This window comes from Caretta caretta, chromosome 10, assembly GCF_965140235.1.
Source record: "Caretta caretta isolate rCarCar2 chromosome 10, rCarCar1.hap1, whole genome shotgun sequence".
Lineage (NCBI taxonomy): Eukaryota > Metazoa > Chordata > Testudines > Cheloniidae > Caretta > Caretta caretta.
Window position 1 is genome coordinate 51,238,933 of NC_134215.1, and position 255,968 is coordinate 51,494,900.

Sequence of the window (255,968 nt, forward strand, 5' to 3'; positions counted from 1 at the left end):
GCTCGAATTAGCCTTTCACTCTTTGACATGGTTTCTCCAATCAATGTTGAAGCACATTGTAATGGCAGTGTGCGAGAAGCATGTATGGCTGTTGCCTTTATCAATGTAGGGCAGAGTGAGAAGCTGCTTATTTTCTTCAGTTTCTTTTGTGGATTCAGTCAGTTATCTTATGTCTTTGTTTTAGAAGTGATGATTTTTGCATTGCTTCTGTAGTACCTTTCGTAGTCTCATTCATCCGTTATTTACAATAGCTATATAAGGACTATATCGCAAGGATTTTCAAAAGACAATGTCAGTGCAAGATTTTTTTCTTTCAGATTCTCCTTCTGTACCTTTAACCAGGATTCAGTTCTGTGAAGCATTCCTTGATATTTTAGCATTTCTTTTACATATTTTTGAGTTTGTTTTCTGGGATCATGTGTATTTAAAGCCTGTTTTTTGTGTGCCATTTGTAGCATAAGTGTGTCTCTGCATCTCATTTTAGATAGTATTTTTTCCCCTCTCCAATGAGTTTAATTTTCACCGTAAACATTCAGGGAGAAGTTTCAGAGTAACAGCCGTGTTAGTCTGTATTCGCAAAAAGAAAAGGAGTACTTGTGGCACCTTAGAGACTAACCAATTTATTTGAGCATAAGCTTTCGTGAGCTACAGCTCACTTCATCGGATGCATACTGTGGAAACTGCAGAAGACATTATATACACAGAGACCATGAAACAATACCTCCTCCCACCCCACTCTCCTGCTGGTAATAGCTTATCTAAAGTGATCACTCTCCTTACAATGTGTATGATAATCAAGTTGGGCCATTTCCAGCACAAATCCAGGTTTTCTCACCCTCCGCCCCCCCACCCCCCCCACACACACACAAACTCACTCTCCTGCTGGTAACAGCTCATCCAAAGTGACCACTCTCTTTACAATGTGTATGAAAATCAAGGTGGGCCATTTCCAGCACAAATCCAAGTTTAACCAGAACGTCTGGGGGAGAGGGGGAGAGGAAAAAACAAGGGGAAATAGGCTACCTTGCATAATGACTTAGCCACTCCCAGTCTCTATTTAAGCCTAAATTAATAGTATCCAATTTGCAAATGAATTCCAATTCAGCAGTTTCTCGCTGGAGTCTGGATTTGAAGTTTTTTTGTTTTAAGATAGCGACCTTCATGTCTGTAATTGCGTGACCAGAGAGATTAAAGTGTTCTCCGACTGGTTTATGAATGTTATAATTCTTGACATCTGATTTGTGTCCATTTATTCTTTTACGTAGAGACTGTCCAGTTTGACCAATGTACATGGCAGATGGGCATTGCTGGCACATGATGGCATATATCACATTGGTGGATGTGCAGGTGAATGAGCCTCTGATAGCGTGGCTGATGTTATTAGGCCCTGTGATGGTGTCCCCTGAATAGATATGTGGGCACAGTTGGCAACGGGCTTTGTTGCAAGGATAGGTTCCTGGGTTAGTGGTTCTGTTGTGTGGTATGTGGTTGTTGGTGAGTATTTGCTTCAGGTTGGGGGGCTGTCTGTAGGCAAGGACTGGCCTGTCTCCCAAGGTTTGTGAGAGTGTTGGGTCATCCTTCAGGATAGGTTGTAGATCCTTAATAATGCATTGGAGGGGTTTTAGTTGGGGACTGAAGGTGACGGCTAGTGGCGTTCTGTTATTTTCTTTGTTAGGCCTGTCCTGTAGTAGGTGACTTCTGGGAACTCTTCTGGCTCTATCAACCTGTTTCTTCACTTCCGCAGGTGGGTATTGTAGTTGTAAGAATGCTTGATAGAGATCTTGTAGGTGTTTGTCTCTGGCTGAGGGGTTGGAGCAAATGCGGTTGTATCGCAGAACTTGGCTGTAGACGATGAACTGTGTGGTGTGGTCAGGGTGAAAGCTGGAGGCATGTAGGTAGGAATAGCGGTCAGTAGGTTTCCAGTATAGGGTGGTGTTTATGTGACCATTGTTTATTAGCACTTCAATCTCTCTGGTCACGCAATTACAGACATGAAGGTCGCTATCTTAAAACAAAAAAACTTCAAATCCAGACTCCAGCGAGAAACTGCTGAATTGGAATTCATTTGCAAATTGGATACTATTAATTTAGGCTTAAATAGAGACTGGGAGTGGCTAAGTCATTATGCAAGGTAGCCTATTTCCCCTTGTTTTTTCCTCTCCCCCTCCCCCCCAGATGTTCTGGTTAAACTTGGATTTATGCTGGAAATGGCCCACCTTGATTATCATACACATTGTAAGGAGAGTGGTCAGTTTGGATGAGCTATTACCAGCAGGAGAGTGAGTCTGTGTGTGTGGGGGGGTGTGAGAAAACCTGGATTTGTGCTGGAAATGGCCCACGTTGATTATCATGCACATTGTAGGGAGAGTGGTCACTTTGGATAAGCTATTACCAGCAGGAGAGTGAGTTTGTGTGTGTGTGTTTTGGGGGGGGGGGGGTAAGAAAACCTGGATTTGTGCTGGAAATGGCCCACCTTGATTTTCATACACATTGTAAGGAGAGTGGTCACTTTGGATGGGCTATTACCAGAAGGAGAGTGAGTTTGTGAGTGGGGGGGGGGGGGGGGCGGAGGGTGAGAAAACCTGGATTTGTGCTGGAAATGGCCCAACTTGATTATCATACACATTGTAAGGAGAGTGATCACTTTAGATAAGCTATTACCAGCAGGAGAGTGGGGTGGGAGGAGGTATTGTTTCATGGTCTCTGTGTATATAATGTCTTCTGCAGTTTCCACAGTATGCATCCGATGAAGTGAGCTGTAGCTCACGAAAGCTTATACTCAAATAAATCATTCATGGAGAAGTCCTGGCTCCACTGAGATCAATGGCAAACCCCCCAGTAGTTGCTGGGAAGATTCTTGTTTCACTTATCCTCTGTTTCTGCTCACTTACAAATTTTACTGTCCTTTTTTTCAGTTTTCTCCAAGGAAATCGCTCCACAACTGTGTGATGCAGTCATAAAAGTCTGTTTTGGTATCTAAATCCTAGAAGACTGAAAGACCCTTGATAATAATGCTTCTGATTGTGCACACACCGTTTCTAAAATTACTTTATGATATAATTTAATGAATGCAAGCAAACTTTGACATTGTATAATGTATTGTACAAAAATAATAATAATGCTTTGCCGTTCTATAGCACCTTCTGAGACACTCCTAATCACTTTATAAACTTTAATAAATTAAGCCCCACAAAAGCTGTTTGTGGGAGATAAACATTATCCCCAAATTACTGCTAGGCAAATAGCAGCATAGAGAAGTGACAACTAGGTAAACTGAGGCCTAAAGAGGTTAACTGAATTTCCCCAATGTCACATAGACAGACAGGAATAGAACCTAAGGACCCTATTCTCCTCTGCCACAGGATAAAAGTAGCTCCCATTGACTTCAGTAAGTCAGTATGACTTTAGTAAGATTGGAGTGGATGCTGTAATGGAAGAATAGGGTTTTGGGTGTCCCCTCTTCCACTCCAGTCTTCTTTTAACCACCAGACAAAACTCACACCTATGTCTCCTTTTATTCTTTCTCCTTACTGTGCATTAATACATAGTAAAATGCCATCTGTTCCTTTTCAGCTTTTTAAAAAGAGAGAACACTGTTTTTCTTCAGTGCATCCACTAGATCTTGCTTTGTCTCTCCAGAATTTTTTTGTTTATGCATTCTTACTAGTAACGTCCTTTATAGCAGCAGTTTTCAAAATGTGGGTCAGGCCCCCAAAGTGGGTCACGATCCCATTTTAATGGGGTCACCAAGGCTGGCTTAGACTTGCTGCGGCCCGGTGCTGAAGCCCGAGTTCCACCGCCTGGGGCCAAAGCCCAAGGGCTTCAGCCCTGTGTAGTGGGGCTCAGGTTACAGGCCCCTTGCCTTGGGCTGAAGTCCTTGGGCTTCAGCTTTGGACCCTCCACCTGGCCTGGTGGGGCTTTGGCTTTGCCCCACTCCCCACAGGGCGGAGGGAATTAGGGTGGGCTCAGGCTTCAGTCCCCCCCACCCCCTTGGGGTTGTGTAGTAATTTTTATTGACAGAAGGGGGTTGCGGTGCAATGAAGTTTGAGAACCCCTGCTTCATAGTATGAGAAGTGTAATTTAGTTCTTAAATCCCGTAATCATTACCAGATATACTGTACATATTTCAGGTCTTCTAGCTGCCCTGTAAATTGTGCTAGTGGACAGTGCGTCAGTGGAGAGTCATCCCTAGCTGAACTGTAATGTTTCATGTTATCACTCCAATGCCATGTGTTCATCAAAGAATATCAAACTTGTCTGTGATCTGTTTCACCTGTGGTAAAGTAGAGACAGGATAAATATACAAAATGTCTCTCTCAATCAAAACTATTCTTTCGGGGGGCCACCTAACAGAATTTGTCACCAGGGTGAAACCTTACATGGAAGAGCTAATTCATCAAGGAAGAGAAGGATGGGAGAGAAATTCATGGAATAGTGGGTCTAATGGCCCTATATCCTATAGTACCTCAGGTTCTGAGGTTTTCACATTTAAAACATAGCTTAGATGCACCTGGATTTGACTTCACCTGCTCATCTGACACTTCTACTGATTTCTGTTGCCAGGAGAGAGAAAGAGACTTTGTCCAATCATGGTATCTTATGGTATCTCTTACCATGAAAAGGAAGCCTTATTTTTCCTTCTCCTGGTTTTTTCTTTTATGTGTTTGTCAGGGAAAATTGCATGATAAAACTAAGCTTGTGAGAAAACTGAGAATACATCAGCATAATTGAAGATGGAAAAGCTGTTGTTGTAACCTGCAATTTTATGTTAATATAGTGTAATAGAAGGGACCAGGTTAAACTATGCACATGGTTATTAAGGAATTAAAGCTGAAGGGGTGCATTTTCACTAGGAACAAAGATGTGATCTTACCTTGAATTAGCTAACAGGTTGGAAAATCTTACTGAAGATAAGGCAGTTTGTTTAGACAAGTTAGTAGTAGATCAAGTTATAAAGACTATGAGGGAGCCTATGGTTGACCTGCTAACTTGTGTGAAAACTACAAACTGTCTTGTCCTTGCTAATTTTACCAGATTAGCTAATTCAATTTAAAAACATATTTTTTTCTTTAGTGAGGAAAAGGCCTTAGACTATGAAAAAGAACCTCAAGTTTTAGCTCTAGCTAGGGGTGCATGATATATGTAATTAACTCAAATTGTAAATGGCTACACCTTTTCTAAAGGTGTAGCAAAAGGCACTGCTCAGTGTGTTCCCTCCAGTACCCACAAGCCAGTGCACCCCAGCATGGCTTTGTCTTATACAGGCTGTTAAAAGACCAACTATAATGTAACACGAGTGAGACTGAAGAGCATCAAGGTTTGCCAGAGTTTGATGGATTTGCAAATCAATCACAAACAGATCCTAACTTTTGCAACTGTCATCAGAATTTGTTAGTATTTACTGAATAGTTTGGATGAATAATTTTCAAATTCTAGGTTATTTGTAACTGCTTGCTTAAATTATTTTACTATTATTTATTAATTGTATTGTGGTATCATCTAGGAGCGCTGATCATGGTGCGGGACTCAATTGTAGGCACCGTACAATCAGAGAACATGAATTACTTGCTATTAACTTTAGTTATCTGCTATTCACAGTATGTGTGTAGACAAGTAGTATATTTTCTGTTCCCTGAATAAATGAGTGAAACTTTTAAAACAGATGACTAATGCTCTGTACTCTGCAGTATAAATGTTAGTAAGTTGATTATTGTATGTACCCATTCTTTTCAGTTATGTTTGCTGAAGGCACTTTCCAAGTTTGATTGTAGTTGATAAACTTTACCTTGCTAGATAGTTTAAATTTACTTGACAAATGTTTTAAAGATAGTAAACTGAAATAAAGTGTGTGATGAAAGACATGTATTGATAACACTATGCAGCCTCAGCCTTATGTACATAAAAGTGTGTTGATTTCATGTAGTATCTCATATTACAAATAGAGATAAATGTTGCATAATAGTCCAAATGACCAATTAAAGCACTCTTAGGTACATACAGACAGAGGGAGTGATAAGAAGTTTGTGCCTTATGCCAAAGTCTGTAAAACCTACCCAGTTAATGTAGCAAAATAACTATGCAGTGATGAAACAGGTGGCAGTATTATAGGATACTTGAGAAGAGATGGCTAACACAATAGGACCTCACCACTTCTGTGGTTTGTGTGTTCTTTTGTTTAAATAATTATCTACATATTATTATTATTTTATTATTGCATACATGAAGAGACTCTTCAGACTGGGGAAGGAAGCCCTAGAGATACAATTTCTCTAACTTTCATGAATTAACCCCAGGATGCATTTCATTTGAAGGCAGAGAACTATTGGAACATCCTTCACCTAAGGACCAAATTCATGCCTGCTGTATGTGGGGCAACTGCACTGAAGTCAATAGAATTGCACCCCTTTTGCCAGTTCTGTACTTGATTCAAGGACCACATTCTTTGCACCCTTAGAAGACAAGTTCATATCCCTGGAATCCATCCTAAATCTGGTACTTTTCCATTTAGAAGGAGGGGTGGGGACCCAGAGAGACAAGATTCCCGCCTTGTGCCAAAGCTATAAATGGGGGTGGAGCAGGACAAAAGGGACTGCCAGTCATGAGAACACCCCTGCTTCCCACCTGAGATGTGGACTGTACCAGGGGAAAGGATTGGGCCCAGACTAGGAAGGAGTCTAGTCTGTGAGAAAAGCTTATTGGAACATCTTTGACGGTGAGATATTACCTCTAATCAGTTTCTTAATGCATTAGGCTTAGACTGGCGTGTTTTGTTTTATTTTTCTTGGTGACTTACTTTTTGTCTGTTATTACTTGAAACCATGTAAATCCTACTTTTTATACTTAATAAAATCACTTTTGTTTATTAATAAACCCAGAGTAAGTGATTAATACCTGAGGGAGCAAACAGCTGTGCATATCTCTTTATCAGTGTTATAGAGAGTGGACAATTTATGAGTTTACCCTGTGTAAGCTTTATACACAATAAAATGAATTTATTTGGGATTTGGATTCCATTGGGAATTGGGTGCTGGAGACAGGTAAACTGCTGAGCTGTTTTCAGTTAAGTCTGCAGCTTTGGGGGTGTGGACCAGACCCTGGGTCTGTGTTGCAGCAGACTAGAGTGTCTGGCTCAACAAGACAAGGTTCTGGAAGTCCCAGGCTGGCAGGGAAAATGGGCTCAGAGGTAATTTCAGCACATCAAGTGTCAGTCCCAAGGGGGTCTCTGTGAGCAAACCCATCACAAGAAGGTCTCCTTAAACTTCCTGCAAAAATACAGAGAGTTAACCCCATTCCTTAGAGCCTGACATCCCTTTGGAAGCCCTTTGTGACAGTGTACTGTAAACCAAAGGATTCAGGTGTTCTCTATTAAGTTTCCTTGGGTTTGCAGGGAATTCCCCTGGGGCCTAGCTTCCCTTGGAGTCCTTTTATCCTGGCTTCTATGCTAATATTTTACTTTATTATAGAAATTGGAATGGGAGTGCATGAGGGCTCCAAAGAGTCTCTATCACTTGTCGTGTACACAAGCCTTAAGTGCTGCCCAGTAGCAGATAGGAATATACCTGTCATGTAGAATAGGAAACTGATCTGTATATGTAATCCACTGGTCAGTATGTGTTACCCTTCCTCCTCTCTGAATAATCAACGGGATATGATACCTAAACCACACTGACTAGTGAGCTCCATACTTACTCATGTCTGAGGAAGCTTGTGCCAAGCACCTGAGGTCCAGAGCAGTTTAAATACTGGACAAGCCCCCCACTTACATGCCTGTTACCATTCTGGCTGATACACCAGGGATTCAGCCAGTGACTTCTGTAGCTAACGAGCTACCACTAAGGGGAACCTGTCTATGGCAAAAAAGCCATCTGTGAGCTTTTGCTACCTCTTCTGGTGCACTGTATTTGAATGCCATAGGTAACCCACTGGTCAGTGTGTGTTACATGATACACCCTCTGTGGTGCAACGGGCACAGAGAGGGACGGGTAACACACACAGACCAGTGGATTATATACACACTATTCAGCACAATGGAGAATGAGAATCCATGGCATTAGTTTTTTGCTAGGATTCTCAAACTTCCATTATAACTTTATGTTGATCCCACTGGAGTCAAAGGCAAGCACTCCCATTGACTTCAAGGGGAGCAGGATTAGATCCTTTCTCTCCTTAAATGCACAGACAATGGAACATCTCACATCTTATTTCCGTGTTTGGCTGCAAAGTCCTCAGTAGCCTCCCAGATCATTTATCAGTCATTTGGCTATGTACTAACATTGCCCCTATACTGGGGAGAAATTGGAGCAGTAAATATCTCCTGTAGTTTCCTTCTTCTGATGATAATGCTTACTCTAGCTGCTAATTGTCCTAAGCTTTTAAAAACATGAATCAGGCATATTAAGCCAGGTAAGAAGTGAGCAAATGAGGACATCACTATTTTAACTATAATAATCCTCTCAGCCCAAGTAATCACAAGATTAAAAGACACTGGGTCCAGTCTGTCCCTGGTGTAATTCCAGTTACTTCCTTGTAGTTGCACTGGGGATGGAATTGTCCCTTTAAATCTAGTCTGATCTTCTGCATAGGCAGACAGCTTGAAATACGTGTCTTGTTTGAGGATTTCTGTCTAACACAAGCCATCTCAATGCTAGCTACACTGCTGTCACTGAAATCAATAGCAAACTCCCATCCATTTCAGTGGTACAGGATCTCATGTATTTAGGATAGCTTTAAAACATTCTTTAGTTTTAAGCATGTGAGTATAGTCCCTCTACAGTCAATAAGACAATTTATACTAAGTTAAGCATATGCATAAGTATCTGCTGGACTGGGACCTCAGTCCTACCTTAAATGGCCATCATTGGCTGCTGTACCTATTGACCCAAAGACTATAGTTATAGCCTAGAATATCTTTGTAACCTAAAAGGAAATCATGAAGTTCCTGTAATTAAGGTTTCAAACTTGCACTGCAAAAGCAGTACATGATCTGTATGAGAACAAATTGGTTAAAATAAAAAATCTGCTCTTCAAAAAGGGCTAGGATTTGCTGGATATATTTCAGCAAATAACTATATATATATCATTATTGCAGAAAATAACCAGCTTGCCTACAAATATATACATTTTTCATAATGGACATTCCAATCTGTGACAATTTGTTCCATTATTAAACCTGGAGACATTGTTTTATTTTAAGGGGCAAGCCCCTAATTAGGCATAGTCATAATGTCTCAGGTTGCTGTCTTGTTAGATCTTACAGACTAAGAAGGATCAGGCTATTTAGTAGATAAATGGGAACCCACCAAGGTTCTTCAGAAAGTGAAGTTGTTGATTCAATGGGTTGCATTCTTCTTGCTGAGCCCAAATTGGACCAGTATCCAAAAACACATAATTATAGTGGTGATGGGGCTACAGAAAACTCTAAGAAAAATCCCTCCAAGGTGGCCTTTTGCTGCTAATGGCTGCCATCTTTTGAGTTGTACATCTAAGCAAGATCTTGGCCATTTAGGATCCTATTGCACTTTTTGTAACATGAGCATGTAAGACCTAGTATCCTGAACAAATTTCAGTCTGGATTGTTACATTCTGCCTGTGTTCTGGCACAAATTCCTTTGCTTTAACTAGATGCAGTGGTCTTCTTCACTTTCTGTATCTAAGGCTGCTGTGTGAGTGTTGCTGATAGTATAAAAGCTGCTATGTTACACCTTAGAGATGGATGCATTTCTTCAGTAGATAAAGTGATCCATGTATGTACCAATACTTAATCTGTCATTCCACACGGCACTATGATAATTACAAAATGTGCTATTTAAGAATCAAGAAATAATAATTAAACCACTGTAGATAGCAGAGGAGACAAGGCAGCTTTGGCCAGTTCCTTTTCTCAGCTAAAAAGTCCTTGATCACAGAATCAGATATATAGGACTGGAAGGGATCTCAAGAAGACATCAAGTTCAGCCCCCTTATGTGACAGTACCAAGTAAACCTAGAGCAACCCTGACAAGTGTTTGTCCAACCTGTTTTTAAAAACTTCCGAAGGTGGAGATTCCACAGCCTCTCTTGGAAGCCTGTTCCAGAGTTTAACTACCCATCTAGTTTAAAAGTTTTTTCCTGTTATCTAACCTAAATCTCCCTTGCTGCAGATTAAGCCCATTACTTCTTGTCCTACTTTCAGTGGACCTGGAGAACAATTGATCTTTGTCCTCTTTATAACAGCCCTTAACATATTTGAAGACTGTTATCAAGTTCCCCCTCAGTCATCTTTTCTCAAAACTAAACATACTGTTTTTTTAACCTTTCCTCATTGGTCATGTTTTTAGACCTTTAATCATTTTTGTTGCTCTTCCCTGGATTTTCTCCAATTTGTCCACACCTTTCCTGAAATGTGGTGCCCAGAACCGGACACAATATTCCAGCTGAGAAAAGTGGAAGACTTACTTCTTATGTCCTGCTTACAACACTCCTGCTAATACATTCCAGAATTATGTTCACTTTTTTTGCAACAGTGTTACACTGTTGACTCTCATTTAGCTTGTGATCCACTGTAACTCTCAGATCCCTTTTTGCAATACTCCTTCCTAGACAGTCATTTCCCATTTTGTATGTGTGCAACTGATTGTTCCTTCCTAAGTGGAGTACTTTGCAATTGTCCTTGTTGAATTTCTTCCTGTTTACTTCAGACAATTTCTTCAGTTTTTCCATATCATGGTGAATTTTAATTCTATCCTCCAAAGCACTTGCAACCCCTCCCAGTTTGGTATCATCTGCAAACTTTATACGTTTACTCTGTCATTATCTAAATCATTGATGAAGATATTGCACAGAACTAGACCAGAACCGATTCCTGCAGGGCTCCACTCAATATGCCATTCCAGCTTGACTATTAACCACTGATAACTACTCTCTGGAAATAGTTTTCCAATCGGTTGTGCATCCACTTTATAGTCGCTCCATTGAAGCTGTATTTCCCTAATTTTTTTTATGAGAAGATCATGGGAGACAGTATCAAAAGCCTTACTAAAGTCAAGATATACCATTCCCAACCACAAGGCTTGTTACCCTGTCAGAGAAAGCCATTAAGTTGGTTTGACATGGTTGATTCTTGACCATGCTCACTGTTACTTCTCACCTTATTATCTTCTAAAAGTGTTTGCAAAATGATTGCTTGATTATTTGCTCCATTATCTTTCCGGGTACTGAAGTTAAGCTGACTGATCTGCAATTCCCCAGGTTGTCCTTATTCCCCTTTTTTATAGATTGACACTATATTTACCCTCTTCCAGTACTCTGGAATCTCTCCCATCTTCCATGAGTTTTCAAAGATAATATCTCCTCAGTCAGCTCCTTGAGTATTCTAGGATGTATTTCATCAGGCCCTGCTGACTTAAAGACATCTAACTTGTCCATAGGTGCTGACATCTGCTGGCGCTGGTGGGTGCTCGACCTCCCCCCTGCTGCTCCCGCCCTGAATCCACCCCTGCCCTGCCCCCTCCCACCTCCATTCCAGCCCCTTCCCCAAAGTCCCCGCCCCCTCCCTGAACCTATTGGACTCCTTCCCCAAATCCCCGCCCCAGCCCTGCCTCTTCCCTGCCTCCTCCCCTGAGCATGCTGTGTTCCCACTCCTTCCCCCTCCCTCTCACAGCTTATTACACCGTGAAACAAGCTGTTTTGTGGTGGCAAGCGCTGGGAGGAGAAGCGGGGATGTGGCGCACTCAGGGAAGGAGGCAGAGGTGAGATGAGCTGAGGCGGGGTGGGGAGCTTGGCTGCCGATGCAGGCAGAGCACCCACCAATTTTTCCCCCATGGGTGCTCCAGCCGCAGAGCACCCACGGAGTTGGCGCCTATGAACTTGTCTAAATGTTAACTTGTTCTTTCCCTATTTTAGCCTCAGATCCTATTTTAGCCTCATTTTCACTGGCATTCACTATGTTAGATATATAATCATTACTAACTTTTTTGGGGAAAAATGAAACAAAAGTCAATTACCTGCTGTGATTTACAATCAACACTCCTGTTAATACACCCAGAATGATATCAGCCTTTTTTGCAGCTGCATCACATGGTTGACTTGTATTGCATTTGTGATCCACTATACTCCCCAGATCATTTTCAGCAGTACTACTACCTAGCCATTAATTCCCCATTTTCTAGTTGTACATTTGATTTTTCCTTCCTAAGTGAAGTACTTTGCACTTGTCTTTATTGAATTTCATCTTGTTGAGTTCAGACCAATTCTCCGATTTCTCAATGTTGTTTTGAATTCTAATCCTGTCCTCCAAAGCCCTCCCATCTTGGTGTCATCTGCAGATTTTATAAGCCTACTCCATTATCCAAGTCATTAATGAAAATATTGAATAGTACTAGAGCCAGGATGGGCCCACACAGGATCTACCCTCCCTGTTTGACAGTGAATCATTGATAACTACTCTTTAAGTACTGTCTTTCAATCAGTTGTGTACCCACCTTATAATAATTTCATCTAGACCACATTTCCATGATTTGTGTATAAGAATGCCATGTGGGACTGTCAAAAACAAGATATATAACATTTACCGCTTCCTCCCTATTCATTAGGCCAGTAACCCTGTAAAGGAAGGAAATTAGGTTGGTTTGGTATGATTTGTTCTTGACAAATCCATACTGGCTATTCTTCATAGCTCTATTCTATTCCAGATGCCTACAGATTTATTAATAATTTGTTCCAGGTATTGAAGTTAAGATGACTGTTTGATAATTGAAAGGGTCCTCTTTCCTACCCTTTTGAAAGATAGGTATTATGTTTGCTCTTCGCCAGTCTTCTGAGACCTCATCCACCTTCCAAAGTTCTCAAAGATAACTGCTGGTGGTTCTGAGATTGTTTTTAGCTAATTAAGGAAGTACTCTAGGATGAATTCCATCAGGCCCTGCCAACTTGAATACATCTAAGTTATCTAAATAGTCTTTAACCTGTTCTTTCCCTATTTTGGCTTGAATTCCTTCCCCCTGTTGTTGATATTCATTGTCTTGAGTATCTAGTCACTGTTAATGTTATTAGTGAAAGTTGAAACAAAATAGGCATTAAACACCTCAGCTTTCTTGATGTCATCAGTTATTAGCTCTCCTTCCCTGCTAAGTAGAGGACCTACACTTTCCTTTTTTTTCCTCTTCTCCTAACGTATTTATTCCTCTTAACTATCTTTTATGTCCCTTGCGAGGTAGCCATTCTGATTTTGTTCCTACACATTTGTGCTATTCTTTTGTAGTCTTCCTTGGCAATTTGTCCTTGTTTCCATTTTTTGTTGGATTCCCTTTCGACTTTCAGGTTATAAAAGAGCTTCTGATAGAGCCATATTGGTCACTTACTATTTGTCCTATCTTTCCTTCACATCAAGATAGTTTGCAGTTATGCCTTTAATATTATCTCCTTGAGAAACTGCCAGCTCTCTGAGTTTGTTAAAGTCTGACTTTTTGAAATCCATTTTCCTTATTCTACTGCTCTCACTCCTTCCCTTCCTTACAATCATGAAATCTAACATTTTATGATCAGTTCACCCAAATTGTCTTCCACCTTCAGATTTGCTACCAGTTCCTCCCTGTTGATCAGAATCAAATCTAAAATGGCTGTCCTCCTTGTTGCTTCCTCTCCTGGATCTCCTTTCACAAACTGTTATAGAAGGTCAGAGTTGGCTATATTGGTTGCTATTTATCCTCAAAATATAATTCTCAACCAGAGCCAGTTTTACAACTTTTCCAAACATATGTGAGAAATGCCCACTAGTTTACAAGCATAATACAGACCTCTGAATACAGACATCCAATGAAGTGAGCTGTAGCTCACGAAAGCTTATGCTCAAATAAATTGGTTAGTCTCTAAGGTGCCACAAGTACTCCTTTTCTTTTTGCGAATACAGACTAACATGGCTGTTACTCTGAGACCTCTGAATGAGACCAGGTAGAGAACAGACATTATCATTTGGCAAGCGGCACCTACTAACAAATTCTTCCCGGCCTCCATAAAACACTATCTGATTAATAGACACTTTTCTTGCTAATACTTCAACCAGGATGTTTAGATATGAGGTTAACAGGTATACTTGGAGATACTTAGCGCTTTCATCCATAGTTCTCAAAGATATTTATAAGGTAAGTATAATTTTCCCCATTTTATAGAAGGGGAAACCTGAGGTACAGAGATTCAGATTAAACTGACCCAGATTTTCAGAAGTATCCACCAAATTTAGGTGCCTTAATTTTTGGTTGCCCAACTTGAGGCAGCTAGAGTCTCTTAGGGCCTGCTTTTAAAAAATGCTGAGCACCCACAACTTCAATTTACTGATGTGGCTTAAAGCTAGGCCATCCCGACAATGTATTTTACAATCTTTGTTCTTGCCATTTATTGTTGATACTGGTGATTTTTTTGGGACAGAAGGAGGACTTGATCTCATTGCACCTTGAAGAAATAAAAATAATTTTCAGTCAGAAAAATAAAGGTCAGTTTGGCTATATACCAGTTGCAGCAGGTTCAACCCTCTGATCTTCTAGTGGGTCTTTATCACATGCCAGATAGCAGCAGCACTTAACTCAGCACTTACATTAGGTCAGGGAACAGGTCATGTTATTCTAGCTTCTTCCTTTAATATTTTCAAACAACCCAACTATATATTGTTGATCATAAGACTGCTATGTTTTCAGTATTAAAATTCAGATGTCTGCCACTGTTGTTTCGTTCTCTCATTAATAAGTTTTGGCAAATGCATTGCCATCTGCTAAACTCAAACCATTAACTTGTAAAAATGCTGTAATGTCTTATACCTTTAGAGCACCGTAATAGACTGATACTGTATTCCAGTGAATCTAATCTTGTATTCCTACTCATTATGATCTGAATTAATTGTCTGCCTTGGAACATCATATGGTTCAGTAACTCCCAGAGCTTGTTTACTACAGATTTGATACATTTACTTTCAATACTACTATTATAGATAGTTTCCCATTTCCAGTTGCTATATACCAAGGCAAATCTTATTTCCAGCACCCAGCCCAGCTGTCAGGCCTGGGTAAATGGGTCTCCACAGGGAGGGGAAGAGCTCTAGGAGGGGTCTGGGTCAGGAACATTGTTAATATTGGGCCCATGAAGTCAGACGTCATGATATGCAATGTGCTCTCACTGCTATCTGTTAAATATAGTTCAGTGAATTGCAGTGCTGGGTAAAGGTGCTGGATTAATAGCCTTGGAGACTGAGGTTTTATATTGACCAATAAAATAAATGTAGTAAAGGAAGTATGTGTGCAACCTGCTCCCCACTGCCTAACCGGTGTATTTCAACCACGACCTGGAGGGAATTCTGCAAGGGTGAGAGAAGGGTTCAGCCTCCATAATGAATTCAGTCCTTGGCTTCTGCTGTCACTGCCAGTGGTTGTGATGCCTTTTTTCTATGAACTGGTGTCCATTAAGGAGTGACCAGGATTTCACATAAGGCCACCAGACAGAGAAATTCTGTTCGCTATCCACCAAGGCCCTGATTTTCTCTGTGCTGTGCTGGTACTGTGCTCAGAGGCAGTAGGAGATGCAACATGCTTTCCCCAACATTGGGGGGTGAGCACACGGGGCAATGCCTTCCCCTTCCAGAGCAGATTAGAGCAGCCCTGATAGCTTTCCTGGCTGCCAAATGTTGTATGAGCATAGGTGATGTGCCACAGGTCACACCCTGAACCAGGGATAAACTGGGATTTGTACCTGAGTGGGGGGAGACTCTGACTTCAGATACCTTGGTTCCCTTAGTGCCTTGCAGGGCCAGATTTAGGGGCAGGCAACCCAGGCAACTGCCTTTGGTGCCAGGCTTCAGGGGCATTGGGCTCGGGGTTTTTGTTTAATGACTTTGATGCATGATTTGCATGCAAATTTATTGTCTTATGTGAAAGGGATAAATCATGCATGCAAATCATGCATCAAAGTCGTGAAATGGGCTATAAATGCAACAAAAGTAAGGTATCCAAAAGTTTAACAAATGGAGGGGGTGCCATGTGGTCTAGGGTCAGCCCTGGTGCCTTGTTCAAACCACTAGGCATTGCTGCCTGTCTATGCAAATTATTGTATGCAGTGGTGGTGTAGCTGTGTAGGTTCCAGGATATTAGATTAATATTTTTTATTGGATCAACTTCTGTTGGTTAGAGAGACAGGCTTTTCAGCTTACACAGAGCGCTTCTTCAGGGAGAAACTGGAAAGCCTGTCACCCTCTCCATCAGAAGTTGGTCCAATACAAAATAATGCCTCACCCACATTGTCTCTATACAGTCTTCATTCAGTTATTAAGATTGATTTGAAGCAGGCTGGATTATGGTCTCTGATAGAGTGTGGGTGTATATATGTGTGTGTGTGTGGTGGGAGGGGGTGGGGGAAAGGAAAATGCCATGCTGCTGGAGCGTCCAGGGGCGTCATCGTCTCAGAAAAGCTAGTTGTAGTTTGTCCGGAAGCCCATTCCACTTACAATAACATGGCCATGGGGTTTTTTTTACCTCGGGTTATTGTTCTTACTGGCACGCTCAGCATGTTGCCTGCAGCCCCTCATGTTCCTCATTACACCTTGTTCCTGTATTTCCCTTGGCTTTTAGCTGAACCCAGCGCATGGCAGCAATACATTTCCCCGCAATAAAAATCCACACTGGGGTCCTGTCCCTGATGGACTGGAGCAACCCAGCCAGCCTCTCTTGCTAGCCTCCTGCGGAAGATAAATGGATTGTCGGGCGACACCTAGTGGTGCAGAGCTACTCTCACACCGGGAAGTTACAGAGAGGGAGTGCCGCGGAGACAGAGACTGGGGCAGCAGAGAGCTCGTTTCCTTCTGACACTGGATGTTCCTCATCAGTTTTCACGCCACACAAGCCCTGTACTGTACTCGAGGAAAACAGGGGAAAGGACGATGGCACCACCATTTCTGGGTGATACCTGCCTGGGATTTTAACCTTATCCCTCCTGGCACATCAAAAAGCAGCCTTTGCCAAGGTTCCCAGAAACGACTTCATTGCTCCTTGCTAGCCGGACAGGTGCAGGCAAGTGCAGTTCAATGCGGGCTTGGGGATTTCTTCAGCACGATCACGAAGTGTATATGCTCTAAATGCCTACAGTACAGAGAACTCTTGCAACTTCTTATGTGATGCATTTGCACAAAGGGAGAATTCCTCATTTAAGATGGGTAATAAGCAAACGATATTTACTGATGAACAGCTAGATGCCTATCAGGTAAGATTCCTAAGTCTGCATTAAGGGGATGATCTGAATATGCTGCTCTGGTTTTTGATGTATGATCCAACTTAGCTTGTAGGGACATGTTTATACTTTACTGTCTCTCTCCCTCACCTCTTATACCTGTTAATTAGATAATTAGTGTGTGTTTGCGCATGCAAATAAGTCCAGTCCCCTATCCTGGTGCAAAAAGAACTCTTCCCCTCCACCAGGAAGGGGAATCAAATCCCAGACACGGAAGACGAGGAAACAGAGATTAAAGTTTGTGACCACTGTGATAAATGGGAGGTTTTAGAGTTATCCTTGCATTTAGCATGTTTTATAGAAGAGATTGTATCAATCAGACACACTTGCACTTCATGTCCCTGATCCCTTCAGTGGCAAGGAAATTTATAGACAGGTCAGTTTCATGTCTCCTAACAACTATGTACTGCACTCACTGCTCTTCAAAGATGTAGAGAGGTGTTTCAGTTTCAATCCATTAGATATGGTTGCCCTAGGTTTGCTCACACTTCTGGGTGGAGACTGTCCTTCTCCCCCTGACAAAGAGAGATCTGCATTTTGGGAACAGCACTCTCCAGAAGTGACAGGTTTTTTATATCTCTTTGAATACAACATGTCACCTTTGTTGCATTTTTTCTCTGCCCACCAAAGTCTTTCCCCATCTCCATTCTCAACATCTCAGCACACTGCAGAGGTGCCTGAAGCAGGGTGGGGAGCTGCCTGCAGTAGCTGGCATCTTGCACAAATCCAAGAGAATAAAAGATGACAAAATGTAAAATAGGAGAAAGCAGAGAAAAGAGGGAGCTATATAACTATCCCGAGAGGTATAGGGGGCTGGCTGCTCTGTTCTCTTCCACAAAGCATTAAACAACAGTAGAGTGAATAGTGCAGTAAAAAAACATTGCAACATTCAGCTTCTCTCCTGACCCAGGACCTGATCTAAAGTCAATAGTCTTTTCACTAGCCTCAGTGGGCTTTGGATCAGGCTTTAAAATGGAATGCCTAATTTCAGAAACTAGATTTATTTAGAACAACCCCAGATGGGGACATTCTCAGATTTCTTAATATTTAACAAATACTGAAGTAGGCAAAAGGCAATGCTCTTCTATACTTTGCCTGTTACTTCTCACCTTAAAACAGCTCTCCTATGATGAAAACAGGATAGTTTCATAATACAATATAAGAATAAATACATTCACACACTGATCCAATATGCTGACTGGATTCCTCCCTTTCATAATGTCACAGACATGTGCTTTGTCATGTTCATATAGTGATCACAAGCAGCATGCGGGAAAGGCTCATTTAACCTTACTTAGTTGCTGATCTCACCCCAACCTGCCATCGGTTATTGTAGTACATTCTGTAACCTCCGCAAGCTTAACCAAGGTTATGTTTATAGCAATGCTCAACATGTTGTGGAGAGGGAAATCAGAGATCTGTAAAACACCCAAATGTCTATATTCCTACTACCAATAAAAGTGAACACAGAGCGGAGACCCAGCTGCAGTAAAACAAAACAAGACCTGAATGTAATTAACATTAACATCTTGGCACAAGCTGGCAAATGTTAGAGCTGAAATGCCATCCTTAATTCATTACACTTCATCTTGAATTTGCAGCCCATACCTTTCATAACATCGGGAAATTTATCTCAGACCCTTGCAGTAGCTAGGCACAATGGGTTGAGTTAGCCTATGGAATTTCTCTTCTGCAGGAGGTCATAAAATTAATTAGAGTCACTGGATTTATAAAAGGGCTGGATAATTTTATGACCAGTAATAAAATTTGTTTTTATGCATGTTAAGATAAGGGCAATTGAATTTCATGCTTCAGGACATCAGCTAATCACCCCATGGGTCAGGAAGGAATATTACCCACATACACTGTGCAGGCAAAGTGGCAAAGTAGGCAAAGTGTTTTACTGCTTATTTGCCTTCTCTGGAGCATCAGTTATTGTACATTGATGGCAGCATAAGTGAAGGAGCAGGAGACCCTATCCTGCTTATCTCACACAAGCAGTCCCATTGAGGGTAGCAGGGCTACCTGCATGAGTAAGGCAAACAAGATTTAGCCTAAGGATGGAGTTTCAGCCTTTTTCTTTGAATATCCCAACTTGGGTAAGTTAATTGCAGTTTCCAGTTTACTCAAGCAAAAAAGCTAAAATCCCCCTGTGCTGGTTATTCCCATCTGTGGGTGAAGGACTTCTGTGATACCCACCTCAGAGCTTCCTTTCCATTCTTCTTTGAGGGCAGATTCAGGGATCAATGTTTGGATCCTCTAGATATGTAAGGATTTTGGAAGCACCATTATAGCCCTGGGGCATCTGCACCAAGTCTCTTTCTTCCACACTGCATGTGTTCTCCCACTCTTCACCCTGGCTTCCTGCTGACCCTAGACCCCTGAACCACAGGAGCCATGTGGAGTGTTCCACAGAGATGAGGAAGAGGTGACATAACTCCCTGCATACTCCAGAGTAATACCATTGAAGCTGAAGATTTACACCAGCATAAGTAGGACAAGATGTGACCAAGAGTATGTAGTAAGTTATGGTGCTTTTCTGTCATGTACTTAGCAGTGGCCCCCTGGCTGCAGTAACTTACATGTGATGTTGTGTAGGTTTGGGGAGGTGGAGAATAGGCTGGAGACCTGCTAACCCACCTGCCCCCTTTCCACCATTGAAATTCTTCAAGGATGTCTCTGTTGTGCTGGAGGAAGGGGAGCATAGAGCACTGGGCCCACAGCTGTTTAAAATATGGACTTTCCATTGTTTGGAAACAATGGGTGGGAAATACAAAGGGGCCTAAAAGAGCTAGGATGCCAAATCCATTGAGTCTAGGACTTCCAGATCTAAATTAAAAGAGCCTCGATCATTTTTGCTAAAGGACCAATTCCTTATAGTATATGGTGTATATAGATTAGAGTACACTTGATATGCACCTGTGTGCATGTAACTCACAGATGGTCTTTATGAAAGAGAACTCACCTCAGCAACATCAGGATTGTGAATTAAAAACATTACTCATGAAATGTAAAAACGTTTAAAATGGACCTTGCAGTTTGATCAATCCTTATTTTGCACTTTTGGTAATTGGAATTAGGTAGCTTCCTCCTGCCCGCTTATATCTGTCTAGGCATTTGTACCATACTCATCACAGTGGCATCTGAATGACTCCTTGGCAACCGAGACATGGCCTTTTTATACATGGTACTTCAATAGATCGATACCATATAGGCTTAAGGAGTTGGTCTTTTAGCTCTTGCATTTAGACCCAGAAATTTTGGGTTCAATCATCCACAAGATGATCCTTGTGTCATTACACTATATAATGTATTTTAAGGAGAGGTTTTTGTAAGTCTGGAGATGAATATTTGACTGAAACTGTTTGTAAGAGAGCTATGTAGTGAGACTTGATCATATTTAAACCCTCTCCATCTCTTATTTTAGTGAAAGATGGAGGCAAATTAACCATCAAAATTCTACAAAGCTACAAATCTCCTAATACCTTCTCCTATCATTTGGCAGCCTTTATTCCCTTAGTGTAGCGCACCAGTTGACAGCTCTTTAAATAAGCACATTGAAAAGCTTTGGAAATTCAAAGGAAATGGGCTTTTGCACAGATTGGTTTCCCAGCAGAACTTTATGTCAGTTAAAAACTATATACTAGTAGGAAAACAAATCCTACCAGGGCTCTCTGCTTTCTACTGCCATTTCCCTATGCTCAGGTTAGTGAAATCATTTTAACATACAAATGCAAAATAGAAGTAAGGTCTGGAGGAGAAAAGAGTAAACATTAATCAATAGAAAAGAAACATTTCTCTAACAAAGTGTATTTTAAGATTGAGCTTTTAAAAGCTTCTTAAGGAGCAGTGAACACGCAATTTCCATTCAAATTAAACTCCTGGTGGCTTTGAAAATCCCATTCTCTGTGTCTAACAGCCAGATTTGGTCACCCTTACTCACACTGAGTATTACGTACCTGACATGACTTTGTGGGTGCCCCCATGATTTCATTCAGACCATTTGTGGGCAGTTGTCTACACATGCAAGCTCTTCCAGAATAAGGTAGGGTTTGAATTTAAAGCAGAGTAGCTATTCCAGAACACTTCCACTTTTTACAGCTAATTTGGAAAAGGGCACTCTTATTCTGGAATAAGAGTGTCCACACATGGAGTTATTTTAGAATAGCCCTATTTTAGATAAGCCCTAAAATAAGCATGTGAGGAGTTCCAGTGTCTTCACTGGAGTCAGACTATATATATATATATATATGCTTATAGGGTTATGCTTATTCCTGGGTACTCTGTCTTGTTCTAGGAGGAGAGCATGTTCTAATGATGAGACTAGGGGATTGAAATTTAGAACTCCTGAGTTCTATTTATAGTTCCACAAGAAAAATATGTTCCAGCATTTAGAGCAAGGGACTAAAGTTAGGATTCTGGGGTATTTTTTTTTTTTTAATCTGTAGGTATCATAAAAGTAAGTATGCAGAAGTAGCCCAATTTTACTGAAATCATATCCAAGCCTATAGATTTGGCATATTCTTTTTGAGAAGCAGTATGGCTCAATGCAGTGGCTCTCAACCTTTCCAGACCAATGTACCCCGGTCAGGAGTATGGTTTGTCTTGCATATCCCTAAGTTTCATCTCACTTAAAAACTACTTGCTTACAAAATCAGACATAAAAATACAAAAGTGTCACAAAACACTATTACTGAAAAATGGCTTACTTTCTCATTTTTACTATATAATTATAAAATAAATCAATTGGAATATAAATGTTGTACTTACATTTCAGTGTATAGTCCATAGAGCAATATAAACAAGTCATCGGCTGTATGAAATTTTAGTTTGTACTGACTTCACTAGTGCTTTTTATTTAGCCTGTTGTAAAACTAGGCAAATATCTAGATGAGGTGATGTATCCCCTGGAAGACCTCTGCATATCCCTGGGGGTACACGTACCCCTGGTTGAGAACCTCTGGCTTAATGAATGAGAGTTTGGTGTGCTATATTAGAGATCTTGTTTCTAATCCTAGCTCTGCCAGAGCTAATCTATAAAATTGTGGAAATGATACTTGGTTCCCTCATTGCATAGGGGAATGAGGCCTTGCCCAATAGTAAGGGTTGTATAGTGCAGAGGGTGGGATTGGAGCTCTTGGCTGCCTGGCTCTCAGTCTATGCACTTTTTCCTAGGCCAAAGGGCATTTTGGTGAGAACAGTAGGAGCAGGCATCCTTTTGCCAGTGTTCTGAGCATTTAGAATTCTGTGTTCACTTTGAAGGGCTGTGGGATGCTCATTATGGCCTGAGAACATGTACAGTACAGCCAGGTAGGAGATCAGATTGTACCAGAAACTTGTGCATATGCATATGCACAAATGATGATTTTCTGTGGCTTAGATTTTGGCTAAATCTAGATAGATTTTCATAGGGGCAGCAAAAGGCACCTCTCTGACCTCAGGACTATTGCTCTACTGCAATTCAACCTCCTGCTGCAACCTTGTCTCAACCTTGTGCACCCAGGAAAGGGTGGCTGTAATTTATCCCTTAAAGCACAAGATGGCTATTAATCCTCCCATGAGAATGGAAGAGAGCCCCTCCCCCCTTTCTCTTAATCTTCTGCCCTCAAAAAACCTCTTTAAAAAATCATCCAAATTAGGGTTAAATTTAAGAATTGATCGCCTATGCTGAAAGGCCAGTACTTCCCCCTTGCTAATTAAGGCAACACATAATACTACTTGGAACAAATTTTAGATTCTGAGCACATTTGAACAGACTCAGACTCTTGACATTTAGGCCTAGTGTTCAGTGTAAAGGTGATGGGGTATGAGGGAAGGAGAATCCTGAAGAGTTAATTGGACTGTGGTTGGTTTATGACCAAAAGAAGCTCATTATATTTCTACTGCCCCAGTCAGGTAAACAGAAAAAAGAAATTTAATGGTGAAGGTGCATTAGTCGATAAAGTACACCTTTGCTTATATGACATCTAACTTCTAAGGACATCAATGACCCTTCAACAGACATCTAATTAGCTTTTATTTTTAAGGGCATTGGGACATCATAAATGGAACGTTAGATCTACATAAAAGGAGGAGACATTATCTCAGTGGCTAAAACATGTAACATTGTGCATTTCCTACTTGGAGAGCAGGATCTTAGTTCCAGAAGCTTTCACACACAGAGAGCACCTCTAGTAGGTTGAAAGTAGTTCAGCCATCTGTATAACAGTGGGGATCAAAAAGGAAGGGAATATTTTGGCTGGGGTCATGGGGATAAACTCTTGAGGGCAAATCCTCAGTTTGCACAAATTGTTTTAACTTGGTTTACTATGGACATTTACACCAGCTGAGGATCTGGCCCCCGCTTTTATGAAAAATGCCATGGGAGCATCAATACCCATGCAGCATAGACAGGTGTGTGGTTGTTAAGGTCTGATCAGGAAGACTCACATGCAGTAATGTACATGGTAGTAAATGTTCTATCTCTTAGAAAGATGGGGTGATTCTACTGGGATTTGAACTTCTAGTCTGAGGGAGGATAGGTAGTGCCAATCTAATACATAGACCACTAAACCCATATCTCTCCCAGCCCCATCCACCCTCCACTATAAAGGAGGTAATATAAAGTGCTAGTTTACTACTTATTCTTTCTCATTATATAATTTTCTGTATGAATGAAATTGCCAGATGAAAATCAGATGATTCACCTCCATGTTTATCCTGGCCAAAAGTCTTTAATTAAATTGGAATTAAATTGCCAGAGTTCCAGCCACTACAAAATGTAATAAAATTATTTACTATATGCCAGGTGGGATCAGCCAATCTTCTCAAATGCAAAACACTTTTTAGACCTTGGGCTTACATTTGAACATGCAGTCCTGAAATGAGTTTACAGACAGCATGTTACTTAAAGTGCCTATATAAAGGGATGATGCCTTTGTTACTAGAGAGAAGCTTGAACCAAAATCCAGGATGCGAACATCCTTGAAGTTTCTGTGATGGAACAAACCAAAACTGCAGCTATCAACATGCCTAAACTTTGGGGTAGTTTTAATCTTATCCACACTTTGCAACTTGTCAAAGCCAGAGTCCATAGTCAGGAGCCAGAGCCAGGGGTCAAAACCTGAGGTCAGAAAGTGGAGCAAGTAGAGTATTAGGCAAGGAAGGGCTCAAGGCAGGGACAGGACCATGGCAAGATTAGGTGCAAGGCAGGAGCAGCAGGAGCAAGGTAGCACAGGAGCAGGTACAGTGGTGGGCATAAGTGTTGAGAAGGTAGCAAGCTGCTGCTCTTGCTGGCTTAAGAGCCACCCTGCTGGCCTCAGCAGCCAATCAGGTTGCATGGCTAATCAGACTGGTGTTGCAGGCCAGCTGTACTGATGAGGCTGCCTGGAGACTAGTTTTGCTGCAGGCCTTAATTCCTGATGGTTACATTGATGGCATTTTCATCCTCTGGACAGACAACCTACACTCCTTCATAGATTTCCACCACAACTTCAACCACCACCACCACCACCCAGCCATTAAAATTTCTCTAGAACATTCTCACATCAGCATCAACTTCCTGGACTCCATGATCAGCTTCAGTAATGGAACCCTACAGACAACTATATACAAGAAACCCACGGATCATCACACCTACCTTCACAGATCCAGTAACCACCCCAAACACACCAAGAAATCTGTTCTCTACAGCCAGGCACTCAAGTACCACAGAATATGCTCCAACAAGAAGGTCTGGAATATACATCTTAGTTCACCTAAAAACACCTTCACCCAACAAGGACACTCCACCAGAGAAATAGGTCATCACATCATAGAACAGGCACACAAATACCCTGAGAGAACCTGCTTCAATACAAAAATAAAAGTCCCTCCAGTCGCACACCTTTTGTTGTCACCTGGAACCTATACGGTATATCATCAAACAATTACAACCCACACTTGATGGGGACCACATCCTAAAAGACATCTTTCCTAAACCCCCTCTTCTGGTCTTCAAATAATCCCTCCAACCTCTCCAGGCTCATCTCTAGAAGCAAGCTCCCCACAGACCAGGACTCACGAACTGAAACTGGCACCAGACCCTGACAGAAGAACAGATACAAAACCTGTAGCCATATCTCCACTGCTATGATGATGCAATACCCCCCACAGCACACCTTTAAGATCCATGAGTCTACAGATGCATATCACAGAATGTGGTGTGTAGTAGCAAGAGGGCCTGAAACATAAGCCCTTGTATCAGAGGCCTAGTATGAGGCCTGAGGCCTGGACTAAAATAGTGGTCAAAGCTTTGCTAATTTAAAGCAAAGTCGGGCTATGACTAGAGGCAGGGCTTGCTCACAGAACCTGGCGAGAACAGGGCCAATATTGCAAAAACACACATAGAATCATAGAATATCAGGATTGGAAGGGACCTCAGGAGGTCATCTAGTCCAACCCCCTGCTCAAAGCAGGACCAATCCCCAATTTTTGCCCCAAATGGCCCCCTCAAGGATTGAACTCACAACCCTAGGTTTAGCAGGCCAATGCTCTTTCCTAAGTAGTGCTAGGCACAAGAATACACATGCACACACATTCCAGAGGATGGTACCAGAACACTTCAATACCAACACATTTCCCAAAGATAACAGGAACAGGCTGACCCATCCTAAAGATAAGGTCAGGAGGACAGCGTGATGGATATAGATGTTTTTGATTGAACCAACAAATACAAGGTAATGGGTGGCACCTAGCCCCATCAGAGGGGCAATAAGTAACTTGTTTGTATCGGTGTATAAAGAGGTACCTCAGAGGGAGTGTCTGTGGCCAGCTGAGGGGGGAATGGAAAGTCCCACCATTCACTGAGCTGCTTCCATTGTCACGGGCATACATGTGCTAGTATAACTATAGCCATTGATCTGGGGAGCTAGGACTGTGCTTCGTTGACAATAAACCTGACCAAGTGCCTTCATACCTTAACAGATCTTGTGGTCATTGGGTGGTTCGCTAAAGGTCTGCTGTGCCAGCTACCAGCACAGAGCTGGGACGGCACACAGAGGGAGCACACACACCCAAACATCTAACAACATGGTGTATTTCTTCCAATTCACTAAATGCCCCAATAACAACTATCTGGTTGAAACAAGACAATCACTCTTGAATGAACTTACACAGAAAAATGATAAAGGACAAAAATATCTTATCGCTTGTGGGTGAACACTTTTCACAAAGTGATCACTCTATGTCTGACCTCTCAGTCCTCATCCTCAAAGGAAACCTGCACACCTTCAAAGGACAAGCCTGAGAGCTTAAATTCACAACTTTGCTAGATACTAAAAATCATGGACTGAACAGAGTCACTGGATTTATGGCTTCTTGCAATAATCTGTAAAGCACTTAACACCCCCCCACACTGCCTTTTTCCCCCTTCCCTCCCTCCCATGACTGGTGAGATGTTAATGGGTCACTTCACCTTGAATGGTCCCTTGAAATATGTTAACTACATATGCTAAACAATCTGTTCTACCTTGTATATAGCTGTGATGCTCTAAGTACATTTCCCAAACCTGAAGAAGAGCTCCCTGTAGCTCAAAAGCTTGTCTCTGTCTCCAACAGAAGTTGGTCCAATAAAAGATTTTACCTCACCCACCTTGCCTCTCTATACCACTGTAAGACCCCATTGGTATTATAAAAATAATCACATTCAGAATTGGCTGAGGGACATTGTCATGGCCCACCCTTTTTATAACCAGGGATGGTTTTTTTCCTGGGTCCACTGTGGAGAGCCATGTAAAGGATGGGTTCTCAATCTGGGGATCAGCACCACCACCTCTGGATAGCCAGTTGGGGAGTCCTGAAATATTTTTCTTTTTAACCTGGGGTCACAGCCTGGCAAAGGTTGAGATTCACTTATGGAAAGGACCCAGGGGAATGGAGAGCCTATCTTAGGAAAGGAGACTAAAAGAGCTTGGCATGTTTAGCCTAGCAAATTGAAGGCTGAGAGGGGATATGATTACTGTCTATAAACACGTTGTGTGTGGGGGGGGAGGGGTGTAAACACCAGGGAGTGAGAAGAGATATGTAAACTAAAGGACACTGATGGCACAAGAACAAATGGATATAAACTGGCCATGAATAAATTCAGGGTGCAAATTAAAATAAGGTTTCTAACCATCAGAAGAGTGAGGTTCTGGAAGACCTTCCCAACAGGAGTAGTGGGGGCAAACATCCTAACTAGTTTTAAGATTGAACTTGATAAATTAGTGAGCAGGATTATGTGACAGGGTTGCCTACAATAGTAGAGGACTCAACATGATGAACCTGGAAGTCCCTTCCAATCCTATGTCCTATGTCACTATGTTTTAGCCTTTGGCTCTAGCAGGATTAAAACATGGCTCCCTAACATGATTCAACCATGCTTTTTTCTGTCACCACACTCAAAAAGAAACTGTTATAAAATAGCTGGTCCACCACTGTGTTTCCAAATCTTCTTTAAATGTGTTTATTTCTAGAATGTAGAGCAGCTTAACTCATTCTTAAAAGGTAATTTTGTCTTTTTCATCCACTTGCACATAAATCCCACATTAGCTCGCTCATTAAATAACAGTTTCCATTGCTTTCCTGAGTCTATATAATTACAGGAAGATTGCTAGTGACAGCATCACATTTATTTGTCAAACTACACCAGCCATTCGTTGGTAAATGAAGTGTCTTTAAACTATACCTTGACAGTAGGTGTTACATGTGCTGGAATTAATGAAGACTTAACCAGCTGGCTCTTATTTCACTTTGTGCAGTTCCAGACAATGTGACATCACTGTCAGCAGCTCACAAGGAGCCCTCCGATTGTGCCCCTGTAACAATATTCTGTTACACAATATGCGAAAGGAGGAGCGGCCTCTCCTACCACTTCATATAGAGAGGAGCAAGACAACTTAATAATTGATGGGAGCAGGTGTGATCGCCTATCTGGAAACCTGAGACAACCTAGAGGATGCTGCTTCAACCAGCTATGATGGATCTGTTTTGCCCTTCCTGGAAGGAACAGGCAGTTGGCCAAAATGATTCTCAGTGCAGGAATTAAATGATTTTTCTTCAGAGATCTAAAGAGCAAGAGTATTTGCTTCCCCCACCTGCTCTAATCAGGACATCTAACAGGTCAAACATTATTACCTTGTCACTAACTGACTGTGGAAAATGCAATATATTTTTACATTATTTACATTAAAAGGAAAATAATTAAGGGCCAAATCCTCGTGCCAGCCTGATTAAACTGGGTAAGTGCTGGGCACAGGAGTATGGTGGGGTGGAGCAGGAGGTATCCTCCTGCCAGGCCATGGAGCTGCGCTGCTGAGGCTCAGCTCCCTTCACGTGCCTTGGCAACAGACTGGAAGACCAGAGGATGCCCATTCCCTGTGTTTGCTCCCCAAACATTGCCCCTAACCTCTTGTCCAGGAGAACCGTACCAATTCTGCTACCAGGGAACCCTTCCCAGCTGTGGAGGCTGGGGTGGGATTTTCTCCAAGTGAATAACATTATAGACCAATCAGCCTACTTTTGATACCTGGAAAGATACTGGAACACATTAATAAACAATAAATTTGTAAGCACCTAGAGTCGAATAGTGAACAGCCAGCATGGATTTATCAAGAACAAATCATGCCAAACCAACCTAATATCCTCCTTTGACAGGGTTGCTGGCCTTGTGGATGAAGGGAAGCTGTGATATATTTTGTAGATGTGATATATTTTGATTTTAGTAAGGCTTTTGACAGTCCCACATAACATTCTCATAAGCAAACTAGGGAAACGTGGTCTCAATGAATTTGCTATGAGTCTATGCTGGAGGAAGGCGCTGGATTAACAGAGCTGGTGAAGAGGAATTTTCTCTTTATCCACAGAACTGCATACTGCAGTATGGACAGTGGCAGGTTATGCTTCCCCACAGTGCCTGACAATGTAGCTCATCCTTCACCTCATGTTGGATCCTGCAAGGTGCTGAGCAGTCTGGCCTCAATCCAGTAAAACACTTAAACGCGTGCTTAGCAAGTGTATTGATAGATCCAGGCCAGAGTGCTCAGAACCTCACAGGACTGAATCCCTGGGGAGCTTGCTGATCTAGGTGTGAATTTTCCATGGTCTGGTCAGTTGTTAGCCATTACTGAGACCTCCACCAAGGGCATCAACTAGAAGCAATAATGATGATGAGCTTTTTGCGGTATGGTCGGAAGTGCCAATCCTCAGAAAAAACAACAACCCCATTCATATGAATGTTTGTAAACAGTGACTAAAAAAAGAAACAGACATGGTTGAACCAGACAGCACTCAGAATCGCCATGAGGTCTGGGTGCTGTGCTTGGTCGTAGTCAGCCAGCTCTGTTTTGAACTTTAGTAAATTATTTCCAGCTATGCAATGGCTTGTCTCTCCAAATACCATTGGGAAACTGGATTAATTTGTAAGCTCATTGGAGGGGGCTCTTCTTTTTGTTCTGTGTTTGTACAGTGCCTACGACAATGGAGTCCTGATCCATCACTGGGGCTCTTAAGTACTACCACAATATAAATAAGTATTAATAATAATAGTTTGCTATTTAGATTGCTGTATATATTTTGCAGTAAAATTTTAAAAGTTAAAAGACAGATTCCCCCAAGTCCATTTACTGCATGTTTTTGGCACAGAGCTCTTCTTATTGGCCTTAGTCCCCTTTCTAGTCTGGTCATCTCACAATTCTGGGGCTAGCCTGAGTAATGCCACACGTAGCATGTATAGCAGACATGATATGTTTTCTGATGTTTCAGTCCATCAATAAATAAAACCCTTCTGACAGTCATATCCTCAGTTATAGGTCAGTTCACATTTCAGTTATTTTACAGCCTACATTTCCTGACACCTCATTAAAAAGAAAAGGAGGACTTGTGGCACCTTAGAGACTAACAAATTTAAGCTTTCGTGAGCTACAGCTCCCTTCATCGGATGCATTCAGTGGAAAATACAGTGGGGAGAGTTATATACACAGAGAACATGAAACCATGCATGTTACCATACACACTGTAAGGAGAGTGATCACTTAAGATGAGCTAATACCAGCAGGAGAGCGGGGGGTGGGCGGGATGAGAAAACCTTTTGTAGTGATAATCAAGGTGGGCCATTTCCAGCAGTTGACAAGAATGTCTGAGGAACACTTGCGGGGGAGGGGGGGAATAAACATGGGGAAATAGTTTTACTTTGTGTAATGACCCATCCACTCCCAGTCTTTATTCAAGCCTAAGTTAATTGTATCCAGTTTGCAAATTAATTCCAATTCAGCAGTCTCTCGCTGGATTCTGATTTTTGAAGACTTTTTGTTGTAATATTGCGACTTTTAGGTCTGTAATCGAGTGACCAGAGAGATTGAAGTGTTCTCTGACTGGGTTTTGAATGTTATAATTCTTGACATCTGATTTGTGTCCATATATTCTTTTACGTAGAGACTGTTCAGTTTGACCAACGTACATGGCGGAGGGGCATTGCTGGCACATGAGGGCATATATCACATTGGTAGATGTGCAGGTGAACGAGCCTCTGATAGTGTGGCTGATGTGATTAGGCCCTATGATGGTGTCCCCTGAATAGATATGTGGGCACAGTTGGCAACAGGTTTTGTTGCAAGGATAGGTTCCTGGGTTAGTGGTTCTGTTGTGTGGTTGCTGGTGAGTATTTGCTTCAGGTTGGGGGGCTGTCTGTAAGCAAGGACTGGCCTGTCCCCCAAGATCTGTGAGAGTGATGGGTCGTCCTTCAGGATAGGTTGTAGATCCTTGATGATGCATTGGAGAGGTTTTAGTTTGGGGCTGAAGGTGATGGCTAGTGGCGTTCTGTTATTTTCTTTGTTGGGCCTGTCCTGCAATAGGTGACTTCTGGGTACTCTTCTGGCTCTGTCAATCTGTTTTTTCACTTCAGCAGGTGGATATTGTAGTTGTAAGAATGCCTGATAGAGATCTTGTAGGTGTTTGTCTCTGTCTGAGGGGTTGGAGCAAATGCTGTTGTATCGTAGAGCTTGGCTGTAGGCAATGGATCGTGTGGTGTGATCCGGGTGAAAGCTGGAGGAATGTAGGTAGGAATAGCGGTCAGTAGGTTTCCGGTATAGGGTGGTGTTTATGTGACCATCACTTATTAGCACCTTAGTGTCCAGGAAGCGGATCTCTTGTGTGGACTGATCCAGGCTCAGGTTGATGGTGGGATGGAAATTGTTGAAATCATGGTGGAATTCCTCAAGGGCTTCTTTTCCATGGGTCCAGATGATGAAGATGTCATCAATATAGTGCAAGTAGAGTAGGGGCATTAGGGGACGAGAGCTGAAGAAGCATTGTTCTAAGTCATCCATAAAAATGTTGGCATACTGTGGGGCCATGTGGGTACCCATAGAAGTGTCGCTGACTTGAAGGTATATATTGTCCGCAAATGTAAAACAGTTATGGGTGAGGACAAAGTCACAAAGTTCAGCCACTAGGTTTGCCGTGACATTATCGAGGACACTGTTCATGATGACTTGTAGTCCATCTTTGTGTGGAATGTTGGTGTAGAGGGCTTCTACATCCATAGTGGCCAGGATGGTGTTTCCAGGAAGATCACTGATGGATTGTAGTTTCCTCAGGAAGTCAGTGGTGTCTCGAAGATAGCTGGGAGTGCTGGTAGCGTAGGGCCTGAGGAGGGAGTCTACATAGCCAGACAATCCTGCTGTCAGGGTGCCAATGCCTGAGATGATAGGGTGTCCAGGATTTCCAGGTTTATGGATCTTGGGTAGCAGATAGAATACCCCAGGTCGGAGTTCCAGGGATGTGTCTGTGCGGATTTGTTCTTGAGCTTTTTCAGGGAGTTTCTTGAGCAAATGGTGTAGTTTCTTTTGGTAACCCTCAGTGGGATCAGAGGGTAATGGCTTGTAGAAAGTGGTGTTGGAGAGCTGCCTAACAGCCTCTCGTTCATATTCCGACCTATTCATGATGACAACAGCACCTCCTTTGTCAGCCTTTTTGATTATGATGTCAGAGTTGTTTCTGAGGCTGAGGATGGCATTGTGTTCTGCACGGCTGAGGTTATGGGGCAAGTGATGCTGCTTTTCCACAATTTCAGCCCGTGCACGTCGGCGGAAGCACTCTATGTAGAAGTCCAGTCTGTTGTTTCGACCTTCAGGAGGAGTCCACCCAGAATCCTTCTTTTTGTAATATTGGTAGGAAGGTCTCTGTGGGTTAGTATGTTGTTCAGAGGTGTGTTGGAAATATTCCTTGAGTCGGAGACGTCGAAAATACGATTCTAGGTCACCACAGAACTGTATCATGTTCGTGGGGGTGGAGGGGCAGAAGGAGAGGCCCCGAGATAGGACAAATTCTTCCGCTGGGCTAAGAGTATAGTTGGATAGATTAACAATATTGCTGGGTGGGTTAAGGGAACCATTGCTGTGGCCCCTTGTGGCATGTAGTAGTTTAGATAGTTTAGTGTCCTTTTTCTTTTGCAGAGAAGCAAAGTGTGTGTTGTAAATGGCTTGTCTAGTTTTTGTAAAGTCCAGCCACGAGGAAGTTTGTGTGGAAGGTTGGTATTTTATGAGAGTATCCAGTTTTGAGAGCTCATTCTTAATCTTTCCCTGTTTGCTGTAGAGGATGTTGATCAGGTGGTTCCGCAGTTTCTTTGAGAGCGTGTGGCACAAGCTGTCAGCATAGTCTGTGTGGTATGTAGATTGTAATGGATTTTTTACCTTCAGTCCTTTTGGTACGATGTCCATTTGTTTGCATTTGGAAAGGAAGATGATGTCTGTCTGTATCTGTACGAGTTTTTTCATGAAGTTGATAGATTTCCACTGCATACAGCTAAATGCAGTGTATTGCATAATGACAGGTTTCAGAGTAGCAGCTGTGTTAGTCTGTATTCGCAAAAAGAAAAGGAGTACTTGTGGCACCTTAGAGACTAACAAATTTATTTGAGCATAAGCTTTCGTGAGCTACAGCTCACTTCATTGGGTGCATTCAGTGGAAAATACAGTGGGGAGATTTATATACACAGAGAACATGAAACAATGAGTGTTATCATACACACTGTAAGGAGAGTGATCACTTAAGATGAGCTAATACCAGCAGGAGAGTGGGGGGAGGAGAGGGGGGAAGAAAACCTTTTGTAGTGATTCTATGCATAAACTTATCTTCTTTCCATGAATGTAGAAGCCATTTTCTTACAATTGATAGCTGTATCTCTCTAGTACAATAACGTGTTTTCTTTTTTAACAGGATTGTACCTTCTTCACTCGGAAAGAAATCCTTCGGTAAGCAGATCATACTCCATTCTTCCTTCATAATTTGTATGGAAAGGGCCAAATTATGCTCTCCTCACTCATGTGAGGAAACTCAGTAAAGACAATGGGATTATTCATGTGAGTAAATGAGCACAGGATTTGGTCCTAAAATGTACCTATAATACGCAAATGTATGAACTCACCAATACGCTACTAGCTAGGGAATCAGTTCTGCTACTGTTCTTTTTGTAATACTGTTACATTGGCAAGACAGGCGAGAGCAAAAAACCAACTCTTGTAGTATCCTGGCAGGGAAACTCAGGGAAGTCATTCCTCTGTTGAATGCCTGCCAACTTGTACTGTCATCTAAAAGAACTTTGTATTTGCTATACCCTTGCACACCTGCTCAGTTAAACCATTAAAGGCCCCATCCTTTCTTGTTAGTGAAAGTTTTGTGTGAGCAGGACAGATGGGGCCGAAATTGCAGTAACATTAAAATGTGTTGGTTTATGGACATCTTAATTTTCATGAAGATACTAGGGCCTAATCCCATCCTTCTGAAGCGGGCAAAAATCTCATTGACTTCAGTGGAGGTGTTTTGCCTGCATCAGAAGTGCAGGATTGAGCCATACTGCGATCGATCATCTGTGAGAAATGGCAGGTAAAAGGTTTTTGTCTTTGCAAATGTTAGGAGCTGTGTTGAGCTCAGGAATAAATGTGGTCTGTGTGGAAAACATTATTTGCCTTTGCCTTTGTGTCTGTAAAACTCTGTGAGTCAAATGTTCAATGAGTTCTGTCCACAAAAGACTAAATGGCTCCATGGTGAGTACACAGTTGTTGGGAAAGTGGAGGTGAGTTTAAGCCAATAACTTGGATTATCTCACTGTGCACAGAGGAAAGGATGCCGTCTTGTCGTGGGCTTCCTCAAAGCCACTGAGAGATGCATCCACTTATGCGGGGGCTGAATGTGTCCCAGGTCTCTACTATCTGTAATTTATTATCTAAAATACTGCCGGGCTGTGAGAGAGCATTTCTGTGATGTGAATTGGCTAGATTGTGCTAACTCTGAGCATGTGTGCAAGGGTGGGAATGGGTGCAAGGGCCAGACAAACCCAGTCCCTGAACACAAGGTGTGAAAAGCTGTTCCAAGCCAGCACCAAGACAGGCACTAACCTCTTCAAATGTATGTGAAGCAGCTGCTACCCTCTCACCTTAAGCCCCCAGACATTGAACCTTTCTCAGGTGACTTGGTCACAGAGACCCCCCTTGGGACTGTCACCTGATGTGCTGAAATTACCTCTGAGCCAATTTTCCCTGCCAGCTTGGGACTCCAGAACCCTGTTTTGTTGAGCCAGACACGCTACTCCGCTGCAACACAGACCCAGGGTCTGAACTACACCCCCAAACCTGCAAACTTTAAAACTGCTCAGCAGGTTTCCTGTCTCCAGCACCCAGATACCCAGCTCCCAATGGGATCCAAACCCCAAATAAATTCATTTTACTCTGTATAAAGCTTATACAGGGTAAACTCATAAACTGTCCACCCTCTATAACACTGATAGAGAGATATACACAGCTGTTTTCTCCCCCAGGTATTAATCACTTACTCTGGGTTCATTAATAAACAAACATGATTTTATTAAGTATAAAAAGTAGGATTTAAGTGGTTTCAAGTAATAACAGACAGAACAAAGTAAATTACCAAGCAAAATAAAACAAAATACGCAAGTCTAAACCTAATACATTTAAGAAACTGAATACAGGTAAATCTCACCCTCAGAGATATTCCAATAAGCTTCTTTCACAGACTAGACTCCTTCTTATTCTGGGCCCAATCCTTTCCCCGGTACAGTTCTTGTTAGCTCCAGCTCAGGTGGTAACTAGGGGTTTCTCATGACTACAGCCCCCTTTGTTCTGTTCCACCCCCTTTTATATCTTTGGCACAAGGTGGGAATCCTTTGTCTCTCTCTAGGTACCTACCCTTCTAAATGGAAAAGCACCAGGTTTAAGATGGATTCCAGTGTCATGTGACATGTTCACATGTCCTGTGAGACTTCATTACTCACTGGCTGGCACCCACATATGCAGGAAGGCTTACAAGTAAACAGAGCCATTTACAACCAATTGTCCTGGTCGATGGGAGCGATCAAGATTCTAAACCACTATTAATGGCCCACACTTTGCATAATTACAATAGGATTTCAGAGTAATACTTCATATTTCTATCTTCGGATACAAGAATGATACATTCATACAAATAGGATGAACACACTCAGTAGATTATAAGCTTTGTAATGATACCTTACAGGAGACCTTTTGCATAAAGCATATTCCAGTTACCTTATATTCACACTCATAAGCATATTTCCATAAACGTATGGAGTGCAATGTCACACACACCCCCAGGAGTTCCTGCTGTGGTTAGGCAGCTCTGAACCATTCCCTACCAAAGGCTGTGGCTAAAAATTATCCCACAGTTTGTGGTTTGTTGTAGGCCTGGCTGTAACTTCTTTGACAAAGCGCTCCTCCCCAGTTGTGTACCCCCAGGAACGATATGTTATCATTACAGCTGGAAAGACATATCATTTCTGTGTTCAGTGTACCTGACAAAAAGCCATGCAGATAAAATAAAAATGAATGATAATTATATGTCCAGTCAAGGCTGCAGGACTCTCAGTTCTGCTGAAGAACAGCAACTTAGACAATAACAGAATTTGTCATAATTGGTACAGAAGAGTGAAGTGGGCACCAAACTAATGGACAAATGGTAATATAACTTTTAGAAATTGTTCAGTGATATTCCTGGGAGTTTGATACTGGGAGAAAGCATACAGTTTCCTGTGACAATTCAGCCTGTTTATGCTGAATGGCAGCAGTGTATCCATCCAGAGCTCTGTAAAAATCAGCTGATGTTGCACTCCTATTGCACAGGTTATTTTGATTTTCATATGCACACACACACACACTTTTATACACATCTTTAAAATGAACTTCTAAAGCCCCTTTCCTCTGTGGAACTCAAAGCACTTTATAAACATTAATGAATTAATTGTAACTGGACTGCACTCCTGTGAGGGAAGTAATTATGATGATCTCCATTTTAGATAGGGGAAACTTAAGGACAGAGAAGATAAGCGACTTGCCATGTTTCATACAGGAAGTCTGTAGTTAGGACCGAGTCTGTAGATAGGACAGGGAGTCTGTAGTTAGGAATGAGTTAGGACTAACACACAGCTCTCTTGATTTCCACTCCTGGGCTTTAATCTCAAGAGCATTCTCAGCAGCACAAGGGTGGAGAATGCTTTTGATCATTCCCATGTTGAAGAAAGTGGTATGTGGATAGGATCTGGAGAACAAAAGGCCAGAAAATCTGACCTAATTTCTGAGGAGAATCTATTAAGAAATATTGATCTGGGAGAAGGTTATAAAACTCTTTAATAAGTTAGAGTCTTTGACATATAAGCTAAAGTTTCTTACAGCAGGCATCCTTCTCATGCACTCTTATGTGACACAAAATTAAGTGGTTTACGGTCAAGGTTCTGGTTGGCTGTGAGTTCCAATTTCATAGAGACATGTTAACAGAAGGTCAGAATGTTTGAACCTTTTTTAGATGTGGTGATTTGCCAAGCCTGATTCAATGCCTTTCTCTTTGGAGTCATTTCAGAGCCTTTCTCTCTGGAGTAATTTCTCTCTCTCTCCTATTAGTTCATTTCTAAGGGCATGCTGGAAACACTCAGTAATAGAACCAACAGCCTGAGAGAATCATTGACTTCATCACAGTTAGAGATGGGACGAATTTCGGCTAAACATACAGTATGCAGGTTAGGAGTACTTGTGGCACTTAAGACACTAACAAATATATTAGAGCATAAGCTTTCGTGGGCTACAGCCCATTTCATTGGATGCATAGAATGGAACATATAGTAAGAAGATATATATATACATACAGAGAAGGTGGAAGTTGCCATACAAACTGTAAGAGGCTAATAATGTCACGGCAAACCTGGTGGCTGACCTTTGTGACTTTGTCCTCACCCACAACTATTTCACATTTGGGGACAATATATACCTTCAAGTCAGTGGCACTGCTGTGGGTACCCACATGGCCCCACAGTATGCCAACATTTGTATGGCTGATTTAGAACAACGCTTCCTCAGCTCTCGTCCCCTAATGCCCCTACTCTACTTGTGCTACATTGACGACATCTTCATCATCTGGACCTAGGGAAAAGAAGCCCTTGAGGAATTCCACCATGATTTCAACAATTTCCATCCCACCATCAGCCTCAGCCTAGACCAATCCACACGAGTGGTCCATTTCCTGGACACTACTGTGCTAATAAGTGATGGTCACATAAACACCACCCTATACCGGAAACCTACTGGCTGCTATACTTACCTACATGCCTCCAGCTTCCATCCAGGACACACCACACAATCCATTGTCTACAGCCAAGCTCTACGATACAACTGCATTTGCTCCAACCCCTCAGACAGAGACAAACACCAACAAGATCTTTATCAAGCATTCTTAAAACTACAATACCCACCTGCTGAAGTGAAAAAACAGATTGACAGAGCCAGAAGAGTACCCAGAAGTCACTTACTACAGGACAGGCCCAACAAAGAAAGTAACAGAATGCCACTAGCTGTCACCTTCAGCTCCCAACTAAAATCTCTCCAGCGTATCATCAAAGATTTACAACCTATCCTGAAAAATGATCCCTCACTCTCACAGATCTTGGGAGACAGACCAGTCCTCTCTTACAGACAGCCCCCCAACCTGAAGCAAATACTCTCCAGCAACCACACACCACACAACAAAAAAAAATAACCCAGGAACCTATCCTTACAACAAAGCCCAATGCCAACTCTGTCCAAATATTTATTCAAGTGACACCATCATAGGACCTGATCACATTAGCCACGCCATCAGGGCTCATTCACCTGCACATCTACCAATGTGATATATGCCATCATGTGCCAGCAATGCCCCTCTGCCTTGTACATTGGCCAAATCGGACTGTCTCTACGCAAAAGAATAAATGGATACAAATCTGACATCAGGAATCATAACATTCAAAAACCGGTAGGAGAACACTTCAGCCTCTCCGGCCACTCAGTAAAAGATTTAAGGGTGGCAATTTTGCAACAGAAAAGCTTCAAAAACAGACTCCAATGAGAAACTGCTGAGCTTGAATTAATATGCAAACTAGATACCATTAACTTGGGTTTGAATAGAGTCTGGGAGTGGCTGGATCATTACACATATTGAATCTATTTCCCTATGTTAAGTATCCTCACGCCTTCTTGTCAACTGTCTAAATGGGTCATATTGATTATCACTACAAAAGTTATTTTCTGGATCAGGAACAGGAACAGTCAGCATGGATTCACCAAGGGAAGGTCATGCCTGACTAATCTAATCGCCTTCTATCGTGAGATTACTGGTTCTGTGGATGAAGGGAAAGCAGTGGATGTATTGTTTCTTGACTTTAGCAAAGCTTTTGACACGGTCTCCCACAGTATTCTTGTCAGCAAGTTAAAGAAGTACGGGCTGGATGAATGCACTATAAGGTGGGTAGAAACTTGGCTAGATTGTCGGGCTCAACGGATAGTGATCAATGGCTCCATGTCTCATTGGCAGCCGGTGTCAAGTGGAGTGCCCCAAGGGTCGGTCCTGGGGCCGGTTTTGTTCAATATCTTCATAAATGATCTGGAGGATGGTGTGGAATGCACTCTCAGCAAATTTGCGGATGATACTAAACTGGGAGGAGTGGTAGATACGCTGGAGGGCAGGGATAGGATACAGAGGGACCTAGACAAATTGGAGGATTGGGCCAAAAGAAATCTGATGAGGTTCAATAAGGATAAGTGCAGGGTCCTGCACTTAGGACGGAAGAACCCAATGCACAGCTACAGACTAGGGACCGAATGGCTAGGCAGCAGTTCTGCGGAAAAGGACCTAGGGGTGACAGTGGACGAGAAGCTGGATATGAGTCAGCAGTGTGCCCTTGTTGCCAAGAAGGCCAATGGCATTTTGGGATGTATAAGTAGGGGCATAGCGAGCAGATCGAGGGACGTGATCGTCCCCCTCTATTCGACATTGGTGAGGCCTCATCTGGAGTACTGTGTCCAGTTTTGGGCCCCACGCTACAAGAAGGATGTGGATAAATTGGAGAGAGTCCAGCGAAGGGCAACAAAAATGATTAGGGGTCTGGAACACATGACTTATGAGGAGAGGCTGAGGGAACTGGGATTGTTTATTCTGCAGAAGAGAAGAATGAGGGGGGATTTGATAGCTGCTTTCAACTACCTGAGAGGTGGTTCCAGAGAGGATGGTTCTAGACTATTCTCAGTGGTAGAAGATGACAGAACAAGGAGTAATGGTCTCAAGTTGCAGTGGGGGAGGTTTAGGTTGGATATTAGGAAAAACTTTTTCACTAGGAGGGTGGTGAAACACTGGAATGCGTTGCCTAGGGAGGTGGTGGAATCTCCTTCCTTAGAAGTTTTTAAGGTCAGGCTTGACAAAGCTCTGGCTGGGATGATTTAATTGGGGATTGGTCCTGCTTTTGAGCAGGGGGTTGGACTAGATGACCTCCTGAGGTCCCTTCCAACCCTGATATTCTATGATTCTATGATTCTCCTGCTGATAATAGCTTATATTAATTAATTAGCCTCTTACAGTTTGTATGGCAACTTCCACCTTCTCTGTACGTATATATCTTCTTACTATATGTTCCATTCTATGCATCCAATGAAGTGGGCTGTAGCCCACGAAAGCTTATGCTCTAATTAATTTGTTAGTCTCTAAGGTGCCACAAGTACTCCTGTTCTTTTTGCAGATGCATACTAACATGGCTGCTACTCTGAAATATGCAGGATAGGCAGTCCAGAGAGAAAAAATTACAGACCAATGAAGAATTCAGAACACCTGCATTGGAGGCCTGGCTGAATATGTCTCGGGTGACAATCAGTACTAATGTGTCGACTAAATTTGTGGCAAGAATTTAATATTTGGAAAAAACAAATGTAGGCTCAAAAATGTGGAATCCCAGCAAAGAAAGGAAGTAAGGATTTAATTTTCTTCATTAAAGTTCTTATTCCCAAACTGCTAAAGCTGAACATGCAGAAGAATTTTTTTTCTTATCAGAGAAAAACTGCTTTATACCCAGCCCCCTCACAGCCCTGCACCAGTGACCAGCTTACTTCAGCTGTCTGTACTCTCGGCTAGAATCTCAGCTGTGCCAAGTCTAGACTCACTGCAGTGTGGGAAGGGAAGGCCACCTTTGTGCTTCCAATTCTGGGCTATCCTGGGGTCAAAATGACCCCCAGCATAAATTAGAGCAGCCTATGGGCTGTTCTAAACTATGCCATCTATAGCCATCCCAGGGTAATCACAGTAATCTAAAAACTGGCAAATTGTAGCTATTATACATAATTTAGAACAACTTGTGTGGTGTCATTGCTCCGCATGGCACAAGTCTGTGTAATAAATGGGTTCATGAAATTTGAACAAGCACAGTAATGACTGAGACGCTAATGACATTTAACTGGATTTGAAAGAGACAATATAAGAGAGCAAATTTCCAAGTAGAGATCATAATTAATATGTTATTGTAGGGGAAACCCTAGTTAAAACTCCTGATAGGTGTCTGTACAAAGAAAATGTTTCTGCAATAGCAACTAAACAGCTGCAGAAATAGTTAACATGGAATAGGTTAACATGGAATAGGTTCAGATGCTTATATGATTTACAAGCTCATTTGAGCAATTCTCTGGGTTATTATTGATTACCAAGCACGTGTCCATTTTGTGTGCTACTTTCTGACGTGGCGAGCAATTGAATCCATCCTTTGTTTCTATGAAAGTAAGCCTAACTGATTAATGTTGTCCTACTCCAGCTGGCTGATTGAAACCACAGCGGATCTAACTGCATTGACAGGCACTTGTCAGTGGTGATGAATCTCTATAGCGGCAATGAAGTAATTTGTTCAACAGGATCTTCCCACATATTAGTGTTTTTATCTCTTTGGCTCACTGCCAGATTGGTTGCCTTATGGCATTGTCTAGGTCTCTAGTCCCTATTACACTGGCTGGGTCTCATGATGCAATGGATTTGTGCGGTTGTCAGTTTCTAGGCTCAGGAGGTTTCCTCCCGATGACTCTGAATTAATAATATTCTACTTCCTGGGAATCTTAATCATCTTGATTTTTTTAAAATTACTTAGCCTTTGATTTTAGCAAGGCCCCTTCACAACGATCCCTGTTAACATTTTGTGATCTTAGTCTCACAAGCTGGGAAGTATTAGCTAGTGTATTTGATCTTCCTAAGCCATCTGACAGAAGGAAAATCTAAAAGATCATTTGTAGAAGGTAAAATAGGTTTCTGCTTATTGTGGTCATTGTTTGTCTCAAAAACTTTTTTATATATGCAAACATATATTTCAGTGTACAACCTAGAGATAGATTGAAGCCAAGGCCGATGAATTGCGTCACTTTTGTTAAAGCAGAAGTTTTGTTTGGAGACTTTTCCCTACAGTATTTCATTTAGTGAATTTAGCTTGTGGACGGTGACGGACTGACGGCTCTGGGGACAGGAGGTCTTTGTCCACAGTTAGAGAGCAGACAGTAGCAATGCAAGCTTCCCCATGCTGCCCTGTTAATGTGCCTGATCCCTGATCACTGACCTAGAAGGGAACACAGGGACGATGGCTCAGATTTTCAAAGGTATTTAGGCACCTAACTCCTATTGAAGTCAATGGAGTTATATACCTAAATATCTTTGAGGATCTGGAATTATACCCATTTAATCATTGGCCCGTTCACTGAGACTGATAGAAGGAATGCAAATGTAATGGTGTTTTGTATGATCTGGAGCATGTGCACTATGACAGAGAACTGGTCTGAGACCATCAATTTATTTCACATAAACAGTAGAACAACCTTTACAACTGGTAGGGACTATTGGTCACTGCTGACTTGGAGCAGATATGAATGAGCGACCCAAGGAAATAGGTTCTCTGTGCCATTATCACTTCCCTGATTCATCCAATTACTCAGCTATATTGTTTTAACCTACAGTTCAGACTGTGCTGTTGTAACGTCAGGATCAAATCACTTTGTTATGGGGGCATAAAGCAGGCAAGCAGTGCCTCTGATGTCAATGGAACTACTCAGGCTTAAAGTTTAAGCATGTGCATAAGTGTTTGCAGAATCAGGATTTAAGAGAATGCATCGGGGGAATAGCACCGCACAGGTTTATTATACAAAAGTCAAGTTTTTAATAGTGGTCTCTCGTCAGCTGAGACACAGGAGCAGTTCATTTCAATGTTCCTAGCATTACAGAGGCAGAAGAGCCACCAAAGTTACATGGAACAAAAATCAAGTGTCTCCTTGGCTTAGGGAGGCACAGTACCAATGGGTCTCCTATCTCTCCTTCTAAGAAGCTAGCAGGCAAAGAGTTAATTCCCTAAGTTTCTTTCTCTCTACTTTGTTGTGTGCTCACAGGGTTGGTTAGTATTAGGGTATGTGATGATCCTGTAAAATGTAGGCTCTGTTTCAGTTTTATGTTTTGTTTAATCCAGGCTATTTACCTGGGAGGTAGGCACACACAAAAAGACTCAGTGAGGCAGGTAAAAGACAACCACAAAAGCACAGTTGTCATGGTTAGTTTTGTGAAAAATCCTTCGCGCTCTCTTCTCTTTTGTGGAGTTTTCTCAATATGACTAAACTAGCGTGAGCATCACCCTTCCAAGCCCGGGAGTGTGCTCTATTTCCCCCTCTGTAACAGAGATGGTTATGCAACATGTTTATGTTTAGCTTACAGCAACATATCCAGTAACATATGTGGTCCAAAATTTAGATTTTGTGTCAACAAAACTTTACCAAATGTAAGAGCACTAGGAATATGGGTGTGATTTTTGAAATTCCAATGGAAAACTTTTGTCTTCTTAAAAAAACTAAAACCAAAACCATTTCTCAGAGGTGTCTGCATCCCAAATGTGAAGCCTTGTGCTAGAGCATGGAACCTAAAACTGAGACTTATGAAGAATTCAAAGTTAGTTGCCACTTTTGAATATATGAGTAACAAAAACATTGTATTTGATTAGATAGTAAGCTCTTTGGGCAGGGGCCAGTCTTTTGTTTGTCTGTTTGTTTTGTTTTGTTCTGTTTATACAGCACTTGGCACAAGGGATCCTGTTCTCTGAGTGGTGCTCCTAAATACTACAGCGACACAAATGATACATAGTAATGATATTAGGAACATTGGAATTGCCATAACAAATCAGACCAGTGATCTCTCTAGTTCAATATCTTGTGTCCAACAGTGCCTGTGTCTGCTGTTGCTGAGGCAGGTGCAATAAACCCCGCAATGGGTAGCTATGGAATAACTTGGCCCCAGGGAAAGGAGATTGGGATATAAAACATTACTTAGATGCTTGTAGATTTCAAGGCCAAAAGAGACCATTATGACCATTTAGAGTGACCTCCTTCATAGCACAGTCCCTACAATTTCACTAGCTGTAACCTGCATTTAGTCTAGGGTGACCAAGTGTCCCGATTTTATAGGGACAGTCCTGATATTTGGAGCTTTTTCTTATATAGGCTCCTATTATGCCCCACCCCCCTGTCCCGATTTTTCACACTTGCTATCTGGTCAGCCTAATTTAGTCTAACAGGGATGGTTTGTGATCTGAAGCATGGATTTATATTCCAATATTGCCAGCCCCAAACATTGAAAAATCATGAGTTAGGGCCTAAAAGATCATTTGATTTCTAAAAATAAGGTTTTTTGGGTGCTTTTAATTTGGTTTCTGGTTTCTGAGCCTTTAGAATTTACATTTTCATGCTTTTTCCACAACCATGAGGGCTAGTAACTGTTTTTAAAATGAAAGCTGAGATTCTCATGTAATAACATGACTCCAGGAGCTGGGGCTTTAAGAAAATCAACAAATATTGTGAGACTCTTGATACAATCATGAGTTAGCAACACGGATATCCCTCCCAAAACTCTTGGTCTTTTAAATATCCTTATTATAACTCTGGACATCCTTAGCCATATAAATGTCCAGTCTTTTTTATTAGTTTTTCTTCATTGTCCAAGCTCAGTGAAATGCAAAAATTAAACAAGCAGTGAGAACTAAAATAGATCTTTAAAATCCTTTCATCTAGAATAAGGTAAGATGTCAGTAGTACAGGGAAGGAAAATTGTTTTAAAATAGCATAGTGCTCAGAGTCCTTCCTTAATATTAGGGAACCCCAAAGTCGGGATTTGCATATTATTATATGGAAACAATCTATGGGCTTCAGAATTATTTTCTCTCACAACATGTATAAAGGCACATAAGTCTTAGCACTGTATGTTGTCAATATCACATGTACAGCTTTGTGTAGCAAATTACTCAATCTGCTCTGGACAGTGCTATGGTTAAAAATTCAGGGCTAATTTATCAAGGATAATTGACCCTGAAGAAATCTGTGGCCTGTATTGCTTCTTATTCTGCTACTAATTTGAAAACTATAATGAGGAAAAATGACATACTAGTTCTTGCACTGCAAAAATATATGGTGATCTAATAGCACATTAGTAATACATAGTCACAGATAATGGATGAAGATGAAGAACAGACTCCTACAAAAAGCTGACAGGCAGCAGTTTATGTATCAGTACTCTGGGGGAGGAAGGGTTGTGTGTGTGCAGTATCAACAAGATAGGACCTCACTGAATATGGGGCCCTTGGTATTGATGGCAATAACTAGGTGTTTAATTTTGTAAATAAGAGCCACAAGTTCTTTCTTTTTACTCCATCACCCCTAGGGGATCTCTGGGGCAAAAGATCTTCTTCCCCTCTGATTTGGGCATAGTCCACAGTATTCCAAGTGGCCCACTTCTGGAAACATTATATTACATTTTCCTTTTTCAAACTTTTATAATTTTGGCACTTATTCTTGAAGAAAAATACCTAGTAGTATTTCCCCCTGTAAGACATATTGTGATATGGTATAGAGGGGCTCATGGAGCTTATGAGTCACTGCTCCAACAGAAACAGGCGCTCTGTTCAGGGATCTACATGCAGATTGGGGGATAGAATTCATCTCCGAACCCCAGGGCAGGGTATGAGGAAGCAATCTAATCTAGAGGCAGAATACTAGATGGGAATCAGAAGATGGCGGTTCTGCTCCCTGCTTTACCACTCACTTGCTTATATGACCTTGGGCAAGGCACTTTATCACTATGCTTTTCATCTTTAAAATGGAAATAATGAATCGTGTACTTCTTTGTAAAGTGCTTTGAATTATATAAATAGAAAGGGCTTTATAGTAGCTAGGTTGAATTATTTCTAAAATACCTATCACCTAGATCCATAGGCTCTGCAGCCCCTAAAATCCCCAGGCTGGAATAGGAGCTCTGATTCTTAGGCATCCACTAGATAATGGTTTGTGGACATCAGATCTGCTTTTATGGTGGACCACTGGCTACACCCCTTCCCTTTGCCCAAACTCTTTCCCTCCTCCCCCCAGTGGAGCTTGTGTGGAACCCAGCTAAGCCACTGACATGGGGTGCAAAGTGCACCTGTTAGGTGTTGGATTGAAATTCACCACTCAGCAGATGGGTCTAACAAATCTTTGTTAAGGCAGAACACCACAAGCAGGGATCAGTTCATTACAATTGGGAGCATATCAGGACGATCTCACCATTGTCTCTCCAGCACTGGACAATTAACAGCTTCTGTTTCCCTTTATTAAGCTGATTTTATATAGCTTTTTTTTTAATACATATGTATTAGTTTCTCATTTCTCTATCAGTTCTCTAGCCCTGTCAGTAAAAGTATTGTGCCAACTTCCAACTTTATGCCGGTCTTTTCTAGCTCTGTAGTTGCTTGCATCTTCTGTTTTCCTCACAAACTTGATTACTCTGCAATTTCTTACACATGCGCCATACTTAGGGTGACCAGACGTCCCATTTTTAAAGGGACAGTCCCATATTTAAGCCCTCCTGCAGGTGTCCCAACTTTTTCTTAGAAACGGGCAAATTGTCCCGTATTTTCTGTCTCCCACAGTGAGTACTGGTGGGTCCTGCTGCTGGGACCTGCTGCTGGGCAGATCTTTGCTCGCCAGCTGCCTGCCCACCAGCAGTGAGTGGCAGGGTCCAGTGATTGACGATGGGGATGGGTGTGCAATGCTGATGGCGGGGCAAAGCTGCAGCGTGTGGGGCTGGCTGCTCCCCCTGCTGTTCCATCAGTGCAGCCCCTGCTGCGTGCCGGCTCTCAGCCAGCAGGACCCTGCCCCCCCTCCCATTTCTGGACGGCACTGGCTGTGAGCTGCGGTGACCGATGAGTGTTGGTAGTGCCAGGGGGTTGCTAGTTATATGTTGCCTCTGTTGCCCACCTATTGTCCCTTTACGTGCTCCCCCTCTTGCTGTCGTCTCCCTGCTTTGCCCCTTCACAGCCCCCAGCCCCGCTGCTCCTCCATATCCCCACTGGCAGGGTGCAGCCTGCGCCCAGCTCTGTGCAGAGAACCAGCCCCTAGTTGGAGTGCTAAGCTCACCAACAGCCTGGCTAGAAGGCTCCTTCCTTCCCTCACTGCCTCTGGCTGGGCTGGCGCCCTTGGAAAGCCCAAGACCCTTGGGACTGGGGCTCTGGCCAGGAGGAGCCAAGCCCTGCGTATGCTAAAGCACAGCACTGGCACAGGGAAGCCTCTCCGCCCCTCAGCTAAGCTCTGGAGTGGCAGGGGGGGAAGTGATTTCCCGCCTGTTCATGCCACGACCCTGCAGGCTCCACAGCAGCCCCCTGGGCAGGGGCTTAGCACCCTTTTCACCTGCTCCGTTCCCTAGGCACCCTCCCCTGCTGAGCCACCTCTCTGGCTGGGTTTGCTGAAGCCCCTGCAGTCAGGTTCCCTGGGCCCTGGTGCACAAAATGCATCCTTAGGGATTAACCCCTTCCTGCCCATGCTGTAGTTGGGGAACAGGTGGCAGCTGGGTTCTGTCGGTGGCCTGCAGCAGCCTGGAGGTGTTAGCTGCCTCCTGATACTGCATGGGCAGGAAGGGACAAACTGCTTCCAGCCACAGGGGAGTGGGGGATGGGTGGGAAGAGATGAATTCTGCAAAGACACGGGCTAGGTCATCCCTTCCCTTCCCCCTCCGCCCCATGGCTGGAAGCAGCTCCCATCCCTTCCCTCCCCCACAGTGCCAAAATGCTGCTGCTGGCCACATTCTGATATGAATCGTGGCAGAAATCTGGAGAGCAGCGGAAGACGTGTTGCCTTGGGAAGACACGGCGCCAGGTACCAGGAGAGGTGGGTCCATCCCGGGGGCCCAGCCAGGCATGGAGGGCGGAGAGCACCAGGCAGGGTGGGTCTGATCGGTCGGTCACCCCCCCAACCCCTGTGTGAGGGAGTGTAGGGGAGCGTGCGTGTCCTGTCTCCCCATGTGAATCCTAAAGCTTTAAAGATAAAAAGGTAAGTAAAACGAATCCAACTATGCAGTATTTCTTTTTAACAGAGGCTCAGTCAACTTGATGTTAATCTGAATGTTTGTACTGCATAGCTCTGATAGCCATTGAACTTGCTTGAATATGAGAAATTTTACCAGGTGTCCCATATTCAGCATAGGGAAATATGGTCACCCTAGCCACACTACATATGGTCAAATTGTAAACCTGTTAAATCACAACAGGCTTCTGTCAGGCTTAAATACACCTTCACTCCCAACAATAGGGAGCTGTCTACTCTTGTACAGTGGAGAACAGGGCCTTCTATGCCTATTGGTGAATCTTCTCCTATCTGGATAGTACACTAGGGTGTAAAGTTCTCCCTTCAAATCTAGGGCTTATAATCAATAAGACTCTTACTGAATCAGCTAATGGAGGTTTTTTCTTTCTGCTGAAATGGCTAATGGATTCTGCAGTACCATTGATGTCCTTGCTCAGTTTTCATTCTGGTTGCATTGGGTTCAGTTCCTCTCTGTTTCCAGAATCCTATCATTTATGCCAATGGTGACACCAACATGACTTCTTTTTAAAATTGAATATAAACTAGCAGCTGAATTTGTCCATGTGAAAGTCTTTGGGAATGCTCAGGAATCAGCTCCCTTGCTTGCCTGCTAGGCTAACTTGCAGTAAGCTGGCATGGCTATGCTTGCATTTACTCCATACAAGAGGATTCAACGTGCTTTCCAGTTTCATTCATGCAACAACTTGCGATGGGCCAAATTCACACCACCCCTCTTGCACACGCATAACCCAAAATAGGGTGCCTGGAGAGAAAGTGCGGGGTACTCTGGGCCCTACTTCTGGCTTCATCAAAACCAGTTCAAGCTCTACAGTTTCTCTGCTGTTCGGACTGTGGAGTTAAACCAGTTGCTGAGCTGTTAGAACTGTGGGTGATGAAGCAATGGCTGGTAAGAAGGAACAAGATTGGCTCATTCATAGGCTCCTTGATGCATCCCTCCCCAGTTTCACCAAGATCATTCCAAGCAGTGGTAGGAGTAAAGGAATTAGAGGAGAAGGCCTTAAATTCACAGTAACTGCTTGGGCAGGACAAGAGACAAAGTCAGGTCAGGACAACGGATGAGGCTGGGGCTCCACTTCTCAACACTTTCCACTGGAGCTCCTGGGCAGTCCCAGCCACAGATAAAGTTACCTGCCTGGCAGAGAACCTACGGGAAGGTGTCAGGAGTTAGCGAGGATGGATTATCTCATAGCGAAGATCACTGAACTGAGACTAAGGAAGTCAATCCTTGTGTCTGCCATAGATGTCGTGTGTGACCTTGGACAGGTCACTGAATCTCTCTTTGCTTCTATTCTCCACCTAGATACGGGGATAGATAATACTCGCTCTGTCTGGCTTCTCTATTTAGATTGCAAACTCTGCAGACATAGGTGCTAGTAACTAGGGATACTGATGGTGCTGCCGACCCCCTGGCTTGAAGTGATTTCCATCATATCCAGGGTTTACAGTTCGGTTCAATGGCTCTCAGCACCCCCTCTATACAAATTGTTCCAGCACCGCTGCAGAGCAGGGAGAGTCTCTTGCTGTCTGTATATACAGTGCAGTAGGGACCTGATCTTTTTTGAAGCCTTTAGGCTCTGCTGTAACATGAATTGCACATAGTACTACTCCCTGCTCTCCCTTTAGGTGAATACTCTTTCGGGTGCATGGAGCCGAGCTAACTCAAGGAGGTGGAATTCACCAGCAAGAGTGAACCTGGCCTTACAAGTGGAGTGATTAAAGAACTGGGAAAGGGATGTACTGAATGTTGCAAATGTATTTAACTTAGAACCCCTCAATAAAACAGGGAAATAGATGTTTCTAGAAAACAGAAAAAAAAAACTGTACAGAAATGTAAACAGAGCACTGTCTTGGCGTGCTCTTATCAATTCAGTAAGGCACCTGGGGATAAGAGATGGCACTAATGACACCAGAAATGGTAACAATTTATTATGAAATTCAACTCGCTGCATTGTCCTGTGGCAATTATCTATTGTGATACATCACAGTCTGACTGCCTCAAAACCCTAATATATCCTGAGTATCATAACAGTTGTGAGGAAGCAATTTTTCATACCAGGCTGTTATGTTTCCCTAGATACACAGACCAAAACATACTCTTACAGCCTCGATGACTTTGGTCACATAAAGAAAACAAGGAGCTGATCCTCGGATAGGACTCCATGTGGGGAGTGAGGGAACCCCTGTCTAAAAAACCCCCTTGCAGGATCTGGGCCAAAGAGAGAGAAAAGAGCACATTTCCATGAGAGAGAGAAAGCAGAGTGTGAATCTCAGATCCTTGCATTACATAATAAAAAAGTCTTGTGAAAATAGACATTCTTGGGGTTAAAGTTGGGGCTAAACCTAGTGAAAATGGGTTATTCCATGGGCTGAAAAGATGCTCGTGTCTGATGCACAATGTCTAGAACAACAAAAACATGGGAATAGCACTATCAAAGGCTGAAAATCATGGGAAGGAGGAAGGAAGGAATGGAGGCTTCTTCGGATCCTCATGTTTCCTCCTACTACTAGTGTGATGGTTCTGAGAAACTTTATCTATAACCAACATACATTATCTGACAAACAGTAACCCAATCAGTGGCATTTTATTTACTGTATAACTGTCTTCATTGAGTGCAGAGTATTATCTGCAGAATAGATCAGAGTGGGAGTCAGTTAACTTCCTGTTGCTAGTGTATGATCTTGGGCAACTGACACCATCTTTCTTTCTGCCATAGTTTTGCCATCTGTACAATGGGGATATATATACTTACTTGCCTCCCAGGGCAGTGTGAGGTTGAATTAACTATGAATTGCAAAGTGCTCTGAGGTCTTTGGATGGAAACTCTTTGAATACAACTGTTACGTGTTGTAATCACTGAGTATGTCTCAGTTCTCCAATCACACTTTTACTTAAATTATACTAAATGCACATTTTCCACTGAAAGATGACTGAGCACACTTACTTCCCCCAGACCTATACACTGTGGAGAACGATTTAAAGTCTAGATCAGGGATCGGCAACCTTTGGCACGTGGCCCCCAGGGGTAAACCCCTCTGGAGGATCGGGCCAGTTTGTTTACCTGCTGCATCCGCAGGTTCGGCCGATCACAGCTCCCACTGGCCGCGGTTCACCACTCCAAGCCAATGAGTTCTCCGGGAAGCGGCAGCCAGCACGTCCCTCAGCCCACCCTGCTTCCTGCAGCCCCCATTGGCCTGGAGTGGCGAACTGCAGCCAGTGGGAGCTGTGATCGGCTGAACCTGCGGACACGGCAGGTAAACAAACTGGCCCGGCCTGCCAGGGGGCTTACCCTGGTGGGCTGCATGTCAAAGGTTGCTGATCCCTGCCCTAGCTCAATCCTTGGTCGTGATAAAAATGGAAACAGTTACACAGAACCCGGTAGGAACATGGGTGTGTTTGGACCTTTTTATTGTCTTCTTGCCTCAGAACCACACAGATTCTGTGCAGCTCAGCACAGCAGTGAAGATATGTGCACAACCTGTCTCTCCTGTAATTGCTCATGGTGGCAAATGGTTAAATTGTCCCCTGTAAGGCAGCCGGCGAGCTATGGTATTTCTGTTATGTGTTTTGTCAATCTAATTTTCCAGCAGACAAGTTTTTATTCCGGTAATAATGTTTTTGTTGGCAAGCCCGTCTGTTTCTATTTCTCCCTCTAGACTGGTGTAATTTGGCAAATACCCAACCCTGCAAGTACAGGTGTTCAAGAATGCTTGGCTCTCCCAGCCAGAACACAGCAACTTTGTAAATAAAAGTTATAATGCTTGAGATGGACTGAGCCTGGCCAGCAAACTAGTGGGGGAACATGGTGCCAAACAGCATGCTGCAGAGGGGGTGGGCAAATGCACCCAACAAGCCTTAAAGGCTGCAAAGGAGGGAGAAACTGGTGCATTCTCTTCTCTGCCCTGTATACTACAGGATCCCTTCTGTTCCTGCCTCCCAGGGGGTGAAAGATATGTGCACCGATGGGAAGTAGCTGCTCAACATAGCATGCTTTCTTCAGCTTAGAGTGGATTTCCAAGCAGAAATCTGCTTAGGAGTCATCCTGGCCATACCAGCAGCGACCCCCATCTAAGGGGCTGGAAATCCTCCATGTAAAGGGAGCAAATGCAGCAAACTACTGATGAGGGAGCACGCAGCTCTTACTATAGCAAGCTGCAATGCGAAAAATGCAGAGCTGAAATAGTACAATGGCTCTTGTTCTATACACACATTCTTACACCATCGCCCCACATGGGGTGCTCGAGATCCACACAATTAAGGAGAGAAACCCCCTGTATGTTCAGTTTATGGGGAAACTCATGAGATTGTGCCTAACAGACTGATTTTGACGAAGCTCTGTTAGTAGATTGTAGATCTTTCTAACTCACATGAGAATAGCATATAACCTGAAAAGTCCGTAGTGCTGGCTCTAGTTTTTGGTGGTTCTAGTTTTTAACTAATGTTTCTAGTTCCCTGATGCATGGAAAATGTGGCTTCCATACACGTTTTCATCCTCTGCATCCCCATTCAGGTGCGTCTTTTGGCAAAACTTTTCCCTTTAATATTCCAGTTGGGATGCACCTTTCCTGGCAGTCTCAGCTGAGACAGGGACTGAACTGTTCTGCTTTCCAGGGGTGGTTCCTAGATGTCAGAGTTGAGACACAGTGGCAAGATGGGGAGTGTGGGCAGGGTGCATTGTGGCAAGAGGAATATGAGAGTCTTAAACAGTGCTGTGAATAAGTATAACTGTAACTGTAACTGTAAGGTTGGGAATAGCCACACTACATTCGCTGAAAGATAAAGAACAAATCCTCCCTAATGCATGAACACAATGTTCACAGTAGTTTAATTATTCTAAAACAAAATAGTCATCATGGCTGGCTCAGGAGCGTGTCAACACAAGTAGCCCAGAATCTATCCTGAAGCACTTACACGAGAGGAAAGTGATCAGGAACAGTCAGCATGGATTCACCAAGGGAAGGTCATGCCTGACTAATCTAATTGCCTTCTGTGATGAGATTACTGGTTCTGTGGATGAAGGGAAAGCAGTGGATGTATTGTTTCTTGACTTTAGCAAAGTTTTTGACACGGTCTCCCACAGTATTCTTGTCAGCAAGTTAAAGAAGTATGGGCTGGATGAATGCACTATAAGGTGGGTAGAAAGTTGGCTAGATTGTCGGGCTCAGCAGGTAGTGATCAATGGCTCCATGTCTAGTTGCCAGCCGGTATCAAGTGGAGTGCCCCAAGGGTCGGTCCTGGGGCCGGTTTTGTTCAATATCTTCATAAATGATCTGGAGGATGGTGTGGATTGCACTCTCAGCAAATTTGTGGATGATACTAAACTAGGAGGAGTGGTAGATACGGTGGCAGGTAGGGATAGGATACAGAGGGATCTAGACAAATTGGAGGATTGGGCCAAAAGAAATCTGATGAGGTTCAACAAGGATAAGGGCAGGGTCCTGCACTTAGGATGGAAGAACCCAATGCACCGCTACAGACTAGGGACCGAATGGCTAGGCAGCAGTTCTGCGAAAAAGGACCTAGGGGTGACAGTGGACGAGAAGCTGGATATGAGTCAACAGTGTGCCCTTGTTGCCAAGAAGGCCAATGGCATTTTGGGATGTATAAGTAGGGGCATAGCCAGCAGATCGAGGGACGTGATCGTCCCCCTCTATTCGACATTGGTGAGGCCTCATCTGGAGTACTGTGTCCAGTTTTGGGCCCCACGCTACAAGAAGGATGTGGATAAATTGGAGAGAGTCCAGCGAAGGGCAACAAAAATGATTAGGGGTCTGGAACACATGACTTATGAGGAGAGGCTGAGGGAACTGGGATTGTTTAGTCTGCAGAAGAGAAGAATGAGGGGGGATTGGATAGCTGCTTTCAACTACCTGAGAGGTGGTTCCAAAGAGGATGGTTCTAGACTATTCTCAGTGGTAGAAGATGACAGGACAAGGAGTAATGGTCTCAAGTTGCAGTGGGGGAGGTTTAGGTTGGATATTAGGAAAAACTTTTTCACTAGGAGGGTGGTGAAACACTGGAATGCGTTACCTAGGGAGGTGGTAGAATCTCCTTCCTTAGAAGTTTTTAAGGTCAGGCTTGACAAAGCCCTGGCTGGGATGATTTAATTGGGGATTGGTCCTGCTTTGAGCAGGGGGTTGGACTAGATGACCTCCTGAGGTCCCTTCCAACCCTGATATTCTATGATTCTGTGATTCAGTGTGTGGTTTGAAGTGGAAGTGTTGGTGAGGCTGGTGAGAGAATATTTAACATTGGTTTGAGTGGCTCTACAATTTACTTACTGAATTTATAGAAGGAATCAAGCTACATTTGACATGTCTACTAAAAAATTGGCTACATGCCGATCTACCTGCCCCTTCTCTTTCCTTTCCCTTTCTTATACTATTTTATTGTAAACCTAATTTTTAAAAACAATAAGAAGTTCTCCAGTGTATTTCTATTCAATGTAGAGAAGATTTAAATCAGGATGCAAGAGAGTCTGGATCCATAATACATCAACATAGTGATTGATATCATACAAACTTCCTAAACTTCTAAAATGCCCCCGTGGGTACAATCCCCCTCCTCACTAATTTTTCTAGCCTTCCATCCCTCTATTAGAGAACAATTAAGTACTGAGCTGCAGGTCCCACTGGCCGGGGTTCAGTCCTGTAGTCTCTGGTCTCGGTTTCTCCCTATTGTCACCCTGAGGTCCAGATGTAGCGGTTGCCCCATGTTTCCTGCTATGAGACTGCTTCAGGTGTGTGGTGGGAGTGCCCTTCTCTGCTAGGTTGTCCCTAACTCTTACAACTAGGGCTGTCAAGCAATTAAAAAAATTAATCGCAATTAATCGCGCTCTTAAACAACAATAGAATACCATTTATTTAAAACATTTTTGGATGTTTACTACATTTTAAAATATATTAATTTCAATTACAGCACAGAATACAAAGTGTACAGTGCTCACTTTATATTTATTTTTTATTACAAATATTTGCACCGTAAAAAACAAAAAAAAATATTTTTCAATTCACCTCATACAAATACTGTAGTGCAATCTCTTTATCATGAAAGTTGAATTTACAAATATAGAATTATGTACAAAAAAAACACTGCATTCAAAAATAAAACAATGTAAAACTTTAGTGCCTACAAGTCCACCCAGTCCTACTTTTCGGTTAGCCAATCACTCAGACAAACAAGGTGGGTTAGAATTTGCAGGAAATAATGCTCCCTGCTTCTTGTTTACAATGTCACCTGAAAGTGAGAACAGGCATTCGCATGGTACTGTTGTAGCTGGTGTTGCAAGATATTTACGTGCTAGATGCACTAAAGATTCATATATCTCTTCATGCTTCAACCACCATTCCAGAGGACATGCTTCCATGCTGATGATGGGTTCTGCTTGATAACGATCCAAAGCACTGCAGATTGATGCATGTTCATTTTCATCATCTGGGTCAGATGCCACCAGCAGAAGGTTGATTTTCTTTTTTGGTGGTTCGGGTTCTGTAGTTTCCGCATCAGAGTGTTTCTCTTTTAAAAAGAAAAGGAGTATTTGTGGCACCTTAGAGACTAACCAATTTATTTGAGCATAAGCTTTCGTGAGCTACTGAAGTGAGCTGTAGCTCACGAAAGCTTATGCTCAAATAAATTGGTTAGTCTCTAAGGTGCCACAAGTACTCCTTTTCTTTTTGCAAATACAGACTAACACGGCTGTTACTCTGAAATTTCTCTTTTAAGACTTCTAAAAGCATGCTCCACACCTCGTCCCTCTCAGATTTTGGATGGCACTTCAGATTCTTAAACCTTGGGTTGAGTGCTGTAGCTATTTTTAGAAATCTCACATCGGTATCTTCTTTGCGTTTTGTCAAATCTGCTATGAAAGTGTTCTTAAAACAAACATGTGCTGGGTCATCATCTGTGATTGCTATAACATGAAATATATGCAGAATGTGGGTAAAATAGAGCAAGAGTCATACAGTTCTCTCCCCAAGGAGTACAGTCACAAATTTAATTGACATGTTATTTTTTTAATGAGCATCATCAAAATGGAAACATGTCCTCTGGAATGGTGGCTGAAGCATGACAGGGCATACAAATGTTTAGCATATCTGGCATATAAATATGTTGCAACGCTGGCTACAAAACTGCCATGCGAATGCCTGTTCTCACTTTCAGGTGACATAGTTAATAAGAAGCAGGCAGCAGTATCTCCTGTCACTGTAAACAAACTTGTTTGTCTTAGCAATTGGCAGAATAAGAAGTAGGACTTTGTGGTCTTGTAGGCTCTAAAGTTTTACACTGTTTTGTTTTTGAGTGCAGTTATGATACAAAAATATCTGCATTTGTAAGTTATACTTTCACGATAAAGAGATTGCACTTCAGTACTTGTATAAGGTGAATTGAAAAATACTATTTCTTTTATCATTTTTACAGTGCATATATTTATAATCAAAAATAAAAATATAAAGTGAGCACTGTGCACTTTGTATTCTGTGTTGTAATTGAATCAATATGGAAAATGTAGAAAAACATCCAAAATATTTAATACATTTCAGTTGGTGTTCTATTGTTATAAGTGCGATTAATCGCGATAATTTTTTTTACTCATGTCATAAATATAAAGGGAAGGGTAAACCCCTTTAAAATCCCTCCTGGCCAGAGGAAAAATCCTCTTACCTGTAAAGGGTTAAGAAGCTAAAGGTAACCTCGCTGGCACAGGACCAAAATGACCAATGAGGAGACAAGATACTTTCAAAAGCTGGGAGGAGGGAAAAAAACAAAGGGTCTGTGTCTGTCTGTATGCTGCTTTTGCCGGGGACAGAACAGGAATGGAGTCTTAGAACTTTTAGTAAGTAATCTAGCTAGGTATGTGTTAGATTATGATTTCTTTAAATGGCTGAGAAAAGAGCTGTGCTGAATAGAATAACTATTCCTGTCTGTGTGTCTTTTTTGTAACTTAAGGTTTTGCTTAGAGGGATTCTCTATGTTTTGAATCTAATTACCCTGTAAGGTATCTACTATGCTGATTTTACAGAGGTGATTCCTTTACTTCTATTAAAAGTCTTCTTGTAAGAAAACTGAATGCTTTTTCATTGTTCTAAGATCCAAGGGTTTGGGTCTGTGGTCACCTATGCAAATTGGTGAGGATTTTTACCAAACCTTCCCCAGGAAGTGGGGTGCAAGGGTTGGGAGGATTTTGGGGGGAAAGACGTGTCCAAACTACGTTTTCCCAGTAAACCCAGATAAAGTTTGGTGGTAGCAGTGGAAATCCAAGAGTAAAATAATTTTGTACCTTGGGGAAGTTTTAACCTAAGCTGGTAAAAGTAAGCTTAGGAGGTTTTCATGCAGGTCCCCACATCTGTATCCTAGAGTTCAGAGTGGAGAAGGAACCTTGACAACTCACAATTAATTTTTCTGAGTTAATCGCGTGAGTTAACTGTGATTAATTGACAGCCCTACTTACAACCATTGAGGAGGCAGGACTTCACCCAGGAGTTGCTCCAATCCACAGATCTATCCAGAGCCTGTAATACCAGATACAGAACCCCTGTGACATTGCACAGAATCATCGGTGGGAGCAGGACATAATTCCCACATGCCTAAAAGGAACTTTATTTCCATCAGTCACAATCTTGACAGCCCCTCCAGCCCTGGCTCCTTAGTCCCAGGTTAAGGTGCCTCTTTCGCTTTTGGCTGTGGCTGATTTGTGGTTCAGTGCAGGCTCCTAGGGACCACATTCAAATTGTGCTCCTTGGGCCTGCCTGTCCAGCTCTGAGCTCAGACTCTTGGCCTGCTATGTCCAGGCAGCAGAAGCACATGCCCTCTCCTCCAGCCCATGCAGTCCATTCTCAAATGACAGTCCCACCCTCTAATCAGAGGAGGACTAGGAGCAAGAAATAGGGCAGGATTTTCTGCCAGCTCTCTAACCAACCAGGGCTCTGGGGATTTGGAGAGGCCAGCCTGGGGTTTGGGCTACGGCTAGTCTCCACAGTACTGTCTGCTACTGATCTGTGGAATTGAGGGCTTCACATATGGATAAAAATTGGGCTACAGGCCACACTAAGGTATGCCCTACACCTACCCCTTCCTGAGCGCAGTTTCCCCCTTCCTTCATTTCCTCTGGGCCTAACACCAAGTCAGGTAAATGATGTTTCCCAGGCTAATCCTGTTTGCCTGGGCACCTTGGCTGCAACATCTTATCTGAACCTCTTGAAGAACCTTGGAGAGAAGCTGCCTGTGTGCTCTTGAGTGTTCCATCTAGGCCACTCTGTGCTCAGCTTGTGCACCTATTAGTGTCCCAATAAACCCATCACTTTGATTGTACTGAATAGCTGAGAATACCAAGAAGAGCAACAAACCACTGCTTTGGACCTGCTGCCGCTACAAAAGATGGTGAGTACAGTCTGTGCAGCTTATGCCAACCCAGGCCATTACTCTGCCACCCTCTTCTGAGCTTCCCCTAGGGCAGTGGAGCTCCACACTGTCTCCTACACAAGGCTTCCTATATATTGCACACTCCAGTGAATTTCTCTAGGCCTTGGGAAAGAGTTGAGGTCAGATCCTGGTTCTGAACACTAGACTCCCTGGCTCTCAGTTTTTTTGTGCTCAGACCACTACAGTGTGTATCTTTCCCTCCACTTTAAAACAGTGCTACAAAGGAATAGTTAGCTACCAGTTCCATTATCTTTTCTGTCCAAACTCCTTGGCCAATATTTTCTCCATTCATATGCCTGTTGTATTGGAAGGAGATTAACTTCCTGACAATGATCTAGAACTTGGAGACTTCATTCTTACCTCCAGTTTTCTAGAAGCAGTTAAAAATTTTTATATGCACAAATTAAATTCACCACTGGCATAAGCAGCTACAACTCCACTGACTTCAGCAAGACCAAAGGATCAGGCTTATAGTGACCAACTCTTCCATAGTTGCACTTCATACCCTAGTCTCAAATAGCCATGTAGCAATGCATATTTTCTGTTTCCTTCAGGGTTTAAGCCTTCACTGAGGGTATGTCTAGACTACGAAATTAGGTCAATTTTATAGAAGTCGATTTTTAGAAATCAGTTTTATACAGTCGATTGTGTATGTCCCCACTAAGAGTGCGTCCTCAATACCATGGCTAGGATCGACATACAGAGCTGTGCACTGTGGGTAGCTATCCCACAGTTCCTGCAGTCTCCACTGCCCATTGGAATTCTGGGTTAAGCTCCCAATGCCTAATGGGGCAAAAACATTGTTGAGGGTGGTTTTGGGTACATGTTGTCAGTCGCCCCTCCTTCCCTCCATGCAAGCAACGGCAGACAATCGTTTTGCACCTTTTTTCCTGGGTTACCTGTGCAGACGCCATACCATGGCAAGCATGGAGCCCGCTTAGCTCACCGCTGCTGTTGTGAGCATTGTAAACACCTCGCGCATTATCCTGGAGTATGTGCAGAACTGGGCTAAGAGATGCCAGCACGAGGATGATTGTGATGAGGGCATGGACACAGACGTTCCTGAAAGCACAGGCTGTGGCATTTGGGACATCATGGTGGCAGTGGGGCTGCTTGATACAGTGGAACGCTGATTCTGGGCCCAGCAAACAAGCACAGACTGGTGGGACTGCACAGTGTTGCAGGTATGGGATGATTCACAGTGGCTGCAAAAGGCCACTTTTGTTTGTGTAAGGCCACTTTCCTTCAACTTTGTGAGTTGCTTTCCCCTGCCCTGAAGCACAGGAATACCAAGATGAGAGCTGCCCTGACAGTTGAGAAGTGAGTGGCGATAGCCCTGTGAAAGCTTCAACGCCTGACTGCTACCGGTCAGTCCAGGATTCAATTTGGAGTGGGAAAGTCTACTGTGGGGACTGCTGTGATCCAAGTAGCCAATGCAATCACTGATGTTCTGCTATCAAGGGTAGTGACTCTGGGAAATGTGCAGGTCATACTGGATGGCTTTGCTGCAATGGGGTTCCCTAACTGTGGTGGGGCGATAGACAGAACATATATCCCTATCTTGGCACCAGACCACCTTGCCAACCAGTACGTAAACCGCAAGGACTACTTCTCAATGGTGCTGCAAGCACTGGTGGATCACAAGGGACATTTCACCGACATCAGCGTGGGATGGCCAGGAAAGGTGCACGACGCTCGCATCTTTAGGAACTCTGGGCTGTTTGAGCAGTTGCAAGAAAGGACTTACTTCCCAGACCAGAAAATTACCATTGGGAATGTTGAAATGCCAATAGTTATCTTTGGGGACCCAGCCTACCCCTTAATGCCATGGCTCATGAAGCCGTACACAGGCAGCCTGGACAGTAGTAAGGAGCAGTTCAACTATAGGCTGAGCAAGAGCAGAATGGTGGTAGAATGTGCCTTTGGATGTTTAAAAGGTTACTAGCGCTGTTTGCTGACTAGGTTAGATCTCAGCACAACCAACATTTCCATTGTTATTGCTGCTTGCTGTGTGCTCCATAATATCTGTGAGAGTAAGGAGGAGACATTTATGGGAGGGTGGGAGATTGAGGCAAATCGCCTGGTGGCCGATTTGGAGCAGCCAGACACCAGGGCGATTAGAAGAGCACAGCTAGGCGCACTGCGCATCAGGGAGGCTTTGAAAACCAGTTTCGTGACTGGCCAGGCTATGGTGTGACAGTTGTGTGTGTTTCTCCTTGCTGTAAACCCGCCCCCTTTGTTGATTTTAATTCCCTGTAAGCCAACCACCCTCCCCACTTCAATCATAGCTGGCAAAGGAAATAAAGTAACTATTGTTTTGAAACCATGCATTCTTTATTTATTAATTAAAAAAAAAAAGTGAGATAACTGACAAGATAGCCTGAATGGGGTGGGGTGCAGGAGAAGGGAAGGACAAGGCCACATTGCTTATTGTAGCCACACTACAAATCAGAACTGTTTGAATGACAGCCTTCTGTTGCTTGAGCCATCCTCTGGAGTGGAGTGGCTGGGTGCCCGGAGGCTCTTTCCCCCCCCCCCCCCGCCCCGCATTCTTGGGCATCTGGGGAGGAGGATATGGAACTTGGAGAGGAGGGCAGGTGGTTATACAATGGATGCAGCGGGGGTCCGTGCTCTTGTTGGCTTTCCTGCAGCTCAGCAGGTGCTTCATCATGTCCGTTTGCTCCCCCATTAGCCTCAGGATCACCTCCTGCCTCTACTCTTCATGCTCACTTAATGCTTTCCTGGCCTCTGCCACTGAGTGCCTCCATGCACTAAGCTGTGCCCTATCAGTGCGGGAGGACTGCATGAACTCAGAAAACATGTCATCGCGAGTTTGTTTTTTTCGCCTTCTAATCTGCGGTAACCTCAGGGACGGAGATGATAGGGGGAGCATAGAAACATTTGCACCTGGGGGGAGATAAAAAGGGAGAGTAAAATTTAAGATGATACGTTTCTGAGAACAAAAGGGAAACTCTTTCACAGTGAATCAAGCAATTCACAGCAGACAGCACATGTGCTTTAGGTACAAGGCTGCATTTTGCCTTTTATATTGAGCGCCTGCCGGTATGGTGACACATCACAAATGGCTGGGCAACAGAATTCGGTTTCCAGGCAGCCATGATAAGCCAAAGGGTATGCGGGGTTGGCTTCTTACACCTTCATAACATGTGGGAATGGTTTCAAACTGCAGCGCTATCCTTTCCCATAGCAAGCAATGCCAGTTGGGTTTCACATTTAAAAGGAGGGGCTGCGGTTTTCAGGTGGATGTGCAGCACACACCTCCCCCCACCCCCCGCTTAGTGGCTATTCTCCGGGATGATCCCTTTTAGCCAAACACAAACAACCCAGCATGAACGGGGTCCTTTTACTGTTCCCTTACAAAAATTCCCCTATTTCAACCAGGTGACCATGAATGATATCACTCTCCTAAGGCTAACACAGAAAGATGAAGACCGAATGTTGCTTGAATGCGTCCAAAACCCAAGACCAATCATTGCCATGCTTTGTGCTGCAGTGATTCCAGACTACTTGCTACTGGCTTGGCGTGGTAAAGTGTCCTACCGTGGAGGATGAAATAAGGCAGCCCTCCCCAGAAACCTTCTGCAAAGGCTTTCAGAGTACCTCCAGGAGAGCTTCATGGAGATGTCCCTAGAGGATTCCTGCTCCTTTAAAAGCATGTTAACAGACTTTCGCAGTAGCTGTACTGGCTGCGAATGCATTCCAATTCTTCAGGGCAAATCAAACATTAAACACCATTGCTTTTAAACCCTATACTGTAGTTACAAATGTGCACTAACCAGAGTTGCCTTCTCCGGCTTCAGGGTCAGGGATCCCGCCTTGAGAGGGTATTGGCTCCAGGGTAATGAAAAGGTCCTTGCTGCTAGGGAGAATGGATTCACCGCTTGCCTGCTGAGCATTCTCCTCCTCTACCTCCTCCACAAAATCCTGCTCCCTGTTGCGTGAGACTCCCCCCCTTGCAGGTGTCCACGGACAGTGGTGGGGTAGTGGTAGGGTCCCCCCTAGAATGCAGCTGATCATAGAAGCGGCATGTATGGGGCTCTGACCTGGAGCGACCATTTGCCTCCTTTGTCTTTTGGTAGGCTTGCCTGAGCTCCTTAACTTTTGCGCGGCACTGCTGTGTGTCCCTGTTGTAGCCTCTCTCCACCATGCCCTGTGCGATTTTGGCATATATATTAGCATTTCTTCTTTTTGATCAGAGTTCAGCCTGCACAGATTCTTCTCCACATACAGCAATCAGATCCAGTGTCTCCCTTTCAGTCCATGCTGGAGCTCATTTGCAATTCTGGGGGAACTGCATGGTCACCTGTGCTGCTGAGCTTGCCACGCTGACCAAACAGGAAATGAAATTCAAAATTTCCTGGGGCTTTTCCTGTGTACCTGGCTAGTGCATAAGAGTTCAAAGTGCTGTCCAGAGTGGTCACATTGGAGCACTCTGGGATAGCTCCCGGAGGCCAGTACCATCAAATTGCATCTGCAGTATCCCAAATTCAACCCAGCAAGGTCAATTTTAGCGATACTCCCCTCACCAGGGAGGAATACAGAAGTCAATTTTAAGAGCCCTTTAGGTCAATGGAACAGGATTGGTTGTGTAGACTCATTCATTTTAAAATCGACCTAACGCAGCTAAATTCGACCTAACCCTGTAGTGTAGACCAGGGCTGAGATCTTTCTTTGTCTTGTCTGATAGACAATACTGACCTATGGTAAAATTCACTACTGGAGTGAAGCAGCACGACTTCATGGATGCCAGTGGAATAGTACCTGCTTACATCAGGAGTGGACTTGGCTGCTGCTGTGATTTAACCTGACCACATAAGGACTTCAGTGGGAACTGTGAGGGTGCATAACACCTTGCAGGATTGGACCCTAAAGTAAAACACAGAATTTCTTTGCCCGCATAGGGTAGCTAATGCACAGAGAAACCTGCCTCAGAAGTAAACAGCTAGTTCATATGTTAAATTAATTACTAATAATACAAATGGAGTGAAAATAATGTGTAAAAATGAGTGTTTTGAATGGCACACTCTCACTTGAGCACAATCCATCTCTGAAATGTTTTTTTCATAAGCTAGAAGCCATATTTTGCACTGGAAGAAAATGGTATTGAGAGGAGCTATGCTGATTTTGTTGCATTATCTTGGGGTGGTGATGGGCTGATACGAGTCACTAGTGAATGGTGAACTGGTTTATAATGAGAAGATGTGACTTTAATCAGCATTTCACTTGATACTGATAGTTCTTTCCAAGACACGCCATTGTCACTGAAATCTAGTAAAGCCATTTTGCATGTAATTTTCTATAAATATGCAAAGTAATCTAGAATTCAACTTCGGATGTTTTTATTTAAATGACAGGTTTCAGAGTAGCATTCATGTTAGTCTGTATTCGCAAAAAGAAAAGGAGTACTTGTGGCACCTTAGAGACTAACAAATTTATTTGAGCATAAGCTTTCAGTGGAATGCATCCGATGAATTGAGCTGTAGCTCATGAAAGCTTATGCTCAAATAAATTTGTTAGTATGCATCCGATGAAGTGAGCTGTAGCTCACGAAAGCTTATGCTCAAATAAATTTGTTAGTCTCTAAGGTGCCACAAGTACTCCTTTTCTTTTTATTTAAATGATTCACACTATCAAATGTGTTTGAATAAATTCCTGATGTATAGGAGAATATATAATATTCCTGAATAAATATGTGCAATCTATTCTTACCTTGCCTCTACTGCTAGCTTATGATATTGTGAAAGCACTGCAGAGTTAATGAGATATTTAATGTATTAGGGTCAAATGGCCACTAAAGCTTCTACTTATTTTTAATCAATGAACCATTATCAGCTTTTATCTTTTGTTTTCAGCATTCCTCTGTGTGTGGAGTTCTTATCACAAAGGCAGTGTAGCCAGCTATAGTGTGTTGTCATTGCCTAGTTTGGTGGTGATTTATGGGTACCAGGCCAAAGAAGAGTTTGCCTTTGGGTCTTGCCTTGGGAAAATCTGAGCCTCGCTCCGATAAAAATTTGACAGCAAATGAAAACAGTCACTGCAGTTGTGAGAGCTTGGAAATCCACTTGGCCATTTTACTGAAATAATAGGCTCTCTAAGCCCACACATGTGAGGTCAGAGGCCTGGGATGCTCCCTTCCTGAGATCTGTCGCCAAAAGAGAACCCTCAATGGGTCTGCTCCCTTCTATGCAGAAGGGAGGACCCAATCACTTCCACAGCACCAACTTCTTCCTTTCTCCCCTCAGCCACCAGAACACATATTGCGCCTGGGATCTCCACAGGGTCAAGACTGAACAGGTCAGAGTACAGAGTAGATGGATGCTTATCCCTCTCTGGTCCCTTGGAGATTCCCTGGAGAAGATACTATAGCCTGCAGGACTGCTGCAGCCAATGGAGCCATGTTGCAAGGGAAGTGGGAGCTGTTGGGGGCTAGAATGAGGGGGGCTTCCACGTGGTTGGCCCCAATTTCCCCCCAGATCCCAAGGGTTGGGACAGACCCTGAAACCTTTTCTAGGGGGCAAACCCCACATTGCCTCCTTCTGACAAGATATGGAGTTTTTCATGAAAGGGGAAAGGACCAGAGTAATTAAAGCAATTTTAAGTTATTTCCAAATACCCCTCCTCCTTTGAAGGGCATGGAGAGCTCCGAATCTAGGTAATGCAAGAGAGACCTTCGTCTCCAGGTCACTGATCCAACTCAGGCTGGTATGACCAGAGGTCATCAGATGAAAGATGAAGTGTCTTCTGCTCCTGTAAGAACACAGCAAGTGTTAGAGCTGCTAGCCTTTAGCATAGAGGACGAGTGATGTGCTGTATTAATTTGTGATTAATAATAGTTTTCAGCAAGAGATGACTCTCAGCAGATAATATTCCATGCAGTGCCATTCACTGCAACTTTTGGGAATTGGTAGCTGAATCTGACTCTCAGCACTGAGAACTATACTTGTTCCAAATAGTGGCTGTTGCATGACTGACTGATGTGATTATCTGCCTCATAAAAATAGGAGGATTATGGCCCTAAAATGAAGCAAGTATTCAGTTTAGGAAATAGCCCCTCTATACTTTGGTTTTTACACTGTGTAAGATTGATTAGAAATGCATTCAGCTCCCTTGTCAAAATCAAATCTGAATCCAAGTCTGCAGAGGTGAAAAGCTAGTGCAGTAACCCAGGTAAACTGCAGCTTGTTACTAAAGCACATTCCTGAATGACTATCTAATGATGCCATGCTGCATAATCAAAGCTATTCTACTCCTTCATACACTGTACTCTGTCTGCCAGTTCTCCATTAATGTCAATTGTAGAGATTGACGATACAACACTCAGCTCCCATAAAGCAGTGTGTGATTACCAGAAATAGCCTTTTAGAGAGTAACTGGTCTGCTCAACAACACAAGTTTGCTGGGGATTTTGAAAATGGAGTTCATCTTTGCAGCTTGAATAAAGCTAGGTGGTACCTAATATGTGCCCTATTTTGGCAACAGAAGCAGGCCTATGCTAGAATAAGATAGTAATATATAGAGAAGGAAATAAAAATGAATGGAAAAGACATACAGTATCCTTGATCGTGACTGAGCAGCTGCCCTCTCTTCCTCTAAAAGATCCTTTACTTAATGGTGAATTGTTATCCTGGGATGGGTTAGACACTTGCTATTTATATTAGACAAACACAGAAACAGATGTGCTATGCTAGATCTTTCTTGTATCTTTCTTCTCCTTTATTCGGAGTTCCATCATTTCCTGATTGTGTCATTTCTCATCTACCAGGATCTGCATCTGGATCACTTCTGCATCTGGGACATGGGGGAGAAGGGGCTGAGTCCTTGCGTTTTGGTCATAGACCATGAGCAACGCTCTCAGCTCCTAATCTGAGGGGTATTTTTCTTAAAAAGCACAACTGCTTAAGGTCTTTTCTGTCAAGACCCTCATATGTTTGTGGTTCACCCATTGTAACTAATCTTTAACCCTTAAAACTCTCAATATAAAACTTTAAACTTTAATTAGTGTTGGGTTCTGATCTTAAAGCCCAATTGACCTGTGGCATGTGAATCCTGAAAAGACTACAGTAATTGTCATGGTGCCTGGAGTGGCTCGCAGCTAAGAGTGCCAAACTCTAGTCAGACTGTCAGAAACCAGGGCAGACACTCCCAGACTGCTGGTACATTCTATCATTAGGTTTCACTCGGCCCAGGGCCGGCTCCAGGCACCAGCGTTCCAAGCAGGTGCTTGGGGCAGCAGTTAGAAAGGGGCGGCAGTTCCTCCGGCTGCGGCAGCAAATCGGCGGCAGCTTCTTCCTTTTGCCATCCGCGGTGGCAGTTTTTTTCACTGCTTGGGGTGGCAAAAACCGTGGAGCCAGCCCTGACTTGGCCAGTAACAAAAGTGTACTTGTGGCTCACTATACAGTATTAATTTTACCATGGAGTCACAGACAGTCCCCTTATGCTCTCTAGCTGCTCTTTATCACCCCAACAAACTGGACTTTGTGATAAAAGATTATTAAAACTCAAAATCACATACACTAGGTTCTTCTAACCCCCAAGAATCAGTCAGTCACCCCAGGTCATTGGATGCTTCTGGATCTCACACCAAAGACACACTGTAGCCAATTTCTTTAGTAAACTAAAGATTTATTAGCTAGGAAAATAAATGAGTTATTACAAGGTTAAAGAGTAACAGCCGTGTTAGTCTGTATTCGCAAAAAGAAAAGGAGTACTTGTGGCACCTTAGAGACTAACCAATTTATTTGAGCATGAGCTTTCGTGAGCTCACGAAAGCTCATGCTCAAATAAATTGGTTAGTCTCTAAGGTGCCACAAGTACTCCTTTTCTTTTTACAAGGTTAAAGCAAATAAAATATGTAACAGGTGAGTTAAAGTTTATAAGTCCAAAATGATAGGAGAGATGTAGTAATCTGCCAGTCTCTTAGAATCTTTTTGTAAATTCCTCAGGGCTTCCCAAAATGTCTTTTGGGGACCTCTGTCTGGTATCTCGGAATGCCCCCTAACAGAATTCAGATGAATTAGAGATGCAGAATCATTCCCACTGTGCCTTTTTATAGTTGAAAACAGTCTTTAGAAAGTGTTTTCATCACCTCGTGGGCCTTGCTTTGTTGACTAAAGGAAGATAAAGTCTGTGGATCTTCCTTTGTTTTTCATATAATGACCCATGCTTAGAAGTCAACAACCTTATCATTCAAAGTCTAAGGCTTCAGTTCCTGTTGATAGGCTATTTAGAGATAAAGGAAACACAATGTGACGGCCAGGAACAATTCTTCATTAGATTTTACAAATCAAATAACTTCACAACTAAACATTTAACTACAGGCCTTTTGACCTAATGTTAATTAAGTAAAAAGAAAAGGAGTACTTGTGGCACCTTAGAGACTAACCAATTTATTTGAGCATAAGCTTTCGTGAGCTACAGCTCACTTCATCGTCCGATGAAGTAAGCTGTAGCTCACGAAAGCTTATGCTCAAATAAATTGGTTAGTCTCTAAGGTGCCACAAGTACTCCTTTTCTTTTTGCGAATACAGACTAACACGGCTGTTACTCTGAAACCTGTTAATTAAGTAGCGTTGCATACATAATGTAAAGGTAATTACAGAGTTACAGGACACAGAAAAAGGATATAGCAACAACAGCTTAATTGAGTTACATTAATATACATTAAACAGAATGCAGGTAGATGAAGACAAATACAATTAACATCTATTCTAAAGAGTGAATTTCCTAGATATACAATAGTACCTTTTAACATTCTTTTGAAATTCACCCACCAATGAACTGGTACACTTAACACTTTTTTGAGGTCTTGACCTGAGCTAGCCAGCTGCCAGCACCACATAAACCACCTCCTATTTCCCTAAATACACACCAGAATGCAACTTTAATTCCAGATATCAGCTAAAATATGAACCAGTGGCTCTAATGGAGAGGTGCAGAGTTGACTACATAGGTGTACATAGGGTAGGTGCAGAGACAAAACTGGTGGAGTAGAGCAGGTCACATGTTCAGGAATGGACCTTCCTACACTTTTTAGAGGTCTGCGTTCTCTCCCCCTCGCATCAGTCTCCACATTCTAGCAGGAGCTTAGATGGGTGTGTCTGTGGACACAGTCCAGTTTCAGCAGAGATTGCATCCCATAAGGATGCAGTGGGTACCTCAAGGAGCCTCCTGCAATCTCTTCCTTACCTCCCCAAGCCAAGGCAACTGCCCTGAGAAACTGAGATTACCTTTTCCTATAGGGCAGGGGTTCTCAAACTTCATTGCACCCCCTTCTGACAACAAAAATTACTTCACAACCCCAGGAGGGGGATCGAAGCCTGAGCCCACCCAAGCCCCAGTGCTCTGGGTGGGGGAGCCAAAGCTTCAGCCCCACCGCTCTGAGTACGGGGTGCCAAAGCTGAAGCTCAAGGGCTTCTACCCCAGGCAGGGGGCCTGCAACCTGAGCCCTGCCACCCAGGGCTGAAGCCCTTGGGTTTTGGCTTCAGCCCTGGCCAGTGGGGCTCAGGCTTCAGCCCCAAGCCACAGCAAATCTAAGCCAGCCCTGGCGACCCCTTTCAAAGGGGTTTGCGACCCATGTTGAGAACCGCTGCTATAGGGAAAATGTTCCACTCAAATTGTGCATTCTCAGCCTGTGCACAATGGCATTATCCTGCCTTAACTGTTTATTCAGCTCACAGTGTTTAATCACAACTGGGACTGTTACTCTAGCTAAAATTCTGCTCCCTCTTCTCCTGTACTTTGTGCAGTCATCCATTATCCTGAATGAAATGTTTTACAGTAAAGCAATTGTTTGTACAGTTCAGCCATGAATATCATTGCAGCAGGCTATTCATTCACTTGGTCCCATCTCCAAAGATTCTCAGAAACCTGTCAATACGTCCTGTCTGTCAGACTCCAGAAAAGAACAGGGACAGCCTTTGTTTTTTGTCTAAAAGGTTAATTATTTACAGGAAGTAGCTGGAAATCCTATTCCACTTCAACGGATATATTCCCAGCTCTCCGTGCTCGAGGATCAATGCCGGAATAAACAGTATATGAAAAAGCATAGAAAAAAATCAATAGATACGTTTTAGTAAAAACATCATGGCAGTGAGATAAAAAGCCAGGTGATCAGACAATTACCTGGGTGAGAGAAGAGATAGAATTTAGGGCTGAATGGGAGAAGTTTGTGACTCTGAGTTTCAGTTTAGATTGTCAGCCTTGCCTCTCCCTTCAACTGTGAGTGAGCTAGAACTAAAGCCAATGGGCCCAATTCTCAGCTGGTAAAACCTGAGGTACTGGTCCATTAGCTAGTAGATGGATGGGCCCAAGAAGGGATCTGCTCTGAGGTAACAAAGAAACAAAGCAAGCAATAGAGAATAAAATGATTTTTCTACCATTGGGATGGTGGCATTTGAACCCTTTCTTCCCTTTACCTCACAATTCCTCTCTTGTCTCTAACTCCCTGGTGTTTTGATGGGAGGATGGGAGGAGGGAGGACAATCAGATGGGTGAGCAGCTCAGTCAAAATGACGGTTAATTATTAAACCATTTATAGAGCACCCTACCCGTCCCAGCTTTCACAGCTAGCATTTGCAGAAGGGCTCTGATAAGCTCCTGTTGTTAGTTCAACTTTCTTTAAAAATAAACCTTTGTGTGTTTTCATAGAGAAACTTCCAGGTAAAACACATAGGTGCATTATTACCAAGTATAGGAAGGACAGATATTCAGGTACATGGTGCTGTGTTTTTCTACCTAAGAATATGCATTTTTCTTCTGATTCTAAAAACCGAACTTAGTTCTCTGATCAGAAGTGTTGTCCAATTCTAAAATTCTGGTCATGCTTCCCTGCAGTAGGGCAAAGTGGAATGGGTTTTATTTACAATCTCTGATAAGCTAACCACACGGAACATACTACTTTCTATGTCTTTCTGCCTTGTTGTGTAGCTTAATCATTCTAATAGTCTGCCAAGGAATACTGCTTGTAACGTTCCCTTGGTGATGCCTCCTAACATTTGTGGACTGCTGAAATGCCACAAAGAGATGCAAATGTGCTGCAGGAATATCGTTTTCCTTTATACAGTTGCAACAGCTAAATGTTTAAGTAATGAGAAAAGCACAAACAAGGAGACAGGATGCATTGGTCAAGGAGGCACACCGCTCTTGCACAATTTTACTTCCCAAAGTGCTTTACAAGGAAGCTAATTACGTGAAAGTGTCCATGGTAAATAAGATGAGAACTACTGTTGGCCTTACACTGGAAGACACAAGTTGCTTGGTATCCTGTGGGACAACAAAAGTAGTTCTGTAATCTAATATGAAACCCAGTCGCTTTTCTGAATGGGATGAGATTAACAACACCATATCTTATTTTCCATTTGAAACTCACATATCACGTTGATGAGCCACATCAGAATTTGGACCCATTTCTATATAAATGGATTGATTTGGTTTCTCTGGACAGGATAGAGGGTTCATTAGCAGGAAAGGTCCTTTTATTACTCTTGGGCTGTGTTTACTTTGTGCTTTGTATGTGTCACAAAAAGACTGAGTCTCGGTCGTTATACTGTGCAAAAATAACGGCTATTCCAACTGCTGCTGTCCTCCTAACCCTTCCCACCAACCACTCACTGAGCCCTCATCCATTGCTCTTATTTTAAAAAGTCAGATACTGCACACAAACACTAGTCCATAACAGCTGGGATACATCGTTGCCATCTCTCACATACCTGCCCAGTGTGCTGTTCCTAGCAGAATGTTACTTGCACGGGGGACATCAATCATTGTGACACCAGTTAATTTGGTGAGCAGCACAAGACGCCTTTGTATCTCTATCAAAATTTCACTCAAGACTGGGTGAAATTCTATGCCCTGTGTTGTGCAGGTCAAACTATGATCCTAATGGTTCTCTCCCGGGGGAAAATCTATGAAACACAAACTGTTGCTCTGATTCCAGCAAAGCATCCTGAAAAGATCTATGGGGAAATGCTACTTTTCTATGGCTATCTAGGAGGTCACATTAGTGGCTGTATTGAGGGAAGTTCTGGTGGATGGACAGCACGGAAGCCAGATAGGAGGGGACTAAAGAGAGAAACGGAGAAGAGGAAATCTAAGCAATATGAATAGGAACACTTCATTGTAGGTGTGCTTTGGAATGGAGTCCAGAATGATGCCCAGCTATCCCATTGACAATACATGTAGGGAGGCTTGGAGGGAAGGGAATACCATATTTTTGTAGAATGAAACACCATTCCAGTCTCTGAAGGCTAAAAAAGGTTAAAAGATTAATTAATCCTAAAAATTAATATTGGTTTGGAGGTTTTGTTTTCAACTGCTTTTCCCAAGGCATTTAGAGAAGCCCTTGCAAATGCTGTTTAGAGAGCTGTTTAAAGTGAGAAATGGCTGCTTTATATCAAAGTGCACAGTATTTATGAAATTGCATATTGGACAGAGTTAGCAAACTACCTGTGTGATACCAAGTGCTGCTGAAATGTGATGAGGTCACTGGGATATTTAATTTCCTGTATGTCACAATTCTTGCTGTGCATCATAGTTGAAGACATTATTTTCCTAAGATGCAGGCAAAAAATGGTAGCAAGACTTGGACACTCCTTTTATGTTCAGCTCCATCTGCTCTTTGTGATACTGCCACAGCTGCAGTGAGAGGGGAACTCCAGAAAGAGCTGTCAGCAGGATATTTTCCATGAAGACCCCTTGACTCCAGAATGTGGTCCCTCATCTTGGGGTGAAACAGCTCAGTTCTTATATAAAGCATATCTGTTGGCTGCGGTGTTGAGGGCAGGCTGAGGCCTCGGGAGGAAGAGGTTTTAGTGGGGTCTTGCTGCTTGAATTACTGGCTGTTTGAATTAATTCTGTTGTGCAAGGGCTCAGTACACTGCTGTCTCTATGTGACCCATCAGTCTTCATCCTTGAAGGAAACCTTCACAGCACTTTAAAAAGACAAACTTGGGAGCTTAAATTCATTTCTCTGCTAGACTCTAAAAAGAGAGTCATACCCTGAACAGACACTGGATTTATGGTTTCTTACAACAATCTGTAACCCATTAACCCCCTCTTTTTGTCCTATGACTGCAGAGGTGTTAACAGGCCACTCTACCTTGAATGGTCCCTTACAATATGTGCTAACTACTTATAATCATAGAATCATAGGGTTAGAAGGGACCGCAAGGGTCATCTAGACTAACCCTGTGCCAAGAGGCAGAATTGGTTGGCAGGATATGCTAAACAATCCACCTTGCATTTTGCTGTGACGCCGGAAATACCTTTTCCAGACCTGAAGAAGAGCTGTGCGTGGCTTGAAAGCTTGTCTCTCTGACCAACAGAAATTGGTCCAATGAAAGATATTACCTCACCCACCTTGTCTCTCTAATAGCCTGGGGCTGACACAGCTAGAGCTACACTGCATACATAACATCTGTGTGAACTGTTATTTTAATTGTTTGCATGCCTGCTGGTGAGAATAGATTTATCTAAACTGAAATTAACAAAATTAATAATAGAAGTATTATTATTTTTATTTCAGTAGCACCTAGGAACCCCAGTCGTGGACCAGGCCCCCCTTATGCTAGGTGCCACAAAAAGACACGATAAAAAGACAATCCTTGCCCCCAAACAGCTCATGATCTCAGTATAAGACAAGACACAAACAACAAGTGGATACAGACAGTGGCAGTTACAGTATGCAGCACCTAACATCTTCAAAGTGTTTTACAAACAGTAACTTAGCTCTGTTCATGATTAGCAAGAGTATGAAAGTTTCTTCCTTGTGCTATAGAAAATAAATCCATACTATTTTGTTGCAAAGGTATGTTAAAGAAGCAAAAGGTTAATATAACCATCAAGGAAATACATCAGGGAAATGTAGGCTAAAATTGAACCAGAAATAAATACCTGAAAGATATCCTACTGACAGCTGGAGATTAACCACTGGTTATCCTCCCTCTGAATTTTATCTCCTATCACATGGGAATGTGAGAAACAGTCTTCCTTGAGTCCCTTTCACACTTGGGGTCAAATCCTGACCCCCACTGAAGTGCATGGGAGCTTTGCCATTGATTTCCCTTGGGCCAGGATTTCACTATAGGAATCTGACTTTTTTTTCTGGCCCCATTCTATTATTATTCACATACCTCCAAACTGCAGCACCAAAACTAGTTAACTGAAGCTGTATGACAAAAGGCATTGTAAGTGCATTTGATAAATCACAAGCTTGCTGAAAGAGGACCATCCATTTGCATGTAACCACATTCATTACACTGTGAGTGTGCTGAAAGCAGCTTTTGCACGGTGATAAAGAAAATGTTATTTCAATAGGTGCTGATGGTTATATGAGCCAGAAGCTGATTCAAATAAGCTTAGAGAACCTTCTGGTGTGCTTCTGAATATGATAGTCAAGCCTGTGGTTCTTTGATGTTTGCACCCTTTGGATTGCTTAAACAAGCCTATAGACTGGGAGACAATAAGTATCTTCTCAGTAGCTATTATTGTTTTTAAATAACTATGCACAATAGTGCAGCTTCATGGGGATTGACCCAGTGTAGGGGCCCCTCAGTGAGTCAAACACAAGTTATTGGGCTCGATATAGGCGTTGCTGGGTAAAATTCTATGATCTGTGATATACAAGAGGTCAGATCAGATGATCTGCTGCTCCCTACTGGCCTTAAAATCTATGAGTTTATGACACAGAGCTAGTGTAGAGGCTTCTATGCTACCTCCCCTTCTCCTGCTCCTGGTGCAGCAGGTATAACTGGAGGAGAAAGGAGACATGGCTGGAGCTTCCTTATACTCCAGCAAACTTTGGTGTCTGTATTAGGCCCTTGTGCCTTTTGGCAGCCAATGTAATTTAGAGCAGCTCTTAGGCTGCTCTGTGTTACACACGGCGAGCAAAGAGATGCATAGACAGGTCAGGCATCTTTGCAGTACCCCCTCCTGAGGTGCATTTTATGATCCTTAGCCATAGCCAAGTCTCCAAGCCAAGATGTATAATTCTGTCCTCTGGGGTTTGGTGATTATCAGCAAGCTAATCCGGCAGTGGTTTATAAATGCTTCGTATATAATGTGCCTAGATTCCCTTGATGAAATTACATCTGTAAATGTACATAGATAGGCTATATCATACTGTCATATAGTACTGAGAACATCCTATAGAAACCTTCCAGTAAATTGAACCTGTAAAGGAAAAATATGACTTTCATTCTTCTACTAAATGCATAAAAAATGACTTTAGCCAAAACGTTACACATGGAATCTTAGAAGCATAAATGAGATTTTTAAGGGAGCTAGAAGTGATTAACTGTATTTGATAGCTGTGGGGAAATTGACTTCTCTTAACATTTTGCTCTTGGAAACGTTTGTAAAACAGTCTGGCCTCTCTATGACACTAAAGAGCACATCACAGCTTGACGCAGCTGTACTGTGAACCGCACTGAATGCAGCTGAGGAGAACTGCAGAGAGACAGCTGACAAATTACAATGTTGATGCAGATCAGCCTGTATGAGACCCTTCAGATATTTCTTGCTGTATAGCTAGGTTATGTAAAATATTTAGGCACAAATAGCTGTATAAAATCATTTCAAGGGGCACTTGACTAGATGGCATATGGAATTGGTACTGTAATGCAATCTTTCACTTGTAGATCATTGATACTGATCCAAACTAGGGGCCAAATCCTGCAAAGAGAATGAGACTCGTCCTTATCTTCCCATGAGACTAGTCCTTACTCAGGTGTATAATGCCATTAAACTTAGTGGAGCTACCTATTCATAGATTACAAGGCCAGAAGGGACCATTGTGATCATCCAGTCTGAAGCGATGAGTGAGGGTGTGCAGGATCAGACGGCAGGTCAATAGTAAAGGGCCTTTGGCGTTGTTAACTGAATACATGCTCTCAGTAGCTACTGAGTGTCAAAGTTTGACTAAGACTCACAGTTTATCAGACCACTCTGTTTTATTAGCAAAGCTGCTCTGCTACTACATTTAGAAGTGAGCCCCCCGAGTGGGGCTTGTGTCTCTTAATTTATACAGTTTTTTGGAGAACAAGTTACAGAGAAGTTATAGACAAAAGAAGAAAAAGATTTTAGTCACCACCCTTCGAGATCCCTGAGACCAGTCACGTATCTTCAATTACCTGCCACCCTTAACAATCTCCTTTAACAGCTTCCAGTTAACTTAACTAATTGCCCTTCACACCTTCCATTCTGATGCCTGCTTCTTAGACGTGCTGACTCTATCTTAATTGCTTCTCCATTCAAAAGCTAACTGTCCCTATGTGTGCTCCCTCTGATACTTTGTAACATGTTTTGGCATGCCCTCTCATATACAATGTGTCCAGCATGTCCCCTTATACAACCTTATACTTATACAATGTTATACTTCCACATGAGCAACCTTATTGTATTTTCCAGTACAGCCCAAGGTTAAGTTTCCTTTATCTCACTAGAACATATAGCAAATCAATGTCAGTGGCAAAGCTACTACATTATCCTCCTCTAAACCTGTCCTTAAAACACATTTATGCCATGCTGCTGGCAATGATTAAGGCAGCTGGTGCACTGTGCCCACTGCTTATTACACTAATTATAACTGACTCTTTGTTCCCCTGTGTGTGTTTGTATGCACCTGTTCTCTCTCATCTTCATTAATCTGAAAGCTCTTTGGGACAGGGACTTTGTGTACAGCACCTAGTACAGTGGGGCCTGATCCCAGAGTGGGGCTCCTAGGTACTACCACAATACTAATAATAAGGTGCAGCACTGGTGCGAGACCAGGGCTCCTCTGAATTATTGCAGGTGGATACTGGGATACTGACAAGTGCTTTCTCCGATATTTGCTGGGGTGACTACGAGTGCAGTCATGTATTCTGTGTCTTTTAAATACCTTTTTGCCCCAGTCATTGGCCCTCGAGGGGTATGTCTATGCTGCACCCGGGGCAAGCCTCCCAGCCTGGATCCACAGACTAGGGTTAGGGGGACTCGCACTAGGATGCTAAAAATAGCTGTATAGACATTGCTTTGGTGTTGCAGCTCAGACTGGAACACCGCTGCCTCAGACTTGACAGCCCAAGCTCCAGCCCCCAGCTACAACATCAGCGTAAGCCCTGCTAGCATAAGTTTGTGGAGCTGGGCTGGGCGTCTTGCTCCCAGAAGCAATCTAGACATATTCCAGATGACCCGGTTCTTGCATCACTGCAGATCAATTGCGTAAACATACCCTAGGTGATCCTGTTCTTGCATAGCTGCACAGCAAATACTCTAATGAATTGCCCTGGGCCACATTTGCTGTGTGGACATATTATATAAACTGGGTCTCACGCACCCACGGACTCACCAGTTTCATACCTAGCTTATTGTATACTGACACCTGTGAATGCCACTCCTGCTTTGCACCCTAATAGGGGTCTAATGGACATTACTTGCTGTTTGCATGTCAGGTACTGTATCATGCTCTCTTAGTAGTATGCAAGGGTTTAGAGAAAATTATGAAAGCAAGAATAATTAAATTCATAGATCTAAACAGTAAAGGAGATGTATTGCAATACGGGTTTACCAAAGGTAGATCATGCCAGACTAATCCGATTTCCCTCTTTGAGAAAATAAATGATTTTTTTTATAAGGGAAGCTCAGTAGATCTAATATATTTGGTCTTCAGTAAAGCATTTGACACAGTACCTAATGTCAATTAATTCAATTAAATTAATTTAATTCAATTAGGGAAGGTGGGGTCAGTACAAACATTGTAAGGTGGATAAGGAATTGGCTAAAGGGAAGAAAACAACAGGTTGTGCTGAAAGGTGAATTATTGTATCAGAGAGAGGTTACAAGTGGAATTCCTCAAGGATCAGTCTTGGGAACAGTCTTATTCAGTATTTTTATTAATGACCTTGGCAGAAGAAGTAGGAGTGTGCTCTGAAATTTGCTGCTGATGCAAACCTGGGAGGTATCGTCCATACAGAGGTGGACTGGAATATTATGCAGGAAGATTTGGATGAACTTGAAGACTCAACTAACAACAATGGGCGGAAATTCATTAGTACAAAGTGCAAGGTCATCCACTTAGGGTCTAATAATAAGAATTTCTGCTACAAGCTGAGGGCTTATCAGTTGGAAGTGAGAGAGGTCATGACCAAATTCAGGCTGGAAATTAGAAGAATATTTCTAACCATCAGAGGAGTGAAGTTCTCGAACAGCCTTCTCACAGGAGTTGTGGGTCAAACGACTTAATTATTTTTGAGAAAGAGCTGGACAAATTTGAGTGCAACTGTATGATGGATTGCTTGTGATGGTGAGGTGCAGGGATCAACAGCCATGGGGCTCACTTTTGGTTTTTATCTTATATTCCTAAAGCTCATGCTTCAGGGTTTGAGCCAGCCACTGGCAGGAATGAGGAAGAGATTGCCCTCCCTCCCCCAGTGTATTCTGGGAAGTTTTTTATCTCCTTCCTCTGTCTCATCTGGGATGGCAGTGGCTGGAGATGGGACAGTGGGCAGGGTGGGCTAGGGCTCTGCGGTGGCACCTAGCTTTCTCTCTATCAGGTGCTTGGTTGGCTAGTTCTTGCTCATATGCTCAAGGTCTAACTGATCGCGATATGTGGGATTAGGAAGGAATTTCCCCTCAGGTCAGATTGGTAGTGACCTTGGGGTTTTTTTGCCTTTCGCTGCAGCGTGTGGGAGTAGGTCGCTTGACAGGATTATTTGGGTATATCTCATTTAATTAATTCACTGCCATTGTAGGGGCCTCAAGCACTGGTGCACTTTGGTCCCTCCCATTCTCTGCCTATGGCGCATGATAGTTTAGTCTCCGGTGGGTCTCATTTCTGTTGGTCTCATTTCTATTGTTGGATTTAGTGTGCTGGGTGTTGTTGGTGTACTCTGTGATACACAAGAGGTCAGACTAGTTGATCCCTTCTGGCCTTAAATGCTGTGACTCAAGTGGCAAGACTCGTGTTTTAATAAAAGTAAATGGGGCCTAGAGCAGCAAAACAATGTGAGCCTGTTTACTGAATGGAATGGCTTCTTTTTTGCTTGTTTGCAGGTTGCATGGCCGATACCATGAAATGGCACCGAACATTGTGCCCATGGACTACACCAAGGATCCAGATGTTAAACTACCTATACAGCTTATAATTAACATGCCTGAACTAAAGGTATTGCTTCTAACTGCTTAAAAATGGCATCATGTTAAATTTGCTTCAAGGGAGTGAAGTACCATGGTTGAGTGATAAGTAATGCGAGAAACTGAGTTCCTCCCCTTCCTATTCCAGGCAAAACCAATGTCAGCCACTGGAGTGATTTATGTAACTACATGAAGTACAGACTTCCCCATCACCAAGGGAGCCAGGACCAATACTTGAAAGGTGTTGGGGGGTATCTCATCAGAATATCAGCTGTATGTATGCAACTCCTGTTGAAATTGATGGAAGCAGTGTGCAAACAACTGATAGGGCCCCCAGGAGTTCCTGGCTCCTAGCTCTTTGCTCAGACTACTGAGTCAGGAAGTCTTCACTGTGATCTGTGGAGAACTTGCTGGTGGTCTTCAGAGAGCTGGCTTATCACAGGTGCTGGTTCCTCTTCCTTGTTTCCTGAGGCTAACTTGCCTAAAAAAGAAGCTGAAAACACACTAACTACTCCCCATATTACTTTTCCATATAAGCAAGAGCTTGTGTTGCTACAGGGATATCACATCATCTTAGTGGGAGGACAGGGTGTCCATAAAAAAATCAAAATGTGGTTCACATCATGCAAAAATTTGGAGTGAGAAATATGAGTCCGCACATCTATCCTTTATCCAGTACAGCAACTAAATGTACCATAGTTTAACAGGACAAGTATGGATTGTTAGATACCATTTAACCTTTTGAAGCAAAGTATTGAATTGTACCAGTTATGACATAATACGTTTGTTAGTTTTTCTGTGTAATATAAAATAGGTTAATAGAGTTTCTATGTACTATCATGCAAAAACCACAGTCCACTCACTGCTACCATCATTGGAAGTGTCACCCAAATATTTAAGGGAATAGTGCAAAAATGTTGTAACTGGTGGTCTTCATTTCAATGGTTTAAAAAATCTCCATAACGTAGCACAGCAATCAGCACCTGAATGGAAGCAAAAGCAAATGCAGTATTTTTCTGAAAAAATAAATGTACAGTCCTGAAGTCAGCATGCATTGAAAGGCATTTAAAGCCAAACTCAAACTGAAGTTCAGCATTGTTAGTCCCCCTACCATGTCTGGTGCACGCTCAGGGCTGGGGCAACATCCTACATGTTCCCAGGAGCCCATTTGACTCAGAAAAATGTATTTATTGAAGAGGACTTGACCAGATCTAGAAATACATAATTTGTTTAATGTAAATAGAGAAATGAAGGGCTTTCAGCCCGTAAGGATTTATTATATAAAAAGATCTTTGAAGAATTTTTTGAGAACTTCTGGCATAATTATGATTTGCTGGGGGCCTAAAACATGCAGCTCAGAAGTGGGATTCAGGAAGAAAATTGGAGGTTAACCAAGGGTTCTTTTGTGCTGGGATACTTTGATTTCTTTGGCAAGATCAAAACATGAGTCCTGTAGTATTTATAAATTCTCATTATGCGCTAACCCTTTAAAAGGCATAGAGAGGGTACAAAAAGATGCAGCACGCTTTCAAAAGTTGTTACCAAAAATGTAACAAACACTTTACCAAAAAGTGCAGAAAAAAACCCTCATGTGAATCAAACTTTTGAATGCCATCAGTATCATAAATACCACTGTCACCAGCATTATAACATATTGATATTCAAATTTAATATTAAATATGTTATATTATTAATATTTTGGTAGGGTCATTTCCTTAACTAGATTCGTATGTTATTCCTATGTTATTATATTTGATCACACCTCACTTTTTTGACATTAATGGTTATCTACCTTATATTGTATCAAAGTCACAATGTGTGATTTAACTCATTACTCTAAAATTAGGACAAATGGACTTTCTACCCTGAAGTACAGCTGTTCAGCCCCTAGCTCATGAAGGTAGGCAACTCAATTCCACCCAGATCAGTATCCAGCCCCAGAATGGTTTTTACTAATTAAGCATACCAGCTATACGGGAAGCCTGTACCCTTGGTTGCCATGATAATGCTATGTATCCAAACAAACATTCCCTGGCACCTCACAACTCATCTCTTCAGAATATGAGCGATATTTTAACAATGTGAGACAACATGTGGATAATCAAGGAATACAAAAAGATTCCCTACCGTGTTCACCATGATATATAGCATGACAGTAGGAACAGAAGACAAAATGAGGGCAATTCGAGGTTTATTACTTATTTACAAACCTATAATATCTGCAATATTCCAAGAACCATTATTCTTCTGAAACATTCTGTGAAATGATATGTTTTAAAACATAATGTTGAATTGTTAATTATATCATTTGTCACAGTAAAGAACATTTTAATAGCTCATAATATGAATAGACTATTTTGGAGCAGTAAATATTTATTTCAGAAACCTTTTAATCAGTCACCTACATCCTTTTACGTAAAATATCCTGTTATTAAATCTCTAAAATATTTTTCATAGATCTCAAAGCATGTGTTAAAGGTGGGAAGGGTTATTCCTATTTCACAGGCACAGAGATTAATAGCCACATTCTTAAAATATGGCCTTTAATTTTAGATGTCTCAGTTTTTTAATGGATAACTTTAGACATATTGACTAAGACTGTCTGACTTCAATGCCTAAAGTTAGGCTCCTAAATCCATATTTCAGCGCTTAAATCAATTGCCTGATGATCAGAAGTGCCAGCACCCAGCAGAACCAACTACATCTTTGGGCTAGATCCTCAGTTGTGACAAGATACATGCAGTGCAGCTGAGAGGGGAGGCAAAACAAAGGTGGTTTCAAGTCTCCTTTTGCTGCTCCCCCGCCCTGCAGCCAACCCCTAGTGTAACTTAGAGCAACACCCAGGTTGCTTTAATTTTAATTTACAAAAGTAACCTGTCCACACAACCTTCCCCCTCTGGCTGCAAGGGTGGATGGCAAAACACCTCTCTGGTGGCTCTGTTATTCCTAGGGAATTCCTGATGCTGGGGGAATAACGAGGGGGCCAGATGCACTGAGTTTCCAGTTGTTGTGTGTCTCTCAGATGGTGCAAGGCAACTAGAGTGGGACCAAGGATTTGGCCCCTGTATATCTGTGTACACCAGATAAGTATACTTATCTGTAAAATGGGAATAATACTTACTCACTGCTCTGAACTGCTGTCAGATTATTGGATGAATAGTGCTACACACAAGTGCAAAGTATTGTTGTTTGGGACACTATGTTATACACCAGACAGTGCCACTTGCCATATCTACATTGACACAAAGTGAAACATGGTTTATCTGAAGAAACTAACCAGCTCACATACTTGGTAAATAGGAGGGTAAAGCAGCATGTTCTTCACATTTAACATACTTTTGCAGAATAGAAATATGTCCCCAGTTGTATTTACCTGCCGCTGCTTTTTCAGAAACATTGCATGCAAACTGAGTTACGCCCCTGTTAGAAATCTAGTCATCACTCAGGGCTGTTTGATTTAGAAACTGTTTCTTTGACTCATCCATCCCCTGCAAGGACATTTTACATAGATATGAAATGTATCTCTCTAATCTGTCATACTGGCAGGTCACCCATCATGGCAGTATCTAAGGGCTTGTGGAGTGTATATGAAGAGTCACCACACTTTTCATTTTACATAAGCACCAAAATGGAAGAAGTGGGGTAACTGAAGACCTCTGGGTATTGGTAATGGGATATGAAACCCTTTGGCTTTAGTTCAATGATATGAATCCAGAACTGGATGGCACCAACAAAAATTGTAACTGTCAAATGGTGGTTAGTGGCCGTACAAGAAGTAAGTTGTTAGGACAACTGAGAAACCTCAGTGCTGCTCCCATATGATGCCAGTCATATGAGATGGGGATGTTGGCCTTGAGAACTAATCCCCAGAGTGACCAGGAGGAGTCACCAGCTCAACTGTGAGTGGTGCATCCAGTGACAGGCCTCAAATGATGAAGTCTTCAGGAAGCTACCTACTTTGAGAGAATATCCATAGATTAGGTATAGTTGCAATAGAGCATACTTATTCCTAAATTACTAATGAGGCACAAAACAGAAGATTCTTTTTAAAATGTGATCAGATTTTGAGATGCAGGAATAAGACTCCCCCTCCTAAGATTGAGGCAGGCTGTCTAGAAAAGAATAGGATGTAATAGTGTTATACTGTATTTCTTTATGGGCCAGAGTTCTCATAACTATCTTTAAATTCAGCAGAATCTATCTGGTCTTCTCAGTGAGAATATGCAAAACCTTTAAGGCTTCTTGGTTGGCTTTGAGAAGGGGTTTATAGGGGAAAGGAACTGGATGAAAATCTTGGAACTTGGTTTTGTGAAAACAGTAGGACAAAACTCAGTGTCAAATTTCTGGTTATTATACAACAGTTTGTTTTTCAGTTTCATCAGAGTTTGTAGATTTCTTGAAAAGATTGCTGTCAGCTTGCAAATTTTTGTTGATTGAGAAACTGACTCTCAGACTATTTGTAAAGCGATTACCTTTATTTCAGTGGCTGGTGAATTTGCTTCCCGCGAGGAATTTTTGTTTGAAGGAGGGGATTTGATTTCCTATTTTTGCCAGGGCCGTCTTAAAAATTATTTGTATTTATTTGTATTGTGGCAGCATGTAGGAGCCCCAGTCTTGGACCAGGATCCCATTGTGCTAGGGGCCATACAAATAGAACAAAAATAGTCCCTGCCCAAAGAGCTTACAGTCTAACAGCTGTGGTCCCTTTGATTTATGCGCAAAGAAAAGATGCATAATCTAGCTCTGCATTTGGAACTTTTCCAAACGTAATGCCAAAGAGATTGCTGTAGTGGTCTTTCCCATCAGTAGCTTTTCAGCATCATAGAGTTGAAGATAAAGCTAATATCGGAGTCTCTCTAAAAAGAAACAAAACAAAAAATATCTATTGAATTCTAAGTAAATTTGAGAGATTTCCAGTATACCTGGCTTTTCTCCTGCAATTTTTTTTCTTTTTGTATCATTTGTAGTTACTGCCAAGACTGAGCTCAGCACCACAGCCGCAGGATCTGATAAATAGATAGAATCAATAATGCACTTTTCTAAATTAGATTCAGAGGGAATTAGATATAGAGGAAGACGGATCACTACTACACACGCTAATGGTTGAGCCAGGCTGAATTTAAATGCAACTTCCATGACTCAAGGAGAGAAAGTTTGCTGACAGTCACAAACCTTAATCTGCCAGGAATCATGCATTAATTAATGATAAAGTGACAGAAGAGCTTCTATTGCCTGAGGAGGTTTCAGTGTTGGGACAGGAAAATAAATAAACGTATTAGGCCAGATGCTCAGCTGATGTAAATCTGTGTTGTTCTATTGAAGTCATAGAGCTATGCCAATTTATCCCACTTCAGCAGCTGTTAAATTAGGTTCTAGATTCTCTAAATTTTAACAGTTCCATTACGTAAACACAGTGCTAATATATCAGGGGGCTTTTTTTTGGTTCTAAATGGGCAGCACTACTAATAGCCTGGACCTTGAGGGTTTTTGACATTCAGCTGAAACATGCCGAGTTGAGGTCTTCCTTTACGACCGCATGGCCACATCCAACATGATCATCTTGTCCTATACAAACCATGCCTGACGATAGCTTTGTGACTGAAAAGCCATTGGTAACTTCACTTTCTAGAGTTAGCTGATATTTTTGTTCCACCTGCTGTCCACAGTGCCTTAGGCCCTGGTAATACCATCAACCTGCTCCTGCAGAAACATCCACAGGGGAGTCCTACAGCATTCTCGTTGAACCATTCCACTGAGGATGGTTGGACCTCCACATCCCTCTGTATTGGCTCCAAGGTCCCCTGCACCATTCGCTGACGGGGGGGGGGGGGGGGGGGGTTGCAGTGCAGGATTGCTCAATGCCATTTTTACACCTTTGATTCTTCGTCTGAGCTCTTGGTGTTGATGTGGCTTGTGTGCTCTGTCCATGGATCATTCGCATCTTTAAACATTTTGCTCCTTTCTGAAATGTGGCAGATAGTAAAACAGAAACCCAAGAACTGCCACTGGATAAAGCAGCACAGACAATAAGGAAAAGCCCTTAGCTGGTCATGAGCTGGATTTTTGAGCAGAGTGTTAGGGTGCCAGAGAACTGGAGCAATTCTTGATCTGGAAAGACACTGTGTTGAGCTATGGATACAATAGTCCCCAATGTCTTTTGTTTGCTCCTATGGTGAAATGATTGCACATTGGGCTAAAATATGTCATTGGAGTTAGCAATAGAAAAAGTCTATTAGATCATTGCATCTATTCCCCTGCCTTAGCTAAAGAACTTATCAGATATTAACCTGATACCTAACATGATCTTAGCTAGCATCTAAGAACTCTGTGAAGAGCTCAGTCTCAAATTTTGGCATTTCTTTTTCATTATGTAGGGGAGGTAGCTTGGTTGATAATCAAACAGACAGTTGATCATCCAGATCTATAAAAGAGGAAAGTAGAAACAAAAGAGACTTTAGTCTGGCAAAGGTATGTATGCACTATATTGTTCCATGTGTCACTCAGGCGACTAGGATATTATTATCTTTATTTAGCATCATGCAGGTGTATTGTGCTTTACAGGCAAAAATAAAATGACAAAGGACTGAGTTCTGCTAGTTACACACCTACCCATATTGAAATCAATTTGGAGGCACAGGTATTCTTAGGGCAGAATTTGTCCCAAGTTCCCTCCCTAGAGAACCTTAAAGTGTAAAGAAAATTACTAGAATTGGGTAAGACCACAAACAATATTCGGTAAATATTCATTTATGTCTCTCAGAAAACTGGTAAAACAAACTACAGAAAAGAATTATTTGCAGCAAATATGTGGTAAATTCATTTTGATAAGTGAATACAGCTGAAAAAATTGCAGTTTGCTCAATAGCAATACATGACCAGAGGTGAAATTTGTCCAATTACTTAAGAATTAATCATCAGGCTCTAGCAATTCCACTTTTCCCTTTCTAGTCAAGTGCTTTACTAGAATCCATATCCACATGAGCAAATTAGTATTTTGAGGGATGTCAGTAGATAAGGGTCCTTTTTAAAGGCTACAGAGATACTTTTCTCCTGCTTCTACATCAATTATTGCACTTATTATTGTAGACACAAGTGGGGTCAAGACATTTCTTCTCTTCCATACTATATTATAGGCCAAGTGCTCACATAAACCATTCCTAAAATATGTGCTCTCTAGTCACAGAGTGGCAAGTCTTTGAATAGCAATGTCAAAGCTGAAACATAGGAGATTTAGTATAAAAGCAAAAAAAGGGTCAATGAGACCTAGGGCCATAGAGGCTGGGACTCTCTACATCTAAGGATGTTAAGAGTCCAGCTCGTATCAGTGTGAGATGGGGATGTAATTCCTAGATTTCTGAAAATCTTAGTCATAGTGCCCTTGTCTACAAGTATGACTCCTCTTGGCATTAGTATATGGGTCTTAAGCATTCCAGATGAATCTGCACCATCGATTTACATAACACAAAAACATTTATAATGCCATCTTTCTCTATTCCATTTCTTATGCATACTAGCATCTTATTTGATATTTTGACCACAGGTCCGCATTGAGCTAACACCTTAATTGAGCTGTCTACAGTGATGTCCAGGTACCTGAGCTGACACTATTAATTGAAAAGGTGTATGTTTTAACTCTGGATATTTGTTATCCATATAAATGTCAAATCCTTTTTTTAATTTTGCTAAGTTATTGGCCTCAATGACATCTACTTAAAATTTTCTTTCCAATGTGCATTGCTTTTCATATGTCAACACTGATTGCCGTCATATTGCACATTGTAGACTATAAAACTCCCTTATGCATACCTAGAAAGACAGACAGGATGGACCCAGAAGTTTTAAAAATAATTATCTCCCCTGCCCTTGGTTATACAACTTTTTTTAATCAGCAGACGATGGGTCACATCTGCTAGTGAACATTTTATCTGTTTAAAGCATCCATCCATGATATGAACATCTCAAGCTAAAAGCAGAGCTGGGCCCAAACCAAAACACCCCAAATTTTGGGGAACTTCTCATTCTGACCAGTTCAGGCCAAGTCCATTTCTGTTTAAAACATCCTAACATGACCTCAATAGTCCACATAGCATATTATTGTCTTGTTGATGCAGTGAAACTACTCCATTAAAGTCAAAGGGATTTATGTGCAAACACTGAAGGGAGAATAGTCTCAAGATTTGTTTTGATATAAAGGCATTTCTTAATAACAACCAAGCCACTCCTGCTTGGTTATCTTGACCTGTTCACAGCCCTGAGTATTACTTTACTTATCTGTGCCTAGTAACCTCATATTTCCAACACGCAATCAGCTCATGCTCACAGTACACAGTATTCTGAATTCACTGATCGAACCACAGATAAATACAAAATGGATGGGATTAAAGCAGAACATGAATGTTTTATAAAAGGCTTTGGAGAAAAATAACAGAGGAGTAAACAACAAATTGCATGTCAGGATTCATAACTAGAACAGCAGAAAAGCTTACATATAATTACACATACTGTAATAGCCAGATGCTGCCTTGGTGCATTGTATTCCAGGACTGCGTTTCATAATATACATTGTAGCATGTCCAAAAATCAGAAGATTAATGACAAATGTAATAAGCCCATCCAAAGGGGTTCTGATGATTTCAACCCACCAGACCAATGTTCAAGCAGTCTATTAGATTGCAAAATTCTCAGCATTAACAGTTCTTTCCTGCTTCTCTCTCTCCCTTAATTTGTATTGTGAGAGGACATAAAAAGCTTTTTGAACAAGCTAAACCCAGGTTTTGAATTTTACAGTGGCTCTTTTTTAAACAATTAATGCTGAAGGGAACACAAGAAGCTAGGAAGGAACACAATCCCACAGTTTATGTGAAAATGCTTTTTCCTTTAAATATTATGAAACCTTAATCTGTGCTCTTTAGAGCAGAGGTAATGGAATTACATAAAGGATTTGAGAAGTATCTGTTAAAGTAACTAATACTTTCCATTGTGCAAGCTAAAGCTCTACCTCCTTGTATATGTAATATGGGGAAGGTAAAGGAAAGAAATAGATAAAAAAGATTTAATTTTTTTTACTCAAATTTAAAAGATTGATTGGACGAATATACAGAATTATTTAAGAAACATACTGAGGCCCCATTAATCCATGCTTGGATTATTTGTCTTTTCTAAGTGTCTGACATGTTAAATTGGTAACTAGTCTTATGCAGTAAACTTATTCTGTAAGTATGACCATGTCTTTCACTTGTGCTGCCGGAGGTCCAAGGTTTGATCTTCACTGATGTTAATGGTATCTGTATCTCTCCAGCACTAGTTCATTACAAATGCTCCCTCTGATGTGTCAGACTGTAAATTGTACTTACATAAGATCCAGTTGTAATGAAGTATCAGAGGGGCAGCCGTGTTAGTCTGTATCCAAAAAAAAAACCAATAAGGAGTCTGGTGGCACCTTAAAGACTAACAGATTTATTTGGGCATAAGCTTTCATGTGTAAAAAACCCACTTCTTCAGATGCAGTCAACTTCATATAAAGTGGGAATCAATCATTTACAGCAGAATGCCACAATCGTGTGCCTGCAGTGTTTTCCTTTGAAGGCCGCTGGGATTGCTTAAACTCATTGCCGTAGAAATGCATAGTGATTCGGTCTTGGCAGGAGAGCAACATCAACAGAACGATTGTTACCGTTCAAATAATGTCACTGAGTTTTTAAAAATGACACACAAGATTTCTTCCCTAATGTGCTACTAATTTTTATTTGCCATTTGTCATGACTTGTGTTATTGTGTCTTTTTCCCATATTTGATTTTGCTCCCTTGTATATAAGCACTGAGCTGGGGGTTGTGGAGTGATTTAGGAAGGTAGGGCTGCTGCTGGCATCGTATTTTTTGTTTGGCTTAGGAAAAAAAGGTATGAAAACCAGATACATCATATAATGAATTGCTCCTAAAGAAATAGGGTACTATGGAAGTGTGGTAGCAGTAGTATATTTGGCCCATGACTGTACAATACTACCGTCCTTTTTGGACCACATGGATTCTAAAAAAGCTGTGCAAGTTCATAACAAAGTAGTAGGCTGTAATTCAAATTTACCAATCTGGAGCATCCCTTTTTATATATATATTTGATTTCCAAAATCTACTGTTTATTTTCTTGTAAAACTTATAGTGTTAGTTCAATATGATGCAGTTGCGAAACAGGCTAATATCATTCTGGGGTGTATTAACAGGAGTGTTGTATGTAAGACATGGGAGGTAATTGTCCCACTCCACTTGACATTTGGCACTCAGTTTGAGTACTGTGTCCAATTCTGGGCACAATGCTTTAGAAGAGATGTGGACAAATTTGAGTCCAGAGCAGAGCAACAAAAAATGATAAAAGGTTTAGAAAACCTGACCTATGAGGAAAAGTTAAAAAAATGAATGCGTTTAGTCTTGAGAAAAGAAGATTGAGGGGGGACCTGATAACTAGGGCCCTACCAAATTCATGGTCCATTTTGGTCAATTTCATGGTCATAAGATTTTAAAAATCATAAATGTCATGATTTCAGCTATTTAAATCTAAAATTTCACAGTACTGTAATTGTAGGGGTCCTGACCCAAAAAGGAGTTGTGGGCGGGTTACAAGGTTATTGTAGGGGGGGTGGCGGTACTGCTACCCTTCCTTCAGAGCCAGGATCCCATCCAGCAGCTTCTGCTCTCCAGCTGCCCAGCTCTGAAGGCAGCACAGAAGTAAGGGTGGCAATACTGCTCCCCCACCCCCAAATAACCTTGCAACCCTCCTGCAATTCCCTTTTGGGTCAGGATCCCCAGTTTGAGAAACGCTGGTCTCCCTGTGAAATCTGTATAATATAGGGTAAAAGCACACGAAAGACTAGATTTCACAGGGGGACACCAGATTTCACGGCTGGTGCTGCGTTTTTCATGGCCGTGAATTTGGTAGGGCCCTACTGATAACGTTCTTCACGTACATTAAGGGCTGTTATAAAGAGAACTGTGATCAATTGTTCTCCATGTCAACTAAAGGGAGACAAGAAGTAATGGACTTAATCTGCAGCAAGGGAGATTTACACTAGATATTAGAAAAAACTTTCTAAATATAAGGGTAGTTAAACTTTGGAAACAGCTTCATAGGGAGGTTGAGGAATCCCCATCATTGGAGGTTTTTAAGAACAATTGTACAAACACTTGTCAGGGATGGTCTAGAGCTACTAGGTCCTGCCTCAGTGCAGGGGCTGGATTCAATGACTTTTTGAGCTTCCTTCCAGCCCTACACGTCTATGATTCTGTTTCTTTTTTGAATAAAAAGGGTGGTATGGATTCATATTTTTCCTTGTAGACTTTCTGTTCAATTCATTTGCTGCCTGGAACTTAGAGGCAATACGATTTTTTTTTTAAATGATACAGCCCATCTTGGTCACTTTCATTTTCCACTTACAAAGATACATAAATATATTCATGTGATTTGTTTGAAAATATACACTCAGCAATATATATACACTAAAATGCCTGACTTGGCAAACTTTGAAGTTCTTTGAGCTGTAGCTCACGAAAGCTCATGCTCAAATAAATTGGTTAGTCTCTAAGGTGCCACAAGTACTCCTTTTCTTTTTGACCACAGAGATACCAAGGCCATACCTACATTAGCGAGCTTACAGTGACACAGCTGTACTGATACAGCTGCACCATCATAAGATCGCTCATGTTGCCATTCTGTGCTGATGGGAGAGAGCTCTCCCGTCAATATAATAAAACCACCACAACGAGTGGCACTAGCTATGCTGGCGGGAGAAGCTCTCCCACTGACATAGCATTGTGCACATTACCACTTATGCCAGCAAAACTATGTCACTCGGGGGGTTCCCACACCCATGAGTGACATAAGTTTTGCTGACATAAGTGGTAGTGTAGTCAAGGCCCAATTTAGTGAAATATAAGGTCATTCATTTGACTGTGACCCACGCGCTGAGCAGCACTATTTCAAAGTCAGAGTCAGTTTTGAAATTACCCCCTATAAAAAGCCATACTTCTGGGAGTGACATTGACTCTTAAGTCAACAATGACCAGCTGACACATGCTGGTAGGCATGGGAGTGATCTTATAGAAGTGTTTTAGTATCTGTTACAGTGTTGGGTTTTTGTTATACAGTAAAAGCTTTGTTATCCAGCATGTTGGGGAGATGGGGGGTGTCGGTTAGTCAAAAATTCTGGTTTACTAAGAGTTATACTTACCAATGGAATACCAATTTTCAAAGAACTAGAATACAATAAAATGAATAATGTATAAAATAATATACAGGTACTCACCAATCCAGTAGTAATACTGCACTGCAGAGTGGTTGGTTTCTTGAAGCACTTAGGTGTATATGGGTAAAATTTTCTATCCAGTAGGGTTATCTTATGATACCCCATATCACTATGTGCAGCGCATGGCGTACACCCAGGTCACTAAAAATACACAACACTAAAACTACATTGAACATAATTTAATCTTTCTTTGATGATTCAGAAGGCACATCAGGATCTTCCAGTGCCTCAGGGTCATCATTATCAACATCAGTGATCATAGTAGATGTAGAAGGTGTAGGAGACTGTGCTGAATCTGATCTGTAATGACCCTATGACCAGGAGTGCTGGAACAATTTTTATAGCAGGAGTGCTGAGAGCCATTGAATCAGACGTTAAGCCCTGTATATAATGGAAATCACTTCAAGCCAGGGTGTGCTGCAGCATCCCCAGCACCCTTAGTTCTGGCACCTGTGCCTATGACACACCCTGGAAGCGGCTTTTTTTAATAAATCCCTGATTACTTGTCTTCCATCTCTTTTGCATAAAAGGAAAGTGCAACCCCCAGGCAGTATACTAGTCCTGGTTACTAGATTGAAGATTTGTATTGGGAGATATTAGAAATGCTGGTATAGAGCTTTCTGGTTGATAAAGTGCTGGATAACACAGCTTTTACTGTATCTAGATTTTTAAAAACTAAACAATTTGCATACAATCTTTACAATTCCCAATTATTTTAGTTAATTCATCCAGGGCCAAATTTTCCTTGCCTGATTCACACAAGTAGCTCCACTGATTTCACTGGGACTATTTTCAGGAGTAAGGTAAACAGGATTTGGCACCCAGATCAGTGTATCTGTGTGGCTGTTTACCTGCCTTGCCCCCATCCTATTCTCCACACCAGCCTATTTTACCTCCCAGGCTGCAGTTTGCAGGGGGGAGTCTGGAGGCTGCACTATGTGACTGCTGTGCTTGCTGCTTTCGTGAAGTCCCAGGTTTTAAAAATGAGCCTATGTGTTTTATGCAGGAGAACCCCTTCAAGGAGAGGATTGTGGAGGCTTTCTCAGAGGATGGAGACGGGAACCTCAGCTTCAATGACTTCGTGGACATGTTCTCTGTGCTCAGTGAAATGGCTCCCAGAGAGCTCAAAGCAATCTATGCCTTTAAGATCTATGGTAATGTGTGGGGACGCTGTAGATAAATGGCTCCATTAATTCAGATTGGCCGTCTACCTAGGAGAGATGTTCACTATCAGCTCTGTGCTTAGCCAAAAAGCAAAATGTCTTAGTTCTGCAAGGTGCTGAGCATTCTGGCCAATCAGCAAACATGCACTTAGCTGTAAAATCCACAGAACTACTTATATTCTTGAAGTTAAGCACATGTAGGATCAAACCCTAGGAAGAGATGTTTTGGTATTTGAGATTATTTTAGTGTAATTCAGGGATTTTCCCCTCTAGATATACTGTATTATTTAGTCCACTGAAATGTCAAAAGATCTTGTGGTATGTCATTGTGACAACAGCAAAGATGATAAATAAGATTGTTTCAGACTTCCAATATCAATTAAATTCTAGAAACCAGAGGATCATCAGAGAGCATGATGTTCACACAAAGATACTTTCTGAATTTCTCTCTTGCTCATAGGAAATTCTCATTTTGTGTTTCTAATTTTAGACACATGGAAGAATGCTAAATGAAGCACTAATGTTTCTGAAAACGTGAATCGAATCTTTTTATATTAGCACTTTGGCAACATTTTTGTAGAAAATATTCTTGTTGTTGCATCTTTGCACAACAATTTCCTGGGAGAAATCCACTTCATGTGCTTTCCAGGATGTTTGCAAAGTAGTAATAACAGAGCTCAGGCAACAAACTGCTAATTTCTATAATAATCAAATGGTTGAAAGTTCTTTATTAGCTAGAGATTAGTGTCTAAATTCCGGGGTCCAGCCAAGAAGCATTGAGCACAAATGAAAAAAGGTAGATGCAAAGGTGGCCAACACAGCATATCTTTACTCCCCACTGTCAGTACAAAATTACTGCTTTAGCTTGCCCTGTCTTTGAAATGGATCACACCTTTCCAAGTTCAAAGCAAGGTCTCCCCTCCTGGGGTCTCACTTACTAAGAAGGTCTCAAAAAGCAATATCTCCAGCAGCTATACACGAGACCCTCCCCTTCTGAGCCTTCTGCTTATGGCTCCTTGTTTTCCCTTATGACTTCCTCTCCTTAGACCAGCCTGTTCCCAAAGTCTCTAACATCTGTTGGGTGGTGTCAGGGTTCCCTCCCTACTCTGAACTCTAGGGTACAGATGTGGGGACCTGCATGAAAAATCCCCTAAGCTTATTTTTACCAGCTTAGGTTAAAAATTTTCCCAAGGCACAAATTTCAACTTGTCTTTGAACTGTATGCTGCCACCACCAAGTGATTTAGATAAAGAACAGGGAAAGGACCACTTGGAGTTCCTATTTCCCCAAAATATCCCCCCAAGCCCTTACACCCCCTTTCCTGGGGAGGCTTGAGATGAGCACAAACCAGCCTTGGATTTTTAAGACCCAAAAAAACCAATCAGATTCTTAAAACTTAAACTTTATTAGAAGAACAAAAAAAGATAAGAGAACAACTCTGTAAGATCAGAATGGAAGAAAATCTTACAGGCAGTCAGATTCAAAACATAGAGAATCCCTCTAGGCAAAACCTTAAGTTACAAAAAGACACAAAAACAGGAATACACATTTCCTCCAGCACAGCGAATTTCACAAGCCAAAACAAAGAAAATCTAACGCATTTTCTAGCTAGATTACTTACTAACTTTACAGGAGTTGGAAGGCTTGCATCCTTGATCTGTTACCAGCAAAGGTATCCCACAGACAAACAAAAGCCTTCCCTCCCCCCTCCAGATTTGAAAGTATCTTGTCCCCTCATTGGTCATTTTGGGTCAGGTGACAGCCAGGTTACCTGAGCTTCTTAACCCTTTACAGGTAAAAGGACTTTGCTTCTGGCCAGGAGGGATTTTATAGCACTGTATACAGAAAGGTGGTTACCCTTCCCTTTATATTTATGGCAGGTGGAGTTGCAGTTTTGGCATGACTGCACTGAAATCTCAACTTGAACAAACTGTGACCGCAACTTTTGAAGAAACAAACGTCAGACCTTTCTTACAGCCTTACTCATAACCGTTTAGATTAATAGAATCATGGAAATGTAGGGCAGAAAAAGACCTCAAAGTCATAGAATCCAGTCCCCTGCACTGAGGCAGGACCAAGTAAACCTAAACCATCCCTAACCAGGTGTTTGTCTAACCTGTTCTTAACCTCCAGTAATGGGAATTCCACAACCTCCCATGGAAACTTATTCCAGAGTTTAACTACTCTTATCGTTAGAATTTTTCCTAATATCTAACCTAAATCTCCCTTGCTCCAGATTAAGCCCATTTTTTTCTCCTACCTTCAATGGACATTGAGAACAGTTCATGGATTCCAAGACCAGAAAGGGACCACGGTGATCATTTAGGCTATGTTTAAAGTATCTAGTTTAAAGTAACAACTGCTTTCAGGGTTGCTGAAAGCATATTTTTCCAATCAATTAGAGCAATACCAAGCCTCCCATAATGTTTTCTGTATCATAAAATCAGCTGCCACTTGCCACAGACCTTACATATAAATTCATACCTACTGAATCACTATTCTATAATCCTTCAATACAGCATGCTAAATATCCTCTTAAATTTATAATTAAATTAACTTATGCTAATTCAACCTATTTTCAAAGGCTGATTAGGAAAAAAAAGCTCACAATGGTCTTTTAACAGGCATTCTGTTATACATTTGCAGAAGTAATTGCAAAATACCTTAGGTAGAGATATTTAATCACCAAATGCTGGTCTGTAAATACTGCCCTTTTGCATTATTGGTAGATGTCTGTGTAACCTTCTTGTCAGTGTGTGTTACATCCATACCCATGTAAAATGGAACAGTCGGCAGTGACAATGAAAGCATATGTGAGATTCTGAAACCTGTTATTGCAAAATCGATGGGTGAAATGTTTCTAAATTGAGTATCCCTTAGGATGATCAGGCAACAAGTGTGAAAAATCAGGAAAGGGGTGAGGGGTAATAGGAGCTTATACAAGAAAAAGACCCAAAAATCAGGACTGTCCCTATAAAATCGGGACACCTGATCACCCTAGTGTCTTTTCATAATCTCCACCAAGACATGGATTGTGACATCAGCTGAAATGTATAAAACAGAAAACTCGTGATTTGCTCACAACAGTTGTGTTTTTGATGCTGGTATTTTGATATTAGCAAATATAAAAAACAGAGCAAGGCACCAGGTAAAAAAATAGAAAGATGGAGTCTTTGCAGGAAACTTTCCAGTCCCATTACACTCCTTTAGGATGTGTTGCCACCCGAGTTCCCTACATCAGCCATTATCTTCTCTGGTGAGAGTCAGAGTATTGTTGGCTATATAAGGGCTGGTGATTACTTAGCTAGTGCCATATGCGTGTGCCATAAGACATGAGGCCTGAGTTCTGTTCCTGACTCTGCCACTGATCTGTGTTGTGATGCTGGGCAAGTCACTTCCCTGTTGTATGTCTTTCATCAGATGCTGGAAATGGTAATGACCTTGTTGTTAAGCACATTGGGATCTATGGATGGAGAAGCCTGTATAATTGCTGGTTATTGTTTTATTATCTAATCAGTGGGGTGGCCACTATCCAGTCAGATCATCTCACACAGCTGCTTTCAAAGATTACTGGTTAAAGGGGGGGAACTCACTAATCTATCGAGAGACATTTGTCACAATGCCATGTAGCTGCACACACACCATTTCCCCAGCTAATACTATGCATATATTCACCAACCCCCTGCTGGAGCATACTTCTGCCTAAGCCAAGAAAAACAGCCATCACCTTGTGAACAGCCTGCTTTGCTGCTTAGGGTTTCCTTAGTGAGAGCAAAGAAAGGCATCCGCTTAGCTATAACCCATTATAAAAAAGCAAGCAGGAAACAAACCTGCTATGTGTACATTTTCTTGCCAGACAACCTACTAAATCTTGAGGCATACAAGGCTGCAAATCTGACAGTTCCATCAGGCTTGGAATATTGCTGCTCAGTGGACAACTAAGTTCTGCGCTCATGTGACCATGGAAGTACTCCATGGAGATTTATTGGCAACTTATTAGCTGTTTGTATGTTAGTACCGTTGTATGGAGCAGTACTGTAATTTACTGTTTTCCCCATCACTTCTGTGGTTGGTGTCTCAAAATGTCAATGTTAGCAGAAACCCGGATTGAATGGTAACACTAAAAATAGTACTCTGCAGATAGAGTGCTTTGTCTTCAAAGCACTTTCTAAACTTTAATTGATCCTCCCAAGTATTTGTTTTATGGGTGGGGAAGCAGACTGCTGTGTTCTTGATCAGGCCTTGATTCTGTGAGTTGCTCCATGCCATGACCTCCTCTGGAAGTTCAGGCTACAAGTATGGATGTGATTACGTTGCCTGATTATGGTTGACCTACAGAGAATATAAGCTCTACTAAACAGATATGCAGGCTGTCACTTGCCACAGAAACTGGGTCAAGTGTATTTGGGAGAATCCAGATGTTGACCAAGAGCTTTGGATTTGAGTTAGATGGAAATGCTCCGTATTTGGTCAAGCAAGTATAGGATCTTCTGAATGCTGGCCTAGTGTTTGCTTGTACCGTACAGAATCAAGTCCTGTTGAAATAAATGGGAGTTACCTGTTGTGAGAGAAATTGGTCCCAAGTTTGCTGCGGTTGAAGACAGACATAAACATTTGTTTAAACTGTTTTCTTTTGTACACATTTTGTTAGAGTAAATTAATCTGGAGAGAGGTATTGACAATCTTCTTTTCTTTCTTCCTCTTCTTGTTTAGATTTTAACACAGATAACTTCATTTGTAAATCTGACCTTGAAAAAACCCTCAACAAGCTGACACGAGAAGAGCTAACAGCAGAAGAAATCACTCTAGTTTGTGAGAAGGTGATAGAAGAAGCTGATATGGATGGTGATGGGAAATTAGCATTTGCAGACTTTGAAAATATGATTTCCAAAGCACCAGACTTTCTCAGGTATCAGAATTGCCTTAAAAAGTATCAAATGTTCTTTGTTTACATATTTTGTTCCAGTTGGAAAGATGATGGCCTTGACAAATGTTGACATGCTGGAGTAACATTTGACAGGCTTTAAGGCTGAGTTACAATTTATCCTCTTTTGAGGACAGGCAAGCAGCAATGCTTAGGGTTTTTTATTTACTCTTCTGCCCTGGTGTTCAGCCAAGGTCTCTGCACTTTCTCCCAGATCAATGTCTTGTCTGTACTTACCTTTTAATATTATTAATTATTATTCTGGAAGATCTCCTAAAGTGTAGTGTAAGCGGAAAGACACCAGACCCCTGGGCTCAGATCCTCAGCACTATTTAGAAGCCAAACTCCTATTAATTTCAATGGGAGTTAGACGCACTAATACCTTTTGAGGATCTGAACCCAAGTCCTTCAGCTGCAAACTAAGGGATGACCTCTACCCAGAAATCCCTTACTTTACTGACTATTTGAAGACCAAGAACTCAATGAGTTTTGATTATCTCTGCATTTGATCTTCTTAGGTATTTTCTTAGATGTTTTGATCTTTTAAAAGCTCAAGTGATACTGTCCTCAGGCAGGCCTGCTGACAGCAATTCCGGGCCCCAGGGCAGAACAATGAATGGGCCCCTACGTACGCACAAACCGCATCTGCCTGACATTTGGGCAGTGCTGCGCCTGCGCTGGCTGGTGCCCAGCAAGCTGCCAACTGCGCTGCTGGTGCCCAGCGAGCTATTCCAGCACAACCAGGGCTTCCATATGCCCGCTCAGTAGGGTTGCCAACTGTCTAAGCACGCAAACCCAAAGACTCTTGCCCCGCCCCTGCCCCATCCCTTCCCTGAGACCATGCCCCTGTCCTGATTTCTGCTCACTCCATAACCCCTCCCTCCACTGCTCACTCTCCCAAACCCTCACTCATTTTCACCAGGCTGAGGCAGGGGGTTGGGGTGCGAGAGGAGGTGCGGGGTCAGGCTCTGGGAGGGAATTTGAGTGCAGGAGGGAGTGTGGGGTGCAGGCTCTGGGAGGGAGTTCGGGTGCTGGCTCTAGCTTGGGGCAGGGGATTAGGGTGCAGGAGGGGATCAAGGGGTCGGTGCTTACCTCAGGTGGCTCCCGAAAGTGACTGGCACACCCCTCTGGCAGCGGCTCCTAGGCAGAGATGCCTGGGGGGTCTCCGTGCATTGCTGCCTGCAGGCACCGCCCCCGCAGCTCCCATTGGCCAGGGACTGTGGCCAATGGAAGCTGCGAAGTTGGCGGTCGGGGCAGGGGCAGCGGCAGCGCACAGAGACCCCCCTCTCCAGGGGCCACAGGAATGTGCCAGCCGCTTCTAGGAGCGGTGCAGAGCAAGGGCGGGCAGGAAGCCTGCCTTAGCCCCACTGTGCTGCCAGTGGTGGTGGCAGCCAGAGGCTCCCAGGTCCTTTTAAATTGCCCAGGCCCCTGGGCAATTGTCCCCTTTCCCCCCTCCTGTCGGTGGGCCTGTCCTCAGGCCTGTTGTATCAGGTACCTACCCAATCTGGCTTTGGGCCCATCCTCTGCCTCAGTTTCCCTTGGCTAAGTCTCAAATGCCCATCCCTTCTGGAGTTAATCACAAGGCCATCCCAGATCTTCTGTCCCAGCATCATGCTTGGCACAGCCTTCCTCTCAGGGTCTATCCTGTTTCACAACAGTCCCTTCCCCAGGTCTCAGCTTCTCGCTCTCCTGAGCTCCAATCAATTCCTTCATCCCCATCCCATTGTTGGCAGGGACGGCTGTACCATCTCACAAGGCAGCTGCATGAGGGGAACCTATGCCAATCCTTTGCTATGGGTTCCCGCCCCTGAGACTCCAAACAGCTGAGCCCTGTAGCTCTGTCTTTCCTTTCTCAGACTCTTCCTGTATGCTTAGACTGGCCTTCTCCCTGGCTCGCTGCTTGCTCACTTCCAGCTCCGTTCTCTCTGCATGACCACAGTCTGTCCTATCTCCCAGCAGACCTGATTCCTAGTTACATGACCCTTGTGTTCTCTCATTCCCTCCAGCTGGGGAGGTAAGCTACACCTGCCACAGGTGAGGCTGATTCCCCCAATCCCCTTAAAGGGCCAGTTCACCCTGTGACACTTGTGTTCTAGGGTATTTGATCCATGAGACAATGTTAGAGACCCAGATGATGTAGACAAGTTCCTTCTTTGTGTAATGGACCTCTGTGGAAACTCCTAGCACAATTGTATTACTTAGGGGAACTTGGTCTTTCATTGTGCAGGACAATTTTTCGTCGTCATCTTTAGATCCTGAATTAGAGGGCAGACTGTTTCTGGATTTGTTTTTGTTGCTTAAAGCTGTAGCCATTATAAGGAATTTAATTTAGCCATTATGTTCATAAATGGATATCAGTCCCTTCCAGTTCCTCTTGGAATTCTCGGCTAACAAGGAACTGGAAGTGCTACTGAAATGCCCAGATTTGTTCCAAATAACATGATCCATAGCACAGTAAAACAGTCACAGAAACACATTGCCATTCCTCTATACAATATGTCATGAGGACAGCAATGTTAATGTCCTGGAGATGATTAAGTGTTTCATTGTGGAATATGTGGAGTGTAGCTCCAGACATACAGGCCAACCAGATTCCCACTCCAGCAACAGCCATGTATGAGATCACCTTCCCTTCCTCCTGATAGATTTCTACTATACAGCACCATTTGAAATTCCAGTACTGGTTATAAAAAATTGTCGGCTGGAAGCAGCCCAAGTGGTATCTTCCATCAGGAGTAGATGCCTAACTGGGAGAATCCCTAAATTCACTCTTTTCTGAGGTTCTGAATATGAAGGTTCCCCTGTAGTATGGCTGGCATCAAAGTTCCTACTTTTAACCACTGAATGGTTAAACTTGCTGATTAATCCAATAGTGGTCTATGATCTTCATTGAACTGCTCCTCAGTAGGATGTAGCAGCAGAGGAGCAGAAACTTCATTCTGACCAGTACCATGCACCAATATCTGCTACTCCACAGTCATGACTATCATGGGCATCACTTTCTCTGGCTCTTTTTTACCTTTTTTCAATATTGCCATAATCAGCCATTGGCAGCTCGGTTGTCCAATCTGCTGTGGATTTTTCCTTTTTCTGGATTCGTTTTCATCACTTTCAGCACTGTCACAATCGGGGAATTGGCAACTCTGTAACCCTGTCTGTCATGGCCCTTTCTTGTTTACACATTCTGATGCCACATGAAACCGCTCAGAATGGCGTATCCATTTTGGCTGTACTGATTTATCAGCAGTTACAGCATCTGAAGTTGTTATGGAAGCTATTAGCTCCATTGTCCTTATTCCTCTTCAGACTCTATTTATGCTGCTTCTATCCTTTAAGGTAGTTTGATCTGTCTTTCTATTCCTGTAGAGATGGCCCCCCTTTTCTGTTTCTAGGGCTCCATGCTGCAGCTCTCCATGGGCTCTCTCTAGGGCTCCATGCTGCAGTTCATTTTTCTGTATTCTCTCTCTTTTTGTCCTTGTCACCTCTTCTCTAGGCTGGAGCTTTTCCTGCTCTCAAAGCCCTTCTTCAAGCCTTCTCTGCTCTCTGTGTTCAGCCCCAGCTTGTTCTGGGCCTGCTCTAGTACTGGCAGGTGAGGAACTCAGACTGTTTCCTCTCCCTGCAGAAGAGTTACACTGACCTTTTTCTTCTTTTCCTTTCCTTTCTTTTCCTCCCTCTCCCCCACTCTGGAGGTGGATCTGTCACTGCTGGCACAGCTAATGTGAGCCCAGAGACACAAAAGACTGTAAGCCCTTTAGCAGAGAATGATCTCCTATCCAGAGGTCCCTCAATTTATTAACTCTTTTACAACATGCTGGTCCTCTCTGATAACAGGGGGACCATAAAACCTATGCGTAAAAGATATTTCCCTACTGTGCACCAGTACCACTGCTGCTTCCCCAGTGGAATCAACAGTGAGAGCGCTAGCAGAGTACAGACATTTTGTCTAAATCCTGCTCTGAGCACAATTGCCTTTAAAATGAAATGGAACTCATTTGTTTAACAGAGGGATCTCTTCTCAGCATTGCCAAGCCCACTGGGCCTGCAAAATGGTGTATTATCTGAACAACATGCTCTGGGATCTGAAAGGGAGGGCTTACTCTGATAAGAAAAGACCAGACTTTTTGGAGAGGGAAGGCTGGCTAACAAAAGGCCCAATGCTGTGAGGTGCAGAGAACCTCCTGTGAAGGGCAGATACCCCTCAACTCCCACTGTAGTCATGAGGAGATAAGGATGCCCAGCACCTAATAGAATTAGGAATTATATTCACTGGCATAATTTATTGAATATAAGTCATGATTAAAGCTGCGCATTCTGTGACTTTCTGGGACCTCCGTGATTTCTGCAGCCTGCTGGTGTGCCTGACCCCAGGGCTGCCTGAGCAGCTTGGACAGCCCTGGGGCCAGCTGCTCCAGCGCCCACAGCTAGAGCGGTAGTCCTGGGCCACCCCCTGCCCCCAAGCAGAAGCGGTGGTCTTGGGTCACCCCTGCCAGAAGCACCAGAAGCAGTAATGGCAGTCCCAGGCCGCCCCCCAGCACCAGTGGGCACCCAGCTTCCCTCCAGCACCAGAAGTCTCCCTGGAACCACCCCATGAGCACCAGCAGGCGCCCTGAGCCCCCCCAGCACCAGTGGGTGCCCCCAGATCTTCCCAGAACACCAAGATTTAGTCAGGGGTATATAGTACAAGTAAGGCTGCGAATCATTCACAGAGGTCACGGAAGTCACGGCTTCTGTGATTTTCCATGACCTCAGTGAATTTTGCAGCACTGGTGCAGCTGACCCCAGGACCACCCCAGCAGCTGGTAAAGCCTTGGGGCCAGCCTCACCGGCTGCTGTTCTGGCAGCCCCAGGCAGCTGGTCCCCTGCACTGCCCTGGAGCAGCAGTCTGGGACTGGTGGCAGTGGGACCCTGGGCCGCCCCCTGCCCAGACCAGTGGGATGCTGGGATGCCCCCTGCCTGGACCAGCAGTGGTGGGGCTGTGAGGCCACCTCCTGCCCGGACTGGCGGCAGCAGGGCCACAGGACGCCCTCTGCACGGACCAGCGGTGGCAGGGCCCTGGGCTACCCCCCGCCTGGTCCCGGGCCACTCCCCTGCCCTCCAGCAGCAGCAGGGCCCCAGGCCGCCCCTTGCAGCAGCAGAGGGCCCCAGGCCACACCCCCTCCAGTGGCACCAGGGGGGCCCCTGGCTGCGCCCCTGCCCCCCTGCAGAAGCATCGCCCTACTCCGTCTTCCCCCCTTCTCTCCTCCGCAGAGTCTTCAGGAGCACCCCGCTCCCAGTAGGTAAGATTTAGTCATGGGTATTTTTAGTAAAAATCATGGACAGGTCATGACTTTTTGTTTACCTGTCCATGACTTTTACTAAAAATACCCGTGACTAAATCGTAGCCTTAGTCATAATTTATGACTACACATGAAAACACTGGGTAATTTGTCCTCATGAAATTAAAGCCAGAGACTGTAGCAACTGTATAATTCATACTGGTAATACAGAACTAATTAAAATAATTAAATACTGCAATCTTTTCTGAATCTGCAGTTAGTTTGGTTTTTGTTTTTTTTTTTGGCGATTGATTTTCTTTTGTTTTCTAAATGCTACTTGGGCCTATTACTGAGCAAGAAAGATGCCCTCTAAGCAAAGAAGGGAAAGTTGAGCTTAAAACCAGAATCAAAATCAATTATTCAGCCCACACATACCAATTTTTCCAACATATTGGACTTCTAAAAACCATGGTGTTTTCCCTTGCACGTTTCATATTTAAAGGAACCTTGTGAAAAGGCAGAGCTTCCACTTGTACATATTAATAAAATACTCTACATAGCCTTTCAGCCTAGCATGGTACCTAGATACTACAGTCATAACCACATTATAGCTACCACAGGCAGATAGTCCACTGATCAGGAAATCCTCTCATAAGAACATAAGAATGGCCATACTGGGTCAGACCAAAGGTTCATTCAGCCCAGTATCCTGTCTACCGACAGTGGCCAATGCCAGGTGCCCCAGAGGGAGTGAACCTAACAGATAATGATCAAGTGATCTCTCTTGATGCCATCCACCTCCACCCTCTGACAAACAGAGGCTAGGGACACCATTCCTTACCCATCCTGGCTAATAGCCATTAGTGGACTTAACCTCCATGAATTTATCTAGTTCTCTTTTAAACCCTGTTATAGTCCTAGCCCTCACAACCTCCTCAGGCAAGGAGTTCCACAGGTTGACTGTGCGCTGAGTGAAAAAGAACTTCCTTTTATTTGTTTTAAACCTGCTGCCCATTAATTTCATTTGGTGGCCCCTAGTTCTTATATTATGGGAACAAGTAAATAACTTTTCCTTATTCACTTTCTCCACACCACTCATGATTTTATAGACCTCTATCATATCCCCCCTTAGTCTCCTCTTTTCCAAGCTGAAAAGTCCTAGCCTCTTTAATCTCTCCTCATAGGGGACCTGTTCCAAACCCCTAATCATTTTATTTGCCCTTTTCTGAACCTTTTCTAATGCCAGTATATCTTCTTTGAGATAAGGGGACCACATCTGTATGCGGTATTCAAGATGTGGGTGTACCATGGATTTATATAAGGGCAATAAGATATTCTCTGTCTTATTCTCTGTCCCTTTTTTAATGATTCCTAACATCCTGTTTGCTTTTTTGACTGCCACTTCACACTGCGTGGACGTCTTCAGAGAACTATCCATGATGACTCCAAGATCTTTCTCCTGATTAGTTGTAGCTAAATTAGCCCCCATCATATTGTATGTATAGCTGGGGTTATTTTTTCCAAATGTGCATTACTTTACATTTATCCACATTACATTTCATTTGCCATACTCTCCAGTCATTGGAAAGTCTCATGCATTTCAATTGCATTATCTTCCCTGATAATGGAAGGGGAATACTTCATTATCATGCAAAGATTTCATGCTTTGCTTACAGTGTCACAGCGGGTACTATGGTACAGAAGGATGGTGTCCATTCCAGTACAGGAGTCTCTCTTGTATAGTTAGTGAAGGGGAGAGATCTATTTTCAATTCACTAGTTCCCATCAGCCATGAATTTACACTGAGTATATTAAAAGGGATTTTTAAAAACTAGATTTCATCTATAGAAATTTCCATGATGACTATTGTTTAACCTGTGAAATTCACCACCTACTTTGTGTGGCTGCATATCAGAGAGAGGGTGTGAGTGGAGCATCCATTCAAGTGTCCTCTACACAAATAATCACTGCTAAAAAGGGCCTGTGGGGCAGGGTGGGGTGCAGGTTGGAAATAGAGCCATAGGATCTGCACTTCTGTGACCCCAAATGCCTATAGATGGGTAAATTCCAACCTTCCCTAGTTCCTCAGGTTTTGTGCAGGGAGGACTGAATTATACCAGTAATGTTTCAGAGGGGACTGAACCAAGACCACAAACCTAAATACTTCAAATTTTGAGGAAGATCAGATTTAGATCCAGACTCTATTTGTATAACCAAACTTCCAGATACAAAGTCTCCCTCTGTTTTGTTCTGGCTCAGAACTTGAGGCGTGGGCTCATCTGTCCCTAAAAATTGCCCCTTGTTAACTTGAAACTGAGATGTTTTCCCCACAACTCTTTGTTCAGACATAGAGCATTTAGTTAGCATGCACTGGACTGGTGGCATTGATTTTAAAAAGAACAACAGAACAAGGGAACTTGGGGAGAAAATGTATGTCTAGAGAATTACATGGACTTTACAAACACTTGTATTGTAAAGAGATAAAAAACAGGTCAAACCAAATTTGGACTGTTAATCTTGGTACCACTGGCTAATTTTATGACTTGTAAGTAGCCAGGAGGACACACAGCAGTTACATGCATTTATTCAGCACACAAAATTCGAAAAATGTCACATTGCAATGAAATTTTATATTCCACTGATGCTGAGTGGGAACTGAGTGCTGCATGCCCACAGGGACATCACTTGAAGAAGGTCATTGACAGTGTACCAACTCAAGAGGAGCTGCCACAGTGTCAGTGAGAGAGTTTCCTATATATTAAAGGCTCCATGTCAGACATCACTTGATTAGTCAAGTGAGTTAGTTTCAGCAGTTGTAGTACCAGAGCCTCAGGCAGTTGAGCATGTCCTCTGAAATAATAGGCAGCATTCTAATTTTTAAATCAGTTTTAAAAAAACACCTCCTTTTAAATTTCTCCATGTAGATTTGTTGTTTTTTTCCTTATAGTAGAAAATGCTGCAACTATACATGGAAACCTGGTAGAGAGAATGGATCAGCTGCAAGGGATGTGGGTAGGCATGAGAGCTCTGTAGAGGCTGTAGTTTTATAGGCTGATAGTGCCACCCCTTTCTTTATGGCTGTGCAGTGGAGACTTGCAAACTGCTGTCCTAGAACTCAAAGGCAGCTGAGGATGCTATACAATCGCAGGAACTCAGCAGCTCCTGAGAGAGGATGAGGCAGTGGAATGTTTGTCACTGCAGCCACAGAGTCCCTGCACCCTTTCTTTTTTTCCCCACAACTTGTGACATTTTGGGACGGTGGCAAGGGAGTGAGTGGGGGGGCTTGCTGAGTGCAGAAGGTGGTGGGAATTGAACTGTGGACGTAGGTGAGAGAGCATATGGATGGAAGACCTGGTAAACAGTTACACAGGAGGTATAAAGAGAAAGCTAGCAGAGAACAAGGGATCTCTGACAATACGGATGACTCAAAGGACTATGTTAGCAATCCTCCTCCTTTCCATCTCAACCCCCACTTTAATAACCACTTCTGCCCCAGTGATCCGCTGCTACCACGATGGCCTCACAGAGCCATAGGCAGCCAGCTGTAAATCTATTCCAGGGCAAGGCTGGCCCCATCTGGCCTCCGGGGAGCATAAAGATGACTTAATACTGCCCCTCTGGTTGTGCTTTGATTGCAGGTTGAGTGAGACACAGGATCCTCTCTTTCCCCAGGGAAGAGTCTGTAGAAAGAGTCTTGATGTGCTCAGACTGAAGTGCTCCTGATAAGGCATGCCCTGAAGTGATGGGCTTCCTTCCAGTCTCTCACTGAAAGCCATCTGGCTCATAGCTTCTGACCCTGAGCCTTGCAACTGATCTCTTCCACATTTCAATCCTCTGTTGTGCAACACTGGTACAAATGCCTGTGCAGTCTCAGGGCCAAGAGGAGGCTGCATGCTGTGTTTTCTCAGTGGTTTCTCTTAGAGCCACCATGTAATGGCTACAGGAAATGAAACAGACAGTTCCCAGGAGCCTCTTCTAAGCAAGCCAGGCTGCATTCTGAACTTGATGAGTCACCTTTATCTGCTGATTTATTGTTTGATCATTAAGAGACATTCAGCAGCTTCACAAGTCTTTGGTTACACTATCAACAGAGATGGTTGAAAGTTTCAGGATTCAGACATGAGGATGAATCCAGCATAGGATAGGGGTTCATGAGACGTCAGCTGTCTGGTCTGCATCCGAACTGGAAAATAGTTTCCTTCTGTTTTAAATGGAACCTGGAACACACATTGATGGGCATGTTCAAAGGTGGAAGTTGAGCATTCACACCCCATGAAATTCATCTAGCTATGTTTTTGAGACTGTGGGAACATGAGTATGATGCATCTTTAGTATTGTTTCTAACAGCTGTGCCTACCTTACTGCCTGTTTGCATTATTTTTTGTAGCTGGATTTGGTATGTTTAATTATCCACTGAAATAAGGGAATTATATTATTACTAATCACTGCAAAGCATACTGCAGGCACATGTTGGCCAACTGATCCTACCCTCTCCTGTTAGTGCACCTCTGTCCCAAACTACACATCCTCCCCAGTCTCACCTTGGAGCTCCTATTGAAATGCAATGACCAATCATTCTGAATCTCACAAAACTTTTAGTGGCAATAAATGTAGATGTGCATTGAATAGGGACTAGTACTCAGAATTTGTATACTAATGATAGACAGGGTGGATAGTAAGTTGACTGGCGACTTCCATTTCATTGACTAAAGATCAAGTTCTATTCTAGGTTTTCAGTGGTAAGGAAGCTTTTTATTTAACAGACGACACCTGCTGCACCTTCTGTGTACAATATAGTAGCATTCCATTGGACTGGTTCTTTGACACTGTATAAGGTCTTATAAAAGATTGGGTGGCCAGCTGCTCCCCCTTCTCTGCTGTCACCAAAACCATGGTGCAATACTTCACTCTGACACTTCCTGTACTGTATATATTGTGTCATGAGTGTATCATCACTACACAGAAGGTCTCAAAAAATCCTTGATTGCTTTTGGGCCTAAGGCTGCTATTCTACATACTCAGTCATATGTATCTCAGATTAACATCGCCAGTGATGAGCTGCCAGAAGCTGAAGAACCAGTTCCTTCAGTCGCTCCGAGCCTTTGGCGGCACTTCAGCAGCATGTCCTTCAGTAGCTCCGGGTCCTCGGCGGCACTGAAGGATCCGCTGCCGAAGTGCTGCCGAAGGCTCGGAGTGCTGCCGGGTGAGTAAAAATTCACAGGGCAGCCTCCCCAGCCGAGAGCTCAGACGGGACGGACAGGATGGTTTGCCCACCCCTTTAACAACCGGTTCTAAACTGGCTTCAAAATTTAAACACCAGTTCACGCAAACCGGTGCGAACCAGCTCCAGCTCACCACTGAGTATGGCCCTTGTGATTTTTTCAATGCACATTTTGTGGAAGGTATCATTTGCCCCTTAAAGAGAGAGAAATTGGCATTGTTGTGGCTTGCCTTTTCTAAGTTACCATTCGGATGCCTCTGTATATCCCTTTGTTACCTTCATTACTTCTTTTATTGTCTTGCCTGGTTCTCAGGGTCTGTACCTGATCTGTTTATACTACAGAAGGCATTTATCAGAGGTCTTCATTACCTTATGCCTCCTGTGTGCTCTGTATCCTGGTCATACTTGAGTCTTATACTGAACTCTGTGTTTTCAGTTGTTTACCCTTGGTTTTGAAAATCTGTGCAAATATATTTTTAATATGAGGCATTCAGATTCAACCCCCAATGGGGTAGGGATCTACTTCACAAACTACCATCACAACAGGGAGACCAAGAACTGAATGGGTCACTGAGACTAAACAGCTCTCTCTGATGGTCCCTTCAGAACCTGGGCTGGAGCCTGCTATTCGATAGCAGTGCGGCAGAAGCTTGCAATTCTTACATCTGCGGTCTGATTACAAAGCTTCCAGTGTTTTTGCTCTGCCATTGTTTGCAATCTCCAAGGGCTCAATCATGAACTCCGCATGGTAAGGAGAAACCATAGGGTTGCCGGTACCTCTCCCACACACATGGGCAGAGAGTGGGCAGGCAGGGGTGGAGAATGGGCAAAGCCAAGACTCCACCCTTTCAACTCACTGACTAGCATAACTGAATGGGTACAGAGGGGGAAACTGGGACCCTGCTCTGTTTGTGGGGCAGTGTAACAAGCTAGCCTTCTCCCCAGCTCACATAGGATCCACTCCCACACACAGTTTTCCCCCAGGCAGTTTTATTTTCCTAATATAGGCTAAATGAACAAAATCAGTTTCTCAGCTGACTCTGGGCTACCATTCCCAGGGGATTATCCCTCTTTTCTCAGTCCTCTCTGCTTCAGGGCGTCATGCAGGAATCTTCCATGCTCTGCTTACTGAACACTGCTAACCAGGGCTTTCTCCTTGGGGGCCCTTTTTCCCCAGCAGGTTTCCACCACCTTGCTTCCCCAGAGAATCTGGCAACCTCTGCAAGGGAATTCCTGCTGCACTTGCTTCTTGCAGCTCCTTGGCTCTGACTCTCTTGTCTCCCTGGATGGGCCACCCCTACTTTGCCACACTGTTCAGCTTCTTTGGCTTCAAAGAAGGCTTCTTTTGAGTGCCTCGCCCACTAAACCAGTCTGGAACCACCTTATCCAGCTCTGGGGTCCCACTGGAAAGGCCTTCAAAAATGTCTCCAGGACCACTCAGTCCATAATTTTCTCTATGGAACTAGTCTCTGGGCATAACCATTGGGCAGCCAGGTCCACTACCCATGTTCATGCCCTCCACGGGAATGACTCAGCCCAAAAATAGTGCTGGTATGTCTCCAGGGTCAGTACCAATCTGTCTAAGATAGCAGCCTTCACCACAGGATAGGAGCGCCTGCTTATTGCTCAGTGCTTGGTAGGCTGCCAGCCCCTCACCTGTCAAACCGTGCTATGAGGGATGACCCAGTGAATTCTTCCCAATCCACTGCACTGGGCACTAACTCGAAGGTACGTAGGGTGACCAGGTGTCCGGTTTTTGACCAGAACACCCGGTCGAAAAGGGTCCCTGGCAGCTCCAGTCAGCACTGCCAACCGGGCCATTAAAGTCCGGTTGGCAGTGCTGCGGAGATAAGGCTAGTCCCTACCTGTCCTGGCTCCACGCTGCGCCGCTGACAGAGAGCCGCCGGAGGTAAGCCCACGCCCCAGCCCCAATCCCCTGCCCCAGCCCTGAGGCCCCCCAAACCCAGAGCCCCCTCCTAGACCCCAAACCCCTCATCCCCAGCCCCACCCCAGAGCCAGCACCTGCAGATGGAGCCCACAGCCCCTCTGCACCCCAACTCCCCTCCCCAGCCCAGAGCCCCCTCCCACACCCTGAACCCCTCTATCCCATCTCCCGGCCTGGAGCCCCCTCCTGCACCCCAAATCCCTCATCCCCAGGCCAAAGCCCCATCCCAAACCCTGAACCCCTCATTTCTGGCCCCACCCTGGAGCCCACACCCCCAGTTAGAGCCCTCACCCCCTCCCGCACCTCAACCCCCTACCCCAGCCCAGTGAAAGTGGGTGCGGGAGAGCAAGCCACCGAGGGAGAGGAAATGTAGTGAGCGGGGGAGCAGGGCCTTGGGGAAGGGGGCGTGGCCTCAGGGAAGGGGGCAAGGCTAGTGTGTTCAGTTTTGTGCAATTAGACAGTTTGCAACCCTAAGCTATTCTCTCTAATACCAACCAAATTCCCCAGAGTCTCTTGGGCCAGTCACTTCTGTAACCATTCTTACTGCTAGAAATGAGCCTCTTGCCACTGCTGTTGAATGGCAAATGTGCCTCCTGCTGTTTCTGCAGGCTCTCCATTAACTGCAGCAGCCTGGGCTGGGGCTGTTTCTGCTGCCACTGTGTCCTTACCAACAGTTATATCGCCTCCTCCACCTTGCCTGGTCACCCAAACTGGGTGGGGTATCAGTCAGTGTGCAAAGGCTTCAATCTCCCCCCAGTTCCAGAGGCCAATTTTCTGCCCACAGTTTCCATCACGTTTAACAAGCTGGCCTTCTCCCCAGCTCACAGAGAACCCACTGCCATACCTGGAGTCTTGCCTCCCCTCCAGGGGATTCTGCTGGCTGGCCTTCCTGTTGCTCCTGGTTCTTGCAGCTCCCTGGCTCTAACTCACCGGGCCTCACTAGGCCCAGATGCACTCTTTTAAACCTAATTGGGGTCAGCTGAAAAGTCATAGGTGTATGGGCCCTGCTCCCTCTTCAAGGGGCCAGTCATCCTGTCACAGGCAGCTGAACTATGTGCAGCCTATTACTTGGATTGGATTATCAAGTTACAGTCCAAACCCTAAATCCATGTAAAAAACACTCTGACTAATCACTTAGGTAACAATACACCTACGACAGTGAGGCATTTCTCTCTGTGTGGGCTAACACACAGGAAAGACAGCAATTTGCCCTAAGAAGCATTGCCTTCGATTTTCCCCAACATTAAATAAGTTTGCTTATTCATTGATCTCAATTATTTCTGGTGGAACAATCTTGATTGGCCATTCCAAACATTTACTGCTCACTGAATGGAACAGCATTTCCTGTGTCTGGACTGAATTTATCTCAAGCTCCATTTATGGCCTCTGGTTCTCTTGTCTATCCAGTGCCAAAGGCAGTAATGGTCCTGTAAGTGGCAACTATCTTCATAATATTGGAGTGTGGTAGTAAAACATTTTTTCTCTTTATAAAAATGCTCCTGTGAAGGTCTCCAGATGTATGGAGGAAATACCTACCCAATCATGTACAGATACAGCCACATTTTCAAAGATACCACTGATTTTGTGTGCCTTCATTTTCTGATACCCAATTTGAGACACACATTAGCCCTTTTTTTTAGAGATGTCTGAGCACCCATTGACTTCCGCTGTAGTTTTGGGTAGTCAGCATCTCTGAAAATTAGGTCCAAAGGATCCCAATAACGGAGGCACCCAAAATCCATGGCCACTTCTGAAAATTGTGGTCCTTCTTGAACCTGATGTTCAGAGGTCCTAAGTGCCTGCAGTTTTCAGTGACTTCCACTGAGTCTATGGGCATTCAGCATCTCTGAATATCTAGCCCAAGGTATTCCAAGTTTGGCACCTAATATCTGATCCCTTTTGAAAATGCTGGTTATACTAGTTTCATCTATTGATCTGGTGTCAGTGACAAAGGACCCCTCCTCCTATCTCTCCTCCCGTCCCCCATGAAAGCAAATCCTTCAGGTGATTAGAGTCAGAAACTCAAGACTCCTGGGTTCTGTTCCTGACACTTCCACTGGTTCATTGTGTGGCCTGTGGTAAGTCTCATAATTTCTGTCTCTCTTCCTTGTTCTGAAAAATGGGGACCCTACTTGTGAAACACTTTGAGAACCTCCTATGAAAGGTGCTAAGTACAAAGCATCATTATCATTAAAATTAAGCCAATTGCATAATTATAAAAGTGATGGTTATATCATCCCCATGCTGCCTGTTAGGAAAATGATGAAGGCCAGTTTCATATTCAGATAGAGAAAGCTGTTTTTAAATATTTGCTCTTGCATGTACAACCAACCATGGATTTTTTAAGCCATGTCACACAGCTATGCACTTGTACGTATAGTACAGTCATTATCTTTGGCCCAGCATTTGTCCTGATACCTGCTGAAGTTCACTCATAGAATAGTGACTTTTTTCTCTCTCATTTCTCCCTTTGCAAACCTTTATTTAATGATACTGAGTGGGTTTAATCTCCTAGAGACAGTCTGCCAAGCTTTGTATTGCTGTCAAGGAAATGAAGATGCAGTAAAGTGTTTTTGCCTGATTTGCACTCCTGTGTTGAGGAAATGCTTTTTTTTAAATACTTTGAGAAAACTCAGCTATAATCACTGACCAGGGCAGAGGAAATATGCATTCTTGGCTACTATCCCAGAAGCTGAATAAGTTGTAAATGATAGTGACAGTTGCTAGTTCAGAAAATTTGATCCCACTGGGTTTATTTCACTCAAAAATGTTATTATTAAGAGCCTGCTTGTCGCTTAATGGAAGCATTAGCACTCTGAACTGGCACTGGATAAGTGTTCTGTTCTACAAGACTGGTTACGTTTTCCACAGGAAATTGTTTTATAAATCATCATGGAAGCTTAAACTTATTTTAAGGCCTGAGGATGATACACAGTGTAGCAATTTGAAACAGGTCTTGAGAAAAACATGACATTAGCAACACTCCAGAGCTGCCAAAACCGGACAGGGAAACAATAGAGAGGATAAAAAGTATATATCCTGATGGGAGATGTACCATCTCTGAACCTTCATCATCTGCCTTCATCCATTGGAAGCAAACAGTCTGCACCTTGGGCCCAATCCTGTTTGAGGTTGAGGGCTCTAAGCTTCTATTGAAGCCACCTCACAAGAGGCACTTAGCATCTCACAGGATCTCCCCACAATGCAGATTTTTCAGATCTTAAGACCTAAGACTAAAGCTAGTCAGGTACCTGGGGGAGCAGGAGGGCTACTGCAGAAAAGTTTGAAAAAATGAGGGAGGAAACACTATTGTCATTTAAAAAAACCCAAAAACTCTAAAATCAAAAACTTTTTGGTTTTTGTTTTATTGACAAAAGTTGAGATTTTCCCCTGGAAACCAGATGCTTTCAGTGCAAAATTTAGTTTACTCAAAAACCCTGTTTTCCATCAAAAACAGTAGTGATGGAAAATTTTTGACCAGCCCTAACAAAAATGATTTCACAAGCAATAGATGGGGTTTTTTGTTCATGGAAACTGCAGGTTCTGGGCACTTGGATTTTAGAGTGCTAAAGGCGATTGGGGTTAGGGGAGTTACTAGACACGCTAGCCCTAGAGGTTTAACTGAAACTCGTTTAACACCCCTTTTTTCAAAACCCAATAACTGGGAAGCTCTTTGACAAATGCAATCCGTATCTTACAATCTCCAGGCTAACGGTCCAGATTGTGGTGCACTATATCTGTCTGTGCCATAGATTTAGATTTTTAAAGCCAGAAGAGACCATTTTGATCATCTAATCAGAGCTACTGCATAACACCCATGGGGCTTCCTTGGATTAATTCCTGCTTCAAATCCAAGAGCTGTAATTGAGCTAGAGCATCCCTTTTAGAAAACATCCAATCTTGATTTTAAAAATTCTGGAATCCACCATAGCCCTTGATAAATTGTCCCAGTGGTTCCTTACCCTAACTGTTAAAAATCTGCTCTTTACTTCTAGTCTGAATTTGTTTAGCTTCAGTGGCACCAAGTCAAATGCCTTACTAGAGACATCTAGACAGACATGGTGGATGAAGTATCATTTATTGGACCAGCTTCTGTCAACACTATTACCTTTGTCAACCAAGGTTGTAATCTTATCAACTATGATATCAAGCTAGGTTGACATGATCTATTTTCCATAAACCCATGTTGATTGGCATTCATTATATTGCTCTCCTTTCATTCTTTGTTAATTGAGTCCCATATCAGCCATTCAATTATTTTACTTGGGATCAATGTAGTCTGATAGATCTATAATAATTCAAGTCACCTTGGTTACCCTTTGAAGCTATTTGTCACAACATTAGCTTTCTTCCAATCCTCTGGAACTTCCCCAGTTTTAAGAGATATTAAAAATCAACATTAGTGGTCCAGCTTGCTCCTGAGCCAGCTTGTTTAAAAACTCTTGGATGCAACTTAACTGGACCTGCTGATTTGAAAATTTCTAACTTTAATGGTTACTGTCTAGCATTTCCTTAGCTACTGTTGGAGTGGAAAATATTTCATCTTTAATTGATATGAATATATCATCTGGCTTTTTCTCAAATATTCTAGTCAGAATAGAAATATTTATTGAATATTTCTGCCTTTTCTGCATTACAATTGTCAGTTCTACTAGTTCCAGCTAGCAATGGACCAATACCATTGTTAGGGTTCCATTTATTCATGCTACATGATACACTGAAAATTTCCTTCTGACTGTCCTTAACTCTGTTGGCAATAGATTCTCCCTGTGTCATCATAGAATCATAGAATCATAGAATATAAGGGTTGGAAGGGACCCCAGAAGGTCATCTAGTCCAACCCCCTGCTCAAAGCAGGACCAATTCCCAGTTAAATCATCCCAGCCAGGGCTTTGTCAAGCCTGACCTTAAAAACCTCTAAGGAAGGAGATTCTACCACCTCCCTAGGTAACGCATTCCAGTGTTTCACCACCCTCATAGTGAAAAAGTTTTTCCTAATATCCAATCTAAACCTCCCCCACTGCAGCTTGAGACCATTACTCCTCGTTCTGTCATCTGATACCATTGAGAACAGTCTAGAGCCATCCTCTTTGGAACCCCCTTTCAGGTAGTTGAAAACAGCTATCAAATCCCCCCTCATTCTTCTCTTCTGCAGGCTAAACAATCCCAGCTCCCTCAGCCTCTCCTCATAAGTCATGTGTTCCAGACCCCTAATCATTTTTGTTGCCCTTCGCTGGACTCTCTCCAATTTATCCACATCCTTCTTGAAGTGTGGGGCCCAAAACTGGACACAGTACTCCAGATGAGGCCTCACCAATGTTGAATAGAGGGGAACGATCACGTCCCTCGATCTGCTCGCTATGCCCCTACTTATACATCCCAAAATGCCATTGGCCTTCTTGGCAACAAGGGCACACTGCTGACTCATATCCAGCTTCTCGTCCACTGTCACCCCTAGGTCCTTTTCCGCAGAAAAGGACCTAGTGTCCTTTTGCATCCCTTATTGGTTTTCTACAGTTTCTATCTTATAATTTTATTCATTGCTATCAACTTCTTTTTTCATTTGTTATATTGTTTTTAATTTTTATTTTTGCTTTCACTACGTCTAAGCCAGCCTGTTTTTTAATTATTATGGCCTTTTTTCCCAATTCTGGAATTGTGGCTTTTTGAGTATCTAGTAAAATGTTCTTAAACAGCTCTCAATTATCATTCATATTTTTCTGTTTAAATTCTTTCTCCCATTTGATTTGGCTCATAATTATTTTCAGCTTTGTGAAATTTGCCCTTTTATAGCGACAGTTCTCTACTAGGGGTACGCATAAATTAAAATGTCATACAGACAATGACTTGTTTATACTGATCTATGTACTGAAATGTAAGTACAATATTTATATACCAACTGATTTATTTTATAATTATATGGTAGAAATGAGAAAGTAAGCAATTTTTCAGTAATAGTGTGTGGTGACACTTTTGTATTTTTATGTCTGATTTTGTAAGCAAGTAGCTTTTAAGTGAGGTGAAACTTGTGGGTATGCAAAACAAATCAGACTTCTGAAAGGGGTTCAGTAGTCTGGAAAGATTGAGAGACACTGATTTAAAGTACCAAGTATATATATTACTGGTTGGGGATTTATTCTGTTTGCACATAATAAATGTAATCAAGTCATGATCACTTTCACCTAAGCAAGCACTAACTTTTAATTCTGTGATCACTTCCTCTTTATCTGTCAAGAGGTTTAATGTTGAATTCTCCCATGTTGGATGCAACACTTTTGGAGTTAAAAAATTGTCATCTATAATATTCCAGGTTGGGGGAGGGGGAGGGAATTGTACTGGCAGCCTGAGACCTCCAGCACATATCATTCAGGTTAAAGTCCTCCATGATAATGCAACTTTGTTTTCCTACACATTTTAGATAGGTGCTTAAAGAGCCAGTCATCCTGTTCCCTATTGTGATTTGGTGCTCAGCAGCAGACACCAACTAGTATCCCATCTTGTTTTTTATATGAAGCACAAGATTATTTGCTTCTGAGTTGTCAGTGACTTGGAAACAGATAATGCCATTTTTTATGAGTGCCACTTCCTGTCCCCTTTATTCCACTCATATGACTCTTTCCACCCAGTTTCAGTAATACCAACTAGATCAAATTAATGCTCATAAATGAGCAATTCCACTTCCTCTTGTTTATTGCCCAGGCTCCTGGCTTTGGGATATAGGCCATATAAAGAATTTCTTCTCTTCAGTGGTTGATTAATTTTGTTCTTGACATCAGGATTTTCTACCACATGAGCTTTCATTTGTTCCTACTTTTCATCCTCCTGTTTTGTTGTTAGTTTAATGCCCTCCTGGATATTCTACCCAGACTGTCCTCTAGAACAGTGGTTTCCAAACTTTTTGGATCGCGCACCCCCACGGCCAGCTGTAGGGAAGCACCAAAAAAAAAAAAAAAAAAGAGCTGCCAGCAGCGTGCGGCCGAAGACAGAGCGGGGAGAGCCATGCCGCTGAAGAATCAAAGGTCCGGGAGCGCTGCTGCCGCCGTGCCAGCAGTGCTTCTTCAGCAGCGCTCCTCCTGCCGCACCCCCAGGGATAGTCTTGCACACCCCCTGGGGTGCACGCACCCCACTTTGGAGACCACTGCTCTAGAACAGTGGGTCTCAAACTTTTTTACTGGCAAGCCCCTTTCATATCGCAACCACATTGCAACACCCCCTAATAAACTAAACACGCTTTTAAATATATTTAACACCATTATAAATGCTGGAGGCAAGTGGGGTTTGGGGTGGAGGTTGACAGCTCACGACCCCCCATGTGATGACCTCGCAATCCCCTGAGGGGTCCCAACCCCCAGTTTGAGAACCCCTGCTCTAGAAGGTTGGTTCTTCTTCTTCTGAATGTAGGCCATCCAAACTATACAGCCCCTTCTGGTCCATCTTCTATGGGTAATGTTCCACCAAATCAAAACTTTCCCCCTTATAGCCAGCGCTTTGTTTCCAGAACCTTCACAAGACCCTAGAACTGGATTTGAATGTTGCCACCTTAATTTATCTCAAACAGAGAGATGAGAAGAATGCAAACTTATTCTGGAGTTCATATGACATCAGCAGAATATAAGCAAGGTACTGAGACCTGAGGTTGTTCCATTGTTTCCATCACAGTACTGAATGTAGAACTGTACCGAGAAAGAAAACCTTTCACATTCTCTAAATTCCCCTGTTTGCTGCTCCTATTCACCGGCTGAGTTCGCTGGCAACTGACTTCTGTACTAAGCCTTGCTACTTAACTCCACCCCCTCGCTACCAGCGGGGATGAACCACTCAATACACTTCAAATACAGGGCTGATGATAGACCCAAAGGTCCCAATCACGCAGTCCTCACGGAAACACAAACAGACATGTCTCAACTGGCCTTTCAGGGATCCAGAAATGTTCTGCAGCTGCATAGGACCTACTCGGCCAAATTAAGCACTGCTATTAGCAGGTCTTCCTCCAGTGAGGTCAGTGCAGTTCCATCTGTCTTATTCCAGGACTGAACTTGGCTCACTGAACAGATATTTCTGGGAATATGGACATTCCCTCCTTCCCTCCCCCCCCCCCAAAAAAACCCCCACAAAAAACACAAAAAAACCAGGACTTGACAGGACAGGACTTGTCCTACAGATAACTAGCAAGTACTAATGCAGAGTCCAGCCCTGGATCTTAACCATCCCAGGGAATGGAAGTCCACATGTCATTTCAGAACTTGAGCATGATGCTAAGGCTCCATCAACCTCAGGTCTCAGTACCTTGCTTATATTCTGCTGATGTCATATGAACTCCAGAATAAGTTTCCATTCTTCTCATCTCTCTGTTTGAAATAAATTAAGGTGGCAACATTCAAATCCAGTTCTAGGGTCTTGATTCAGTACAGCACAAAGATTGAAGCCATTGCAAATTTCTGAATCAGAGCTTGAATATAAGATGCCCCTGAATTCCATAGGTCTTGGTTTGTAACTCCACCCTCCACAACACCATAATTATGAATGAATCAGTTACTTTATTGTATACACTGTATTCTGGAATAAATTCTTCTCTGTTTCACTGGTATAAATCCAGATCAAAACCACTGAAATCAGCCAAGTTTTTCCAGATTTATATGAGTGTATCTGAAGGCAGGATTTGTGCTTACACACACAAGACAGCGTTAAGACATCGCAGTGTTCCTTGCTGAGAGACTAATGAAATCTTCCAGCATCAGGGAAGCATTCTAACCTGGCTGACCTTGTCATCCATTCATGTGCATAGCTCTGTAGTCTGGTTTACAGCCAGAACCAGAACGAAAAGTCTCTTTAATTAAAATTTCTAAAGAACAGCTCGGTAGACTGAGCCTTGGGTTAGTGGTTTTGAAGAACTCCTGGAGGTCAACTGCAATACACTGGAAAGGGGCTCTAGAAATCATAGTTGTGACCATATTGAACTAAATCGCTACTGCTATGTTACTCCATAACTGAAGCTGCTCTGATTGTGTTTTTAAAGACATATTATCACCCTGTGTATACTTAGCTTTATTGCAAAGAGAAAGGAAAATATGACACTACTACTAGGAAATGCATCAAATTTTTTTTTATTAAGGTACATTGAGGGTTTTGAGTTTGAACTTGTGCTGTGTGATGCTTTCTATCCATCCCGCCTCTGTAAATGTGTCCCTGTCAAGTTAGGCTTCCAGAGTTGTTCATCCATGATAACATGGTGAAAACCTTTTTAAAGGGCAGTACTCTCCCTCCTGAGAATAGCATCACTATGCCCCAAGTACTGACATTTAACACACATTTTGAGTAGTTGGGTTTCTCTGTGGAGGCGAAGAGAAAGAATCTTTTTCCAGGCCATTTCATGGCCATTACTAAACAGTGTAGCCTAGTGTATAAAAGCACTGGACTGGGAGTCAGGAGACCTGGGTGTCACCGGCCTTCTGGGTGACCTTAAGCATGTCACTTCTCTGTGCCTCAATTTCCCCATCTGTAAAATGGGAGTAATGATACTGACCTCCTTGGTAAAGTGCTTGGAGATCTGCAGATAAAAAGTGCCATATAAGCGTTAGTTATTATTACTACTGTCCTGAGGCTGCAGAAGCTTCCTAGTGTAGTGGTGAATCCACCAGCTCTGTTCCTGCACCGCCCCTGGCCCACGCATGATTGACAGGGAACGAGGAGCAATGCAGTGTACAAGGAGACCCTGCAGAGCATGACTCTATGCCTCTCAAAATCTTGTCCCTTCCCATCCCACTCCCAACCCACACAGTCTGTGGCCCTCTGTTGAAAAAGGACAGGGGGTTGAACAAGACAGAGCACCTCTCGAACCTCTTTATTAACTATGCCATCAAAAAGCTAGACACAGTGATGGACCAGACTATGGCTCTACGTGCCATATGTTTAATCATCAATAGCTCTGGTAGCTTCTTGGTTTGTGGAGTTGTGTACTGTTTAGTGGCAAATAAGTTAACATGCTGTCCTGTAGTCTAGCCACAGTAGACAATACCAGACCCACCCAACGCTGAATATTAGTCACCTAAAGGATCTAACCAATAATGACCTCCTGAGATTGCCCCAAATAAAAACTTCTCCACATTCAGCAGAACTGCCAGAACATTCCCACCAGCCTCAAACACACACACAACACGAAGCAGAGAAGAGAACAGGGAACAGTTTTCCCTGCCATATCTCCAGTGGCTTAGTGAAATTGTACCTGGGATGAATCCGGCCCATGGTTTCTTGACTGACCTGCAGAAAGAGGAAAGGCAATGTAACATCCAACACAGCTTTTCCTAGAAGATCCTCCTACCAGCAGGTAGAAAAATAGTGCCATACTGCAGTGTTCTGGGTCTCCATGCTGGCAGTCATTAATGACCAAGGCCCCAGTTCAGCAAAGCACTTTAGCACCTGTTTGAGCAAAATAGGACTTCAGCACATGCTTAAGTACTTTTTTGAAGAAGTAAATTAGCCACTACAATTAAATGCATGCAATTTGCATATGGACACCCCTCATCTGAGGCTCAACAACGAGTTAGATACAAACTGAAACAGCAGATCTCAAAACCTTCTGCCACTGAACTCTCAATATCCAAGGCTAAGCTTTCTACTTGGGCCGATCTCTGAGAGGTCAAACTCCTTCTGTATATAGACAGGTCCAAGTTTTGAAAAAGTTCAGATCTGAATCTCAGCTTCCTTCCCCAGGACTATATTTGGGGGGGAGGGATAGCTTAGTGGTTTGAGCATTAGCCTGCTAAACCCAGGCTTGTGAGTTCAATCCTTGAAGGGGCCATTTAGGGATCTGGGGCAAAAATAAGGGATATTACTTGGTCCTGCTGTAAAAGCAGGGGACTGGACTTGATGACCTTCTAAGGTCCCTTCCAGTTCTATGAGACAGGTATATCTCCATATATTTATTTAGATAAACTATTGTTTTGTGCTGTGAATTACCTTCCTGTCACACACTGATTGAAACTGGAAAGGGAACTCCCTGATGCAGAAGGTTGGCAAGTCAAATACTGTGTCTGGATTTTAAAAAGGGTTGAATAGTTTTGTGGCCAGCACTGCTTCTCACTATCTTTCTATGAGGGTCATTTCTAAAACAATTGAAGATATTAGAGCTTACAGTAAAACGCCCTATTTTAAGTATAGGGAATATTTCTCAAACCAGTAGAAACTTTCAACATGGCATACACTTCTTAATCCTGGCATCCATTCATCATTTGGTACCTGATCCCTTTAGTTGTTAGGCATTCTAAGAGAAGTATAATCCAACCTTATGCTTCAGGGTATAAACTGATTACCACAGAGTCAGGAAGGGATTTCCCTTTCACATACAGCACTGTGTGGTTGGCACAGTTCACCTTCTTCTGAAACATCCATATTTGGATAAAGGGCATGATGGACCAGTGATCAGATCCATCCCTTCCCACTTTTCTCCATTAAAATGGGCTCTTTGAAAAAATATCTTATATAACGACATGTGTTGATACATCTTAATCTCTTTTTTCTTTGCAGTACCTTCCACATAAGAATCTGAAGATGTTGGTGTAAGCCACTGTTATCAGAAATGACTTGACATCAGTCCTGCCTCTCTGAATCTCAGGCACTTTGGGGGCTTTTGTCCTCTTATTATGGCTTCTTAGAACTTGGCAACAAGGACTGGAATCATTCTGGCCCATGGGGGAAAGACTCATCACTGATCTACAAGACCTTTGGGATGTTTACGTTTTTATCTTCAGTGTTGTCCAACAATGGCATTCTGGAAAAGCGTGGTTGACTGAGTTTTTTTAAACAAAGAGAATACTATTAAATGTATTTCCCTGTAGTTTTTATATTTATGAAAATTTAATATTGTTCTTCAAAGCAAAAAAGAAAGACAGATATAAGCTACGGTGACTTTCCCAGAGGTTATTAACTGAAAGAAAGCACTGGCCTTAAAATAACAAGATGCCTCCACCATTGTGTTACACAGCTGGGGATCATGCATGGAAATCATTTGATTAAAATTTGCAGTCAAGGTCAAGTTCAGGGTGTTGAAGACACCCACATACTGGGTTTGCCATCTAAGCCAGAGAAATGCCAGGTTGCTGGGTTTGGTGCTTAACCCGCAACCAATAGTTTATGGGTTGTCATGTCCCGTATGAAGCTTGAAGTATCTGCCTTTTGTACGACATCTGCATAAGTGATTCACTTCTTCCCAAGACCAACTTTAACTTGTGTCTTTGTTCTTCAAGTAGGTCTTTCCTTTTCTCATGTCTTGGGCGGATACTGTCGGATAGAAGAATACTGTCATCTGTAGCCCCAAGAAGCACAGCACCAGTACCAAGGACACAAAAAAGACATTTTTTAAACCAGCTATGCAATTTTTCTCATAAAATGCATGAATGCAGCTCTGTATTTCTCTCTCCTATCCCTCCTGAAAATCAGCTTTGTCATTCCTTTTTTAAATTCCACTATTGGTTAGGTACTGGAGCATGACGACAATCATACTTGTATACCTGTTCTAACAGTCAATAGAAGGGCTCTGTCATTTACATGGCTTCTGTATCAAAGTCAACTACAATTAAAACATCTGACTGATTTATCATGCTTTGAGGATTTTTGTCCTGAGCTATAATATGAACATTAATTCCCTTTTCTGTCAGTATTTTCCTCCAATCAGTGTAATCTTAAATCTTTCAGGGAATGTGTGACTGTCTGAAATTTCTGTTGCATATTGACCTAAAGAGCTCCTTAAAGAAGAGAGGTGGGGGGTAAAATGTTCAAAAATACCTAAGTGAGTTAGGAGCATGATCTCTGGTATAGTGGTATAGAGTAACTCCATTGGAATAAATTCAGATTTACATCAATATACCTGAGGTCAACCTCTGCGCCTGGCCTGAGGAAAGCAGATGATCCTCTGCTGCAGTGCTTCCATTCCTGCTTTGCCTCTTCTTATTTCTTTTATTTAGACATTTGCTGCTGTATGTTCTTCTGCTGCTTGATAGTCACAATTTCCTCTGTGTCAGCAGGTGTATGATGCTACAGTCATCTGACTTCTCTGACACTTCTTGGAACTCCAGGACTATATCCTACACATGGCTCCTGTCATCCGGAACCAGGCTCATACTCCCACTTCCTGTTGGCTGGCTCATCATGTCATTATGCATGCTAGAAGCATTGATGACACACTGCCACTGGATGGCATCATAACACTATCGCCTGTCCTTTCTCAGAACAGAATTCTTCTAGCGGGTCATTATTTAAACATTCCTCTGACATGTATGATGTCCCTGTGGCCTGTATGAGACTACATTAAAAGAGGAAAATTGTTGTTTCAGCAGAGACACAGTACTACAGAGAGTTACATAGGAATACTGTACCTGATTAGGTCTGTGCTCCACCTAGTCAAGTATCTTGCCTCTTGATACTGGCCAGTACCAGGTGCTTTGAAGGCAAGTGCAAGAAAACTTATACTAGACAATTTTATAGAAAAATTTGTCCACAGGAGAAGTATTTTTCTAACCTTCTGACATTTAGAGGTTGGGTTATGCCCCAATACATGAGGATTTATATCATACGATTATCCATACATAGAATTAATGTAAATGAGGGGGAGGGTTAGGTTCCAGGGAATTTTTTTTTGCCAGATAAAAGACATTATATACATATACAGTATAATTTTTAAACAATTTAAAACAATGTAATACTGTACTCAGCAATGATGATTGTGAAGCTTGGTTGAGGTGGTGGAGTCAGAGGGTGAAAGAGGGTGGATCATCCGACTGCTCCTCTTGCTGTTCTTTCCAAAGTGCTGGGGGGGTGCTCAACCCCCAGCTCTGCCCCAGGCCCACCCCCACTCCTCCCCTTCCCCCAAGACCCCGCCCCACTCCACCCCCACCTTGCCTCTTCCCGGCCCTGTTCCACCTCCTCCCGCCGAGCGCACCCTGTCCTCGCTCCTCCCCCTCCCCACCAGCCTCCTGAAACAGCTAATTGCTGCAGGCAGGAGGCACGTGGAGGGATGTGGGAGTTGCTGATCCGTGGGGCCACCGCCGAGCGGGAGGCACTGGTGGGGATGGGGGTGGAGGGCAGCTGATGGGGGGCTGTCGGCCCAGCCTGGTTCCAAACCCCCATGGCCAAACAATGTTATAAGCAAACATTACGCAACTTTAAATGAGTCTAACAGATCAGCGACGTCACAATGAAACAATGTTAACCGGGATGACATTAAGTGAGGAGTTACTGTAAATATATAATTTATTGTTGAATCTTATTAAGTTCTTGGCCACAATAATATCTAGTGGCAGTGCATTCTACAGGTTAATTATGCCAGTGTATGTGTGTGTAATTTTACCAATTTAAATATGTTAACTTTCACTCTCATTGGATGTCCCCTGATTCTTTTATTATGAGAAAGGGTAAGTACAAGCACCCATTTTTTCTTCTCTGCACCATTTGTTATTTTGTATGTATTTATCATGTCCCCTCTTACTTATTTCCTCTCTAAAGTCTGAGTCTTTCAGTCTTTCCTCATACACAAATCTTTGCAAGCCTCTCATAGTTTTTGTCATCTCTCTCTGACCCTTTTTATTTCTGCTATATCCTTTGAAGATATTGTGACTGAAACAAAATATATTATTCCAGGTGTGAGCAAACCATTGATTTGCATAATATTTTCAATATTTTCTATACTGTTCTTTACAAATCGTAATATCTTGGTTACCTTTGAACACTGCTGCACATTGAGTACAGGTCTTAATTAAGCTGTCTATAATGATCCACATGTCTTTGTCCTGCACTGTTATGGTTAATATAGAGCCTGCTAATGTGAAGGAGTAATTCACATTAATCTTTTAGATGTGCATTATCCTGTGCATTGAATTTTATCTGCTTTGTGTTGCTTGTTCACCAACTGCATTAAGTCCCTCTGAAGTGCCTCACAGTCGTCACTGACCTAAATAAGTTTGTGTCATCTGCAAAATTTTTATTTCAGTGGGACTTAAGCACATGCTTAAAGTTATACATGCATAAGTACTGTCCTGAATAGGAATGCTTTCCAGAATTGGGGTCTTCTTGATGAAAGGGTCCATATCACATTACCTGTCCCCTGAGTAGCCAGAACCTCATGCAATATTTTTGCTTTTCTAGATTCTGGCTAGAGTAATATTGCAAGTAAAATATTTGAAACTCTGAAATATAAGTTAAAAATTCTTATAGTGTTATGCAGAAAGCAAGAGTCACAGTAGCATGAAAGACCTGAATGAATTCAGATTTCAATGCCACCTGATATCCTGGAATAACAGAGGAGAAAGGAAGCCGGAGGTGTAGTTTTGTATGTCAGTGAAAATGTATAGTGGAAGGAATTGCACTTGTCAGCGCAAGAGAGCCATAATGAATCAATTTGGATTGAAATAACAGAAGGATTAGAGGACTTATAATGTTAGTGCACTATGCACCTTCTCTGCAGGACAGACAGTGGAATGAAATTTGATGATGAGATAAGGAAGGCATTAAAAGATAACAGGATTATGATTATTGGTGATGCCCTTCAAAATATGTATGATAGAGACAGAAAGGAAGGGCACAGTGAAGCAGGGCTGAGCAAATGTCCTGCTTTTCCTCTCTGAATTTGGTTCCACTTATGTGTGTGCACGCAGTATTCATGGAGAGAGATAAATTACACTAAGTGACTATCAAATTCCCTCCAGTGGGGAAGAGGAGGAGACTGCTCTGGTTGGAATTTAAAGGGTATCAGAATTACAGGGTAAAGTGCCTATCTTTCTTCCGTTCTTATCTCTAAAAGAGCTCCTAACCTTTCCACAGTCTGGAAGAAGAGGAAGCCGAAGAGGGAGCTCCTGGCAAATTCACTACTGCCACCCCCTTCTCGACATGCCCCATGTTTGTGAGACTAGTGACAAGCCAACATTATGTTAGTTCAGGAGCTCCACAGAATACACTGGGGATCAGTCTGGACCACTGTGTTCATGTTTTCCTCAATCAATATCTGGTCAATAGATCCAGATATTCCCCTCAACATAAATAAATAGCTGCTTGTTATACACGTTTTATGTATGGGTAAATGGAGACAGTGAGTTGCCCAAAGCTACTTAGCAAGTCAGGGGTTGCCAGAAACAGAACACAAGCGTCTGGCCTCCCAATCTCACACTGTAACCTCTAGGCAATCCTATCTTTCATTCGGGTATGCTTTTGCATGTAAATATTTTGGGCCCGACTGGCTGCCTTTATGGTGTCTGCATAATTGAAATGTCCACTTCGGTGGCTGATTGTTTCCAGTTGTGATTTTATAGGAGTTTCAAAAATCTTAATTGTTTCTTTGTCAGAAAAGACTGAGGGCCTGATTGTGCAATCTTTACTCATATGACTCATGAAATTAGTCACATGGAAGACAATAGTAAATCTGTTGTTTACATTGTAAGTTTATTTGGAGCAGGAACCTATCATCTATGTGTGTGTGTCTGTGGCTACAATAAAATAATGATATTAGGATCAGCCCTGTAATCAGGTTGCCTAGGCAACCCCCCCACACACACTCCCTTGTGCACCCAGCTGCAGCTCCTTATTGTTGGATGCTGCCCCTCCAGCTATGTCATGTTTGAATCCTACCCCTTCCAGGGTAGCAGAGTCCAAAATAAAAGGATAACAGTGAACTTAAAATCAGGGTCACTCGAGGATTAGCCAAGAGGACCTTGCCCTTCTACTCAGGGCTTGTCACTATGCAGTTAATCCTTTTAGTCAGTCTTCTTTGGCCTACACATGCCATCCACGGGGAGGTTCATTCAGGTACCACGTTGGCTCAGGCTCTTGTCTGGAACCAGGCTTCCCTCGTCAAGGAAGAAGCAGAGCTCTGCTCTCCTTCCTGGTCGGCCCTAAACTGGACTAGGTCTCCTTCTTTTAACTCCTCTCTCCATGCCAGTCATTTGTTGCAGGTGTAGCAGGATGGGGCTGACTGAATCCACAAGCTCTCCTCAATGCTCTCAGTGCCAGCATGGGATCTATCTACTCCATCCTGGACCCCTTATTCTCAATCTAGCACTTTCATTCCCTTTCTGTTATAGAAGCCAATCCAACCATTTAGGATGTAGGAAAAAATTTTCATGGTTATTAAATTCATCAGACTCAATTATGGCTGAATATCAGGAGAGAGTTTCTAGCAGGGCCATCTGTTAGACTGAGAAATGGTCTCCTAGGCAAAGTGATGGAAGCCCCATCGTTTGGGACATGCAATAATGTAATGGACAGTGGACTGCAGGGAACAATCCCACTAGGGCAGAAGATGGGCAAGTAGGGCTTTTCCATCATGTGTCTATGAAAATAAGAGCTGCCTGCTATGACAGTGCTTCAAACACTGTCACAGGAGTTTGCTCTAAAACAGAACCACAAATATTAAATGATTATCAGCTCTTTGGGACAGGGCCTTTCCTTTTGTTCTGTATTTGTACAGTGCCTAGCACAATGGGTCCTGGGCCATGCCTGGGGCTCCTAGGTGTTACCACAATACAAATAATAAATAATAACTCTTCAGTGAAGGAGACACCACCAGCCACCATAACACTAACAGTAAAGGACAGAGTGGAACTGCCCAATTGAAAGCCAGCATGAGTGAGTGCATTTTAGTATCTTCTGTAGATTATACAAATGTGTCGCTAACTCCTTCTTCCAGATCATGAAAGAAGATATTAGACAGGACCAGGACCAGCCCCGCTCCCTGTACTACCCACTAAGCCCCTCCCCACAATTTATCTTTGGCCTCTGCACCAGTAACTAATCCATGTGACTGTACCCCTACCTGAGCCAATTGGGACTAGTTCTGAGAGTGAGTTTTTGGGAGATAGTGTAACAAAGGCATCACTGAAGTCAAAACACATTGAGCCAAATTGGGCCAGTTAGGCCCTGAAACATGCTGGGGCTGATACCGAGCTGTATTCAGGTAGGGAGCTGCATTTCAGGCACAAGCTTCTCAGTGCACAGGGGCTTGCACATAGCCTACACCGTCTTTAGGTGGTGCAGCCTGCTTCCCTCAAGTCCCCTCCAGGGGGAGGAGGGTCAAGGTGGGAGCAATCCCTGCCCTCAGAGTATAGGGAGTGCTCCTCCCTCTTCCCCCGACACAAATGCCAGCCTCAGTTGGACCCATTACATTTGCTGCTTTCATTTTGGCCACTGATTTATTTGTTCTATCAAAGACAGTGATCAATGTCATCTGGGAAGATTAACACTGCAGAAACCCAGTGCTGCTTACAGTTCCACTATTCTCCAGGTGTCGAGTGGGTCATTTTTCTTTGAATAATTATCCTGTCATTTTTCTAGAACCAGAAGTGAGGCTCATGAGGCAAACATTGGCAGGCATCCCTTTCCTTTCCCCTTTTGAAAATTAATATGTTGTGCCTTCATTCTGGCTGGCCTTGATGGTGGATTCCAGGCTGCAGGTTCCCAGTGATGGAACGTCCACCTGCAGGGGAGGACACAAAGCAACTGGAGCTACTTAGGACAGCCCAAAGCGTGAGCAATACTGGGCAAGGAGGGTTTGGGCCAAGGCACCATGTCTCTTGGGCACTCTCCCCTAGCAAAGTTCCAAAAGACACCTGTCCTGAACTTAAAGCTGCACTCTACTAGCAGAGAGAACCTGTGGCGGGATGTCCATGATCCTTCTACCTGTCCTCATTCTGAATGACTCCCCTGGAACAGCTGCCCTGCCCCCCATAAGCTTGAGGGGGGGCACATTAGCCTCCACAGCACTCATGCTCCATTTTAGGATTTGGCAGCCTTTGCTAGACAGATGGATTTTAGTCATTCCTCCTATTATATTTACACCCAAGGGCCCTGGTCCAACTCCTCATAGAGCCAAAGAGTCTTACCAGTGACTCAGTGGGTTTTGGACAGGGCCCCAATCCTAATTTCTCAATATTTGTTTTGCTGAAATCCAATCCCCTGGTTCTGTTTTGTCCTGTGAACCCATTCACTTATTAACCCATTCCTGGCTATGCTGCCTCCTGTGAACCCATTCCTTGCTACACTGCCGCCTATTAACCCATTCCTGGCTATGCCACCTCCTGTGAACCATTCCTTACCACGCTGTCTCCTGGGAACCCCTTCCTTGCCACACTGCCTCCTGGGAACCCATTCCTCGCCACATTGCCTCCGGGGAACCCCTTCCTCACCACGCTGCCTCTAGGGAACCCCTTCCTCACTATTCTGCATTCATATTGTATTGTAGTTCATAGCCACTACTTCTAAGCTTCTCTATTACACTCACATACTCAGGGAGTTCCTCCCTCTTATCAGTTTGAAATAGATCCAGTGGTTTCTCCTCTGTAAGGAAAAGAAAGCTAGAGGGTGACAGGGAACAAAGAAAAGTGGGAGTAAACAGTAGTAAATGTGCTAAAATGCATGTCAGCTGCTATGTGGGGGAGTGAATTAAAACAAAAAAGACTTCAGCAGGAGCATCTTGGAAAAGATGCTCAGCACCTTGCAGCATTGGGCCCAACAGAGTAATGGAAAAGTCTGGAATAGTTTCCAAGCAAATAATTCTCCATCGAGATGAATAAAAAGCAATTGCTCAGAGAAGGTCCATGCCCAGCCAGAGGGAATTTGTAACTGAGCTAACTTTCAGAGAGAAAAGGGTTGGGAGAGGCAACTGGCTAATAGAGGATTTTTTCATACAAGAGAGGTTATTAGACTCTTGATGTATAATGATATATGGATGTTACCAATTTTGATATCATCAGCCGATGTTTACAGCCTTGTTCCCTACTAAGTAAGGAAACAAGCCACTTCGAGACATAAACAAAACGATGCAGTGGAAGGAGAAACGTCTCTTTGAAGATGACTCTCCCTGTTAGATGCGGGTGCGGGGTTGAAAGGCTGCACCTTCCATATACCAATCAATGGAAAAAGCATAGAGCCAGGTCTTAGGGAGAGGGTGCAAGCAGCCTGGAGCATTCACACTCCTGGGTCTTGTACTTCCTGAGTCACAGTGGCCAATGTTACTGAGTAATGTGTGGTTAAGGATTAATGACAGACTGGAAACTGTTGGGACGATAAGCCTTCTAAACTGATGGAATTAATTTCAAAAGCCTTGGGGGTTAGTTGAACCTGTTAATGAGAATTAAAGACAGGTGGAGCTTTACTTTCCTGGAACAGCAGAAAGCACAATCTGTTCATGCTACCTGACATAAGAGCACCCAACCCTAGCTCTGGGCACCTTTGACAAGCTCTTAAAATTACTTTCATACATAAACAGACTCTGGCAATTACCCACAGATAATAACACTATCCCGGCAGCAACATGAATATAATAAAAATGGAATGTGTCCCACCCATCAAACCACCACCAGAGTCCCTCTCTCACTATTCCCCGGTCTTTCAGCTCCAGTGGAAGATGTTTTCACAAAGTCCAGAGCATTAAGCACTGATGCATGTGTTTCTAAATTCCTAAGAATCTTTTGCTATCCTGTTTCTATCATTATTCAGAATACTAACATCCATCAAGTTTATTTACAAAGAAAATTTTCTACTCCTGTAGTTTAAAGATGAAGTGCAATTTGGTAATCCCCCATCTGGATTTCACAATTGCCAGAGTGGTGGTCATGTGCCTGTGATATGTAAAAAAGAAAGTGCTATGTGGAAATAGAAGAAGAGAGGAGAAATGAGAGAGACTGTATATAGTGTGAAAAGTTAAAAGCAGATTTCAGAAATGCACTAGATTAAAAGAATATATAATGCAGCCTCTCCTATCCTTTATTACCACCTTATTAATTGTGATTCTGAAATTTAAAAAACATAGATATGGATTCAAACCCCCTGGTACTTTTAGGAAGTTGTCATTACTGAAAAGTAAGTTGTCATTAAAAATATTTCACTTACAAGTTTCAGAGTGATCTGATTTGGACCTCTCGGGGTTAATTACTTCATCACTGAAACTGTTCATGGGCAGGAGGAGGAACTGAAAATCTTTGATTGCACCATAGTCAGTCATTATACAAATGGTCTTCCCTTAGATTTGCATGATGAAAATGTCAATTGACACTACACCAAGATCAGGGACCCATGCTCCATTCTCCTTTCCTCCAGGACTCAGATTTATTAAACACTCTGTGCATGATTCAAAGGTCTTAGTGGGCGTAAGAAGACATAGACATCAAACATAAGAATGGCCATACTGGGTCAGGCCAAAGGTCACTATCCTGTCTTCCGACAGTGGCCAATGCCAGGTGCTGCAGAGGGAGTGAACAGAACAGATAATCAAGTGATATCTTGCTTTATTCAAGCATATGGTGAATAAAGCAAGTAGATGACAAACCAAAGAGGGCAGATGACAAATGGGCTCTATTTTCTGTAGAACATTGGTACGGGTTCCCCCCTCAAAGAGGGTATGAAACGAGGCAATGCCAAGCAACCTTCATTATTGTCTCATTGCACTGTTCAGTGGGTGAGGTGCAAGAAGAGAAGAAAAGACGCTAGACTTATATTTAGAAAATATGTTAAGAGAAGGTTTGGATAGTAGTAGGCACTAGAACTGAGGAGAGCAGTGAACTTTTGTGGTTCACAACCAGTCTGGTAAACTTGGACCATTTTTAGGTAAGGTGGGACTGGATTTCAGGCAACTCACATTCTACTCACTGGGCAAGGGATTTCCAGTATCAATTGGTATCCACATGAGACTCAGCAGTTTCAGCCAAGTTCCCCTTTGGCTTCTCCAGCCAGCACCTTCAAAAGTCAAAGCAAAACTGCCAAAGTGTGAACCCTATACATGAAAAATGAATAAGGAGAGTTACTGAATACCCCATGAGCCAGCACTGCTGAGGCCTGGTACCCTAAATCTGTCACATAGTTACAATGAAAGAATTCACTCAATCTGTTCAAAGCACACTTCTTTGTTATGGCCTGCTCAGATTTAATCACATCCCTTCCTTCAGAAGAAAATAACAAACTTTCTATTGAACCCCATAATTTCTGGTATCATTAGGCATTCAGGTTTATAATGTTAATAGTTATGACAAGTGAGTCACCAAATCATCACCCTTTTCTCCCAGGAACATTGCACTTGGTCCTGAAGCCCAGGACTCAGCACAGAGAGATGTTCCTGCTGAGCTGCGCTCATGTGCTCTGCGAGTACCACACAGCACAAAACAAATGTGCATCATGCCTAGCACAGTGTTCTGGCTCCTATACGCAGGCCACTCTGAATCGGGCATGTGCCATCTGGAGACTGATATGTCTGATGAAATGGTGCCGAGGCCTTTTCCAAACTCCAGCCATACATTTCTTGGTAGCAGGGAGGCTATTAAATTAATAATTTTCTGTTAGTGGCTTTTTCTACTATGCTCTCTCTTTAAGTTATACCAATTTCAGCTACCTTATTGAGATGTACACAAAACCTCTGAATTTTGCCCATTGGGGGCCCAGTTATGTTTCCCTTTTACTCACAATGAGTAGCATCGTTCTGTACAAGAAGTCCCATTTGTTTCACTGGATCAGTTGCAGATTAAGGTGTTAATCAATGTTGGTAAAGGGAAGACAGAATAAAGCCCTGAGTGTGTGTGAAATGAAACTGAAACCGGAGCTGTCTAACCTCATTGTGCCTGGTGCACCTTTCCAGTTGAGTTTTCTTGAGTGTACGCTGCCCACAGCAATGAGCACTGGGGTTTTTATGAAGAGCACTGTTCTTTGAGTATGCATTGTATTCTCATTTCCTGTAACATTCTACAGTGAACTTGTCTAGCATTTACAATCATGCCCCTGGTTGAGATGAGTACATCTTGTACATATAGCGGCTGCATGCTTCTTGCCAGCATTTCCCTATCCTTTGGCATTACAGAATGAGCACTTACTAAAAGTGTGCTGATAAAATATTCACTAGGAAATATATAAAATAATGAACAATATTTTGAAATTGTCATCAACAAATGCACCCCAACTAGAAACCCAGCCTTTTGAGAATTTCAGCCTCTTATTTGCTGCTTTAGAGGTTTACTCATTAGTTACTCTCATTTCTTTAGAGCCAGTCAGAGGATTGAGTTAGTGGAATAGGTCTGGCATTAATATCCTTGTCTTTCTGGGCCACATTATGTTTTTCAGGCGCTACAAAGGGAATTTGCTTTTGGGTCTGATTCTGATCATTCTGATGTAGCCCACGAGTAACTCCCCTGAACTCAATGGATTGGTACTGGTGTAAAAGTTATATAAGTTAGAGGAGACTTAGATCCATTGTCTGTATGTTTATATATTTTATTTTGATTTATTATGTGTACTGCAGTAGCACCTAGGAGTTCCAGTCATAGGCCAGCACCGGGCGCCCCATTGTACAAACACAGAACAAAATGATAATCCCTGCCCCAAAGAGCTGAGAAGACAAGTAGTATCTGCATTCCATCAGCTGACAGCTTTTTATTTTCCCTGTGAGCAAATGTCTTTCCCAGCTTGCCCTAAAACAAAGTCCACGCATGGTATAGAGTCAAAACTCCACATTTTTCCTCTGGCTTGACTTTATTAAGAAATTAGTAACACATAGTTCATCTCAACTATCTCCTTAGGTTTGGCTACTCCTAGGATTCTGATTTCAGGCCTGATCAGTTTATACTTTAAATCCTCTCTCCTCTGACAGCCACTTCCTCCTCCCTTATATACAGTGGGGTAATGAGTCACCTGCCTCAATGAGTCATCAGGATCCACTTAACCCTTTCCCCCGCAGAACGAACATTGGCTCAGAGGTTAGGTGGTTCAAGCAAACACTGCCATCTTGTCCAGTTTCAATTTTAAAGCCATGACTAATAAGAATACTTTACAAAAATACATCAGGCCTTTAATAGTGCAGGGGGCTGGACTTGATGATCTCATGACATCCTTGCAGCCCTACATTTGTATGATTCTATGATTCCCCTCCAACAAATTCTTGGCCCATTCAGCATATGCAACCCAAGTTAAATGAATACAAGTATTTTGTTAGCAGCCAGCTACTACACAAAAAGATTTCAGATATTATTTTCCACTTCCTTAGTACAATATGGCCAAGCTCAAACATTCAAAGGTCGTGAATCAGATTTAGCTTTAAAAAATTATGAGATTAAAAAAAAAAAGAATGTTGGATTCTTTTTTTCCCTTCTGAGCTTTTAGCCTTAACATTTTCAAGCTTTTCTCTACAATCATGGGGGCTAGAAACAGGTTTTTAAATGAAAGCAAAAATTCTTACATCATCAGAGGACACACAAGAACTGGGGCTTTAAGAAAAATACCAAATATGGCAAGATTCATAATACAGTCACAAAAGCTAGCAACGGCTCTTATCATGGCCAGGTTGTGGTTCCAAGGTTCCACCTTCAGCTGGAGCCAAGTCAGGGAGAGCCAAGAGGGCAGCTGTGGGGAGCCTGGGTCCCTCCACCTGCCCTGGGGGATGGGGACACAGGCAGGGGGCTGCTTTCAGCCTCACCCCAGGTGGGCTCCCCAGTCTCGCTCTGGTTTCCAGCTTGGCGGGGCCTCAGGGAGGGAAGGGGTCTCAGGGAGGCAGGCCCCCTAGCCCCCCACTTTTGGGAAGGCTCCGATACCCTTGGTTTATGAGTTTACATATGGTAAATGGAGTCACTTTTGCATTGCCAATATATACTGATGGGTTTAAAGATGAAAAAACAGTGGGAGCAGCCTCTTGCATCCCTGAGGTTGGAGTTAGGAAATCTAAAAGAATATCTACTTTTGTAGCCATTATGATAGGTGAATTGGTGGGAATACTGTTAGCATTAAAGTGTATAAGTGATGTACTAAACTGATGGCTAAATGGAGACTGTGAGATTAAGGGTCTGATATTGCAAGGTGCTGAGCTCTTGCAAAGTCCTTCATTGGGAGTTGAAGGTGCTCAGCACCTCACAGGGGGCTGTTAGCACTTAGAAACCCAGAATCCTGACTCTCTGTCCCTCAGCTCTAACCATTGCAAAAAATCCTCTCTTCCCCCTATCCCCTTCACCTTGGGGAAAATGTAGAGGGAGTGGAATTTCTGAATTACTAGCTAATCTGTTGCTGCAGACTGTAATCGAGTCATTATTACAAATAATGTGACTTCTGTGTTTGGGGCTTTGGCTTCTAATTAATCTCCATCTTCCGTCACACTGAGGAGGGGAAATGATGCATTGTCCGCTGAGGAGTAGAGTCAAGAACATTTCCCTGGTCTCTGCATGACAGATTTATTCTGCCTCCACCTAGGACCCTTAATCACCTCCATGGCTGCTGAGGCAGCCAATTTCTAAACTCTTTTTCAGTTTAAAAAGCCATTATAAGTACAGGAAGAAAAGTCAGCTGGGGTTATCATTTTTAATCAAGATTTTTAGAGCATTTTTTTCTTGCAAGGGATTTTTTCCCCCACCTAGTGTTGTTTTTAATTCTCTGAATATCCCCTTTACTCTTAAGCATTCTGTAGATGATGCTGACTGTGTATGTATCTCTTTATGATTAAATTCACGTATATATTTAAGACCCGGGCTTTGTTTAGTTTAATGATTCTTGTTGGATGAAAATTAACCTCTGACCTTTTGCTGTTTTCAGTTATGGTTTATAGCCATCTGCAAGGCATAGTAGTGACTCATAACCTGAACTCTTCTGAGTCTTCTAGCTGTGAGTTTTGAGATTGTAAAATATATCTTCAAAAATATAAAAAATAGTTGTAGGCAAGCTTGAGAAAACATCAAGAAAGGGATGAGAGTTTGGCTTTGCTATGTCTTTGAACAAATGTGGTCAATACATCAGACTGGCCAGAAATTATACAAGAACATGCTTTCTTGCAAGATTCCCAGTGCTTCTAGACTGGATGAGAATTGATGTATCTTTTCATGATATTTCTCCCTCCAGTCCCTGCTGAAATGAAGAAGTTCAGAGAGATGCAAACTTTTGCTTTTACTTTTGGGCAAAGATTCTGATGGGTTGTTATGATGGACAAGCCCAAGGTACAAAGCTTAGATCTGGATTTTGAATCTCACAAAGTTTTGGGGGTGTTCAGATCTTTGCAAGATTCAATCTTTATAGCTCTGTTTGAAAAGATACATGCAGGAAAGAGGGCACATTTCCAAATAAGCTACAAATAGCAGCATAATTTATTTTTAGTTACTGTGATACGGTGTCTGTCCCATACTGGTGGAGAAAGGGTTAAAAGCAGTCCTGGAGAGGCAGCACAGCAGACAGCCAATCAGAGAGGGGCTGCAATGAGCAGCCAATCAGGGCAGAGCAGGCCCATATATAAAGAGAGCTGCAGGACAGAGGGGGCAGTTCCCTCTTAGGAGCCCAGGGAGAAAGGACTGGGTTCCTGAAGGGCTGAGGGAATTGTGGGGGGAGCAAGAGGGCACTTTAGTTTGACTGGTGGAAAGACTGAAGCCCTGATACAGAGGCAGAGAAGGTGCTAGGGCTATATGGAAGTGGCCAAGGGAAATGCATGGAGGGAGTTCTTCCCCCCCTGCCCCCCACACTTGCCACTGGGAGGAGTGGCCAGTGAAGGGCTGCAGTTTGCCACTCTAGCAAGTAGCTAGAACCTTGGCTGCAGTTGGCCATGGAGGTGAGTGGCTTGACAGAAGACTACTGTTCCCCAGGAAGTGGGGGAGAATGGAAGAGAATGTTGTGATCCTTGAGATGATGTGTGTCTGAAGCAGAAGTGATGGTGGTGAGACACTACCAGAGGTGGGTGCCCTGTGAAAAGACTGAGCTAATTCCCAGACTGATCAGCAGGAAGTGCTACAGTGGTGAGGTGGGACTGTTACAGTTATGCATATCTGAGGCATTTAATTCTAAGTCCTAAACAAAAAGTATGAAAGTATTGCTCTGTCCTCAACATTCAGTGTGATGATTTCAAAATAACTACATTAACTCAAGTTCAAAGGGCTTTATCCTGCTTTTACTTACATCTCTGCAAATCAGGAATAACTTGAGCAAATGGAGTTTAACCAATGTAAAACTGATGTCTGATTAGAATCAGGCTGAGGATTTTTTAAAAATGGAAAAATACCATATTGAAATAATTTAGTAGCATTACTCAATTACTTCTGTCGAGAGTTGTATATAGAAAGTAGGGCTGTCAATTAATTGTAGTTAACTCATGCGATTAACTCTGAAACATTAATTGTAGTTTTAATCACATGGTTAAACAAGAGACTACCAATTGAAATTTATTAAATATTTTGGATGTTTTTCTACATTTTCATATATCTTGTATTCTGTGGTGTAATTGAAATCAGTGTATATTACACTTGCACTGTAAAAATGATAAACAGAAAAAATAGTATTTTTCAGTTCACCTCCAAGTACTGTAATGCAGTCTTTGTCCTGAAAGTGCAACTTAAAAATGTAGATTTTTTTGTTACATAACTGCACTCAATTGCACTACAGTACTTGTGTTGGGTGAATTGAAACATACTATTTCTTTTGTCTTTTTACAGTGCAAACACTTTTAATCAAAAATATAAAGTGAGCGCTGCCAAGTGAGCGCTGTTGTTAATTGAAATCAATATAATTGAAAATATAGAAAGCATCCACAAAAATTTAAAAATTAATCATGTGGTTAAACAATAATAGAATACCACTTATTTAATCTCTTGACCACCCTAATAAAAAGGTGGGTGTGATGTGAATTGTGGAGCCCCAGTCAAAGACCAGGACCCCATTGTTTTAGGCACTGTGCAAAGAACAAAAGCACTGACAGTCCTTGCTTCTAAAGAGCTTATAGGCTAAGAATAAGGGTTACAAGTTTCTACAGACAGGGAACACAAGTTCATATATGCCAGTAGTTCTTATTACAACAGGGTCTGCAATATTGTTCATGAATTTGTATGTTCAATAAAGTTGTTGCACTGCAGGTCCAGGATGGCTTCCTAGCTGAATAGCTCTAAATTGGTTCCTTAAACAGATATCAAAACAGTGCTATCCCTGTTTCTCTACCCAACCAGGGACACACAAGGCAAGATGGATACAAACTTTCAGCTGATCCACACAATCTGTGTCTCTCCCCTATTCCAATTTAAAACCCTCTGTGATGGAGGGATTGCTTCCCCACAAGCTTGGGGGAGAATTGGCATGGGGTGGCCAACTTCCACCATATGTTTCATGCTCCTGGGCTTCGGACTCTAGGTCAGTGCCTGAATTTGGTCCTAAATTCACATGGCTCAAGTGAAAAGAAAATTGAAGTTGTGCAGATTTCTATGAGCTGGGGCCTTTAACTATTTGACAAACAGGTATTCATTTTCCAGCATTTATCTCTATTTGTGCTATTATAGACAGTACAGGCTAAACATGTCCCTGGTTTACCACAGCCATTGGGGAAATTACACAAGGGATGAATTTGTCTGCATATTTTTCTACGATCTTTAGTCTAGGCTAAATGGAACAAATTTAAAACTCCTCCTTCAGAATTTATTCTTCTTGTCAGAAAAAAAAAATCTTCTTCGCTTGTCCATCTGCCAATAAAAAAGAACACGTTTTTTAGATGGAAAGAAATAGTTCCCAAGTCTCTGAAGCACAGTTGAATATTCTGTATATTTACGGTCATTAATACTTGAAAAGTAGCAAATACAGATTCAGTGACTGGAACAAACCACCTCCAGATGTTAAACATTTAAATGTACTTTTATCTACTTAACCATAGAATCATGTCTGAGATGAAAAAGTTCTATTAGGCCCATCTGGTCCATCCAGTCCTGTCTGTGTTTTATACAATAGTTTAGTTAATGCCTTGACCACTGTAGTTTTGTATGTCCAAACTAAGGTCCACTACCTCTCTCGAGAATATTCTACAGCCTAATGCATCTCCCTGCCAAAAAGTTCTGTTTTCAGGATGTATGGTGATTTCTCTGCCTTTATCTTGCCCTGTACTAGGAATACTGTCTTTAGCAGCAAGCTATAATTACAAGAAATGTTCATCTTTGGTCATCCTGATGCCTGACTTTTTTTCTTGCTTTTGATATCTAATAACAAGCTAAAGATGTTTATAACTTTGAGCTTTCTGTCCTGAATAGTATCCTTTAAACAACTGAAATCATGTTTTAAGTGCCTAGAAGTTTAGGACTTTAGAAATTTGCCTGAGGAAAACAGGATCTGATCCTTTTGAATGATTCTGAATGGTACTCAGGTTTTATTTTTAAAGTCAATTAACTGTACTGTACCTTCTGGTTTGGTTTTGCTTCTGCTCCCTTCACAAGGTCTAGGGAAATTTGCTCATATGTGTTATCAGTAGCAGGAATTTGCTTTGCAGATGAGCCTTTCTGGAGATTCTCGGGGATCTTTTCATACGTATTTTCAGTACACTTCTCTGTTCTGGAGGATCCTATGGTCAAAGAAGACACCTCATCATAAGTATCATTGAGTTGTACTAGAGGAGACTTAGAATGTCTCTCAGAAGCTTGGTCATGAGTAGATGACTTTGGCTGTCCAACAGGAATCTGTTCATAAGTATTGTTCCCACTATCAGAGCCAGAAGCAAAAGGCTTACAAGCTTTCACCTTCTCAATCTGCCCATATGTGCTATGTGTAGGTGAATCACAAAGGATCTTGTTTGGTTTTCTAAGCCTTTCATTGCTTTGGAGGAAGGTTGCATAGGGTGCAAATAGCTCTTCTGAACTTTGGGACTCCACAGAGGTCCTAGCTTTAATAGGTAACTTAGGAGACAACTTAGGGGGTGTTGAAGCAGGAGTACTTAATGTCAACTTCTTTGTGTCTGCAGAAGTTGATGGACAAAGTGATAGAGAATGGACATTTTGACCCCAAGGAAGTGTGGAATGGCTTTTACCTTGCTCAAGCTTAACTTCAGAATAAACAGTTTCTGGAGGCGATAGCTTTATAAGATCAATTTTTTTGTCATAGAAACGTTCGGCTTGCTTAGCCAAAGCATACACCGAGCTGATTTTTTTGCAAGGAGAGTAGTTTGCTTGGTCTGGTTCTCCTGGTTTTTGCTGGGTGTCTCCTTGTGATGAACAGGCTGGTTTCTCAATGAGGACTTTGTCAGTGGCAGAGTGGGTCTCCAAACTAAGGCCTCTGTCCTTTAGATGATGTTTGTTCAGCTCTGCATATATAGTGTTTCCTTGATCGTTTAAGTCTAGCTTGAATGTCTCCTGCATAAGCAAGCTGATCCTATCCGGCAGTGGTGGGGCTATGTCTGGATCCTGATATGAGGGGGTGGGGGTAGGAAAGAGAGGAACACAATTTTCAGGGGTCAGTAATGTATGTAAAATGCAATGCATCCACAAAAGGTGGTGATACATTCAGACCGTGGTTACTCCCAGGCAACTTTACAGAAATCAAAGAATCCTTAGGTATTTTACAAATCCTGTAGCACTTACTACATCCTTACTTAGATCCAACTCCTTACTCGAACTCTTATTGAAGCAATGGGGAATTTGGCCTGATTCAGAATAAAGACAGTGGTTGAGATTTTCAAAGAAACATAGGGAACTTAGCCCATTAATTTTCAAGGAGAATGTATGGTTACATTCTCTTCAGTATTTCTCTGAAAATCTCAACCAGCAGGAATTTGGGCCTGTCTTCAGAAGTCAGTTCCTCACCCTTGAAAAGCAGCAGCTGTTCAGCAGCTCTTTACCTCCTTTTTTTGGCAGAAGGTGAGCTCAGACATGGGTCTTAGAGCACTGTGGAGAACCACAGAACCAAATGTCCTGCTCTAGGTAAGGGATCACCAGAGTCATACAGGAGAAGAGACAATCACCTCCTTGCTCTGATTTGATGCATTTGCTTATGCAGCCCAAGATTGCACTGGCTTTTTTGATGCCAAGTCACATTGCAAAAATTAATATGTAACCTGTCCACAATCACTATTAGATCTTTCTGCATCACTGCTTTCCTATCAGGAGGGTTAGTCTGTATCCACAAAAACAATGAGTCTGGTGGCACCTTAAAGACTAAGACTTATTTGGGCATAAGGTTTTGTGGGCTAGAACCCTCTTCATGGGATGCATGGAGTGAAAATTACAGATGCAGGCATTATTATACTGACACAAGAAGAGAAGGGAGTTACCTCACAAGTGGAGAACCAGTGTTGACAGGCCAATTCGATCAGGGTGGATTGTAGTCCACTCCTAATAATAGATGAGGAGGTGTCAACTATCCACCCTGATCGAATTGGCCTGTCAACACTGGTTCTCCGCTTGTGAGGTAACTCCCGTCTCTTCGTGTCAGTATAATAATGCCTGCATCTGTAATTTTCACTCCATGCATCCTATGAAGCAGGTTCTAGCCCACAAAACCTTATGTCCAAATAAATCTGTTAGCCTTTAAGATGCCACTGGACTCCTTATTGCTTTCCTGTGACACTTCTGGGAAAAACAGGGGATATGTGTTTATAGGATTAAATTTCCTCACTGTATGAAAGGCCAGTACAAGGCCTATGCACTTAAGTCCCACTTAGCACTCTATTTTGAGTGCCCAGGCCTTGTACCTGGACCTCTGCATGGGGTGAATTTCACTCTTCACTAGTGGCCAAAAATATGATCACATTTCCTTTGTCTAGTAAGGTCACCTCTGGCAGAAGCTGAGAATGGGTGACAGGGGATGGATGACTTGATTACCTGTCCTGTTCATTCCCTCTGAAGCACCTGGCACTGGCCACTGTCGGAAGACCAGATACTGGGCTAGATGGACCTTTGGTCTGACACAGTATGACCATTCTTATGTTGGCAGAAAATAATTCCAAGGGCAATGTTACTGAATCTGTATTTCTGATTCTGAAACACCACCAAACTGGTACGGCACTTCCTGGAACATGGTCACAGCACAGCAGGTCACCCTAACAACACTAATTCAAGATACCTGCTTTCTGCTTCAGACAAGTCCCAACAGCGGGCTGTTACTTTTGCATTCTGCATAAAACCTACCTGGGGGTTAAAGTTCTTTCTTTCTCCTGATAAGTTCTTGTGCTTTGACTTTGGAGGTACAGAGGTGGCTTCCTTCATTAGCACAGTGGTTTGTGAGCTGCCAGACGCTTGCCTTTTCAGCAAGGGATTGACTTCGCCACTGTTTGATTTACTTTGCTTTGAAGAGGTTTGCTGATCCAAAGCAATCTCATCATATAAACTATTCTCCATTGGCTGTGGGGGAAAAAATTAGTAGTTACTAAAACATGTGAATAAGTACTATGGTGGTAACTGGGATGTTCATGCCTTTCCTGAAAGAGCAATAGCATGAAATCTTTACTTTTTAATAATGATATCAATAAGTTCAGTTAGCAATATTGAATTATTCATTCTGCATAAGGCAATACCTTCTTAAATAGCTTTATATAATACTCCACAAGGAGTGTTAGGAACATCAAATTGCTGTACCAGAACAGACCCATAGTCCATCTAGTCTGGTACCCTATCTCTGACAGTAGTTAAGGTGGGATACTTCAAGAATCAAAGTGTCAAGAATTGTACACACTACCACTTATGTTGGTGCAACGTAGGTCACTCAAGGGTGTGAATAAGCCATCCCTCTGTGTGCCATAAATTACACCAATTCAAGCACTGTTGTGGACAGCGCTATGTTGGCGGGACAGCTTCTCCCGCCAACATAGCTACCACCTCTCATGGTAGTTATGCTGACGGGAGAGAAGTCTCCCATTGGCATAGAGTGTCTTCACCAGATATGGTGCAGCAGCATAGCTGTATTGGTGCAGCTGCGCTGATATAGCACTCCTAGTAGACTAGATCTCAGATGCACCTATTTGCACTGGGGGATATTTCTTCTTTTTGTTTTGTGCTGGAGAAATAAGATGTGCAGGTAATCTAAAATTACAGCCAAAAAAGGCCAAATTCTGCTCTCAAGTATGATAGTGCAAATTTTTAGCAACTCCCTTGACTTCAGTGGAGCTATTTATGACTTACACTGGTGAAAATGAGAGCAGAACTGGGACTAAAGTGTATCTATTCTCCATGTCTGATAACTACCTATGGACTTAGATGGGCAAGAGGCTTTGACCGTGCTAAATTAGCAGCAACATCCACGGTGAAAAGAGAAGGAAAAATTACACAGGTGTGTTTATACAATTTTGCCACTTTCATTTCAGTTTGACTTGGTTATGTTTCCTGATGGGCCTCTGATCATTGAGACATTGTGGTGGTCTCTGCACTAAAGCAACAGTGCTTATATTTTAACATTCTTTTCTTGAAACATTACAGAACTCTAACACAACAGCAACCAAAGCCTGCAGCTGCCTCATCTGCCTTGACCCCCCCAACTCTTTAGCCACACCCATGTGATTACATAATAACAGCTACTTAATTTATCCTTGCCTTTATTAGTAAATAAACTTCTGTTCTTTCTCCATCAAACTATTCCTCAAAGAATCGGCAATGTTCAGTGAGTTTTTTATGGAAGTGGCAACAGGCCAGTCAGCTGACTATACTGAAGATGTAGCTGCTGCTTCCGTTGTGGCCTTGATATAGCCAACATCATTAGTAAATGAGCCCAGTGGCTCTGTGCCAGATGGTGGTTCTCAATCTGTTGCATCATTTCTGTGCAGATGTGCATGGCCCCTGACAAGTCTACAGATAGTGTGATGGGTGAGTTCAGACACATTCTTCTATGTAAACTCGGTAAGTCATTTGTTCAGTGGATCTCTGGAAGCAGCAACAGGTGTCTGTTTCAGCAAGTGTCCTCTGACTTAATCTAATATGATCTTGGGGCAAGCAGGTGTCTAACCTCACCCCTGTCTCCTCAGCTGCCATCAGTCCAAATTCTAATAATTTCTTCTGGTTTAAACATCCTTGGATATACAGCAGTTTTGTCAGTGATATTCTTTGTTTTCCTTTTTATTAACTCTCGTTTGTTTGAGTTTCTCTTTGAGCCGTAACCAGATCTGATATCCCAGCAGTAATTTAGCATGTTACTTTTTAACAGTGTTGCCAAGTAATTTAGCACAATAATGAGAGAAACTTCCATTGTATGTCTAGTCTTTAACAGCTTCTTAAAAAAATTAATTCCCTATTCTGCCAGTTCATTATGCTGAGGATATGTAGGACTGCAGGTTATATGATGAAATCCCAAATCTTCTGAGACGGCCTTAAAATCTTTGCTGGCAAACTGAGATCGGTTAGTTTTCACTATTTAGAAATCCCAGATCTAACAAAATAACTCTAAGCTTTAAGGTCATCTGGACTGATGTAGCCTCCTTTAGCTGAGCTACCTCTATATAGCTTGAATAGGCATCAATGCCAATTAAGTATTATCTGTCCTCTAGGATTAAAATATCCCCTGCATCCCAGACTCCAGCTGATGTGCCTATAATTTTTTTAAGGTAGGGATGATCTGTATATTTGGCATGTGCCACAGTCATTTACTATGCAAGTGACAACTATGCTTACTCCTGGCCAATATATTGCTTCTCATGCCCTCCTTTTGCATTTTCCATTTCTATACACCTTCATGAATGAGCCTTCATATTTTTTGAGTACAAATGGAATCATGAAACCCTTTCCAAGAAGAACACAATCGATCATTGAGAGATCATGCCTGCACTATATACAGTGGTTGGCCATGAACTATTTTTCCCCTCTGGAATGTTCAGCATGGCGCATGGACTGTCGTTTCTCATCCTGTGGTTTGTAATACCTTGTAACTTTTCCCATGTGTGGCACGACACTTGAGTACTTTTCCATGTTGTCAGATTTACTTGCTTGACTGACTTCAATGGATCTCATGCCAGGTGATGGACAAAGTGTCAGCTACAATTAAACAACTTGCTAAGTAAATTCCATAGTGTAGTCATATTTCTGGAGCTTCAGTAGCAGGCTTTCAGTTCTGGGTGGGGCTTCTCATAGACCCTTCTCTGAGAGAGTTAAGGGGGATTTGTGATCCATTTATGATAAATGGCATTTCATAGACATAACTATGGAAAATCTTTGCAACCTTGACTTCACTGCCAATCCCCTGTACTGCAGGAGGTGGGGGCTTCAGGGTGATCTCCCACCTCAAAGCAACCACTGGCCTGTGATCCCCACTGCCATGCTGGAGCCACATTTATTTATTGACAAATAAAATTTGAATTTTAAAATATTGTGAGCACAATTTTTATTTTTGGTGCAGAACTTTTAATTTTTTGGCACAGAATTCCCTCAGTAGTAGCTCATGCACCTTTACATTGCTGCAACTTATCACCCACTCTGTCTCAAATCTAAATATCTTAAGGGGCCAAAATTGCAGGCCTGATCCTAGAGCTTCAAGTCTGTAGTGTACTTTCATATGGAAGAGAAATATTTCATTCTTTCTAGGTACTCAAACTATACTGCTAAAATCCTATCCAGATCACTCTATCAGTACTGTCCAGGGGCCAGAGTTGGAAGCTGTTAAGAATACCTGGGACCTCGGTGCCAGCAACACCTAATAAGGCAATTTTCTTGATACCACCCATTCTGTCTGCATCCACTGCAATCATACATAACGGGCACAGCTGACTCTTAGCCTGGTCCCTAAGCAAATTTAGGTCTACTGCTGGCTTCAGGCCATTTATTTTTACTGGCTGGGTGTGTGAAGTTCTGGCATCTGAAATCACCGTGGAAATTCTTCCTGATGATGGGTCTCAAATCCATCCTGTAGTATGACATGTTCTTTGTATTTTAATTTATTTTATTTTCATGTTACATAATTCTAACACAACAAAAACCAGAGTCTGGTGTTGGCTAAAGCCTGCAGCTCCCTGATCTAATCCGAGTTGTGCAGCCCCATCCTTCTACAACAGCTGCTCCTTGAAGATATTGTGTCCAATGCATTCTTTCACACATTTCAAGTTCTATCTGCTTGTCTAATTTGGCATCAATACCTAAGACAGCTTACCAGGCTGAGAACAATTTTTTTGCTTCCTGCACATAGGTGGGAAGACATGGGGGCAACAAGAGAAAACAATGGTGGGGGGGATCAAATCAGTACCTTAGATTTGATACGAGAAGTATGGGGAATAAGCAGGAAGAACTACAAATGCTAGTAAATAAACCTAACTATGACATAGCTGGCATCACAGAGACTTGGGGAGATAATATTGGTACGGAAGGGTACAGCTTGCTCAGGAAGGACAGGCAGGGAAAAAAGGGAGGAGGTGTTGCCTCGTATATCAAAAATGTGTACACATTTGTAGTGAGGTTGAGATGGAAATAGGAGACAGACTTGTTGAAAGTCTCTGGGTACGGATTAAAGGGGTAAAAACCTAGGGTGGTGATGTGGTCGGGGTCTACTACAGCTCACCTAACAAGGAAGAAGAAGAAGTGGATGAGGCTCTTAATTGTTTTAAAAAAAAAAATCATCTAAAGCCCAGGACTTGCTGTTGATGGTGGATTTCAACTACCCAGACATCTCTTTGGAAAAATGACAGAGCAGGGCACAGATTATCCAACAAGTTCTTGGAATGTATTGGGGACAATTTTTTATTTCAGAAGGTGGAGAAAGCTACTAGGGAGAGGTTGTTCTAGATTTGATTTTGACAAATGAGGAACTGGTTGAGAATTTGAAAGTGGAAGGCAGCTTGGGTGAAAGTGATCATGAAATGATAAAGTTCATGATTCTAAGGAATGGTAAGAGGGAAAACAGCACAATAAAGATAATGGATTTCAAAAAAGCGACTTTCGCAAACTCAGGGAGTTGATCCCATGGGAAGCAAGTCTAAGGGGAAAAACAGTTCAAGAGAGCTGGCAGTTTTTCAGAGTTTCATTATTAAGGGCACAAGAGCAAACAATTCCACTGCGAAGGAAAGATAGGAAGTGTGGCAAGAGACTACCCTGGCTTAACCAGGAGATCTTCAATGATCTGAAACTCAAAAAAGAGTCCCACAAAAAGTGGAAACTAAGTCAAATTGCAAAGGATGAATATAAACAAATCATACAAGTATGTAGAGACTAATTTAGAAAGGCCAAGGCACAAAATGAGATTAAACTAGCTTAGAGATATAAAGGGTAACAAGAAAACATTCTACAAATACATTAGGAGCAAGAGGAAGACCAAGAATAGCATAGCTCCATTACTCAGTGAGGGGAAAAGCAATAACAAGCTGTTGAAATGGCAGGAGTGCTAAATGACTTTTTTTTTTGTTTTTTCAACAAACAGTAGCGACTGGATACCTAACATAGTAAATGCCAGTGAAAATGAGGTAAGATGAGAGGGTAAATTAGAGAAATAAGTTAAAAATTATTTAGACAAATTAGATGTCTTCAAGGCATGAGGGCCTGATGAAATAAATCATAGGATACTTGAGCTGAGAAAGGAGCTATCTGAGCCATTAGTGATTATCTTTGAAAACTCATGGAAGATGGGAGAGATTCCAGAGGACTGGAAGAGGGCAAATATAGTGTCCATCTATAAAAAGGGGAATAAGGACAACTAGGGAATTACAGACCAGTCAGCTTAACTTCAGTACCCAGAAAAATAATGCAGCAAATAGCTAAGCAATCAATTTGCAAACATCTAGAAGATAATAAGGTGATAAGTCAGCTTGGATTCGCCAACAACAAATCATATCAAACCAACCTAGTAGCTTTCTTTGACAAGGTAACAAGCCTTGTGGATGTGGGCGGGAAGTGGGAGATGTAGTATATCTTAACTTTAGTAGGGCTGTTGATACTGTCTCGCATGACCGTCTCATAAAGAAACTAGGGAAATACAACCTAGATTGAGCTACTATAAGATGGATGTATAATTGGTTGGAAAACCATTCCCAGAGAGTAGTTATCAGTGGGTCACAGTCAAGCTGGAAGGGCATATCAAGTGGGGTCCCACAGGGATCAGGTCTGGTTTGCAAGTGCTTTGGAGGACAGGATTAAAATTCAGCATGGTCTGGACAAACTGTTGAAATGGTCTGAAGTAAATAGGATGAAATTCAGTAAGGACAAATGCAAAGTGTTCCTTCCTAGTTGGAGTAATCAGTTGAACACGTACAAAATGGGAAATGACTGCCTCAGATGGAGTACTGCAGAACAGGACCTGGGGTCATAGTGGATCACAAGCTAAATTTGAGTCAACAGTGTGACACTGTTGCAAAAAAAGCAAAGATAATTCTGGCATGTATTAGAAGGAGTGTTGTAAGCAAGACATAAGAAGTAAAATTCTTCTGCTCTACTCTACACTGATTAGGCCTCAACTGAAGCATTGTGTCCAGTTCTGGATGCCACATTTCAGAAAAAATGTGGACAAATTGGAGAAAGTCCAGAGAAAAGCAACAAAAATTATTAAGGTCTGGAAAACATGACCTGTGAAGGAAGATTGAAAAAATTGGATTTGTTTAGTCTGAAGAGAAGAAGACTGACGGGGGGGACATAACAGTTTTCAAGTCCATGAAAGATTCTTCAGAAGGAGGAGGGAGAAAAATTGTTCTCAATAACCTCTGAGGCTAGGACAAGAAGCAATGGGCTTAAATTGCAGCAAGGGCAGTTTAGGTTGGACATTTAGGAAAAACTTCCTAATTGTCAGAGTAGCTAAGCACTGGAATAACTTGCCTAGGAAGGTTGTAGAATTTCCATCATTGGAAATTTTTAAAGGGCAGATTAGACAAACACCTGTCAGGGATAGTCTAGATAACACTCAGTCCTGCCTTGAGTGCAGGGGACTGAACTAGAAGACCTCTCTAGGTCCCTTCCAGTCCTATGATTCTCTGATATTTAGCCTGAGCAAAAGGCAATAGTTACTACGTTTGATCTCATTTCATCAGGAACTAAGTGAATTCTGAAGAGTTGAACATACCTGAGCACAAACTGTTGTAAGATTTTCTCCAAAAGGGTTGATTTCTGAAGTCTGGTAATAGCTTATCAGCTCTGCGAGGCTTTCATGGGTACAGGTATCCCCTGATACTACATAATGTCCGTTCCGTAGGTGATTAATGACGAAATGCCGACATCGATCTTTTCCTCTGCAATTGAAATACATAGTTTAGACTTAAATAGCAAGCACAACACACAGGCTGAGAAGACTGTTCTGTGTTTGCACTCATGGTTCAGGTTTGCAAAACCCAAACCTGAGGGTGTTTGGAACCAGCTTCCATTTTATTTGAAACACTATAAAGGAAGAGATTTTGAATGAAAGGGTTGGATTTGGCCTATTGTTGCATGGACAGTCTTAATTCTCGAATGTCCTAACTTTTGAATGCTTGACTTTCATCCATAATATTCTTTTAGTGTAGTTTTTAAATGTAATTTCCTACATTTAAAAAAAACTGGAAAAAAAATAGAAATTCCATCATGTGGAACCATATTGACTTCAAATTGGGTCCTCAGCAAGATTGTAACTTGTAGCATTAGTAGGCTGTTATTCTCCATGTGGACCAGCCACTAGTAAGGGATGAGAAACTTACTCTGGCAGTGGATTTCACAGATACTTGCTGACCATGGAGGAATGGTGAGATCCAGGAATAATGGGCTCCATGCCAGGCCCTGGAGGGGAATGTGCTTTAGTGGACAGACCTTCTGTCCCAGTGCCCCAGCCTGTCTCTGTTCCCCTTTGCTCCTATCCACCCCTAATCCCAGCTCCTGCCCTGTCTCCCTCTGCTCTTATCCACCACACCCACTCCTGACTCCTGCCCTCCTTCCCCCTCTGCTCCTATCCATCATGCCAAATCTTGGCTCCTGCCCTCCTCCTCCTCTTCTACTCCTATCCAGCCCTCTGGCTCCTGCCATCTCTCCTACTCTGCTCCTATCCACTACGCCCAATCCTGGCTCCTGCCCACCTCCCACTCTGCTCCTCTCCAACACAGTACAGTCGGGCTATTTCTCCGTCTCCTTCTCACTGCCTGGGCACCACTGAGGGGAGGATTTTGAGCCCAGGAGAGGCAGTCTCCCTGCTCTCAGTTCTGGTGCCTGGGGCCACTGTGGCTGCAGGCAGGCAGGAGTGGCTGTTGCAGGGAAAGTCCAGCTCAGACCCTGAAGCCCTGCGATGAAACATGCTCAGTGCAGGCAGAATATTTGAAGAATTTAGTGGTCACACTCCAACAAATTTCTACCGAAAATGTGTAAATTGAGATTTTTTTCAAAGGCTTTTTACAAGGTAAAAATGTGGTGTTGGTTTTTTCCACAGGAGCAGCTGATGACAGATTTCTGGCACCATCTCACATTACCTCTGAATCTGATCCCATGAACTTGACTGAAAATCCATTGCATCAGCAGCAAACCTAGGAAAAAATCATCACCAGTGACCAGCTATTGAGCTAAGCACCAACACCTTTTGGTAAACAGCAGTATGAGGTTCAGCACCAACCTGTTAGCTGAAAAGCAGTGTGAATTCATGGTGAGTCTAATGAGGAAGAGGAGATGTGGTCTGAGTTCTGAGGTAGGGTGTCAGTGTGAGAAAAGGAGAGGAGAAACTCCCATGACGTGCTGGTTGAACCGTAAAGCAGTTTTGCATTTGACCACAATGAGTCATGTTGCTGCTGCTGCACACACAATATCTAACAACTGTGAAAGGACAGCAGAAGTGTTTTGCATGTGCCTCTCCCCATCTCCTATACTGATCAGATAGGCAGACCTTTCCTGATAATTGATTTCAGAGTGGTAGCCGTGTTAGTCTGTATCAGCAAAAACAACAAGGAGTCCTTGTGGCACCTTAGAGACTAACAAATTTATTTGGGCATAAGTTTTCGTGGGCTAAAACCCACTTCATCAGATGCTTGGCATGAAAAATACACTAAGCAGAATGTATATTATACCACATGAAAAGATGGGAGTTGCCTTACCAAGTGGGGGGTCAATGCTAACAAGCCAATTCATTTAAGGTGGAAGTGGCCTATTCTCAACAGTTGACAAGGGGTGAATACCAAGGGAGGGAAAATTACTTTCGTACTGCTAACAAGGCTAATGCAATCAAGGTGGCCCATTTCCAACAGTTGATAAGAAGGGCTGAGAATCAGCAGACAGGAAAATTACTTTTTGTAGTTACCCATCCACTCCCAGTCTTTATTAAGGCCTAATTTGATGGTATCCAGTTTGCAAATTAATTCCAGTTCTGCAGTTTGTCGTTGGAGTCTTTTTTTGAAGTTTTTTTGTTGAAGAATTGCCACTTTTAAGTCTGTTGTTGAGCGTCCAGGGAGACTGAAGTACTCTCCTGCTGGTTTTTGAATGTTACAATTCTTGATGTCTGATTTGTGTCCATTTATTCTTTTGCGTAAAGACTGTCCAGTTTGGCCAATGTACATGGCAGAGTGGCATTGTTGGCACATGATGGCAACTGCTTGTCAACTGCTGGAAATGGGTCACCTTGATTGCATTGGCCTCGTTTGCACTACAAAAGTAATTTTCCCTCCCTTGGTATTCAGCCTTTCTTGTCAACTGCTGAGAATAGGCCACTTCCACCTTAAATTAATTGGCTCGTTAGCACTGACCCCCCAACTTGGTAAGGCAACTCCCAGCTTTTCATGTGCTATAATATATATTCTGCTTACTGTGTTTTTCACTCCATGTATCTGATGAAGTGGGTTTTAGCCCATGAAAGTTTTCCCTCGTAATTGGGTTTCATGATCCTTTCTTCACCAGAATGATCAGTTTAAAATAGGCCTTGGTTTTTTAGTCTAATAAAGGGCCCAGTCTTGAAGTCCCTACTCATTTAATGGGGTGAGAACTTCAGGACTGGGCTCTTAGGGAATAAAAAAATCCAAAAGATAAAATCATTACCATAGACTTTGGTAATATATTTCTTCTTGGTTTCCCAATAGCTATAAATATGACACTTCATGCCATTGTGTAGATTACTGACCTCTTTATTCTTTTGGGATATTTAGCTAGAAAGTGTAAGAGAGATGATCCTCATTCCTCATGACTCAAGGTATAAACTAATCACCTGAGCAGGTCAGGAAGCAAACTCAAAGGTGTAAAGGGTTCATGAATCAAAGAAGGGTGTATGTAAAAAGAAGAGCAAATTATAAATGGTGACATTTCCCAATCAAATGGCAGCAGCTTTATGTTCCATGTTCTTACCTATATGACAGAATGTAACCAATTGTTCTGTCACTTAATCTGATAAGAAAACAGCCAACATCTTTGTCTTTAAGCAGCTCTTCACTCTGCCTGTTGAAAAAGAGTGGATTACAATGAATTTCAAGTTAGTATCCAGTTCTATCAAGGTAGTACACTAAAATTCCTAGTGACGCCTAGGGACACAAAATGCAGTGTATTGCCACACTAAAGACACTTGTTCAAGTCAATGGACATTACAGTTATTTCCAGCTGGAAAAGCACTTCTCATACCACCATCAAACAAAAACATTCATTTTTAAAGTTTCTGGTTAGAAAAATTAAGATGGATTAAAATTATATGAATTATCAGACTGTTAAAATCAATTTCTAAAACTGATACCTGGATGACTAGAGACTGTACAATACATTACAAGCTGATGCAAAACTGCATTCAGGCATTCTCGCCTCTCCAGAACACATGCCAAACACCAACATGTAGGTGATGAAACACAGTGACATGGTTTAAAACCTGCTTTCTCTATATGAATGCCATCCTGCTAAACACTTCTCACTAGAAGAACAATGACTTTAAAGTAAGCAGAGGTTGGTGACTTGTTGGTTTTTTGCAAAGTAAGCTAAAACCTAGTCTGAAATATGAGAGGATTTGTGAAGACAGAGGCACTTGACAAGCGTATTTATTTAATCTACTTTATGCTATACAGTAAGGTATAGGCTGTCTTACTTTCTTGTAATGAATCCATAGAACCACTCAGGTAAAATACCATTCTGTAATATAAGAGGAACCTGTGTCTCCATAAACCACTTCAATGCTAGATCTTTTAGCATCTCCAAGGACTGGTTTTCAGTTGCTGGGTTAGTTTCCCTTCCTAAGAGTAATTGCAGCTGTTTATTCTCCATGCTGTCTTGAAGTTGAATCTGAAGCATTTGAAGGGAGAAAAAAGAGAGCAATGCTACGTGTAAACCTCCACTACTGTCTTTATTATGGGGAATATGACATCTCATTTGCTTATTGTACACTCTTCCCTTTGGCTCATTAACCAGATAACATATGCTCAATGCTGTCATTGTTGCAAAGGCTATATGGTGCTTTCCCCTTGTGCAAGAACTTTAATGCAAAATCTTCCTTTCTGATCCATATAATAGAATTTGATCCCAATATGCAATATTTCTCTGTATTCTGGAACAAAACTGATGTCAGTGCAAGCTTTGGGTATGTAACAGGAAGCAGAAAATTATTATTTGTATTGCAGTAACACCAATCTAGATATACCACAGGTCTGACGGGAAAACTTTCCCCTGACACTTTTACAAAAAGGTGTTTTGCCTTTTGAGTGGATTAACTAAACCATGTTAAATATTGGAACTTCTAAACCATAGTCACTGAGGAACCTACTTTATTACAATTTAGGCATATTGTAAAGGAATGTAAACATCTAAACAGCTCCAAACAATTTTTTTAAATCAGTTATGGAATATGTACAGTAAAGAAGATCTAGCAGAAAGCTTTATGCAGATTAACATAGATATTAACTCTGTTAAATGGAGACCTATATAGTTACGCTTAGACATACTGATGGGCTTACAAACATCAATAAGAAAAAAAAATAAACAGGAGACCAGTCCACACTGGTTGAATGCTGCAAGAATGCTAGTTTAAATTCTAAACATTTCTATCATGTGTATATATTATCTCTTTATTATTTGCTCTTTACAACTATATTTTTGTTACACAAATGTATGGGGAGTTGCTGATCCTTACACAAATATCCATATTCATTACAGTGTATCTACTCACCTCTTTTTATAAAAGTGGGTTAGCATTTAGATCTGGGCAGTCAATTATTTTTTGTCAAGATCCAGATTTCTTGGTCAAGGTCTGGACTCCAGAGGAACATTTTTCACACCCCAAGTGCCCCTGTTCAATGAACACATAAGATGCTGTGTAATATACCCAATGCCTATTCCAGAGGTAGTCAATAGGTGGACCGCAGGCCAAATCCAGGCTGCCAAAGGCTTTTGATGGGACCATGAAACTCTGGGGGGCCATGGGCAGTTAGTGCGGGTGGGGCTAATGCAGGTAGAGGAGTACCTGGCTGCATGCTAGCAGGATTGGGGGAGGTGGCGCCTGGGCTGACATGTAACTCAGGGTGCAGGTGCCCCTCCCGCTGCTCTCTCTAAATGGAGCCCTGGCAGATGCTCTGGGCTGACTCGTAGCTCAGGGAGGGCAGGTATTCCCCCACCCTCTCTAAATAGAGCTTCACCGGGTGTGCCGGGGAACACTGGGGCTTGGGGCTTCATTCCCACATGAGATGCCAGGCTGCAGGCTTCAGCTGAAGCTCCAAGCTGAAGCCCCAACCTCTGGCATGTCTGGGAGGGGCTGAAGCCCCAAGCCCTGGCATTCCAGGTGAGGCTGAAACCCTGAGTCTCACTATGCTTCCTGTGGGGCTGGAAGCCCCGGGTTCTGGCATGCCCCACCCCCCACTGAAAAGCCTCTGGCAGTCCGGGTTTGGACCATGGGCCGCCTGTTGACTACCCTGGTTTAGATATAACCAAATGTCTGAGTTCAATATACCCCTGAGTGAGCTGAACAGCACACAGGAGTGTTTAGGCTGTCCTTACTTTGGAATCACCTGAGGCCTGGTCTACACTACAGAGTTAGGCTGACATAAGGTCCAGGTTTCCCTCCCCGCCCCCCTTGCAATCCATCATTGGGAGGCAGCAGCAGGGTTTGTGGCACTCAGCCTCAACAGCAGGGCTCACAGCAAGAGCCCCGTGGGCTCACAGAGGGAGCTCCCTACCACCACCTTTGGCTGACAGCCTAAGCTGTCAGCCAGGTGCAGGGCTCACAGCAGGAGCCCTCCCTGCCTGGGCTGACAGCCTGAACTATGAGCCTGGCCAGGCTTAATTTTACAGCAGGGAGCCTACCAGCAGTGAAATGGATAGTTTCACAGTGCTGCTATTTAACATTTGTTCTCTGGCTCTGGCTGTTGACCCTGGAGCTGGGGGACTCCAGCTGTGAGCCCCGGGGGAGAGGTGGGGAGGCTCCAGCTGCAATCTCCAGGCTCCAGAAAATTGAAGAGCTTGATATAGAGCTATCTATACATGATCTTGAAAAGGCAATCACCTCTTTAGCACCAGAAAAAGCGGCAGGAAACAATGGAATTCCAGCTGAAGTACTGAAACAAGGGCGACAGGTTGTGCTTCAGTATCACACAATGTTTTGCTTGCCTGCTGGAGAAAAGGAGGGATATCACAAGACATGAAGGATGCCAACATCATAATGCTGTATAAAAACAAAGGAGATTGGAGTGACTGTAACAACTACAGAAGAATTTCTCTCTTTAATGTTGTGGGCAAGGCATTTGCACAGGTCATTCTCAAAAGACTGCAAGTTCTGGCTGAACATGTGTGTATATATAGAGAGTCAGTGCAGCTTCCGTGCCAACAGATCAGTTATCAAGATGGGCTTCAAATTAAGGCAATTGCAAGAAAAGTGTCAAGAACAAGGAAAACCTCTCTGCCTGGCCTTCATAGATCTCGGACTTTTGACCTGGTCAGCAGAAAGGGACTTTTCCAGTTGCTAGAGGGAACTGGCTGCCCCTCGGTCCTCCTCAGTCTGATTCAATCCTTCCATGATAAAGGCTACAATCCAATAAAATGGTGATCAATCTGACGGCTCTAAAATCTGCAGCGGTGTCAAACAGGGATGTGTTTTGGCACCAGCACTCTTTTTGTGTACTCTTTCTGGTGCTTCATCATGCTTTCTCATTTAGCACTGAAGTTGTACATTTCTGTGCAAGATCAGATGGAAAACTCTTCAACATTGCATGTCTAAGAGCAAAAAGTAAAGTCAAACACTTGCTGTTAAGAGAACTTCTTTTTCTGACAGCACAGTGCTTGTGAGAGCAGCTCCAGAAACTTTGCAGTAGCTTTGTGATAGTTGTTGATGAATTTGGAGTAACCATCAGTCTAAAGAAGACAATGATTATGGCACAAGATGTATTGTCTTTCCCTGAAGTTTCAGTAGCACAACTTCTGCTATCTCTGATCAACTGTACTGGATACCTTATCTCTAGATGACTAGCATAATTCTCACATTGGAAAGGGAGCTAACATACAAACTTAAGAAACGCCATGCTGGGTCAGACAAAAGATCCATCTAGCCAGGTATCCTGTCTTCTGATGGTGGCCAATGCCAGGTGATCCAGAGGGAATGAACAGAACAAGTAATCATCAAGGGATCCATCCCCCATCATCCACTCCTAGCTTCTGGCAAATAGAGTCGAGGGACACCCTCCATGCCCATCCTGGCTAATAGCTACCACATTCAGCCAACTGATGAGGCATGTATGGGATAACAGGAAATTGACACCAATTCCCAAGATACAGGTCTACCACACATGCATTGTGAGCATGCTACTGTATAGTGGCAAGACCTGGACCACTTGCAGCAGGTAGGAGAGAAGGCTAAACATCTTCCATACCCTCGGTCTTTCTAATTTTAAATATCAAGTGGGAAACGCAATTTCCTGACATCAAAGTATCTGAGAAAGAAAAGTTGCCAAGTCTAATCACTCTTCTCAAACACAGATGTCTCTGTAGGCTTGGTCATCTGAACCAGATGGACGATGGATGCATTCCAAAGGATCTCCTGTATGGAGAACTAGTGGATGCTCCAAGGCCACTGTGCCAACCAAGGCTCAATGTCAAGGGCATTTGCAAGAGGAACTTGAAAACTTTAAAGCTGGTACTGCAAAGATGGAAGATGCAGCTAGCAACTGGCTACGTTGCAGGGCTGCGCTGCACCAGGGAATCAAAGAGGCTGAAGAGAGGTGGTTGAGAGAGAGGAGAGTGAAGAGGAAAGTGCACCAGGCCTCAAGCACCAATAGTGTGCTGGCTTCATCTTCCGGCCCTGCGCCTTACAACAGCATTATCTGTGGCAATGACCGTCACTCAAGAATTGGATATTTTTATCCACTCATGATGCTGCAGCATGACACACATTAACAGAACTGCTTTGGTGCTCACACCACCATATTTCAAGACAGGCATTTGCCTGTGAGGTACACATAATTTATCTAAACCAGTTTCAATAAAATGAGTTCCCAATCTCAAACAGCATCTCCCACTCATAGTACCATTCCCTTGCTCCAGCAGACCTTCCTTGGCCCTGGGAAGGTCTTGCAGAGTGTCCTAAAGGTGACTGAGTCAGGACTCTTACAGGGAAGGAAGCAGATTCCAGAACCAAAACCCTCTTACCAAGAATGTCCTACAACTAGACCCTCTAGTTTATACTTAGAGTGGGGAGAAAGTGAAAGCACTTCAGCTGACCTCCGCTGTTGCAGCATCCCCCGGGGGACAGGCAAACTATCTGGAGCTTGACTTCTTCAAAGAAAGGAAGTTAGGGTGAAAGAGGTAGCTGTGAGAGCTCACATAAAAATGAGCCTCAAGATTATGATGGCCCATTTAGGGAGAGCAAAATGACAAGATTCAGAAATGCCAGTGTGTACACTTTTCATGTGAGATACGTTAGTGAGCCAGTCATCCAAACAACTATAGAGAGGGGCTTCCTGCCTGTGCAGGTGTAATGCCATCCTCTTGCTGACTAATATGGCATACTGGTGACAAGTATAGCATTGGTATATACAGCATATGTTCCTGACATTTTGCTTCCAAAACGCATGGCCTTCTATTTGGAGCAGCTCTGTTAATATAACCATATGTGTATAATATTCTCACTTGCATAGAAAGGGGCTAAATGCTTGCAGTGTTTTCCCTCTTGCTATGTCAGGGCCAGCAGCAGCCTGGATTGGGCACAGCACATAGTTTTTACAGAAGGCTGACTCCTCCAGAATAGTCAGTGCGGAGTTAAACAGTGATATATACCCATTTAAGATGCATACTTGAATAAATCCTACTTGGTTTTAATTTTGAAACAATGTAAATTAATAAAGTGAGTTGCAAATCTCCCCACTGTATTTTCCACTGCATGCATCTGATGAAGTGAGCTGTAGCTCATGAAAGCCTATGCTCAAATAAATTTGTTAGTCTCTAAGGTGCCACAAGTACTCCTTTTCTTTTTGTGAATACAGACTAGAAACCTGTCAAAATTTTCTCTTGGGGGGTAAACACTTAGGATAGAGGCTCCTATGCATTCACATGAGCTGCTTTTCAGAACTATGTGGGACATCCTGATGTCCGTATTCTGTCCACATCAAACAGCCATTTCAGTCTGTCTTTGTCAGTATTTCACTTCCATGTTACCTGCACAAAATGTTATATAAGACAGCATCTTAAAAACCTATCTAAATACATATCTAACTAAGAAATTAGATTGAGCTGATCTGTTCTCCTTCACTACTAATCACAGTAGGGGCTTTAAATATGTATCTACTTAAGTCGTTGTTGTCATTTTTGAGTTACAAGGGATCTTACAAAACTGGGTGACTGGGCAACAAAATGGCAGATGAAATTCTGTGTTGATAAGTGCAAAGTTATGCATATTGGAAAACATAATCCCAACTACACATACAAAATGTGCTCTAAATTAGTGGTTACCACTCAAGAGAGAGATCTTGGAGTCATTGTGGATAGTGCTCTGAAAACATCTGATCAATTTGACTGGCAGTCAAAAAGGCTAACAGAATGTTAGGAACCATTAGGAAAGGGATAAATAAGATCCATGGAATGCCCACACCTTGAATACTGCATGCAGTTCTGTTCTCTTCATCTTAAAAAAGATACATTAGAACTGGAAAAGGTACAGAGAAGAGCAATGAAAATTATTAGGGGATGGAACAGCTTCCATATAAAGTGAGATTAAAAAGACTGGGATTGTTCATTTTAGAAAAGAGATGACTAAGGAGGGATATGATAGAGGTCTATAACTTCATGAATGGCGTGGAGACAGTGAATAGAAAAACCAGGGTCACCCAATGAAATTAATGGGCAGCACGTTTAAAATAAACATAAGGAAATACTTCTTCACACAATACGCAGTTAACCTATGGAACTCGGTGTAAGGCGATGTTGTGAAGGCCAAAAGTATAACTCGGTTAAAAAAATAATTAGATAAATTGTTAGAGGATAGGTCCATCAATGCTTATTAGCCAAGATGGTCAGGGATGCAACCCCATGCTTTCGGTGTCCCAAAACCACTGGCTGCCAGAAGCTGGGATTGGATGACAGGGATCGATCACTCAATAATTGCCCTGTTCTGGTCATTCCTTCTGAAGCATCTGGTGCTGGCCACTGTTGGGAGACAGGTTACTGGACTAGATGGACCATTGATCTGACCCAATATGGCCATTTTAATGTAGGAACTGAACATGCTGGTCTTTCAATATTCCATTCCCTTGGGTAAATAAAAACATTTTTAAAACCTTCGACAAGAGGACCTTTTACCATTTCTTTTTATAAGTGGAAAGAAATAATATTCCCATTTGACTAGAGCCGTTTACACTTTGCATGAGGGAACAAACGCTTTTGTTCATTCATTTGCAAACTGTTAAAAATAGGAATGTCAAACTGGTAGGTGTTAATTTGCATTTCTGTGAAAAAAATGATCTGGACTTTGTTTAGAGCTAATGTCATCAGCTCTTTCATCATCAGATGCTTTCCTGCAGTTTTAAGTTTAAAAACTTGCCCAAATTTATAAAAGTGGCCACTGATCTTTGGATGCCAAACTTGAGCTATCTGGGACTGATTGATTATTCAGAAGTGCAGAGCACCCACAATCCCAGATGAAGTCATTGGGCGCTAGGGGTGCCCAGCACCTCTGAAAATCAAACCTGAATTGTCTTAACTTGTGAACCCAAAACCAGAGACAACTGATAGTGCATGTAGCTTTTGAGAATTTTGGCCTTAACACTGTATGTGGGTCTTCTGGGATGCCTTTTATTATTGTTCCCTAATACATAATGCAGATTGCTGCATGGAACAGAGCTCTGAGACTTTACATTTCTCTATGCAATGCTACACAGCAGGACTAGTTATTCTGTCCCTTTGCCTACTGCCAAGCCCCAAATAAGATCTTCCCTAGGAACACAAGGGTCAAAATCTTCTAGAGTTTATATCAGCCTCTGCCAGCATAAATCTATGCCTGGGGTCCCCAGAACAGAAAATCCACTGGGGAAGAGGTTACAAAGCAGCTGCAACTTCTCCTTCACTATGTACTGCCTGGGTTAAAAGGGGCTGACCCAGTACACAGCAATATCAGGATCCGGGGTTGTAGAGTAGAGCTCTAATCCATCTTTGCACATCACCCCCTAACTGTGCTCTGTACAGTTCAGTCTCGGCCCAGGATCTGGCCCATGTTTCTGCCAGAACTCTAGAAATGAGGCAGCTCTACAAATCAACAGGTATGAACCCTCCAACAAGCCTGGAGGACAGTTGACCGTATAAACACTTGCATAGGGTCTGATTCTGACCTGCCTGGACTGTGCATAGTCATTAATATCTGTGCAAAGTGGGTGTGAAACACTACAAGTGCAATTTGGGAGCATGTTTACACCTATTCTGCACAGGTACAAAGGACTATATAAGGGGCAGGACAGTAGTGTATCAGGCCCATAATCTCCTGTGACTCCAACTAAAAGTTCTTGGGAACAGGGCCCAATCTTATACCTAGTGAAACTTGGGAATGAGACTCTGTGCTGGGGTTCTAAGAGATGCTGCAAAGAATTCACACCCCATTGGGAGGAGAAGATAAGGTGACTTTACCTGCCTGGCTTTGCACCCCCCCAAACCTGGGCGATCTGGTGGCCACAGCAGCCCTGACTGTAAACCATCAAAAGGGCTTATCATAGTTGCAGTTGCAGGAGCCTCCCTGGAGCTGTCCTATGGGTCAAAACACTGCCCAGAAAACCATAGTACTCCATGCTGCAGTCCTGCTCCAGACACATCTCTTTCCCCCAGCCTCACTCCCTCTATGCGAGAGCTTGCAAAGAGGTCCTCTGAGGACAGCCCTTGCCTATTTTCTGCGGTATCTTCACAAGAGGAATTTTCCCATGGCTGGATCTACAGGTATCAGGGTTTCCTTACACAAAGGGTGTGTGTGTGGGTGAAAACCTCACCCTTGTTGTAATGCCACTGCTATCAGCAGAAGCATGTTTAGAACTCTGTTGTGTTCATGTTTCTTTCATATGGTTACATAATCTAAACAATCATTGCTTTACATCAGATTTTTAGGCAGTATTCTCATTCAATCAGCAGGGATTTCTCTGTGTGAGAAACAGTAGAGAGAGGAGAGCACACTGCTCCAGTGAAAACAGGTTGCTTTCTAAAGCACTGTAAATTCTTGCTGTCTGTTTTTCACAACTTTTGATTTGGAATGCTGATAAACCAGGTAAAAATTGCTAATCTTTAAAAGTGATTGGCTGAGTATTAATAACAACAATAACTTGATCTCACAGAGTATATATAATCACATCAATGTATCACAATGTTTTGTTGTCCCTTTTCAAGTAGAGTGGCTTCTCTGATTTCAGGGCTCTGCGATGTTCCAGATGGGAGTAGAAATTGGTGATAGTCAGGTAGTTCTTTGATGCGGTTTTATTTATTTACAAAGAGTGTACAAAGTTCTGTGTCTGAATGCAGACGGAACCAAGAACAAAAGGAGCAGTTTCCTGGCTTACAGCCTCTTTAGCCAACAGACCCAAAAGCACACACTATTTCTTTCCACTATGCTCACAACCTACTGCTTGGCTTTCTTCCTTTTTGCCTCTACCTGCCTTTCTGTCTCTTCTCAGTTTCTGGGTCTTCTCTTACATACCCACACTTGGTCACAATTCCCCATCAAACCTTCACATGGTGCTAATTTCATGCATCCAATGAAGTGAGCTGTAGCTCACGAAAGCTTATGCTCAAATAAATTTGTTAGTCTCTCAGGTGCCACAAGTCCTCCTTTTCTTTTTGCGGATACAGACTAACACGGCTGCTGCTCTGAAACCTAATTTCTAGGCAGACTCTTCCAAATTCTCCTTCCAGGGAGCCACTGTGCTTCCAACACAAGCAACTTGATTTTTCCAGCTGTTGATTCTGAAACCTTTAACCTGATTCTCCATGGCCTTCTACCTTCTGTAGTCATTTACAACAGTGCAAAGTGAGAGAAAAATGGTACCATTCTAATTTGGTAGCATTTTACATCCATTTTGCATTGGAGTAAATGATGACAAAAGGTGCAAGGCCACAAAGGATAAGGCCCCTTCTTGCCAGTTCTTCTCTGTTGTTTAACACTTTACTGTGGGTCTGCAGGTCCTATATGGATACTCTGTGCCAGACGGTATTACTTCTGAGGGTTGGAAAAAACCTCACTCCAGCTCTTTTGTCTTCCAAGGAATTTTCTAGAAGAATTAAAACAAATCAAGCCATGATATTTTTAATATAAAATAAGCAGCATTAAAACAAAAACAAACAAAAATCTTCAGATCTTTATTCACCACAAAGAAACAAAAAGGGCAAATGCCTATATTTATTTTCTTTGCAGATCACCTTTAATAACTGTACAGATCTTGCATTGTACCTTTACTTTAGTGGGAGTTTGGCCTGAGTAAGGATGAACAATGATTGCAGGATATGGCCCATTGTTATTCCATCTCATAAGGGTTGCAATAGTTGGGGAAAACAGGGTGTGATAACCACAAAGCATCAGCATTCACTTGCCATTTCTTTGTATTTTCTCATTGCATATCACAAAATTAATGCTATTGTTTGTATCCTAATGCTTTAGTGAGTCTTTGTTGTTCTATATAAACACTGATGCTGAGATAATTTCTAGAATGTGGGTGAAGAGCTCATGTTGAGCAGTGGTAATGCTTTCTTGTGATTCACAGCTCTTAGGTGACTGCTGCTCATTGTTGTGTGATACTGGCTGCACAGTTAATAAATGTCTGTCTGTACATTATTTTTCCATTATGAAGAAGTGCTTTTTGTTGAATGGATTTTTCCCAGGTAAACAAAACAATATTTCTTACGAGTTTTGGAAGAAAGACTTGAGTTGCATACAGTAAGTTATTAGAATCTGAGACATGTTCTCCCTTCAGTGTATTTCTAATCAAATTTGATCCCACTATTACAGTTTATTATTCACAAGAGATCTTTTGAACCATGAGCTGAGCAGCAGTGAGCCACATCCTGCATCCTCTGGTCCCTCCTTGCATAAAATTTTCATTGATTTCAGTGGGAGTTTTGTCTGAATAAGGACTGAAGGGCTTGACCCAGTATACTGTACTGGCAGTGAGCAGATCATGTTCGTCATCATTATCATCTCTGACTCATCCTCATTTCAGAAAAGTTCTGCTCTCACCATCCTCCTCATCTCCATCTCCCTACCCCCCAAAACCCATACCCCATGTTACTTGTTAGTACTGAACAGTATAATTCTCTCAAGGTAAATTGTCTTTTCAATGAGAGCTTTTAAAGACTGAGATCTTAATAAAAGAGATACAGTGTTGTCTTGACTTACCAGACCCAGACCACTTCCCCCACTTGTTAAGGGGAATTAACCCTCGATGCAAACAATGTATTTCCTAATAAACAGCCAGGAGGGCTGGGAGTACAGAGAGAGCATTGGATACAGGGGAGAGGTGGATAGTTGGCTTTATGCACCTATCCCACTTCCAGGAAATGCCAACAGGCATCAGTATTGAGACTGGGTAGCTGTGTAGCAAATATTTCAATTAACTGATTGATGCCCTTAAAACATTCCAGATAGACTGCCTACAACACTTGCTGTGTGCACTAAATATGAGGCCTTGATATCCCATTGATTTAAACAGAGAGTTCAGAGCACTAGGGCAGCAAGACAGGTTCCACAAATGACAAGCAGCATAACAGTTACTTATGTTTTAGATGGCACTCCCCAGATAGCTACCCTCACCATTTACAATATTTGCAGTTAGGAATATAATTAGTTGCCCTGTTTATGCGGACACTTTACATATTTGCTATTTTCTACAGCCCTAGAAAGGGGCTGATAATGAAAAGGAGATTGCTATACATGGGAGTCCTAGAAAGGGGCTGATGATGAAAAGGAGATTGCTATACATGGGAGTCCTAGAAAGGGGCTGATGATGAAAAGGAGATTGCTATACATGGGAGTCCTAGAAAGGGGCTGATGATGAAAAGGAGATTGCTATACATGGGAGTCCTAGAAAGGGGCTGATGATGAAAAGGAGATTGCTATACATGGGAGTCCTAGAAAGGGGCTGATGATGAAAAGGAGATTGCTATACATGGGAGTCCTAGAAAGGGGCTGATGATGAAAAGGAGATTGCTATACATGGGAGTCCTAGAAAGGGGCTGATGATGAAAAGGAGATTGCTATACATGGGAGTGCTGATATAGCAACAGCAGTTCGGGGGAAAACACACACCATAAGCAGCAGTCGACTTCAATCACCCAAATTGCTCGGAACTTTCCCCAAGCAGTTCTGAACAGATGACAGGAAAATCGTAGATCTTAATTAAAAGTCTGAGGGAATTTTTCCTCAATCATCTGCACTGCGGACCTTTTTCCAGAGTACAGATATCAGTGGTGTTATGCATGCAGTGTGGCTCAAATACAAGTCTGCTATATTTGTGCAACCAATATAGTGTCACTGGTGTAATGTAATGCTGGATTTGGCCCATATCATACCAAATATGTACATCCATAATATGGATATGATAGGAGAATTTCGCCCTCATGCTTTAACACATAGTGCTAGTATCTGATATTTTTATTAGTCAACTGATAGATCCAGATCTGAACTTTCCAGAATTTGAATGTGCCTCTTGATTTCGTCCAAGACCAAAGCAGAGATGCCAAAATACACCCACTTTCTTTCTTTTTGAAAAGGAAATTAACAGACCTGAGAATTGAGCTAGTAAGTAAAGGGCTCTGAAGGACACTGGATTGTACAGAACCAGTCTGCTTATTATAATTACATTTTTAAGTAGCACTCATAATTGTACTAAATGCTTCACAGACCACATCAAACAAAACAGTTCCTGCCAAAGAGCTCACAGTCTATACTACAGATGTGAAAGTGGCACACGGTACAAAGAGGATGAAGAAGGTGAACAATGAGAGTTACAGCAGTAGGCAGTGGGGATACCCAGTGTAGGTACGTGTTCATCTTTGAGATTCAAATACATGTTCTGAATATATATATTAATATTGAGTGTAACATGGTGGCTTGCCCCTTAAGGGCTGGAAGGCCTGGGGCTAGCAAACCTGGTTTACTAAATAGGCCACCAGGGTTGAATCAGGTAACTCCCAATAAAGGGAAGCAGGTGGCTGCACTGCAAGGGGGAAAGAAAGAAAGGCTTCTGCAGGGAGACCTTAATACTAGGGGGTTTGGAAGCTGGAGCTACAGCTAGAAACTTGAGGCTTCAACCAGGAAAGGCCCCACATGGGAAAAGCCTGGGAGTGACCTGACAAGAGGGTAAAGCCAATGGGGTGTTTTGGGGGGACTTTTAAGTTTTATTTTGGAGCTTTATTTATGTGAATAAACTTGGACTCCTGAAACAGGATAGTGAATGAACAAGAAAAGCCTGTGTGGAGTTTAAGATGCAATGTATAGGAGAAATTGTTAGCAGGGCACTGCAGGGGCATGACTGGGTGCCTGGGAGGTGGTTGACCCGGTTACACTGAATCACTTCTTGAGCAGAACTAGTATCACGTGTATTGCAATAGCCCCTATAAACCTCAAATCAGATCAAGACCCCATTGTGCTAGGTGCTGTACAAATATGTAATAAGAGACAGCTCCTGCCCTAAAGAGATTATAATCTAAATAGACAAGACAGCCAAAGAGTGTGAGAAAGGTACTAGTGTTATCCCTATTTTACTGAGGCACAGATTAAGAACCTGATTTTCAGGGGCACTAAGCAGCTGAAATTCCTAATGAAATCAGTGGGAGCTAAGTCAGTCCTCATTAGGTGACTTGCTCTGGGTCACCCAGGAACTCTGCAACACAACTAGGAACTGAAGCCAGGTTTCCAAAGCCCCAGTCCAGTTCCTTAACTGTAAGACCATCCTGCCTCACATCTTGGAGAAGGTGAGTCTGCTGCAGGGATTTAAATGAGGGGAGAGTAGTGACCTGCAGATCAGGTTAGGGACTTCATTCCATGTAAGGAGTGAAAGCAGGCACCAAGATGCTTGTGGAAGAAATGTCATTTCATGTCTGTAGTCATTGATGAAGTAGAAGGGGCCAAGTGGCCACATGATAAGAGATAGAAACAGGTAAAAATCAGGAAGGGGCAGATTAAAGTAAGGGGGGGAAAAAACTTCCATGTGATATAACATGGAATGGGGAGCCTGTGCAGAATTAAGTAAGTTGTCAGAATGACAAGCTTGAAGGCATTGTGGCTACATGTTTTGTGCGGGGGTCATGTGGGTATAGAGGATGTGAGGCAGGAGGAGGCTGCGGTAATCCAGACAGAAGATTATTAGGGCATGGATGAGAATGCTAGCTGTCAGCAAGAAGTGGAAGGGATGGATCTTTTGAAACATTGTGGAGGAATGGACACTGTCTAGATTTAAGGGGAGAATGAGAGGGAAGAGTCGAAGATCATGACCCCCATATTAAAAGCCTGAGAGTCAGGGAACATGGTGGTGATATCAACAGTAACAGAAAGCAGGATGTGAAGATAGCTTTGGAAAACAAAGAAAGAACATACTATCCTGCCTTATGGCAACTTTGCACCAGCAGGAGTCTTCTTACCTGACTATCAGCGAATTCCCTCAATGGAGGGGGACTGTAAAATGTTGTAGCAATACCTTGGTGGTTTCAACACTACCACTCTTCTGGCAATGGCCTAGGTGTTGCTGGAGCTCCCTTAGGCCCTGATCATCCTTGACTGTAGGAGTGACCTCGACAACTTGCATAAATCAGAGCAGCCTCTAACTTAAGCCAGGGGCTGGATTGGACCGAGGACTGGGGCCTTCACAATTCCCTCTCTTGAGTTGCCCTCCGTGTTTCTCAGACACTGCTCAAGATCTGGGCTATTGGAACACAGGGAGTCAGGACTCCTAGGTTCTATTTTGGACTCTAATGATAACTTGGTGTGTGCTCCTGGGCATATCAATTAACGTAATCTCTGTGTGCGTCAGTTTCTCATTGTGTAAAATTAGGATAATATCTCACAGGGGCACTGCATAAAGCATTTTAAGAAGCCTAGATAAAAGGTCCTCTGTAAATGCAAATAGTTATTTTACGAACTCTGTAGATTTTCTGGCTATAGAGCTTTGTTTGGTAAACTAAAGGACACCCTCCACTAGCTCTGCCATCACAGGCATGTTATGTAAATCATCACATCAGCCACTATGTAAGAAAAGGTAGTTTTATTATTTCATAATTGGGAAAAAATGCAAATATGTTAGGATAGAGCTGATGTCATAAAACACTCTGAAACCAAAGACCATGGAAAATTCAAGGACTCTGTCACAGGGTAGGGTAGGGTAGCCCTTTAAGGAAGCTGGGTTTAGCTCCCACCTGTGACTAATCACCTGCCTCCTAGCTGATGCTATGAGACTAGGGATCAGGTGATGGCTTGTTCAATTCCTGCAGGAGTCCCTGGATCAAGGGAAAGAACCCAGTTCATATGTAGCTGGCCTATAGGGTGTAGCTTGGAAGGTAGCTGGCTAGGGAAGAGTGAAAAAGCTGCAGAGAGAAGATGGAATTGTTTTCTTGCTTCATTACAGCCTGTTTGTAGTTGCTGCAGATTAACAGGAGAAAGAGATGATGGTACATAGCATCAGTTCCATAGGCGCTGACTCCATGGGTGCGCTGGGGCTCAAGCACCCACCTCAAAAAAACAGGGGTGCTCAGCACCTGCAAGTCCAGATTAATCTTTTATGGACTCCGGTGCCCGCATCATGGCTCACCCCCCTTAGCCTCTTCCCCCCCCCCCCAGGCCCCACCTGCTGCTCACATGGGGGGTTGGGGGGAGGAGCACCCACCAACAAAAACAAAAGTCAGTGCCTGTGATCAGCCTGATTCATCCCAGAAGTAATTCCAAAGGTTAAAATATTTAGCCCCATTTTACTTAAATTGACTGTTCACATGGTTAGAGTTATTCTTGTAAGTGGTTGCAGGACTGGCCCCTTATGGTCAGTTCTTTGGGGCAGGGACTGTAGACCTCCGTGTTACTCTTTTGAAATCAAGTGTAAAACTGGAGTAGTGCAGTGGTGTATCAGGTCTTGTGTCTTTACTTGCCTCTGGCTCCCTTTGGCCACAACCAAATAAATACCATGTGTAAGCAGAGTCAGGATGAGCTCTACCCTGACATCTGGTGGCGAGTCATGGTGGGTTGTGGAAAAGAACTTCAGGGGCTGATCTCATTTGCATAGGCACAACCACCCTGCCTAGATGGTCACTTTGGCTGCTGTAGGAGCCCCAGTTTCTCTGTTAGTCGGGCAGGAATAAACTGTTATCCTGATTATGTGAATCAAGGACAGTGGAACTGCACTTGGCCTTTTGTTATGATGGAGGGACTCACCATCAACTAAGCAGCACTCGCTAGGCAAGATTCATGGGTTCCAAAACCCAGTGAATAGAGAGAGGCTGGGGACAGGTATTAATACTTGGTGGTATGGGCCCCCTGGTTAGGGCCTTTTATGCTAATTGCACTTCCTCCTCTCTCCACTGTGGAATATCAGAGCTAATTTTGATTCCATTAGGAGTCTAGTTACAGGCTGCTGAGCTGAATTCACTTTGGGCTAATGGTGCACCAGCACTGAAGCTCCCCTACTACAAGCTGAAATCACAAACGAGCTAAACTTACGAAGAGCTGAAATCACTGAGTGTTGTGTTAAGTAGTGGGGGAGCCCGAAGATATATTGCGGAGCAGTTTGCAGGACGGCTGGCAGAGCAGAGCAGTTGGTTGGATGCCTGGAGCAGCTCATGAGGGCGGCTGGCAGAGCGGAGCCCCATGGAGAGGTGGGGCAATCAGCTTTGGACCAAGAAAGGTGCCCCTTACCTCCCCCCCCCCCATCTCCACCCAGGTTGGGAGGTAAAACTCTGCAGATAAACTTTCGAACTCTGGGGCTGCCCGACCAGGGACAGAGACTTTTGGAACTTTGGGTGATTTTGGGTTGCTGGACTCAAGAACCAAAGGGAAAGGGCATGCCCCAGTTTGCTTGGGGTGGGTTTTTTGGTATGTTATGAATCCTGTTGGTGGTGTTTCCCCAACATAATGCCACATTCTTTCTCTCTGTTATTAAAAGGCTTTTTGCTGCACTCAGACTCTGTGCTTGCAAGAGGGGAAGTATTGCCTCTTGGAGGCGCCCAGTGGGGATGGTATATATTTGTCCTAGGTCACTGGGTGGGGGCTCGAGCTGGTTTTGCATTGTGTTATTGGAATGGAACCCCTAGATACTGAACCTGGCCCTTGTTGCTGCCAACTCTGATGGGCAGAGGGGTTACACATGCTTAAATTTGGCTTTTAAACTTGATTATTCAGTCAGTGTAAACGGCGTACAGTGTTGCCACTGCAGTCCCTGGCTCTATTTCCAGTACAACCATTGCAGGTTTTATGGCAACAGAATTTGCCCCTGCCTCTTGCTCTTTTAGATTTGGTACCTAGTCCTGCTTGCATTATTCATATTACGTCAAGGGACTACTTGTAAAATTCTGCTTTCAGATCTGCAAAGCAGTTCCCAGCCTTCCCCACATATATGGGACACTCAGTTATGTACAGTACAGCAGGATGTAATAAATATTTTACAAGTCTCTCTAAAGACCTCAACATGAGGAAGCATTATCCCCACTTCACACAAGGAAACAAAAAGATACTCAATGACCTTTGCAAGGTCACAGTGAACCAGTGACGTATACAGAACCCAGATAACCTGACTCTCAGATCTGTACTTTACCCATAAGAGAATTTCTCCTCTCTTCAAAGATGATATCTGCTGTGTGGAAGGACAGCAGAATTTTGCCCAGAGAAAACTGTAGGGGAGGTTTGAGGCAAACTTTGGCTAACAATTGAGAAGAACTGAACTAAACCTCTGGCATTTGGAAAAAAAAAGTAAACTTTTCTTTTTTAATTTCTATGTTTCTATACATCTCAATTTTAACCTGTATCAGAAGTGGAAATACATACTACAAGAGACTATTCTGAACAGAAGCCATTTTGGTTTCCTCCTTGTTCACAAGAAGATATGACTAATCTATCCCCCCAAAAGAATGTTCTGAACATCTACTGAGAAAAGCAGTTCTTGAGAGATTCCCAGGCTGATTTCTAGACCAAAGAGGTTCAGTTAAGTGTTCCAAGTTTTCAGCACTTAACCAAAGCCATGATTAATACTTTGAAAATTCATCATTACTAAATTGGTAACCCTCTTACTTACATTTCATCCCCTTCTGTCTGGATAGTTTTTAAAACGTTTATTGGTATGAATATACAAGAAGAATTATAGAGATCTATGCATCTAGCAGGACATGGATTTTGCAGACATAGGTCCCCACCCTGCAATCAGATCCAGGCAGTTCCTTGCACTTGTGCAGAAACCTGTTGTAGTCAGTGGGGTTCTGCAAGGATCTGCTTACATGGATTTGACTGTAAGGTCAAGGCCATAGGGAGTACAAAGAGAAATTATTTTTGTTTATTTCACACTGTTGTGTCTAATCAAGGAGCGTACAAATTAAAAAAAAACACCTTATTTCTTCATCTATAAACCAGTTCTTCATAGATGGCAGTCAGTGAAACTTTTGGGATCTTTTCTGTTTCCCACCAATGTAGAATATAAAAAATTGCACAAAAATATATGCAGAAATGTTGGTTTGTGTCCATGTCTCTTCCTTTCTCATTTTCCATTTGGTCTTTCTCCTATATGCTACATCTGAAATCAAAGTAGATTACACAATGGAAAAAATTGCTCATTACAAAGGAACATAAGAATCCATCAATTTAATTAGTAGATTATTTCCCTGTCTCAGTCACCCCCCCCCCCAGTTTAGGTAATTAAAAAAACGGTTTTCTGTTTACTTTTTGTCCTCTAAAATCCTCACTGCCTCTGCTGCCTCTGATGTCAGATTCAAATCATAAACATATAACTAGAAACCTATGCGACCTTTCTCCTTTGATTCCTTCCCCTTCATTGTCATACAACAAGCAAAAAGCAGTTTTCTTTGTCAAGAGATGCTCTTCTACCACAACAAAAAATATATTTTACAACTTTCCCGTTACAATATATTTGGCATTTTTTAATCTCTGAGGCTGAGCTAATAAAGCTAAATTACATCTTTCCCACTGAAATAGTGTTGTGCCTTAATTGCTCTTAATACAAAAGCCAGATGATTTAGAGCTGTACATATATATCTTTCCTGCTTTAATCTGCAGGTTTATTCAGGATACATTTTTTCCATTTTGAGAAAAATTGAGCAAGACTTGCAATAGAGAATGTGAAACAGCAGAGGAGCACCACCTAGTGTTTCTATAGAGCAGTGGTTTTCAACCTATTTTTCATTTGCAGACAAATTTCTGCTACAAATTTCGAACGGAGGTGCAGACCCCTTTGGAAATCTTAGACATAGTCTGCAGACCCCCAGTGGTCTGCCAACCACAGGCTGAAAACCACTGTTTTATGGTAATGACAACCTTTTGCAGCTCCCTTAGACATAGTCTGCAAACCCCCAAGGGTCCACAGACCACAGGCTGAGAACCACTGCTATAGAGTAAAATATTGGAACACCTTATGGTATGTTAATAGTGATCAACTCTCCTGACCACTTCCAATCAGTTAAACTATCGTACGTACAATTTAATATTTTGGGTGATTAGCTCACACATAAGGCGGGATTTGCTTTGCAAATTGGATACATTTGATATTCATGAGGGACTTTCAAATGACCTTCAAGCTGCTCTAAAGGTGGGGGAGTATATGGAGCATGAGGTGCTCCTCTGATCCCCTGCCAGCCGAAAGGTCTCTAGGAGACCATCTAGCAGGTCAAGGTGGGTTGAGGTAATATTACTGGGACCAACTTCTGGTTGGGAAAGAGACAAGCTTATGAAGAGCTGAGTAAGCTTAAAAGTTTGTCTCTTTCACCAACAGAAGCTGGCCCAATAAAAGATATTACCTCTCCCACCTTGTCTCTCTGATACCCTGGAATCAACACAGCTACAAACACTGCAAACATCTAGCAAGCTTAAGTTAGAGCAACTTTCTATCTGTTTGGCTCCTGTTGTAAAAGTGGCTTAGGGCACCTTGGCCTCCTGCCTTCCACAGCATTGTGCCCTCCCTCTCAAGAACCTGAAGTGCAGTGGGTAGGCACATCCATCCCACAATACAAATGACATAGCACGAATTCAAAGTTCTTCACATTAGAACCCTGCAGAGGTTCTTGCAACAGAGAAAATGATTCTCTTTGATAGTGACAGACTGCATTTGTGGTTCAGTCTCTGCAAGATATTTTTTCAGAGTGACCCCCAAAACTGGATCTGAATTTTGCAGCTCAGGCCCAATCTTTGTGTTTATTAGGTGTGGCTCTACTGCTCTGCAAACCAAAAGCAGTAAGTGTTTAACCAAAGGCAAAGTACTGATGTTGTGCTGCTCAGAATTTACCAATTTCCTACACTTGTGTAACCACCAAAGTCTGAGCCAAAGATTCTGCACTGATTGTATTCTTGATACATTTGTATTAAATAACATGCCCTAGATACTGATTTTCTTATTGTTCCTGTTGCATTGAAATGAGAACTTACTTCAAGCACTGCGAATACCTATAGCCACAACATGGTGAAAAACACTCCAAATGTTATGAAATAAGTAGTTGAAGGGTTCTCCTTATTCAGAGTAAAAATGGCTCTCTCATTTGATATGTTTTGTAAATAAACATGTTTGAACCAATAATGTGCCTACAGAATTACTGGTTCATTTTAAGAAAGGTCAAACTTACCAAAACAAGAAAAAGTAAATATTTTGTCAAGCTTTATGAGCTGATCATCAATATAACCATAGAAAACTCATCCTGTATGTTGCACTTTTTGGGTGAAATTTACCCCTTTGTGGTGGACCAGCATAATGCCTACACTCCATCAACTCCCACTTTCGCCCTATATGGAGATCTTTGCTGGCCTTATATTGGCCATCTGCATACGAGGGGAATTTCACCCTCTGGGATTAATTTGCTATTTATTTTCATTTTCTAAACTTCTGCCAAACAACTGAATGTCACCCACATGGACTCTGCATTCTAGAGCTGAAGATGTAAAAAAAAAAAAGCATGTAAAGTGAGTACAAACTTACTGCAAACACAATAATAATGTTGAAAGATGCAGCTATCGTTTATCAGTTCACATCTGGATTATATCTGTAGAAAGAGAACATGCATGAAATAAGGAACTTACCTTCCTAAGAAGAGGAACTTTCTGGTTCAATGAACTAACTGTAAAAACAGTACAGGCTGTTTAGAGTGTTGTAAGTGAGGAAGCTGTACAGCAAGTATGAAAAAAGAGAAGTATTGAGAGCAAAAGTCTTGAGAGTATAGAGCCTGATTCTGTGAGTTGCTGGAACCCCCAAATTTCTGTTGATGCCAGTAGCAGCTGCAGGTGCAAGATCAGGGTGCTAAACACTTCATAGGAATGGGCCCACTGCTGGTCATGTGATACGTTAAAGAAAAATACTGGAGACAATCTCTTTGGTATTTAAGCATATCTGAATGAATGAGGCCAGGGCAATGTGAGACTTCTAAATAGTGCCAACATCTCTCCTGGAAACTGGGAAGAAGAAAGTGTCATGTGTTGTCTGGTAAATGACACTTTACAGGAAAGGCCTGATCCTGCGAGATGCTGAGTGCCTTCTGTGACAAACTGGGAAAATGTCTGTATTATGAATATGTGTGACTTGGTTTTAATTTTGTAGGCTGCCTGACTAAATGCATACTGAAAAATCAAAGGAGACTGTAAAAGAACCATACAGGAAAGCTAAAACAATGAGACTGATAAGACAGGTGCAGGTACATACCTTCAAAGCAGCAAGGAGAATAATGGTCCATTACTGGGAGATGCTATTTCTAGGAGCCAGCAAAGTTATCAGGATTTGTTTTGCCAGGACTGAGACCCTGACCAGTTAAAAAGGTGCCCGTGACAGAAAGGGAAGGGGAAGTGGTCAGAGAGGCTGGCCACAATGTGTCAGTGAAAAGGCTGGCAGTCTGACAGAGACAGAAGGAGAAGGCTGCAAGAAGTGTAGGCCAGAGCTGCCTGAGTTGCAGCTAGAGAGAGGTTAAGCTTAGGTAAGGGTATATGCATGTAGGTCTTTGACCACGTCTACACTACGGCGCTGCTGCTGTAACCCCATAGTCACAGACTACAGCACTGTGTAGACGCAGACTCCAGCATTGTAGGAACTCGACCTCCCTGAGCCATTCTAGCTAGGATGACGGAAGCATTCTTCTGTTGACCTAATTGTGTCTACACTAGGGGTCAGGTTGGCATAGCTACAGCACTCAAAGTCCCGGAACACCATAGCTATGTTGACCTAAGTTTGAAGTGAAGATTATTTATTTTAAATCTCTGTAAGTGGCTGTGTACCTTTATGGCAAAATATAAATCATGCTTTGTGTTTGCAGAAGCTGTTTCAGTCTCGCTGCAAAGGTATGCCATCACCAGGGGCGGCTCTACCAGTTTTGCTGCCCCAAACAGTCGTCACTGAATTGCCGATGCCCCCGGAAGAGCGGCAGAGCTGCCGCCCATAAGCCACCGCAGCGGGAAGAGCGGTGGAGCTGCCGCCGAATTGCCGCTGCGGGACACGGGCTGCCGCCCCATTCTGAACGCCGCCCTAAGCACCTGCTTGGAAAGCTGGTGCCTGGAGCCAGCCCTGGTCATCACAGGCTCCAACAGAGAAACCCTAGTAGGCTCCACCCGCAGGTGGACCCGCTGAATCACTCAGCGGGTACCCAAGGGACTGTAAATGAAGTCCTGGTCTGAAAGTGGATGAACTGCAGAATTCCATCCCATAAGGGGTAAAGGCCTGACACCTGTGTGGGTTAGGGGGAGGAGGTTCATTCAGAGACTCCCGAGAAGGGACAGCAATGCAGCTAGCCCAGTAACACCTTCAGCTCTCACTGAAGTCAGTGGAAGTTGAGAATGCTCAATGCCTTGCAAGATCAGACCTTGAATGATTTGGCAATTGTTGACAGTCGCAGGGTTTTGAATTTGTACGCATTATGGGACTATTTGGTAGGGGAACTATTGAATAGCCTATATTATAGAAGTGACATTTACTTGCCCTGTAAGTGAGATCAGCCTTCTTTTCCCCCATGTCTATTAACAAAGCCTCAACATCAAGTAAAGCTTTAACAGATATGCCAAGATAAGCACAGCACTGATGTGGCTTCCTTTAGCTGAGCCACCCCTACATAGCTTGAATATGCATCAATGCCAGTTAAGTATTAACTGTCCTCTAGGATTAAAATATCCCCTCATAATGTACCATCTGCTGATAAACAATACTGAAAGTTGCTATGCTCTGTTAACAGGGAAATGGGTAATTCAGTTGTAGAAATCAAATTTGAGAAAATAACTCCTCAGCTACATATGAAATGAAGCATGACCCAGTGAAGGCTGGAAACCCAAGAACTGAGACTAAAACATTTTACTTCTGTTTAACCCCACGGTTTTCTACACATCATTCAGAATGGAGGGCTAATGATGTTGGCTATACCAGGGGATTTGGAATTGAGAAGCTCTAGTCCCTCATCTGTGCCTTAAAGTGGGATCTAGTGACAGAAGCACTAACTATTCAGACGTAATTTTTTTCATACAGTGCCAAGACTATGAGACAAATTAGAATGTCAGACAAGACGTTCTAACGAAGAGAATCTCTAACAAAGAGAGGGAAGAGCATCTTTGCAAGCAGACTGGCTAACCTAATGAGGAGGGCTTTAAACTAGGTTCACCAGGGGAAGGAGACCAAAGCCCTGAGGTAAGTGGGGAAGTGTGATACCAGGAGGAAGAATGAACAGGAGAGCGCAATAGGGTAGGACTCCTGCCCCACACTGAGAGCGAGTTATCTTAAGTGCCTATACGCAAATGCAAGAAGCCTGGGAAACAAGCAGGGAGAACTGGAAGTCCTGGCACAGTCAAGGATTTATGATGGGATTGGAATAACAGAGACTTTGTGGGATAGCTCACAAGACTGGAGTACTGTCATGGATGAATATAAACTGTTCAGGAAGGACAGGCAGGGCAGAAAAGGTGGGGGAGTTGTATTGTATGTAAGAGAGCAGTATGACTGTTCAGAGCTCCAGTATGAAACTGCAGAAAAACCTGAGAGTCTCTCGATTAAGTTTAGAAGTGTGAGCAACAAGGGTGATGTCGTGGTGGAGTCTGCTATAGACCACCGGACCTGGGGGATGAGGTGGACGAGGCTTTCTTCAGGCAACTAATAGAAGTTACTAGCTCACAGGCTCTGGTTCTCATGGGGGACTTCAATCACCCCGATATCTGCTGGGAGAGTAATTCTGCAATGCACAGACAATCCAGGAAGTTTTTGGAAAGTGTAGGGGACAATTTCCTGGTGCACGTGCTGGAGGAACCAACTAGGGGCAGAGCTCTTCTTGACCTGCTGCTCACAAACAGGGAAGAATTAGTAGGGGAAGCAAAAGTGGATAGAAATCTGGGAGGCAGTGACCATGAGATGGTCGAGTTCAGGATCCTGACAAAAGGAAGAAAAGAGAGCAGCAGAATATGGACCCTGGACTTCAGAAAAGCAGACTTTAACTCCTTTAGGGAACTGATGGGCAGGATCTCCTGGGAGAATAACATGAGGGGGAAAGGAGTCCAGGAGACCTGGCTGTATTTTAAAGAATCCTTATTGAGGTTGCAGGAACAAACCATCGCAATGTGTAGAAAGAATAGTAAATATGGCAGGCGACCAACTTGGCTTAACAGTGAAATCCTTGCTGATCTTAAACACAAAAAAGAAGCTTACAAGAAGTGGAAGATTGGAAAAATGACCAGGGAGGAGTATAAAAATATTGCTCAGGCATGCAGGAAGGCCAAATCACAATTGGGAGTTGCAGCTAGCAAGGGATGTTAAGAGTAACAAGAAGGGTTTCTACAGGTATGTTAGCAACAAGAAGAAGGTCAGGGAAAGTGTGGGCCTTTTACTGAATGTGGGAGGCAACCTAGTGACAGAGGATGTGGAAAAAGCTAATGTACTCAATGCTTTTTTTGCTTCTGTCTTCACAAACAAGGTTAGTTCCCAGACTACTGCACTGGGCAGCACAACATGGGGAGGAGGCAGCCAGCCCTCTCTGAAGAAAGAAGTGGTTCGGGACTATTTAGAAAAGCTGGATGAGCACAAGTCCATGGGGCCAGATGCACTGCATCAGAGAGTGCTAAAGGAGTTGGCTGATGTGATTGCAGAGCCATTGGCCATTATCTTTGAAAACTCCTGGTGATCGGGGGAGGTCCCGGATGACTGGAAAAAGGCTAATGTAGTTCCCATCTTTAAAAAGGAGAAGGAGGAGGATCAGGGGAACTACAGGCCAGTCAGCCTCACCTCAGTCCCTGGAAAAATCATGGAGCAGGTCCTCAAGGAATCAATTTTGAAGCACTTAAAGGAGATGAAAGTGATCAGGAACAGTCAGCATGGATTCACTAAGGTCAAGTCATGCCTGACTAACCTAATTGCGTTCTATGATGAAATAACTGGCTCTGTGGATGAGGGAAAAGCAGTGGATGTGTTATTCCTTGACTTTAGCAAAGCTTTTGATATGATCTCCCACAGTATTCTTGCCAGCAAGTTACAGAAATAAGGGCTGGTTGAATGGACTATAAGGTGGATAGAAAGCTGGCTAGATCATCAGGCTCAGTGGGTAGTGATCAATGGCTCCATGTCTAGTTGGCAGCCGGTATCAAGCGGAGTGCCCCAAGGGTCAGTCCTGGGGCCGGTTTTGTTCAATATCTTCATTAATGATCTGGAGGATGGCGTGGGCTGCACCCTCAGCAAGTTTGCAGATGACACGAAACTGGGAGGAGTGGTAGATACGTTGGAGGGTAGGGTTAGGATACAGAGGGACCTAGACAAATTAGAGGATTGGGCCAAAATAAATCTGATGAGGTTCAACAAGGACAAGTGCAGAGTCCTGCACTTAGGACGGAAGAATCCCAGGCACTGCTACAGACTAGGGACTGAGTGGCTAGGCAGCAGTTCTGCAGAAAAGGACCTAGGGGTTACAGTTGACGAGAAGCTGGATATGAGTCAATAGTGTGCCCTTGTTGCCAAGAAGGCTAACAGCATTTTGGGCTGTATAAGTAGGAGCATTGCCAGCAGATCGTTGGACGTGATCATTCCCCTCTATTTGGCATTGGTGAGGCCTCATCTGGAGTACTGTGTCCAGTCTGGGGCCCCACACTACAAGAAGGATGTGGAAAAATTGGAAAGAGTCCAGTGGAGGGCAACAAAAATTATTAGGGGGCTGGAGCACATCATTTATGAGGAGAGGCTGGGATTATTTAATCTGCAGAAGAGAAGAATGAGGGGAGATTTGATAGCTGCTTTCAACTACCTGAAAGGGGGTTCCAAAGAGGATGGAACTAGACTGTTCTCAGTGGTATCAGATGACAGAACAAGAGAAAATGGTCTCAAGTTGCAGTGGGGGAGGTTTGGGTTGGATATTAGGAAAAACTTTTTCACTAGGAGGGTGGTGAAGCACTGGAATGGGTTACCTAAGGAGATGGTGGAATCTCCTTCCTTCGAGGTTTTTAAGGTCAGGCTTGACAAAGCCCTGGCTGGGATGATTTAATTGGGGATTGGTCCTGCTTTGAGCGAGGGGTTGGACTAGATGACCTCTTGAAGTCCCTTCCAACCCTGATATTCTATGATTCTATAGTAATTGAGACTGATCTGGGGATATAGAGATAAAGACAGGCCAAGTGGCCTTTGTGCATGTCGGATTCAGAGATACACAGCAAATTTCTGAAGTCAAGGAGGTTGCACAGGGTGCAAATCAAGGCAGAACTGGGGCTGAATTTTGTGTGACTCAATGGGTGGGCAACAAAAAATGACCTGTGAGTAAATACAAGCATTGCAAAAAGATTGTCCATGGACTCAATTTTGGCATGTGCACATCTTGAGCTTCTGTAACACAATTATTGTTTTTTAATTAACTCACTACACCAGAAGTAACTGAAATTAATATAGAGATTTCACAGATGAGTATTGAGAGAGATTCTAATCTAATCTTATTTGTAGGTTCGGCCATGATATGGAATATACAGTTGAATGTAGTCATAATAGTGAGTCTGGTAGCAATACACCAAGAAAGAATACCTCAAAGAGGCAGACATGGAGCATACTAGCCAAAAACGGAAGAAGGTAATCTTCCCCACCAATTACAGCCCATTTCATACTGATTTCCTGCAAAGGGGCTACTGGAGGCATTAAGGGCAAACCCAATTTCAGAAGTCTGATTACTGGCAATACATAAATCAGGAAGTATCCCAAGAAGGTTTGGGTAGCGCCTGCTTATTGAGAAAAAAACGAGGAGTACTTGTGACACCTTTATTATTTATTTGTTAGTCTCTAAGGTGCCACAAGTACTCCTTGTTTTTTGTTTTTTTTTTTTTTTTGCTGATACAGACTAACAGGGCTACCACTCTGAAACCTGCTTATGGAGACTTTCCTTGCTGTAAAAGCAACCAAAACTTGAGCTGGATCACGTCAAATGTCCTGGGACATCTGGCAGGCAGGATTTAGCAACGCTCCCGCTCGCCGCGTACTCAGGACCGAAAAGACATGCGTAGGGCCCAACTTAACTTCCCCATGGAAGGGGCCCAGCTCCGTCTGCACACCCAGAATGTGTGTGCACGAACATGCAGCCACGAGTGCACAAGCTGTGGTTGAGGGGGGCGGAGCGAGGCCCTGAGCGGGGGAGATTCCCGGCTGCAGCGCCAGGCTGGCCAGGGGAGAGGCCGGCTGGCCTGGGCTGTGCGGGGCCGGGCAGGAGATGCCCGGGCAGCGCCCCTAGTAGCTCCCCGTCCTCTGTCAGCGAGAGAGCGGAGGGAGGCGCGGGGACTACAAGTCCCGTCAGGCGGCGGGCTGGGCTGGGCTGCTCTGCGGAGCGGCCGGAGCGAGGCTGTGTGCCCGCGGCAGTGCTGGCAGGGAGGCGAGGGGAGATGCCGGCGGCGGGGTCCGCCGAGGGTGGGGAGGACGGCGGCGGCGGCGCGGGGGACGCCGCGGTGCCGCTGAGCCCGGCGGAGCAGGCCGGGCCGGGCGCCCCCAAGCTGTGCGGTTACCTGCAGAAGCTGTCGGGCAAGGGCCCGCTGCGGAATTTCCGCAGCCGCTGGTTCGTCTTCGACCCCCGCCGCTGCTACCTGTACTACTTCAAAGGCCCGCAGGAGGCGCTGCCGCTCGGCCACCTGGATATCGCCGCCGCCTGCTTCAGCTACCACCAGCCCGAGGCCGCCGCCGCTACCGGGGACGAGGCCGCCGCCTTTGAGGTGCACAGTCCCGGCGGCACCGTCACCGTGCTCAAGGTACCCCCACGCCGCTAACGGGCCTGGGCCTCGCCCCAGGCTGCCTGCTGGGCCCCCCTAGGATACCCCCAACCCGCGCCTTATGCCCCCCAGCCAGGGAACGTCCTCCGACTCCGGAGGGGTTGGGGCAGGGGTCCCTCCCCCACGCACATCCCCCACAGAGACCCCAGTTCCCCCGCCTCTGTTTCAGGGCCCCCCATGCCCGGAATCCCCTGGGGGGCTGGGCCAGGGATCCAGCTCTATAGCACTCGAGGGGCCTTCTTAAAGCCCTGTAGCCGCCCCCCAGTGGGCTCAGTCAGGGACCCCTTTCCTCAGTCACCTCACCTCTTGGTAGCTGCTCCTGATCCGAAGCCCCGCGGGGTGTTCCCCCAGCCTGGGAACCCATGACAGCGGATGTCTGCTAGAGGCTTCCTCACTCTATAAAATACCACTTGATGCCCATCTTTTACACAGGGGAGCTTGTGACACTCTGGGTGCCAGGTAGCAAACAAGGGACTTTCCAATGGAGTCTGGCTAAATGTGACTGTGTGACCCCAGCCAGCAGGTTCCCCTTCCCCACAGTCTGCGACTGCGATTGTAAATGCGATGTTACTGTTCCTCATTGGCTTGCTCTCAGTCACTGTTACTGTTAAGCACTGCCAATGTCAGGTGCTGCTCTGTTAGGCCGGGTCTACACTATAAACTTACATCGGTGTAACTGCCTCACTTGGGTGTGAAAAATTTACCCCCGAGAGAGAAAGCTGTACGCCCTAAGCCCAGTGTAGACAGTGCTATGTCAATGGGAGAGCTTCTCCTGTCCCCGCAGCTACTGCCTCTCATGGAGACGGATTAACTACGCTCCACATCTGTCTGCTCCTTTTTAGCATGTCTTTTGTTAAACAGTTTCTCTTTTTTAAAGTAGTGATATAGTATGGTTACAGGCAAAGATCTCCTCTGTCGAATGATCTAAAAGGCTTCTTTAGCTGATAATTTTTTGCTTTATATGTTTGTGGAAATGAAAGGCTCTCCTTCATATGTGTAAAAAGAAAAGGAGTACTTGTGGCACCTTAGAGACTAACCAATTTATTTGAGCATGAGCTTTCGTGAGCTACAGCTCACTTCATCAGATGCATACCGCGATGCATCTGATGAAGTGAGCTGTAGCTCACGAAAGCTCATGCTCAAATAAATTGGTTAGTCTCTAAGGTGCCACAAGTACTCCTTTTCTTTTTGCGAATACAGACTAACACGGCTGTTCCTCTGAAACCCTTCATATGTGTGTTCACTTTTTGATGTGGAAGTACCCCATAATGCATCTTTGGGTACACATCCAGAACTTAGAAATAACCCATAAATTTTGTCTTTTCCCAAGAAATGGAAGGAACAGCTTTCAAAACACAGGCCAAAAGTAGGGTCCCAAACTACCCCCAGAAGCAAACACCTTGAGAAAGAAAAATGTTTGTGGTACCTGGTCTGATCTTGTGAAGGGAACTGAGCTCTAGAGCTGTTAGAATTTTTTTTGTCAAAACACTATTCCTATAAAAAATGGCTTTTCAGTTAAATGAAAATTTCATGCCACAAATCTGGCTTTATCAAAAATCTGAGGCTTTCATAGGAAGGAAATATTTCTATATGTGATGAAAACAAAAAAAATGTAACACTTTTTTCAGGAGGGAGCGGTAGAGGGTGGAAGGTTTGATCTGCGCTAGTGAACTGCCTCAACTCCTGGTAGCAGGCGCTCAGGCCTTCACAGGATTGGAACCTTAAACTTATGACCTTGTATTTTATGTATGCATCCTTTGTTCCATCTCATGATGAAAGACTTTTTCATAGGTCTGTTCAGCTTACAGAACAAGGTTTTACTTTAAATATATTTGTTCATTATTGGGGGAAGTGTTTCTCTTTAAATATTATTCCTATTCATTTAATGTCAGTTTTTACATGACACACTTTGTATTGCAGCACATATTTTGTAGTAAAAGATAAATAATAAAATTAAGTAAATATATATATTAGACGTAGTCATGCTAGTGCAAGCAACCTATAGCTCCTCTACTCAAGTTTCCCTTCATAAGCTTTTCTTGGTTCCTGTGGTCTCAGACCCCTCTTCGATGTGAGGGCCTTTGGGAAAGAGAGGGGTTATGTGACGGTAGGGACTTAGAAGTCTGCATTCAGTCAAGCACAATCAAGAGGCCAGAGGTGATGTATAGGTACCAGAAATAAAAGCAAATCTCTTTGTCATCTGTTTTTACCTTTCACAGGGTTGGGATGCTTGTCTTAAGCAGCCATGTGATTGACCATCAAAAAAGCTATTGCCTAATATATGTAGTCCTTATTTAAAGATCAAGCAAACTTTTATACTGGAATCTTGGGGCTATTTTGAAAGGAACTGGTTAAGTGAAGATTTAGTTGCTGGAGGTGATCATTAGTGTATGTTTTACTGCACTGGCAGGTTTTTATTCTGTGTTTGTACAGTACCTAGCATAGTGGGGTCCTGGTCCATGATTGTGGCTCCTTGACATTACGACAACACAAACCATAAATAAGAATTCTGGATCCAGGATTTAATTGATCTCTTTACTCAAAAGTAACCAGAACAATAATACTTTAAGAACTAAAATTGTTTTCAGCCAAGTTCTGCAGAAATAGAAATAAAGATGAATTGATGTTCAAAATACTGGTGGCCTGATCCATCCCTTGTTGAAGTCAGTGAGAGTTGGATTGGGCCCTTACTAAATTTTTAATGCAGGATAAAAGCCTAGCTGATTTAAGAAAAAATTACACATAGGAGCACGAGGACCTTACTGAGGAAGAAAGTCGAATCAAGTGTAGCTTTCATCCTCCCCCTATGTCATATGCTTAATTTTCCTCAATTTGCTTCTTGTTCATAATTTCCAAATCTCATGGTACAGTCTTTCCCATTCAGTATTTATAAGCTTAAATAAGAAATAAGCATCAGCACCCCAATCTGAAATGACTGTATTATTGAAGAACATATTAGTACTTCACAGTGCTTCAGATTAGCTTTTTAACATTCAGGACCTAATCCTCAGAGTTGCTCAGCACTTGTAACTTAATGGGAGTTGCAGGTAATCAGCTCAATTACTCTCAAGAGACCGTTTTCCCATTTGAAAACGTTTCAGGAAAAGTGTCACAGTCTTCATGAAATAATATGCGGGTCCCAAATTGGGTTTGGTGGACCATCAGTATGACTGCGAGTCTGTCACAGAAGTCACGGATTCCGTGACTTTCCGTGACTTCTGCAGCAGGTGGTCCTGGGCCAACTGCCCTGACTGCTGCTGGGGCAGTCTTGGGCCACTGCGCCCTTCCCCTGCAGCAGCAGCAAGAGTTTGGGTTTAGGAGGGGGCTCAGGGCTAAGGCAGAGGGTTGGGGTGTGGGAGTGTGAGGGCTCTGGGTGGCGCTTACCTCAGGGGGGCTCTCTGGAAGCGACGACATGTCCCTCGGCTCCTAGGCGGAGGCACAGCCAGGCAACTGTGTGTGCTGCCTCCGCCTGCAGGCACTGCCCCCGCAACTCCCATTGGCCATGGTTCCCAGGCGCTCTGGAGGGGGGCAGTGTGTGGAGCCCCCGGTCGCACCTCCACCTAGGAGCCGAGGAACATGTTGCCATTTCCAGGGCGCTGGGTAGGGAGCCTGCCAGCCACGTCAACACCCCTTCCCCCAGCAGTAGCAGTGGTTCCAGGATGAGCACTGCCTCTCCCCCCCCCCCCCCCCCCAAGCACCAGTGGTGCCACAGGGTCACCCCCCCTCAGAGCACCCACAGTGCACTCGGGCTGTCCATGCCCCCCCCCCCTGCCCACTCACTCCTATGTCAGAGCACCCAAGTTTTAGTCAGGGGTATATCGTACAAGTCATGGAGAGGTCACGGGCTGTGAATTTTTGTTTACTGCCTGTGACCTGTCTATTACTTTTACTAAAAATACCCATGACTAAAATGTAGCCTTAACCATCAGTGGTCCTTGGACAATTTGCTGGTTGCATGGTGCTGGCTTTCCTTCTTATTTCTAGCTCTTAAAGCACATTAAAGAAGGTTAACAGAACATTAAAGGCTTTTTTTAATATTACTTCGCTTCATAAGCAATTATTGTAATTGCCACCACAGGCCGTTGATGAGTGGAGTGGGGAAGGTGGTTTTCGAAATTATCTGTCTTCTAGTGATCCAAATCATGAAAAATTTGAGAACCCTTTGTCACGGAGTCACCAGGCGATGCTCTGAAACTACTCCATACGAAGCCAGTCAGGACTCTGGGGAAGCCTCCTGTCTCTGAGCAGACTGTCTCCAGGGCAAGAAGCTTATACAACTTTGGCCTTCCTGGGGCTGACCTTGGAGCATTCAGCATCCCCTCTTTACACCATGCACCAATACACCAGAAGGTTTATTAGAAGACAGGAACATGGTCTAAAACAGAGCTTGTAGGTACAGAGAACAGGACCCCTCAGTCAGGTCCGTCTTGGGGGACAGGGAGGCCAGAGTCTCATCTGGGCCTCCCTCCATTTCCCCAGCCAACTCCAAACTGAAACTCTCCAGCCCCTCATCTCGCCTTTGTCCCTTTCCTGGGCCAGGAGGCCACCTGATCTCTTTGTTCTCCAACGCCTTCAGTTGGCACCTTTGCAGAGGAGAGGCCCAGGCCATCAGTTGCCAGGAGACAGGGTGTCGGCCATTCTCTATGCAGACACCATCACGCTGGCCCTTTAGGGCTCTGAAACAATCACATACCCTTATCCTACTGCCTAGATACTTAAGAAATGTCATGGGAAAACTGAGGCACCCACACAGTATTCAGAGAAAACATTAAGAACATTCCCACTTCTTCACACCCTTGCTTTAGAATAATAGGGCCTATCCTGGAACCATTTGCTACCTACACTTAATGGTATTGATTTGGCTGGATAAGCTCAAGAGTGAACATCAATTTCTGTTTGCAGAATCAGGCCCTTTGTTTCATAGAAAGGAGGGGAAAAAACCAACCTTCCTGTGAGGGGTTGCCCCCCTTTTAAGATGCCACCTGAAGTGCTGAGATATCACTGAGTCCGCCTGTTCAGCTAGCAGACGCCCCCTTTAACCTGGTCTGGCTGAGTCAGGCTTTTAAGCCTCCTCTAGCATGCACACACAGGCAGGGCCACACCCCACTGCAGAAAGACACAGACACTGAGATCAGCTCTGGGAACACTCCGCTTAAGGGACTTGCCCCAGCACTCAGGTGTCTACCTGCTTTGGAGTGCAGACCCAAAGGTATATTGTCTTGCACTGTATAGAAAAATCTGCACAGTGCAAGCTCATAAAAATTTTCCCTCTTCCTTAATGTGAAGAGAGAGATGCACGACTTCTTGCCCCGCCCCAGTTAGAAATTGGGTTTAATAATAAAATAAATTTATTAACTATAAAAGGTAGATTTTAAGTGATTAAAGAGATAGCAAACAGAACAAAGCAGATTACCAAGCAAACAAAACAAAACACACATACGAAGGTTGATTCACTAAAGAAATTGGTTACAAATAGTAATTTCTCACCCTCGGTATTGTTACAGGCAAATTACAAAAAGGCTTGAAAGGCAGCTGCACTGGCCTGCAGCTTGAGATCTCAAGATCTTGACCCCCCACTTGTTAAGGCAACTCCCATCTTTTCATGTGCTGTAATATATATGCTGCTTATTGTATTTTTCACTCCATGTATCTGATGAAGTGGGTTTTAGCCCACAAAAGCATATGCCCAAATAAATTTGTTAGTCTCTAAGGTGCCACAAGGACTCATTGTTTTTGTTGATACAGACTAACTAATATGGTTACCAAACTGAAACCTGTCAGAAATGATACAGGCATGCAGATTGGATAATCACATTCAGTATATAATAACCTTTCCAGTGATAACTTACATGAGCATCTTGCATAAACTATATCTCAGTTATGCCATGTCCATATCATAAGCATATTTCCATAAAATTATGGAGTGTAATGTCACATCCTTTTCCCCACAAATCCTATAAATATTTCTTACCAGGTGTCATGCTGTCTGATGTGGCTCGCAACTGTAAGTGCTTGCCTCATGGCAGACTGTCAGAAAACAGGGCAGATACCCCAAACTGGTGGTGTAGTCTATAATTAGATTTCACCAAGCTAGTACCAAATGTGAACTCCTGGATCACTATGCCAATCTTAGCATGGAGTCACAGTCCCCTTAGACGCTCCAGTCTATCTTGCTACTGAGACAGATGGGACTTAGTGATAAATGGGGCATTTATACCAAAGATCACATCACATTTAGGTTGCTTCCAGTCCAAAGAGACCAGTCACTTACCAGAGATCAATTGGTACTCTAGATCTTACACCAAAGACAACATTGGTAGCCAGTTCTACAGTAAACTAACTAAAGGTTTATTAGCTAAGAAAAGGAAGTGAGTTTTTGAGAGTTTAAAGCAGGTAAAATATATGTTCGCGTAAATCACAATCTATAATTCCGAATGGTAGCAAAGATCTAATAATCTGCCAGTTTCCCAAAAGTGTCTCAGGGCTACCCAGAAGAATTCTGGGGATCTCAGTCTTCTCATTCAGTTATTCTGCCCTGTTAAAATCCAAACTTTCCAGAGATGCAGGATCTTTCCCTGAATCCATACTTGTAGCTTCTTCTCACAGAAATCAAGTTGACAGGGTCACTACCCACGTGGGCTTTTCCTTTGACGATATAGAGCAGGGTGGATTTGATTTAAAGCAAATTGATTTAAATCACTAGTTAAGAAGACTCGATTTAATAATGGATTTCTACATAAAAATGCATTCTTGTTGGTTCTTAAAACCTTAATACATATTCTTCACAACTCCGAGATAGATGTAGATTTCGTTTTTAGAAGGTACACATTATACATTTTTAAGTGATTTATTTTGAAAACTTTACAGATTAGTTTTACAGCTATATCAGAATATGAATGATTGTTTGGTAATTAGCATTTACCAAAGCTAATTGAAGTATAAGATTACCTCCCTGTGACTTCATAAATAATCTCCAATTCAACAGGTTAATCATTAATATTTGGAGGATTTTCTTGCCATGCTGTATTAGGTGGAGAACATCACCAGACATTTAAATTGTTTTATTTAACTAAAACAATAGTCTTATGTATTCAGGATTTTTTTTACTTCAGCAGCAACCATATAATATCTTAACAAAACAAACATGAATTTTTGCATGTAGTTAAATATTCAAGTTTTTTAAAATCAGGTTTGTTTTTGTTAAAATTGTTTTTAACTAAAATAGTTAAATGAAATCTTTTTTAAAAAACAAACAAAAATTAAATAGACTGTGTCAGCCAGGTCAACATGGGAAAGTTAAAATATTGGCTTCTGCAGCTAACTTAGTCGTCTTCACCTGTTTGTTCATAATCTGGGAAAGAAAAACAAGCTTTCCTGCTTTTTCAGGTCCCAAACGATTTCTCAGTTTGGAATGAATTCTTCCAAAGGAAGAAAATATTCTTTCTACACTGGCAGAAGAAGCTACTTCTGTTAAAAGTGAGATTATCTCTTCAAGGGTCTCTGAATCCGAGAGCTTAAGTGACTTCCACCAGTTCACTGGTGTGACTTTCTTTAAACCATCATCAGCAAACTTATATTTCTTGAATGGCTCTTATTCACAAACTGCGTTTCTTGTACAGCCTGCTGCCATTAGAGGTTTTCCCTTCTAGTGAGAGAGTTGTATGGTAGATCTCAAATCAATGAAGCCTACACTCAGAAAGACCTCAAGGCTTCTGGAATATCCTGCTCAAACAGTTTCACATTTGTGTCTACTGCCTGTCCCTCCCTTCTCACGTTTATCTCCAGAATTCTCCTTGTCCAGATCTTTTCTGCCCCCAACAATCTCCTATTCATTGAACTTTTTGAAATTTAGCACTTTTAAAGAGAGGTAAGGAGTTGACTCTGTTTACATAAATTTGCAGAAGGACAATAGGGTTGAGGTCTGTTATTTTTCGCCTCTATATTTATTTATTTATTTTAAAAACATTTTTTCTGTTAACAAGCATGTTATCTCTGGAGACACAAATCCACAGTTTGAGAACTATAAAACAAAGCATCTCTGATGGTATCTTCTAGACTGAGCACTGAGTCCAGTTGGGTAGATAGGAAGATTAACCTAAATAATCTATACAGAAGCCCCTGGAACCCCATAAAATTGGGTCCTTAATCCAGGAACTATTGGAACTCATTTACAAAACTTTTCTTAAAAATTACATGAATATATTGTCTCATACCATAGAATTAGAATTTCTAATCCGTATTCTATGATGAGATATCTTTGAGGTATAATGTATCTTTATCATTAAATAGGTTTTTCCTCAAAAAGCATTTTATCAAAAAAATCATTTTTTTGATCATTGATTTTTATCCACCTTGATATAGAGTGAGGAATGCATTTTGAGTCTTTGACCTCCGATCATCGCACACAACGACCACTTGCTTTGAAATTAGCATTTTTCTGTTAGAACAGTGGTGGGGAACCTTTTGTCTATCAGGGGCCATAGACCCATAGAAAAAATCAGTCCTGGGCCACACACAGCCCCACGGGGGGGAGTGTGGAGGCTCAAGGCTTCCCCCTGCAGTGGGGTGAGCTGGCTCTCATGGCTCCAGTCCCACAGGGGAATGTGGAGGCTCAGGGATTCCCTTAGGCTCCTGTGTGGGGCTAGAAATGAGGGGTTCAGGGTATGGGAGGGGGCAGGGATGTGGGGTGCAGGAGGGGGCTCCGGGCTGGGGCAGGGGGTTGTGGTGCAGGAGGAGGTTCGGGGTACAAGCTCTGGGAGGGAGTTTGGATGCAGGAGGGGCTCAGGACTGGGGCAGGAGGTTCAGGGTATGGGCTCTGGCCAGGTGGTGCTTACCTCAGGCGGTTCTTGATTGGCGGCACAGTGGAGCTAAGGCAGATTCCCTGCCTTGCCTGGCTCCGCACTTCTCCCTAAAGTGGCTCGCATGTCTGGCTCCTACACGGAGGCATGGCCAGGCGGCTCTGTGCAGTGCATCCTGCTCGTGCCCACTGCCACCGCCCCCGCAGCTCCCATTGGCCATGGTTCCCAGTCAATGGGAGCTGCAGAGCCGGTGCTGGGGACAGAGGCAGCACGCGGAGCTTCCCTGATCGCCTCTGTGCCTAGGGGCCGCAGGGACATGCCGGCCGCTTCCGGGAGCTGTGCGAAGCTGACTGGACTTTTAATGGTCTGACAACCCTAGGTTCCCCCTGCAGCAGGGCGAGCTGGCACTCATGGTTCCAGCCCTGCATGGGGAGCACCAAGGCTTGGGGTTTCTGGCCCACAGTGAGGAGACTTTCCCGTGGGCTGGATGAAATTAAGCAGCAGGCCGGATTTGGCTCACGAGCCGTAGTTTCCCCAATTCTGTGTTACAGTTCTTCATTTGAATTTCACAAGGCTCCTTTCCTGTTTGATGGCTCATTTGATGTGTTGTTTAGTTACAGGGTATACTCAATGTAGATGTTTGCTATTGCATTATAACGGGATACAGATAAGTGAAAATAATGCAAGTAGCATCCCATTAGTTTTCATGAAGTTTAAACACCAAATACACTCTTACACATTTAACAGTTACTTTGATCTATACCAATAGACAAGTGAACTGACCTGGTTTATAAAAGCACTACTCACAATAGTGCTTAGGGCATAATATGATAAAACAAAACAATGTAAAATACAGTAACAACATAATTAAAAACCCCACATATAGATTCAAACTAAATAGATTAAAGGGGTCATAAAAACATCCAATACTTGGTCAGGCCAGTGGTCTGTCTAGCCCAGTATCCAGTCTTCCAACACTGGCCAATGCCAGGTGCTTCAGAGGGAATGAACAGAACAGGTAATAATCAAGTGATCCATCCCCTGTTTTCCACTCCCAGCTTCTGGCAAACAAAGGCTAGGGGCACTCAGAGCATGGGGTTGCATCCCTGCCCATCCTGGCTAATAGCCATCGATGAACCTATCCTTGAGGACCTTATCCAGTTCTTTTTTGAAGCCTTCACAACATCTCCGGCAGGGAATTCCACAGATTGACTGTGCGTTTTATGAAGAAATACTTCCTTTTGTTTGTTTTAAACTTGCTGCCTATTAATTTCATTGCGTGACCCGTAGTTCTTGTGTTATGTGAAGGAGTAAATAATGCTTCCTTATTCACTTTCTCCACAGCAGTCAAGATTTTATAGACTTCTATCATATCCCTCCCTTAGTGGTCTCTTTTCCAAGCTGAAAAATCCCAGTCTTTTTAAACTCTCCTTAAACAGAAGCTATTCCATACCCCTAATCATTTGTTGTTCTCTGTACCCTTTTTCTAATTCCAATATATCTTTTTTGAGATGGGGTGACCAGATCTGCACACAGTATTCAAGATATGGGTGTACCATGTATTTATATAGAGACATTATAATATTTGCTGTTTTATTATCTATTCCTTTCCTAATGTTTCCTAACATTCTGATAGCTTTTTTGACTGCTGCTGCACATGGAGCAGGTATTTTTTATAGAAGTATCCATAATGACTCCAAGATCTTGCTTGAGTGGTATCAGCTAATTTAGATCCCATTATTTTGTATATATATAGTTGGAATTATGTTTTCTAACATGCATTACTTTGCATTTATCAGCATTGAATTTCATCTACCATTTTGTTGCTCAGTCACCCAGTTTTGTGAGATTGCTTTGTAACTTCACAGTCTGCTTTGGATTTAACTATCTTGAGTAGTTTTGTATCATCTGGAAATTTTGCCACCTCGCTGTTTTCCAGATCATTTATGAATATGTTGAACAGCACTCGTCCCAGTATAGAATCCTGTGGGACACTATTATTTACCTCTCTCCATTCTCAAAACTGACCATTTATTCCAACCTTTTTCTATCTTTTAATCAGTTACTGATCCATGAGAGGACCTTCCCTCTTATCCAATGACAGCTTACTTTGTTTAAGTACCTTTGGTTAGGGACCTTTTTAAAGGCTTTCTGAAAGTCTAAGTACACTATATTCACTGGATCACCCTTGTCCACATTTTTGTTGACCCCTTCAAAGAATTCTAATAGATTGGTGAGGCATGAATTCCCTTTACAAAAACCATGTTGACTCTTCCCCAACAAATTATGTTCATCTATGTGTCTGATAATTCTGTTCTTTACCATAGTTTCAACCACTTTGCCTGGTACTGAAGTGAGGTTTACTGGCCTGTAATTGCCAGGATCACCTCTGGACATTTTTTTAAAAATTGATGTTACATTAGCTATCCACCAGCCATCTGGTACAGAAGCTGGTTTAAATGATAGATTACATATCACAGTTAGTAGTTCTGCAATTTCATATTTGAGTTTCTTCAGAATTCTTGGGTGAATACCATCTGGTTCTGGTGACTTAGTACTGTATAACTCAGAGGTGGCCAACCTGGGGCTCCAGAGCCGCCTGCGGCTCTTCAGAAGTTAATATGTGGTTCCTTGCATGGGTGCTGACTCTGGGGCTGGAGCTACAGGTGCCAATTTTCCACTGCTCAATCCCAGGCCCTGCCCACACTCCACCCCTTACTCCGAGGGACTCACCCCTTCCCACCCCCTCCCCTGAGCTTGCTGCACCCTTGCTCCTCCCCCCTCCATCCCAGAGCCTCCTGTACACTGTCGTGGCAGGCAGGAGGCATGGGGAGTGAAGGGGAGGTGCTGATCGGCAGGGCTGCCAGCGGGCAGGAGGTGCTGGGAGTGGCAGGGCAGGGAGGAGCCGATGGGGGCTGCTGATGTATTCCTGTGGCTCTTTGGCAATGTACATTTGTAAATTTTGGCTCCTTTTCAGGCTCAGGTTGGCCACCCCTGGTTTAACTTATCAATTTGTTCCAAAACCTCCTTTAATGACACCTCAGTCTGGGACAGTTCCTCAGATTTGTCACCTAAAAAGATTGGCTCAGGTATGGGAATCTCCCTCACATCCTCTGTAGTGAAGACCGATGCAAAGAATTAATTTAGTTTCTCCACAATGGCTTTATCTTCCTGGAGATGCTCCTTTAGCATCTCTGTCGTCCAGTGGGCACACTGATTGTTTAGCAGGCTTCCTACTTCTGATATACTTAAAAAAAAATTTGCTGTTACTTTTTGAGTCTTTGGCTAGTTGCTCTTCAAATTCTTTTTTGGCCTGTCTAGTTATACTTTTACACTTGACTTGCAAGAGTTCATGCTCCTTTCTAAAAAAAAACAAGGAGTACTTGTGGCACCTTAAAGACTAACAAATTTATTTTGAACATAAGCTTTCGTGGGCTAGCCTACGAATAAATTTGTTAGTCTCTAAGGTGCCACAAGTTCTCCTCATTCTTTTTGCTGATACAGACTAACACAGCTACCATGCTGAAATATGCTCCTTTCTATTTTCCTCAATAGGATTTAACTTCTAATTTTTAAAGGATGCCTTTTTGCCTCTAACCACTTCTTTTATTTAATTGTTTAGCCACGGTGGCACTTTTTTTTGGTGGTCTTACTATGTTTTTTTTAAATTTGGGGTATACATTTAATTTGAGTCTGCATTATGGTGTTTTTAAAAAGTTTCCATGCAGCTTGCAGGCATTTCACTTTTGGTCTGTACCTTTTAATTTCTGTTTAACTATTCCTCATTTTTGCATAGTTCCCCTTTCTAAAATTGAATGCTACTATGGTGGGCTTCTTTGGTGTGTTCCCCCCAACAAGGATGTTAAATTATATTATGGTCGCTATTACCAAGTGGTTCAGCTATATTCACCTCTTGGAGCAGATCCTGTGCGCCACTAAGGACTAAATCAAGAATTGCCTGTCGTCCTGTGGGTTTCAGGCCTAGCTGCTCCAAGAAACAGTCATTTATGGTGTCAAGAAATTTTATCTCTGCATCCTGTCCTGAGGTGCCATGTACCCAGTCAATTTGGGGATAGAGAAATCCCCCATTATTATTGAGGGTTTTTTTTTTTAATAGCCTCTCTAATCTCTCTGAGTATTTCACATTCACCATCAGCATCCTGATCAGATGGTTTGTAGTATATCCCTACTGATATCTTTTTATTATTCAAGCATGGAATTTCTATCCATAGAGATTCTGTGGTACAGTTTGGTTCATTTAGATTTTTACTGCATTTGACTCTGCATTACGTGCTTTCCTTCACATATAGTGCCACTTCCCACCTGCACATCCTATTCTGTCATTCCTATATATTTTGTACCCTGGTTTTACTATGTCCCACTAACGATCATCACTCCACCAAGTTTCTGTGATACCTATTACATCAATATACTCATTTAATACCAGGCACTCAAGTTCACCCATTTTAGTATTTAGTCTTCTAGCATTTATATATAAGCACTTATAAAACTTGACACCTTTTTAGCTGTCTGCCATTATGTGATGTAATTGGATGGGACTCTTTTTCATTTGGCTGTTTCTCATTAGATCCTATCTGTACTTAATCATCTTCCATCCTCTTCTCCTTACTAGGATATAGAGAATCCTCCATTAATAGATCTTGCCCTGAGGGATGTTTCTGTCTGAACTGCATGCTCCTCCGCACCTGTCAGCTTTCCCCCAGCCTAGGGTTATCACATTTCAGGTTTCCAAAGAAAGGACACTGCTGTGGGAGGGGGGAATATTTGTGAGGGCGGATGGTACAGTTCTGGAGGGGGTACCTGCAGCAGGGATACTCACTGAAAGTGGAGGGCACTGTTGCTTCCTGTCACAGTTGCAGGGTGGTTGGTACAAGCCCAGGATGCAGCTACAACCATCAGTCAGCGCCTCCCTCCAGGACCCCCTCCCTAGGGCTGGGAGCTGGGTCCTAGGTGGGTGGGATCCCACAGCTGTGGCTTTCAGGGGAGGGACCAGTTGGGAAGTGGACCAGTCAGGGTTCTTTCTGAACTGCAGCTCGTGTGCTCTGCAAAAGCCCCGGACATTTCCTGTTATTTGAAAAATCTGCCCGGACAAAGAAAGGAGGCTCAAAAAAGAGGCAGTGTCTGGGAAAATCCGGTTGTATGGTAACCCCAGCCCTTAGTTTAAAAACTCCTCTATGGACTTTTTAATTTTACATGCCAGTAATCTGGTCACAACAAATATAAATGGAGAGGGGTTGGGTGGGGGAAGGAGAGCTAATAAATTTGGGGCACAGCGGTGATACTAACAGGTCTTATGGGAAAATGATGAGTTTGGGTTTTAAAAATGGGACAAAGATATGAGTTTTATACCTTAAGGCAACTACAGCAGAAGCACAATTGCCTGCTGACTTAAGGCACAAGAGTGGGATCCCAAGAAGCTGGGAATGTCTGAGTGCAGTTGAAGAAGGAAATCAAATATAGCCAGGGCTTTGAGTTTAAGCTGTTGCTGTTTTTAATCTATCGCTTCCTAGGTAACTAATATGGGGGAGGAGGAGGAGGAGTATAGCATGAAAATGGTTATGAGCAAATTATGAACAGAAACACTGATGTGAATAAATATACCTTTTAAAAAAAAAAGTTTGAGGCAGTGAGACTTAGAAGCTGCTACTGAGTGACAAACAGAGAACAGCTTTTTAAATTCTAAACACTGTATAGATATATAGCCCTGTAAATACTCAGTTGCCTTCTGCTTTAAGACAATAACATGATAGTTGACAAAGTCTACATATAGAGAGACCTAAAGGGAAATTCTAATCTACCAGGTAACCTGGGCTCTATAATTTATTAGTAACTGGATAAAACTGCCACTGGATAAAAATTGAGCAGGAGATAACTTCTGATATAGATGTGGAGAACAGTGTTTGGTTTAGAAATCTCTCAAGGACTCTACAGCCAGGAAATTTTCCATTTTCACTTATGATGATGTCAAAGATTGGACCTAAACGGAGAGACATTTAGAGATCTGACTCAGTCACTCCCAGTGATAGCTGAATGGGTAAATGAGTGTTTACTTTGTGTTCTGTTTTTCACTTTTGTTCTTCAATTCATGGCAGATACTATGCAAACCAGTCATTTTCTATCTCATTTTATAATGCAAATTTTTCTCCACAACTAGTGGGTGAAAAAGAACAGAATGTGTGAAACTGGGTTCTGCTGATACAAGGAATTTGAAATACCTCATGCAGGATGTTTGTCTTGCACAGCAGCCAATAAAAGTGAACCTTTGGTATCATCTCTTCTGTGAGTTTTGTTTAACAAGGCACCAGGACAGGAGATTTAAGCTATCTGATTCTGCATGTGAAGTATTGAGAGTCATTTGTGTAAAATCTGGTCACCAGATCCATAATCCTCTTCCTTATACCCCAGGGATCGGCAACCTTTGGCACGCGGCCCACCAGGGAAAGTGTTGGCAGGCCGGGACAGTTTGTTTACCTATCGCATCTGCAGGTTTGGCCGATCGCAGCTCCAGCTCTTCCTGCAGCCCTGGAACGGCGAACCACAACCACTGGGAGCTGCAATCGGCCGAACCTGCAGACACTGCAGGTAAACAAACTGTCCCAGCCCGCCAGCAGGTTTCCCTGGCAGGCCACTTGCCAAAGGTTGCCGATCCCTGTTCTACCCAGTCATTTTTCCTTATTGATTTAACAGAGAAGACCAATCTGATAAGAATAATGGCAACAAACGCTCTCAAGTAAAATATGATAAAAATGTATTTAGATTTGGGTTTTACTGCATAGTTTAAAGATGTTTACATTTCCATTGCTCATTCTGTTAATTAGCAGAGGACTTAACTGTTTTAAATTTGTAGATTAAATGTCTTAAATATTTATTTCATTGCAGTTTTGTTACACTTACTCTTGCTGTAGGAGTTAATAGTTCATGTAGCAATAGATACTTAACAGAACATGTAAATATATTATATTAAAGGACGCACTGTAACAGTATATATTCTTGTCCACTTTCAGCCAAGCACATTACAAATACTTAGAATCGGGTTCTTGCTGATTGTAGGTATGGAGACTTGGTTTTTTCTGCAGTCTTTATTCATGTATATTAAGAATTCTTCATAGTATCTTGGGCTAACTTAAATGTTCAGGAGGCTGTCAAGGAAGCAACCACATCAGGGCTGTGCTATAGTATGGGAGCAGCTTCTTGAGACTTGGGGAGATGGAGATGCAAAGGTGGAGAAACTAGGCATACATGATTAGTTTTTAAAGGTCGATTTGTCTTATTAGTGACGTGTGTGTGTATCTATCTATCTAAAATTACAATAAAGCCGTTTTTAGATTATCATATTTAGTTGAATGTTATTGGCACCTCTGCTCTCTTGGCACTAGAGTCCTGCAAATGTGCAGACCATGTTTGCGGATTATGGATCGGATGCAGATACAAATTTTGTATCCGCATAGGGCTCTACTTGGTACCTCTGTTGTCTTCCTTTCAACACAAGTTAAATTATATTCATGCTTGACAAGTGTATCAGTCTTTGTTTTTCAGTACTCTGGTCTCTTTTTTGTAGGCTGCTACCCGTCAGGACATGACATACTGGCTTCAAGAACTTCAACAGAAGAGATGGGAATATTGTAACAACCTTGATGTAGCAAAGAGGGACAGCAGAACTTCACCTACACCCAGTGACTTTTCCAAAGGTCTTGTTGCCAAAGACAATATAGGTAGGTTGAAAACTTGAGTTACACATATGGAGCATGTAATATTTCTGTTTAGTAAGAGTTTACCACTATGATTTTGTTCATGGTAAATTTTCTACAATTTCCCTCCTTTTTTTCCTTCTTTAAAGCAGATTGCAAATGTTCTTGTAAAGTTTGCAGAATCACATTCTCTAAAATCAATATTTTATATTCATTTCTTGTGTTTATAAATGTGCCTCTTAGACGTAAATGTAAGTTCATATGGCTGTCCTAACCTATTTCAGTCATGGAACATAATGATGCTTGGAAGAATAGATTTTGTAAATGGAAACAAAATGGAGTACTGTTAAGTTTGGGTCATACAGTGTGAAAGACCTCAATTTAAAGGGTGTTAATTCATCCTTTTATTGTCAGAATATCTTAAAATGTGGCATGTTTAGTTTCTTTTGACAGGTTTCAGAGGAACAGCCGTGTTAGTCTGTATTCGCAAAAAGAAAAGGAGTACTTGTGGCACCTTAGAGACTAACCAATTTATTTGAGCATGAGCTTTCGTGAGCTACAGCTCACTTCATCAGATGTTTACCGTGGAAACTGCAGCAGACTTTATATACACACAGAGAATATGAAACAATACCTCCTCCCACCCCACTGTCCTGCTGGTAATAGCTTATCTAAAGTGATCAACAGGTGGGCCATTTCCAGCACAAATCCAGGTTTTCTCACCCTCCACCCCCTGGCATTTAAGGTCCACTTCCTCAGTGGGAAGGGAGAAAAATCTTTTCAGACGGAAAGAGTCTAGTTGATTTTTTACTTTGGTCAACTACAGAAAGCATAAAAAATTATCCTGTTCTACATTCTGAACAGTTATTACAAATGTAGCAGACCAAATAAAGCTCATGTCTTTACTGCTAAGGGCAGTGCATTGATGTAAACGTAATTGCTATGGTGGGGGAGAATAAGCAAAACAAGACTGCTGAAGACATGTGGTGAGAGAATATTTTGAGTTTAACATAGTTTGTTAGACACTCGTGTTTTATTTTTATTTTTCCTGTAACCATTTCTTACTTTTATGCCTCATTACTTGTACTCACTATCTCTTTGTAGTTAATGAACTTGTTTTATTGTTTTATCTAATCCAGTATGTTAAAATTGAAGTGTTTGGGAAACTCCAGTTATGGTGGCATTTTTGTGCATATTATTTCTATTAAAGAAATAATGGACTTGTATTGACCAGAAGAGGGGGTTGGGCAGTGCAGGACATACATGTCTGGGGAAAATCTAAGACTGGGGGTGTCTTGGGGTCACCCTGCAGTATAACTAAGGCTGGTGAGAGCCAGAACCTAACCCAAGTGTGGCTGGCAGCCTGCAGTTACACACAAACACTCAGGGTGTGACTTGCATGCTGTGGAAGACAGTTTGTGAGCAGCCCAGGAGGGAACTACTTCAGCAAAGCATTGTAAGGCACTCAAAGTTGCAGGGCCAGGGTGGCACACCTACTCATTAGTCTAGATTGTACCCTGGAATGTCACAGCATGTGCTTAAGTGCTTTGCCAAATCATGGACTTAGTCTCTTGTTTGTTCCCAATTTGAAAAAGACTGATAGACATGCTTGGTATCAAAAGTCTTGTCCTTCCAAAGCATATACTTTACTAAAAGAGAACCTGATTTCAGGTCTAATCAAATGCCTAATATATGGTGCCCTAATGAGAGTGAGTGGGTATAAACTAATTTACAAAGTATGATGTCTTGCTGAATAATGCAGTTTCAAGATAGGCCACTTTCATTTTGTGATAATAATTCACTTTCTGCTGTGTTACTATGAAACACGACTTACATGCAGGTAATATATTGAATATTCGGTACTAATTCTGGTAGTTGTCCTTATGAAAGTATGGAGAGGTGGAAGCAGCTCTAATTAGTAACCAACTTTTCATTAGAAGTTTGATGTTTTCTCCTAACCTTTAAGACAGTGAAAGACAACTTTTCACTTCAAATTTTGCATGTGTGGTTTGACAGAAAGAGAATATCTTTAGTCAAGCTTAATATAAACTTGCAGAGATATAAGAGGTCTAGAAAGTGCAGCAATGCATTTTTCAAACTTTTCTGTTTTTGCTGATGTAGGACAGACACTTCGATTCGGTTTGCTCTTTGATTATTGCAGAAAACTGATGCCTTCCATCATATCCAGAAATGGGGACGTAGATCTTGAAGTAATTCTGTTGTATTCCACATGGGACATGAAACAAAGCTCCCTTGGGCTAATGCAGACTTTTAAGGTCAGGTATATTTTTCCAGTATTTGGCAAAACTCAAAACTGTTCAAAATTCATTGACTTAGACTGGTTCATTCCATAGTAACAGAGGAAATTTAAGTAGAGTTTCCTCCCCCGACTCCCCAAAGTTCAGATTCCCATGTTGGCCCGCTGGAGCACTACCCTCTAACCCAGTTCCCTGCCTACATTTGAGAGAGTAGTTATAGTTTGACTGTTCTCTACCACAGAGGATTTGCAAATATGAGACTAGTTATTTTTACTAGGTCTCCCTTCCTTACTACTTGTTTAAACTTCTAAAAATTATACATGTCACTTAATAAAGTTTGCGGATGATACAAAGCTGGGAGGTATTGCCAATTTAGAGAAGGACAGGGATAATCCTACAGGAGGATCTGGATGACCTTGTAAACTGGAGTAATAGTAATAGGATGAAATTTAATAGTGAGAAGTGTAAGGTCATGCATTTAGGGATTAATAACAAGAATTTTAGTTATAAGCTAGGGACGCATCAGTTAGAAGTAACGGAGGAGGAAAAGGACCTTGGAGTATTAGTTGATCATAGGATGACTAGGAGCCGCCAATGTGATATGGCTGTGAAAAAAGCTAATGCGGTCTTGGGATGCATCAGGAGAGGTATTTCCAGTAGGGATAAGGAGGTTTTAGTATTGTTATACAAGGCACTGATGAGACCTCACCTGGAATACTGTGTGCAGTTCTGGTCTCCCATGTTTAAGAAGGATGAATTCAAACTGGAACAGGTACAGAGAAGGGCTACTAGGATGATCCGAGGAATGGAAAGGAGACTCAAGGAGCGTGGCTTGTTTAGCCTAACTAAAAGAAGGTTGAGGGGAGATATGATTGCTCTCTATAAATATATCAGAGGGATAAATACCGGAGAGGGAGAGGAATCATTTAAGCTCAGTACCAGTGTGGACACAAGAACAAATGGATATAAACTGGCCACCAGGAAATTTTAGACTAGAAATTAGACGAAGGTTTCTAACCATCAGAGGAGTGAAGTTTTGGAATAGCCTTCCAAGGGAAGCAGTGTGGGCAAAAGATCTATCTGGCTTTAAGATTAAACTCGATAAGTATATGGAGGAGATGGTGTGATGGCATAACATGGTTTTGGTAATTAAATATTCATGGTAAATAGGCCCAATGGCCTGTGATGGGATATTAGATGGGGTGGGATCTGAGTTACCCAGGAAAGAATTTTCTGTACTGTCTGGCTGATGAATCTTGCCCATATGCTCAGGGTTTAGCTGATCGCCATATTTGGGGTCGGGAAGGAATTTTCCTCCAGGGCAGATTGGAAGAGGCCCTGGAGGTTTTTCGCCTTTCTCTGTAGCATGGGGCACGGGTCACTTGCTGGAGGATTCTCTGCTCCTTGTAGTCTTTAAACTACAATTTGAGGACTTCAATAGCACAGATATAGGTGTGAGGTTTTTTGCAGGAGTGGTGTGTGAAATTCTGTGGCCTGCGTTGTGCAGGAGGTCAGACTAGATGATCATAATGGTCCCTTCTGACCTAAATATCTATGAATCTACAGTGATTTATATCTGTAGATTAAGTGCTTTACAAAGGGAGGGGATTTTTCCCCTCTGATCAGAGGTTGTAAATTACCTCTATAACTTGTAAAAACCTCCTAGTGTGCTAGTGATTACATACTTTGTAGCAGAATATACAAGCTGCATTACAAAAGTGAGTCTTTGAAAGCGGGTTCAGTTACTAATCATCTGAATGATGAAGTAGTGCTGCTTCAGATCAAGAAACAAATTATTCATTGCAATATCTTTTTTTTATTTAGATTATATGAGAGAAGTAATTTTTCGTTTCTTTCAGTTACTCAGATTTCTAATTTAAACCATTTTAGAGTGAAAAGTAGAGGTTGTCCTACCATTCTGTCTGATGTAGACTTGACAAGGAGGCATTCTTGTTACTAGTTTCTTTTAATATTCATGTTTATGAAAAAGTGGGCTATGAAAAGCAAATATAGTAATACTGCTTTTGTATGTCTTGTAATGGAGCCATTGTACATTCATGGATGTCAAGTAAATAATTTGTACTTTCCAGTGCCTTGAACTTTCAGTTTCTTGGAATTTATTATAGCTTCAGTTTGCCAAAAAACTAAGAACCAAATGAACAATCTGATATTACTGCATTCATCTACATTAGTTTTTAATTAATATTAGTATACTGCATTTTTATAACAAGCCCCATATATTTTGACATAACTTGCAACAACTGCTTTCAATGTCAGTAAGCTTTTCACAATTCTGTTTACAACAGTGCACCATGCCTAATGCTTCATCAATTAAGTATCCATTGAGAAATTATTGATATATCTAGCATTAAAACATAAAGGAAAACAACTGAATGGAGATATTGTATATTCAAAATTGCACACCCATATTAAGTAGTTAGAAGCCAGTTATCCTAGTCTGAGAAAGACAGGATTAGAAGAGAAATAGTTTCATATAAGAGCATTCTTCTTCACCCTGCCCTGGAGTCTACAAAAGGTGCTCTGGAGTCTATGAAATTATTGAGTAATGGATAATTTCCTCTGATTATATATCTAGCAAAACTGTTGAACAGTGGTAGATGTCTCCTGTTTCAGATTCCCTTCCAGCTAATAAGCAGCACTGATGTTTAGTTCATATAATGGCGAGACACAAAGTTATCCTGATATTTTAAAGGAGCATGGTTTGGACGCAGTTTCTTTAAATTATTGGTATCTTCAAATATAGTTCTAGCATCCCAGTAGTGATGCTATAATTATGGCTGAGGAGGCATTTTCAATAAGCTCTTATTTTCAAGTTCTATAATAATATTTTTGGGGAAATTACTATGTTGAAATTTCTCTTGCTGCTTCTCTACCCAAGAAAGTGGGTGAGCTATATGGAAAACTTGAATAAAAATCCTTTCAGTAAGTGTGTAATTATTAAAGCACATGAGAACAATTTATCTATGGCTTCAGGTTCTATGGCCAGCAAAATAGGAATAATTATCAACTTCAGGGATATTGTGAGGCTTAATTAGTTAATATTTGCAAAGACCTTTGTGGTGAGCTGATAAAAAGTGCTGTATAAATGCAAGAAGGTGGTAATTAGGGTTCTGTAATTTTTACAACTATTGTAGAACACTAGAAAAGAGATGAGATGGAGGGACTGATGTGTGTTCATAGCGGGCCTACTTATGCCACCTCCCCCGTGGGACCACTTGCAGCATAAGGTACTATTCAAAGTAATGTAACAGAATGAGGTCCAGACTTTGTATCAACAATTTGTAACCAGGCCAGAGGAGAGCAAGGAAATCACTCTTTCCACTGCTTCCTGAGAGAGGGACAAAGCTACCTTTTCCCCCCAACCACAAAATCCTAGTTAGACGTTTGTTTATATTCATCAATGTCTATCACTTCATTTGCATATCAGTGTGGTGTTTATTTCCTGTTATATATTCAATGGATTGAGCTGTCATCACAGAATTTATTACTACCTGGAATTGAATTCCACCATTCCTCAGTGCTGCCTTAGTAACATGGCATCCTCCTGTTTTGAAATTTGGTTTTAAAAAATTTCAAGTGGGATAAGAGGCTTTTCATCTGTTTCCATCTTATTTTTTTGCAACCAAATTTGTTTTGTATGACAAAAGCCATAAGTAAACTGGAGCTCAACCAGAGCACACCTTTCTTTTGACATCTTCCACTGTTTATAATATTGAATCCATTTTTATTTTGACTTTGATATCAAGTACTTGATTATTAAGGGAAGATGGTAAAGTGGTATTGAAATCACAAATAACCTATTGCAGTTACCATTGTTTCCAGTAATATTGTGTTATGCATTAATTCCTGCAAAATACTTCAAACCTGATGAAATAACTCAAATATTCTGTTTCACCACAAGACTGAAGGATGTAGCCTCGTTTTAAATTGGATTGTTTGCTTCAAACTAATAGTGGTGAGGACGTCTACTTTTCTCATTAACTTCTGATCTCCATTATTAGTGCTTTTTCTAGTGATCTCCTTAACAGAACAAAAGTTTTAAAGCTACATTTTGTTTTTTACTGGGTCAGATTGTTTGTTTCACAAACCGGGACTGACATTTTTGATTAGCTGTGTAGGTATATGTGGAAACCTTCTCAAAGAAAAGAAACTCATTAAGCTTAACTTTTTTTTCTTAAAAAAAAAAAAAAACTAACAAAAAAGGCATTAACTTTTTTTAAATAAAACACCACTTTAAAAAAGAGGGAAGATTATGATTAGAGCCTAGATAGTTACACAGTAACTTGTTTTTCTTATAGTCAAACAATTGTGTGCATTTTGTGCTAGTGATGAGCTGTATATATTTAATAGCTGTATATATTTAATGACTCCATGTCTAGTTGGCAGCCGGTGTCAAGTGGAGTGCCCCAGGGGTCGGTCCTGGGGCCGGTTTTGTTCAATATCTTCATAAATGATCTGGAGGATGGTGTGGATTGCACTCTCAGCAAATTTGCGGATGATACTAAACTGGGAGGAGTGGTAGATATGCTGGAGGGCAGGGATAGGATACAGAGGGACCTAGACAAATTGGAGGATTGGACCAAAAGAAATCTGATGAGGTTCAATCAGGATAAGTGCAGGGTCCTGCACTTAGGACGGAAGAACCCAATGCACAGCTACAGACTAGGGACCGAATGGCTAGGCAGCAGTTCTGCGGAAAAGGACCTAGGGGTGACAGTGGACGAGAAGCTGGATATGAGTCAGCAGTGTGCCCTTGTTGCCAAGAAGGCCAATGGCATTTTGGGATGTATAAGTAGGGGCATAGCGAGCAGATCGAGGGACGTGATCGTCCCCCTCTATTCGACATTGGTGAGGCCTCATCTGGAGTACTGTGTCCAGTTTTGGGCCCCACACTACAAGAAGGATGTGGATAAATTGGAAAGAGTCCAGCGAAGGGCAACAAAAATGATTAGGGGTCTGGAACACATGACTTATGAGGAGAGGCTGAGGGAACTGGGATTGTTTAGTCTGCGGAAGAGAAGAATGAGGGGGGATTTGATAGCTGCTTTCAACTACCTAAGAGGTGGTTCCAGAGAGGATGGTTCTAGACTATTCTCAGTGGTGGAAGAGGACAGGACAAGGAGTAATGGTCTCAAGTTGCAGTGGGGGAGGTTTAGGTTGGATATTAGGAAAAACTTTTGCACTAGGAAGGTGGTGAAACACTGGAATGCGTTGCCTAGGGAGGTGGTGGAATCTCCTTCCTTTAGAAGTTTTTAAGGTCAGGCTTGACAAAGCCCTGGCTGGGATGATTTAATGGGGATGGGTCCTGCTTTTGAGCAGGGAGTTGGACTAGATGACCTCCTGAGGTCCCTTCCAACCCTGATATTCTAATATTCTATGAATTGCTTCAACAAAGGAATGTACATAACTGTAATGTGGTTTTAAAATTATTTGCATACATCTTCAACGTAGTATAGTGAGGCATATTGTAATTACTACTGCATCTGTCCAAAAACTTCTAGATGTTGAGTAAAGTGACTCACTGTTCAGGTGCAAGATTTGCTTTCCTCCCCAATCAACTTGTATGTGGATGTTTTAGAGTCAAATAGGTACTTGTTAAAAGTGCTAGACTGACATGGGATCCATACCTTTCTGTGATGGCTCTCAGGTTACCCACAAGAGTGGTCAAGTTATCACCCTTACTGCCTCCAATGTGAGGGTGTCCTGCTTGTGCTTAACTGGGTGTCCACTCCAACACCACCAGCCTGTTAACCACTCAAGCACTTTCCTCTGGGCAATGCTAGTCCTTGTCTTGCATATTAGCAATAGTTGCACCCAGGTCCAGCTCTAGGCACCAGCAAAACAAGCAGGTGCTTGGGGCGGCACGTTTCTAGGGACGCCACTAGAAATGTGGTCCAGCTCGCCTCCGCCTGTTCCCCTGAGCGTGCCGCCGCCACTCCACTTCTCCCCCCTCCCTCTCAGGCTTGCCGTGCGTGAAACAGCTATTTTGCGCAGCAAGCCTGGGAGGGAGGGAGGAGAAGCCGAGCGGCGGTGCACTTGGGGGTGGCGGTAGTGGTGGAGCGGAGCCAGATTTAGCTGGCTGAGATTCCTTTTTCATGACACCAACTCGCTGTCAGTTTACTTCCTAGGCACCTGATGTCAGGGTGTCTTTTTGCTCCTCAAATATACCTCAGCGGAGGTGAGCTGGGGTGGGGAGTGGTTCCGCCCCCCAGTTACTTCTTGCGCTCCCCCCTCACCTCCGCTCCGCCTGCTCCCCTGAACGCACTGCCTCTCCCTCGCCTGAGAGGGAGGGGGGAGAAGCAGAGCGGCCACGGGTTCAGGGGAGCAGGCGGAGCGGAGGTGAGCTGGGTTGCGGGATGGGGGAGCTGCAGGAAGCAATGGGGGAGGGGAAATGCGGCATGCCCGAGGGAGGAGGCGGGGAAGGGGGTGGGAAGGGGTGGAGTTGGGGTGAGGGGGCACAAAAAAAAAGCATGGATGGCCAAAAATTTTTTTGCTTGGGGTGGCAAAAATCCTAGATCCGGCCCTGGTTGCACCCCAGGCCCTAAGTCCTTTTGAAGCATTCCCCTGTAGTGTCCAATCCCTTGTCCACTGAGCACCCACAGAAATACCAGGTCTGCCATCCCCAAAGGAACAGTGTACACACCATCTTGTGTGATTCAGCTCAGGCTCAGCGCATTGCTTAATATCACAACACTTAGATATATTTATAGTGAAAAGAACAAAAGTTTATTAAAGGTTCAAGTGATAGTGAGTAAGAATATTGGAAACAAAAGGTTAAATATAAAACAAAATCATAATGTGCTTTCTAGAGACTAACCTTAAGTAACAGCCTAACCTCCTGTCTAAAGAAGTTTCTCACCCCTGCTTAGCAAAAATTTTAACTTCTGCTGCCCTACATACCAGTAGATCATACAAAGCACTCCTCCAAAACTGAATGTCACCACTTGGAAAGAACTTGGCCTTGTCTGCTGTAATCAGAAAAGCTGTTGTGGAGTCCAGCAGTTAGTAGGATGAACTGAGACTATGGCTACCAGTGCAGCCTTTCAGCGGCTACATGAGCCTTTGAAAGTCAATTCAGACAGTGTCTATTAAATAAATGCAGTATTGCAGAAGGCAGAAAACATAGGGTATATCTACTCTGCAAGTAGACACCTGCAGCTGACCCATGCCAGCTGCCTCAGGCTAAGAGGCTCAGGCTAAGGGGCTGTTTAATTGAAGTGTTAGACTTTCAGGCTTGGTATGGAGCCTGGGCTCTAGGACCCCTGTGAGGCTTAGGGTCCCAAAGCCCACGCTCTAGTTCGAATGTCTACACTGCCTTTAAACAGCTCTTAGCCTGAGCCCCACGAGCCCGAGTCAGCTGACAGAAGCCAGTTGCGGTTTTTAAATTGCAGTGTAGACATACCCGTAGTTAGTTCTGGAAAACCATGCTGAAGTAGCAATTAAAATAAGAACTTTTTTTTTTTAAGAGACTGTCAGACTGCTGACATCATGGATCAGAGTCTTTCCAGAGAGAAGAAATTAAGCTGTCCTTTTCTGCATACAGTCTTACATTGTAATTAGTAGCAGATGTTTTTATCATCTGTTGCATGCTATATTTTCTGCCACCTGTCGGAAAACAATTGCAGAATCGATATAAACACACAGCATGATGAAAACTAACTTTTTTACACAATGCATGTGTATAGTTAATAATTTTTCTGTGGAACTTTCATTCATGACTGTAAATGGACTAACTCCAGCAAAAAAACGATACTCCGTTTATCCACTCAGGTTAGCCATATGTAGTGCTGTAGGAGCTTGGTATACTCTTTTGTTCGTGACCCTAGTAATGTTCTCTACTGTACATTGACCTACAGTAGATGGACCTGTGACCGTCTATTTTGTTGTGCATGAGACTGGAAGATGTGTTCCAAAATCCCAGTTTTGAGTATTGGATTTAAGAGGTGAATTACTATTTGCCAGGAACTATAAGATGCCATCCCAAGTGGCAGTAAGAGTTCGTTAATTATACTTTATTCTCCAAGTTATGCAACCTAGTTCTCCAAAATGTAATGGAGGAAAAATGTGAGAATCGTTTTGATGGTTTTTATTTCTTCCACCCCACGTCTGGCACACAATTTATAGAGTTACTAAAGTTACTTGTAATCTGTTACCGTCTTCAAAACTGCAGTATGATCACAAGTATTCTATAAAAGACTTCAGTTGCAAGTTTTGCTTAAGACTGGTACACAATATAGAAGAACTATACAGTTAGTTTTGGAGCCATTTGGTTGTATTTTGCAGAAGGTTCTACAATGATTTCTGCCCCACATAAGCATTCTGTTCAGGTTCTCTTACAGCCCTCATTGCTAAGTGCCTGCAGATCGTCAAATGTAGATTTGTTCTTCTGTCGCAATGCATAACTGCATAAATTGTCTTGACTGGTAAAGCTTTGTGCAAGAAACTTTGTAGCAGTGTTGAGGTTTTCTGCTAAGAGTTGTGATGGTATTTGTAGAAATGCCAAAAGCTTATGGAGGTCCATCCTGGGAACTGACTGAATGAAGGCAGAGATTTGTGGGAAGGTATCACACATATTAAAAAGAAAATACTGGAATATTACATGAAGTATTCGGAAACAAAAATCAATAATTGGAAAAATAATTCCATTCAGTGCAAGAGCTCTTGTATTTTCTGTTTGACTAGCCAAAAATCTGAACTTTTGTTTATACACATGGAGCTTCAGAAAACTGCTTCAGATTGTCTTGCTGCTCAAGATACACTCTAAAGCAGAGGTGGGCAAACTGCGGCCCGCAGGCCACATCCGGGCCGGCCCTTGAGCTCCCAGTCTGGGAGGCTAGTCCCGGCCCCTTCCCTGTTGTCCCCCGTCCCCTGCAGCCTCACCTTGCCGCGCTGCCAGCGCTCTGGCCTGCTGCTCCTCCCGGGCAGCGTGGGCGGCGTGGCTGGATCTGGCTGGGTGGCAGGGCTGCGAGCTCCTGTTGCTCTGAGCGGCATGGTAAAGGGACGGGGAGTGGGGGGTTGGATGGGGTGGAGGTTCTCGGGGGGGAGGGGGGTCGGTCAGGGGTCGGGGAACTGGGGGGGTTGGATAGGCGTGGGAGTTCCGGGACGACTGTCAGGGGGCGGGGGTGTGGATAGGGTTTGGGACAGTCAGGGGACAGGGAGCAGGGGGGGTTGGATGGGGGCAGCATCCTGGGGGGGGCAGTTACGGGCAGGGGATCTGGGGGGGGGGGGGTCAGAGGCCAAGGAACAGGGAGAGTTGGATGAGTCAGGTGTTCTGAGCGTGGCAGTCAGGGGGTGGGAAGTGGGAGGGGCAGATAGGGGGCGGGGGCCAGACTGTTTGCAGAGGCACAGCCTTCCCTACCTGGCCTTCCATGCAGTTTTGCAACTGTGATGTAGCCCTCGGGCCAAAAAGTTTGCCCACCCCTGCTCTAAAGCATACGCTTTAACATAAAACTTAAGGGTAACAAAATAAGTCTGTACTTTCTGTAACTCAGGAAAATGAGTGCAAGTAGAATTGATAACACCTCAGCTTCTGGTTACAACCATTAGGATTTACGCTTGTTTCTCTCTGTTTTTCCAGTGGTACAGGGGCAGCTTTTTAATATTTGTCTTAAAGATATTTCACGGTCGTTTACTCTAATTTACCCTGCTGGTTTACATGTAGTGCCTGCTTTGTAATGAACCTCTTTCCTAGTAATGAAAATCTTGAATGTGTTTCCAGTCTTGACCAACATAAACCTAGCTACTGAAGTGTTTCCAGCGGTATGGTTGTCTGTATCCTGTCACCCCATCTGCTTTCAAGCAGAGAGTCTTGATGATTTTCTGGGATTGCAGCTGTTAAGTTTTGTAACCGCTTGAATTTACTCTTGAAAGTTAGGCACTGAGAGCACTGGCTAGTTCCAGGCACTGAGGCAGGTGCCTTATGCAGTTTTTGCCTGCGCACGCTACTCTTGAGCTGAAACATGCTTGCTCTATCAGCTCTCAGGAGCGGAGAGTCTTGTCAGTTGTGCCGAACTGTAAAGTGGTTTTGGATGAAAACTATAGCTGGAGCGGGAGTGCCCGTCATTTTTTGAAGAACTTGGCTATTGGGCTGAAATTTTCCATACTTTTCCATACTTTTTCTCTTCCAGAAAATGAATTTTATCAGAGTTAAGAAGTGGCAAAATTTCACTCTTGTCAGTGTAAGAATATTTTGGCAACCTTTTTTTTTTAAATGGGGCTACAGCAAACGTGGCTGATGATTGAAAGTTGAAACTTGGCTGGAAAATAGTCCTCACTGAGAAGTAGTGGATGGACTTTGGGATGAATGAGGTGTATGAAAGAATGGTTTTGCCTAAGCAAAATTGTATTTGAAAACTGTGTACTCAGCATATACTCTAGCTTTTTTTCATGAACTCTACAACTTGCACTCTTAAATATATGCACATAGCTATAGGTGTGATTTTTCAGAAGGTTGCATCAGTAGTGCACGTGCAACACTGTAGTCTGCACATACAGACATGCACAAGCAAGCACCAACATCTGCATGCACAGGTGATTTTTTTTTTTTTTAAAGTACACACACACACGTCAGTCTTGGTGCTTGAAAGGTGCACCCGGCAGCAGACTAGGCTAAGGCCCCTTTAACTAGAAGCTGGCCTTCATTCAGCACTGGTCCAATAGAATTTAGGACTCTGTAAGACTAAGATTTGGCCCTGTGGGAACTTTTTGCAAGACCTTATCAGCACAAGATATAAAATGAGAGCAACCATTCACTGTTGCCTATTCAGGATTTCACCCCAGATTTTCAGAGGTGTAAGGTACCAGCTACCTTTCTGACTTGTTAGTTCTTCAGTGTTCTACATCCTAACCAATATTTTTTAAATGTTTTATCTACTACTTTCCCTTTTAACATTTCAGAATCTGAGAGATCTTCCTGTTTATCTTCTGTGTGACTTCAAAGCAGGATATTTGTAAGCCTGCTCATTGCTAACATCAGCAAAGGCTGTATTTTATTTTTAAACTGCACTGGGGTGAAAATAACTGCTATGCAGAGGGTTAGCAAAAGGCCTCTGCTAAAAACCTCTAACTAATGCCATGTGCTACCCATAGTACATTCTTCAGCGTACACATTTGCAATACATTGTTTTCAGCCACGTAGAACACTGTGTACCTCTGAGATTTTGTTAGCTAATGCACACAATATGAATGCAATGAGATCTTAGCATACTGAGGATAAGGACAAAGTCCTGTTATTTTGTTGTTGTTCAAATACATCTTTTAAGAACATGGCATTTGTGGGGGCCTTGTGCAATTTAAGGTGATAAAATCATCATAATAAACAAATGTTTTTCCTTTCTCAGATCTGAGTACCCTGAATCCAAATGTCTCAGCAGAGAAAGCTAGAAATGTCCTAGCTGTGGAGACTGCTCCCACGGAACTGGTAGGAGAACAAGCAGCTTGCCAGCCAGCACCAGTCCAACAAAGTGCCATCAATTTCTCCCTAAAACAATGGGGTACTGAGATCAAGTGAGTTCTTTTCTCCACGTAAGAATTGTACTTGTCCCTAGCAAATGGCCAATGATACTACAAGTTGCTCAGATACTGTAGTGATGGGGCCAGTATAAGATGGAGAGAGAGAATGTACAAATTAAGCAAGAAATTGGAAAAATTAGTGGCCTGTCCATTGCCACAATATCTCTTAAAGTAGACTGTCTATTTATTCATAATAGGATTACTAATTTAACAGGTAGAGTTGGGTATAGAGATACAGTAGTGTTAGTAAAACATCTGATGTAAAATGAACAATCTGTCAGATAGTGAGTAATAGCTTTATGGTCTGAGCACAAGACAAGGAGCCAGGATCTATTTCTCTGTGCCCTTGGGAAAGTTAAATACTTAACCATTCTGCATCCTATCCTTTTTCTGTAAAATGGGCGTAGTAATTGCTTACTTCAGTGGCGGTATGGTGATTCATTAGTTAATACTTAAAATAGTAGTTTGGAGATTAAAAATCCTATTTATATTCTTCGTTTATTTTTTCCATTTTTAAAAAAGATATGTACTGTAGATTAAATACAAGAAGCTCAGGCCAACACTGAGCAAGTTGTGACAACCACTTTCTTAAAGTAAGAAACTTTTTTTTTTTTAAGCATTTTAAAGAATGGAAGTAACTATTTTAAGATAAGTTTACTTGAGTTTGCTCTTCGACACTAATTGTTTTCAAAAACAGTCATACAGTGGCTGATATCTGGCTCTCCTACTACTGTAGGTTCTTTATGAACATTTCATATAATAAAAAGAAAAGGAGTACTTGTGTCACCTTAGAGACTAACCAATTTATTTGAGCATAAGCTTTCGTGAGCTACAGCTCAAATAAATTGGTTAGCCTCAAAGGTGCCACAAGTACTCCTTTTCTTTTTGCGAATACAGACTATAGACTATATACACAGCTGTTACTCTGAAACATTTCATATAATCTGTCTAGTGACCTTCTGCTACTGTTCGAAGGACAGCTGATCCTTTTCCTATGATGTTAGAGCAGTTCATGATGCAGTGGCTGCTGTCCTGTCAACTAGACCACATCCTTCTTGCGCTGACAATGAGAAGAAGCGATTATTTATTTATTTATTTATTTATTTTTTACCAGTGCAGTTGAGTTAAATAAGGAAACCTTTAAATGAAATCTGTTAGGCACAGAAATCTGAAGTTGGAAGATGTGTTGTGAATGAGGCAGGAGGCTGCAGGAAGAGGAAGGATGGTCTCATGGTTAAGGCAATTGAGTGTTGCCCTGGAGAACTGGGTTCTATCACTGCCTGTGCTGGAGAGATCCTGTGTGAAGCTAAGCAAATTACTTAACCAGACTTTTCACAGGTGGACACTGATTGTGTTCTTCATTTTCTGGGTGCCCAGCCTGAGACCGTAGTGTCTGATATACAGAAGTGCTGAGCACTTACATCTGCAGTCATTGGGAACTGTGCTTCAAACGTATAAAGTGTTCTATAATTCTTGAAAATCTAATCATAGCCGTCTCAAGTTGGACGCCCAAAATAGTGATTACTCTTGACCTTAATATCTGCGTCTCAGTTCCCCACCTGTAAAATGAGGATTAAACCCCCCTCGTCTCACAGGGTTTCATGAAGATAAATTAATTGTTTCTGAAGTATCCATACCGTAGAGATGAGCACCATGGAAAATCCCATGAGGAAATTAATAATTCTGTGTTCAGAGCAGGGTTTGAATAGCTTGCAGTAAATAAGGCCTAGGCCCATGCATTGAATAATGTGGATAAAAGAAAATATTGTATAGCACTGAGCACTGTCCATTCAGTGCACTGAATAAGGTGGCATCTTGGGGGGGGGGAGAGTAGAATGTGATTATGTAATTAAAGAGTGTATCATAATGCATATGCATGAGGGATCCAAATGAAAGTTGCACAGGCAACCTTATTTAAACTTCCTAACTTTTAAGTGCTGGAATTTGCAATCTTAATGTTCTTTTAACATATTTTTTTTTTATACGTAAGCTAGAACTCTGTTTAGCTGTGAGGGATTTCTGCTTGTAGAGTGCTGATGGAATCCGATCCTTAAGGGGTAGTTAATGACATCTTCATAATCATAAACTTAAAATACAAATAAAAATCAGTTTTTAAACCTGATTAGAATTGAGTTTTACTGTGCTATAATAGTTAATGATGGCTAAGCAGGCTATTGACGTGATAGGCAACCTAGAAATACCTAAGATGCAGAGCTAATATAGTTGAGGAATGGGAAGGATAGTATCAAAACTTTAAGCAATTTTATTTATTTGTATAGGTCATATTGTGATTTTCAGCACCTTAGTATCTGTGTGCCTTATACAAAGACTGATTAATTCTTGCAACACACTATTAGTTGGGCCCTACCAAACTCACGGTCCACTTTGGTCAATTTCACGGTCATGGGATTATAAAAATCATAAATTTCAAGGTTTCAGTTACTTAAATCTGAAATTTCATGGTGTTGTAATTGTAGGGGTCTTGACCCAAAAAGATTTGTGTGTGGAGGGGGGCTGTCGCAAAGTTATTGTAGGGGGAGTTGCGGTATTGCTACCCTTATTTCTGCACTGCTGGCGGTGGTGCTGCGTTCACAGCTGAGCAGCTGGAGAGCAGTGGCTGCTGGCTGGGAGCTCAGTTCTGAAGGCGGCAGCGCAGAAGTAAGGGTGGCATGATATGGTATTGCCACCCTTACTTCTGCGCTGCTGCCTGCGGAGCTGGGCCCTCAGTCAGCAGCCACCACTGTCCAGCTGCCCAGCTCTGAAGGCAGCAGTGCAGAAGTAAGGGTGGCACGGTATGGTATTGCTACCCGTACTTCTGCACTGCTGCTGGTGGGGAGCTGCCTTCAGAGCTGGGCGCCTGGCCAACAGCTGCTGCTCTCCAGCCACCCAGCTCTGAAGGCAGTGCAGAAGTAAGGATGGCAGTACCGTGACCACACTAAAATAATCTTGCGACCCTTCTGTAACTCCTTTTTGGGTCAGGACCACCAATTTGAGAAATGCTGGTCTTCCCTGTGAAATCTGTATAGTATAGGGTACAAGCACACAAAAGACCAGATTTCATGGTCCATGACGTGTTTTTCATGGCCAAGAATTTGGAATTATTGTTAACTCTATAGTACAGAAGGTGAACTGCGGCACGGAGATGAAGGGATTTATCCAAAGTTTTAGAAGAAGTCTGTGGCAGTGCTGGGAGCCCATACTTGCTGAGTCCCTTATGTCAGTATCGTAAACACAAGGCCATCCTTACTTTGTTAGCCATGCAGCACAATTTCATCACAGTAGTTCTTTGTGTAGAGCTTTAACATATGGTTAACATCTGCTTGACAGCAAGGGCTTGTTGTAATATCTGCATATGCCTTAAGCAACAGTAAAGACATAACAAGAGGGAAGTGAAGAGGGTATGTTGCATATAAAGAATGTACTATATGTGCACATTAATGCACTTGCCTAAGATGGAAGTTGCTTTCATTTTAAATCAGCTTTCAACAATTAAAGCCACTAAAAACTAATTGGATCAGATAAATGTTCAGAGCTCAATAGTCCTTTCTTCTTATGCTGACAGTTCCTGCAGCCTGCTTTGTTTGTGTAGAGTCCTGCTTGTTTAAAAGGATGTACTGTAATAACCCCTGAGTTACCTAATCATATGATGGGATTTCATAATATAGAATGAGCCAGTAGATCACTTTTGAACTTTCACATATTTTGTGTAATTATATATAATTAAAGTATTTTTTAAAATAATAAACTACCTTGGTTTGCTGTTGTAGCTCTGTAAACCTAAAGTCCTCTGGTACTACTGCTTTACATAAATTTCAGTAATGGTGTGGGGGGGAGGAAAGGGAAGGTATGCTGTATTTAATTATTTAAATACATATTATAAAGGAATTCAACAAGCTACTCTTTACTCTTAATTTGTAGTCCAATAGCACATACTTAATCCTCAAAGAGTCAGCAAAGTCCTTATGAGAAGTACATGTAGAAATTGAACACCAACTATCCTGATACTTACCCTCATGGGGAATATTTGAAAAACATTCTCAAGTACCTTTTGCTTACTATTGTTTCTCTTGCCTCATTACTCTTTCTAAATATAGTTATCTTAAAACTCTGGAAAGGGGGAGGTTTAACAGCCTTTGAGACTGAAGTCCTCCAGACACAGGACAAGACGGGCATGGGCAGTGGAAAGCTCAACTCTTGCGGAAAGAGAATAGTTCAGTCCTTTGCTTCTATACTGAGAATTCCTAGAGAGATGTCCGTGGGTTTTGTGATGTGGATTCTTGTTCACCAGGAACTAGTTGGAGACTGCCACGTTCACTACACACAGACTTTGTAGATGTCTGTCTAAGGACTGGGGCTTCATCGGAGCCAGTAACTTAGAAATAACAAGCTCGCTGTCCCATGTGGATCGTGTAGTCCTACATACACAGAAAGAATAGCCGCGAAAAGTTTACTGAATACATAATCAAATCCCAGCCAAGTTTGCAAATCAGATGCTCCTTGCTTTATGAAGGATTACATTGTGTTTTAAAAAACTGTATCAAAATGATCATTATCAGACTGCTTAATTGAACCAAATTATTTGGAATTGTGGCATTGTGATATGTTTAGTGTATTAGATCACTTAGCTCAGGTGACAGATTTCCTGTAAAACTTTAGGGAACCATTGGGTCAAGCCAGCAAATAGTATCAATAGTGAGACACCTATATGGTCAAATATGCATTGTAAGTCAATTACTTTTCCTTAAACGGGAGGTGAACTGCTCTCAGGGAAGGGTGAAGATGGGGCCTCCATCCTTAAGGGATGGAGATTAAACATACTTGTATTTGAAAAGTTAACTGATCCTTAAATGTAGCGGTGCTACATTTAGAAAGAGACTTGAGATACAATGTTCAGATCCAGATCTGAAGTGCACAAATATATTGATATGCAGTGTTGGTTTAGGCCTTTGTGATTTCAGTGCTCCTACAGCATAAAATCTTTTACTCATATGAAAAATAGGTTACACTTTCTACAAAACTGTCAGATTGGACCCTAGAGATTGCCCTTGCAAGTCCCTTGCAAATAGTTGGCAGCATTCTGACTAGCATGGAGATTCTCTCCTCAACATCTGTGTAACTACAATAGATTCAGCTTTTGGATGACCCTAAGTGTTATGTTAATTCAGTTTGTGATACGATAATACACAGTGGCCTTTTGACCTGCATACTCCCTATTCTGTTTAACACTTAGCAGTTGTTTAACCTGAAATTTAAAATAAAGAACTATTTTAGTTAAACAGATTAAAAACAAAAAAACAAAACCGCCACTCCCCAGAAAAACCAAATGTTTCACTGCCAAAACACATGGAGCAGAGACAGGAGTGAAAGACCATAGGAGTCTCATGTATTTTGGTCAATTGCCTCACAGTACCACGTGCTGCAGCCAAGCCACTCTCTTGGCCCTTGAATATGTTATGATCAGTGCTTAAATACTAATAGTAGGTATTACAGGACATGACTACTTGCTTTTTTTGCATTTTATTTCGCATTGGTTTTAATTTAAGCTCTGTTTAACAAAGTGGATTCATTGATGTGTTTTGAAAGTGTATGTTGTTTGGGTGATTTTCATAAGGTGTACATGTACAATGTGACTAAAAAGGTAAATTAAAAAATATTACCCCCAAAAAAGAGAGAAAATGGCATCACTGTGATTATTTTCTTTATTCCATAGAAATTCAATGTCTTCCTTAAGATCTGGAAAAGGAAACAGTGAAAATCGTAAGAGTGTGTTTTATACCAGCGAAGAGTGGGAGATGTTAGATCCAACCCCAAAGGACTTAGAGGAGTCAATGGCACTGGAAGAAAGGCGGAAACATGCATCAGAAGGAAACAAAGGTACCAGAAGATTCTTTTTCTGTTAATATACCACACTGTTAGCTGTATCAACAGAAAATATAACACAAATTCAGTCATTTCTTTGTAAACCAAATCTTTGTGTCTACAGACACCCCTTTGCACATGAAATTATCTCCTTGTAGTGTATTCAAGGGTCAAACAGTGGGATTTGTCCATAATATTGTATACTGTGGTGCATGTGACAAGGTATACAAGAGATCTTTTATTTGACTCCATGGGCAGGTGTATCTTTGTTTTGTTGTTGAGATGCCGGGCAACAAGAGGGGAGGAAAGAGTCAAGATCTTTGGTTATAATCTTATGTAGAACCAGCTGCTTAGGGGAGTCACTGGCTTCAGACTTCAGAGGTGTCACTCTTCATCCAAAATAGAGAAACAACATCCTGGTTGCTGCTACTTGATGAGGGAGGGGGATAATGGGTGGAAAATGCATCTATGCTTTGATTAATTCTTATAGTCATAAGTTTTTGGAGTAACTTCATGAAAATTTTCACTACTCTTTAGAGCTCTTCGATTGTCATAAGCATTAGTTAATGTAGGAGATAGCATCCTTCTGTCTAAACCAGGGGTCGGCAACCTATGGCATGCGTGCCAAAGACGGCACGTGAGCCAATTTTTAATGGCGCACTGCTGTCTGCCGGGGACAGCAGCATGCAATTAAAAATCCTGCCCAGTCCGGCCCACTCTTCTCTGCTCCCGCCCACCGCTCTCTCCTTGCGGGGCAGGCAAGCTTCCCCCTCTCCCGCCTCTTCCCCCAACGTGCAGGGTTCCTGCCCCTCCTTCTCTCCCACCCTGTGGCCGATCAGCTGATGGCCCTTGCTACAGAGGGGGAGAGGGAAAAGCAGAGCTGCAGCACACCTCTCTGCTCCGGGGACCTTGGGGAAGGGGGTGGAATCGGCATATCCCCTCCAGCCCCCTGCCGTGAGCCACTCAGGACAGGGGGCTGGGAGCATCCCCACGACCCCAGCCCACACCCCCAGCCCTCTGCCCTGACCCCTGCACCCTCCTCACACACCCCAGCCCCGTGCCCTGACCCCTGCACCCCCCCACAACCCCAGCCCTGACTCCGGCACCCCCCACACATACCCAGCCCCCCCATGCCCTGAATCTTGCACCCCCCACATCCACATTGAGCACCAAACGGGAGCTCCTGCACACACACCCCCACATTCCCACCTGCACCACTCGCACCAAATGGGAGCTGCCCAGGTAAGTGCTCCACACCCAAACCTCCTGCCCCAATCCTGAGCCCCCTCCCTCATTCTAGCTCCTGGCCAGACCCTGCACCCCAACCCCTAGCCTGCTCCTTCACCCCCAGCCCTGTTCTCAGTGCCCTCCCACCCTCATTTCAGTGCAGAGAGAGGAAGAGAATGGGCCAGAACCAGGGAGAAAGTAGGTACCTACTCTGTGTGGACAGAGCCGGGACTCCAGACCGGCAGCAGGCTGAGCGGGGCCAGCAGCTAGGACCTTGGCTGGCAGGAGCCGGCAGAGGGAACCCCAGACCGGCAGCGGGCCCCGCTCAGCCCGCTGCCGGTCTGGGGTTCTGGCTGCCTGCCCCTTGCCAGCCGGGGTACTGGCCACAGGCCCCGCTCAGCCTGCTGCGGCCTAGGTGAACGGAACCCCAGGCTGGCAGTGGGCTGAGCGGGCCCGCGGCATAAGATCAGTATTTTAATTTGATTTTAAATGAAGCTTCTTAAACATTTTGAAAGCCTTGTTTACATACGACAATAGTTTAGTTATATAATATATAGACTTTTTGAGAGAGAGACATTCTAAAAAACGTTAAAATGTGTTATTGGCACGCGAAACCTTAAATTAAAGTGAATAAATGAAGACTCGGCATGCACTTCTGAAAGGTTGCCGACCCCTGGTCTAAACAAAGGCACTTATCCCTGCAATCTGTTCCATTCAGGAGGGCCCTCACACCTATGCAGAACACTAGTAGCTTAAATGGTGCTGCACAGGTGTGGCTGCTTGTTTGGGTCTGATTTTAAGGTTAGGGCCATAGTTGTTTAAAACAGAAGAAATCTTAACAGTTAACTCTAGTTTGCTTCCATGGAAAAGTAAACTTGGTGGCTTGGAATATCTTTCATTGTTGTAGTGAGTGTGTAAAATTCTGTTCAATTTGGCAAGTGTATTATTTCTTCAGTCTCACATTCATGGTCTCTCTAAAAAATAAAGACCTTTAATGCCAAAAGAGATGTCAAAAGAAGCAACTTGGAAAATGACATGTTGGGTGTGTTTAAACTTCAGTATAAGTCTAATTTTAATGAGCAAGTGCAGACATATATATTTTTATAAAGAACTTTTTGAATACATTGAAACCTCTTTATTAAAAGATGTGAACTAGAACAAATTGTTTTTACACAGGAGTGACTAGTTCAGCCTTTCCATTTGATTTTGGCCGCATTCCATACAAAGCAAGACGTCCATTGAAAGAAATGATTGGATCAAGCAAAAATCGGAATAGCAGCGACACATCCCCAGTTGAATGGAATTCTGGAAATGGCAACAAACTAGCTTCTGAAATGCAACTAAAGTTTCAAAGCCAGCAAGAAGAGTTGGAAAGGCTAAAGAAAGATTTGTCGAGCCAAAAGGTAATTCACACAAGAAGGACAAGCACAACATTGTCAGGCCTGTCCACAACTGAGAGTAAATCAACCCTTTTAAACTATTTAATTTCAATGGTAGTTAATTATCTGATAACAAATACCAATGCTAAATGTACCTGTGCATTTGAAAATCTCAAAACAGAGTACCAAGAGATGGAAAGGTCTTTAGTTTGCATAGGGTTCAGTAACTGCTCTTTTGGCTTTTATATCCTCCTTTATTTACCCATTGAAACCAGCTTTCCAGAGTGTGTCTGTGGGCAATTAAAGACTATTCACCATCTGTATCTGCAGTCCCCCTATGTTCTCCCCCGGAGAACTTCTGATGTCTGAGATCCATCTCTTTCTTAATCACATTAGAGAAAAAGAAACATTTATGCCTCATTTGGATTCAGTCTGTATCACCAACAGGGTTTGATAGAGCATGGTACAAAGCTTAGACCAACAGCTTTAGATACTGATCCACACGCTATGTAGATACTTACATAGCCCCTATAATTGTAGTAAATGAGTGATTTCCACGTATTTAAAACTAGTAGAAACAACTCTTTCTTTCCAACTTTATTAGATTATGAGGCGGGTTGTTTTGAATTTTCCTGTGTGACCTTATTGAGGGGAAAGCTGAATCAATTTAGATGAGTTCCACATTTACTTGTGGAAAGCAATCAGTCACTCTCATAGGAGTGAGTTCCCTATTCTAGATCTAGCTCCTGTGAGAATTCTTAAACTTCTACACTCACAGGTCTCCTCCCAGTTGGTTGATAGTTTCATTGGTCAAGTAGATCGTAGCTGTCATAGCTACTTCTTCCATAGCCAAGAATTATTATCTTAAAGGAAGCTAGGGCTAATCTAGCAGAGGGCTTTGAATATCAGGACAGATATGTTGAACTGGGTTCTTTGGGAGCTGAGTGCCAGAAGGATGTGTTCACAGTAACCTATATGATTAAACAGTCTTTGCATTTTGTAACAGTTGAAACTTTTTTAGGGTGTGTAGATTCATTCCTAGATATGAGTTAAAATAATCAAGCCTGGCGTCAACACTGTGTACTGATAGATTCTCCTAGCATCCGCTTCCTGATTGACTACCAACCCCAGGTGATGCTGTGATATGCTGATAGCCATTAGATTATCAATGACCTCATCTCTGACCAGTCAATTCAGCATTGGTTCCTTGATTGTGCAGAACACTCTGGTAAGAGAGAGTTTAGGTTTTCCAGCTGGGTCAGGGCTCCAGCTGTTCTCTTCAGCAGTTCAGGCTCTTTGGAATAAAATACCCAAAGAAAGGTGATAAACCCCAGGGGAGGATGAAGAAAAGAGAGTCTGGATTTCTTGTTATATGGGGAAACCTTTCTCTCGAAATCCATAGGGTTGCTCCAAACGCCTCCAAGGATCTCAGGCTTGATAGGTAGGCTTATAAGCACAGTTCTCTCTGCTGTATCCTGTTTTATTCTAGGGAACAAAATAACCCACCAGTATCTCCACTGTCATGAGGCCCTGGTTCAACCTAGACACATCTACATGGTTCTTCAAATCACTGTGAACGTCCAAATCCATCTTCACTGGGCCCCCAGGAGAGAACACTTGTCTCATCCCCAGGCTCCACCCTTCATCTCAGTTTGTGGGGAGGAGCTCCATTCCCCTATCCCAAAAGTACAGCCCCATTACATCCTATTGAAATCTATCGCCTATTAGGGCTTCCTCTTAATAAGCTCAGTTCTACTCTTCAGCTACCTAATGGGCCCCATCTGTCACTGCTTTCTGCAAGCCTGACACATAATATAGCTTAATACATACATCAGTTAATGGTGTGCCAGATGTATGTACCCACTTAGAATTATTATTCTTTGCTTCAGTGGCCTCCAGAAACCCACTGACTTTATTCCATTTACACTTGTTACTTCATGTAATATTCCAATTCTTTTTTTCTTTCGTTTTACATAATTATATTCTTAGGCTGTAATATCTCATGCCTTTTCTCCACCCTCACTTTACTTTACTCTTTTCAGGAACTTGTGCGACTCTTGCAGCAGACAGTTCGGTCTTCCCAGTACGATAAATACTTTGCAAGCCGTCTTTGTGATGGGGTTCCAAAAGACAAATTAGAGCTGCTACACCAAAAAGATGATCAGATTTTGGGTCTCAACAACCAGCTTGAAAAGCTAAATCTGGAAAAAGATAGTCTTCAGCAGGAAGTAAAGAATCTGAAATGCAAGGTTGGAGAACTCAATGAGCAGCTGGGTATGTTAATGGAAACAATTCAAGCCAAAGATGAAGTGATCATGAAACTCTCTCGTCAGCTCAGTGAATGTGAGGTCAATCCATTCTCCCAAAGTGGAACAGCAAATTCTTCCATGTCATCCTCTTTTAACAGGGAACTACAGGAGCTGGACAGACTAAAAGTAAGAGCAGTGTGTCTCTCCATTCGGGGTAGAGGAATCCTTAGTTCTCTATAATGCTTCACAATAGGCCATCATGTGTAAGAGATCACTAGAAGCTGCAGTATTGAAGTGAGCTGTAGCTCACGAAAGCTCATGCTCAAATAAATTGGTTAGTCTCTAAGGTGCCACAAGTACTCCTTTTCTTTTTGCGAATACAGACTAACACGGCTGTTACTCTGAAACCTGTCAGTATTGCTCTAGAATACTCACACCCATGAGATTTTTTTTCTCTTCCCAGTGGAGCTTGGGATCTACATTTTGTTCTCTAGTGGCTATGGATTATATTGTCTGCAAAGTGTTGTGCTGGTCAATTCTGCTGTAGTACAGTATATTGTGTTTTCAGTAATACAGTCAGAGGCGCTGACTCTGTGGGTGCTCCGGGGCTGGAGCACCTATGGGGGAAAAAATGGTGGGTGCTCCCCCTCCTTCCCCATGCCTGCCACAATCAGCTGTTTCATTGTGTTCAGAAGGCTTGTGGGGAGGAATGAGGGAGGGGCGGGAAGGGGTAGGGTGGGAAGAGGCAGAGCGGGGCCTTGGGGGAAGGGGTGGAGTGGGGGCATGGCCTGGGTTGAGTACCCCTTCCCCCGCCCCTGCACTTTGGAAAGTCGGCGCCTGTGAATACAGTAATTGCTATGGAGGAAGAATACCATGAGAAGTAATCAGGAATAAAGTGGAAAAAAGTAGGGGGCAGGAAGAAAACAAAGATGTAAGGGAAGAGTCAGAAACAAAGAACAACCGGTAAAAAATAAATGAGAGCAAAAGGAATAAGGGAGGGGGGGGAAATAAAAGACCATTGTAAAATGACGGAAAGGTGATTTAGATGTAAAAGGAGGAATAGACCAGCAATAAAGTCAAAATTAATAGTGCTGGCCCTATTGCTAGTGACCTACTTTCTCCCCTAACTCCTTTCACAGTTTTATAGGATATTGGAGTTTGGGTTCAAACAAAAAATTTTTTTTGGTAGCTCCCTAAACTACCATTTAAGCTTGCTTGCCGTTGGATAATTACTGTACTCCAAAACAATTTGGAATATGATTGTGTTCCTATTTAAACAAAACTTTCAAAGGGAAAATGCGTTTTTGACATTTTAATCCACAACTTCCTACATCAGAGCATAAGGAATTCTGGATAATAAGGGATTAAACTACAGAAATGAATAAGCAAATAGTATTTTATCTACTGACAGAAGTGGATGTAGCAGATGAGGAATGCTGAGGATGTGGGAGTAGCAAGAGATGATTGTTTGAAAAGTATCATCTTTCTCTCATTCATCCCCGAACTTCAAGCTCTGGAGTTTAGGGTTGAGACAGGTTGACGCGAGAGAGCTTTTTGCTAGATACGTGTATTTCTGCATCATGGACATAGCCTTTGAAATAATCATATATATAGTACCAATTGATTGAACCTATTCCTGCAGATTTGTACTAGCAATGTAAGTTTGGCTTTTTTTGTGCAAGGCTAGAAAAGAATATTATTTGGTTTGATAGTGATATTTAATTGACGAGATCTAATAGCTAAACAAGATGGATGAGGTAATATCTTTTATTGGACCAGCTTCTGTTGGCGAAAGATACAAGTTTTCAGACTACACAGAGCTCTTCTTCAGGTCGGGTCAAGATCTAATAGTGACTGCTTGTCCTGTATTCTACTGTATATTCTCAAATAGAAGTTTAAATGTCAATATCTATAGATGGTAAACTTCAATTTTTATTAACAGGACAATCTTCAGGGGTACAAAACCCAGAATAAATTTTTAAATAAGGAGATTTTGGAACTTTCTGCTCTACGAAGAAATGCAGAAACAAGGGAGAGAGACTTGATGGCAAAGGTCAGATTAACCCAGCTTTTCTATACTTCCATTTGAAAATGTCTAAAATAGATATTGGAGAAATGTTTAAACACTGAAAATGATCCTTTCAGCACTCAGAACTGCACAGCTCCTTAAATCCATCGTCTTTTTAAAAGTTTTATTTCTCAGTTGTCTTGAAGAGTGACACATGGTAATGTGGGCATGACTTATCCCCCCACACATGCTGTTTATATTCTATCGTGTTGCAATTTCATTTGTAAATCTGCCCAAGAAACTTCACTAAACAGTAGAAATGGAACTGTTTAGATATGTTTTGTATGGTGACTCTGATGAGTGCCACTGTGCATGTTACAATCTATTTAATCTTGCTGCATGAATGATTTTTCAGATATTTGTATGACTTGACATTACCTGTGAATTAAAAAGTGCAGTCTTAATTTATGAGCACAGGAATATTTCATGCAAAAAGCTGTCTCTTCAACATTAATATTACAACATTTTGCTTTTCAGTACACACAAGTCAGGAAATGCAGTTAAGGATGAGACTGTATTGTCATGTACAATAGTACACTAAATATGTCACATTGAGTACGGTAAGCTTTAGTGAGTGTGAAGGGCGAATAAATTTTTTTGTAGCCTTTGTCAGTGTATGTAGATTTAGAGCACATTTGTGTACAGGTGAGTAGGGTATTTGAATGAAAGTGGTCAAGTTATGGTTTGGTTGGGGCTAATTAGGTATGTTTATGTATGTGGATATGTTGTTTGAGCAGGACATGTCCAGACGTGGAACTATACTGCTGCAGTGTTCGGTGCCTATTTGGAGTGGTGCAGCGGTGTCTGGGACAGGGTCGACTCCATCAAAATGGCATCGGTGCGCGGCGACCCATCGGTGCCTTCCACTAGTCGGCACCGCTTCCCATCCACGGGACACTCTAAAAAGGCGAAGAGGTCTTTTCCACCAAGGCACCGGGGCAAGGCTGGGGGAGAGACTAGACCCGCGTTGGGCAGTTCTTGATCCCCATCGACCTCGCGGCCTCCTACTCAAATCGAGTGGAGTAGCCCACTCCAAGTAGCCCGGCCCACTCTGGAGGCCCTGCAGGCGGCTTGAGACGTTATGTCTCTACCAGTACCTGTTGCACCAACACCAGCGGCTCCCCAGTCCAGAGGCAAATGGGTGCTCAGACCTCCATAGGCGCCTTCCGGACGGTGCCGCTCGCAGTCGAGGGAAAGTTCCCGACACTGTTCTCCACGCAGTGACCGTCCCGCGTGCAGCCCGCACCGGTCCCCATAGACCTCCACCAGGTTGTCTGGCTGGGTGCTGAGCAGCAGGGGTTCCAGGCACCGCTTCGCCTCGAGAGAACACAGATCTTGCGATCAGACCGGGATAGACGGCACCAGAGTGTGCCCTGCCGGGACCGGGACAGACGGCACTGGAGATTGCTGACTCCAAGAAGCTATTGTAGTCCCTCGCGGTACGGATGTCGGTGCTGCTCCTGTTCTTCATCCCACTCGAGGTCCCCGCCGTGGCACCGCTCCTGCAGCCCCAGACGTAGATTGCCAGCACCCAGCCACTGCGGATCCGCCCGTCGTAGCCATTTGCAGAGCAGCCGCTACTGACAGTACACCCACTCCTCCACGCCGGGATCACGGTCCTGAGATCAGCACCGCTCCTGACACCGTCGCTTATCCCCATCCCAGGATAGCAAGAGATCGTATGCCAGCCCGGCCTCCCTTCAAAGTCGACAGTCGGTGAGCCAGGCGGGACAGTCTGCTCCGTTGGTGCCGCAGCAGGTACAGTGGTACCAGTGGGCCCTGTGGGCCCTGACACAGCCCCCAGCGGTGACTCGCTTGGTGGCCAGAGCCTCAGAAAGACCGTCAGCCGCCCTCTCGCAGCCCCCAGAAAGGGGTCAGTGGAGTGCTTCTCCCCAGTTCTGTAGTCCGAAGGGGACCAAGTGGCGGGTCCTGCGGCACTGGTGGGGACGCAGAGAACCGCACCCCCTCTTCGGCCTCCCCCAATAAGGCAATCACGGCCCTTCCTCCTCCTGTCCTGCAGGAGGGGACAGTAAAGCCAATCAGGAATTTTTGAAAAGGGTGGCATCAAGCCTCAGCCTACAAGCTGAGGAGGTGGAGGAGCCCTCGGATTCCCTCTTTTATGTCCTCTCAGTTACAGTGCCAGCCAGGGTGGTTCTCCCACTCTATGAAGGGGTGGCAAAGATCTCAAATGCCCTGTGGGAAACCCCAGCTTCCTTGCCCCCATCTCTAAAAGGGCAGAATGAAAGTATTTCATGCCTGCGAAGGGGCACGAGTACCCCACTCTGCCCTCAACTCTCTAGTGGTCGAGGCCGTCAACCACAAAGAGCGCCAGGGCCAACTAGCTCCTATTCCTAGGAATAAGGACTCGAGGAGACTAGATTTATTCGGTAGGAAGATTTATTCGTCCTCAAGTTTCCAGCTGAGGGTGGCAAACCACCAAGCCCTGCTGGGCAGATATGACTTCAACTTGTGGGACTCAATGCCCAAGTTTGCGGACTCCCTCCAGGAGCATGCTAAAAAGGAGTTTAAGGCTCTGGTCGAGGAGAGCACAGCTGCCGCCAGGGCGGCCCTTCAGGCAGCCTCGGATGCTGTGGATACGGCTGCAAGTTCCGTGGCCTACGACGTGTCCATGAGGAGAGCGTCGTGGCTCCTGTTATCAGGGTTGTCCAGCAAGGCACAGGACGCCCTGCAGGACCTCCCTTTTGACAGCAAGGTCCTGTTTGCGGAACAAACAGATGTGAAGTTACACGGTCTTAAGGACTCTCGCACGACACTAAAGACTCTTGGGCTGTATGTCCTGGCCTTGGCCAGGACCAAATTCAAACTGCAGCAGGCTCCTAGTCAGGCCACGCACTCCAGATATGAGCCCCCTTATAAAAAAAAAAATCAAGGGACTATAAAAAGCACCCACAACAACAATCTCAGCCTGCGCCTAAGCCTGGGCCCTCCAAGGGCAAGCAGGCAGGTAAGTGGCAGTTTTGATGGGAGGCCCAGGGACAACTTAACAGTTTGTACCAGGAATCCACCCAACCTTCTCTTCTCCAACCACCTATGTACTTTCCTCCCAGAGTGGTCGCGGCTGACCTCGGACCAATGGGTCCTTAACACCATCTCCCAGGGCTATACCCTCCAATTTCTTGCTACCCCACCTTCTCTCCCCGTCACTCTTCAGGGACCCCTCTCATGAGGGCTTACTCGAGCAAGAGGTGCGGCGGCTCCTTCACTTAGGAGCGTTGAAGGTAGTGCTGGCGGAGTTCAAATACAATCCTGCTATTTCCTTATCCTGAAGGCGAAAGGGGGCCTCAGGCTCATCCTGGACCTGCGAGGCCTGAAGCAGTACATGGTAAAGCTCAAGTTTCACATGGTCTCTCTGGCCTCCATCATTCCCTTCCTGGATCCTGGAGACTGGTACACCACCCTTGATCTACAGGACGCATACCTCCACATTCACATATTCGAGGGCCACAGGCCTTTCCTCCGTTTCACAGTTCACTGTCCTCCCGTTTGGCCTATCAGTGGCTCCCAGGGTCTTCACAAAGTGTATGTCTGTGGTAGCAGCCTACCTCAGGCGTCGGGGGGGTCCAGATTTTTCCCTACCTTGACGACTGGCTGGTCAAAGCCAGCTCCAGATCACAGATACAGGATCACGTAACACTCCTGTCCACGTGCTCCACAAGGGCTGCTGGTAAACAGCACCAAATCCATATTGGTACCAATGCAATGCATAGAGTTCATTGAAGTGATTCTGGACACGACATTGGCCAGAGCCTCCCTCTCTACAGACAGATTCGAAACCATGAGGGAGCTCATCAGGGTGGTCACGAGGTTTCCCGTGACGGGTGCCAGAGTGTGCCTCCAACTCCTGGGTCGTATGTTGGCATGCACGTATGTGGTTCGTCACGCCAGACTCAGGATGTGGCCCCTTCAGCTCTGGTTGGCCTCGGCTTTCTCCCAGTCCAGAGACAGGATGGACAAATTCCTCACTGTGCCGGGATCTGCACTAACTTACCTCTGCTGGTGGTCCACCCCGGTGAACATGCTCCAAGGGGTCCCGTTCAGGGGCCAGTCCCCAACTGTGGAGTTGGTGTCCTATGCGTCAGACTTAGGGTGGGAGGCCCACATGGGAAATCTCCAGACTTAGTCTGTGGTCCGTGTAGGAACTAGCCCTGCACATAAATGTCAAGCACACACTCCTATTGTGGAATGGACATGAGCAACACATCTCAAAGAACACCAGTTATGGAAAAGGTAACTGTCTTTTCCAGTCTGAGCATGCAGCATTTAATTATAGTATTTGCTATCATAAACAGTATAATAAAATAAAATCCATTTCGGAATGTTTGTTCAAATGTTTGAGTCTCTTTGTGCAATCTGGACATGTAAAAATAGGAAAGGAAAACTGACTATTTTCAGGTTATAGATTTGTATGCCTTTGATCTTTAGGGTGTGTGAATTTTGAATCAGATGTTTAGAAATACTTAGTGTGACATGTATTTGTGTTTCTAATTAGTACAGTAATTTGGCATGTTATTTTGTACAGTGTGCTAGCCTGGAAGCCAAACTTTGTCAGATAGAAAGTAAATACTTGATCTTGCTTCAAGAAATGAAGACTCCTGTTTGCTCTGAGGAACAGAGACCTACTCATGATGTCATTACTCGATTGCTCGAAGATGCATTAAAAGTGGACAGTAGTGAGCAACCAGAACAAGCTTTCTTTAAACCTTTCCTTGTCAGGTAAACCTGAGGCTAATTTAATTATTTTGAGGGAATCCAGTCTGTATTTGGAGGGAGGCGTGGGTGGAGAGTGGATTTCAGATATGAAACTTCGTATGTATTGTAAAGTCTTAAGTATCCTAAAAGTACTTCAGGTGAATGAATATACAGTGTTTTCTCATCCTCCATTTCCCCTCTGAACAGTACACTTATACCCTAGGCATCTTGGCTGATGTGTATTGCTGGGCCAAAGGTATTTGCATATGAAAATTGATAGTTTTTTTTTTTAATTTCTAGTTTACTTCCCCTCCATGAATAATAGCATAATTATATCTGTGAAATCCCATAACAGGCCTTGTAAGCACAATACTTTGTTTCAATTATATTAAATAATTTGGTATCAAATTAAATATCAGCAAAATTATCCAATACATTTAACTATTCCAGATATTAATGTAACGTGGTTGTCCCTAATTTTGTGTACATAATTCTATGGCTTAAACTCCTTGCAGTGACTTACATAACATTAATTCCAAATGTGGATACAGTCTCTGAATACAGAATTGTTCAAAAAGTAAAATATATTTTGTAATAAACTAAATAGGGAACTTTGACACTTTTATTAAAATAGTATGAAAGCTCTGGCATGGTTTAAGGATATTGCTGTATAAACTATTACCAAAGTAACTTAAGAATGACTACTTGGAATTTCCTTAGAACATACCAGACTGCAAACTTTTTGTAGAAATCATATTCTTTTTTTTCTTACAGTGAACATGATATTTATGGGTTTCAGACAGTCCCAGAAGATGATGAGGAAGAGAAATTAGTAGCAAAGGTGCGAGCCTTAGATCTGAAATCCATTTCTCTCACTGAAAACCAGGAGATTTCTACAGGGGTAAAATGGGAAAACTATTTTGCAAGCACAATGAACAGGGAGATGATATGCTGTCCAGAATTGAAGAATCTTATCCGCTCTGGAATCCCGCATGAACATCGTTCCAAGATGTGGAGGTGGTGCATCAACCTCCACATTAAAAAGTGCAAGGACAGTACTGATCCTGGATATTTCCAATCCCTGCTTCAGAATGCCCTTGAAAAACAGAATCCTGCATCCAAACAAATAGAGCTGGATCTCTTGCGAACTTTGCCAAACAACAAGCATTACTCTTCCCCCACTTCTGAAGGGATCCAGAAGCTAAGAAATGTCCTTCTGGCATTTTCGTGGAGAAATCCTGATATAGGATATTGCCAAGGTCTCAACAGGTATTATATTTCAAATCTGATTAATAAGAGTGAAACACTTGGTAGATGTGTACAGTAAGGATAGCACTGTGCCTTGGGAAGATGATTTTTTTTTTTATTGTTGCCTTCATTAGAGATATTCCTCATCTTGCTGATTTGATAATTTGGAAGCTGTTTCAAACCTTGGTAACAGTTTTTGGGAATAAATGTATCGAATAGTTGAATTATTGAACAGGAAGAATTTGCAAGAAAAAAAGTCATTCAAAATAATGTTTAAAAGTGTCGTTTTAAGACAGTGATCATAAAATTGATAAATAATTTCCTGAAAAATAAGGGGCTTAATTCTCCCTCCTATAATATGAAGAACAAGTTAATCTAAGGGCCACATTTTGGAGTACTAGTTCATTTTTCAAAGACATGCACTAGATGATCACAGTTTTTTCTGTTCAGAAGAGTTGACGACTTGATCAAGTGCTTTGATTTGTTGGCTATTTTAATGAGGAGAGAAATTCATGCTTGGGCCATAAACATAGACTGACAGAAACCTGTAAAAATAGATTTTTGCAGAGGAGGTAGGATTGTAGGGAACTGATACAATTAATGTGGTGTTTAACTGAGCTGAAGTTTTGTGTTGCTTTAATGTCTGTCTTTAGTTTAAAACATAAAAAAATGAAAGTTCTGGCTGATTGGTTAAAAACGTTTGGCACTAGAAGGGCTGCTCCTGGGTGAATTTTGCATCACTGCGTGTGCGCAGAATTCATTGCTCCCATAGATTTATTTGCTTACCCGCAGAAAAATGACTTCTGAGAGAGAAGCAAAGGGAAGCCGCAAGAGTGGTATTGCACCCACTCTCTGGCAATGCAGACAGGTAGGTTTGGACACCCAAAGCAGCCAGTAGAGATGTAAATCACTACCTGGCAGGGGCTGGGTAGTTGTGTGTGAGACAGAGACATTCTGTCCCTCTCGCACACTATTGCCGCACGCTCAGTGTGGAGGGGCAGGGCTTTGGGGTATTTCTGAAGAGGTAGGTGTAGGGCAGGCTCTGTTCCCTCTGGCAGAGGAGAATGTAGCAGCCTGTCTGCTTAGTTAATTGTTCTTAGTGAATTCCCCCAGGAGTATAAAACAGGTGTGTAAATTTTAAGGCTCTATTACATTGCCAGAGTGGTGTAAAGGAGCCTTATTGTAAAGGACAGTATAGTCTTATAAATGCTTATGGTCTTTCAGTGATTAGAATTGGTATACATTTTTGGACTGAAAAAATTTCCTATCAAAATGTGCTCCATGAACTGTTTGCTACTGACCTTTTTCGAGATGGTCCATAGTCAGTATAGACTGTGAGTTTGAGTCCCTGGCCCTTACTTGCTCTTCAGTTGCCCATGATGTAACACTGAGCATGTGGCTGCATATATTTGTTGACTAATAATTAGAAGTAAAGGGTCAATGCTAGCTACATTACTGTTAGACAGAGGGGGTCTGATGATTTCCTCCAATGCTCCACACTCCCATTCTCCATCCATTGTATTGTAGTTTAAATAAATGACCAAAATAATTGAAACTATCTGGATTATATTGCATTATTTTGACCAAAAATATGCAGAATTTTAAAATATTGGTCGCAGAATTTTTAATTTTTTGGCACAGAATTCTCCCAGGAGTCAAGGGCCACAGATCCTATCATTTGCCCTAGTGCATCTTACGCTAATAAATCTGGTCAGGAAATCCTGACTCTGGTGTTTCTATTCTAAAAAACATTTCAAGAGTTTGTAGCATTTCTAACTTAAGTACAGAAAAGTATTCAGGATCCATAAAAGGCCTCTATAAAAGAGGGGATTGTCTGAACTTTTTTTCCCCGATTGATACAGTTTTTCACTGATGTAATTACACTGGTGAACAACTGTGGAGTTTAGTAGGTTTACTGCATTGGTGTAAAGTGACTTGCACTGGTGCAGCTTTATCCTGATTTGAAATCTATGCCAAATGAATCTGGTGAGGCCATATGTGTGCATAAAAGAAAAACAACAAAAATAGTGTAGACAAGCCCAAAAGGATTCTTCTCTGAGAGGAATTTGTGGTAAATTAATCTTGTCTCTTAATGTGTGCAAAATATTTCCAAAATTTCCCCAGTTATTTTCACATAAGCCTCAGCTAGAGCAAGAACATTCTGTTTAGTATTCACTATGCAATTGGTACTTCTACTTTTTTTACGAAGAGAATATGACCCAAAAATAAAATAAAATAAAGGATTGCAGGAACCTGGTGGTAAGGGAGATTGGCTCGGGCTGCGTGGGGGGGAGGCGGGAAGTAATATTCTCTTCTGTAACTTCCTTCCTGGTTTTCTTTTGTCTCCACCACCACCATTTTTAAAGTTGTCACTTCTCCTTGATGATTGTTTTGAGACACTTGATTGGAATATTGCTGTACTGGCAGTTGGTAAAGAGAAGAAAGAGAGAGGGCAAAAGAAGAGAGTGCGGAAATGCAATCCAATCTGATTCACATGTAGGTGAATCTAATAACTCTGTGTGACACAGAAATTTTCAAGATATTTTGTAATGAAATGAAATCCTCATACATTAGAGAGAATTATGTATAGTTTGCTTTTTTTGGATTTAAAAAACAAAGTGCCCAAATCAAGGCAGACGGGTTGCTATCTGGAGACCCCAGGAATCCCTTGGTTTGAAATGCTTAAATTGTACAGAGAGAGCTGCTGACATAAGAAGCTAGCAAAAAGTGAAGTTGCGGAATGAAGTGTGTTAATCAGTTTTGCTTACTGTGGTAGATAGATGAAAGAAATAACTAGTTGAACAACTTTGCCACTGGACTTGTCCAAGAATTGGGAGCCTAAACAAGGTCTATAGGATTACACACAGGGGTAGAGGGTACAAGAAACAGAAGTGTTCCCTTTTGATTGCTTATCAGTCACCTATGCTTAGAAAAACTTGGGTCCTGAAGGTAACTATGCCAAAAAATGAACTACCCTTGGAGATCACAAAAGGAATGGCCGTTCTGGATCAGAGCCATCATGCTCTTGGCCAACACAGGGTGATTAAGGAGACAATGCAAGAAACCTCACAGCTGAATAAGCATTTCAGACTGAGTGTGACCTAACTTATTAAAATAATTATAAAATGTTTTTGCTGTTTTTGAACATTAATTGTCAGACTTCAGCAGATTCACGAAACTTAAGGAAAAGTTAGTATCTATGCCCTTACTGTAGTTTCCTTTCCCTTGCAAAATCTGAGAAGTTGTCAAAGTTCTGTGATGTCCTAAGTAGTTACTGTTTCCACATTCAGAAGTTTCAGCAAGCAAGTGATGTTAGGTTAAGGCAATGTGACTTGAAAAAGAAAAGTCAAGTCTGATATTATATGCACTTAATGTAACTTTGGTTTTCATCGCTCCCCTTGACTGTGCAAACAGGAAGACCAGAAATGCAGCTAAATGTCCTTTGATCATGTTATGGTTTTCATGAAATGGAAAAGTGAGACTGACACATTAGTATTTTTATTTTATTTTTCAAACTACACAGCCCAACCAGTTACTTTTTCGGAAGCCCTGAATATGCCTCACTTGCCGTTACATTCTTGAAAGCTCCTTCACTACGAATGCTTTATAGTAGAGCCTTAGGGGAATTTTTCCTCAAACAGTTCACTCTTTAATTTGGGTTTTTTTCTGATTCAGTGGCCATCCCAGCTTCTTCACAAAAAGCAAAAATGAAATTCAGTTCTCTCTGTTACCAGAAAAGAGAGACGATTATTACTTTATACAACAAAATATAATCAATGTATTTTTTTTCCCCAATAGCTTTTGGCAAATAAACTTCTAAGGCACCAAACCCACAAGATGCTTTATGTGGGCTGATCCCTGCAAGTGCATGGTGCTCCATTGACTTCAGTGGGGCTCACTGCAGGTGCAAAGGTTCTCCTGTGCCAAAGCAGCCTTAGTATATCACAAAATACCTTGAAAAGCTGCACAGTAATTTCACTTTAGAGGCTAGATACTTTTGGAAAGCTCACTAAATAACTTGGAAATTAAAGGAACATATCAACTTAAAATCATGCTTCAGTTTGAAATTTTTTAGCCTAATATCTCAACTAAGACCTAAAATGACTATAACTTGGAAGAGATTGGTGAGAAATATTGATTTACCTTTTTTCTGTTAGTTTGGCAGCAAACTCACAAAATAAATTATGTGTAATCATTGTCACTGTTTCCCGTATGTAGTCCGTTAGTTTTTAATGATTATGTGAAACACAGCAAAAGGGGGGAGAATTTTTTTAAGTAAAGTAAGATCATAAATATTTTTTAAGTAAAGTAAGTAAGTAAAGTAAGATCATAAATATTAAGTAAGTAAAGTAAGATCATAAATATCGGTATGGGGTCTCAGGCATGCATAGTCCTTAGAATTACTTTTTGCTCATTTTTAAAATTATGATAAATTTCAAGTTGGTAGTGTTGTTATACATAAAACAGTAGCTTTAAGAACTTGTAACTCCTTTAATTCTGTCACAGAAGGCTATTTAAATAATGCACAGGACTTCCTTTGTGTATAAAGTATAGGAGGATCTTTATTTTCAACTCTGCCATTAAAGGAGGCGGTGAGGATTAGGAACCACAGCAATGGCCTTGGAACCAACAGGTTCCCATTACTTTAATTTGGCCAAGCCACTGACTGAATGGCTTCCAGCAAATTAGCTGGCTTCCTTTTGCCTTAATTGGTCCACTTATTTAGCTGAATAGAAGTACTGACACCCAAGACATGCCTCCTGTTTGAGCTAGCCTAATAATTTTAAATGTATTTAGTAAATTGGTTAGTATAGCCCATTATCAGTCCATTATTCCTTGCTGAACAAAAAGTAAGGTTGTTTTATTTTAAAACTTTGTTTTAATAGATTTGATTGGTGTTTTAGTCGGCTTCTTTTCAAAACTCTCTTTTTATTTTTAGATTGGTAGCAATTGCACTTCTCTACTTGGAACAGGAAGATGCTTTTTGGTGTCTGGTTACAATAGTGGAAGTTTTCATGCCTCGTGATTATTATACTAAAACTCTGCTAGGCTCTCAGGTATGCATTATGCCAAAATAAAACAGTCTTGAAAACTGCCGCTGAAATATGGTTTCAATCTAATCCTGATTTTGAAAGCTACTTCTTAGAAATTGGGTAATAATACTTGCCTCCAACAATGGGGCTATTGTGAGATTAGATTGGTTAGTATATGTAAGTGCCTTGTACAATGGGGGCCCACACCTGACTGAGACTTCTAAGTACTACTACAGTATAAATGTCTAATAAAAAGTGGTGTGCTTTGAAACACGTATGGAGCTGTGTAAGTGCTTAGCAGCAGTAATAACATGTCTGTCCTCTTTAGGTTGACCAGCGAGTGTTCAAGGATCTGATGAGTGAGAAACTGCCACGGTTGCATGCTCACTTTGAACAATACAAAGTTGACTACACACTCATAACTTTCAACTGGTTTCTGGTAGTATTTGTGGACAGCGTGGTCAGTGACATCCTCTTTAAAATATGGGACTCTTTCCTATATGAGGGATCAAAGGTAAGTTGTATGAGCTAGATGTTCTTCAGTTCATATCAGACGTTGTAACAAGACACTGTGGTGTTGAGAAATCCAAGATGGGGGATAGTTGTATTTCGCAAGAGTATGTTAGTTTTAAGAGCTGGTCAAAAAATGGAGTGAGGAGGAAATTTACAGAACAGCTTTTCCAGCCAACAAATTCTTCCATTTTAAGTCTAAATTTTGGGACTTGGATGCATCAAAGTCCTTTTTGAGAAATAAGCAGATATCTAACCAGTATTTCCTGGGTTACAAATATTCTAAAATAGAGGTGTAGGAAAGTGCAAGATTCGGCTGAGAGTATGGAGGTGGCGGTTGTTTTCCTGTCACCCTACAGCAAAATTTTTTTTTTTTATTTTCTGTAGACACCCATCTAGTGCTCGGGGCACCTAACCCATTAATTAAGAATTTTAGCATTAAAAAGAGACAACAAACAGTTGCCTATAAATGTACCCACCTCAGCAGAAACCCACATATGAAATGGTAGCTGAATAAGACGGACAGTTTTGTTTAAAAGGTTTTTTTTTCTCAGACACTTAGATACAACAGGAACACGGCACTTAAGCAAATAGGGGAAGGGGGAAGAGAAAGAGATGGGGGAAAATAGGCAAGAGTAGTAAGTTCACTGCCATAGCTTTCTCGTAAATGAACATTCCAGTTTACAGTGTGGCTTTTTTTTTTTTTTTTTTTAGTGTGTTTATTTAAAATAACTTTTAAAAGACCACAATACTGTGATAAGATATACCTGTACAGAGTTGCAAAGTGCTAGGCCTGCTGAACCCATTCTATCATGGAGAGAGTGTCAAGACTGTTGTAACTCTACCAGTGACTGACTGAGCAGCTGTTGGCAAAAGTTGAATTGGCTTTGAAAAGCCAATTACTTTTTTTTAATGTAATGCAAAATATTTTTTTTTTAATTTCAACTCTGAAACAGCTTTGGTGGTTTATTAGGCCATATTGTCTTTGCTTTACAGATTAGTTTTTGTAAGGAGCTCAGAAGCCTTTGGACATGAGTTTAGATGGTGCCCAAATTATTATTGTACCTGGGGAAAAAAATGTTTGAGCATCACAAACAGAGCTGTTTCCTCTACAGAAGGCTGCCATTAGGCTAAAGAGCACACACTAATGCAGAAAGATCACAACATTTCTAAAAATCAGTTTTATAATAAAAGTGAAGGTGTGAATCATTGGATTCAGAATGTAATGTGTATATATAAACCTTTTTTGAATATCCAGGTCATTTTCCGTTTTGCCCTGGCTCTTTTTAAATACAAAGAAGAGGAGATCTTAAAACTGCAAGATTCAATGTCCATATTCAAGTATCTCCGATACTTCACTCGCACCATTCTTGATGCTAGGTAAGTACTTTAAAAACATATTCAATATCTACAATATTTTATATTGAGGCACAAATGAGACACTTCACCTAGATGGGTGGCATCTGTTCAGAAGAATACCTATTTAGATTTCTAGTCACTGGTTTAATCTTTGTCTATTCTCTTCCTTAAAATGTGTATATGAAAGACTCCCCCCATTCAGAATTCAAAAGCAAAAAAGTAGCTGCTGATAAAATGATAAAAAGCATCATCTTCTAAGCAATTTTGGCAGTTTAACCCCATATTACTATAGTTACTTTGTAGTGTTGCCATTTACTCTTATTCATATTTGTATTGCAGTAGCACCTAGAGCCCCATTGTGCTAGGTGCAGTAGAACCACACAAAGTGATAGTCCCTGCCCTTAACAATTTATAATGTAAGCATAAAGTAAGAGATGTGGATATGTCCTATTGAATCAAGGATACCTTGTGTACTACTAATACATGTACATAGGCAAGCATTGGGTTGTCAGAATATTTTATATTCTGGTATGCCTGTGTTTGAGATGACAGGAACTAGACAGTGCTATAAGTGCTATTCTGTCCTTCCTTCTTCTTTGCATAGGGAGTGCAGTTTATGTGCACTGTGTTCAGCATAAATTAGCACCTAATGTTCTTAAATATTTGATACAGGGAGGGAGGTAAGTTAAATAATAGCAAAAAAATTATTTTTCATAAAATAGCAGTTTGTTTGGATTAGAATTCGGCACAACACTAGATACACTTGAAACTTTTTTAACATTCTTGGCTGTTCTCTGATAACCGCTAAACTCAGGGTGCAAGTTGGGTGGTATTTACTATACTAAATTGCATGCGAATTAGGCTTTAAAATCTGATTCCTGTTCAGAGCTCCCTGTATGGTTTGGGAGTTCTGAATGGAAGAAAAGACTAACTTGTCTGTATAGTTTCACCCAGTGCTTAAAGATGAATGTGAAGGGCTGACCCAGTGAAAATCTTCTGCACTTCCACATAGGAGAGGGAAGTTTGCCTTTGGCTCCCCAGAGTAAAGTGGCTCTGAGGGGATGGAACCCAGACTGTTCTGTGTACCTGAGCATTGACTCCCTCCCCCCACCCCTTTGATAATGATGATTTAAGAAATGATTGCGGAGAGCTGTGTTTAGTTCTTCTTGGCCAAAGGAAAATGATGCTCATGACTCCCAACCTACGAGTGGGGAAAAGTGTGTTTTTGTAGGTGGAAATGTTTTTAAACATACAAAGCAACAGAAAGATAAATGGAACTAGTGCTTACTAAACCTGAGCCTTTTGAGTATTCCAGGAATTTTTAACCTATAATCTCCTTTGAATTAAAATGACTTTCCGCAACAACACTGCCAGAAACTGATGTTTGCAGACTGAATTGTTGTCCCTCCCTAATTTAAACAGTGGTGCTCTTTTGTTTGAGATAATGTCAATCTTGAGGCTTACAAGACTTGTCAAGCTGGACCTTCTTTTTTTTACAAATGTGTATAACACCTAGTGATGGAATTCAATTTTGATTTTTAAAATCGGATTACTGCAGCTCCCACAGAAACCTTTTTGTATTACCAAGGCATGTTTACTAAACCAGATTGGCTTAAGTCTGGAAAACTTGGGGCCCCAACTATTTACTTTTTTTAAATTATATTCCTTTTATTTTAGGGATGGCAGACTGACATTCTCTGATGGTTTAAGTTAAGGCACATATTGGTGTACAAAAGCTTTGTAATACATGCGCACTGTGTTCTATTTTTTAAATCCCATTCTGTATTTGACTTTAAAATGGACACTCTATGAAAATATTTTATAGTAGTACAGTGCCACCTTGTGGATTTAAGCTGAATTGATTAATTTAAAAATCAATCTTTGTAAAATAAGATACATGATTCATGCCCTTCTAGCCTCTCAAGTTCACCATTTTACAATTTACTTTTAAAAAATATTTTTGAACTTGTAAAGCTAAGTGATTTAAAAATGTAGAAAAATGATTATTCTAGATGTGAGTCCAGTCTTGTGAAAAAACACACATCCTATTCATAATACAGAAAAGATAGACATTCAGTTATGTGATTCCTGGACGTTTTCAAGAGGCTGGAATAATTAATGGGCACTAACACATTTCTGAAGTTTAAGCTGCCTAATTGGAAAAGTCCCGACTAATGTGTGCATTGGTGCAGCTTCAGAATAATGTACAGGGAAATAAGAGTTGTATACCTAATTGTCTCACTATGATAAAATTGTACCTTAGATAACCTGTTTTAGAGTATATATTTAGTGAGAGGTTATTGATGTTTGTGTGCATAGAAGCAAGGAAATTACTGTTTCAACCTATAAGACCTCTGAGTCTTCTACAATATGAATGTAGGAAAATCCCAGCCTTTCAATCTGTAAACTGCAGACCATCTTAAGAGAAGCTAACTAATTTCAGTAACAGTTGGGATCAATTTCTCAGGTGCTCAAATGAGCTATTATGGGGAAAATGAGAACTTCAGATATAATCATTAAAGATGTTTTATCACAGTTGCAGATCAGCAATATTGCTTATTCTCCTACAAGAATAGGCTAAATAGAATTATAGTACTTTTTTTAATACAGAAACTGGTGCAGTACTTTCTGGAGCTATGAAATGCAGAATGCAACTGTTGTTGTAGCCCATTTATTTTGAAAGTGCAGTGCATTTAGACTCGTACAGTAACCTAATGTCAGATTTCTCAAGGCAATAGTATTGAATTAATTTCAGCAGAACTAAAGCAGAAGATCTGAAATAAGGAATATTTAGGAAATAAATATTCAGTAACCACCCTGGTTGACGAAACTCTTGTTAATCAAAGCTTGGTTACACCTCCTGCCACGATGTTTCAATGTCCTTAAAACCATAGCATAGTGTAGACTTGGCAGCTGCTTCTGCAGTCTGGCCAGCATTTAAGGGGAGATTCTGTAACTAAAGTTGTCATTTTAAAACTGCTTCTTTTCCAAAGCTACCTTGAAATTTCAGCATTTCACCCAAGACACACCAGGTACATGGGGAGAGCTATGCCAGAGATTCATTTTGCACCTTTTATAAAGCACTAAAGTGAATGAAGCTTAAAACTGCCATTAAAAGCCATAGATCCTGTTGTGATCGTCTAATGCTAGGTAATCTTTCAGGAAACTGATCAGCATTGCTTTTGGGGATCTGAATCCTTTCCCGCTGCGTCAGATCAGGAACCGGAGGACCTACCATTTGGAGAAAGTGCGCTTGGAGCTAACTGAACTTGAAGCCATTCGTGAGGACTTCCTGCGTGAACGGGAGACCAGCCTAGACAAAAGGGACCTTATTAGTGATGATGAAGAAGATAGTTGAGAGAATTCTTTGACTTGAGCTCTCTTTTTGGAATCGTGACCAAAGCTTATTGAATGGGGTAACTTCAAATACACTTCTATTTTATTAATCCTTTAAAACTGAATGTTAAATAGTAGCATTTGGAAATATGCAGGACAGATTTCCAAACCTCAGCACTTTCTTTCAAAAATATTGTTTTGTATCGGAGGCCAAACAGTTCTGTTTACACCTGTGTTCGTGCCACTGTATAGAGCACTTAAAAATTAGTCTTTCAATCAGTTAAACAGATGAGTTGCCAGTTGTTCTTCTGAAGTGCCTCGTCACAGTGCCTGAATGTGAAGAAGTAGCATAGAAAAGTCCTTGCTCTTTTAATCTACCATTTTGTCTCATTTCTGAACTTGTATATTATACTGAACATAGTTATAAATTTGCATAGCACAGCCCCACAACATAAAAAGACATCATTTTTCAATTTCAGGCAGATGCACAAAACTGTCTTTCATAGTATTGTCATGAATAAATCAACCATTATTTCTGTTACAGCTGAGAGGGTATGGAATGGAACACAGCAAGAGCTTTCACGTTGCTCTGTTTCTCTAAAGGCAGCATGAAAAAGGGATAGCTAAAAAGAAAGTGTGTGTGTGTGCATATATATATACTTTAAATGAGTATTTGTTTTTTATTTTATCTTTCAGACTACTTTAATTACAGTGCAAAACATAATGGTTGTATTTATTTTGAACAGCTGTTTTATATTATCAGATTCCCCTTAATGCAGAGGGAAATGTCCATCATGTTCTGCCATTTAATCTTTTTGTTTTTCTTCTGGCCACAACTTCTCAAAAAAATGACAAGCAGCTGTTAAGGAGATGGAGTTCACCACAGGAGTCCCACAAACATGTAGCAGATTTTCTGTTGCTTATGTTGTAACGTTTGTTTTTTAATAAGTCCTATTCTTCTCTCTGTTTGGGGTCTATACTAGGATGATGTTTGGATTTTAGAAAAGCACCCAAGGGAACAACTTTTTTCATGAATAAAAACTATACATTGCAATGTTTACATTACAGTATTCTTAGAAAGGAAAACAAATTTAGAAGTGCATCAGAGCAATCTAAAGGCCACAGAGCCTGTGAAGAAGTTGGTTAACATTCTTTTTTTGTGGAAATAAACCCTATACACACTTCCAGAAACATGCTGCTGTGAATGCTGTATGCATATGTATCCACAAGAGAGCTCAGGAAACAGACAGTGTTATTCCCCTAGCATTGTCTCTGGCATTGTGACTATGAATAGCTTGTTGGGTACCACTGTTTCACTTTGTGATGTATGCTGTTAGAAGGTTAGCTAGAGAACCTGATGGATTTTTCTTGCTTTGTTCTTATTCTGTTTAGGTTTGTTTGATAGTCTTCTTTCCCAAGCTTTTCCCAGCTTTTCAATCATCAGAATGTCTGTTTGATCTAAACATTACCTTTGTGAGGGCAACATAAAATAAGAAGTCAAACAAAAGTCATTAAATATCTCTCTCTCTCTCTCTCAAAGGTGTTTTCCTTTCCTTGGCAATAAAGCAGTGAGAATTGCAGTAGCAGTTTAAAGTATCAGATTTCAATAACCTTCCATTCAGCCGTTAGATGGTATATTTATTTACTCTTCTATTTCAGTCCTATTCGTGTAAAAAAGGTTAGAATATTGTGGGAGGAGTGGGGTGGTATTTCACAACACTTTTTTTTTTCTTTTTTCTTTTTTTTTTAATTTCTGTTGGCTTGGCTGAAACTTGGTTAAAGATATTTTGCTTTTCAACAAATATTTCCTTTATACAGAAATTGTCCGGTGTTAAGCCTGAACAGAATAAGATCAACGCATATCATGTAACTTGAAAATCTTGGTTAGATATATATTGAAAGACTTTGTTTGTTTGTTTGTTTGTTTAACTAGCAAAACATATAAGTTCAAATACGCAACAAGCCCTTATGCTTATTAGAGAAAACTGGAATGATCTTCAGAATTATTTCAGTTGTGTTTTAAAACATTTCTAGCATGAATAGTACAAGCAGTAAATTTCTTACTTGCACCTCTTGCCTTATACTTGAATTTACTAGGCAAGTTTTTCATATTATTGCATGTTCTGTATTTCTGTTATACTTACTACTACAATGAGTATTTGAATATACAAATCAGACCAACTTTTTAAATGTTCTGATTGTTTGTTGTCAGTGTCTTGGAGGAGCTGGTCTCTAACCAGATCTGTGTCTCTACTTCTTTTAAAAAATTTTTCAAGCGTTAAATGAAATCCGTCCATTTTTGTAAACTTGTTTAAGTTCTTCCTTAGCATAGCAACGTTGAAAATACTAGGTTGGAACATTTTGCTAGCCTACCATTTGTTGAGATCTTGCTATTTTGAGCCTTAATTACAGACCAGTTAAGTGATGTTACAAACGTTTTCAAACTGAATGCACAAAAGCCCTCAGGTGATGAAGAGAAAACTGTTAACTTCTGAACCGCTGTTCAGGATGTTCCCCATAGCTGACAAGTTTATGGAGGAGTAGAGATGACTTGCAATGTTGCAGGCCCCTTCCTTGTAAGAAATGATGTTGCTGATGGTTAAATTTAATTTCTTGTGTTCCTGCAGTTTGTATTAAATGTTATTGCTGGGGTATAAAAGTTGTACAGTAACATTGAATGACTGTTTACTGTTTTGAACCGCAAGTATGTAAAATCTGATACACAGATACCATTTGTTCAAATTGTTTTGTTGGGTACCAGATGTGAAATGAGTTGGTGGCTTCAGTCAGGTTCTCTGTAGCCTGGTGCTTACATCTCAATTTTTGGGCAGAAGGGCCAAAAATTTAAATGGGCAATAAAGACTGAACTGTACTCTCATTCCTAGAAATCCCTGCAGAACAGGAGTGAGGTGCATATAGTAGGAGGCAGTGGCAGGGGAAGGTTGCTTTGCTATTGTCCATCCTGCTCTGTGGCCAAATAAAGGGTTTTGAGTGTTGCTTAATCTGGTGGCTTTCAAGAGCACTAATGTTCACCTTTTTAAATGAACATGCAAGGTTACACACATTCAGTATCTTCATCAGGTGACATCAGACACATATGGAGTGACCTTCAAAAGCTGGAATGTGTCAACAAATAATATTAACATTATAGGACCAACTTTCAAAACAGTGCATGAGGATTTAAGTGTGCATCCCTGCCATTGTTTTGGAAATAAACCCCTTAATGAAAATAATAAAGATCAACTTAAAAATTGATGACCAAATATCTTTTTGTATGTTTAACATCTTGTTTAATGCTTTCATGTCTCTTCACTACAACACTTTTACAGACTTTAAAAAATAATTTCAAGGTTATGTACATATGTGCAAAATATTTGTTATGCATGGCTCACATTGTGTGTTTATGTAAACCAAGCCACTAAATTAAAATCCTGCAGACTATTCTTCCCTCACCCATTATGCATGATTCAAAACACAAAGTAACTTGTAAAAAATGTTGTCTTCTGTTACATTATACAGAGAAATATGGTGCATTATAAATCTTAGCTATTATTAGGACTGCACAGTATTCCCTTTCCACCTATGCGTACAGTATTATAATCCAGTATTATTGGATAGGTTCTTTTACCAATTAAAATTATATATGTAGTTAAGGAGAAAGAATTTGCTTTGTCATTGTTCTTCTGTAGGTGTACAGGTATGTACACATAGTAGGGTGTCTGAGCAATAAGAATAGGATTTTGTGGTTTGAAACAGCTAGAGTAAGAGCATTCTTGAATTTGACAAATAAGTCATGTTCACAATCCATGCCAGTTTGTTCTGTTAAACTGTTGAGAAATGAAACTAGTCACTTTTTCTACTCTGGAGCTATATACAGATGTTTAAATAAAACTTAGTACCCATATTTCATAAACAATCAATGGTACATGGTATAATAAATCACTTTCAATCACAAAACTTAACTGATCTTATTTTGCTAAAGATTATTGTAAGATTGAAAGAAAAATAAACCATTTATTACTTTGCATTATAATTTGGCTTGAGTTTATTTTTAATAAACGTATGTGCTGGAGCCATTAAAACTTCTAGAAGAGGAATACATTTTGACACTCTAAGTCCTTTAAAAGTCAGATCATCAATTCTGAGTTTTAGTGGAACACTCTCGTCTAGGGCTGGAGCAAGTATTGTCTGACTGTAATTGTTCTGGAATGAAGGAAAAGAAAGCAAACAGAACAAGGGAATGAGAGTGTGAGAATCATATTACAGGAATTCTCTTTAATGAAATTTCTCTTGTCTGAATTAATCAAAACAACTGGCATTTCATGCAATTTTGAAGACTGTTCACCTATGCCAGAAGTACTGGAGGCACTGGATGTGGCTTAATTAGGCCGCAACTTTATTCTTAACTGTGTGGGAATACCCAGCAGATGAAAGTGTACAGTGAAAGTAATTCCATTATTGTCCCTGGGGGGAGGGATTCCATCAGCTCTCTCCTTAACCCATCCTGGACCCCAGCCAGCCTGTCGCTGGGACCTCACCATCCCCTCCCTTGAATGAGAATTGGGGGAAGTTATAAAGGAGGAGGGGTTGGCTCTCTGCCGTGCCAGTCATAGGAGTCCCGAACCCCCCGTTTCTGTTCCTTTATCAATCCATTTTATCTGAGTGCTGTATCCCTTCCCTATGCAGTACCTTCACTGGATGTCTGCCCGACCTTTACATAATGAGTTTTGACATCATAGCCTAACTCCCATTTAATGTTCACCCCAACTAAGCTCCCCTGAATACTTTCTAGGGAAGGTGAAATAACCCCCACTTTGCCTTGGCCAATCTGGCGGTGAGGGAAAAATTCCTTCCCAGCCTGCTTGAGAAAGGAGCAACTAGTGTAATGCCCACAGCACATCCTGACAACCTGGTATTTGACCACTTCCATGGGTGGGGCGGTGGGTGCTGCTCTGCCTAGCCCAGATAAAAGAGAGCTTTTCCTACCCAGCATGGACCTATATAGTACCTCCTCTCTTCCAGTCACCTCGGGGGGAGGGATGCTGACCTGCTCTGTGGCTGCTGTAAAAATCACTCCATGCCTCTCTAACCCTTTAAAGAGGTACATACCTTCTCTGATAAGCCCAACAACGACCTCTCCTGCTTAATGTGCAGTACGGTTATATATCTAGACTAGTATACGCTAGCATTACACTTCTAGCACATAACGATTTGGTTTTGTATTTGCTGATTCAGCAAAGTACTTAAGCATGTGCTATGCTTTAAACACCTGTTTAAAATACCTTGCTGAATCAGGGCCTTAGCCAGTGGCCTGCAGGTTCCAGGGGTAAATACATGCACACTTTCCAAAAAAAAAATAATAATAATAAAGTCTTGTAATAGGTGAGATTCTTAACATGAAACTTTTTATTTAAGGTAGGTACCTTATTTAAGCTGGTACCATCTTGTTAATTTTTCCCAGTCATGCAAGGTCACTATCTGATTTTTCTCGGTCTCTTCTGATTATGGTTGGAATACAAATGACATATAACACTAGATGTCTCCATCAAGTTGTGAGTTTAGTTCATAATAAATAAGCCACTCTTGAGCTCTTCTTTTTTCAGTGAAAGAACAGAGAGGGGACAGAAGGACTTTTGTGGCATGCAGTCAAATTATTGTTTTTCTCAACTTGTTAATCATACACAATCAACATTCAACTCCAATTTTGGCTTTAGATGGCATTTTATAAATTGTGCAGTGTCTGACCATCCATTCCTGATCATAGGAACATGAGCTTTTCTAACAGTAGTGCCTCTGCACCCTTTTAAAAATAACACACATACATAACATGATAATTGACCTTCCTAAATCAGTATTGGCTAATTAAAAAACTCCCACTTCTTTAGTTTTGCTGTGAAAACTTCTTGCCTTAAGAACTGAGGGCGGGGGGGGGGGGGGGGGGAGGGTTCTGTCAGCCAAGAAGGTGACAAACCTCAATGCAACGTTAAAGTCTGAAGCCTAGATAGACTTCAAACATTCAATGTGAGCTGATTATCACTCACGTGCACCTGTAGACATAATCGGTACTACTCATTCAAAGGCATGTTTGTATTGTAGATTGAATATGTATTTTCATGCCTGAGCGTGCATGTACTGGTACAATACATTCAATGTTTAAGACAGAATGAGTATCTTCTGTCCTTGACCAACTTTCAAGGCTGTAGCTTCCTCCCCAGATTACGTTTTGGAGCCAGTTTACAGTGACACTGATGGAAGGCTTTAAAGCTGCATAAGCATCTTAAACCAATCTACAGCCTTAAATTAGTTTTATAAACTTAAATATATAAGACCTACAAAGTGTATGTGTGAGGAGGGTGTGGAATTCGGTTTGTGTCCTTTTTTTCCCGGTTTGCTTCTTTAAAACATTTTGAACAGCTGTTTTTTCGGTTGACCTGTCTGCAATAAGCATGGTTAGACTCTTTTCACTTTCCCTTAAGTTTAAAATGGCTACAGGGCTTTTGCTCAAGCTTCCCAGAAAAATTCATCTTCAGGCAGAGTCTGATCTTGATAAACATCTACCTGAAGTTGGAACTGTTTCGCAACCAACAGCTATAGTGGCTGTGAATGATCCAAGGGGGCAGAAGGGAAAGAAGAGAACTTTATTCTACAGTAATCTAATTTTCCTTGAATAATGCAGTTTATTCTGTGTTTCTTACATTGATTGTAAGGTAAGCTATTTTGGAACTGAAAAGTTCAGTATTTAAAGGCCGTTTTTTGTGCATGATGCAGTGGAGTATGGAAAGGTTTCTGTAGAAGAGCAAACATGAAATTTTGGATTTGAACTTGGAAGATCCAAACTGCAAACGTGTATGTTACACCAGAATTTTCAAAGATATTTAGGAGTCCATGGGATTTTCAACACCCCTAAGCAGGTCAGGCACCTAACTAATACCATAATCTCAATGGGAGTTAAGAACCTACCTTGTGTAGGGGGCTTTGAAAATTCCATAGACCCCTAAATACCTTTTGAAAGTCTGACCCGAACTCTCATTTAAATTAAAAAAAAAAAAAAAAAGAGGAGTACTTGTGGCACCTTAGAGACTAACAAATTTATTTGAGCATAAGCTTTCGTGAGCTACAGAAGTGAGCTGTAGCTCATGAAAGCTTATGCTCAAATAAATTTGTTAGTCTCTAAGGTGCCACAAGTACTCCTTTTCTTTTTGTGAATACAGACTAACACGGCTGCTACTCTGAAACCTCTCATTTAAGTGTGTGCTAGTTAGGTGCGTAATTTGCTTAAGTGCTTTTGAAAATACTACTAGTTGCCTAAATAAGTTTGGAAAATCTGTCCCAAAGCCCCTTTTTCAAAAAATAATTAGTAGTCTAAGTCTCATTGACTTTTAATGAGATTTAAATTCTGAAACATCTATGCCACTTTGAAAATTGGACTTAGGAGCCTAAAGTCACTCAGGCAGTTTTGAAAATGTTACCTGTTGCTAGGGCTGTCCCCTTCAACAGTGTTATGCAACCAGTTACGGTTGTATGGCTAGCATGATCACTTTATTTCAGTTGATAGGATGTTAGCTTTGTCAGAGCACAGTAGGCTCTTAAAGTGTGGGAGCTCATTCAACTGGGAAATCTCTGCTAATCACAAGACACGGTAAAGGATAAAGAAGAGCATCTGAGACAGAACGTGGCTGTAGGTGGCCTAAGGACCTTCTGTGCTGAAGATGGTAATCTGAAGGGATAAGGCGTAACCAGCGCTGGCATTCAGATGCTTCAGTAAATTGCACAGAGGTGATGTCCTGACTCAGGATAAACATTTTCTGAAATTTCTTTTTCTTTAGTTGAAAAGCCATTTTTAAAAATAAAAAAAATATTAATATTTGTATTGCAGCAGCACCTATGAGCCCCTGTGTTGGGGTAGGATTGCATTGTGCTAGGCATTGTACAGACAAAATTTTTATATGAAAATTTTTTTTGACTAGCTTTACAGCTTGGTTTAAAAGACTTGGAAAGAAGAGGAAGTAAAACAGCTGGGAAAAACCTTCAGCCAAAAGAACTTACAAGAAGAGTGGACACAGATGAGCATTAGTATCATGAGAGCTAATGAATGCAATGTCAGAATTTTGGGGATGCTCTGTATTAGGAAAGTCTGGCAGATACAACCTGTATTCTGAAAACATCCTGGTTTAGTGTGACACCGAATTTTCATGTTGAAAAGTTGAGTCTTTTCAACATGTCAGTCTCTAAACCATTTGGGCTAAAATTTTCCATGCTGGGTGTCTGCTTCAGGCTGATGTTTTTTAATCATTTCAGCCAAAAGTGTTCAGATTCAACCATTTCTGAGAACAAACTAGGGGAAAATGCATTGTTTTACCCATATTAAAAATTTCTGGTGACCTATTTTTAAAAAAACTCTAGCACACCCCACCCCACCCCACCCCACCCCTGCTTCAGTGCAGTAGGGACTTGAAATTTGGCTGTGGAGAAAGAGGGCCTCTGTGTCCAAGATGTGCCTTTTGTTGTTTTAGTGAAAATCTGCCAAAATTTGGCCTAGTTCTAAGGCTCAATAGAGATTTGCTAGAACTTTGCATCTTAATTCCCTAAGATTCTAGCCACATTGAGTATGCTCCAGACGAAGATGGGCTGAACAGGACTTTCACTGCAGGGACCTGTGGAAAAGCTAGAATGTGGTTGTTTAAAGGCTGTATCGTCATGCATATGTACAAGGTGACGAAAATAAGATTGCAAAGCCAACCTTTGTTCTGGCATTTCGTAACTGTTGAGTCCTTGACTTTGCAACCTTAATAATGTTTTAACACGGCTTTTGTGCATATGTGTGTGTGTGTAACTTGTAACATCTCCAACATAATATTTTATAACCCTTTCAAACACGAGAGGGAAATTACACTTGAAGCAATAGTTAAAGGCACTGTCAATATTCTGTAAGTGACACACAGATGGTGCTTTCTTGGTCGGTCCATATCAAGTTTGAACTCTCCTTTAGGAATGTAGGATATGTGCTTCCTTTTCTGTCACTTCCTAAATGAGATGAGATAAGGGATGTGTGTGACGGAGCATGGCCCATAAAGAGAGAGCAAATGCTGACCTCCAAAGCTCAGTGCTTTATGGGGCTGCTCAGTACCAGAAATGTGCTGCCTCTTTTGAGATCCATTCAAATTGCAGAGTTCTCTTTCCTGTCTTACTGTCTTGCATGCACATGACATCTCTCAGCAATTGGAACACTATCTCTGCAATTGGAGCATGATCTCTACAATTAAGTCTTTTTCACAGGATCCATAACGGCCATGAAACATTAGAGTAGAATAATGTGTCATACAGAGAGGCATCTCTGGACCTTAAAGCAGTTTGCTAATGTCTATCTAAGGCAGTGGTCCCCAAACATTTTACCTCATGCCTCCTTTTACCCCTGTTGGTGCTCCCCCAGCCAGGAGTGAGGCCATGGCTCTGGGAGAGGGGATGCAGACAGTGGTAAGGAGTCTGAGGCTGGGGCCACAATTGGGGGTGGGAGTGGACCCTCAGCCTGCAACTGTGGCTGGGCAGCCACGACCCCAGGCTGAGCTCCCTGGGCAGCCCAGGTGCAGGGCTGGCAGCTGGGACCAGGAGCACAGCTGCATGGTGGTCCCTTCCTGCCCCATGTGGGGACTGGTCTGGGCCCCAGATGGGCTCCCCTGAACATTACTCCATGCCCCCCGGGGGGGGGGGTGCCCCACAGATTGAAGATCTCTGATCTAAGGGCTTTGAGAGCCTTTGATGGGTTTATATAAATGATAGAAGGGCAAGTTTTTCTATTGAGGTAAGATCTAGATTGTTTTTTCAAACCCACTGGACCATACTTTGCATAGGATCTATTTCCAGCAGGCTGTCAAAGATAAATTTAATTGAGATCTAAGGTTATGGTTGCACAGTGTTCTTTTAAATTAAGATTAATACTATGTGCTGCACAGAAATGTACCTTTTGCAGAGGTCAGAATTGACTGAAATAGGAACAGAAGCTCTTACTGCAGCAGCCAAGGAAGGGGGGTGTATACAAGCCCCAGAGAAGAGGGGAGCTCCTTCTTATTCTAACCCTTAATCTTTTATATTAGATTATATATATATATATTAGATTATTGCTTTGGATTAAAGTGTAGAGGTTAGAGGTGGAAAAGATCTGTTTAGAGCCAGTCCACCCCTGCTTGCAATGTAGGCTATAGGTGCCAACTTGATCAGGCCTCAGAGTTACACTCCTCAATGTAATAGAGTGGGTAGGGAAAGCTCACCCAGGTTTGAAAAGCCATTGCAATTTTAAGTGTCAGTACAATGCATGTTATTTTGTCACCTTCCCTTCCAGCCATGTCCAAACAAAAGGCAAAAGATTTCCATGAGCGTCTTTATTCCTCTGATAACTAACATGGCTTTTGTCATAAGGGTGTTTCAAGCTATCAGATGACAACCTCAGCACTGAGGCTGGAGAATCTGGATTCCTCCAGAGGCCTGTTAGAGCCTTTAGAATCCCTCCCCATTTCCTCCTCCTCCATCTTTCCCCATTCCAACCTCATTTGATGCAGCTACTTTCGTTTTGGATTTGGGGAACTGGGTGGAACTTCCTCAAAGGCCATGAACACCACTCCTTAATCAGCTAGAAGGGGTCGCAGTTGAATTCTACTGCCTTGGAGGAAGGAGATAGGCTGGGACCAGGAATGAAGCCAAGTCTTCCAAACTGCAATGCAGAGCACTGCCTCGAGGCTGGCTCCAGTTCAATAATGTGACAGAGTGAAATGATTTTGAAATTCATTATATCTGATCCTAGGAATTCTTGAAGGGGAATAAGCTGCAGCGGCACAGGAGCTAGCAAACAGAGCTGTTGGAGGAGAAGGTATTTGTGTTTGTTTGGTTTTGTATTGGTAGTATCTGTATGTGTAGAGGCTTGTAGGGGCTTTGTGCTGGGAGAGAAGCTGAGCCCTGATTAGGGGGCGGGGCTTCACTGACTAGGGGTCCTATAAAGGCAGCGGCACAGACAGCTGCAGCGGCACAGGAGCTAGCAAACAGAGCTGTAAACAGGGGAGTTTGAGTGGGAGTTTGACAGGGGAGTTTGTCTTGTGGTGCTTGTGTGGGGTTTGTTTTTGCTGTGGGTGGTGGTGTTTGGGTGTGGTTTGTGTTTCCCTGATTAACAGGATTTAGGTGGAAAGGCTATGACAGATTCAGAGGTGGCAGTGGGAGTGACCCATGTAGCAGATGACACAATGAAGATGACTGGATGTGGAAGCTGTGGTATGTACATGATCCTGGAGGGGGCACCTGGTAAGAGTTTTGTCTGCATGAAATGCCGTCTGATAGAGCTGATGGAGGAAAAGATCAGAGGTTTGGAGATGCAGGTGGAAAGTCTGGTAGAGTTTAGGAAGGGGTTTGAGCAGATTATGGAGCAAAGACATGAGGTATCTGAAGGGAAAAGCTCAGACTTGCAGATGGAAGCAGGACTAGGGAATTCTGAGGGGAGACTGGGTGAGGAAAGTGGTCAGTGGAAGCATGTGACTAAAAGAACTAGGCAGAGGAAAAGACGGGCTAGTGAAGGAGAAATAGAGCTTCAGAATAGGTTTGCAGAGTTGGAAAATGACGAAGGGGCTCAGCAGGTAGTCACTGAAGGTGACAGGGCAAGGAAGAAGAGAAGAGCGGTTAGTCCTATAGGAAAAGGGGAAGAGTTAATGGAGATTACACCAAATATGAGCCCTAGGAGGATACAGGATGGGTTAAAAAGGATTACAAGGGAGAATGGGAATGGAAAGAACTTGCAGCCAGAGGGAACAGGGGATAGACTGGAGAATAGCACCGTCACTAGGAAAAGGCAGGTCTATGTGATTGGGGACTCTTTACTGAGAAGAATAGATAGGCCTGTAACCAGAGCTGATCCAGAAAATAGGAGGGTGTGCTGTCTTCCAGGTGCTAAGATACGGGATGTAGACCTGAGGTTGAAAAGGATTCTAAAGGGAGCGGGAAAGAATCCCCTAATTATCCTTCATGTGGGAACAAATGATACGGCTAGATTCTCGCTGGAAAGTATTAAGGGAGACTATGCTAGGTTGGGGAGGACGCTTAAGGAAATTGAGGCTCAGGTGATCTTTAGTGGGATTCTGCCTGTTCCTAGAGAAGGGCAACAAAGGTGTGACAAGATTATGACTATCAATAGATGGCTTAGGCAGTGGTGCTATAAGGAGGGCTTTGGGATGTATGGTCATTGGGAGGCATTCATGGATAGAGGACAGTTCTCTCGGGATGGACTTCATCTGAGTAGGGAAGGAAATAGACTTCTAGGATGGAGGTTGGCACAACTGATTAAGAGAGCTTTAAACTAGGAATTTGGGGGAGATGGTTGGGAGATGTCCAGGTAATCTCCACGCCAGAATTTAGCATAGAGTGGAAAGAAAATGAAGTAAGAGTGGATACAGCTGTAGGTAGGAGGAAGGGCAGTGTAGATACAAGTCTAATAGGTTATACTGGTAGTAAAATAACCGTGCCTAATAGGGTACAGAATGTGAGTGAGGCCAAACAGCAAAAATTAAGATGTTTGTACACCAATGCAAGGAGCCTAGGTAATAAAATGGAGGAACTAGAGTTACTGGTGCAGGAAGTGAAACCAGATATTATAGGTATAACAGAGACCTGGTGGAATAGTAGTCATGACTGGGCTACAGGTATTGAAGGGTATGTGCTGTTTAGGAAAGACCGAAATAAAGGTAAAGGTGGTGGAGTAGCACTGTATATCAATGATGAGATAGAATGTAAAGAAATAAGAAGCAATGAAATGGATATGACCGAGTCTGTCTGGGCAACAATTAAATTGGGGAAGAAAACTATTAGAGCCTCCCCTGGGATAGTGCTTGGGGTGTGCTATAGACCGCCGGGATCTAATTTGGATATGGATAGAGCCCTTTTTAATGTTTTTAATAAAGTAAATACTAATGGAAACTGTGTGATCATGGGAGACTTTAACTTCCCAGATATAGACTGGAGGACGAGTGCTAGTAATAATAATAGGGCTCAGATTTTCCTAGATGCGATAGCTGATGGATTCCTTCAGCAAGTAGTTGCTGAACCGACTAGAGGGGATGCCATTTTAGATTTGGTCTTGGTGAGTAATGAGGACCTCATAGAGGAAATGGTTGTAGGGGATAATCTTGGCTCAAGTGATCATGAGCTAATTCAGTTCAAACTGAATGGAAGGATTAACAAAAATAAATCTGCAACTAGGGTTTTTGATTTCAAAAGGGCTGACTTTCAAAAATTAAGGAAATTAGTTAGGGAAGTGGATTGGACTGAAGAATTTATGGGTTTAAAGGTAGAGGAGGCCTGGGATTATTTTAAATTAAAGCTGCAGAAGCTATCGGAAGCCTGCATCCCAAGAAAGGGGAAAAAATTCATAGGCAGGAGTTGTAGACCAAGCTGGATGAGCAAGCATCTTAGAGAGGTAATTAAGAAAAAGCAGAAAGCATATAGGGAGTGGAAGAAGGGAGGGATCAGTAAGGAAAGCTACCTTATTGAGGTCAGAATATGTAGGGATAAAGTGAGACAGGCTAAAAGTCAAGTAGAGTTGGACCTTGCAAAGGGAATTAAAACTAATAGTAAAAGGTTCTATAGTCATATAAATAGGAAGAAAACAAAGAAAGAAGAAGTGGGACCGCTAAAAACTGAGGATGGAGTGGAGGTCAAGGATAATCTAGGCATGGCCCAATATCTAAACAAATACTTTGCCTCAGTCTTTAATAAGACTAAAGAGGATCTTAGGGATAATGGTAGCATGATAAATGGGAATGAGGATATGGAGGTAGACATCACCATATCTGAGGTAGAAGCGAAACTCAAACAGCTTAATGGGACTAAATCGGGGGGCCCAGATAATCTTCATCCAAGAATATTAAAAGAATTGGCACAAGAAATTGCAAGCCCATTAGCAAGAATTTTTAATGAATCTGTAAACTCAGGGGTTGTACCGTATGATTGGAGAATTGCTAACATAGTTCCTATTTTTAAGAAAGGGAAAAAAAGTGATCCAAGTAATTATAGGCCTGTTAGTTTGACATCTGTAGTATGCAAGGTCTTGGAAAAAATTTTGAAGGAGAAGGTAGTTAAGGACATTGAAGTCAATGGTAAATGGGACAAATTACAACATGGTTTTACAAAAGGTAGATCGTGCCAAACCAACCTGATCTCCTTCTTTGAGAGAGTAACAGATTTTTTAGATAAAGGAAACGCAGTGGATCTAATTTACTTAGATTTTAGTAAGGCGTTTGATACTGTGCCACATGGGGAATTATTAGTTAAATTGGATAAGATGGGCATCAATAGGAAAATTGAAAGGTGGATAGGGAATTGGTTAAAGGGGAGACTACAACGGGTCCTACTGAAAGGTGAACTGTCAAGTTGGAGGGAGGTTACCAGTGGAGTTCCTCAAGGATCGGTTTTGGGACCAATCTTATTTAATCTTTTTATTACTGACCTGGGCACAAAAAGTGGGAATGTGCTAATAAAGTTTGCAGATGATACAAAGCTGGGAGGTATTGCTAATTTAGAGAAGGACAGGGATACCCTACAGGAGGATCTGGATGACCTTGTAAACTGGAGTAATAGGAATAGGATGAAATTTAATAGTGAGAAGTGTAAGGTCATGCATTTAGGGATTAATAACAAGAATTTTAGTTATAAGCTAGGGACGCATCAACTAGAAGTAACGGAGGAGGAAAAGGACCTTGGAGTATTGGTTGATCATAGGATGACTATGAGCTGCCAATGTGATATGGCTGTGAAAAAAGCTAATGTCATCTTGGGATGCATCAGGAGAGGTATTTCCAGTAGGGATAAGGAGGTTTTAGTACCATTATATAAGGCACTGGTGAGACCTCACCTGGAATACTGTGTGCAGTTCTGGTCTCCCATGTTTAAGAAGGATGAATTCAAACTGGAACAGGTACAGAGAAGGGCTACTAGGATGATCCGAGGAATGGAAAACTTGTCTTATGAAAGGAGACTCAGGGAGCTTGGCTTGTTTAGCCTAACTAAAAGAAGGTTGAGGGGAGATATGATTGCTCTCTATAAATATATCAGAGGGATAAATACCAGAGAGGGAGAGGAATTATTTAAACTCAGTACCAATGTGGACACAAGAACAAATGGATATAAACTGGCCACTAGGAAATTTAGATTAGAAATTAGACGAAGGTTTCTAACCATCAGAGGAGTGAAGTTTTGGAATAGCCTTCCGAGGGAAGTAGTGGGGACAAAAGATCTATCTTGCTTTAAGATTAAACTCGATAAGTTTATGGAGGAGATGGTATGATGGGATAACATGGTTTTGGTAATTAAATATTCATGGTAAATAGGCCCAATGGCCTGTGATGGGTTTTTAGATGGGGTAAGATCCAAGTTACCCGGGAAGGAATTTTCTGTAGTATCTGGCTGATGAATCTTGCCCATATGCTCAGGGTTTAGCTGATCGCCATATTTGGGGTCGGGAAGGAATTTTCCTCCAGGGCAGATTGGAAGGCCCTGGAGGTTTTTCGCCTTCCTCTGTAGCATGGGGCACGGGTCACTTGCTGGAGGATTCTCTGCTCCTTGAGGTCTTCAAACTACAATTTGGGGACTTCAATAGCACAGATATAGATGTGAGGTCTTTTTTAGGAGTGGTGGGTGAAATTCTGTGGCCTGCATTGTGCAGGAGGTCAGACTAGATGATCATAATGGTCCCTTCTGGCCTAAATATCTATGAATCTATAAGCCCAATGCTTGGAGAGACAGAAGCCAGCATGCCCCATGCAAGTTTCTCTCTAAAACTGGTATGTACCCAACTGGAAATGAAGGCAAACTGGCATTGATGTTCAGTTCCAGCTTGTTCATTACAAATGATGCATATGTATTATTAATGTTTTCTGGGATTAGATGTTAACCTACAATGCTTCTGGCTCTCATGGTTGCAGAGAAAAGCTTGAAAACATTAACCCTAAATGCTCAACAACCAAAAGGCAAATAAAAAGAACCTAAAATGTATTATTTTTCAAATCTTGTGATTTTTAAACCAATCTCGTGATTTTGTGGAGCTTCCTGGCTAATGATTTTTGAACACATGGAATCAGCAATATTGGGACACTTGTAAAATAGTCACACAAAAGGACTCTTTTTAGAAAGGGTGTATGATGTCACTACTGCAGCTTCAGATTCACAAGTGATTGGGCATATTCCTCAAGGGAGACTATATGAGTGTTCTGAGTGAGTTTATCACAAAACACTGCATTTTGAGCAAAAGTACTGTTCTGATGGGGTCAATGGTCATTTGTCTCTGTTCTTCCCTACAAGCATGGTTCCCACACTGAGCACTCCTTCCAGTGGGTTGTTTGTTCCTAGCAAACAGGGAAAATGCTACTCTCTATACCAATATATCCTGAACAAACATTTTGTAGTTCTAAAGCAACCCATATGTTTTGATGGGTGAAATGACACATTGCAGATATGCTGAAAGACGTTCCAGGGACAGCAGATAATAATCTGAGAGGGCCTGGGCACGTTTGTCTGGATTGATGAATTTTCATAGCAATTCTACACATGCCTACTTACAACATTAAGCACAAGTTGTATTAGCCTTATTCTCATTTGGTATTTGTTGAGCACCAACAAAGTGCTCTGTGCTGTACAAGGCACAAATCCAGAGAAAATCCTTGCCTGGGAGAGTGAGCTCTGTGTGGCTCCTCCAAAGCTTGTCTCTCTCACCAACAGAAGTTGGTTCAATAAAAGATATTACCTTGTCTCTCTAATCTACAACACAGACATTCACCAACCTGGCTAATGGGGGTAGATGGGGAATAGTTTAATTTCTTCCTCTAATTGTCAGGAACTCACTCACAAAATAGGTTCTTTCAAAACTAATCATCTAGATGTTTAAAAACCCCATAAATGACCAGAGCCTGGTGCCACCCTTTAACACCCCCTTTAACACCCCCTCTACCCCAGGCATGGATGGATCAGT

At 42.4% G+C, this 255,968-nt stretch overlaps 3 protein-coding genes and 1 long non-coding RNA gene across 9 annotated transcripts; 2 read left to right on the plus strand and 2 right to left on the minus strand.

Annotated features, from left to right (window-relative positions):
* The first annotated feature begins 16,692 nt into the window (after positions 1 to 16,692).
* On the plus strand, positions 16,693 to 121,913 carry CIB2 (calcium and integrin binding family member 2). 4 transcript variants are annotated; one of them, XM_048867857.2, is made up of 6 exons: positions 16,709 to 17,214; positions 33,454 to 33,488; positions 78,439 to 78,550; positions 91,819 to 91,966; positions 96,689 to 96,884; positions 120,844 to 121,913. In XM_048867857.2, the coding sequence occupies exons 1-6, from the start codon at positions 17,164 to 17,166 to the stop codon at positions 120,863 to 120,865; spliced, it is 564 nt and encodes a 187-aa protein (XP_048723814.1). In that variant the 5' UTR covers positions 16,709 to 17,163; the 3' UTR covers positions 120,866 to 121,913. The 4 variants fall into 4 exon arrangements, with proteins under 4 accessions (XP_048723818.1, XP_048723814.1, XP_048723817.1 ...); XM_048867861.2 differs by lacking the exons at positions 91,819 to 91,966; positions 120,844 to 121,913 and having other exon boundaries at positions 16,693 to 17,214; positions 96,689 to 96,821; XM_048867860.2 differs by lacking the exons at positions 78,439 to 78,550; positions 91,819 to 91,966 and having other exon boundaries at positions 17,152 to 17,214.
* A 12,695-nt stretch (positions 121,914 to 134,608) lies between these two features.
* On the minus strand, positions 134,609 to 180,285 carry SH2D7 (SH2 domain containing 7). Of its 2 annotated transcripts, none has more exons than XM_075132997.1 (6): positions 180,004 to 180,285; positions 151,212 to 151,301; positions 147,994 to 148,159; positions 141,168 to 141,380; positions 138,450 to 139,445; positions 134,609 to 137,744 (listed from the first exon to the last, which is right to left on the minus strand). In XM_075132997.1, the coding sequence occupies exons 1-6, from the start codon at positions 180,279 to 180,281 to the stop codon at positions 137,694 to 137,696; spliced, it is 1,794 nt and encodes a 597-aa protein (XP_074989098.1). In that variant the 5' UTR covers positions 180,282 to 180,285; the 3' UTR covers positions 134,609 to 137,693. The 2 variants fall into 2 exon arrangements, with proteins under 2 accessions (XP_074989098.1, XP_048723932.2); XM_048867975.2 differs by lacking the exon at positions 180,004 to 180,285 and adding an exon at positions 151,933 to 152,399.
* LOC125643894 (uncharacterized) lies at positions 160,746 to 179,521 on the minus strand. 2 transcript variants are annotated; one of them, XR_012670210.1, is made up of 4 exons: positions 179,440 to 179,521; positions 172,445 to 172,508; positions 169,855 to 170,038; positions 160,746 to 161,554 (listed from the first exon to the last, which is right to left on the minus strand). It is a non-coding gene; the product is annotated as an uncharacterized LOC125643894 (long non-coding RNA). The 2 variants fall into 2 exon arrangements; XR_007358860.2 differs by lacking the exon at positions 160,746 to 161,554 and having other exon boundaries at positions 169,147 to 170,038.
* TBC1D2B (TBC1 domain family member 2B) lies at positions 179,320 to 243,008 on the plus strand. Its single transcript, XM_048867135.2, has 13 exons — positions 179,320 to 179,679; positions 196,078 to 196,231; positions 209,826 to 209,991; positions 215,708 to 215,871; positions 218,260 to 218,486; positions 220,505 to 220,897; positions 222,654 to 222,764; positions 227,320 to 227,513; positions 228,264 to 228,758; positions 233,677 to 233,794; positions 234,099 to 234,284; positions 235,539 to 235,660; positions 238,802 to 243,008. Exons 1-13 carry the CDS (start codon positions 179,320 to 179,322, stop codon positions 238,995 to 238,997), a joined length of 2,886 nt encoding a protein of 961 aa, XP_048723092.2. The 3' UTR covers positions 238,998 to 243,008.
* Positions 243,009 to 255,968: the final 12,960 nt, after the last annotated feature.

Bases quoted from the DNA above. Each gene is read 5' to 3' on its own strand.
- CIB2 (XM_048867857.2), top strand. From the start codon at position 17,164: ATGGGTAATAAGCAAACGATATTTACTGATGAACAGCTAGATGCCTAT. The intron at 33,489-78,438 runs GTAAGCAGATCA...GCTTGTTTGCAG, and splicing joins ACTCGGAAAGAAATCCTTCG to GTTGCATGGCCGATACCATG. The intron at 91,967-96,688 runs GTAATGTGTGGG...CTTCTTGTTTAG, and splicing joins CTATGCCTTTAAGATCTATG to ATTTTAACACAGATAACTTC.
- SH2D7 (XM_048867975.2), bottom strand. From the start codon at position 152,276: ATGACAGCATTGAGCATATGTTATCTGGTTAATGAGCCAAAGGGAAGA. The intron at 141,381-147,993 runs GTATGTTCAACT...TTTCCCCCACAG, and splicing joins TTACAACAGTTTGTGCTCAG to CCAATGGAGAATAGTTTATA. The intron at 139,446-141,167 runs GTAGGTTTTATG...CCCTCATATCAG, and splicing joins GAAAGAACTTTAACCCCCAG to GATCCAGACATAGCCCCACC.
- TBC1D2B (XM_048867135.2), top strand. From the start codon at position 179,320: ATGCCGGCGGCGGGGTCCGCCGAGGGTGGGGAGGACGGCGGCGGCGGC. The intron at 218,487-220,504 runs GTAATTCACACA...TACTCTTTTCAG, and splicing joins AAGATTTGTCGAGCCAAAAG to GAACTTGTGCGACTCTTGCA. The intron at 220,898-222,653 runs GTAAGAGCAGTG...TTTTATTAACAG, and splicing joins AGGAGCTGGACAGACTAAAA to GACAATCTTCAGGGGTACAA.